This window comes from Staurois parvus, unplaced genomic scaffold (genome assembly GCF_062004578.1).
Source record: "Staurois parvus isolate SC_StPar_1 unplaced genomic scaffold, SC_StPar_1.0 ptg000418l, whole genome shotgun sequence".
NCBI classification, from domain to species: domain Eukaryota; kingdom Metazoa; phylum Chordata; class Amphibia; order Anura; family Ranidae; genus Staurois; species Staurois parvus.
The window spans coordinates 1,194,232-1,482,589 of NW_028318214.1; the positions used below are offsets into that span (position 1 = coordinate 1,194,232).

At 44.4% G+C, this 288,358-nt stretch overlaps 2 protein-coding genes and 1 long non-coding RNA gene across 6 annotated transcripts; 2 read left to right on the forward strand and 1 right to left on the reverse strand.

Annotated features, from left to right (window-relative positions):
- Positions 1 to 7,318: 7,318 nt before the first annotated feature.
- On the forward strand, positions 7,319 to 28,115 carry LOC149454741 (uncharacterized). The gene is made up of 2 exons (XR_016314171.1): positions 7,319 to 7,796; positions 27,487 to 28,115. It is a non-coding gene; the product is annotated as an uncharacterized LOC149454741 (long non-coding RNA).
- A 21,907-nt stretch (positions 28,116 to 50,022) lies between these two features.
- Positions 50,023 to 124,670, forward strand: CASD1 (CAS1 domain sialic acid O acetyltransferase 1). Its single transcript, XM_089687135.1, has 18 exons — positions 50,023 to 50,734; positions 65,493 to 65,589; positions 67,390 to 67,510; positions 70,709 to 70,753; positions 77,494 to 77,556; positions 79,904 to 79,945; positions 85,630 to 85,753; positions 88,540 to 88,754; positions 92,346 to 92,771; positions 97,858 to 97,947; positions 100,218 to 100,337; positions 101,925 to 102,081; positions 103,592 to 103,671; positions 105,286 to 105,387; positions 111,689 to 111,829; positions 114,568 to 114,645; positions 117,855 to 117,947; positions 119,155 to 124,670. The coding sequence occupies exons 1-18, from the start codon at positions 50,329 to 50,331 to the stop codon at positions 119,407 to 119,409; spliced, it is 2,655 nt and encodes an 884-aa protein (XP_089543261.1). The 5' UTR covers positions 50,023 to 50,328; the 3' UTR covers positions 119,410 to 124,670.
- A 7,677-nt stretch (positions 124,671 to 132,347) lies between these two features.
- SGCE (sarcoglycan epsilon) lies at positions 132,348 to 242,576 on the reverse strand. Of its 4 annotated transcripts, XM_089687136.1 has the most exons (13): positions 242,375 to 242,576; positions 222,803 to 222,910; positions 212,199 to 212,321; positions 210,128 to 210,285; positions 181,308 to 181,380; positions 176,774 to 176,972; positions 168,432 to 168,594; positions 164,291 to 164,502; positions 147,102 to 147,128; positions 143,609 to 143,797; positions 140,597 to 140,640; positions 138,275 to 138,309; positions 132,348 to 132,877 (listed from the first exon to the last, which is right to left on the reverse strand). In XM_089687136.1, the coding sequence occupies exons 1-13, from the start codon at positions 242,436 to 242,438 to the stop codon at positions 132,827 to 132,829; spliced, it is 1,446 nt and encodes a 481-aa protein (XP_089543262.1). In that variant the 5' UTR covers positions 242,439 to 242,576; the 3' UTR covers positions 132,348 to 132,826. The 4 variants fall into 4 exon arrangements, with proteins under 4 accessions (XP_089543262.1, XP_089543265.1, XP_089543264.1 ...); XM_089687139.1 differs by lacking the exon at positions 222,803 to 222,910; XM_089687138.1 differs by lacking the exon at positions 138,275 to 138,309 and having other exon boundaries at positions 242,375 to 242,574.
- Positions 242,577 to 288,358: the final 45,782 nt, after the last annotated feature.

A 288,358-nucleotide genomic window follows, 5' to 3' on the forward strand; every position in this document is an offset into this window, starting at 1 on the left:
GGAGTAAAATTCGATGGGTATCCCATCAATACCAGGGGCCTTCCCAGATTGCATACAGCTCAACGCCACCTGTACCTCTTCAAGGGAAATATAACAGTCCAGTCTGTCCCTCAACTCTGGAAGAATAGAGCAGGCTATAATATTGTAATAGTCTAGCATTTATACAGTCAAGGGTTGTCAATAAATCTCCATTCAGTCCTCTAATCCTACCAATATGTATAGCAGCAAACTGTTCCCTAGCCATCCAAGCCAAAAGTCTACCATTCTTGTCCCCGTATTCGAACATCCTCTGCGCTGTGGAAAGTAGAGACTTTTTAGTCAGGTCCACTCTAATTTATATCTCCCTAAGGGCTTGTTGCCAAGCTACATAGTGGTCAGGATGAGCAATATAGTCTGACTCTCTTTGCTGTGTCTCGACTTCCAGCTGCTCCAGAAACTGCACAGAAGACTTCCTCACAATAGCTATGCGAGAAGTATACTACCCCCAAGCCAGGTCTTAAATGTGCCCCATACTATCAGAGGACTAGCATAGTCCTCATTATGCAACCACAAATCACAAAGGGCTTAAGGGATAGATTCTTGAACAGATGGGTCCATAAGCCAGAATCTAGACAGCCTCCATAGGCCCTGGCCTCCGGCCGCCCTCAGTCGCAGGGATATCATGACCGGGTCATGGTCAGAAATGCCCCTTGCCAAGATCTCAGCCAAGATCACACGCCGCAGTGCAGAAGAGGAGGCAAACACCAGGTCTATACGAGACAAAGATCGATGAGTGGCAGAATGACACGTATGTTTGTGATCAGAAGGATGAAAATTCCGCCACACATCAATCAATGCAAAAGAGGAGGCCCATTGGGAAAGGCCCTGGGTCCAGGTAGCGAAGGCCGTGAGCCTATCAAGATCCCAGGAGGGCACCAAGTTAAAGTCCCCAGCAAAAAACACATTAACTTCACCATATTGAGCCACCAATTGCATAAGTGTATACAAAAGAGTCACATCAGCAGGTGGAGGCAAGTAGAGACCCACTATCACAAAAGCAACATCCATTACTAGAGCACATATCTGCCCTTCGGATCTATCTTAATCTCCAAGAGCTGAAACGGTAATGATCTATGTACCAAGATACTAACTCCCCTTGCATAGTTGGAATATGTGGCTTGGTAATGGGCACCCACCCAAGCCTTTTTTAAACTCAATATTTGGGAACCCATAAGATGAGTCTCCTGAAGAAGACAGATATGAGGGTGGAGTCTGCAAAGATAGGAAAATACCAGAGATCTCTTCACAGCTGAATTAAGGCCACGGACATTCCATGATATAAAAGGGAGCTTAGCCATATTGTGACAGAGGTAGATAGCTAATCATTAAGGCAGAGAGGGCTCTGGCACCAGAAAGTAAAGGGCCGCAGTTTGGAGACCATTGACTTATTGGATTGTAGGCAGAGGCTGCACAGCAACATTAAAAAAAAAAAAGGGTAACACTGCCAAGGTGTATGAACCAAGTTTGGAGATGACAGATACTGCCTGTAGATCATTGTTACATAGTTATCTAGTTGGTGAGATTGAATGAAGACACCAGTCCATCCAGTTCAGCCTGTGTGGGTGCGTTCAACTAGATGCCGCCATTATTAGGCCAAAGAAAAATTTGGGTGACTTCCTCAAACTCAATCAATCCAAAACCAAGCTCCTAATATTTCCTCCCCCATGTGCCTAGGGGTGGACTAACAACTCATGGGGCCCCCCGGGCTATAGGGGATCATGGGGCCCCTGTGTCTTTGCCCAAACTCCAAAAAACCTATGAAAAAGGTACCAGGGGAATCTCATGGGGCCCCCTACTTACCCCGGGGCCCTCGGGCAGTGCCCTAGTTTCCAAATGCATGTACCCCTTCCCCCAACTTCTCTGTCAAGATCAATGGGACAACTATCAACTGGTCCCCGCATGCTAGGGTGCTAGGTGTAATCCTGGGCTCTGAACTCTCCTTTTGGCCCCACATCCAATCACTGTCCAAAGCTTGCCGACTCAACCTCAACATCTCCAAAATATGCCCCTTCCTAACCAATGACACCACAAAGCTTCTAATTCACTTCCAGGACATTTCTCGCCACGACTACTGCAACTCCCCCTTCTCATTGGATTACCTCTACATAGGCTATCCCCCCTCCGGTCCATCATGAATGCTGCTGCCAGGCTCATCTACCTTACCAACCATTGTCTGCCGTACCTCTCTGGTAACCCCTCCATTGGCTGCCGCTCATCCAACGAATTAAATTCAAAATACTAACAACAACTTATAAAACCATCCACAACTCAGCCCTCAACTACATCACCAACCTGGTCTCAAAATATCAACCAAATCACTCTTTGTTCCTCCCAAGACCTTCTGCTCTCTATTTCTCTTGTCACCTCCTTTCATGTTTGCCTGCAGGACTTCTCCCGAGCTTCTCCCATCCTATGGAACTCCCTACTCCAATCTGCCCAACTATCTCCTACTCTGTCCACTTTTAGGCGATCCCTGAAAACTTTTCATTTCAGAGAAGCCTATCCTGCCTCCACCTAAAAACTGTACATGTATTTTCTCCATCGGCTCAATTATTACTTCTTGTATCACTTGACCCTCCCCTTTTAGATTGTAAGCTCTAATGAGCAGGGACCTCTGATTCCTCCTGTATTCAATTGTATTGTAACTGTACTGTGTGCGCTCACATTGCAAAGCACATGCTCAAACTGTTGGTGCTATATAAATCCTGTATACCAATAATAATAATAATAATAAACTAACATGCACCACCAGAGTATTCTGCACTGTAATACTTATTTTCACCAGAAGATGGCACTGCAGTTCAGCCTAAAAAAAATTACAGCATCAAGTACAGAAAAACCCTCCGCTGTATGAACTAACTTTGTTTATTATATTGCAACTTGCCAGTTCTTAGATGTAATGTCTGCATTAGTTTTCTTTTTAGGCTTTCTTTTATTTTCAGGTAGTGATCCTGCCAGTATGTCTGTTGTTCTTTTAACAGAATAAGCTTTCCTGCAGACGTGGCAATTGAGACAAACCATTTACCACTGATAGGGGTTCTTACAGTATTGAGCTTTGATTTATGTATGTATGTAAAACCTTTATCCCAAAAGGAACAAAACTGTTACTGTAACTGTCATAACTGGAGTTTAGCCTCAATGTATTAGTGGAACACTACCCTCTTTACTGCTGTTCAAAGGTTTCTCTTTTGCTCCTTCATGGGGGCACTCTAGTACAGGAGGAGTGTTACTGGCCAGATCAACAGGTGAAAGCAGAGAGGAAAAAAAGCCTAAAAAAAATAAAACTAATGCGGCCACCACATATAATGACTGGTAAGCTGTAATATGTTACATTTTAGGTTTTGAGTGGGACAAACCCTTAAAAGCGGACCTTCACTCACCTGAAATCAAACTTTGTGCCATTCTAATCCTTCCCCCTTTCAACAAAAGCTAAGCACCCTATTATGACTTGTCATGCAATTTGGAACTGTCCTGTCACATGACAAGTCACACCGGTGTGAACCAGGGCTTCATCTAAAAAGCCGGAAGCAGATCTCATGTATGTGCAGACAGAGATCTGGTGCCGCGTCGATTTACATACTGTTTAAATAATGGAGGAAAAGCAATGACTCCTGGGATATAGGACATTGGTCTCCCAGGAAGCCTTACTACCCTCCTTCATAGAACAATACAGGCGTTCCTCGGTTTATGAATTTAATACATTCTGCGGGACTTATCGTATTGCAAAAAATTTGTAAATCGAAACACAGTTTCCCATAGGAATGCACTGAAAACCAATTAATCCGTTACAGAGGTCAGAAAAAAGTAAAAAAAAGTCTTTTATCTGTTCAAAACTCTTTATAAAGTGCACTTTAAAGGCATAAATACTGTACAGGGACATGATTAAAAATGAATTTGTAAATGCATTGAAAATCAATTCATCCGTTACGGAGGTCAGAAAAAAGTAAAAAAAAAGTCTTATCTGTTCAAAGCTCTTTATAAAGTGCACTTTAAAGGCATAAATACTGTACAGAGACATGATTAAAACAAATTTGTAAATGCAATGAAAACCAAATTCATCCATTCGTATACTGAAAAAAAATTAATAAATCGAGACATTATTTTCAATGGATTTTCATTCGTAAACTGAAAACTACGTTAACCAAGGCGTTCGTCAACCGAGGTACACCTGTATATAGACAGAGACAGCGTCCAATCTTTTTCTGAAGATGCACAAGATCTGGTGCTGCGTCATTGTGGGGGTCAGCTGAAGAAGCAGGAAGGGACAGCAAGCTCCACATAATGTAAAAAAAAAAAAGATGGTGGCACAGGATGGGAACCTGTGTGAGGACATTGGAGAGAGAGAGGAGGACAGCGCTGGATCCATTGGGCTTGTATCTGATGATAGAAGAAAATGAGCACTGGGGGGGGGGGGGGGATAATTTGGGAGGGTGAAGGTCATCATGAGATTAGATTTAAAACCAGGAACAAAACTGTAATATACATTATATTGCCAAAAGTATTGGACCAGCCCTCCAAATCATTGGATTCAGGTTTTCCAATCACCTCTATGGCAAACCGATGGACGTGTCTGGGTTTGGTAGTTGCCAGGAGAACAGTACTTGCATGACTGCATTGTGCCAAGTGTAAAGTTTGGTGGAGGGGGGATTATGGTGTGGGGTTGTTTCTCAGGGGGTGGGCTTGGCCCCTTAGTTCCAGTGAAGGGAACTCTTATGGCGTCAGCATACCATGACATTTTGGACAACTTAATGCTCCGAACTTTGTGGGAAGAGTTTCCTGTTCCAACATGACTGCGCACCAATGCACAAAGCAAGGTCCATAAACACATGGAGGAGCCAGTTTGGGGTGGAGGAGCTTGACTGGCCTGTCCTGACCTCAACCCCTTAGAACACCTTTGGGATGAATTAGAGTGGAGACTGTGAGCCAGGCCTTCTTGTCTGATATCAATGCCTGACTTCACAAATGCACTTCTGGAAGAATGGTCCAACCTTCCCATAGACACCCTCCTAAACCTTGTGGACCGCCTTCCCAGAAGAGTTGAAGCTGTTATAGCTGCAAAGGGCGGGGCCAACTCAATATTGAACCCTACGGACTAAGACTGGGATGCCAGTAATGTTCATGTGCGTAGAAAGGCAGGCCTACCAATACTTTTGGCAATATAATGTATTTCTGCTCACCAGGTCTTAGATGTGGTGGCTGCATTAGTTTTCTTTGTTTTCTGACTTTTTTTCCCCATCTATTTTCACCTGTTGTTCTAGGGTGACAAGAACAAAATACGCTTCAGATATTTTATTTAAACCATATTCAAAGTGTATCTAAACCCAAGAACAAAATATATAATGCATTACAGCTTATCAGGTTTTAAATGTGGAGGCTGCATTTGTTTCCTCTTTTTTCGTTCAGGCTTCTCTTTCCTTTATTTTCACCTGGTGATCCTGCCACTAATACACCTTCTGTCCTATGGTGACAACACTAGCTCATCCTCCTGTATGGGGGGAGCAGCATTGGCACCCTAGCATGGGAAGCTTGTTAGGAATACAGATCACCTCCCCTCTCATCATCTCTTTAACATGGGAGGGAGGGGTGTTCTATAGTCCTAACCAGGGGTGGACTGACCATTTGGAAACTCGGGCACTGCCCGAGGGCCCAGGGTCAGTAGGGGGCCCCATGAGATGCCCCTGATACCTTTTTCATAGGCTTTTTTGAGTTTGGGCAAGGACACAGGGGCCCCATGATCCCCTATTGCCCGGGGGCCCCATGAGTTGTCAGTCCGCCCCTGGTCCTAACACCATTCTTGATAACTTTTAGAACAACACAGCAGTACAGGACACAGGGCAGCACTAGATGTCTGGCAGTATTCACAGTATAATATGTAACAAAATGCTTTCGGTGGTATATCTCAGGCTCAGCTCACACTTTTCCTGAACATTCGCAAAATCATTCGCTTTCCTGACGCAAACAAAAACACGCTGCCCTTTAGCAGACATGCAGCAGTGCCAATGATTGTTAAATGGCACTCCCATGCAACTGTAAATGCACACTTTCATACGTGCCAAACCGCATGGTGTCGCTGTGTTTTTTAAAAGAGTCTGATATTTCTTTTCCGTGTTTCTCATTTGCATAAGGCAGCCTATTAACCACTTGAGCTCCAGAGGATTTACCCCCCTTAATGACCAGGCCTCTTTTTGCTACTCGGCGCTGCACTAATTCAACTGATAATTGCGCGGTCATGCAATGCTGCACCCAAACGAAATTTACGTCCTTTTTTCACACAAATAGAGCTTTCTTTCGGTGTAATTTGATCACCTGTGCGCTTTTTATTTTTCACGCTATAAACAAAAAAAGGACAAAAATTTTGAAGAAAAACAATATTTTTTATTTTCAGCTATAAAAAATATATAGTAATCTCAAAGTTGGTTATAAATTTAGGCCAAAATGTATTTTGCTACATGTTTTTGGTAAAAAAAATCCCAATAAGTGTATATTGATTGCTTTGTGTGGAAGTTATAGTGTCTACAAACTATGGTATAAATACTGCAATTTACGCCATTTTTCTGCTATACAGCGCTGTGCTAGTTTAATGGACAATTACGCGGTCATGCAATACGGTACATAAATTAAATTTACATCCTTTTTTTCCCCACAAATTGAGCTTTCTTTTGGTGGTATTTGATCGCCTGTGCGGTTTTTATTTTTTGCGCTATAAAAAAAAAAGGCTGACAATTTTGAGGAAAAAAAACTAATATTTTGGACTTTTTGCTATAAAACATGTCCAGTAAAAAAAAAAAAATGCAAAAATCTAATTTAGTCATAAATTTCTGCCAAAATGCATTCTGCGACATGTCTTTGCTAAAAAAAAACCCAATATGTGTAAATTAATTGGTTAACGTGAAAGTTATAGCGTTTGCAAATGGCGGGAAAGATACTGGGATTTTTAGGGTTTTGTTTATACTAATAATGGCGGCGATCAGCGAATTATGGCGGCGCTCAGGGACTTATGGCAGCGAACAGCGACTTATGGCGGGACTGCGACGGACATTCTGACATTGGGGGGTACTGACTTGGGGTCACAGACATCCCCAAAAACACTAATACAGTGATCAGTGAAAAAAAAAAAAACTGACACTGTACTAATGGCAATGGGGAGGAAGGGGTTAACTTTATTTTGCAGGGAAGGGTTATAGGAGTGAGGGGAGTGTTTTACTAGGGGGCGGGGGTGTGTGCTGGATGGGACAAGGCTGAACGAGAGAGAGAAACTCTTCTTTCTTGATCAGCTCATCCTCGAGCTGACAGGGAAGTGACAGACAGCACAGCTACTGCAGCTGTGCTCTCTGTCACTGTTTGACGCCACTGGCCACTTTATTAGGTACACCTTGCTAGTACCGGGTTGGACCCCATTTTGCCTTCAGAACTGCCTTCATTCTTCATGGCATAGATTCAACAAGGTGCTGGAAACATTCCTCAGAGATTTTGGTCCATATTGAAATGATAGCATCACGCAGTTGCTGCAGATTTGTCGGCTGCACATCCATGATGCGAATCTCCCGTTCCACCACATCCCAAAGGTGCTCTATTGGATTGAGATCTGATGACTGTGGAGACCATTGGAGTGCAGTGAACTCATTGTCATCTTCAAGAAACCAGTTTGGGATGATCTGATCTTTGTGACATGGTGCATTATCCTGCTGGAAGGAGCCATCAGAGGATGGGAATACTGGAGTCATAAAGGGATGGACATGGTCAGCAACAATACTCAGGTAGGCTGTGGTGTTTAAATGATGCTCAGTTGGTACTAAGGGGCCCAAAGTGTGCCAAGAAAATATGCCCCACACCATTATACTACCGCCCCCAGCCTAAACCGTTGATACAAAGCAGGATGGATCCATGCTTTCATGTTGTTTATGCCAAATTCTTACCCCACCATCTGAATGCCGTAGCTGAAATCGAGACTCATCAGACCAGGCAGCATTTTTCCAATCTTCTATTGTCCAATTTTCGGTGAGCCTGTGCCAATTGTAGACACTGTTTCCTGGTCTTAGCTGACAGGAGTGGCACCTGGTGTGGTCTTCTGCTGCTGTAGCCCATCTGCTTCAAGGTTCGACGTGTTGTGCATTCAGAGATGGTATTCTGCATACTTTGGCTGTAACGAGTGGTTATTTGAGCTACTGTTGCCTTTCTATTATCTCAGACCAGTCTGCCCATTCTCCTCTGACCTCTGACATCAACAAGGCATTTCTGTCCACACAACGGCTGCTCACTGGATACTTTCTCTTTTTCGGACCATTCTCTGTAAACCCTAGAGATGGTTGTGTGTGAAAATCCCAGTTTTTTTGAAAATCAGCAGTTTTTGAAATACTCAGACCGTCTGGCACCAACAACCATACTATTTTTAATGTCACTTAAATTCCCTTTTTTCCCCATTCTGATGTTCGGTTTGAACTTCAGCAAGTTGTCTTCACCATGTCTAGATTCCTAAATGCATTGAGTTGCTGCCATGTGATTGGCTGATTAGCAATTTGTGTTACCACGCAATTGAACAGGTGCACCTAATAAAGAGGTTGGTGAGTGTATTTCATACTGTAATTGTCAGATACAATAGCATTATGAAAAGAAAAAAATTAAAAACAGAATTTTTTCACTTTGCTAGCCCGTTATTTTTATGTTTTTGATTATGTAGTATACCAAATAAAACCCTCTCAGCATGCAGCAGAGAGATGACAGCCTGTTTCATCCTCTCAGAGGCTATTATAAACAGGACATGTTCACCTTTAGTGGAAACCCCCATCCTTGGAACACTAACCTATCGTAAACTTAAATCCAGCCCTGTGCCTAGGTGCTCATTTACCTTTTCCAATGGCAGGTACTCCTATGTTGGTTACATCCCAGCCTGTGCATTAACCTCCCATAGCCTTGTTTGAGAAGTACCCATATGGAGAAAAATCCAATCAAAGTGTATGGGGCATTAATAGGTAGATTTTGCCAGCCAGGGTGTAAATATTGCAGGAGGCCATTGCCTCTGGAGGAGGTAAGCAATGGGTGTGGGGAAGGGTCAGTTTAGGACAGTTTAGGGGCATAGGGAGGGGTCTGCGGTGCAGGGGCGGACTGAAAACTCATGGGGCCCCCGGGCAATAGGGGATCATGGGCCCCTGTGTCCTCGCCCACACTCAAAAAAGCCTATGAAAAAGGTACCAGGGGCATCTCATGGGGCCCCCTACTGACCCCGGGCCCCTCGGGCAGTGCCAGAGTTTCCAAATGGTCAGTCTGCCCCTGCTGCGGTGTTTACTTGAAGTTGAACTTGTCCTTTAACTGCTTTGAGAAAGCTGCTCAAAGCTTGCTAAAAGCTCAGTAAAGGCTTGCTGTACACAGGGCCGTGGATAAGGGGGTACCACCAGTCCTTCTGTATGGGGCCCAGGCCAGCAGGGGGGCCCAGGCAACTGGGTGAATCAGATGTGGGCAGGGAGGGTGATCAGCATGGTGGGGGGGGGGGCAATTATTGGAATCGATCCCCTGTATGGCTCTCTCTGCAGCACCTGAAAGCTGGATTCTTCTCCTCTCCCTCCCGCTGGTTTTCAGATGCTGCAGAGAGAGCCATACAGAGGATCAGTTCCAGTATATGCCGCCCCACCCAGTGGTGTATTTAGGTTTTGTGCTTCCCTAGGCAACATAAAAGTCCACGCCCCCCATCCCCACTCGAGAAAGCCTTCCACCACTGCCCCCCATACACCAGCCACCATCACCCATGGCGAGAAAGAGAAAGACACTCACCCTCACAGTTCCGGACATCCCTGGGAACGAGAGTCGGGCTGTGCATACACGGTCATGAAACCTGCAGCCTCTCTCGGAACCCACCAGGTCCCCATGCCGCGTGTGTCCCTTCTTCTGTCCCTTCTTCCGTACTGCCCCCCTGAAAGATGCCGCCTTAGGCAAATGCCTTGTTTGCCTTGTGGTAAATACACCTGTGGCCCCACCCCTCACCCAGTCACCATTCCAATCACCCTCCCTGTGCACATTTGATTCACCCAGCTGCCTGGGCCTCCACAGTGCCAGCTTCCCTCCTCTCCTTCCAGCTGCAAACACACAATAAGATCCTTCAGGATGGAGAGTGGGGGAACGGTGCGATAAATATGTCACATTAACCAGTCCCTTCCTTTCCTGAATGAACACAATGAGTGTTCAGTATTGATCACTCACTGTGTTCATTCATAATGGAAGCATAGTAACCTGTGCTTTTTTTTTTTGAAGGGGGCCCTGTCAGGTTGGCTGTATGGGCCCCTGTGGTTTCTAACAGCCGCCCTGGTTGTACGCATTAGTCTTCAGATTCACATTTAGTTAATAAAGTCTATATGCAGATGGTCTTAGTTCCCATTTGCTTTTGCCATTTTGCTGTTTTGTGTGTTAAAGGATATGTAAACCAAACATTTCCTATTCCTGATATATGCCTGCTGTACCATGTACTTGTATGAAAAAGTACACTGTCTTCCTTGTGTTCCTGCCAGTCCCTCTGCTTTCCTATTACAAAACTGACCACAATAGGTATGTGATCACAGTGTGGTCAGTTCTCTAGCTGTGCTGGGAACTCAGCCTGCTCTCCTCCAATGATCAGACTTGTACTGACAGGCCTTTCCCCCCTGCACAGCCATTCACTGGGAAGATCAGTGTGATACTGTTTCTCCTCCCCCAGCTCCCTAAGATCCTTATGCAGCTGAGAACAGAGGGAATGTGATCACTTTAAAAAAAGGAGGGGGTATTTGTAATGTTTTTTTTTATATTTATACACATATGTTTTGCCTTTCATTTCTATTTTTACAAGGTACGGCTTCACATTTACTTTAAATTCCACATACATAAAGGACTTACAAAGACTATCCAGGGACTCATGCATCACAGTGACTGCAGACTACCCACGCACCCTGCACCACCATCAAGCTAGTAGCTGGTAGAACAACAACAAAAGCAGACTGACCTGTTCTGCTTACTATTCCTGACACATTCTTAGCACAGAGGAGTAGAGTGTATTATCTTTTGTCCTGCCCTTGGGTTTGGTAGGAAAATGTCACATTTTTTGAGGTAAGTAGATTTATCAGAGAGTTATTGTCAAGTAAACCAATGCATGCTGTTGCTGCCAGGGGCGGACTGACAACTCATGGGGCCCCCAGGCAATAGGGGATCATGGGGCCCCTGTGTCCTTGCCCACACTCAAAAAAGCCTATGAAAAAGGTACCAGGGGCATCTCATGGGGCCCCCTACTGACCTCGGGCAGTGCCCGAGTTTACAAATGGTCAGTCCGCCCCTGGTGCTGCTAACTCTGGTCTTGGCATCAATACATCGAAATGGTGAGAGACGGCAACTCCAAAGTCCATGTGAAGATTTTTATTAATCATACAGGAGTGACATAAAAAGTAACTGACGCATTTCGGCTAACAGCCTCGTTCACAGCATAAATGCTGCATTAGGCTGAAACGCGTCAGTTTGCTTTTTATGTCACTTCTGCATGATTAATAAAAATCTTCACATGGACTTCGGAGTTGCCGGCTCTCTCTATTTCAATGTATCGCATCCAGTGGTTGGAGGACACTATAGAGCCTAAGCACCCGTGTTTGGATTCCTCCACTTAATTGAAGGTGTGTTTGCCTGTGAGTACTGCTTTGGTTTTTTTTCATCTTGGCATGAATGGTCTCTGGTCAAGAAAATGCAGACAGAGTCAAGGGCGGACTGACAACTTATGGGGCCCCCGGGCAATAGGGGATCATGGGGTCCCTGTGTCCTTGCCCAAACTCAAAAAAAAGTCTATGAAAAAAGGTACCAGGGGCATCTCATGGGGCCCCCTACTGACCTTGGGCCCTCGGGCAGTGCCCGAGTTTCCAAATGGTCAGTCCGCCCCTGGACAGAGTATGCATCCCTACCTACTCTTAGATTGTAAGCTCTAATGGGCAGGGCCCTCCAAATCCTCCTGTATTAATATGTATTGTACCTGTGCTGTCTGCCCTTATGTTGTAAAGTGCATGTAAACTGTTGGCACTATATAAATCCTGTATAATAATAATAATAATTAATAATAATAAAAAATACTTTAATAATATCAATTACACAATAAATCACAGACAGGATCATATGAAGAAACAACAATGAAATTTAGGCACCTTTACATGGCTACATTCAGCTGCATTCGCTGTTCATTTGCAGCATTGGTACTCAAGATGTACAGTCAAAATCATTAGGAAAAAAATCCTCATTTGGCAAATCGCCCACTAGGTGATCTGGACCACGCCAAGCACGCTTGACCACTAAAGTCCAGTTTGTTGGAGTAGTATGATTGCTCTGTACCATGCTCTGCCACAATTCAGCATACTGTGCCCCTCTTGAAGGGGTGAGCACCACCACAGTTCAGCATACCGTGCCCCTCTTGAAGGGGTGGGCTCTGCCACAGTTCAGCATACCATGCCCCTCTTGAAGGGGTGAGCTTCGCCACAGTTCAGCATACCATGCCCCTCTTGAAGGGGTGAGCTTCGCCACAGTTCAGCATACCATGCCCCTCTTGAAGGGGTGAGCTCCACCACAGCTCAGCATACCGTGCCCCTCTTGAAGGGGTGAGCTCCTCCACAGATAGCATACTGTGCCCCTCTTGAAGGGGTGAGTTCGGGCACAGTTCAGCATACAGTGCCCCTCTTGAAGGTTGAGCTCCGCCACAGTTCAGCATACTGTGCCCCTCTTGAAGGGGTGAGCTCGGGCACAGTTCAGCATACACTGCCCCTCTTGAAGGGGTGAGCTCCGCCACAGTTCAGCATACCATGCCCCTCTTGAAGGGGTGAGCTCCGCCACAGTTCAGCATACCATGCCCCTCTTGAAGGGCTGATCTCAGGCACAGTTCAGCTTACTGTGCCCCTCTTGAAGGTTGAGCTCGGGAACAGTTCAGCATACCATGCCCCTCTTGAAGGGGTGAGCTCGGGCACGGAACCGATAACTGGCAATCCTGACAGGACACATTTATACTGATAATAAGGGCACTGATCATCAGTGCCCTGATTATTGGTGCAGCCACATCAGTGCCAATCAATGCCCATTGGTGCAGCATATTAATGCTCTTCAATGCTGCCTTTCAGTGCCCATCAGTGCAGCATATCAATGCCCATCAGTGCAGCATATCAATGCCCCTCTGTGCCACCTATCAGTTAAATTACTTATTTGCAACATTTTATAACAGGAACTAAGAAAAACTTATTTTTTTCAAAATGTAAATTTTTCTCATTTGTTTAGCAAATAATAAAAAAACCAAGTGGTGATTGCCACCAAACTATCTGTCTCAAAAAATAATAAACATTTCATATGAGTACAGGGTTGCAATTGTCATTCAAAGTGCAACAGCGCTGAAAGCTCAACATTGGCCTGGGCAGGAAGGCGGTGAAAGTGCCCTGTATTGAAGTTCAGCTAATGGTTGTTATTTCTGGAAAAATACCACTTCATGGCCACTAGATAGAGCTGGCGATCATAGAAAATCAATGCAAAAACAACACACAACAAATACAAAGCAAAATCATCAACATATGAGCAGAATTTGTGAAAGATGAAAACTTCTAGCATTTGACCGGCTAATTTTTCAAGCATAGACCCCTAAGTTTTCTTTGTTCTTTGTTTTCTGAAATGTTCTGCACTTCTTCCCAGTGCAGGTTTGCACACAGACACTCTCTGTATTCAGTAAGAACATGAGTAAATATTAGCAGTCATTATCATCACATTTACAAATTGCTCATGATATAAATAAATATACAATATCCTCAGGTCAGACAATGTGCTAGTATTTGTCAGGCAGAGTCAGTGGTTAACCGATACAAGAAGTAGGTAAATTATTATTATATTATACAGGATTTCTATAGCGCCAACAGTTTGTTCAGCGCTTTACAATATAAAGGAAGACAATACAGCAACAATACAGTTCAATACAAGAGGGTTAGGAGGGCCCTGATCCTGGGAGCTTACAATCTAAGCCCAACTGAACCCTTCAAGCTATATTAACCTCCCTGGCGGTATGATTCTTTCCGATTTTTTGTGCTGAAAGCGGTACCATTATTTTGCATGGAAATATGTAGTTTTTTATTGTAGGCTGTAATTTTTAGGAATAACTCACTGAAATCTGTCCGAACAAGAGTCTAGTAAACATCCCGGATATGATAAAACTTGAAACACGAAATCATAAATTATAATTTAATAAATAATCATAAAAAATAATATAATAATAAATTTAATTCAATAATATAATCAAACCAAAAACACTGAAATTTGAAATACAAAGGCAAATTCGCACATCGCTGAGCAAAGTCGCAAAATCGTTTTCAGTGTCTGATGCCGAATTTCCCCCACGAATCATTATCACTCAATTCTGCAAGTGGTTCTGATTTACTATCGCTGTTCTCTAGCCGGTCTAAAACCGATTTTGACCTAAAGGGACGCTTTTTGGACGCCATGGACGTTTCTCAGTTTCCAGGCAGAAAGAATAATCAAAATGCAGGCAGAGCGCAGGACAAAGCAGTAGGGACAAAATGTATGTGAAATGGTTTGATACAGGAATGTTTTACTATGTAATAATCATTTTTTTAAAAATTACATTTTTTTTTTAAATTTCAAATTTGCCGCCAGTTCCGGCGCCCGTACGTCCCGACATCACAGGGACTGGAACACGGAAGCCGGATGCCGGCATCGGCCGTAGGAGATGGCCGGGGACGCTGCAGGGGACACATCGTGGGAACGAAGGACAAGGTAAGCTCTGCAGGGACTCCCTGAGCAATGCCGCATGGTAAGCCCGAGTGTAGCTCGGGGTTACCACTTTTGGTACTGAAACTTTACCCCGAGCTACACTCGGGAATACCGCTAAGGAGGTTAAACCCAAAAGCAAATATTTATTATATTGCAGCTTACCAATTCTTACATGTGGTGGCTGCATTCATTTTCTATTTTATGCTTTCTTCTATTTTATTTATGGTGATCCAACTAGTAAGTCTGTTTTATTTTAAAAGAACAAGCTCTCTTCCAGATGTATCAGTTGACAAGGATGCGACATACCATTTACCACCGACATGAGTGCTTACAATGATTAGCTTTGATTTATTTATGTAAAACCTTTATCCCAAAAAAAAAAAAAAAAAAAAACAGTTTGTAACTGATTATAAATTGTTAGCTGGTGTTTGGCTTTACTTTGTTACTGTATCTAAATCTGCTAGTACATCTATCACTTGACTCCTCCAATATTGACAATGCTGCTGTCCAGAGGTGCCCCCTGTGCTCCTTCATCCAGAATGGGGGTGCTGCAATACAATGTTATGTTACTGGCCAGATCACCAGGTGAAAACAGAAGGGGAAAAAAGACCTAAAAAAGAAAACTAATGCAGCCACCACATCTAATGACTGGTAAGCTGTGATATAATACATTTTTGATTTTGGGTTTAATACTGCTTTAAGTTTCATGACTGTAATGTGTAACAGAGCTTTCTTTCGGTGGCATTTGATCACCTGTGTTTTTTTAATTTTTTTGCTCTATAAACAAAAAAAGGTTGACACTTTTGAAAAAAAAAAAAAAAAACTATATTTTTGACTTTTTTCTATTAAACATGTCCAGTAAAAAAATTTTAAAACTCATAAATTGAGGCCAAAATGTATTCTGCTCCATGTCTTTGCTAAAACAAATCCCAGTACATGTTGTAGTGTTTCCAAATGGCGCTATATATGCTGGAAGTTTTCTTACTAGTAATTGCGGCGATCAGCGACTTATAGTGGGACTACGGTGGGCATTCAGACACTGGGGGGAAATGACTGTCACTGACATCCCTAGTGACACTAAAACAGTGCTAATAAAAACTACTAACACTGTACTAATAACTCTGGGCAGGAAGGGGTTAACATTTGGGCCAATCAAAGGGTTAACTGTGTGCTGTGTGTGTTTTACTGTGTGCTGTGCTTTACACTGTAAGCATGCTGCTTTGTATGGCTCTGCTATGCAATGCCATACAAATCAGTGTGCAGGAGCTGACAGGGGAGAGATCTGTATTGTTTATATACAGGTCTTTCCCCTGTCAGCGATACTTGGTGATCGCCGGGGGCTGGCGGGTAATCACTGGCCGAGCCCAGTGATCGACAGCCGAGGCAGCGAATGGCAGTCGATCACATGCCAAATCATATACATATATATATACACACACACACACACACACGCAGGGATGGACTGACAACTCATGGGGCAATAGGGGATCATGGGGCCCCTGTGTCCTCGCCCACACTCAAGCACACCCAAAAAAGCCTATAAAAAAAAAAAAAAAAAAAAAAAAAAAAAAAAAAAAAAAAAAAAAAAAAAAAAAAAAAAAAAAAAAAGGTACCAGGGACATCTCATGGGGCCCCCTACTGACCCCGGGCCCTCGGGCAGTGCCCTAGTTCCCCAATGGTCAGTCGCCCTTGTATATACGTGATTTTGCACAGTTGTGCTGCCCTGTAGCAGTATTTCTGCTATAGGGTGGCGTGGAAGAGGTTAATTGTTACACGCTGGGGAATAGGGATGTCAGAACGAAAGCAGGAGAGCCGGATCTCTGCTTGATGTTAAAGAGCAGCTGTCTGACTGTCTAGAGCGGTGCTGATAGGAGCTGTACACATGCCATGGCCATGATCAGGGGCGGACTGACAACTCATGGGGCCCCCAGGCAATAGGGGATCATGGGGCCCCTGTGTCCTTGCCCAAACTCAAAAAATCCTATGAAAAAGATACCAGGGGCATCTCATGGGGCCCCCTACTGACCCCGGACCCCAAGTTTCCAAATAGTCAGTCCGCCCCTGGCCATGATAAGCAAAATATGATACCCATCTAAGTGAATGGGGCCACACTGGAACTGCCCTGCATGGTACAGCACAGTGGTTACAGTAAGTAGGTAGCACTCATGCCTATCAGCACTAGAGCTTTCGGTTTGAATCCCAACCATGTCACCACCTGCCTGGATTTTGCATGTTCTCCCTGTGTCTGTGTGGGTTTCCTCTGGGTACTCCGGTTTCCTTCCACACTCATGCTGGTAAGTTGATTGGCTCCTGTCTAAATTGTCCCTAGTATGTGTATGTATGAATGTGAGTTAGGGACCTCAGATTGTATGCACCTTAAGGGACAGGGACTGATGTGAATATACAATATATATTGTGGGACCTCGCTTCAAGTGGTAGAGCTTCTTCAAAGCACACAGCAACTCGCTTATTTTTTAAGGGCCCGTTTGCCCACTTTTATTTAAGAAAGTTCAAACAACCAAAATTCTTCCCACGCAGGGGTATCCACCATCACACGAATTAAAATAATCAGTATTCAGCCTCCTGGCTTGTACGCAGTTTTAAGTCTGCCTCCTGCAGACTCTTCCCCAAAGTATGGCACTAGCACACAGCTAGTCTGGCTTCCACCTCTCCTAGGTGTAGCCCACCTGACTCCGTTTGCCGGGGTGGAGCTCAGACTCATGGCCTGGCCTCCACAAAAAGGCCTGCACACACCTGTGCAATCAGCACACTGGCTGCTCCCAAAATATGGGCCCAGGATTGGAGATTTCATCCCTCCCAAATCTTAGAAATCTCCAGGCAACAGGTCCCAAAACAGGCTTTACAAACCAAAGAGGAAACTTATAAACCCGTTTCCTCTGCATTATGAGAACTGCCTGGAGCCCCTCAACCTGCATGGTTGAGAATCCTGGGTCTCCATCATGATTTCCACCGTGGCAGGATACCGCACTGCCACATATCCCCCCCCCCTTTGTTTTGATCCCGTAGGGGGCAGAACACACAACTTATACCTTCTGGCACCTCTGTGCCAGCTCTCACTTACAGGGGTCCAATCTAGTCTAACCATACCTTTCCTAAAGGGGAACTCTACCCAATGACTCCTTTGGTGTCTCTCCCCAAGCCCCATTGTCACTCTGCTATGGGCTCTACTCAGACCTTCCCTATTCTTTTTCCGGGTGCATTTCCATAACCACTTTCTCTCCTGAGATCTTAACGGGGTCCCCCTGGCCTTTCTACCAACCTTTCTGCCCCTTTGCTTCAGGTGCTCAGGTTTCCTAATACCTCTCTCAGTATTCCTGTCCCAAGGCTGTAGGGGAACTATTTCTACTGTATTTGTACCGGGACCACCCCCCTGATTTCTTGTACTTTTAGCTATCAAACCTGCATGACTCATCACCACAGCATTCAGTTTACCATGAACAGTTATATTCCAGTCAGTCAATATTACACCTTTCAATATCTTTTCCAGCATTTGTTAGGACAGTGTCTGCAGAGGGCACACCATAGGGCAGCCATCACCCACGTGAACCTCACAAAATGCCACTTCACCTGGTGTCATGTACTCTGCAGGCGGCTGTCTCACCATTTTAACTTTTGCTACACCACTTGGATCTGTATCCAAACCCTGTACAGATGAGCTCTCTTCTGATCCATTTTGCCAGTTTTCACATACCATTTGTCCCTGTATTTCAGGTGTCTTATCAGAACTGCTACATAAACCTCTTTTTGGCCCAATGACCCCGATTTCTTTATGCATATCCGTTTGAGCCCTGGTCAGGATCTCTGCTGTTCTCTGGTCCATGCTCGGCCCTTCCATCTCATGTGGTATGTCCACTGGTGCAGTCAACACGCCCTTCACCGACAACTGACCAGCACCATCCTGGACCATAGCAGCAGAAATGCTTCCCACCTGGCTGTTAGGAGGTGAAACCTTTTTTGACTCATTTTCCAATACTCCAAGACATTTCTCATATATCACATTTACAGGTAGTCCAGCAGCATACCCTGATACAACTTTTAACACCATCAACAAATTCCGAAACAAACAACTTTGTTTCGCTTTGATCTGTACAGCCAGCCATTTGGTGCTCCACCTAGTGGTACTCCGCAGTACCAGACCATCTGACTGTGGAGGAGACACCCCAGTATACATTGGTTGTACATTCCAAAGTTCAAGCATCTCCTTTAATACTTTGGATACAACCCAACCACTTGACTCTAAACCTAAGACCTTCCTGACCATATTTAGGGCACTGGGAACGCTGAGAGACTCACCTGCTGAGACTTGAGAAGTTGAAATTTTTAAAGGGACCTTCTCCAAGCTGGAGACAACCACAGCCTGGTGCTCCACCAGAGCGCTGCCATGTGCTGGGCTCACTCTCAACATCTCAGACTCAGTATCCACAAGCTGCCCCTGATCATTCCCAGTGACAACATCATTTTGACACTCCATGCCAACATCACTTTTGTGGGTCACAGACAAATTCTCTGCTGTATACACGCCCTTATCTATAGGCCGTTCTATAGATCTTCCTGCTGGCACAGCAGAAACAGTGTCCACCTTATTTTTTTGCATAAAAGCCTCATCTAACAACGAGATTAGCCGTTTACCCCAACTATCCCAGTCCATTGTATATGTGCTCAATTCACCAGTGCTCCTCAGCACCGATCCATCCGCCCAAGGAGACACACAAGAATAGACGGGCTTAGTTGCAGATCCATTGCACAAATCACTCTGGATCACGTCTGACTTGGGTAACACCTGTTTTCCCACTGCAGGTTGCAATACCTCACATCCACCACTTTGCTCTGGTGATACTTCCTGAATTACATACACACTTGCATTTTTCCCAGGCTGCATTAACCCGCTGTTCACCTGAACACTTTCAGTATTGTTAGACTGCACCAACACACTCCTATTACAAGGTGCAGTTCCACTCTGCTCCAGAGTGACATCGCAGTTGTCCAGGGCAACCTCCGGCTCCAATACACGGAGACCCCTGGAGATGTCTAAGGACACCTGTGCTGTCTTACCACCAGTTGCTATGGGAAACGACCCATCTTTAACTATAGCTTTTGCACTGCAAGAGCTCAGGGTTTTCCCAACAGCAGAACATTTCACATCAACATCAGCATTTTTAGCTCTTGTGGGCTGTTCTATCCCACTACCAACCTGTGACTGGCACACATTCGTGACATCACTTGCATTTTGAGAACCATGCACAGGTTTAACTTTAACCCCTAACTCCCCACTGTACAAGGCACTGCACAGGGAAAAGTCACTCTCAAAAGCACATTCAGTGGCCCAACTAACTGGGGTCACTCCTACATCAGAATGGACAGTCTCATAACCAGTCCTTCTCAACATGACAGTCCCAGCCATGGTTTTATCACACACAGTCTTACCCACCACAGTAGTAGGTGTCACCATCTTCATTTGAGTGCGTTGTCTCATAAACGCATCCTCAACTGCACTTTCCTTGGCAACCTTTTCCTTGCCCCAAGGTGAAGTAACAGACGCCATCATAGGCTCCATGGACTCTCTGGCACCCCCTGCAGGTAACACAAGATCCCTGTTGCCAGAGGTGGTTGCTGACATTTTAAAATAAGAATCTGGACTTGCAGTTGTAGATATTTGCCCAGTATCAGCAGTATTCCAGAGTCTAGGACAGGAAAAGATCCCATGCCCCCACTGACCACATTCCAGGCATGGTACATTTCCACTCTTATCTTTGTTGGGACACTGAGCCACATCTTCAATGCAGCTCCTCCTTCCAGGCACTACTTTTTCTCCGGTCACCATGGGAGATTGCACTCTCCAAGCAGAACTTTGCTGGCTCTTTCCAACACGCTGTATTGGCTCCTCTTGATGCCACTTGCCATGATCCTTATATGACATAGCCCCCCGTACACAGACAGCCCGACTGGCCTCCTCTGTGTTGCTATGGGCCTTCACTCTTGGTCCTGGCCTCTGGTCAGCTCCTCTCCTTGCACATAGCATAGGCTTCTCTCTGCTGGACCAACTCTCAAGCCATGACACATTCACATTTTTCACAACAGCTACTGGTTTAACTGCAGCAGTGTTGCCATGGGTGACAACACCCCTCTCCCAGGTATGGACATCCTGCAGCTCTCTCCTTGCACTGAAGGTTGGCTTGCTTTCCTCTTTAGGTTGGTTCAATGCTGCCAGGTGCCGCTTGCACCAGTCCACAGCAGACTCACCCACATCTAAGTTTCCCGGCTTGGCTGGGGCATGCGATATATAACCCCCTAGCCACAGGGCTCTCTCTCTCATTTCAGCAAACATTGCCTCCTTTTTCTGTTTTGACCGCCCCATCTTTGCAGTCATGCACACAGCAGTGTGTTTCACGGTTCAGCAACACCATGGAACACTGTCTCTTTAAGGCAAAGTCCTTTCCTCTAGCAGGTTCTCCTCACCTGCACACACAGATAGTGCAGACTTGTGCAGACTTATGCACCAAACAGTTCATATAACTGATGAACTTACTTCAATCGCTGGGATCGCCAATTCTGCCCACGGCATCCTCCACCATATGTGGGACCTCGCTTCAAGTGGTAGAGCTTCTTCAAAGCACACAGCAACTCGCTTATTTTTTAAGGGCCTGTTTGCCCACTTTTATTTAAGAAAGTTCAAACAACCAAAATTCTTCCCACGCAGGGGTATCCACCATCACACGAATGCAAATAAACAGTATTCAGCCTCCTGGCTTGTACGCAGTTTTAAGTCTGCCTCCTGCAGACTCTTCCCCAAAGTATGGCACTAGCACACAGCTAGTCTGGCTTCCACCTCTCCTAGGTGTAGCCCACCTGACTCCGTTTGCCGGGGTGGAGCTCAGACTCATGGCCTGGCCTCCACAAAAAGGCCTGCACACACCTGTGCAATCAGCACACTGGCTGCTCCCAAAATATGGGCCCAGGATTGGAGATTTCATCCCTCCCAAATCTCTTAGAAATCTCCAGGCAACAGGTCCCAAAACAGGCTTTACAAACCAAAGAGGAAACTTATAAACCCGTTTCCTCTGCATTATGAGAACTGCCTGGAGCCCCTCAACCTGCATGGTTGAGAATCCTGGGTCTCCATCATGATTTCCACCGTGGCAGGATACCGCACTGCCACAATATGTAAAGTGCTGCGTAAATTGATGACGCTATATAAGTACCTGTAAAGATTAAATAAATAAAACAGAGATGGGTTACTTTTCAGAGGGTGATTCCCATTCACATTGCACAAACGTGCTTTTTTGGGGGGTGGTTTTATTGCATTACAGCATAGTGCAGCCCACTTATTTGAATGGGATGCCCCATGTGTGACAAATGTGCCATAGAAGCTACTGCACCTTTTTTTGGATGCAGAGTTTGGCGCATGTTTAACCGCACATTATATTGCCATGCACAAAAACATGAATTTACCGGCTGCCTTTGAGTTCAGAACGTAGATATGAATGCAGCCTAAAAGAGGGTCCTGGCTGCAATAGGATGATGTCCTGGCAGGACAGGATGATGCCATCTCTGGGAGTGTTTCAGTCAGGCTTCAGGAGGTACATAAATGACCTACAACCAGGGGCGTCCCTAGGCAGATGCAGGGGGTGCGCGCCACAACGGGTGACACCTTTTGCACGGGGTGACACCGGACCCGCTCCACGAAAAGGTAAGTTTTAATGCAAGCCGACGATCCCCGCAGGATAGATCAGGGGTGGAATGACAACTCAAGGGGCCCCCGGGAAACAAGGGATCATGGGGCCCCTGTGCCCTCGCCCACAAACAAACCACACCCAAAAAAGCCTATGAAAAGGTACCAGGGGCATCTCATGGGGCCCCCTACTGACCCCGGGGCCTCGGGCAGTGCCCGAGTTCGCAAATGATCAGTCCGCCCCTGGGATTGAGCATTATGGATCAGAATCCGATCCATTATCCTCCCCAATCCACAGATACGATCCATCCTGCGGGATCATCGGCTTGCAACCTATACGGGGTTATCTGATCTCTCCATGACAGCGGTTCTCAACCTGGGGGTCGCGACCCCTTTGGGGGTCGAACGACCATTTCCCAGGGGTCGCCTAAGACCATCGGAAAACACATATTTCCGATGGTCTTAGGAACCGAGACACCGCTGCAGTCTCCGGCGATGTGTGGGCGGGATGATACGCTGCTGTCACCTGGCCACACCTCCGGGATCGCTCAGCAGCTCCGCCTCCTCGCCGCTGATTGGCCACCGGAACTGTAGCTCAGGAGAGGCACACAGGCGGCCAATCACCGGCGAGGAGGTGGAGCTTGGAGAGGAGGAGCCGAGCGGCAGCGCGCGTACATCAAAGAAGATCGAGGGAGCTGCCGGAGCGAGTGAAGAGGAGAGCGGCCAGAGAAGGAAGACAGCTGACAGGTAAGTGAGAGAGCGAGCCCAGGCTGTCACTAATACCAACGATGGGGCACTATTCCTCCCCCCACTGACACCAACGATGGGGCACTATTCCTCCCCCCACTGACACCAACGATGGGGCACTATTCCTCCCCCCACTGACACCAACGATGGGGCACTATTCCTCCCCCCACTGACACCAACGATGGGGCACTATTCCTCCCCCCACTGACACCAACGATGGGGCACTATTCCTCCCCCCACTGACACCAACGATGTGGCACTATTCCTCCCCCCACTGACACCAACGATGTGGCACTATTCCTCCCCCCACTGACACCAACGATGGGGCACTATTCCTCCCCCCACTGACACCAACGATGGGGCACTATTCCTCCCCCCACTGACACCAACGATGGGGCACTATTCCTCCCCCCACTGACACCAACGATGGGGCACTATTTCCCCCCCCCTGACCCCAACGATGGGGCACTATTCTCCCCTCCACCACACTGACATCAATGATGGGGCAATATTCCTCCCACTGACACCAATGATGGGGCACTATTCCTCCCACTGACACCAATGATGTGGCACTATTCCTCCCACTGACACCAATGATGGGGCACTACTCCCCCCACTGACACCAATGATGGGGCACTACTCCCCCCACTGACACCAATGATGGGGCACTACTCCCCCCACTGACACCAATGATGGGGCACTATTCCTCCCACTGACACCAATGATGTGGCACTATTCCTCCCACTGACACCAGTGATGGGGCACTACTCCCCCCACTGACACCAGTGATGGGGCACTACTCCCCCCACTGACACCAGTGATGGAGCACTACTCCCCCCACTGACACCAATGATGGGGCACTACTCCCCCCACTGACACCAATGATGGGGCACTACTCCCCCCACTGACACCAATGATGGGGCACTACTCCCCCCACTGACACCAATGATGGGGCACTACTCCCCCCACTGACACCAATGATGGGGCACTACTCCCCCCACTGACACCAATGATGGGGCACTACTCCCCCCACTGACACCAATGATGGGGCACTACTCCTCCCACTGACACCAATGATGGGGCACTATTCCTCCCACTGACACAAATGATGTGGCACTATTCCTCCCACTGACACCAGTGATGGAGCACTACTCCTCCCACTGACACCAGTGATGGGGCACTACTCCCCCCACTGACACCAGTGATGGAGCACTACTCCCCCCACTGACACCAGTGATGGGGCACTACTCCCCCCACTGACACCAATGATGGGGCACTACTCCTCCCACTGACACCAACGATGGGGCACTATTCCTCCCACTGACTCCAACGATGGGGCACTATTCCTCCCACTGACACCAACGATGGGGCACTATTCCTCCCACTGACACCAACGATGGGGCACTATTCCTCCCACTGACACCAACGATGGGGCACTATTCCTCCCACTGACACCAACGATGGGGCACTATTCCTCCCACTGACACCAACGATGGGGCACTATTCCTCCCACTGACACCAACGATGGGGCACTATTCCTCCCACTGACACCAACGATGGGGCACTATTCCTCCCACTGACACCAACGATGGGGCACTATTCCTCCCACTGATACCAACGATGGGGCACTATGCATCCCACTGACATCAGTGATGGGGCACTATTCCTCCCACTGACACCAGTGATGGGGCACTATTCCTCCCACTGATACCAACGATGGGGCACTATTCCTCCCACTGATACCAATGATGGGGCACTATTCCTCCCACTGATACCAACAATGGGGCACTACTCCTCCCACTGACACCAATGACATGGCACTACTCCTCCCACTGCAAAATTACAGTTATGAAGTAGCAATGAAAATAATTTTATGGTTGGGGGTCACCACAACATGAGGAACTGTATTAAGGGGTCGCGGCATTAGAAAGGTTGAGAACCACTGCTCCATGAGCTCCACAAAAAGGTAAGTTTTAAAGCACACCGACGATCCCCGCAGGATGGATCGGATCTGCGGATTGAGCATAATGGATCAGAGTCCGATCTATTATCCTCCCCAATCCGCAGATCCGATACATCCTGTGGGGATCGTCGGCTTGCAACCTATATGGGGTTAACTGATCTCTGCACAAGATCGGCGTACTTTAAAACTTACCTTTTCGTGGACAGATCAGTTAACCCGGTATAGGTTGCAAGCTGACGATCCCCACAGGATGGATCGGATCTGCGGATTGGGGAGAATAATGGATCAGACTCTGATCCATTATGCTCGATCTGCAGATCCGATCCATCCTGCGGGGATCGTCGGTGTGCTTTAAAACTTACCTTTTCGTGGAGCTCGTGGAGAGATCAGTTAACCCCGTATAGGTTGAAAGCCGATGATCCCCGCAGGATGAATGGGATCTGCAGATTGGAGCATATAATGGATCGGACTCTGATCCATTATGCTCAATCTGCAGATCCGATCCATCCTGCGGGGATCATCGGAGGGGGTGTCACCAAGTGTTCCGGCAGAGGGTGTCACCAACCCTAGGGTCGCCCCTGCCTGCACCTATAGCAAGGACATTATTCAGCTTTAGTCAAAGCTGCACAGGTTGTTTTTATGTACAGGCGCCTTTTAACCACTTGACTTCCGGAAGATTTTACCCCCTTCCTGACCAGACCATTTCTTTGCTATACAGCACTGCGATACTTTAACTGACAATTGAGCGGTCATGCAACGCTGTACATAAATTATGTTTATGTCCTTTGTTCCCACAAACAGAGCTTTCTTTTAGTGGTATTTGATCGCTACTGGGTTTTTAATTTTTTTGCACTATAAACAAAAAAGATCAATAGTTTTGAAAAAAAGTAAAAATTTTTTTTTACTTACTCCTATAAAACATATTCAATAAAAAATAAATAAATAAATAAAATCCCTTCATAAATGTAGGTCACAATGTATTCTGATGCATATTTTTTTTGGTAAAAGAAATTCCAATAATTGTATATTGATTGGTCTGCGCAAGAGTTATAGTGTCTACAAACTATGGATATATACTGGGAGCTTTATTTAATCATTTGTTTTATACTAGTAATGGCAGTGATCAGTGACCGATAGTGGGACTGAGACAATTTGACACTAACTTTGTGGGAACCAGTGACACTAATACAGTGATCAGAAAAAAGAAAAGAAAACATCTCTAACAATACACACCAAACTGAGCATGTGCAGAGTGACTCCACATGATATGTCTTATCAGGAAATAAGAAGGGGACACTGGAAGAAGGGGAGGATCAGAGAAGACAGGATCAAACAGCCTTTTGACACAATACAGAGGCTTAACCCCTTAGGTTCCACAGTGAGTATAACAAGCATGCTTCACTGCATATACAGACTGATTGTACTGTTGTGGGTTTAGTAACACTTACATTTTATGACTAAAGTTCCACTTTAAAGTGGTTGTAAATCCTTACATATACTCAGTGCAGTGACTATCCTCGGGTAATACCCAGAGATGAACTACATCCTCTTGTATACATTGTACCTGGTTATATGCAGCCGTCTCGTTTCTACAGCCACTCAAAGTGCAGAATTTATACAGCTTGTCTGAGCTTTCAGGAAGCAAGGGGCAGGGAGCTGCAGTTACACTCTGCAGAGCTCAGTGAGAGCTGATTGGAGGGAAGGTACATCCCCCCCCCCCCTTTACACAGCACACAGAAGCTGAGGCTGTCAATCACACGCTGTGTGCAGGAGCTCCCTCCCCTGTCACTTTATCATCTCTTGGTGTCAGGAAAACCTGTCAGAAGTGACTCACACTAATAGCAGAGGAACCAGACAACAGACAGAAATGACACTCAGTACTCTGGATTGAGACAAGTACACACTACAGAGGAGTTTGCTTTGTTCCTATTTCCATGTCTGATGTTTAACACCATTTTGTTATACTTCAAGTATCATTTCTTGTAGGGTGTAACATTCGACACTTAACAATCCATTCAACCTTTACTTTGGTGTCATCACAATCCCGGATATAAAAGGTCTGACAAATATTTGCTTTAGCTACGATGAAAGATTTATTGTCTCGTGTAAATCCATCATTACACACAGTAATCTCCGAGTGATGAAGGAACTGATTAAGTTGTGCTAACTATATAGGGGAAAAAAAGTTATAATTTTACAGTTTTGGGTATGGTTTACTGCGGGGGTTTTTTTAATCATAAATAAAGTTTTCTTTTATTAATAATAATAAAAAAAATAATAAATGCTAATTTTTTTGCAGGTCTCTAACATCCACCAGCTCCGTGATGTGGTCATGGAGGAGGGGAAGAGGACTCCAGTGGCAACCTGTAAAGCTCTGGTGAACTCCATGCCCAAGAGGGTTAAGGCAGTGCTGGAAAATAATGGGAGCCACACAAAATATTGACACTTTGGGCCCAATTTGGACCTTGTCACTTAGGGGTGTACTCACTTTTGTTGCCAGCGGTTTAGACATTAATGGCTGTGTGTTGAGTTATTCAGCAAATTTACATGTTATACAAGCTGTACACTGACTACGTCACATTGTAGCAAAGTGTCATTTCTTGTCACATGAAAAGATAGAATCAAAAATTTACAAAAATGTGAGGGGTGTACTCACTTATGGGAGATACTGTATATAGACCAGGGCACCATTTTATTGTGGACAATCAAGGAGGAGGAGCCAAAGACACCGTGATGTCACACTGCCGGTTCCACGTGGAGGCCCGCCAGCCATCTTAATTACTGGATGGTCAGTCCATTACATTTACTCTGCTGCTCACTCTGCTGTATTTGGAGCATTTTCTCTGCTGCTCACTCTGCTGTATTTGGAGCTTTGGAATTGCTAAAATCATGTTTTTAATCTAATAAATTAAATATTCATACCTACTACACTATGGGCATTTTCTATGGTGATTTATTTCTAGAGGCTTCCATGATCCAGCCAACACAGTATCCAGAGAAGGGAGTTCCTTAAAGTAGGCTTCTACATGTTGGTTATGTGTTAGAGAAGACACTAGTATCTTGTGATGAGGCAGAACATGGTTTTACTTGTGTGGCTTAAGTTGCAAACATACAGAACACATTTCAGCAGACATCTTGGTTTTTTTTTGAAGAGAGGAAGAGAGGAATAGGAAGACAGAACCAACAAGTTTTACACATATGCACAACTAGTAACCTTAGTGTACAGTGCCATCTACTGGTCAAGTGATATTAACACACAATACTATATAGTACATGCTGTTGTATTCCCAACACTACACCCGTCCATCCCTTAAAGGTATCTTTGGCCAGCTAGACCTTATTCCTACACAGCTAACACAGTATCCAGAGAAGGGAGTTCCTTAAAGTAGGCTTCTACATGTTGGTTATGTGTTGGAGAAGACACTGGTAGCTTGTGATGAGGCAGAACATGGTTTTACTTGTGTGGCTTAAGTTGCAAACATACGGAACACATTTCAGCAGACATCTTGGTTTTTTTTTGAAGAGAGGAATAGAAAGAGAGAACCAACAAGTTTTACACATATGCACAACTAGTAACCTTAGTGTACAGTGCCATCTACTGGTCAACTGATATTAACACACAATACTATATAGTACATGCTGTTGTATTCCCAGCACTACACCCGTCCATCCCTTAAAGGTATCTTTGGCCAGCTGGACCTTATTCCTATCCGTGAGCTCCTGACAGGCACAACCATACCCAGAAGGAGGATTGGCCAGGACTAGGACCCTACCCAACTCCTAGGGGAGATCCCTGCAGTGATACTTAATGCGTATTTACTTTACGCATCTGGTGAGTGCGTACTTTTACCACATGTTTTGGAGCACTAATTGCGCAATCCACAGCTTATTTGCACCTAGATCTAAACTGACTATCACTTTATTGGCATACTCATGAACAATATTATTTGTTATATTTGTAGCGCTGCACCTAATATATTTATTTTATGCTCCATTATTGGTGTCAGTGGGAGGAATAGCACCCCATCATTAGTGTCAGTGGGAGGAATAGTGCCCCATCATTGGTATCAGTGGGAGGAATAGTGCCCCATCATTGGTGTCAGTGGGAGGAATAGTGCCACATCATTGGTATCAATGGGAGGAATAGTGCCCCATCATTGGTATCAATGGGAGGAATAGTGCCCCATCATTGGTGTCAGTGGGAGGAATAGTGCCCCATCATTGGTGTCAGTGGAAGGAATAGTGCCCCATCATTGGTGTCAGTGGGAGGAATAGTGCCCCATCATTGGTGTCAGTGGGAGGAATAGTGCCCCATCATTGGTGTCAGTGGGAGGAATAGTGCCACATCATTGGTATAGGTGGGAGGAATAGTGCCCCATCATTGGTGTCAGTGGGAGGAATAGTGCCACATCATTGGTATCAGTTGGAGGAATAGTGCCCCATCATTGGTGTCAGTGGGAGGAATAGTGCCACATCATTGGTGTCAGTGGGAGGTATAGTGCCCCTCATTGGTGTCAGTGGGAGGAATAGTCCCCATTATTAGCATCAGTGGCAGGAATTATGTTCCATTATTGGTGTCAATTGGTGGAATAGCGCCCCAAGGGCCGAATAAAGGCAAGCAAAAGGGCTCATCTGGCCCCTGGGCCGCAATATGGAAACCACTGCTCTAAAAGCTGGAAATCAGCAGGTGGCCCAAAAGTTAGTATTTATTATTATTATTATTATTATTATTATTATACAGGATTTATATAACACCAACAGTTTGCGCAGCACTTTACAAAATGAAGGTAGACATTACAGTTACAGTACAATTTGGTAGAAGAGGAAACAGAGGGCCCGGCTCGTCAGAGCTTACAATCTAGGAGGAAGGGTTGAGTGATACAAAAGGTAATAGTTGTGATCAGGGGCAGACTGACAACTCATGGGGCCCCCGGGCAATAGGGGATCATGGGGCCCCTGTGTCCTTGCCCAAACTCAAAAAAGCCTATGAAAAAGCTACCAGGGGCATCTCATGGGGCCCCCTACTGCCCCCGGGCCCTCGGGCAGTGCCCGAGTTTCCAAATGGTCAGTTCGCCCCTGGCTGTGGGGGGATTGAGCTGTTGGAGGAAATAAAAGGCAGTTTACTAGTTAGATGCAGGATAGGCTTCTTTAAAAAGAAAGGTTTTCATGGATCGTCTAAAGGTGGATAGAGTAGGAGATAGCCGGACAGATTGGGGTAGGAAGTTCCATAGGATGGGGGAAGCTCGGAAGAAGTCCTGCAGGCGAGCATGGGAGGAGGTAATATGGGAACTAGAAAGCAGAAGGTCTTGGGAGGATCAAAGAGAGCGGTTTGGTTGATATTTTGAGACCAGGTTTAGTGATGTAGCTGGGGGCAGAGATGTGGATGGCTTTGTAAGTTGTTGTTAGTATTTTGAATTTTATTTGTTTTGTGAGCAGGAGCCAGTGGAGAGATTGGCAGAGAGGGGTAGCAAACACTGAACGGTTGGTAAGGTGGATGAGCCTGGCAGCAGAATTGATGATGGACTGGAGGGGGGATAGCCTATGTAAAGGTCATCCAATGAGGAGGGAGTTGCAGTAGTCAAGGCGAGAGACTATGAGGAAGTGAATTAGGAGCTTTGTGGTATCATTGGTTAAAAAGGGGCGTATTCTGGAGATATGGCGGAGGTTGAGGCGGCATGATTTGGACAGGGATTAGATGCAGACCTGAAAGTATAGTTCAGAATCCAGGATTACCCCCAGCACCCTGGCATGTGGGGATGGGTTGATAGTAGTGCTATTGATCCTGACCGAGAAATCAGGGAAAGAGGTACGTGGGGAGAGCAGGGGCGGACTGACCATTTGGAAACTCGGGCACTGCCCGAGGGCCGGGGTCAGTAGGGGGCCCCATGAGATGCCCCGGTACCTTTTTTGAGTTTGAGCAAGGACACAGGGGCCTCATGATCCCCTATTGCCCGGGGGCCCCATGAGTTGTCAGTCCGCCCCTGGTTGTAAGTGACACTGAAGGTGCGGTGAGATAGGTAAGATTCGAACCAAGGAAGAGTGCAGTCACGATGGCCAAGTAAATAGAGTTTTTTGAGGAGGAGGGGGTGGTGAACTGTGTCAAAGGCAGCAGAGAGGTCCAAGTGTAAGAGTACGGAATAGTGTTTGTGAGTGTTAGGAGAGTAGTTTCTGTGGAATGTTGTGAATGAAATCCAGACTGAAGGGGATGGAGAAGGTTATTTTCAATAAGGTGGCAGCTCAGCCGGTTGTAGACTAAACGTTCAAGGAGTTTGGAGGCAAAAGGGAGTAAGGAGATGAGTCTTAGGTTGCTAAGATTGGTGGGGTCCAGTGAGGCCTTTTTACGTATGGGGGTGACTAGTGCATGTTTTTAGAGAGTTGAGGAAGATGCCAATAGAAAGGGAGAGATTGAAGATATGAGTTAAAGAGTGAAGGAGAGAGCCAGAGGATGACTGTAGTATTTGTGAGGGAACAGGGTCCAGGGGGCAGGTGGTTAGGTGGGCTTTAGAAAACAGTCTACCAACCTCCTCTATAGTAGCTGGGTTACACAAGGGAAGTATAGATTGTGCAGTGGACAAGGAGTGTAGGGTGAGGGATATCTGTACAGTGGAGATCTCCTCCAAACCTGTTTCCACTGCTGCACACTGTGGCTCCTCCGTGCAGGTCATATGCCCTGTGGTGATGTATGTGAGGGCAGGAGAAGCAAGTTTTTCTCAAAAAGATTACAAACCTGCCAAACCATAGCAGACCCAACCCCCACCCCCCATTTTCCAATCATTCTGTACTCTGTGTGCTCCACCCTGCTCACTATACTATTCTGGTGTGTGCAATATACCGCTCCATCCTGTACACTATACTACTCCACTGTGTACAATATACTGCTCCATCCTGTACACTATACTACTCCACTGTGTGCAATATACTGCTCCATCCTGTACACTATAATACTCCACTGTGTGCAATATACTGCTCCATCCTGTACACTATACTGTTCCATTGTGTGCAATATACTACTCCACTGTGTGCAATATACTGCTCCATCCTGTACACTATACTACTCCACTGTGTGCAATATACTGCTCCATCCTGTACACTATACTACTCCACTGTGTGCAATATACTGTTCTATCCTGTACACTATACTACTCCACTGTGTGCAATATACTGTTCTATCCTGTACACTATACTACTCCACTGTGTGCAATATACTGCTCCATCCTGTACACTATACTACTCCACTGTGTGCAATATACTGCTCCATCCTGTACACTATACTGTTCCACTGTGTGCAATATACTGCTCCATCCTGTACACTATAATACTCCACTGTGTGCAATATACTGCTCCATCCTGTACACTATAATACTCCACTGTGTGCAATATACTGCTCCATCCTGTACACTATACTACTCCACTGTGTGCAATATACTGCTCCATCCTGTACACTATAATACTCCACTGTGTGCAATATACCGCTCCATCCTGTACACTATAATACTCCACTGTGTGCAATATACCGCTCCATCCTGTACACTATACTGTTCCACTGTGTGCAATATACCGCTCTATCCTGTACACTATACTGTTCCACTGTGTGCAATATACCGCTCTATCCTGTACACTATACTGTTCCACTGTGTGCAATATACCGCTCCATCCTGTACACTATACTGTTCCACTGTGTGCAATATACCGCTCCATCCTGTACACTATACTGTTCCACTGTGTGCAATATACCGCTCCATCCTGTACACTATACTACTCTACTGTGTGCAATATACCGCTCCATCCTGTACACTATACTACTCCACTGTGTGCAATATACCGCTCCATCCTGTACACTATACTACTCCACTGTGTGCAATATACCGCTCCATCCTGTACACTATACTATTCCACTGTGTGCAATATACCGCTCCATCCTGTACACTATACTGTTCCACTATGTGCAATATACTGCTCCATCCTGTACACTATACTGTTCCACTGTGTGCAATATACTGCTCCATCCTGTACACTATACTACTCCACTGTGTGCAATATACTGCTCCATCCTGTACACTATACTGTTCCACTGTGTGCAATATACTGCTCCATCCTGTACACTATACTGTTCCACTGTGTGCAATATACTGCTCCATCCTGTACACTATACTGTTCCACTGTGTGCAATATACTGCTCCATCCTGTACACTATACTACTCCAGTGTGTGCAATATACTGTTCTATCCTGTACACTATACTGTTCCACTGTGTGCAATATACTGCTCCATCCTGTACACTATACTACTCCACTGTGTACAATATACTGCTCCATCCTGTACACTATACTACTCCACTGTGTACAATATACTGCTCCATACTGTACACTATACTACTCCAGTGTGTGCAATATACTGTTCTATCCTGTACACCAGGGGTGGGCAAACTTTTTGACTTGAGGGCCGCAATGGGTTCATATATTGGACCCGGGGGCCGGACCAAGAGTAGATGAATGATGTGTATGTGTCATCCATAGTAAGTATAGTAATATTCCCCCATAGTAAGCATAGTAATTAATCCCCCATATAGTAATTCATCCCCCATATAGTAATTCATCCCCCATATAGTAATTCATCCCCCATAGTAATTCATCCCTCATATAGTATTTCATCCCCCATAGTACTATTCCCCCCCAAGTAGTAAGCCAAGTCCCCCCTGTGTCAATTTACTTACCTTTGCTCCGCGCGTTCCTCTCGCCGTGTTCCCGCGCCGTTCCGGTCTTCAGGGCGGACTGTGAGAGGAGCCTAGCTCCTCTCACGTTCGTCACGCTGCCCCGCCTACACACATCCTGACAGCCAATGTATCACGCTTCGCGGGCCGGATTAAAAGGTCCGCCGGGCCGTAGTTTGCCCATTGCTGCTGTACACTATACTGCTCCACTCCACTGATATACTAGCCTCTGTACTATAATACCCTTCTCTGTACTGTACTGCTCTTCCTTGCAATGTACTGTACTGCCCTTCTCTGTACTGTACAGGGGTTGACTGACAACTCATGGGGCCCCCGGGCAATAGGGGATCATGGGGCCCCTATGTCCTCTCCCACACCCAAAGAAACCTATGAAAAAGCCAATGAAAGGTACCAGGGGCATCTCATGGGGCCCCATACTGACCCCGGGCCCTCAGGCAGTACCCCAGTGCTCGAATGGTCAATCCGCCCCTGGTACTGTACTACCCTTCTCTGTACACTGTACTGCACTCCATTCTAAAATCCTGAAGCAAGTTAAAAATGACTCCATTGCGGCAGTAAATCTCCCCAGCTATTTGCACTGCCATAAAATATTATGCAAACCATAAAAGCCGAGACTATGAACCTTTCTATATGTAACATCTAGGAAAGCCCCCGGTAAATGATTAGATGACCTAGAAACTGCCACTGTTTATGAGACGTGCTGAAGTGGTGAGCGAAAACCATGTTGTGTCCACATAGAATCTAACTTTGTTTTAAAGTTAGGTAAAGCTGGTTCAGTCAGCGTCCTCAGATTGTACTTTGTACCTTCCCATTTGTCTTGGCATTGTTGGAGCTGTCAGGGCTCCCAGGTATGACCAGAGGTGTGTGACTGATGCAGGGAAACGCAGACTTCAGATATGTGATAAACAATACAATTTATTAACACTAACCATACAAACATAAACGCAGTGCAATACTAAACATAATACAGTGCAAACAAACCAAACCAACCACCCACAGATAACAGTACATACAAGCAAGCGTCGTCAGGCAGGCCGGGTCAATATCATTTGGGCAGGTAGGTACGGGGGGAGCAAGCAGAGAATGGTCGGGGTCACAGGCCAGGTTCAGCAGGTAGCAAGCAGCGTAGTACAGAGGGTCAGGCAGAGGGATGGTCAGGGTCACAAGCCAGAGATCAAAACAGGTAACAAGCAGCGTAGTACAGAGGGTCAGGCAGAGGGACAGAAACAGGATGCAGGACAGATACAGGGCCCAGGACAAACACAACACCAAGGCAGAGTCTGTGGGTCTGGCCATCCCTTAAATACCCCAGCATCATCAGTTCCAGGTGTTAGCTGGCTGAAAGGTTGAGTCTCTGATTGCTGGGAGCACCCGCTGGCCAGCCCTGGTACTGCAGATCAAAAGGCAGGTGAGTCCCACCATTGCTGGCCAGTCCATTCCTAACAGTACCCCCCCCCCCCAAGGAGCGGCCTCAGGACGCTCCAAACAGTCCTAGCCGGGCAAAATGTTCCACCGCCCGGGTCTGGTAACTGGCGGGATATCAAAGACTGGCACACCGGGCAGGACTCCGGGCAGCGGCACACCGGGCTGGACTCCGGGCAGCGGCACATCGGGCTGGACTCCGGGCAGCGGCACACCGGGCTGGACTCCGGGCAGCGGCACATCGGGCAGAGGCACACCGGGCAGGACTCCGGGCAGAGGCACATCGGGCAGGACTCCGGGCAGAGGCACATCGGGCAGGACTCCGGGCAGAGGCACATCGGGCAGGACTCCGGGCAGAGGCACATCGGATTACCGGGCGGAGCAGCAGGCAGCGGGCCACCGGGCGGAGCAGCAGGCACCGGGCCCCCGGGCGGAGCAGCAGGCACCGGGCCCCCGGGCGGAGCAGCAGGCACCGGGCCCCCGGGCGGAGCAGCAGGCACCGGGCCCCCGGGCGGGGCGACCGGGCCCCCGGGCGGAGCAGCAGGCACCGGGCCCCCGGGCGGAGCAGCAGGCACCGGGCCCCCGGGCGGAGCAGCAGGCGTCGGGCCCCCGGGCGGGGCGACCGGCGTCCGGCCCCCAGGCAGGGCGGCGGGCCCCCAGGAGGGGCGACAGGCATCGGGCCCCCAGGAGGGGCGACAGGCATCGGGCCCCCAGGAGGGGCGACAGGCATCGGGCCCCCAGGAGGGGCGACAGGCATCGGGCCCCCAGGAGGGGCGACAGGCATCGGGCCCCCAGGCGGGGCGACAGGCATCGGGCCCCCAGGCGGGGCGGCGGGCGCCGGACCCCCAGGCGGAGCGACAGGTCTCGGGCCCTCAGGCGGAGCGGCGGGCGCCGGACCCCCAGGCGGAGCGACAGGTCTCGGGCCCTCAGGCGGAGCGGCGGGCGCCGGACCCCCAGATGGAGTGACAGGTCTCGGGCCCTCAGGCTAAGCGGCGGGCGCCGGACCCCCAGGCGGAGCGACAGGTCTCGGGCCCTCAGGCGGAGCGGCGGGCGCCGGACCCCCAGGCGGAGCGACAGGTCTCGGGCCCTCAGGCGGAGCGGCGGGCGCCGGACCCCCAGATGGAGCGACAGGTCTCGGGCCCTCAGGCGGAGCGGCGGGCGCCGGACCCCCAGGCGGAGCGACAGGTCTCGGGCCCTCAGGCGGAGCGGCGGGCGCCGGACCCCCAGGCGGAGCGACAGGTCTCGGGCCCTCAGGCGGAGTGGCGGGCGCCGGACCCCCAGGTGGAGCGACAGGTCTCGGGCCCTCAGGCGGAGCGGCGGGCGCCGGACCCCCAGACGGAGCGACAGGTCTCGGGCCCTCAGGCGGAGCGGCGGGTGCCGGACCCCCAGGAGGAGCGACAGGTCTCGGGCCCTCAAGCGGAGCGGCGGGCGCCGGACCCCCAGGCGGAACGACAGGTCTCGGACCCTCAAGCGGAGCGGCGGGCGCCGGACCCCCAGGCGGAACGACAGGTCTCGGACCCTCAGGCGGAGTGGCGGGCGCCGGACCCCCAGGCGGAACGACAGGTCTCAGGCCCCCAGGCGGGGCGGCGGGCACCGAGTCACCAGGCACAACCGTGGGCTCCGAGTCAACTGGGATGACCGCTGGCACTGGGTCAGACATTGGATCGTCTGGCTGGACAGCGGGCACTGGGTCACCAGGCATCAGGTCATTTGGCTCGACAGCGGGCACCGCGTCATCTGGCAAGGCAGTGGGCTCCGAGTCAACAGGCACGACAGTGAGCACCGGGTCATCAGGTACCGGATTGTCTGGCTCGACAGCGGGCATCGGGTCACCAGGTATGACAGCGGCCACTGGGTCACCAGGCATCAGGTCATTTGGCTCGACAGCGGGCACCGGATCAGGTACCGGATCATCTGGATCAACAGCGGGCATCGAGTCAACTGGCCTAATAGGATCGTCAGGCTGGATCAGTTCATCATGCTGGGTAGAGGCATCAGACTGAATGCCGGCGTCCGGCCGAGTAGAGGCTTCAGGCCGAGTAGAGGCTTCAGGCCGAGTAGAGGCTTCAGGCTGCATACAGGCATCAGGCTGAAGAGAGGCATCAGGCTGAAGAGAGGCATCAGGCCGAGTAGAGGCTTCAGGCCGAGTAGAGGCTTCAGGCCGAGTAGAGGCTTCAGGCCGAGTAGAGGCTTCAGGCCGCGTAGAGGCATCAGGCCGCGTAGAGGCATCAGGCCGCGTAGAGGCATCAGGCTGAAGAGAGGCATCAGGCTGAAGAGAGGCATCAGGCTGCATACCGGCTTCAGGCCGAGTAGAGGCTTCAGGCTGCGTACCGGCTTCAGGCCGAGTAGAGGCATCAGGCCGAGTAGAGGCATCAGGCCGAGTAGAGGCATCAGGCCGAGTAGAGGCTTCAGGCCGCGTAGAGGCTTCAGGCCGAAGGGAGGCATCAGGCCGAAGGGAGGCATCAGGCCGAAGGGAGGCATCAGGCCGAAGGGAGGCATCAGGCCGAAGGGAGGCATCAGGCCGAAGGGAGGCATCAGGCCGAGTAGAGGCATCAGGCCGAGTAGAGGCTTCAGGCTGAGTAGAGGCTTCAGTCTGAACCACGGAAGGCAGGCTCACCGGTTTGGATACTGGCAGGATGGTATTGGTTGGAAAGAATTTTCGCTTTTTTCTGGTTTTAACTACTGGAGCACTGCAAGTAAACGCAGGTCTGCAAACGAATGGAGCAGCTGGAGACAGAGAAGAACTGGAGGATGGAACAGGAGAGGGAGCAGTTGCTACAGAGGGCTTTTTTACAGGGTTAAAGGCAGGATAGGTGCAGCGAGTGGGAACAGGGTACTGACATGCGGTAGATAGCAGGGCAGGAGGAGCTGTTGGGAATGCAGGAATAGAGTTTTGAGGAAATAGATTAGAAGCAGGACTGGGTCTTTGTAAGCTGACTGAGGCTGGGTGCAACAAATCTGTCCATGTCTGCAGTATGGGTTGAACAAAGCTGAGCTTACACAAAGCCTGTCTGACCAAAGACTGCACTGCGTTTATACAATCTCTTAGTGTCTGTGGTGAACATGTGGAATAACGCTCCAGAAAGTAACCCACATCATCCTCTAATAACCACACCAGGGACTCTACCTGGTCTGCACTAAATGGTGGCAAAAATTCATCCCTGCATTCGGGGGAACCAGATGAAACCAACTCAGCACAAACCTCAATCAAAGGCTGCACCTCAGAGAACTCTGTGCCCTGATCTACTAGAACATGAGCGAGCCGTATACATTCTAGCAGTTCATCCCGGGTATACTCCTTCAGAGTTTGATAAGCATACTCCCTGTCATCAAACACTAACAGATATAAATATTCAACCTCATCAAGATCCATCCTTCCCATCAACAAGCCAAGATGGCTTCCCTGTGCAGCCACTTCTGGTCAGGATTGGCCTTGGTGTAATGTCAGGGCTCCCAGGTATGACCAGAGGTGTGTGACTGATGCAGGGAAACGCAGACTTCAGATATGTGATAAACAATACAATTTATTAACACTAACCATACAAACATAAACGCAGTGCAATACTAAACATAATACAGTGCAAACAAACCAAACCAACCACCCACAGATAACAGTACATACAAGCAAGCGTCGTCAGGCAGGCCGGGTCAATATCAATTGGGCAGGTAGGTACAGGGGGAGCAAGCAGAGAATGGTCGGGGTCACAGGCCAGGTTCAGCAGGTAGCAAGCAGCGTAGTACAGAGGATCAGGCAGAGGGATGGTCAGGGTCACAAGCCAGAGATCAAAACAGGTAACAAGCAGCATAGTACAGAGGGTCAGGCAGAGGGACAGAAACAGGATGCAGGACAGATACAGGGCCCAGGACAAACACAACACCAAGGCAGAGTCTGTGGGTCTGGCCATCCCTTAAATACCCCAGCATCATCAGTTCCAGGTGTTAGCTGGCTGAAAGGTTGAGTCTCTGATTGCTGGGAGCACCCGCTGGCCAGCCCTGGTACTGCAGATCACAAGGCAGCTGATTCCCACCATTATTGGTGAATTCATTCCTGAGAGAGGGTGTGTTGCACTTGTCTGCTGAGCTCCAGAAAGGCCCGAGAAGCCTGGGGCTAAAGTGCCCTGCCCAGCCCAGGCAGGATGGCGGATTCTGGGCCTGGGTCCAGCGGGGAGAAGGCCCTGGAGGGGCCTAGTACCGGCCTCTCTTTTCCACCAGTAGAGGACCTGGGAATGGCCCCTAGGAAGGGGGAAGTTTATTCTGCCTACCGGGACCGTGTGGCCGCTCGGGCCAGGTTAATAGAGAAGGAGGAAGCCAAGCTCCAGAAGCTGACTCTGGAGCTAAAGAAGCTCCGGTCATCCTACGACCGTGTATAGTCTACTAAGCGGCAGGCCATGAAACCGGACCTGGAGGCGCTGGAACTTCGTGTGTCACAGCAGGGGAGGTATGTGGCGGCGCTGCAGCGCCAGAGCGGCGTCCTAAGCGAGAAGTATCTGAATGAAGCGAGATTCAAGGCTGCAAGAAGCCGCAGTGTTGCGGCGATGCGGGGTCCGGTGGAGGAGGCCTCTTCGGTGGAGGAATTGTCGGGGGAGTTGCTGGTGGAAGGCGAGCAGGGGCAGGTTGAGCCCACAGCACCCTCAGAGGAAATGGCGTCTATCATGGAAGACAGCGTGGTGGCAGGATCATCAGAGTCCCTCCCCCCTGGGCAGCTGCCTGTGGATTGGGGGACCCAGGTGGAGGAGGAGGAGATAGTGGGCGGATTGCAGTTCCTGGCAGAGGCGGTTGCAGAGCTGCGTGGAGCCGACTTCAGGTTTACGTCCGAGGACTCAGAGGAAGAAGCTGAAAGTGATGTCATCCCCCGCAAGCCGGCTAAGCCGGTGGTGAAAGAGCATGCTGCCTTTGTCATGCTGCAACGCATCCCCAAGGACGTGTTGGCAAAGGCAGGGGAGCCACTGGAAGGGGAGAAGGACTCTGCTGATTGTGTTGGTGAGATGGTTCTGGACACTGGGGTAGCGGGTATAATGCCTGCAAAATTGTCTGAGCTGCAGGTTAGCCCTACAGTCCTGGCTAAGGGTGTTTCCCCTCCGGTGGTGGTCCCACTGGGCCCCGCCCCTTTGGGGGGCATGGTGGCCTCTGGTGTGCAACCAGCAGGTCCCCCGGTTTCTCCTCAGGGGGCTCCAAGTTCTCAGGTCCAGGCTCCTGCGGGTCCGGCTCAGGTGGGTTCTCCTGCTGGTATGGGTGGTCCCCAGCCCCGGGCTCCCCCAGGTCATGGCTCATCAGCATCTGCCCCTTCAGTTGCTGCTGCTGGTGTGGCGGCTTCCCCTGGTCATGCCCCCTTGATGTTGAGTGCCCCTGGGGCTGGATCGGGGCTCAGTTACTCTGCTGCAGTTAGGGGAGGTCAGGGGTCAGTGGGATCGGCCCGGGCAAGGGCAGGTAACCTACCCACTTCCGCCGCAAGGCGAAATGTTGTTCAGTTGAAATGGTCAGGGGAGGGCCCCCCCCTTAGCAGGAGAGAGGTCATAGACCGCATATTAGAAATGGGCTTCCATGCCGCAGATATTTTTGCGTTTATTGCTCCAGTTGGTACTGGAGAATATGACGTGTCCTTCATGCGGCCAGAATTGTTGGACCTCTTTTGGCAGAGGTATGAGGCCACCTTTGTCACCAGCCCTAGGTGGGTGGGCCTAACCCCGAGGCTCGTCTCTCGCCAGTCCCTGATTAAAAAAATAACGGTGCTGGTGAGAAATGAATCCATCCCTGCATCAGATATTGTGGTCTGGCTAAGCAGATATGGGGATGTGATGGGGCCCCTTGGGAAGATCAAGGATGAGAGGGGAATATGGACAGGTGGGTGGACGACCACCGTCCGCTTAAAGGTGGTTGGAAATGTGCTCCAGCACATTCCCTCTTCCGCTTTTCTAGGGAAGGACCGCCTGATAATTTTTTATGCGGGTCAGCCGAGGGTCTGCCACCGGTGTGGGGGCAAGGGGCATTTTGCGGCCACCTGCCCCGTCATTAGATGTTCCCTGTGTCAGGAAATAGGACACCTGGCCAGGGACTGCAATGTTGTCCGATGCAATCTCTGCGGGGAGCTTGGGCATTCATACAACCAGTGCCCGGAGGCCCTCCACAACCTTCCGGTGGGGGAGCTTGAAGCAGAGTTGGATCGGGTAGATGCTGAAGAGGCGGAGGCGGCATTGGAGAGAGCGGCTTCGGTTGCTGTGGCGGCCCTTGTGAGGGAAGGGGAGGTTTCTGTGGCCCCTCCTGTCTCTGTCCCCCCTGTTTCGTCTACCCCTTTGGAGTCCCCTGTTGTTCCCCCTTGTGTGCCGGTTCCTCCTCCCAGGACTAAGAAACAGCTGAGGGAGGCTGCTAAAGGGGCCGGGATGGTTGAGGCTAGGTCTAGTCCCTCAGTGTCTGCTCCCCCCTTGCTCTTGCCGCTGCGGCGGAGTAGGAGGCCCGGTAGGGAGTCCCGTGAGTCCCAAGGTTCTGCTCCGGTAGGGGCTCGGGTGGAGGAGGGGTGGTCCCTGGTGGGTAGGCGGAGTAAGCCAGTTTTGTCCTCAGCAGGGTCGGTGTCCTCTTTAGAGGCGGGGGAGGTGGCCCTGGGGAATAGGTTTGGGGCTTTGTCGGGGGAGGAGGAGGGGTCAAGTGATCCCGCTTCCCCGATGGAGGACGAGGATGCTGGGGGGTCTCTTAAGAGAGTGAGGGACCCTGCCAAGAAAGTCAAGAGGAGGATTAAGAAACGTCCCTCTCAATTATCTTAATGGCAGTTCCCGCTCCGATAAAGGTGGCAACCATTAATGTTGCCAGCATAAAGTCTGTAAGTGCTAGAGAAACAGCCTTATTTTTGATCAGTGGGATGGAAGCTGATATTTTCTTTTTGCAGGAGACCAGGTTGCCCACCTTGGCTGATGTCCATCTGGCCAAGCGTGAGTGGAGGCGTGGGCCCTCCTACTGGTCTCTTGCGGCTGAGCTTTACAGCGGAGTTGCGGTGCTTTTTACCGGCATGGTAACGTGTCGGCGGATAATTGAGGTAGAGATCGGAAGATGTCTGATTCTGGATGTTCTCGTAAGGGGGCATGAGCTCCGTCTCATTAATATCTATGGCCCACAGTCCAAGTGGGACAGGAAGAACCTCTTTGCGAGGATTAAACCTTACCTCTTTACATCCCGGCTGGTAGTCTTTGGAGGTGATTTTAACACCATTACTAGGCCCAAGGACAGGAGAGGCTTCACTGACGGGCTGGGATATGATAGCAATTTTCTAAATGCTATAGTCAGGGAGGCAGGTCTGGTTGACGCTTGGATTCAAAGTGTCCCAGACGGCACGGGTTTCACCTTTAGGAGAGGTAATAGCCAGAGTAGGATAGACAGGTTTTTTTTGAAGGAGAACTCTGCCTTCTCGGCACCTGAGTGTCAGGCGGTGGAGTTTTCCGATCACCTTATGCTATCTGTCACCTTGAATATTTCAGACACGCCGCTGAGAGGAAAGGGCATCTGGAGGATGAATTCGTCTCTGCTGGAGGACGAGGAGGTGAGACGATCTTTCGAGGAGTTCTTTCAGGCGCAGGAGACAGTGCTGGATTTCTGCGGCAGTAAGTCTGAGTGGTGGGAGCTCACCAAAGTGCGGATCAGCAGGTTTTTCAAGGCTATTGGTAAGAGACGGCAGTTTAAACAGTATAACGCCTACCAGCGGTTGCGGAGGAAGCTCGACCGCCTTGTTTCTAGCGGTGGAGATTCGGGGGCAATCTCGGAGGTGAAGCTTCTCCTTAGGGAACTCCAGTATGATCGGCGTGCCTCTTTGGTTCTGGAGAGGGATTATGGGAAATACCACTCGCCTGACCCTTTCCAGAATTGCAAACAGAGTGCAGCAGTTAAGACGATCTCTGCTCTGAGGGATAGTACAGGGTCCCTGGCTAAATCCAGGTCAGGGATTCTGGAGGTCTCCAGGTCCTTTTATGCGGATTTACTGAGTGAGAAACACCTTGACCGGACAGGGATGTCGAGCTTTTTGGAATCCACGCCTGGTCTGGACAGTGATGTCCCTCTGGCGAGTTTGACTGGGGAGATTACTGCAGAAGAGGTGTCCAGAGCGATTGATAGTCTGGCCATTAAAAAGACTCCTGGGCCAGACGGTCTGACTGCCGAATTTTTTAAGGCTTTTAAATCCCGCCTGGCACCTCGTCTCGTGGAAGTGTATAACAGCTGTCTGGATGAGGGATCTCTCCCTCCTTCCATGAGACAGTCTGCAGTTATTCTCCTGTCAAAGGGTAAAGATCCTTCGGCTATTGAGAACTGGCGCCCCATCAGCCTCCTCAATGTCGATAGAAAGGTTCTGGCGAAGATCTTGTTCTGGCGCTTGTCGTCAGTGGCAGACAGTTTGCTTTCTCGTCAGCAGCATTGCTCGGTCCGGGGCAGGAGTACCTTCACAGCGGTGTTAGCTGTCCGGGAGGCTCTGGAGCGATGTAAGGCTGAAGGATGGGGAAAGTACTTGCTGGCGGTGGATCAGGCAAAGGCCTTTGATCGAGTTGATCACAAGTACCTCTGGCATCTCCTGGACCGGTATGGTTTGGAGGGGAGGTTCATCGGCTGGTTGAAGACATTGTACCAAGGGGCGGAGAGCTTCATGTTGGTGAATGGTTGGGTTGGGCAGCCCTTTGAGGTTGGATCTGGGGTGCGCCAGGGGTGCCCGCTGAGTCCCTTGCTCTATGCCTTTGCCATTGACCCCTTCGTCAGGAGGCTAGATGGCGGGGCGGTGAGTGGGGTGCTGGTGGGTGCCATTGGAGATCCGCCTTTGAGAGTTGTGGCTTATGCTGATGACGTTTCTGTTTTCATTTCTGGACCGGAGGAGGCGCAGGAGGTGGTTTCAGTAATGGATCAGTATGCCGAGGCATCAGGTTCCAAGGTCAATCAGGACAAATGTGAAGTTCTCTGGATGGGTAGGGAGGGTGAGAGCTTCTCACTCCCGGACGCCTTCCCGGTGCCTCAGCCGAACATCAAAGTGTTGGGCATCAATTTTGGCTCTGCTGATTACAGCAAGCAAAATTGGGAATCCAAGCTGTCGGATGCCGAGGTCAAAGTGAGATGTTGGAAGGGGTGGCGGCTCTCCTTGAGGGAAAGGGTTGATTTGATCAAGACTTTCCTGCTCCCAGTCTTTTTGTACGTCAGCTTCGTTTGCCTCTTGCCAGAATCGCTCTATACGAGGATCTATAGCTGTTTCTTCCAGATGTTATGGGGGAATCGGCTGAACCTCGTCAAGAGGGACGTGACTTACTCATCCAGGCAGGAGGGTGGCCTAGGTATGGTCAACCCGGTGGTCTTTTTCTCTCTGATGTTCTTGAAACATAACTTTGGTAATATGCTGGCAGAGAGACCGCCTGCATGGGTAGGACTGTTCCGGATCTGGTTTGGACCCTTTCTGCACAGTTGGGAGAGTGGCGGGCCAGTGAGAAGCCTGCGGGTCAAGCATGGTAAGCTCCCGGCTTATGTGGCCCTGTGCCTGAAGTTACTCCGGCGGTGGCATGTGACTGCGGAGGAGGTCCGGTCCCTCCCCAGGAGGCTCCTGGGTGAGAGGATTGTGGCATCTGCTTTCCATGCGCCGCTGGCCTTGAGAGATTGCCCGGGCCATGTTATGAGGGAGGGTTTGCGGTTGATAAATCTGGAGCGGATCCCCCTGAAGTTGCGGGACCAGGCCTGGCTCGCCTTCCATGGCAGGCTCTACGTGAGGGGTAACCTGAAGTACCGTCCTGCGGATGACCGTGGTTGTCCGAGGTCGGAGTGTGGGGGTGAAGTGGAGACTATGGACCACTTCTTGCTTCAGTGCCCCTTTAACGTAGAGGTGTATAAACAGGTGGGAGGGGCTCTGGGTGTTCCTTTCCTCCATCGCATGTCGTATGCGGAGTGGGTGTACGGAGCATTCGAGAGTCGCATGGGTTTTAATTTGGACACCCTGTTTTTAGTCAGCTTAGTTGTCCGTTATTACACTTGGATGGCACGGTGTCAGGTCTCCATTCGGCAGAAGGTCCTCCCTGTTCAGGTGGTGGCGAGTGACATCCTTGGTGAGGTGGGGAAAATTCGGGGTCTTGAGAAAGACAGGCTGCGACGCAGAGCTTGGATGGAGGCGTGGAGGAACATCAAGCCTGTTGCTGCGGTCTGTTGATCTCGGGTGGTGGGATCTGTCCCTAGTTTCTGCCTTCAGCACTCCCTAGATTTTTGCGTTCGGATCTTTTTGGTAGCCTTTTGCATGGTAGGTTGTAGGGGTCAGACGTGGAAGATTTGCGGGTTCCTTAGCCCTCCCCTGTGGTGTATATAATAGTATGGTTAGGTCCTTTGTATATAGTTTAGGCCATATAGGCCATAAGCAGCAGGTTTGAATATGGAAATTGCATATGGTTTATGTTTTTGTCTGAGCCATAAAGGCTCTTAGTCATGTGGTCTCCGCCATAAAGGCCTTGTACTGTAAATATTGTATATAGTTTCCGTTTTTTTTTCCTTTCAGGTTATGGACTTTTATTTATGAGCCGTTCAGGCTATGTTTGAGTTTTTTTTTTTGTTTTGTTTTTTGTTTTTTTTCCCCAGGGACTGTTGGGACAATTTAGTTTCCTTTCTGTTGAGTTTTGTATTTATTTATTTATTTATTTATATTTATACTTTTATGCATAAGTCTGATGGATATGTATGACATCAATACATAATAAAAAATCTCCATTCCTAACAGGAGCTCTGTCCAAACTGTCTCGTTTCCCGCTCCCGCTCCCCGCTCGGGTTTGGAAATTGGCCTTCGTTACTCCTGCCATTGACCTTTGACCATACTTTCTACTAAGCCTCAGCTTCACTCTTTGGCAACATCTACTGTATGTCCAGTTGGATTTGTCCCATGTTCATGTTCATTTGTCCCATGTTCATTTACCGGCTATTCCCTGACTGTACTCTGGTTCAGTGCCATTTACCTGTCCAGTCTCTGGATTGCTGGACTAACAGCTTGCCCATTTGGGTTCTTGGTAGCCCCATCCAGGCTCTACAATCCACCACATCCCAACCTTTCCTGTGAAAGTTTGTAACTAAAAATCAAGGTCATTGCAACAGTGGTTATGGGACCTGAGATCCTGAGTTCCTGTACCTTACTGCTGTACTATAGATCTGAAGGAAACCAATTTGTGTTTTTTCTTTCATATATTTTTTAGGGTAACCAGTTTATATTTATCTCATCTGTATACCATATGAATCCGTCTGGCTGCAGCTGCCTTTAAAAAATATATGTATATTGTATTTTTCGGTCCATAAGACACACTTTTTTCTCTCCCAAAAATGGGGGAAAATGTCTGTGCATCTTATGGAGCAGTTGGCCCGCCGCCGACGCCGTGTTGGAATACCAGGCCAGCCGCTCGGCTCTACTGTGCATAAGAACCCGCTCCTCGGTCCTACCTGTTCTTCGGTCCAGTGGTGTCCTCACCGTCTTCTCTCTCTCTGAAGAATATATTTAAAAAATATATATTTTAAAAAATATTCTTCATATTTTTTTGTAACATATAAACAAGTCATTTTAACATATATTTTTCCATATATTTGTAAATGCATTCCAAAAATGTAGATTTGTATTTTTAAAGGCATACAGTATATTTGAAATGTATTATTAAAAATATTTTTCATATATTTTGTAATAAAAATGCATTTCAACATTTTATATATATATATATATATATATATATATATATATATATATATATATATATATATATATATATATATATATAAATATATATATATATATATAAATAAATAAATTTAAAATATATATATATATATATATATATATTTTTTTTTTTTTTAATTGAAATATATTTTGAAATTCTGAATATGGCCAAAATTGCAGTATTTCAAATATATATTTTCAGAATATATTTCAAATATATTTTTCTTCCATGTGGGATGTGCTGCCAACTTTATCATCAGACCCACTTTTCCACTTAGTGAAGGTTCTCTTATTTACCTACAGGTTTAGCACAGTATCCTGTTTGGGGAGGGACATTTCTCATAACCCCCCCCCCCCCCAAAAAAAAGAGGGCTACACTTGCATAGGCACACACAAACATAATCCACTCGCACCTACATACAGTACATGCATATAACCTTAAAAAAATGCAGATTTACTGTAACTGGCTGATCCAGATGCCTTCTCTGCTTGGCTGATTTTCACTTTTAAGTGTACATTTGGCACCTGCATTGCCAGGTGAAATGTTTATTTTTGTACACAGTACTGCATGGTAGAAGGAGACAGGGCAGGTCAAGACTCAGGAAAAGCCTCCCCCCATCAACAACTTTGCACATTACTGTTTCCCTGAACGAGCCCCCACTCTGCTGACTTACATTTAGGTGCTTCTCTGCCTGCACTTTCTAACCCAGCCTGTCTCAACCAGGATTCTACGGCACCCCTGACAAACATGGACGGTACCCTGGTTAGAGAAAAACTCATATAGAAGAATCAGGACATCCCTCCTCCTGCTGGTGACCCCTCTAGTGGTATAAAGATCTATACAGAGGAATCAGGACCTCCTTCCTCCTGCTGGTGACCCCTCTAGTGATATAAAGATCTATACAGAGGAATCAGGACCTCCTTCCTCCTGCTGGTGACCCCTCTAGTGATATAAAGATCTATACAGAGGAATCAGGACCTTCTTCCTCCTGCTGGTGACATAAAGATCTATATAGAGGATCAGGACCTCCTTCCTCCTGATGGTGACCCCTCTAGTGCTTTAAAGATCTATATAGAGGAATCAGGACCTCCTTCCTCCTGATGGTGACCCCTCTAGTGATATAAAGATCTATATAGAGGAATCGGGACCTCCTTCCTCCTGCTGGTGACATAAAGATCTATATAGAGGAATCAGGACCTCCTTCCTCCTGATGGTGACCCCTCTAGTGCTTTAAAGATCTATATAGAGGAATCAGGACCTTCTTCCTCCTGCTGGTGACATAAAGATCTATATAGAGGGATCAGGACCTCCTTCTTCCTGCTGGTGACCCCTCTGGTGATATAAAGATCTATATAGAGGAATCGGGATCTCCTTCCTCCTGCTGGTGACCCCTCTAGTGATATAAAGATCTATATAGAGGGATCAGGACCTCCTTCCTCCTGCTGGAAATGTTTAGATACTCTGTATCAGTTGTTGGCCCTCCGCCCATTCACAGTGGAGTTTGGAGTCTCTGATAACTGTAGAACAACAGATAAGAGTCTCCTCCCCGCACTGCTCCATGTAAACCAGGAAACGTCTGTAATATAATGAATGCTCACAAACGCCCGGGGTCACCTGGAGATAGACGGGTGCATTGTGCGGTGACAACAATTCAGTAACTGGAATTACTGGACTGAGCTCACCCAGCCACTTGTGTCTCCGCCCTTTCTGGTCACTAAAAATATAAAGTAGTCTGATCGGAGCGCAGAAGGAAGCCAGGATTGTCTCACTTCCTTCGCTGCGCTCATTATTCACAGGACGGAAACTTCTTCAATTAACGATTTGAAATCTGGACGGAGGTGAAATATTCCAGACGTGGGTGGAGGTGGCAGGTCCCCCATCCCCTGTGATTGGCACCGTGGGGTCACTGTATACCTTCCCAGGAGATCTGGTTGCACGGCTCTGATTGGATGCTGGCGTTCTCATTCCTTCCATGTGGAACTTTGTGCAGTGACAGGTCCTCTCTGACCACCGACATCATAAGCAGCTACCAGGCACCCAGGTGGAGCGCGGATACACACCAATTCTGGGTGGAGCGGTGGAAAAGTGACTAAGGCCTGTTGTCTGAGTGCCGGATTGTAGGATTCTGTTTTGGGGTGAATTCGTTTCCAGCGTTGCGAGTGGAGTAGCATGACACTGCAGAGTTACATTTCATGGTGGAGCCGGCGGACCCCAGCGTGCATCATTTTTATTGAGTAGTGTGCCACTGCGAAGTCAGTTGTTTCCCTTTTTGGGTGGAGCAGAGTGAAGTCTCAGTGTCACGGCCGGTGTGGGTGTAATAGGGGTGCAGGGGCACAGATTGACAGTATCACTTGCTGCAAAGACAGCAGCACCACAGAATTTTCTATTTTAAGTGGAGCAGTGGCGCAGGGCTGTCTGTTCTAGGTGGAGCGGGGGCACAGTGCTTTTTATTTTTAGCTGGATCAGGTCTCACAGTACTATTTATTCTGGGTGGAGTAGCTACTTTATTTTAAAATCGTCAGGGTTCAGAGTGGTCTCAGTTCTGGGTGGATAGGGGTTACATCCCATAATTTTGGGGGAAGAAGCAACACCAAGTGTTATCTGAAGGATCCCAGGGATATCAATTCTGGGTGGAGCAGGGTTAGTTTCTATTTTCGGTAGAGCAGTGCTAGAGCTGTATTCTATGTAAAGGGTGTCCTGCTGTTATTGTTATTGGGTGGAGCAGAGTCACATGGCTATTCTAGGTTGAGCAGAGGCAGTTATGTATTACAAGTGGAGCAGGCTCACTGGTTGGCAGTGCCCATTGTTGCAAATAGAGCCATAGCGATTTTTGTTTTAGGTAGAGCAGAGGCAGGGCACTGTTTATTATAGGTGGAGCAGAGGCAGGGCACTGTTCATTATAGGTGGAGCAGAGGCAGGGCACTGTTCATTATAGGTGGAGCAGAGGCAGGGCACTGTTCATTATAGGTGGAGCAGGGGGCAGGGCACTGTTCATTAAAGCAGGAGCAGAGACACAGTGTTGTTCTTTATAGGTGGAGCAGAGGCAGGGCACTGTTTATTATAGGTGGAGCAGAAGCAGGACACTGTTTATTATAGGTGGAGCAGAGGCAGGGTGCTGTTTATTATAGGTGGAGCAGAGGCAGGGCGCTGTTTATTATAGGTGGAGCAGAGGCAGGGCGCTGTTTATTATAGGTGGAGCAGAGGCAGGTTGCAGTTCCTTTAGCAGTCAGTAGGGGGGGTCAGAGTCCAGTGTTCGCTGCTCCCGGAGAGTTGTAGGCGGAGCCCAGGTCCCGCACTGAGCGGACATGGAGTCTAGCAGGGGGCGAGACAACGGCATGAAGAAACGCCAGGGGGCGGAGCTACAACCTCTATTACCTGGGGAGCAGGACACCTCCTCAGCCCCGCCTTCTCCCTCTGCTGCTGTTCCTCCGACCACCGCCTCTCCGGCCATCACTCCGCCCCCTTCTCCATCCTCCAAGAACGCCCCGCCCTCCAGCCCCGCCTCCACCCCTCTGCAGTGCTGCCCCCCCGCGCCCGACCGTCTCATCGCACGCTGCTGTCATGGAGGAGCCAAGATGGCGGCCCTGGCCTACAACCTGGGCAAACGGGAGATCAACCAGCACTTCAGTGTGAGGAACGCCAAGCTATTGGCCCTGGGCGCCGCCCTCCTCCTCTCCGCCTGCCACGCTGCGTCCCGGGCCTACAGCCGAGGTGAGTGAGACCTCCCCACCCCCTCCGTGTGATCGGAGAGTGAGCGCGACAGGTCCGCTTCATCCCCTCCGTGTTCTGTGTGAGATCATCGCCATCCTCCTCCCAAGTCATCGCCGTCCTCTGTGTGATATCAGTGTGTGACAGAGCATCCTCATCCCGCATCATGTGACATCCCCATCCCGGGTCATCTCCATGGTGATCAGTGAGAGACAGGTCCTCTTCATCCCGTGTAACAATGACAGGTCCTCTTCATCCCGTGTAACAATGACAGGTCCTCTTCATCTCCTGTAACAATGACAGGTCCTCTTCATCTCCTGTAACAATGACAGGTCCTCTTCATCCCGTGTAACAGTGACAGGTCCTCTTCATCCCCTGTAACAGTGACCGGTCCTCTTCATCCCCTGTAACAGTGACCGGTCCTCTTCATCCCCTGTAACAGTGACCGGTCCTCTTCATCCCCTGTAACAATGACCGGTCCTCTTCATCCCCTGTAACAATGACCGGTCCTCTTCATCCCCTGTAACAATGACCGGTCCTCTTCATCCCTTGTAACAATGGCAGGTCCTCATCATCCCCTGTAACAATGGCAGGTCCTCTTCATCCCGTGTAACGAGGGCAGGCCGTCCTCTTCGTCCCGTGTAACGAGGGCAGGCCGTCCTCTTCGTCCCGGGTAACGAGGGCAGGCCGCCCTCTTCGTCCCGGGTAACGAGGGTAGGCCGCCCTCTTCGTCCCGGGTAACGAGGGCAGGCCGCCCTCGTCGTCCCGGGTAACGAGGGCAGGCCGCCCTCGTCGTCCCGGGTAACGAGGGCAGGCCGCCCTCTTCGTCCCGGGTAACGAGGGCAGGCCGCCCTCTTCGTCCCGGGTAACGAGGGCAGGCCGCCCTCTTCGTCCCGGGTAACGAGGGCAGGCCGCCCTCGTCGTCCCGGGTAACGAGGGCAGGCCGCCCTCTTCGTCCCGGGTAACGAGGGCAGGCCGTCCTCGTCGTCCCGGGTAACAAGGGCAGGCCGTCCTCGTCGTCCCGGGTAACGAGGGCAGGCCGTCCTCATCCTGTATACAATGTAAACATGAATGGTCCTCTTCATGCTATGTGATCTCCATGGTAACAATTGTATAACAGGTCCACTTTGTGTTCTTGGTGCCCAACATGGTGAATTTCTCTGCCAGTGACCCCCTATGTGGGGAAAAGGAGGGGCGGGTAGGTTACTGGCACCAATAAGCCTCTGTTCACACTACAGCTCACATGTGAATCACACACAAACTGCACCACATTCCCGTGTAATTCACATACGATTCAGTGTGCTGCCATCTGAACCCATTTATCTTAACTGGGCTCAAACTGCAGCGCATAGCACCAAAAACTTGCAGGAACCTTTTTTTTTTTTTTTAGCCACACTGCAACCAGATTGCATGATTGTTTTGTACCATGCAATCCGGTGCAGTCAAACGCACTGCGTTCGCAACCTGCGTCTGGGGTGTCATTAACTTTCTATTGACACCTGCAGCAGATCGCAAAACAGAGTGCAGTTGCAATACGGTGCAGGAAACGCGCGGGGTTCACATCTCCTATGTATGAACCTACAGTAACAGTGTTTGAGGCTATGGTCACACTAGCTGATGCCAGAGTTGGGGATTATTATTGCATCCACTGACACCAATGGTGGGTTATTGTACTACAACCTCTCCAGTGTGCATTTGCGGCACGGCGCAAAAAAATGTTATAGCCCATTCACATTTATATTACAGATTTGCTTTTCTTTTGTGTTCTTTGTATTATCTATGTGACAGATCATTCCCATCCTCTGTGTGACAGATCCGTTTTATCCTTTGCATGGTCAGTGATAATAATGACAGGTCCTCTTCATCATGTTTATCGTATATGAAAGTAGTGTGGTAGGTCCTCTTTATTCTTTGTGATCTGTTTGATAATTACGATTGATCTGGTTATTTCTTTATAATGACAGGGCCTCTTCATTCTGTATACAATATAGTAATGACAGGGCCTCTTCATTCTGTATACAATATAGTAATGACAGGGCCTCTTCATTCTGTATACAATATAGTAATGACAGGGCCTCTTCATTCTGTATACAATATAGTAATGACTGGGCCTCTTCATTCTGTATACAATATAGTAATGACAGGGCCTCTTCATTCTGTAGACAATATAGTAATGACAGGGCCTCTTCATTCTGTATACAATATAGTAATGACTGGGCCTCTTCATTCTGTATACAATATAGTAATGACTGGGCCTCTTCATTCTGTATACAATATAGTAATGACTGGGCCTCTTCATTCTGTATACAATATAGTAATGACTGGGCCTCTTCATTCTGTATACAATATAGTAATGACAGGGCCTCTTCATTCTGTATACAATATAGTAATGACAGGGCCTCTTCATTCTGTATACAATATAGTAATGACAGGGCCTCTTCATTCTGTATACAGTATAGTAATGACAGGGCCTCTTCATTCTGTATACAGTATAGTAATGACAGGGCCTCTTCATTCTGTATACAGTATAGTAATGACAGGGCCTCTTCATTCTGTATACAATATAGTAATGACAGGGCCTCTTCATTCTGTATACAATATAGTAATGACAGGGCCTCTTCATTCTGGTACTTACCTATCACAGGCGCCAAAGCAGGGGTGGAGGCATTATATTTCATTGCCAGTGACCATTAATGTAGGTAGGTGGAAGAAGCGGGGATGTGGGGGTTAATTGGTACTTGCCACAATGCTGGGGGCTATTATTGTTGTCAGTGACACCAATGCTGAGGTTTATTATTGCAGTCAGCGACGCCGATGCTGGGGGTTATTATTGCAGTCAGCGACGCCGATGCTGGGGGTTATTATTGCAGTCAGCGACGCCGATGCTGGGGGTTATTATTGCAGTCAGCGACGCCGATGCTGGGGGTTATTATTGCAGTCAGCGACGCCGATGCTGGGGGTTATTATTGCAGTCAGCGACGCCGATGCTGGGGGTTATTATTGCAGTCAGCGACGCCGATGCTGGGGGTTATTATTGCAGTCAGCGCCGCCGATGCTGGGGGTTATTATTGCAGTCAGCGACGCCAGTGCTGGGGGTTATTATTGCAGTCAGCGACACCAATGCTGGAGGTTATTATTGCAGTCAGCGACGCCGATGCTGGGGGTTTTTGCATTTACTGACCCCAGTTATTGCAGTCAGTGACACTAATGCTGTATACAGTGTAGTAATGACAGGTCCTCTCTGTGGTCTGTATTCTGTATAGTAATATATTGAGATTAGTGGTACTGTTGGAGCCGGATGTCCCAGGCACATCCTGCTCATATCTACATCTCTGGCACGTGACTACATCCCGGTGTATGTTGGCACTGTAGAATCTTATAGCCATGAAGTTCTGTGTGTTATCAGTGTAGGTCTCCTCCACTCACGGATAATGCAGCTCACTCCCCCTCTCCCTGTCTTCCTGCTGGATTTTGTGCCATCGCTCTGGTCGTGACTACAGGTGGAAAGGGCACACTTGGCACCTCCTGACAGTCAGACACCAAGCTCCGATTGTCAGGATACCGTGAGAGCAAGTATGCACCTCCAGAACCGTGCTGACAGCAAGGAGAGGTTTTGGTTCAGGAATCGCATGCGGCCCAACAGGAGGGAGATTGGGAACCGCTAATCTAGAGGAGATTGGAGTAAGGCGAAAAACAGTAATACCTCAGTTTACAAATGCCTCGGTTAACGTAATTTTCGGTTTACGAATGATAATCCATTGAAAACAATGCCTCGGTTTATACATTTTTTTCTTAATACGAAGTGTATGTCGGCTTTTTTTTCTTCCTATAACTCACAGAATTAGCTGTTACTTTCCCAGTTAACGGAAACTTTGTTTCTTTTAACTTGGGGAAATAAACTAAAAGAAAAACTTTCTTTCAGCTGGGGGGAAAGTGACAGCTGAATTTCTGAGCTATAGTGATGAAAAAAAAAAAAAGCGGTAATTACATTTGAAAACCGGCACCACAATAAATAAAAAAAACAGCGTGGGGTCCCCCCTCCCATCCACACCAAGCCCTTCGGGTCTGGTGTGGATTTGGAGGGGGACTCCCACGCCAAACTTTTAAAAAAAAAAGTGTCATGGGGTCCCCCCCAAAATCCATACCAGACCCTTATCCGAGCATGCAGCCTGGCAGGTCACAAAAGGGGGGTGGGAGAACAAGCGAGCGTACATGGTACCCCTACTCATTCACAAAAAAACAAAAAGTGTATTGTGAAGAAGACGGGACGCAGTCTTTTACAAGTCGCTGCTGCCGCCGCCTACCCTAGAAAAGAATAAAAGAAAAAAAAAGGCTCCACTCCCGACAAAGGCTTCCAGCAGTCTGCCTGCTTCGGTGGTTTGACAGTCCTTAAATATGTAAAGGGCGGGGCCACCTGGAGACATCACGCATGTGACCCCACTCCATGTGACATCAATGATGTCACTTGAGGCGGGGTCACTCGGGTGATGTCCCTGGGTGGGCCCCGCCCCTTACATATTTAAAGCGGAAGTGGGTACCCGAATTTGACAGGTACCCGCTCCCATTTCCGTAGGCGATCGGAAACGGAAGTTGTCCTCCCTCCCCTCCCTGTAGTCTTTTTGGACACGTGACGGGTCCCAGAAGACTACAGGACCATTCATGAAGCGCAGCGCTACTCGCACATGCGCAGCGGGTACCTGGCTGTGAAGCCGCAAGCTATCACAGCCGGGTGCCCACACTGAAGATACTGGAATACAGGACGGCCGGTGAAGCGAGCTGAAGGGGACACACCGAGGGACAGGTAAGTGGCTGTTTTTTTATAAGCCAGCAGTTACAGTTTTTGTAGCTGCTGTCTTTTATTTTGTGACAGGTGAGTGGAACCTCCTTTCTTTTTTTTTTTTTTTTGGCTCTGCAGCGGCGGTGACAGCGGGCATCGTGATTGACGTGATTGATCTACTGCTGGGGACATTCTTTTAGTTTTTTTTCTTTTAATCAAGGACTTGTCAAAGACTGTGTCCTGTCTTTTTTTTCACTATACACTTTTTGTTTTTTGTGAATGAGTAGGGGTGCCATGTACCCTATACTCATTCACATAGGAGGGGGCCAGGATCTTGGAGCCCCCTTGTTAAAGGGAGCTTCTAGATTCCAATAAGCCCCCTGCCCGCAGACCCCCACAACCACCGTCCAGGGTTGTGGGGAAGAGGCCCTTGTCCCCATCAACATGGGGGGATAAGGTGCTTTGGATGGGGGGGGATGCCTCCTGCCCCAAAGCACCCCCCCGATGTTGAGGGCATGTGGCCTGTTATAGTTTAGAAGGGGGGCTTTCGCTTGTACCCCCCCTTTCCTGACCTGTCGGGCTGCATGCTCGGATAAGGGTCTGGTATGGATTTTGAGGGCACCCCCACAACTTTTTTTTTTATTAAATTTTGGCGTGGGAGTTGCCCTCAAAATCCATACCAGACCCGAAGGGCTTGGTATAGATGGGAGGGGGGACCCCACGCCATTTTTTAAATTTTTTTTTTTTTAATTGCTGGCAATTCTTTTACATTCAGCTGTCAGTGGGGAACCCCGCTGACAGCTGAAATATTAACACATGGCTGACAGCTGAAACATTAACACATGGTTGCCACTACTAAAATACCGTATGACTTGATAAAATAAATCGTGCAGTATTTTATTAGCGTTTATTTTTTTCTGACCTTCGGAACGGATTAATTGCTTTTCAATGTATTCCTATGAGAAACTGAGTTTTGGTTTACGATTTTTTCACTATACGAAAAGTCCTGCAGAAGGAATTAAATTCGTAAACCGAGGTATTACTGCATCTTACTGCAGCAGGTTTCTCCCTCTGTCCTGCAGCCGTTCCTCCCACTGCCTGATCAGACACAGCTCTCAGCCATCATCAAATACAATGCAGGACTGGTGGAAAAGATGACATCCCTCACCCAACAGAGACTGATATATGAAAACTGCTTAGAGACCAAAAACCTTTCATACATCAGCCTCGTTTCCACACTGCTTTCAAGCAGATGTTCCAGATCTTTATACCCCAGAGGAACCCTTGAAATAATTTTCATGTCTCAGATTTCCCTGGATAATGATATCGGCGTGATCAGTAGATATAATAATAATAATAATAATAGCAACATATATGAATGTTACATACAGTTGATGTCCAAAATTTAAACAAATAATAACAAGCAGAAAATTAATATTTCCCCCCTTACATTAGTGATCTTATATTAAGGGCCACCTTAAATTGGTTGACAGTGAAGAATGGCCACAGTACAATGGTGGTCAGTGATGGTGAGCCACCTCTCGTTGGTGGTCAGTGAAGAAGGATCCTCTTACACTGGTGATATATCGACCGCGTGCCCTCCTTTCATTGGCAGTCAGTGACGAAGGGCCACCCCCTGTTGGTGGTCAGCGACTAAGGGCCGCCCTCAGTTGGCGGTCTGTGAAGATCGAATCACTCTACATTGGTGGTCAGAGAAGAAGGGTCACCCTACGTTGGTCATCGGTGAAGAAGGGCCACACTGCGTTTGGGGGTTGGTGAGGAGGGGTCACCCTTTAAAGGTGAGAGTAAAAAGGGTGCAAGACCCTTTCAAAAGGCAGTAAACAAGTCATATATGTGGTGTGGTGTGTCAGGCTCTTCTCAATATATTGGCAAGCCATTCACAATAGATGTCACCGCAGTGGACCTCACATAGATCAGATGCATTGTCAAGAGCTGTGGTATTGTGCATTTCAGCAAGCCTTTCTGCAGCACACAAGTGTGAATGGGCCCTTCAAGTCACATGACCTACTCTCTGTGCTTCATTGCTCTATCTGTAGGGCATCCCCGGCTACACATCGTGGCCCTTTTATTAAAAAAAAATAAATAAATGAGGTGGACCACTGTGTGCTTTGGGCGTTGGTGCATAAAGGAGAACAGATGGCGATGTCAATGAGCCCTTATATGTACTGACTGGAAGTGGCAGGCTACATTCACATGGATAGTTTGGTCCATCAGCATTACTTCCTAGCGTTTTAGAAAAGTTGGGATTTGATGCTGGCTGGCCAAACCACCTGTGTGCATGAGACCTTAAGGCAGAAGTATATTTTAATTGTTGGGGGACACCTCTCGTCCTATGGTGCAAATATACCTAGCAGATTATGGCGCACACTTATCTCCTTCTCTGCTGACCTCCAACCATGACGGCTCCAGGCTCTTGTCACCACTTCATCCACCACCAACTTTGCCACCCTTTCTTACGGGTCCTATGATGATCTGGAAAACCATTGTAAGCTAGCCCCCAGCTCTGTTCTGGACACGACGTCATGTGCAGTCTTCGCAGAAAGCAAAAAGTCCCAGAGTCGGGAGAATGTCTTTTATGCCAAATAAGACTTTCTATGTTTCTTCTGATGAAAACTTGTGAAGATTGTTGTTCCATACTATATCCTTGTGAGCGCCGCTCCACCCGAATGTGATGCATCATGAAAGTATTAGATGTGACCTAATTACCGTGATGGTGTTCTATTACTCAGGAGGTGACACCATGCGGAGTGAGAGGAGGGGAGGCACATTGCCGTTATTGGTTGAAGGGATCATTCTACAATTTTCTCCAAGCTGGATCACTGCTGGTGCACTGTTCCATATTCTATCCTTGTGAGCACCACTCCACCCGATTGTGATGCATCGTGAAAGTATTAGATGTGACCTAATTACCGTGATGGTGTTCTATAACTCAGGATGTGACCCCATGTAGAGTGAGAAGAGGGGGACATTATTGGTAGAAGGGATCATTTTGGTGGGTTCTTTTCCAGCCAGATCAAGTTGCTCTCTTGGTCTCATTTCAGTTTTGGCCAGTTCACATGTAAACGTTTGTGCCAACCTGTACATGGATTGCGCCAGTGCATCAGTAGCCAGCAGCGGTGGCACATTCAAAAATGTCCTCAGCCTTCTGTCATTGGGAATGACTGACTGTACCCAGTATACATCTTCACTCATGCCGACATAAGCGAGTTGAGGTGCACCATGGACCCCTTTTCACAATTTGTGTGCCTAGAGATAGCCCATGACGGAGATCTTCCTTCACTTGCTACATTCTTGTTGCAGATCATGGACGCAGAAGGCACTTGGAGACACTGTCATCTTGCCCTTTAAGGGTGTAGTGTAGAGGGGGCCCCTGAACCCATTGATACTCACCTTGACAGCTGGTATCAATACCCAGTAGTTCCAGGTAATGGGGGAGCATGTGACTTTGTCGCATTCACACTTTAGCATTTTGTGAGCGCACATAAAAACACGCAATTTGGCATTCACAAACCATGTGAAAAACGCCTGTGGTGCTTGTTTGAAATTCATTGTTAATGGCATCCCAAACATGGCAAAACAGACGCACATTTTGGCATGCAAAAAAACTCACATCAGATGTGGCAAAACTCATGGTTAAAAAACGTACAACTCTCGGCGCTCATGAGCTACTTTGCAGTGTCTGTCAAGTGTAGGGCAGCCCTTCAAAATCAAGAGGCTACCCTATGCATGTGGCATACAAAGGAGCAGAAACGCAGTGTAAGAACGCAAATGTGAATGCAGCCTAATTGCTTGGGTCTAACAGCCAATCGCTAGGCTTGAGTGCTGTCACATGACAGAGGGAAGGGCATTAGTGCCCCCTAGTGTTTAACACTTGCCAGTACTAGGGAGTTTTGTGCTAGCAGCAGTGGGGGAAGGGGCAGCAGGGGTGACTATCAAAAAGTTGTAGGGCAAATGGGGGGGGAGATCCAGCCAATCGGCATCTCCTTATGAGCATAGCTGCTGCCTATTGGGGGAGAGCTGATGTCATGCCTCATTTGCTGTTTTCCGATGTCAGGATCTGAATGGCTCTTAGACATGTCTACACCTCCGCAAGCCAAGGATCAAACTGAGCTAACATGCACCAATTAGCTGTCGTGTATTTGTGAAGTAAGATCCCTAGGACATTTCTGACATTCCTCTCATACATGCACAAATCATTATTTTGTTTTCCTAGAAAATTATTTAGAACCCCCAAACATTATATTTCTTTAAGCAGAGGCCCTAGAGCAGGGGTGGGCAAACTTTTTGACTTGAGGGCCGCAATGGGTTCATATATTGGACCCGGGGGCCGGACCAAGAGTAGATGAATGATGTGTATGTGTCATCCATAGTAATATAGTAATATTCCCCCCTAGTAAGCATAGTAATTCATCCCCCATATAGTAATTCATCCCCCATATAGTAATTCATCCCCCCTATAGTAATTCATCCCCCCTATAGTAATTCATCCCCCCTATAGTAATTCATCCCCCCTATAGTAATTCATCCCCCATATAGTAATTCATCCCCCATATTAATTCATCCCTCATATAGTATTTCATCCCCCATAGTACTATTCCCCCCCCAAGCAGTAAGCCAAGTCCCCCCTGTGTCAATTCACTTACCTTTGCTCCGCGCGTTCCTCTCGCCGTGTTCCCGCGCCGTTCCGGTCTTCAGGGCGGACTGTGAGAGGAGCCTAGCTCCCCTCACATTCGTCACGCTGCCCCGCCTACACACATCCTGACAGCCATCCTGACAGTATCACGCTCTACGGGCCGGATTAAAAGGTCTGCCGGGCCGTAGTTTGCCCATTGCTGCCATAGAGAATAAAATGGTGGTGGTTTCCATATTTTTATGTTCTTTGATATTTGTGCAGCAGTTTGTCAAACGCAATTTTTTTGGGGGAGAAAAAAACACTTTAATCCATTTTAACAAACACAATAGAATACCCATTTTTATAAAAGAGGATGTTACACCGAGTAAATAGACACCAAACTAGTCACTTTTTAAATTTGCACAGGCCTGTGGAATGGCAACAAACTACGGTACATTCAATTTTCCACAAGAAACAGGTCACCAGTTTAGCGGTAAACAAGCAGTCTGCTACTAGAATTATTGCTCTTGCTCTATATATATATATATATAATGTGATGCACACATTGACAGCGTTGTAGAAGTACCTGTAATAATACTTTTTTATCAGATTTAATTTTTTTTTTTTGGGGGGGGGGGTTAATTTAAATTTTTTTTACACTGTACCTTTTTTTTTTTTTTTTTTTTTTTTTTTTTTTTTTTTTTTTTGGGTGACCAACTATTGATATCACAAGGGATGAACAGCATCCCTTCTGATAGTATTGCCTGTGACAGGCCCTTTTTTATGGAGAGATATGGAGTCTATAAGTCCTCATGCACAGTGGATGTTTTTACAGCGGCTGTTTTTGGCTTTTGACATTTTTTTTTCTACAGCCAGTAAACCCCCCAGCATGTTATCCTATGTGTCTGTGCACACATAGACTGTAATCAACGTTTTTTTTAGCTGGAAAAAAGCCCAGGACTAGTGGGTCTCTAGAGGAGTTTTTTTAGCTGTAAAAACGTTCTAACACTGGAAAAATGCAGTAAATTGCGGCAAACCGGTGTTTTTGGACTTTTTTTTAGCAAAAAAAAGCTGCTAAACGCTAATTAAAAAACGCTGAAAAACTCATGTTTTAACGTGACTTTACATGGCTAACGTTATTGAAACGCCCCGTATGCATGGAGCCTGAGTTTTTTTGAGCCTGAAGTTTTTGTAGGAGTATAACTTTTGTTAAAAAACACAAACTGTGAAAAACACTAAAAAAAAAAGCTGAAAAAATCTATTGCAAAAAAACGCAAACAAACTCCCGTTTTTATTGCAGCATTCTACCACTCATGCTACTGGCATTTGCATTAGAGTGCTAAAGAATGCGCAGTGAATGCTGATTATTGTTTGGGTGGATCTTTGTAGTGATTATCATTGTTGGGTATCTGTATACTGTGGATTGTGCGTTGTGTTTTACAAGCATTCCTGGTTATTATGTGTACTCGGCTGGGATATCTGACAGCTGCAGAGCCTGAGATGAAAGGAGTCGGTGTTCTGTTAACGTATCACCAACCACACCAAGGCAGGATAATAGTTTTGCTTGCAGGTGGCCTTAAGGCCCCATGTACACGGGACACTTCTAAATGATGGAAACTAACTGCTGGAAAACAAAGGTTAAAAAATGTTTGTTTAGCCGCATTTGCATAACGTGTTTATGAGCGTTTTGCATTTAGAAGCATTTTTTAAAGATAAGCACAGGAGAGCCTCCCAAATGCCCAGAATGCACTGAAAAGTGGAAAATTATTAACTATTTCAGACTGTTTCAGAGAAATACAGAGAGTAGAAGTAGAGACAGCAGTATGTGTTGAGATAATTAGGTGTGAGTTGCTCATTGACATTTCTTTTGTTTCCAAGGGTGGGAAAGGTGTCTGGTGGAGTGAATCATTAAGGTCACCTGGCAGGGGGTCTTCATGAGGAACTTGAGCTGTGAATGGATATTTAAAATATCTTTTGTTTCCAAGGGTGGGAGAGGTCTGAGGTGAGAATTGGTCATTCACATATCTTTTGTTTCCAAGGGTGGGAGAGGTCTGAGGTGTGAATTGGTCATTAACATATCTTTTGTTTCCAAGGGTGGGAGAGGTCTGAGGTGTGAATTGTTCATTAACATATCTTTTGTTTCCAAGGGGAGGAGAGGTCTAAGGTGTGAATTAGTCGTTAACATATCTTTTGTTTCCAAGGGTGGGAGAGGTCTGAGGTGTGAATTGGTCATTAACATATCTTTTGTTTCCAAGGGGAGGAGAGGCCTGAAATGTGAATTGGTCATTAACATATCTTTTGTTTCCAAGGGTGGGAGAGGTCTAAGGTGTGAATTGGTCATTAACATATCTTTTGTTTCCAAGGGTGGGAGAGGTCTAAGGTATGAATTGGTCATTAACATATCTCTTGTTTCCAAGGGTGGGAGAGGTCTGAGGTGTGAATTGGTCATTAACATATCTTTTGTTTCCAAGGGTGGGAGAGGTCTGAGGTGTGAATTGGTCATTAACATATCTTTTGTTTCCAAGGGTGGGAGAGGCCTGAAGTGTGAATTGGTCATTAACATATCTTTTGTTTCCAAGGGTGGGAGAGGTCTGAGGTGTGAATTGTTCATTCACATATCTTTTGTTTCCAAGGGTGGGAGAGGTCTAAGGTGTGAATTGGTCATTACAATGTGTGACAAGCTTGGTAGGAACATCCTGTGTTCAGTGTTTTGTCCATTTGAGTACCTTGAAAGCGCTTTGCATGCATTTTCATGAAAAAAAATTTTTCAAACTCAATGCTTATAAACGCAATTTGCGGCGTTTACAGGCGTTTTGCATTTGAAATACTGATAAAATCGACTGCTAAACGCAAATTATCTGCGGTCAAAAAAACTACTGTTAACTCAAATGCCTGTAAACGACTGTAAACGAAGATGTGTACATGGATACATAGGAAAACATTAGGGTGAGTTCCGGGGCTGCTGAAAAAAACGCTGAACAGCTCCTAAATGTGTTTATCAGCTGCAGTGTACATGAGCCCTTAAACTTTATCTGAAACCAAGAAAAAAATGTCATGTTACAGTTTATCACTCCTTAATCTCATAGATTGTAAGCTCCCAGGACCAGGGCCCTCCTAACCCTTTTGTATTGAACTGTATTGTTGCTGTATGGTCTCCCATTATATTGTAAAGCGCTGAGCAAACTGTTGGCGCAATATAAATCCTGTATAATAATAATAATGACGCACACGGGACGTTTTGATAACGCTGGTAGCGTTAGCTGTGTAAAGTCACAATTAAAACCTTGAGTTTTTCAGCTTTTTTATTTTTTCTAGTTTTTTTTTGCATTAGCGTTTAGTGGCATTTTGCCATGATTAGTTGCATTTTCCCGCGTTTACGGGTTTTTTTTTGCGTTTTTAGTGTTTTTTTTGTTCTAAAAAAAAAAACTGTCCCAAAACGCTGGTTTATGGTGTTTTACTGTGTTTTTTTACAGCTAAAAAACTCATAGAAACCAACTAGTTTTGTGGGGGGGGTTTTTTCCTGCCAAAAAAACGGCCCAGACAAAAAACGCTTATTATGCAGGCCATACATGGGCCGAATTCCGAACGATTTTTCGTCCGAAAATCGAAAACATCATTAGATCAGTAATCCGATGGTGCCATCAATGATTTCAAAAATCGTCCGACCAAGTCAAAAACTTCACCCCATATAACAGGCAAAACTTCTGTTCCTTCCGGGTCATGGCTCATGTGCATATTCTTTTTGGAAAAACGATCGTATGATTTGACCATCATTGTGTCAAAAATCGGTAGTTTCTCACAAATTTTCCAACATGCCGATCACCAAAAAGGGGAACAACTACGAAAATCGGCCGGTGCCATTGACCCACTAACAGAGTGAAAATCGGCTGATTATTCTTGGGTCCGATTTTTGGACAAAAAAAAATCGGTCGAATTTCGACCCATGTATGGCTAGCATTACAGTCTATGTGTGTATGGACGCATAGGATAACATGCTGGGGGATTTACTGGCTGTAGAGAAAAACGTCAAATGCCAAAAACAGCCGCTGTAAAAACATCCCGTGTGCATGAGGACTTAGACGTGGTGGCTGCATTATTTTCTTATTTTATTTTTTTTTTTCTCCTAATCTGCCAGTAAAACACTTTCTAACGCTCACTCACTGTACCGTATCTATGGAGTAACAGCATTGTTACCTAGGTCAGGAATACAGAACACCTCCCCCTCTCCTCACCTCTATTGCATAAGGCGGCACGTCCTGAAGTCCACAGCGGCGGCACGTCCTGAAGTCCACAGCGGCGGCACGTCCTGAAGTCCACAGCGGCGGCACGTCCTGAAGTCCACAGCGGCGGCACGTCCTGAAGTCCACAGCGGCGGCACGTCCTGAAGTCCACAGCGGCGGCACGTCCTGTAGTACACAGCGTGGGCAGGTCCTGTAGTCCACAGCGTGAAGTCCACAGCGTGGGCAGGTCCTGTAGTACACAGCGTGGGCAGGTCCTGTAGTCCACAGCGTGAAGTCCACAGCGTGGGCAGGTCCTGTAGTACACAGCGTGGGCAGGTCCTGTAGTCCACAGCGTGAAGTCCACAGCGGCGGCACGTCCTGTAGTCCACAGCGGCGGCACGTCCTGTAGTCCACAGCGGCGGCACGTCCTGTAGTCCACAGCGGCGGCACGTCCTGTAGTCCACAGCGGCGGCACGTCCTGTAGTCCACAGCGGCGGCACGTCCTGTAGTCCACAGCGGCGGCACGTCCTGTAGTCCACAGCGGCGGCACGTCCTGTAGTCCACAGCGGCGGCACGTCCTGTAGTCCACAGCGGCGGCACGTCCTGTAGTCCACAGCGGCGGCAGGTCCTGTAGTCCACAGCGTGGGCAGGTCCTGTAGTCCACAGCGTGGGCAGGTCCTGTAGTCCACAGCGTGTAGTCCACAGCGTGGGCAGGTCCTGTAGTCCACAGCGTGGGCAGGTCCTGTAGTCCACAGCGGCGGCACGTCCTGTAGTCCACAGCAAGAACACGTGGTTGAGCCGCGTTTTATTGACATTTCTTCAGTTATTTCTGGTTTCTGGCCTAGGCCAAATGGCGTCCTACATCCCAGGATGTAGAAGTAGTAGATGGGGGTGTTCACATATCTTGGTCACCATGCTTAGCTTTGTCCCCGCAGGAAAAACCATCACTCCTGTTGTATTGTGGACATTGGAAAGTCCTGTGTAGGCTGATGCAATGTACATGGTGTGTCATGACTGAGCATTTGTAAAAAGCTAACCTTTTGTTGTGTCTTTTATTATTTTTAATATTTCTTTGATGGAGAAATTGACATTGCTAATAGCAGATTGTGTATTGCCTTCTTCCTTCTGCAGGAGATGATATGTGCGGGTACCTTATATCCAGCGGCCGCTTCCTCGGGGAAAACGTATGGCAGCCATACAGCTGTATGATGCACAAGTACAAGTCCAGGTATGACCAACCACAGCACACCGCATGTTAAGAGGAGGAATGGGAGGATACGCTTAGCTGAGGTCGGTGTTCTTGGGCATCAGTTGCGGCATTGTGTGGAGATGACCCACAATATGGTTCCTCCATGGAATTCGCACACAGTGGGATCAGCTTAAAGAGGAAATTCACTCTTTCAATCAACATTGACAATTTTTTTTTCCTTTTTTTTTTCGGTTACTTCCTGCTTTCTGGCCCAGGCAAATATCATACATCCCAGGAGTCCTTGAGAGGGGAGGAGGGGTTTTCTCCGTAAAGCACACCCTCCTTGATGCATGCCTGAGCTAAGGGCAGCTGGATTCAAGGAAATAAATGCTACATGAATCATCTGGCTTTACTCAAGTTGGCCGCAGCTAGAAACGACAGGGGGGTGTTTTTAAAAGGGATTTCTCAGCAAAATAAAGCATGGAGACCTGGATAGATGGGGGAGTTTTGTTTGAATATTAAAAATGAATTAAATGGTGTTTATGGTTTTGTGGTGCTCAGATACAATTTGGTTCTGCTTTAACCACTTCCCGTCTGGCCCATGTATATAAATGGCTGGATGGGAGCAGTGCAGGAGCAGGTTGTCGTTCATAAACTGCGCCCGCCATTTTAGCCTGTGTGCGCTCCCTGGGATCACGCGGCACCGCATTCCAGTGCCCGCTGTGCCCTCCGGACACAGCAGAACACCGATCGCTGTACGGGACTTCTGTGTGAGATCCCGATCATGTGATCACTGATTGGTCAATCAGTGATCACATGAATAGTAATAAGCAAGATGTCACTTCTGACATCATTGCTTGCTACTAGTGAAATATGTGAATGATCACAGAGATCCCATGGTACAAGACTATTCACAACAGTTTTGTACCATGTGACTAGCTGTGACCAATCACAGCTCACACAGTATTTCTCAATGGTTGCAAGAATGCAGCCAGAGAAGGAGAAATAATTACTTTTACAGCCTTTATGGGTGTAAAAGCAATCAGTGTAAAAAAAAAAAAAAAAAATCTTCATCACCCATCACTAGTACAGTGTCACTATGGTAAATTCCAATATATATACCATAGTTTGTGGACGCTATAACGTTCACCCAAGCCAATTAATATACACTTATTACATTTTGGCCTAAGTTTATTAAGAATTTTTTTTATTTATTATTTTTTTTTTAATTGGATATGTATATTTTTTTTTTTCTTCAAAATTTTCAGTCTTTTTTCGATTATGTAATAGTAAAAATAGTAAAAAACTCAGTGGTGATCAAATACCACAAAATTAAATTTGTGTGAAAAAAAAAATATAAATTTAATTTGGGTATATGGTAGCATGACCGAGCCTGTAAAGTAATTCAGTGCTGAATAGCAAATAATGACCTGGTCATGTGGGGGGGGGGGGTTAAAAACTTCGAGAGGGCAAGTGGTTAAGTATTCTGTTTATACCTCTTTGATAAATTGAAAAAAAAAAACAAAAACCTGTTGATCTTGTCAGAAATTCAGAGGTGTCCCCTGTTCACTTCCAGAGTTCTCTCAAAGAGCCCTATGTAGTTTTTATCTTGGACTATGGAATAATGAGCCTTCATATTGTAGACATCAGAGAGTAGTTTAGTGAAGTAGTAGCTTATGGTTGGGTAGTTTAATAAAACCACTGGGCAGGGCTGGCACTACAAAGCTGCTTTGTGTTGTTGGCTCACAGCAGGAATGAGGAGTTGGTTTCTGGCAGATACGGGTATTTTATTTTGGCTTGACATACAATTTGAAATAAATACTTTGCTGTTTTTCATAGTGAAGGCAAAAGCTGCTTGGCTGATCGACATGTAGCATTCATAGGAGATTCCAGGATACGTCAGCTCTTCTATGCTTTTGTCAAGATTCTCGATCCACGCATAAAAGAAGAAGGGATCAAGGTATGTCGTGGTACCAACAACATTTATTGTGCAACCTCTCACCTCACCATGCAGCAGCCGCTCTGGGTGTGATAATGTCAGAAGGGCCCCCCGGGAGCAGTGCGGGTAGAGAAATAGACAGGGCCTCTTTGTGGTTAAGCTAGGGTCATCCAGTAATGTACTAATAAATAATGAGTAAGTTTGGGTGGAGTTCTCTTGCCTGTCTTTGACTTGTTGACATGCGTACCTTCACTAAAGTTAAATGGAAAACTCCTCTTTGAGTTAGACCAGTACAAATTGTAGCGGGAGGAACCTTTTGATTCCTGCTGTGGCTGTGAGTGGCTAAATGCACTATAATGAGATTTTGCCAAAGGCCGCAGCTATTTGCAGCTCTCTGCATAGCCAACGATTACCTGCTGTGATTGCTGCTGGACGCACACAAAGTATATCCAGTAGCAATCGCCGCAGGTAATTTCTGGCTGTGCAGACAGCTGCGAATAGTTGTGGCTGCCAGAAACGCATCATGATAGTTTATGGGGCTGGCAGCTGCATCTGGCGAATTACAGCCGCAGCAGGAATCGATCATGCGATTGCTTCACAGCCATCACAAGGTACAGAGCCACTCTGTACCTCGTGACTATTATCTGAGCTGACCAATGACTGCTCAGATCACAGCCATGTAAAGGATAAGTTCAGTTTTGAGCAAAAATAATAAATGCACATTATTTTTGGTTGCATGAGCCTGTAAAGCATTGCACTAGCGATCAGCAGATCGCCGGTGCCGTGCAGGTTTCCTGCAGACCTGTCAGTATATCTACTTGCACGTACGGGATGTACGGGCAAGCAGATGTGTAACCGGAAGAACCAATGAACTGCCACGGTGCTCCATATTGCCGTGGTAGTTCATTGAAAACTACAAGCTGACAGCCGCAAAGGCTGTTGAGACTTGTAGTTCATTCACTCACAGAACTCTGTGAATGAATGAATGACCTGGCCATGTGGGCGGAGCGCTGCATTGCTGCGCTCTTTTTAAAAAGTGACAGCTAGTATGGGGAACTTCTCCCAGTACTGCTGTCACAAGGAAGGGGGGAAGGAGAGCGGGCATCGGCTGCAGCATTGAGAACATGTTACATGTTCCACCCTAAAAACAGGTGGAACATGTAACATTTTCCCAAATGGTGAACTTATCCTTTAAAGTGTTTCCAAAGCCTCAAGGTTTTTTACCTTTTATGCATTCTATACATGAAGGTGAAAAACCTGTGTGCAGCATCATCCCCAGCCACCCCCAATACTCGATCCAGCAATGAGCACTGGAGTCTCGGCTATTCTGGGACTCCCATTTCTCATTGGCTGATACAGAAGTGGGAGCTATTGGCTCCCACTGTTGTCAATTACAGCCAGTGAGCCAGTGAGAACAGAGAGGGTGCAGGGCCGAACCACAGCTCCGCGTGTGAATGGACACACTGAGCAGCGGGTGCCCCCATAGCAAGCTACTTGCTGTGGGGGGCACCCTACAGGAGGGAGGGGCCAGGAGAGCCTGTGGGGGACCTGACAAAAATACGCATTTCTGCCACCCATCTCCCTTAAGCTGCATTAGGCAGCTGACTGGAGTGTGTATATGCTGTGGCCTTGAAGCTTCGTGCCTGCGTCAAGGTTTGCTGACATGTAGGGATTGGCGTGTGTCAAGCCCACTAAATGCTACACAGTCTAATGAATGGGGAAGTGCCGCAAACATCCCATAACTGCCTGCAATGCACTTGGTTGTGGTGCGATTACTGGCAAATATGGGGTTAAAACAGGCGGTGAGAAGGTGTTACATCGCCTGTTAGCCTCCGGAGCGAGATCCGAACATGAATCGGGCTTCAGAGACCAGGAGGATTTAGATGCATGTCTAAATATTCATGGATACTGCATAAATGACTATTAAAATGAATTCAGCTGCACATCATTTAAGAGGTTTACACTGAAAACGAATATTGTTGTCTATTCTTGTCACTGTAAATTACCATGAACATCATAAAACGTCAACTTTATAGTTGAGGCCTCTTGGCTTTTAGCAGCCAACCAAGTTCCCCCTTTCCTGTTTGAGGACAGTATAGGACAGGGGTATTGAATTCAAACTCACCAAGGTCCGGGCGGTAACATTTTCATCCATTAAAGGTACAATTCTCATATAGTCCCCTGTGGTGCATTTTCGTGTGCACCAAACTGCGTGTTGCTGCAGTGCGATTTTGAAAAAAGGGTTGGGGACTTCTTCGTGTTTCTCGCGGGTAGTGCAGCCCATTAAAATGAATGGGCTGACCTACCCACGACATGTGCACCAGATGAGTGTCCTCCGCTCCCCCTTTACATCCCCCCCCACCCCCTTTCACAGTTGTGTTCTCACACGTCCTTGAGATCAACCTCCTCCCCCCCCAAAAGTACTGTCTTCTACCCCCTTCACTGCAGATTACTCCACCCCTTTTTACATCACCCAAGTTACTTTCCTCAGTCCACCCACCCCCACTTGAATGTCCTCAGCTGCCCCTGCACTACTGCCCTCAGCCACCCCATATTACTGTCTTCAGTTCTTAGCCCCCCCCCCCCAGTTTAATGTCCTCAGCCCCCACACACCGCAGTGCTTAGCCCCCCACATTACTGACCTCCCCCCCCACACACACACACACACATACTTTAATGCTCTCAGCCCCCCCCCATTTCAATTCTCAGCTCCTCCACTTTAATTTTAATGTCCCCCACCCATCCTTCCCACACTACTGTCCTCGTCCCCCCAATATTACTGTTCTAAGCCCTCCCCACATTCAGTCCTCAGTCCCCCATATTCAGTCCTCGCCTCCTTTTCGCATCAGCCCCCTTCACTCTAATATCCTTAGCCCCTTTAACTTTACAACCCATCCGCCCCCCCCCCCCCTCAGGCAGCTCCTGCCCTCAATCCAGGACTGTCCTGCCTCCTGCTGTCAGCTCTGTGAAGATGACCGCGAGATGGCTGGGGGAAAAAAAGGCTCCTAAATGGCGGTACTGCATGGGCCAGATGGGATAGTGACTCAGTCCACCATTTATTGATGCCTGGTATAGGAGACAAGGTAGAATCTTATTGTTTGCTGCAAACAACAGAAACTCTTATTGCTCTTACGTGTTTATGTGTACAGCCTGTTATTTGATGTGCGCACAAAAGTAGATGTTAATCTATTCTTCTTCTTCTTCTTTTTTTTTTGGCAGCATGAGAACATTCCTTTCAGAGATAAGAGCAATAACATACAAGTGGTGAGTTGTGCTGTTCTGTTTTGTAGATTTAAAAGGATCTCTCTTCCTTTCTTTGCCTCTCTCTCTCTTCTCTGTTTTTCAACCCCCCTTCACTCGATCACTCACCCCCTTCTATCAAACACTTCCCCCTTCTCTCTCGCTTTTTCTTTTTTCTCTGTGCTCCCCCCCTCCCCCCACATCACTTGGTCACCTCCCCCTTTCTCTCAATCACTCCCCCCCCCTTTCTCTCGATCACTCCCCCCCCCCCCCCTTTTCTCTCGATCGATAGTTTTCCCCCCTTCCCCTCCCTATCTTCTCTCTCTCACTCTCCCTCCTGTTTCTGACACTCTCACTTTTCACAGCTCTGTACCATATTTCTTTATTTTGGAGCGCTTTTATATTAGGGTGGAGCACTTTACACCTTGATTGTGTCTTCTACATTTTCTAACATGTTTGCAGCTACAACTATTTATAAACAGCATCTCCAATCAAAATTGAAAACTAATCCTTATAGTGAATGCAGGGTCCTGGGTTTAGTAACACTATCTGGTCTCCCCGGACCCTGCATTCACTATATCTGGTCTCCCCGGACCCTGCATTCACTATATCTGGTCTCCCCGGACCCTGCATTCACTATATCTGGTCTCCCCGGACCCTGCATTCACTATATCTGGTCTCCCCGGACCCTGCATTCACTATATCCGGTCTCCCCGGACCCTGCATTCACTATATCCGGTCTCCCCGGACCCTGCATTCACTATATCCGGTCTCCCCGGACCCTGCATTCACTATATCTGGTCTCCCCGGACCCTGCATTCACTATATCTTTTCTCCCCGGACCCTGCATTCACTATATCTTTTCTCCCCGGACCCTGCATTCACTATATCTTTTCTCCCCGGACCCTGCATTCACTATATCTTTTCTCCCCGGACCCTGCATTCACTATATCTTTTCTCCCCGGACCCTGCATTCACTATATCTGGTCTCCCCGGACCCTGCATTCACTATATCTGGTCTCCCAGGACTCTGCATTCACTATATCTGGTCTCCCCGGACCCTGCATTCACTATATCTGGTCTCCCCGGACCCTGCATTCACTGTATCTGGTCTCCCCGGGCCCTGCATTCACTGTATCTGGTCTCCCCGGACCCTGCATTCACTGTATCTGGTCTCCCCGGGCCCTGCATTCACTGTATCTGGTCTCCCCGGACCCCGCATTCACTGTATCCGGTCTCCCCGGACCCCGCATTCACTGTATCCGGTCTCCCCGGACCCCGCATTCACTGTATCCGGTCTCCCCGGACCCCGCATTCACTGTATCCGGTCTCCCCGGACCCCGCATTCACTGTATCCGGTCTCCCCGGACCCCGCATTCACTGTATCCGGTCTCCCCGGACCCCGCATTCACTGTATCCGGTCTCCCCGGACCCCGCATTCACTGTATCCGGTCTCCCCGGACCCCGCATTCACTGTATCCGGTCTCCCCGGACCCCGCATTCACTGTATCCGGTCTCCCCGGACCCCGCATTCACTGTATCCGGTCTCCCCGGACCCCGCATTCACTGTATCCGGTCTCCCCGGACCCCGCATTCACTGTATCCGGTCTCCCCGGACCCCGCATTCACTGTATCCGGTCTCCCCGGACCCCGCATTCACTGTATCCGGTCTCCCCGGACCCCGCATTCACTGTATCCGGTCTCCCCGGACCCCGCATTCACTGTATCCGGTCTCCCCGGACCCCGCATTCACTGTATCCGGTCTCCCCGGACCCCGCATTCACTGTATCCGGTCTCCCCGGACCCCGCATTCACTGTATCCGGTCTCCCCGGACCCCGCATTCACTGTATCCGGTCTCCCCGGACCCCGCATTCACTGTATCCGGTCTCCCCGGACCCCGCATTCACTGTATCCGGTCTCCCCGGACCCCGCATTCACTGTATCCGGTCTCCCCGGACCCCGCATTCACTGTATCCGGTCTCCCCGGACCCCGCATTCACTATATTTGGTTTCCCCGGACCCTGTGTTCACTCTGTCTGCTCTCCCACAGTACAAACAACATGGAAATGCATTTATTTTAGTAAATATAAACTGCTAAATACCTTTTCTCATCAGCAGTTAGATCAGTCTTGTGACTATCAGTGTCCAGCCGAGCACTGGTTAAAGCTTGTAGTAGGAGTTTTCATTCTGCTCTAGGAGGATGCAGAACCCTTGGCCTCTGGACAGTGCTGATTGGCCCTATGCTGATCACATGCACTCTCACAAGGAAAAAAAAAAACTCTCTAGCAATACACACCAAGCTGAGCATGTGCAGAGTGACTCCACACAATATTTCTTAGCAGGAGGTAAGGGGGGGGGGCACTGGAAGAAGGGGAGGATCAGAAAAGTCAGGATCAAACTGTGTTTTTACACAATGCAGAGGATTAACCCTTTAGGTTCCACAGTGAGTATAACAAGCATGCTTTACTGCATACAGTCAGGTCCATAAATATTGGGACATCGACACAATTCTAACATTTTTGGCTCTATACACCACCACAATGGATTTGAAATGAAACGAACAAGATGTGCTTTAACTGCAGACTGTCAGCTTTAATTTTGAGGGTACTTACATCCAAATCAGGTGAACGGTGTAGGAATTATAACAGTTTGCATATGTGCCTCCCACTTGTTAAGGGACCAAAAGTAATGGGACAGAATAATAATCATAAATCAAACTTTCACTTTTTAATACTTGGTTGCAAATCCTTTGCAGTCAATAACAGCCTGAAGTCTGGAACGCATAGACATCACCAGACGCTGGGTTTCATCCCTGGTGATGCTCTGCCAGGCCTCTACTGCAACTGTCTTCAGTTCCTGCTTGTTCTTGGGGCATTTTCCCTTCAGTTTTGTCTTCAGCAAGTGAAATGCATGCTCAATCGGATTCCGGTCAGGTGATTGACTTGGCCATTGCATAACATTCCACTTCTTTCCCTTAAACTCTTTGGTTGCTTTTGCAGTATGCTTTGGGTCATTGTCCATCTGCACTGTGAAGCGTCCAATGAGTTCTGAAGCATTTGGCTGAATATGAGCAGATAATATTGCCTGAAACACTTCAGAATTCATCCTGCTGCTTTTGTCAGCAATCACATCATCAATAAATACAAGAGAAGCAGTTCCATTGGCAGCCATACATGCCCACGCCATGACACTACCACCACCATGCTTCACTGATGAGGTGGTATGCTTAGGATCATGAGCAGTTCCTTTCCTTCTCCATACTCTTCTCTTCCCATCACTCTGGTACAAGTTGATCTTGGTCTCATCTGTCCATAGGATGTTGTTCCAGAACTGTGAAGGCTTTTTTAGATGTCGTTTGGCAAACTCTAATCTGGCCTTCCTGTTTTTGAGGCTCACCAATGGTTTACATCTTGTGGTGAACCCTCTGTATTCACTCTGGTGAAGTCTTCTCTTGATTGGTGACTTTGACACACATACACCTACCTCCTGGAGAGTGTTCTTGATCTGGCCAACTGTTGTGAAGGGTGTTTTCTTCACCAGGGAAAGAATTCTTCGGTCATCCACCACAGTTGTTTTCCGTGGTCTTCCGGGTCTTTTGGTGTTGCTGAGCTCACCGGTGCGTTCCTTCTTTTTAAGAATGTTCCAAACAGTTGTTTTTGCCAAACCTAATGTTTTTGCTATCTCTCTGATGGGTTTGTTTTGTTTTTTCAGCCTAATGATGGCTTGCTTCACTGATAGTGACAGCTCTTTGGATCTCATGTGGAGAGTTGACAGCAACAGATTCCAAATGCAAATAGCACACTTGAAATGAACTCTGGACCTTTTATCTGCTCATTGTAATTGGGATAATGAGGGAATAACACACACCTGGCCATGGAACAGCTGAGAAGCCAATTGTCCATTACTTTTGGTCCCTTAACAAGTGGGAGGCACATATGCAAACTGTTGTAATTCCTACACCGTTCACCTGATTTGGATGTAAATACCCTCAAATTAAAGCAGACAGTCTGCAGTTAAAGCACATCTTGTTCGTTTCATTTCAAATCCATTGTGGTGGTCTATAGAGCCAAAAATGTTAGAATTGTGTCAATGTCCCAATATTTATGGACCTGACTGTATACAGACTGATTTTACTGCTGTGGGTTTAATAACACTTTAAGATGCAGACAGGAAGCAGAGCCAGCTATTGCTGTAGTGACCCAGCTACCCAGGTTCCTGCTGGTAGTCTGGTGATCAAGGATGAGCTCAGGCATGTTTGGATCCTAGACTGAACCCACCTGAGCTATCCCACCTAAAATATGTCACTGTACACAGGCAATCATAGGCAGCTGAGGCATTCCCCACCCTCAGGTGCTTATTATTTATTATTATTATTATACAGTATTTATAAAGCACCAATAGTTCACTCAGCGCTGTACATTACAATGGGAGACAGAACATGCGACAGTACAATAACAATACAATGTGATACACGAGGGGTTCGAGGGCCCTGCTCCTTGGCGCTTACAATCTAGGAGATGTATGATTGGCATTGTGCAATGACCGCTTCTAGGTGGGGGTCGCTTGGGTGGGTTCGGACTAGGATCCAAATACGCCTCCATTCTTCCCTACTGATGAGAGAACACCTGGTTGTGATGCAGGGTAGATATTCCCAAACACACCCATTACAGGCTTCTTGAGGTCTCTTACATACAGAAAACCTGACACTGTGAAATAAAACTGGGAACCGGTCAAAATGAATTAACTGTACCAGCCATCTGATGGGTGACTGTAGGGAAAAAGATCTTCTAATTTTCATCTTCCCACCTCCAGCTTGCTGATTAGACAGTAAAGGAGTTGCTGTACACTCATGGGGTCATCCTTGTGCCCTCACCTCCTAAAAGCAAGCTTCCATTGTTGGATTGACAGCTCTGCAATGCTTTGTCTTGGCTCACATTACTTACCCTCCCTCTTCTATTCTGATTATTAGGTCACATTTCAGGTACTTGTGCTAGCAATATTTAAATTCATGGAATTATTTGTGTCATTTATATAATTCATGTATAGCTGGATTAAAGGGTGTTTTTCATTTAATTGCCTGGAATTCCTTTCTAAGTGTGATAAATGGATCTAAAAAAAGACTCTGTAATTGTGAGCTCATGTCATGCAGACTACTAAATATACTAAAAATATGTATTTTTGCCCATCCAGTTCTGAGACTTTCACAGTTCCGCCACACAGCACAACCATGTCTGGCAGGAGATCTGATTTTTTTTTTTTTTTGTCTGCTGCAGTGTAAGCCCTCATGTACACTTGACATTTTGATAACGCTGGTTATGTTAGCTGTGTAAAGTCACATTAAAAACGTGTTTTTCATTTTGTTTTTTTTGTTTTTTAAGAGGCATTTTGCCGCAGTTAGCAGTGTTTTTCCGGTTTTTAACGGGTTTTTATTTTTAACCAAAAAAAGTCCAAAAACGCTGTTTTGCAGCGTTTTGCCGCGTTTTTCATTGTTTTTACAGCTAAAAAAACTCTCCTAGAAACCCACTAGTTCAGTGTTTTTTCTTCAGCCAAAAAACATCCCTGCGAAAAAACGTTGATTAGTCTATGTGTGTACGGACACACAGGATAACATGCTGGGGGGGTTTACTGGCTGTAGAAAAAAAAAGTCAAAAACCAAAAACAGCCGCTGTAAAAACTTCCCGTGTGCATGAGGGCTTGCACTTACAGGTCTTGTCTCTCCCCCAGCCTGTGATGGGACAGTGAACAGAGAAGCAACAAATTGATGAGCGCATCTCTTTAGTTACTCTGCTTAGCACATGAGCACTGCAGCGCAGCTGACTGGCTTCTTGTTTCTTTTTGGCCCAGTCTGCACAGGGACTGATGTCAAGTCAAAATACATTTAGCGATGCATTAAAGGAGAAGTACGGCCAAAGTTCTTTTGGCTGTACTAATGCGGATCACAGGAGTGCAGTTTGTTCTGTACTCCTGTGAGCTGTTTTCAGCTAACGTCACTCAGCTAGTCCAGGCTGGGGAAAGATCCCAACTTTAAAGTCGGGTTCCACCCCAGAGTCCGGAGCAGCACCTGGCTCAGCCCCTCAGTGAGCTGGCCGCTCCCTCCCCCTACACAGCCATGTGTTCTAGTGAGCACCGGGGGTGCAGAGCAGAGAGCCACGACTGACAGTCACCGCTCTCTGCTCACAGCGGAGGTGTGAACTCTGTGATCAGTGGTCATGTGATCGCTGAGTTCTCACACTTGGGGCCAGCGGGGGACAGATGCAGCATCCACCTAGGTAAGTATAAATTTGGGGGGGGGGAAACTATTTTAATCCTTACTGAGCTACATTAATGTGTGACTTTTAAACCTGCCTTCGTTTACATTTTTAGTCCTGACTGACTGATTACTTTGACATGTAGCAGGCAGTGCTTCCCTGCCATGTGCCCTGGGCTCACCTACCCCTCAGCTAAATGCCCAGTGCCCATGAGGCCTTAAGCTTTTCCAGATTCAGAGCTGTCAAACCTTGCCTGCTTATCAGCTGTTACATTCAAGACATGTTGTGAATGACTGTCACAGTTGCTTGTGCTCTCAGCTGAACTGTAAAGCCATCAAATGGCTGGTGTCATAACTGATCACATGTGCAGCACCATGAAAAATGCAAATCAAATAGAAGCTAAGATGGCAGCTTCTTGACTGTAAATGATTTGTCTTTTTTGGTTTAAGAACGTTCACTCCTAGAAGGCTGTTATAAAGATTATTATAACTTTTTTTTAATTTTTTTTTTTTCAGGATTTCCTGTGGTATCCAGAGGTGAATGCGTCAATGAAGCAGTATTTCCTGTCTCTGAGCGAGGTGTGTATGTAGTCATTCCAGAAAGCCTGTTGCTAAAAATAAGGCTCTCAATAAGGTGTATCAAGACACAAAGAAAATGTAATATTGTTCCGCTTAGAAGTCCTTAGAGAGAAAAAAGAAAAGTAATGCAGCCACCACGTTTGTTCGCCTGGTGATCCTGCCAGTAACACACCTCCTATTCTAGGGTGACAACATTCACTCATCATACTGTATCAAGATAACCAAATAGGACTACAGGGACCCACCCCTCTGCTCTTCTTCACATAGAGGAGGGTGGTTCTGTAGTCCTCAGGGATAGCTGAGAACAGTGTAACTGATAAGTCGGCACAGGCAGAGAGTAAAGGAAGTTATCTCACACACATTATTTTTTAAATAATGTTTTTAATGAGATATATAGGCAAATATTGTCTAAATCCTATTCATCGTGTGTAGTCTTCCTTGAATCATTGTATTTCTTCCAGATCTGTCCAGTAATCTAGTATGAGACTTTAGAGCTCCCTGTAATACCCATCACTGCTGCTCTCTCTTGTGCAAGTGGCTGGTCAGGTCCCCGCCCCTCCTGTAGTTTTCTGCAGGCAGCCTGTAGTGGGTGGAGCCTGATGGGCCCCTCCTACAACTCTGCTGTGTACAGCACAGTAATATCACTACTACTTTTGCAAAGTAATACCTGGGTTTGTAAAGACATTTAGTGCACAAAAGTAGATTATATCCTTTGTGGCAATTGAAGAGTATATTTAAATAAGAGTTCAGCTTTAGCAGACCAAAAGGGTAAAAATAGGCATTCAGGAGTTCATTGTTTGGGGGGAATTGTTTTTTTTAACTCTTTCATGACCAGAAGTCATTGATGCCTAGATACCCCCCAGACCAAATTTAGCACTGTCGGTATGTGTCAGTTAACTTGGCTCCAGCTCTGACTAATTTGCATACAGTGCTTCAATATTTAATTATTCAATAAAGATACAAAATTATGTCTTTCCTGCAGAGAAGATCCGGCCCACTCTCTCCTCCCGCTGCTCATGCTGCTGTTGGCTTTCTTTTTTTCGTGCTGTCTGTGCCCTGTTAGGGAGATTCTGAGACTGGGTACATGCTTCAAGAGATAGTCATAGACTGGAGACCTATTGCTAGAAATCACTGTATAACAGGGCAATAGTGAAACACAGATAAGTGTCTGCAGGGACTCCAGGAGCCGGACAGAAAGTGCAAAAGGGCCACATGCGACCCCCGGATCCGCAGGTTGGGTGCCACAGTCTTAGGCAGTTGTTACTGGAACAGGTGTCTCCATCGGAAGTTTTCCCCTCTCTTCCTTTTCTAGTGATTGTGGTAAAATGTTTGAGTTTCCAATGACAGTGGCCACCAGGACAGAGAGGATGAATGTTCCCAGTGGGAAAGCAGATAGCGATAAAATCCCGGTGAGGGTTCTAACCTTCCATACTGTATCCAAAACTAGAAAACGGTTTGGCTTGTTCATGTGGGCATACTACAGCATACACCCATGTGACGTGCCGTGTTTGCCTGCACAAGATGCACAGGTCTTCCATACATCCAAATACAGTCAGTCCTATTCATGTCAATTAGGATGCAGCAGCTGTACTGACACAGATGCTGCAACCAATTTGACATCCGTGTAGGTGCGGGTTTGTGTCCCCAAACTCACACGGTCTGCATTCAGGAACATGCACCCACAGATGTCAATTTGGGAGCAGCGGCTGTGAGTGGGACTGCCAGCACATGGATGCATGGAACACCTAGGTGTCCTGTGCAAGTAAACATGGCCCTTTGCATGGTTGTACATTTTAGCTGCAATCAAAATCTCCTGTAGACCTCAAAAGAGACCCATTTTGGCCTTCACATAACTAGTTCAGTAATTTTCCTCGGCTTCCTGTGTCATGAATGCGGATGCTAAAGTCTTGAAAAGATGGGAGCACCACACCAGCGTCCTTTAAAATATTTTCAGTTTGCACCAGCCAGCACGTTTCGGGAGCTCAGCACTACCCCTTCATCTGTGCTAAAAAATAGATAGCAGACCTATATAATAACTAACAATGGCCCTTTTTAGCCCTGATGAAGGGGGAATGCTGAGCCCCCGAAACATGTTGGCTGTTGCAAAGTGACTTTATAAGCTGGTGTGGTGCTCCCATCCCCCATCCCATCAAAGCTTTAATCATCTCCTCTGGGGATCCAGCAGGACCCCACAGTTGCTGGTGAGCATCCTCTAGGACTGCAAACCAGTCATTGAGTTATGAGCCATCTCCATAAGGTTCAGTGCTCCTCAATCACAAAGAATGATTGCCTGTGCTGGGAGAGTTTGGTGGTTCGGCAGTTTATTGTTTTCTGTCTTTACTTGCAGAGTACATCAAAGCCGGATGTGATCATAGCAGGAGCTGCCACGGTAAGCCATCTTTAATATCTCAGTTATCCAGATTGCTGAAGCAAAACCATAAAAAGTCCGCCCTTTCATTAAAGGAAATCCAGGTTTATCATAAATAGATGTGATGAGTCTGGCTTTCATCTCTGTAATCCTGTGCAGTGGTATTCACATCCAGTCATCAAAGTCCATTGAAGCGGAGATTGTAATTGATTGTTGGCAATAGATTTAACCCTTTGTCATTAACGGCCTAAACTTAACTCTTCCATTGAAGCCAGGATGCCCCAGTCCAGGTTTTGTAGTGTCAATAAGTATCAACTTGACAATAACCCTGAGGGGTATGTTTATAAACAAAGAGCTATTTGCCCTGTGAAACTGCATGTACATTCCTTCTGTGCGAATGGGGGCAAAATCAGAGAGGGAATCCCCTAATCATCCAGGGAGCAGCACCCACTTAACCGACTAGGGGAGCTCAGGTTGTGTTGGATCACCACTAACACCCCAGGATCCTTTGATGACCACCTACCCTTTAGAGGGAAGTCCCCCCCCATTACCTGGCTGTTCCTAAGATCATCTGGAATTACACTTTTATATGCGCATTTAAATTGTACGTCCGATGAGTGCACAATTCTTCTATAATCACTGCACAGACATCGGCTTACCAGGACATCAAGCACTTTAAGAGCACTATAGTCACCTTTGGACTGTTTATCATAATTTATGAACTTTTATTTATATCCTTTTTATGAGATATTTTATGATCATACTTATTTTAAGCTCTGCACTTTAATTATATTGTTTTTATTGAGGTTTTTCTTGGTTACCTTTGTGCTTAGCTGCTTTTACATTTTAGTGCGCTCACATACTCCTATTTTATATATCTTGGCAAAATCAAATGTTGGTAGGCTATTTTCTCTCCAGATCGAATGTTATTCATTCATACAGAATAGCGGGAACCTGGAAAATACTGCATTATGGCCACTAGGTGAAGCTGATGATCATCAGAAATAAATACTTATTTACTATGATTGTCAGCTCCTTCTTCTAGTGGCTGTAGTCTAGTATATACAGGTGTACCTCGGTTTACGAATCTAATGCGTTCTCCGGGACATTTCGTATTGTGAAAAATTCGTAAACGAAATACGGATTCCCATAGGAATGCATTGAAAACCAATTAATCCGTTCCGGAGGTCAGAATAAGAGTTTTAAAATAAAAGTTGCTGTCACTATAGGTCAGTGCCGGTTTTTAACCATTTGCCGCCCACCCTATGGCCGAATGGCGGGCGGCAAATGTCATCAGCGTTCCGGGTGGACGCCATATGGCGTCCTCCCCCACATGCGCAGATTGCACTCCTGCTGAGCGGCACAGCGGCACGATCTGTCACCGGCCGTGTACCTCGGACACGGCCGGTGACCGATCTGAGTATCGGCCCTGTTGCCGGTACCATGTGACCTGCTGTGACCAATCATAGCAGGTCACATGACAGTTGTATACAATGGATGGCTTCATTAATGCCATCCATTGTATACTAGTGTCTAGCTGTGAATGGTCACAGCAGGTCACATGCACATGTCATGTGATTAGCTGTGGCGAAATCACAGCTAAGCACAAAAAAAAAAAAAACCCTGAATGAATCGATGTCATTCAGGTAAATGCTTGCTTATAGCAAAGTAATTCTTTGCTATAAGCAAATTGTGTAAAAAATAAAAAAAATACTGATCACTTCCCCAAAGTAGTACAATGTTACTATGGTAACATTGTACTACTTTGGTCATAGTGAAATATGAAAAAAAATCTTAAAAAAAAAGAAAAAAATGTAATAAAAAATAATAAAAAAAAAATATTTTTTTTTTTTCACACTGTCACCAGTCAGTGTCCCTGTTCACCGCCATGCCAGTTATATGATGACACTGTACTGCACTGGTGACAATATGTAAAAAAAAAATAGTGAAACTAATTTTTTTAATTTTTTCATTTTCCGAAAAATTCTGACAAAAAAAAATACAACTTAAAAAAACTCGCCATGTCTCTTATGAAGTACGTCGGACTGTCTACTCTGCAAAAAGGGGTCATTTGGGGGATATCTACTATTCTAACATTCCTGGACCTCAAGATATTAGATTGGCTGTCAGTACTTCAGGATTGATCAATATTCAGATCTATACCATAGTTTGTGAACTCTATAACTTTCCTACAAACTAAAATACATCCTAATTTGGGTTATTTTCACCAAAGACATGTAGCAGAATACATCTCGGCCTAAATTTATGAAGAACAATTATTTACTTGTAAACTTTTATAACAAACAAAGAAAACTTTTTTTTTTTTTTTTCAAACTTTTTGGTCTTTTTTTGTTAATTTAGCAAAAAATAAAAACCCCAGCGGTGATTAAATAGCACCAAAAGAAAGCTCTAGTTGTGTGAAGAAAATGATAAAATTTTAGTTTGGGTACAATGTTGTATGACCGCGCAATTGTCATTCAAAGTGTGAGAGCGCTGAAACCTGAAAACTGGCCTGGGCAGGAAGGTGTAAAATTGCCCGGTATTGAAATGGTTAAATGTAATTACCGGCTTTTTTTTTTTTTCTTTTTCTTCACTATAGCTCAGAGAATCAGCTGTCACTTCCCCCCCCAAAAGAAAGAATGTTTCCTTTTAGTTTCTTAAACAAAGTTTCCTTTAGGGGTGGAGGGGAAGGGGGTAGTGACAGCTAATTCTGTGAGCTATAATGAAGAAAAAAAAAAAAAGCCGGCAATTGCATTTAAAAATCGGTACTGACATACACTTCGTATTGCGAAAAAAATTTGTAAACCGAGGCATTATTTTCAATGGAATTTCATTCGTAACCAAAAATTGCGTTAAACAAGGCGCTCGTAAACCGAGGTACACCCGTAGTGCAGTATTTTCCAGAACAACTCTGTTTTATAAATGAATAGCATTCAACCTGTTGAGGAAATAGGAGAACATTCAATTTTGCCCCCATTTGAACAGAACAGAAGTACATTCAGTTTTGCAGGTGAATAGCTCAGTTTTTTGTTTGTTTTCTTGTTTTTTTTTTTTTTGTTTTTTTTTTTGTTACATGCACCCCTAAGAGTACATTGCACATGTTGTGGTTTGTGGCAATACACATGTTTTTTGCAGCTGTGGGTTTTTAAAGGCCAACTGAACTTTCAGTTTAAATCCACTAAACACATTCTAAGTGCATCAAAATAAAAGATGGGAAAAGTCTTAGGCCTTGTTCACACCATGCGTACAGAAAAACTGAGCGAAACAGACATGCAGATTTCACTTGCAGAGACATCCGTTTTCATGCGCACTCCAATGAGTTTTATACACGTTGCAGATTCCTGCACAGAACAATTCTGCACATGATACCAGTGTTGTGGTGGGAACTGTACACATGGAGAACAGTTGATTTAGTTGTGCCCTTGCAGAATACATCCAGAAAAACTGACGTCTCTGCACTGTGGTGTGAACAAGGCCTTACAGTTTGGAAAAGCAGCCAAAGCCTGTCCCCTGCCAGCATGCAGGGAAGGACCATTGCTCTCTGTGTGTAGAAGCAGTGGTCTCTCTGTAGAGATCCAACATGCCCTCTACTGAATCAATCGGCAAAGCTAGTGCCCTCTATTGATTCTAGACCTCAGGCTCAGAAGGGGTTATCTTGGGCCTCTGCAGAGAGACCGTTGCTTCCACACAGAGAGCAAGAATCTGGCTGTGCATGCTGGCAGGGGCAGGCTTTTCTACTCTTGGTGTAACTGCTTTTTAAAAAAAAATAGAACTCTAAGACTTTGAATACACCTTGCTTTGATGCTCCTGGAATGTATTGACAGCTCAGATCAGACACAATGTACAAGTCCATCCAAATGGCTCTGTGTCTTGTGACCATTCACAACGAACACAAGTGTAAACCCTCTAGTGTTTACATCTAAAAGCCCTGCCCTTTGTCTTACAATGGAGGAAGGCGAGGAAATGGTTTTTATTAGACCCCTATGATTGAACATCAGCATTTCTGAACCTAATTTCATATAGTTTTTTTTTTTGTTTTGTTTTTTTTTTTTTATGGGTATGCGAACTCACACATACAATACATTCCTATGCAAAATCCATTCATTTTATTGCTCATGACCAGGAACACAGATTTTTCTTTCTTTTTTTTTTTTACTCAAGAATGCCCAGCTCTTCTTTATGCACCTGTGTGTACAAGCACATTGTAAACAATGGGTTGCACTTTGCGTCCACTTTTTCAAGCTGCTTTTCATGTGCAAGAGGCCTTTATAAAGGTTTATGAATGAAGGAATCAGTGGCAGAATTTCACCCCCTCCTTTCCTGTACATCTCACCTCCATCTGGTCTCTCTGTGACCTCTATATTAACTCCTTCACCTCCCTTATTTCTTCCATCCTCCAACTGTATATGAGCTGCATATTAACCCCTTCTCCTCCTCCTCCTCCTCCTCCTCCTCCTCCTCCTCCTCCCTTTATGTATTCTTATTATACAGTATTTATATAGCGGCAAAGGGTATGCTCAGCGCTGTACAGTAGCAAGGGGGACAGAACATGAGACAATACAGTAACAAAACAGTACACGAGGGGTTCAAGAGCCCTGCTCTTTCGAGCTTACAATCTAGGAGGGAGGGGCCTGCATGACCTGTACATTTAGGCCCCATTCACATATTCCATAGCAGGAATGAGCGTTCCAGCTCGCAGTTTATATTTCTCAATTTTCATGCGATTTTGCATGTTGTGCATAGGCCATTCACTTCAATCAGCTGTCCTATGCACGTTTGTCATCCAAATGAAGCTCCTGCTCCATTTTTTGGCTACAAGCTTAGTTAATTTTTTGTGTAAACTCGGGTTTTCCTGTGATTGCCACATAACTATCGTGGCAAAAGCTCACCAAGTTTCGTGTGCTATTAAAAAAAAAAAAAAAAAGGAATGGCACCCAAATCCACGTTGCGTGTTCTGCCTCAATGTGGAATTACGCCAGTCCTGCCTGCGATGTCAAATCGCGGATATGAATGGGCCCTTAATGTATCTAGTGCACCATTATCAAGCTCCATGTTTTAACCCCCTCATTACTAGAAGGTTTCTTAATTTCCAAAAAAGTGCCAAAAAATTACATCACATTGGGGTTTCTACTTTTCAAAAAGGGGTCATTTGTGGGTTTTTGTTTTTGTTTTTTTTTTGTACTTCGCTGGTCATTTTATTTGGTATGTTTTGTAAGGGAAAGTTTTTTTTTGGGGGGGTTGGGTTTTTTTTTTTCTATTTTATTCAAAATGGTGATATTTCCTTTTAATATAGTCTACAATTTTTTAAAAACCCAGTGCTTATTAAAGTGGTATTAAACTCAGATCTAAAAAAAAAAGGCTGACAGGTGGGGTATTATGACAGAAAAGACCCTAGTGGGCTCCACGGTCATAATTGCTTCCCTCTACTTGTCAGATGTCATGTACACTGAACTGCGCATATGCGACTCAGAGTGCATTTATGGCAGCCGCTCTGTGCGATGATGATGTGACTCCTGTGCGCATGCGTGGGGGTGACCTCATCGTGGCCCAGCCATTCAAGTGGTTGAACAGACGTAACACAGAAGGATCAGAGTGGATCTGTTAATCAGAGTAGACATTCTTACAGTCTGGAGATCACACTAATTGATATCAGTACTGACTGTACATCTGCCGAGTCCTAACATGTTTGTGTTTTTATATTTCAGTGGTCCATAAAAATCAACAACGGCAGTGCAGAGTCTCTTGCGCAGTACAAGGTGAACCTGACGGATATAGAACCCGTCCTAGGAAAGCTGTCCGACAGTAGTGATGTTTATTGGGTCTTACAAGGTATGGTAATGCATGTGTCATTTCAATACATTAAATATTGGATTGTGTTGTCTGTGATCTTTGGAAGAGACTCTGCCGCCAGAATATTCATTTCACCTACAACCTTTCTTTCTTGGATGTGATGTCAGCAGACTCTTGAAGCTGTCACTCGAATGAGTCTAGGGCAGGGATGGGCAACTGTGGCCCTCCAGCTGTTGGTGAACTACAATTCCCATCATACCTCTGCCTTTGGGAACCATGCTTGTAACTGTCAGTTTGCAATGCCTCATGGGACTTGTAGTTCTATAACAGCTGGAGGGCCACAGTTGCCCACCCATGGTCTAGGGTGTTCCCTTTCACTTATTTCTGGTCTGTGGCCCATTCACATGGCTGGGAGGCAGTAAAACAAGGTGGTTGAGCCACGGTTTTATGCCCCCACCCACCACACCCGGATTGCTTTTCAGAGGTTTTTGATAGGCCAGCAAACTCGCTTGACCTGAACCCCATAGAGGATCTATGGGGCATTGCCAAGAGAAAGATGAGAGACATGAGACCAAACAATGAAGCATCCTGGTCTTCCATAACAACTCAGCAGTGCCACAGGCTGATAGCTTCCATGCTACGCCGTATTGAGGCAGTAATTGCTGCAAAAGGGGCCCAAATCAAGTACTGAGTACATATGAATGCTTCTACTTTTCAGAGGTCCGATATTGTTCTATGTACAATCCTTGTGGAAGGAAAAACACTGCAAGTAAATGTTTAGAATACTTGATTTCACTGTGCTTTTATCTGCATTTTTTCCAGTTGGTGACAGGGTCTCATTAACCCCTTCAAGCTGGTTCCCGGCAGCCCGATAAATAGACTTTAGCGCAAGGGACTGGAGTGGCTTCCCAAACACATGAGCACTGCGATTGGCTCTCAGTGTTCACATGGTTGGTAGCTTATCCCGCTGGCTCCTGATTTGAAGCCATTAGCTCAGTCTGTGTACTGGGAGCACGCAGTGAGTGCATTGTCAGCACACATCCTCAGACCACTGTTGGCGCATACGAGAGACAAATGGCCGCTAGGACCCACTTTCCCTGCCTCTGCACACTCTGTATGTGTTACATGAGCAGGAAGAGAATAAAGCTCATCTCTATCTTGTGTCAAGATACTCCCTTCATAGTGCTACAGTTCTCTTAGGCTAGGTTCACACTTCTGCGTGTCGGGAACGCTCACAAAATTGCACACTTTCCCGACACACAAAGAAATGTGTTCTGATTTAGCACACATGCAAGGCTGCCATTAATTGTTAAATGGCACCCCACACACCTTGCAAATGCGCCATGTTTCTAAAAGCACCAAATCACGTCGGTGCACTTTTTTTGGAAATGGGTCTGGGTCTTTTTTTGTGTTTTTTGCATGCCGGGCAGGTCGTTGAAATGAATGGGCTGCCCTACATGTGACATGCCGGAACGCCATGAAAGTGCGGAAATGCACCCGCATTTGATCACACCTGTGAGGGTGAACGCCCCTTGTAATTGATCCTTGAGTTCGAAGAAGCCGATTGGAATCGTCATGTAAATGGAGCTCTGGCTAATCACACTGGCAGTGCCGTCTGGATACCAATATTATTTTATTATTATACAGTATTTATAAAGCGCCAATAGTTCGCTCAGCGCTGTACATTACAAAGGGGGACAGAACATGTGACAGAACAATACCAATACAATGCAAAACATGAGGGGATCGAGGGCCCTGCTCTTTCCAGCTTACAATCAGGACATTGCATGCTGGGTATCAGAGCAGCGCTGCACGTACAAACCCGTGCAGACACATAACCGCTGTCTTTGCTCCCTCCATACTAACATCGGCACTGGAGAGGGAGAGGTTGCTGCCACCATGTGTCTATGTAAAATGAAATCTTTAAGAATCTTTCAACAATATAAAGTAGCAGAAATGTCTGAGGGTAGGGTCGTGGAAATGGTCTGTTTCTTCATTTACAATTCTGGAGTTGGGCTTTAACTGTTGTGTGCTCTAACACTAACTTTAGTGTTTTTTTCCTTTACTACAATTTTGTGTTTCCTAGACCTTTGCGCTTATATTGTGTAAAATAAAAAATTTAAATCACCAATATTTTATTCTCCAGGTGTCTTCTTATAATGTTTGGAGGTTTAATGTAATCTTCCGGCCTAAAATAATTTTTTAAATCTGCAAAAAAAACACAACCGTCTGTTTCTTCCTTTATAATTCTGGAGTTTGGCTTTAACCGTTTTACTGCCAGAGCTGTTTTTGTGGGGTTTTTTTTTTTTTTTGCATGTTTAAAAAATGATTTTAGGCTTGCAGATTACATTAAACCCCCAAACATAAGACACCTGGAGAATAAAATATTGGTGATTTAAATTTTATATGTTACACAATATAAGCGCAAAGGTCTAGGAAACACAAAATTTCAGTAAAAAAACCCATTAAAGTTAGTGTTAGAGCACACAACACTAAATTACCCACTTTTTTGTAATCTGAGACCTGAGTGGCGAGAATGGACACCCCCCCTCTACAGAGTCTCATAGGGAAACCTGTACAGCTGAGGCTGTCCATCACAGGCTGTGTGCTGGAGCCCGTAACTCCCATCCCTTGGTGTTACCTGTCAGAAGTGACTCATTCAGACTTGGTAAAGGAAGAAGAGAGCGTTAAGAAATCACACTTGGTGCTTTGGATTGAGGCTTTGCTCATTTTTCATTTCATAGGTTTACAACCACTTTAAATATTGCTGACATCCTTTTGTCACTCCATGCTATAACATGGTTTTATTTTCTTCTTTTTTCCAGATCCAGTTAATGAACAGTTACTAAGTGAAAGTCGTAAAATCATTACCAATACGAGAATCGATGCGTATAATGAAGCTGCAGCAGCAATATTAAATGGTACCAATAGGAGATCAAGATCAAAAATCAAAATCTTCAGTGTCTCCCGACTGATCTCAGAGGAGACTACAGAGCAATCGATCGATGGATTGCATATCCCAGAGACCAGCAGAAATATAGTGAGTACCTGTCTGTACACAGCAGAAGGACCGCAGACTATCATCTATGTACAGCAAAGTTATAAAGAGTACCTGTCTGTACGTAACAGAAGGAAGGCATGCAATCACCTTTGTACAGCAGAGTTATAGTGAGTACCTGTCTGTACACAGCAGAAGGATCGCAGACCATCTATGTACAGCAAAATTATAACAAGAGCTGGGCTTTGTTCAGTAGGATTTGTCAATGTGAAGTGCAGATATAGTGAGAACCTTCTTATGTTCAGTAGGAAGATAGTGAGGACCTGTCTACATAAAGCAAAGATTTAGTAAGAAGGCTGCTCTTGTCAACAGTAGAATAGTTAGGCCTGTCTATGTACGTTAGAGCTGTAGTAAATCACTGTCTGAGATTAGCAAAAAGATTTTGAGAACCTGTCTTTGTATAGAAGAGTTCCAGCAAAAGAGTTCTAGAAAAATCTGGGGTATGGTCAGTAGAGAGTACTAGTGAGTTCCTGCCTAAAGAAGGCTAATGATGACTTGTCTACATACAACACATTTATATTAAGAGATCAGCAGTGTTCAGAAGAAGGATAGTGAGGACCTGTCTACCCATAATGGAAAGTGAATCCATGTCTGCGTTCAGTAGAGGAATGGTGAGGACCTGTCTCTGTACAATAGAGTTCTAATGAGTCCCTACCTGTGAGGACCTGTCTCTGTACAGTAGTTATAGTGAGTCCCTGCCTGTGTTCTGTAGAAGGATGGTGAGGACCTGTGTATGTACAGTAAATTATAGTGCATCTCTACCTGTGTTTAGTAGAAGGATGGTGAGGACCTGTCTCTGAACAGTAGAGTTATAGTGAGTTCCTGCTTGTGTTATGTAGAAGGATGTTGAGGACATGGCTATTTACAGTAGATTTATATTGAGTCCCTACCTGTATTCAGTAGAAGGATAGTAAGGACATATCTCTGTACAGTAGTGATTCCCTACCTGTGTTCAGTTGAAGGATAGTAAGGACATATCTCTGTACAGTAGTGATTCCCTACCTGTGTTCAGTAGAAGGATAGCAAGGACCTGTCTCTGTACTGTAGAGTTGGTGAGTCCCTACCTGTGTTCTGTAGAAGGGTGGTGAGGACCTGTCTATGTACAAAATGTTATAGTGCATCTCTACCTTTGTTTAGTAGAGGGTTGGTGAGGACCTGTCTCTGTACAGTAGTTAATGAGTCCCTGTGTTCTGTAGAAGGATGTTGAGGACGTGTCTGTACAGTAGTTATAGTAGTCCCTGTCTTTGTTCAGTAGAAGGATGGTGAGGACCTGTCTCTGTACAATAGAGTTTCTGTCTCTGTACAGTAGGTTTATAGTCCCCATCTGTGTTTAGTAAGATGGTGGGAGCCTTTGGCTAATCAGCTGATCCATGGCTCTGCACGCACACACCTGCCACCACCATTAAATAGTCTGCCATACCTTATAGATGAGAAAAGCTTTTGAAAGGTAAGTATCACAGCTGTGTTTCTGTTTGTTCATATAAGTTAGTGGCAAAAAGGGAGAAATGGGTTAAATTTAATTAGAGCAGTTATTAACCACTTGCCCTCCTGAGGATTTCCCCCCAATCCCCCCCCCCCCCCCCTCCCCTCTTCCTGACCAGGCCATTTTTTGCGATACGGCGCTGTGTCACTTTAATTGACAGTTGCGCGGTCATGTAACGCTGCACCCGAAAGAAATTTACGTCTTTTTCTTTCCCCACGAATTGAGCTTTCTTTTGGTGGTTTTTAATCACCTGTGCGTTTGTTGTTTTTTTTTTTTGTTTTTTTTTTGCGCAAAAACAAAAAAAAGTGACAATTTCGAGGAAAAAAAACATATTTTGGACGTTTTGCTATTAACCGCCTCCCACACGCCATATAAGGTATGACTATTACTATGATAACATTGTACTACTTTGGTCAAAGTGAAATATGAAAATCTTAAGAAAAAAAAAGAAAAAAAATGTAGTAAAAAATTTAAAAAGAATAAGAAAAATAAAAAAAAAAAATATTTTTTTTTTTTTATACGGTCACCAGTCAGTGTCCCTGATCACCGCCATGCCAGTTATATGATGACGCTGTAATGCACTGGTGACAGTGTGTAAAAAAAAAAAAAAAATTGTGAAAATAATTTTTTTTAATTGTCCAAAAAATTATGACAAAAAAAAATACAACTTCAAAAAACTCTCCATGCCTCTTATGAAGTACGTCAGACTGTCTACTTTGCAAAAAGGGGTAATTTGGGGGATATCTGTACTATTCTAACATTCCTGGACCTCAAGAAATTAGATTGGCTGTCAGTACTTCAGGATTGATCAATATTCAGATCTATACCATAGTTTGTGAACTCTATAACTTTCCTACAAACTAAATAATACATCCTAATTTGGGTTATTTTCACCAAAGACATGTAGCAGAATACATCTCGGCCTAAATTTATGAAGAACAATTATTTATTTGCAAACTTTTATAACAGAAACAAAGAAAAACGTGTTTTTTTTACATTTTCGGTCTTTTTTTGTTAATTTAGCAAAAAATAAAAACCCCAGCGGTGATTAAATACCACCAAAAGAAAGCTCTAGTTGTGTGAAGAAAATGCTAAAATTTTAGTTTGGGTACAGTGTTGTATGACCGCGCAATTGTCATTCAAAGTGTGAGAGCGCTGAAAACTGGCCTGGGCAGGAAAGGGTAAAAGTGCCCGGTATGGAAATGGTTAATAGTATCTGATATTTTAACATTTGTTGCAATATTTTATTTTCATACACAGATACCTGAAGGAGCATATTTATAAAAGCTTGAAATATATATTTCACCTTTTTATGTCGTATAAGTATATGATTTTTTTTTTTAAATATTCGTAATTGAAACCTGCCATTAACCATTATTAGGCAGCAAATGGTGCTAAATTCTGCAATTAAAACAAGTACAATATAATCTAGCTGTCAGGGATGCGGGTGTGACCAGAAGTGTGTGGACTGACACAGGGAAACGTAGGCTTCAGATATAGACTAACAATACAAACATAAACGCAGTGCACCAAACCCCAAGCTAACACAAATACATACAACAAGGTGAAACAAACCCAAACCTAAACTGATATAGATACACAGGTACATACACATATAGAGCACAACGTAGTCAGGCAGGCCGGGTCGATAACTATCGGGCAGGTAGGTACAGGAGGAGCAGGCGGAGAGAATGGTCAGGGTCACAAGCCAGGGATCAAACAGGAGAAGTCAGCAGAGGTCAGGATCAGGCAGGTCGGCAACAAGTCAGGCAGAAACAGGAACGCAGGTTACAAGATACAGGGGCCCATGGAAAAACACACACCAAGGCCCTGACTGTGAGTCTGGCCATTCCTTAAATACAACCCCTGCAATCAGCTTCAGGTGTTTTGGCTGACTGCAGGGGTGAGTCTCTGATTGCTGAGAGCACCCGCTGGCCAGCCCTGGTACTGCAGCCCACAAGGCAGGTGAGTCCCACCGTTATTGGCAAGTCCATTCCTGACACTAGCTTTCTATGGAGACCACAAGGACTGTGACACGTGCTTTACCAAAGACTTCGAATAGATAATTATACAATGATTCTTTGTTCCAGAATGCCATGATCCTGATGAATGCCTACTGCAACAGGATAAAAAAGCCCGTCGATGGCTCCTGCTGCCAGCCCACTCCCCCCCTCACCATCATACAGAAGTTGGCGGCTTGTTTCTTCACGCTGTCTATTGCGGCCTATGTGGCGATCACTGTCATCCAGCGGAGCAAGCATCGGAGAAGCAAGATGTGTACAGACATAGAGAGCGGGGAGGAGAAGAAGCCAGCTACAGCCACCCCTGCGGCCTCAACCCTAGAAGTCGCTCTGTTCTCCTTCTGCAAACTCGGCCTGATCATGGCTTACTTCTACTTCTGTGACCGAGCAAACCTGTACATGAAGGAGAACAAGTTTTATACCCACTCTTCCTTTTTCATCCCCATCATCTATATCCTCGTGCTGGGAGTTTTCTACAACGAAAGTACAAAAGAGGTATCACATGTGTGCTAGTGTTGTCAGGACATGGGTTGATGGGAGTCTGTGACTGCAAATTGAAGCCTCTGCTATGTAATAACTGGTATATCTGACGTAAGAAGTAAACCCAACTCAACGTCTAGTTTACACCAATTAAACACATTCCAGGTACATGAAAACAAAAGATGTCCAAAATCTCGTCATTTTATTTAAAGCAGCTGCAGCCAAGTAGGAAAAACTTGTCCACTGCCTGTATGCTGCAGAGTGGGACCCTTGCTCTCCGTGTAGAAGAGGTGGTCTTTACGCAGAGGTCTGGCACGCCCCCTGCTGGAAGTAGAGCTCTCCACTCGGGAGAGAGTATGAGCTTTGCTGATTGCAGATCTATAGGTATGATTCAGCAGGGTGTGTATTAGACCAGAAGGGTGCAAATAACAGTTCAGTGTTAGTTTACATACACTTTAACCGCTTAGCGACCACCTCACGTACATTTTACTATGGCATGTGATCACGCCCGGGTAGGGCGTGCGCATGCCACCTCAGCTGTGCTGTGATTTGTTACAGCACAAGGCGATCAGCGGGTCCCGGCCAATGAATGGCCGCCAGGACCCACTGATCAGCTCTGTGATTCATGGAAGAGAGCTCTGTGTTGGTAAACAACTCAGAGCTCCGTACATTGACAGGCTATCTTTCTGTTTTTGCATTCCCTGCAAAGCAGGGAAATAAACAAAATCTGTTCGTAACAGCAGCACATATTACACATTGTTGGGCTCACCGGTAACCCCCTGATCGCCCCTAGATGTTAACCCCTTCCCAGCCAGTGTCATTAGTACAGTGACCGTGTGTAGCATTAGCACTGATCACTATATTAGTGTCACTATGAGTCATTTAGTGTACCCCCCTCCTGCTAGTGTCAGTGTCAGATTGCCCGCCACGTTATCACAGTCCCACTATAAGTCGCTGATTACTGCTATTACTAGTATTAAAAAAAAATAAAATTTAAATTCCATTGTATATACCATGGTTTTTAGAGGCTATAACTTTCATGCAAACCAAATAATTTATACTTATTAAGGCTTCATGCACAGAGGACGTTAAAGAAACTCTCCTGACAGCAGCGTTTGTGCAGAAAAAAACGCCTGGAACTTGTAAAAGTATCGAATGCTTCTACAAGCGTTTAGGTGTGTGTACAAGCACTTGGGAAAAACTTCATTTCATTGGCCAGAATGATCATTTATTCTGGCAATTGAAATTAATTAATGCTCAAGCGCTAAACGTGCTTAGCGTATAGATCGATTAAGGCGCGTTTAGGCACGCCAAGTGTTTTTTCTGCCAAAACGCTACTGCTCCTGGATGCACTGGCACTGGGTTTTTTTTTTTCCTGGCTGGTAAACGTTACTGCTACTAAAAGCTACTAAAAGTCTGTGTGCATGGACACATAGGATATATATTTTCTTGAATTCCTGAAGAAATTAGATTTTTTTTTTTTCCTTTAACATTTTATTGGATATGGTTTGTAGCATTGTTAAAGTAAAAAAAATAACAATTATTTTTTCATTTAAAATGTTTTCTTTTTTTGTTTATATAATAAGAAATAAAAAAACAGTGGTGATCAAATACACCAAAAGAAAGCTCTATTTGTGTGGAAGAAATGATATAAACTTAATTTGCACACGCTGTTGCATGACCGTACAATTGTTAGAATTGTCAGTTAAAGCAGGGCAGTGCTGAATAGCAAAAAATTACCTGGTTATGAAGGGGGTAAAACCTCCTGGAGGGCAAGTGGTAGAGTCACACCAGGTGCGGTAGAACTGTTGGGTGGCTATTCTAGCACAGTCCTTTTGCTTGACCAGGCAAAATGCTTTAAAGCGGAGTTCCACTCACGCTGTCAAAAAATAAGTCAGCAGCTACCAAAACTGTAGCTGCTGATTTTTAAAAGACAGCCACTTACCTGTCCCGTGGTGTGTCCCCCGCAGCCCGTTTCACCGGCCGTCCTGTATTCCAGGAGGCCGGCATCTTCAGTGTGGGCACCCAGCTGTGATAGCTTGCGGCTTCACAGCCGGGTACCCACTGCGCATGTGCGAGTAGTGCTGTGCTTCATGAATGGTCCTGTAGTCTTCTGGGACCTGTCACGTGTCCCAAAAGACTACAGGGAGGAAGGACACCTTCCGGTCGCCTAGGCGATTGGACCGGAAGTGGGAGCAGGTACCTGTCAAATTTGAGTACCCGCTCCCCCTCGCCCCCAAAGGTGCCAATGCTTAATGGGGAACGGGGGAGCAGTCCATAAAGTGGAACTTCCCCTTTTGGGTGGAGCTCTGCTTTAACTTCAGCTTGGCTGGTTCACGCCACCGCCTTGTGGACCTTCAGCTACAGAGCTGGAGGAGTTATCAGTGGGCTACAAGTGTGTTGATGTCCTAGCTCTACAGTCCCTCTGCTGCAGTGACAGATGGGACTTGTAGTTTTTTCATTCACAGACCTCCTTTGTGAATGAATGACGAGGCCGTGTTGGACATGGTCAGAAAGGTGGAAGTAGCTTTTAAAGTTGTGCAGGGAAAGCGTCATGTTTGTCCCAGAACAGAATAGTATGATTTAGTTGTTAGTTGTCGTTACACTTTAACAGACGGTTAGTGATCTCACACTGATTGATGGTCACTGGTGAGGACTGACGTCGGCGGTTAAACCGTCTCCTTTATTGAAGACATACAAGGTTCAAGAAGCAGACAACGCCCGCCACCGCACCACTCCTCCGGGGTCATTGTTCTGTTTTTATGCTCTAACTGCAAGCCGAGTTCTTAGATTTCAAGTACTCTTGTAGGTACTTTAGCAGATAATTTACTTTTATAACTTATTTAGTAAATGTAAACACTAAGTAAATACAATTTAGCGTGCTAAAGCACTGTGTATCAAGATAAATTGCCATTATTCAGCAGCACCAAGATGCAGTAATGCACCACAACAGTGGAACATGCCTGCACAATGTGTGTGGTGATTGGCTTTACATGTATGACCATACCTTAAAGTGGAACTATGTGAAAAATAAAAAAAATTGCGTATATGATGCTTTCGTTCACTAGCAGTAACATGTTGGAGCTCCAGATAGCAGTAATACCCGGCAGAGGATCTAACCCTTTCCAACTCTTATCCAAAATATATAAAAAAAAACAAAAACAACAATTTGGCTGTAGGAACACTTTATTCCTAATGACCCCCTCCCCATGCTAACTCATCTCTTAGATCAGTGATTGATGGGGTCCAGGGTCTTGCATCATGCCAGGAAAAACCTCCCTGCAGGCTTTACAGTAGACAGCTTTTACATTAGGCCTATGGAGAACTGTGGCACTCTGCACCCTGACATTGCATTTTTCTGCTATCCAGCACCCCTGACACTGCACCTTTTCTGCCCCCCAGTACTCACACACTGCAACCCTGACACTGCACTTCGACAATCCAGATTCTGCACCTTTTCTGCCGCCACAGCACTACTAACATGGCACCCCGACTGCAAACCTCCCTGCTTCCTAGCAACACTGCATCTTTTCTGCCCCCCAGTACTCACATACTGCACCTCTGACTGTGAACCTCCCTGCTTCCTAGCAACCCTGACACTGCACTTTGACAATTCAGATTCTGCACCTTTCTACCCCCACAGCACTACTAACATGGCACCCCAACTGTGAACCTCCCTGCTTCCTAGCAACCCTGACACTGCACTTCAACAATCCAGATTCTGCACCTTTCTTCCCCCACAGCACTACTGACATGCCACCCCAACTTTGATTCTCCCTGCTTCCTAGCAACCCTGACACAGCACCTCGACAATCCAGATTCGACAATCAGATTCTGCACCTTTCTGCTCCCACACCACTACTAACATGGCACCCCAACTGTGAACCTCCCTGCTTCCTAGCAACCCTGACACTGCACCTCCGACAATCCAGATTCAACAATCAGATTCTGCACCTTTCTGCCGCCACAGCACTACTAACACAGAACCCCAACTGTGAATCTTCCTACTTTCTAGCAACCCTGACACAGCACCCCCGACTGTGAACCTCCCTGCTTCCTAGCTCCCCAAAACCCCAGACACATCACCTTTTTGCCCCCCAGTACTAACTGCACCCCTGACTGTGAACCTCCCTGCTTCCTAGCACCCCAAAACTCCAGACACATCCACCTTTTTTCCTGCCTCCTAGAAACCCTGACACTGCACCCCAACAATCCAGAATCTGCATCTTCGTGCCCCCCATCATCACTAACCTCCATGCTTTCTAGCAACCCTTACTGCACTGCAATTATCCAGATTTTGCACCTTTCTTCCCCCTAACACTACCAACTCTGCACCCTCCAGCACCTCTGACATAGTACCCTGACTGTGAGCCTTCCTGCTTCCTAGCAACCCTGACTCTGCACCCCGACAAACCTTTCTGCCAGCCAGCATCACTAACACTGTTCCCCCACAGCACCCCTGACATGGCACCCCCGACTGTGAACCTCCCTATTTCCTAGCACCCCAAAACCCCAGACACAACACCTTTCCCCCCCCCCCAGTACTCCTAACTGTACCCTTGACTATGAACCTCCCTGCTTTCTAGCACCCCAAAACCCCCAGACACATCACCTTTTTTCCCCCCAATACTCCTAACACTGCACCTCTGACTGTGAACTGCTTTCTAGCAACCCTTACACTGCACCCCAACCATCCAGCATTTGCACCTTTCTGCCCTCTAGCACTACTAACACTGAAACCCCCAGCACCTCTGACATGGTACCCTGACTGTGAGCCTTCCTACTTCCCTACCCCAGCAATCCTGATTCTGCACCTTTCTGCCCCCCCAGCACCATTATCAGTGCACCCGGCAGTCCAGATACTGCACCTTTCTACCACCCAGTACTCTGCACCTCGAACTATGAACCTCCCTGACACTGCACCTGACAATCCAGATACTGCACCTTTCTACCACCCAAAACCATTAAAACTGAGCCCCAACATGGCAAAGAACTTAACCAAGGTCTACTGCATTCAGAATTAAAGCCGGAGTTCTACTTTAATCTCAATGTGTATTGTGAGCTGTTCCTATCACTAACAATGACGGTTGTGTCGTTGCAGACGAAGCTACTGAACAGAGAACAGACCGATGAGTGGAAGGGTTGGATGCAGCTTGTGATCCTCATCTACCATATCTCCGGAGCCAGCTCTGTAAGTATGATCAGCTGTGACGTCATTAGGCGCACTAGTGGCCACCACCAATACCTTAATGCAGAACTCCTGGGGAAAAAAAATGTTTTTCCCCATGCAGTGGGCTGTTCCTGCACTGCATGGGTTAACTGCTTGTTTAGTCTAGGGGTGCCCACAGAGCCTATACTCACCTGATGCTTCCGAAAACCGCACACCCCCACGTCCAGTGGTGTTCCTGCCGCCCTTACGTCCAGAGCCAGTCTATGGGCATCATGACGTCAGGAACATTCCATCGCACAAGACTGCTAGAGTGCGCAGGAGCGGTAGGAACTGATTTTGCACTGGAAGGATCGGAGGATTAGGTGAGTATATCACGGCTCTCTTCTCCCCTAGACAAGAACGAGCAGTTAACTCTTGCAGTGTGGACACAGCCCCACTGCATAGGGGGGAAAATATTCCCGGAGTTCTGCTTTAAGGCAGTATTATAATCAAAACCAAAAATATGTTGCAGCTTACCAATCATTAGATGTGGTGGCTGCATTAGTTGTTTTTTTTTTTTTTTTTTTAGCCTTTCACTTGTTGATCTGGCCAGTAACACACCTCCTTTATTAGAGTGCCCTCACTCTGGATGAAGGAGCACAAGAGGCACAGCAGCATTGCCAGCCTAGGGGGAGGAGAGAGATGTAATAGCAGATTTAAATACACTAACAAATTGAAGCCAAACGCCAGCTCACATTTTATAATCAGTTTTTTTTGGGGATAAAGGTTTTACATAAATAAAAGCTGATTACTGTAAGCACCCCTGCCAGTGGTAAATGGCTGGTCTCATCCATGTAACTACAAGAGAACTTGTTCTTTTGGAAAACAGACCTGCTGGCCAGATGACCAGATGAAAATAGAAGAAAGAAAGCCTAAAAAAGAAAACTAATGCAGCCATCACATCTATGAATCGGTAATCTGCAATATACTAAATGTTTGCTTTTGGGGTTATTACCACTTTAAAGAGGGGCCGTCACCAAACTAAAAAAAATGTAACCTAACATTGAGATGTAGTTGTTAAAATGTAACCTCCAGCCTTCCCTTCAGTCTTGCACAGTACAGCCTCCTCTCCTGGACTGAAATGGCTTACTCTGATTTCACTGCACACTGTGAGCTTCTCACCATGTGCATTAGAGGCAAGTCAGATAAAGCCCACCTTGATGTCCAGCATCATCTACCACTTTCCTCCCCATCCTGACCCTGGCTCTTTCAATTCATTGGACTTCAGTTCTTTCAATCATGGAGGCTCACCATCACATGTGGGTGTTACTAAGGATGGTCTGCATGCAAATACAGCCTGCCTAAGAACGCCCACTCCTCCAGACTGACAGCCATCCATCAAGATCAGGGGCGGGCTGACCATTTGGAAACTCGGGCACTGCCCGAGGGCCCGGGGTCAGTAGGGGGCCCCATGAGATGCCCCTGGTACCTTTTTCATAGGCTTTTTTGAGTTTGGGCAAGGACACAGGGGCCCCATAATCCCCTATTGCCCGGGGGCCCCATGAGTTGTCAGTCCGCCCCTGATCAAGATGTTTTGATATTTTCATAACTTCCCCCAAAAGCCTTCCCACAACTTACATCAAGGCTGAGGCCTCTGCAGAGGAGTACTGAGGCAGGGTGCTGGGATGTTTTTAGGAAGCTGTGTACAGCACTTTGCTGGCCCCTTCCACCAGCCATGATCTACCTGCATCACATTTTATTTTATTTATTTATTTCAGGTACTTCTATAGAGCCATCAATTTACACAGCGCTTTACATATATATTGTACATTCACATCAGTCCCTAACCCTCAAGGGGCATACAATCTAAGGTCCCTAACTCACATTCATACATACACATACTAGGGACAATTTAGACAGGAGCCAATTAACCTACCAGCATGTCTTTGGAGTGTGGGAGGAAACCAGAGTATCTGGAGGAATCCCACGCAGGCACAGGGAGAACATGCAAACTCCAGGCTGGTGGTGCCGTGGTTGGGATTCGAACCAACGACCATAGTACTGCCAGGCGGAAGTGCTAACCATTTAGCCACTGAGCTGTTCATAGAGAAGCACAGAGACGCAGAGATAATTTCACTGGATCTGAAAAAAATTTGTGTAATAAAAATGGAAAGGTTGTAGTTTAAAAAATAAAGGAGTATTTAGTAGCAGAAGCAGTAGAACTTTAGCTTTAAGCCTGATAAAGGATGTTCTGATTCTGTCATTATTTGTCCTCTACATTTAGATATTCTGTCCCTTTATCTTCCCTCCAGTTTTTACCAGTGTACATGCATGTCCGGGTCCTGGTCGCTGCTTATTTGTTTCAGACGGGCTATGGGCACTTCTCCTACTTCTGGCTAAAGGGGGACTTTGGACTCTACCGTGTTGCTCAGGTATGTGCCGAGCCTAAAGAGGAACTCTAAAATAAAGGGCAACAGAATTCTGTGTGCCTCAGGTACTCAGGTCTTTTAAAGTGATATTTTTTTTTTTATTGGTTTAAAAATAAACATGTCACACTTACCTACTCTGTGTAATGGTTTTGCATAGAGCAGCCCCGATCCTCCTGTTCTCAGGTCCCTCGCTGGCGCCTCTGACCCCTCCTTCTGTCTATTGCCCCCATAGCAAGCAGATTGCTATGGGGGCACCCGAGCAGACTCGCTCCTGAGCCACTGCTCTGTGTATCCATTCACACATGGAGCACAGCACAGTACCACCCCTTTCTCTCCTCAATGGCCCACTGGCTGTGATTAACAGTAGTGGGAGACAATGGCTACTGCTGTCTCAGCCAATGAGGAAGAGACTCGGGAGAGCCGCTGTTTGGGATCAGGCTCAGGTAAGTTTTAGGGAGGGCTGCTGCACACAGAATGTTTGTTTTTGTTTTTTACATTCATGCATAAAGGTAAAAAGCGTTGAACCTTTAAAACCACTTTAACCACTTGCTGTCATGATCTGACTCTTCTGGGTAGGGGGTGTGCGCCCAGTGCCCCGGCTGTGTTGTGATTGGTCACAGCACAAGTCAATCAGCGGGTCCCGGCCAGTGATTGCAAGCCGAGACCCGCTGATCAGTGAAGAGGAAGACAGGACAGAGCTTTGTGAATGTAAACAACACAGAGCTCTGTCCTGTCAGCGGAGATGTGCTGGTTTTTGTTTACCTGCAAAGCCAGGAGTCAAAACCGGCACATCTCTGAGCAAAAACAGTGAATGCACCAAGCACTGTTAGATACACACATTAACCCTTTGATTGCCCCAGATGTTAACCGCTTCCCAGCCAGTTTTATTAGTACAGCATCGGTGTATATCATTAGCACTAATCCCTGAATTAGTGTTACTGGAAATGTCAGTGCCAGTTAGTTCCCAAAAAGTGTCAGTGTCAGTTTGCCCGCCGTGCTGTCACAGTCCCACTATACGTCGCTGATCACTGCCATTACTAGTATGAAAGTAAATAAAAAATTCAGTTTCTATACCACAGTTTGTAGACGCCATGATTGTCACGCAAACCGACTAATATACACTTTATTAGGATTTTTTTTTTTTACCAAAAATATGTAGCAGAATACATTTTGGTCTAAATTTATGAAAAAATTAGATTTTGTTTTTTTATTCTTTTTATTGGATGTGTTCTATAGCAGAAATTAGGGGGGGAAAAGTGTGTGTAAAAATGTATTTATTTTTTAATTTGTGTTAAAATTGATTGTAAATTTCATCTGTGTACAGTGTTGCAATTGTTAAAATAACGCAGTGCCAAATGGCAAAAAAATTCGCCTGGTCATGAAGGGGGTTAAATCTTCCAGAGGGCAAGTGGTTCAACTCTGCTGCATGCAAAGAATATTTTCATCCAATATTTTGTATAAAATAAGTGTTTTGTATAAATCTTGCCGGGCACAGAAGGTTCAGGATGATGGGTTTGTTACCACCTCAGATTCCAGTGCATGCAGTGATGGTTGTGCAGTCCTTTCACATTCCAATATGTCTCCATACAGGTCCTGTTCCGCCTCAACTTCCTGGTGGTGGTCCTCTGTATAGTGATGGACCGGCCATACCAGTTCTACTATTTTGTTCCTCTCGTCACCTTCTGGTTCATGGTGATTTACGCGTCAATGGCACTGTGGCCACAGATCACCCAAAAGAAGGCAAACGGTAATATTTAAATCTGATCATCATTATAAACTTACTTCTACATCATGTAAATTAGAGTCTAGTTACTGCATGTAGGGGCCTGGGCTGAGATGCTGAGTCACTGCTGGGAGGGGTGAGCTGAGCTGCTGAGTCACTGCTTGGAGGGGCTGAGCTGCTGAGTAACACATTGAGGTTGGGAGGGGGGAACTGGACTGCAAAGTCACTGCTTGGAGAAGGTAGGGAGCTTAGCTGCTGAGTCACTGCTGGGAGAGAAGAGCTGAGCTGCTGAGTCACTGCTGGGAGAGAAGAGCTGAGCTGCTGAGTCACTGCTGGGAGAGAAGAGCTGAGCTGCTGAGTCACTGCTGGGAGAGGGGAGCTGAGCTGCTGAGTCACTGCTGGGAGAGGGGAGCTGGGCTGCTGAGTCACTGCTGGGAGGGGGGGAGCTGGGCTGCTGAGTCACTGCCGGGAGGGGGGGAGCTGGGCTACTGAGTCACTGCCGGGAGGGGGGGAGCTGAGCTGCTGAGTCACTGCCGGGAGGGGGGGAGCTGAGCTGCTGAGTCACTGCCGGGAGGGGGGGAGCTGAGCTGCTGAGTCACTGCTGGGAGGGGCTGAGCTGCTGAGTAACACATTGAGGTTGGGAGGGGGGAACTGGACTGCAAAGTCACTGCTTGGAGAAGGTAGGGAGCTTAGCTGCTGAGTCACTGCTGGGAGAGAAGAGCTGAGCTGCTGAGTCACTGCTGGGAGAGGGGAGCTGAGCTGCTGAGTCACTGCTGGGAGAGGGGAGCTGAGCTGCTGAGTCACTGGTGGGAGAGGGGAGCTGGGCTGCCGAGTCACTAGTGGGAGAGGGGAGCTGGGCTGCTGAGTCACTGCTGGGAGAGAAGAGCTGAGCTGCTGAGTCACTGCTGGGAGAGAAGAGCTGAGCTGCTGAGTCACTGCTGGGAGAGGGGAGCTGAGCTGCTGAGTCACTGCTGGGAGAGAAGAGCTGACCTGCTGAGTCACTGGTGGGAGAGGGGAGCTGGGCTGCTGAGTCACTGCCGGGAGGGGGGGGAGCTGAGCTGCTGAGTCACTGCTGGGAGAGAAGAGCTGACCTGCTGAGTCACTGGTGGGAGAGGGGAGCTGGGCTGCTGAGTCACTGCCGGGAGGGGGGGGAGCTGGGCTGCTGAGTCACTGCTGGGAGGGGGGGGAGCTGAGCTGCTGAGTCACTGCCGGGAGGGGGGGAGCTGAGCTGCTAAGTCACTGCCGGGAGGGGGGGAGCTGAGCTGCTGAGTCACTGCCGGGAGGGGGGAGCTGAGCCGCTGAGTCACTGCTTGGAGGGGCTGAGCTACTGAGTAACACGTTGAGGTTGGGAGGGGGGAACTGGACTGCAAAGTCACTGCTTGGAGAAGGTAGGAAATCTAAGAAGACATAGGCTGATGTATGTTCTTCCTATTACAAAAATATCAATTTTGGGTTAATTAATGTTTATATTTTATGAAGCTAGGAAATGTTCATGCCTATGATTAAATATTGTTTTGTTTTTTTTTCTTTGCAGCAAACTACCTGTGGCATGTTGGCCTCATGTTAAAGCTTGGTTTCCTGCTGCTATGTATATATTTTCTGTCATGCTCTCAGGTATGGAGACCTGCTGACATCTAATTAAAGAGGACCTGACCCCTTACAATTTATCACTTCATCCCTCCCCCCTCCATCACTTGTAAAGTAACTTGTAATGTTTAACATGGTGCAAGGTGTGTGTGTGTATATATATATATATATATATATATATATATATATATATATATAAATAAAAGCAAATTTGATTGAATTTCTTAATTTTCCCAAAAAAATCACAATTTCAAAAAACTCGCAATGCGTCTTACTAAATACCTTTTGACTGTCTACTTTGGGGGTTATTTACTGTCCTGGCGGTTTAGGGCCTTAAAGTGCTTCTAAAGGCTCAAGGTTTTTTACTTTCTTGCATTCTTAGCATAAAGGTAAAAAACCATCTGTGTGCAACAATCACAGCCAGTCAGCCAATAGGGGGCAAGGCCAAGCCACGGTTCCGTTTGTGAATAGACACACGGAGCAGCGGATACCCCCATAGCAAGCTGCTTGCTGTGCAGGCACCCGACAGGAGGGAGGGGCCAGGGGACCCGAGAAGAGGAGGATCCAGGCTGCTCTGTGCAAAAAAAAAAAAGCGATCACTGCAATTGTGAAAACTTAAAGTCCATCTGCTTCAGTGGCAGATGAGACTGGTAGTTCAATTATTCACAGATGTCTGTGAATGAATGATGCAGCAGTGCAAACGGAGCCCCACACAGTCATGCAAATTTCAAAAGTGACAGCGGCTGTGGGGAGAACAACACCCACATAATGTCTTAAATATGGGTGTAACATAGTGCAAAAGGTGGAGTTGGTCTTTAATGAGTACCTGTGATCAGCACTGTGCTCAGGTGGGAGATAGGAGAGCCTTGCAGCCTGACACATCCGTTGTAACCGGGAGATACTACAGATTAATAAAATCCCAGTAATCTCTAAGAGGTAAGGCTGCACTAATATTTATAGACTGGAGATTGAGATTATTATAGGTGGCCTTGGTGACTAGTTCACCTTAAAGGCCTGCTCGTGCAGGTAAGGGGTGTAAGTAGATGAAAACAAACTGTGTAGCTTTGAATAAAGCTGAATAATTCTCTTGCTTTTAGGTCTAGACCATTTACATGCTTCCTGAAATATTGGAATACTCCCAGGGCGTTGCTATGATGTTGCTAAGTGGGGCCTAGTCATTGCTGCCTCCTCCATCACAGAACAGAGCTCTTTCTCTGATTCCAACCCCCTCACCTGCTCATTCTTTCCACTAATGCAGTAGCTCTGAGCTCAGCATTTGAGAGCTTACTCCTGTGATGGTGGAGGGGAACAAGAACGACCAGGCCTCACTTGGCAACATCCTAGCAGCGTCCTGTGAGGTTTTCTGTCAGGCTTCATGAGATACGTAAATTGCCTACACCTATATCAAGGGCTTTAGTCAGAGCTGCACAGTTTGTTTTTATTATGTATATATTTTGTATATTATGTTTATAATAATGGATCTGTTGAAGGTTGACTGCATTTGAAAAGCATTGTGACATCCAAAATCTATTTAGAGCCATGTAAAAAAAATCAATAACTAGAGATGAATAATGTTCTCAGAGTTTCTCCTCAGAAATCATAAAGTCATTTATTATATTAGTGTGTTTTTGTGCTTTTCAGGGTTCTTTTGAGAATATATTCTCCCTCTGGCCAATTTCTAAACTGTTTGATCTGAACGGCAACGTCTACGAATGGTGGTTTAGATGGTCATTAGATCGATATGTAAGTCTTTCCTCATTATCTTACCTTTTTTTGTTAATGTTTCTTTCGTCTTTTAAAGCCAAATACCAGAAATTCAGCAGCTTTGCAAAGAAATGTAGGCACACTGTGAGCTGAGTCCAATGAGGTGCATGTCACTTTCTGGAGTTATCTCTATTAGTTATATGTGACAGGTTTATTACACTCCATAGGGATACACATACCAGGCTGTGAGAGAGGAAAGAAGCACACACAGCAGCTATGCCCATCCCTCCCCTCTGCTGCCCATTCACAAAAGCCTTTGTTTTTTGTGAATGAATTCACATAATACAAAGGCTTCTGTCAATGGGCAGAAGGCGGGGAGGGACAGGCATGGCAGTTCCCACAACTCTGCTCTTGAACGATCTGAGACCCGCAGTGCTGGAGCTCAGGAAGTTATCTTCCTGGGGAACACCACGCCAGTCATATGTGAATATTAGAGATGTCTATAGGTGGCAGACACCTCATTAGACTTAATGAGTGGTATGCATGCAGTTTTTACTGGAATTCGGCTTTAATAAATTTCTGCAGTTTATAGTCTGACGGTTTAGATTCAGTTATAGCCTGCCCACGCACTGTGTGTAGAAAAAAATGGCTTTTGGGAAATGTAATTCAGGGGGATTGCCTACATCTATAGGAAATAGCCTTTCAGCTGCCCCTCCCAATCTCGTAATGCATTTACAGGTCTGGTAATGTCAGAGGGTAAAAAGAAAATGGTGTGACATGATCTAGAGCAGCTTTTCTCAACCAGGGTTCCTCCAGAGGTTTCTAGAGGTTCTGAGCAACAAGCAACTTCTACCTCTGAGATGCGCAACCACTGACACCATTGATCCTTTTAGTGATCTGTAAGGGGGAGGATTCTTCCCAGTGACCACAAGTGTACGGAACATTCTTCCCAGTGACCACAAGTGTACGGAACATTCTTCCCAGTGGCCGCAAGTGTACGGAACATTCTTCCCAGTGGCCGCAAGTGTACGGAACATTCTTCCCAGTGGCCGCAAGTGTACGGAACATTCTTCCCAGTGGCCACAAGTGTACGGAACATTCTTCCCAGTGGCCACAAGTGTACGGAGCATTCTTCCCAGTGACCACAAGTGTACGGAGCATTCTTCCCAGTGACCACAAGTGTACGGAGCATTCTTCCCAGTGACCACAAGTGTACGGAGCATTCTTCCCAGTGGCCTCAAGTGTACGGAGCATTCTTCCCAGTGACCACAAGTGTACGGAGCATTCTTCCCAGTGGCCACAAGTGTCTTCCCAGTGGCCACAAGTGTATGGAACATTCTTCCCAGTGGCCACAAGTGTATGGAACATTCTTCCCAGTGGCCACAAGTTTATGGAACATTCTTCCCAGTGGCCACAAGTTTATGGAACATTCTTCCCAGTGGCCACAAGTGTACGGAACATTCTTCCCAGTGGCCACAAGTGTACGGAACATTCTTCCCAGTGGCCACAAGTGTACGGAACATTCTTCCCAGTGGCCACAAGTGTACGGAACATTCTTCCCAGTGGCCACAAGTATACGGGACATTCTTCCCAGTGGCCACAAGTGTACGGAACATTCTTCCCAGTGGCCACAAGTGTACGGGACATTCTTCCCAGTGGCCTCAAGTGTACGGAACATTCTTCCCAGTGACCACAAGTGTACGGAACATTCTTCCCAGTGACCACAAGTGTACGGAACATTCTTCCCAGTGACCACAAGTGTACGGAGCATTCTTCCCAGTGACCACAAGTGTACGGAGCATTCTTCCCAGTGACCACAAGTGTACGGAGCATTCTTCCCAGTGACCACAAGTGTACGGAGCATTCTTCCCAGTGACCACAAGTGTACGGAGCATTCTTCCCAGTGACCACAAGTGTACGGAGCATTCTTCCCAGTGACCACAAGTGTACGGAGCATTCTTCCCAGTGACCACAAGTGTACGGAGCATTCTTCCCAGTGACCACAAGTGTACGGAGCATTCTTCCCAGTGACCACAAGTGTACGGAGCATTCTTCCCAGTGACCACAAGTGTACGGAGCATTCTTCCCAGTGACCACAAGTGTACGGAGCATTCTTCCCAGTGACCACAAGTGTACGGAGCATTCTTCCCAGTGGCCACAAGTGTCTTCCCAGTGGCCACAAGTGTACGGGACATTCTTCCCAGTGGCCTCAAGTGTACGGAACATTCTTCCCAGTGGCCACAAGTGTACGGAACATTCTTCCCAGTGGCCACAAGTGTATGGAACATTCTTCCCAGTGGCCACAAGTGTATGGAACATTCTTCCCAGTGGCCACAAGTGTATGGAACATTCTTCCCAGTGGCTACAAGTGTACGGAGCATTCTTCCCAGTGGCCACAAGTGTACGGGACATTCTTCCCAGTGACCACAAGTGTACGGGACATTCTTCCCAGTGACCACAAGTGTAGGGAACATTCTTCCCAGTGGCCACAAGTGTATGGAACATTCTTCCCAGTGGCTACAAGTGTACGGAGCATTCTTCCCAGTGGCCACAAGTGTACGGGACATTCTTCCCAGTGGCCACAAGTGTACGGGACATTCTTCCCAGTGACCACAAGTGTACGGGACATTCTTCCCAGTGGCCACAAGTGTATGGAACATTCTTCCCAGTGGCCACAAGTGTATGGAACATTCTTCCCAGTGGCTACAAGTGTACGGAGCATTCTTCCCAGTGGCCACAAGTGTACGGGACATTCTTCCCAGTGACCACAAGTGTACGGGACATTCTTCCCAGTGACCACAAGTGTAGGGAACATTCTTCCCAGTGACCACAAGTGTACGGAACATTCTTCCCAGTGACCACAAGTGTACGAAACATCCTTCCCAGTGGCCATCCCACTAATGTACAATGAATTGTAGATATAATAAGGATTAGCAAGGGTTCCCAGATCCTGGAACGCTGTTTCAAGGCTTCCTCCATGTAAAAATAGTTGAAAAAGGCTGATCTAGAGCAGCTTTTCTCAACCAGGGTGCCTTGAGGTTTCTTCAGGGGTGCCTTGGCAAAATGTCCAAACATTGCTCAAAACTTGTATATAAGTCAGCGGGTGTAACAAGCCTGCCATTTAGTTACACAAAGCCAGAGGTTTGCACCATTACGACCTTCTAGCCGCAGGCGTCCTGACAGCCTATGACCTCATCAATTGATAAGGAGGTTTTCAGCCGCCTGCACAGCATCCTAGTTTGACCCTCCCCCGCTCCTCGCCATCAGTGCTGGGGTCACATTAGCTCAGTGATGGAGAAAAACTGAGGAAGGGAAACATGGGAATACTAGTCAGTACCAGTGTGCAGAAGTGTATTTGCTTTTGGAAGAATAAATCACCTCTTGTGTTGGGTGTCCTACATGTGTGGATGTTGCTGCGTTTATATAAAACTATTAGAATCGTTTTTCACATTTTAGAACTGGGCGCCTCGGGACTGTACATAATGTTAAAGGGTGCCTTGACTGAAAAAAGGTTGAGAAACACTGGTCTAGAGGAAGGGAAGGAGGAGTGGGGTTACATTTGGATAATGCCAGAACACACACTATTAAAGACATCAAACCATGTCCTCCTGGAGCTGGCTTTGTATACAGGGGTACAGTCATGCTGGAACGGAAGAGTCTTCAAACCATTACCACAAGGCTGAAAGAATGTTCTATTGTCCAATATGTCCTTTATGTGTTGTGGCATTAACAGTGCCCTTCACTCATTCATTTGGAGGGATGCCCACACCTTTTTGCCCATAAAGTAGTTATAATGGTCAGGGGAACCATACATTGATCATACAGTATAGTTCAGTGGTGGGCAACCTTTTTTTTCAACTGAGCCAAATCTCGCCAAAACCACGATTGAAATTTATTTTGAGAGCCACATTTTTAAAACTGAAAATACATAGGATGGTACACTGTTTTTAGTTTCAATAAGTTTGTATAGTAATTCATCCCCCATATAGTAATTCATCCCCCATATAGTAATTCATCCCCCATAGTAATTCACCCCCCATATAGTAATTCACCCCCCATATAGTAATTCACCCCCCATATAGTAATTCACCCCCCCTATAGTAATTCATCCCCCCTATAGTAATTCATCCCCCCTATAGTAATTCACCCCCCATATAGTAATTCACCCCCCATATAGTAATTCATCCCCCATAGTAATTCATCCCCCCTATAGTAATTCATCCCCCCTATAGTAATTCATCCCCCATAGTAATTCATCCCCCATATAGTAATTCATCCCCCCTATAGTAATTCATCCCCCCTATAGTAATTCATCCCCCATATTACTTAAAACATATAAATAAGCGAGCGCTTTCCAAAACAACAGCAGCTGTACACCAAAGGCACCATATAAGACCTCCCAACAGACAGTATATAAAAAAGGTGCAGCGCTAATATACAAGTAGATGAAAATACGTATTACATATGCAAACTCATATAAAAGTTCAAAGTGACATAGTGCATACAGGTATAAGCCACTACGTTGTGTCTGGTAGAACGTGAGGAAAGGATTATTAAATCCAAGAGAAAGTTCAATGTGAGGATGTGAATAAATTCTCAAACACTCTGATGCTTTCCAGGCAACACCGACTGTGTGCACGGTGAAAAAATGGGGGTACAAATTGCGCACTCACCAAATGCGCAACCTTTATGCGCTTTTCTCTAACATATAAGATCTCCAATCCCTCATCCAGGGTCTAGTCAGATCTGGTCAGGTCCCCTTCTTTGTCCAACACCTTGCAATCAGCCTTCTCCTTTAATGATCACCACTCTCCAAGACACCTTCTTGTCATATTTTCCCTTGCGCAGTCGTGGTCCTGAGTCACGCCATTTATCCTCATCAATCTTTTGTTATTCTGAAGAAAGAGCAGTTTGTTTCTGTGTCCATGTGGAAAGTGGATCTAATGGGAGTGGTTTCATAATTATTATTATTATTATTATTATTATACAGTATTTATAAAGCGCCAATAGTTCGCTCAGCGCTGTACATTACAGAGGGGGACAGAACATGTGACAGAACAATACCAATACAATGCAAAACATGAGGGGATTGAGGGCCCTGCTCTTTCAAGCTTACAATCTAGGAGATTATAAAATTAATAATAATAATTAATAATTATGAAACCACTCCCATTAGATCCACTTTCCACATGGACACAGAAACAAACTGCTCTTTCTTCAGAATAACAAAAGATTGATGAGGATAAATGGCGTGACTCAGGACCACGACTGCGCAAGGGAAAATATGACAAGAAGGTGTCTTGGAGAGTGGTGATCATTAAAGGAGAAGGCTGATTGCAAGGTGTTGGACAAAGAAGGGGACCTGACCAGATCTGACCAGACCCTGGATGAGGGATTGGAGATCTTATATGTTAGAGAAAAGCGCATAAAGGTTGCGCATTTGGTGAGTGCGCAATTTGTACCCCCATTTTTTCACCGTGCACACAGTCGGTGTTGCCTGGAAAGCATCAGAGTGTTTGAGAATTTATTCACATCCTCACATTGAACTTTCTCTTGGATTTAATAATCCTTTCCTCACGTTCTACCAGACACAACGTAGTGGCTTATACCTGTATGCACTATGTCACTTTGAACTTTTATGAGTTTGCATATGTAATACGTATTTTCATCTACTTGTATATTAGCGCTGCACCTTTTTTATATACCATCCCCCATATTAATTCATCCCTCATATAGTAGTAGTAAGTAAGTGGCAAGTAGTAAGCCAAGTCCCCCCTGTGTCAATTCACTTACCTTTGCTCCGCGCGTTCTTCCCGCCGTGTTCCCGCGTCTTTCCGGTCTTCAGGGCGGACTGTGAGAGGAGCCTAGCTCCTCTCACGTTCGTCACGCTGCCCCGCCTACACACATCCTGACAGCCAATCACTGGCTATCAGGATGTGAGTGGCAGCGAGACTGGCCAATCATTGCATTTGAGCGCGCTGCCCTGGCTGGGTTTTTTTTTTTGGATCACGCTCTGCGGGCCGGATTAAAAGGTCCGCCGGGGCATAGTTTGCCCATTGCTGGGCTAGCTGCAGAGTCCTGACTTTTGGGGCGGCCGCCCAAGAGGAGGGAGGGGAGCGAGCGCCCGGCACACAGAAGAGCCGCATTAAAGTGTGTAAAGAGCCGCATGTGGCTCGCGAGCCGTGGCTTGCCGACCACTGGTATAGTGTATGTGTTGGGTAGCAGTACCATGACAGTTGTCACAAATTATTGATGATCTCATAGTAATCTCCATGTATGTCTGAATTCCCATTCGTATAAGTGGTGACATTGCATATATATCACTCATTTTCCTTCTCAGGCTGTGTTTTATGGCATGCTGTTCGCCTTCGCCTACCTGGCTTTACAGAAGCAGCAGGTCCTCCATGAAGGAAAGGGGGAGCCTCTCTTCTCCACCAGAGTGTCCAACGTCTTACTCTTTGTGTCTGTGGTCTCCTTTCTGGTAAGTGTTAATAAGCCATGTAGTGCCTATTAAGCCGGTGATAGATGGACTGAACCTCAGCCAGTTCAGCAGCGAGCAGCTGAGATTCGATTCATTTTTAGGCAGGCTGGTTGTACCAAGTCAACCCATCGATTGACATCAATACAACCAGCCTGTCAGATTTTTTTTACATGCAATCAGTGCTGGCGGTTGCGGCCATAGCCACTAGTCATGAGTCATTGTGTTCTGCCAGCCAAGAGGGCTCCCCACCGGCAGAACACAATGGAGGTGCAGGAGGGATTCCCCCATCAACACAGTCAGTGTTGATGGATGAAACGACCAATTTTCTTTCCTTCCATCCGTGGTGAAAGGAAAGAAAATGGCATAATATATGGGCTAAAGAAAAGATGAGGTGCAACGCTACAATTATCCACTAAATCACATAAACACGTTATGTTAGAACATTTCCATATCAAATGTAATGTAATCATATAAAATCTTAACAAAGTGCAAGATAAAAATGTCACTGACAGGTGACTGGTAGGTGTTGGCATTAACAACCAGATACAGTCCAAAGTGTGAGTGCGATTTAGATCCCAGATGATCCAGTGACTGGATCCGTGAGTGAGGTGATAATATGTGTAAAGATTGCGCACTCACCAGATACGCAATCACAATGCGCATTTAGAGTTGTAAACCTCAGGACATCAGAGGATCCTTAGGTAGGTCTGGTCTTATACCCCTCACCGCTTGGTAGTACTGCCACACTTAGAGATAGCCACTCAGAAATTCTGACCGAAACACACCGGTCAATATAGGCAACTCAAATGGGAGATGAAAATGTAGATCATGGAACCAGCAATCTTCATCCAGGTGGATATCAATCTTCCCCTTTAAAGATTTGAAATCAGTCCTAAAAGAAGACTCCCATCCAGCATTTGAATCAAGTTGCCAACCAGGAAAATGGCCACCGTCCCTCCAAAAAACATGATGACGTCACACGCCGAAGCTCCACCCAACACGTTTCGTCATCCAATTGACGTCATCAGGAGTATGGCTAAAGACACTCAAGCCCGTGTTTTAGGCGAGGGAAGAATCTTCAAACGAAGCGACACTCAACATAACATGGCGGGGCCATGTTATGTTGAAACCCGCAGGTTAGCTCCACTTTGCCCAAAGCACGGCAGGGACTGCACAAAGGCAGTGTGAAGCCGTCTTTTAGCAAACGTCGCATTTTAATTGTAAATCGGTGTTAGATATCAGTGTTCAATCAGCCAGTCTTTTTTTAAAGGGTAACTTCACTTTCTTTGGGATACAAAATGGCAAATAAAAAAAGAAAATATAGCATGTACAATTGTGACACAAGTCATATAAGTGAATGGAGGTGTTCTGTATACAGTGTACAGGACAACACCCCCCCCCCCCCCCAGAAATGTGATTTCCTGCTAGTGCAATTGGCTCACTGATTTTCCCAGAAGTCTGCACTAAGATGCAAGTCAGATTTTTGGCATCTCTTGTAACATAAATGTCATTTTTGGTGAGAAACACGCAAAGGGAAATCGCATCTAAAGGGATGCAGACCCTGCCACTTTCCTCATTGGAACACTGCAAATGCCAGCAGCTGATTGGTAATTATAAAGTCACTCCCATTCTTATTCACTCTGCACATGGACACAAACAAACAAACGGCTATTTCTTCAGAATAACAAAAGGTAGGAAAGTTTGTTAAAACTGCAATGTACCCAGAGGGTTTTTACTCAACAAAATTGTTACTCTTTAACAATATTGTGTTTTTGTTATTACTATCTCATTTAGTAAAGCCTGCTCCTACTGTAAAGAAGCCCTTCCTAAACAAATGAAAATCTTCGTATATATCAGTTGTCCCCTTATTTGTTTTACAGTTGTCTGTATAAAAATTAAGTTTTCCAAGGATTTGGGGTGGTTTGGGTTGGTTTATCTCACTTTTATTTTTTTTTGCTTTAGAGTAGGATAGGGTTACAATGTCTGATTTTGTTCTGTTTGTGTCTAGTTAGGGAGATATTACTTCACTTCCTGTCTCAGAGACACAGCAGGAAGTCAGAGGAAAGTGCAACTTCCCCATCCATCCATGTCTCCATGCTTTATTTTGTTGAGAAATCACTTTGAAAAACTCCTCCTAGCATTGCTGGCTGTGGCCATCTTGAGTAAGGGTAGATGATTCATGTAGCATTTACTTCCAGAAATCTATCTGCCCTTAGCTTAGGCATGTAGGTAGGAGGGTGTGCTTAGCTGAGAAAACCCCTCCTCCCCTCCTAAAGACTCCTGGGTTGTATGACATCATTTGCCTAGGCAAGAAACCAGGAAGTAACTGAAGAATTAAAAAAATAACCAAGTGTAAAACAAGCGAATATATACTTTCCTATCTATTTACAAATGCTAGCAGCATGAGGATTTAAAATAATCTGTTTTAAAATGGAACTTCACTCTTTCAAAGTCTTTATATTCTATTGAACCAATTCTTCCTAGAGCTAGCTTCAGATTTACCATTGTGGTTTTCTGAGCACTTCTCCCATCTAGTGGTGAGATGGGGTATTGCATCTACGTGTGTGTGTGTGACCCAGAGTTACAAATCAAAGCTGCATTTCAGTTTGGAGTACAAAGTATCCCAATGCACTGTATGTAACTTGGTTCATGTGACTTATTTTAGTAGTTTGGTATTGTGATTAGAAATTGCCTGTATTTTTCTCATAATCTGATCTGGGTGTTCTCTGTTCCTTTAGACATACTCAATCTGGGCCAGCAGTTGCAAAAACAAGTCAGATTGTAATGCGATGCACCCCTCCGTCTCTGTTGTACAGGTACTACTTCATTATGTGATGTATTAAAAAATTGCTTTAAACGATCCCAAGCAGTTCCAATCCCAGGGAAAGAAGAGGACAGGGAAAGCATTAGGGAAAAACCTTTAGCCCTTAGAACCACTTTAAGTTGCCAAACAACAACCAAAGCAACAAATTTTCAGTATATATTGAAAAATATCTGCACCACCATGTAATCTAAAAATGTAAAAAAGTCTAAACACTTGCGCACATGTCCCTTAATGCAAACAGTCTGTGCAAGTCCCGGTGTATACTCACCAACGGCCACTGATTTTTATGGCCAGCTGTACACAGCACCTATGGCTTCCTGGGTGGGGATACCCACATGGAAGAAAACTATATTTGAAATATATTTTAAAAATATTCTTCCCAAATATATTGACCTATATTTGAAATGCTACAATTTTGGCCGTATTCAATATATTTCAAAATGTATTTAAAAAATATATATATAATATATAATACTGTATATTGAAATGCATTTTTATTACAAAATATTTTTTAAAATACATTTCAAATATACTGTATGTCTTTAAAATACAAATCTACATTTTTGGAATGCATTTACAAATATATGTTAAAATAAATTTTTTATATGTTTAAAAAAAATATGAAGAATATATTTAAAAAAAATATATGTTGAAAAATATTTTCACACATTTTTTTATATCTAAAAAGTGTGTGTGTGTGTGTGTGTAAATGGTTGGCACTTTCACCTGGCAGTACTAGGGTCGTTGGTTCGAATACCAGGCACGGCACCACCTACCTGGAGTTTGCATGTTCTCCCTGTGCCTGCGTGGGTTTCCTCCAGGTACTCCGGTTTCCTCCCACACTCCAAAGACATGCTGGTAGCCTCACTTGGACCTCCACATCTGCAACCCAAGGAGTAAAGTAACCTAATATGAAAATCACAACAGACTTTCAACACGTACCTCTATGGTCCCTGAAAATTTCACCTCCTAGATGTTTTTTTTTTTTTTTTTTTTTTTTTTTTTTTAGAATTTCCATACAGCCAATTACAGTAAAAACAGTGAAGGAAGAATATTCCTTGCACCGGCTTCTGGGTGGATGGTTTTGTTTATTTCTTCATTTCATACTGCCTTTTTTTTTTTTCTTTTGTCCACCTCTACCAATCTGATCTTTTTATAAAGAAAACTAAGAGAAATATCAAATGTGGCCCAAGTTATTTTTAAGGGTACTACAGTGAGCACAAATGTGGAAACATTGCTTTGTTAAAAGGACTGTAAGAGCAGCGATCTCTAGCAGTCCCCATTGATGGGCAGCACAGTGGCTAAATGGTTAGCACTTTTGTCTGGCAGTACTAGGGTTGTTGGTTCAAATCCCAGCCACGGCACCACCTGCCTGGAGTTTGCATGTTCTCCCTGTGCCTGCATGGGTTTCCTCTGGGTACTCTGGTTTCCTCCCACACTACAAAGACATGCTGGTAGGTTTGTGGATCCTCTCTAAATTGGCTCTAGTATGTGTATGTATGAATGTGAGTTAGGGACCTTAGATTGTACGCCCCTTGAGGGTTAGGGACTGATGTGAATGTACAATATATATGTAAAGCACTACCTAAATTGATGGCGCTATATAAGTACCTGAAAGAAAGAGAAACAGAAAAAAAATATAAATAAATAAATATATATATATATTGACTATGGCCAAAATTGTAGTCAAAATTGTGTATACTCCTTATGGGTATACACCAACGTTTTCCGATGTACGCAGCCACCTATGATCAGGATGCCTAACAGTTGCTTTAGAATGACATATTTCAGCCAGATACACTGCCAGCATGAAGCAAGGATATGATCTTGTTAGACTGCCTCCATCTCTCAGGGAGGATATCCTCCCAGAACAAATATCCTGAGCAGTGTCAGGACAAGGCCATCTAGCGCAAAGGTCAAAGATGCCAAACTGCACCCCCCCCAAAGATGTATGCGGCATCATATGTCAGCAAAAATCTTGTCTTGCAGTTTCTTCAATATCGTATACAGGCCAGAAGGTGGATCAAGCCTGCCTTTTAGTTACACAAAGCCATAGGTATTCATTGTGCGCCATTACAGCCTTCTAGCTGCCAGCCTCCTAACAACCAATGATGCCATCAGTTGATGTTGGATGTTGGTCGCATGCACAGCATCCTTTTTTGACACTTCCCTCCCCCCCCCCCCCCCCCCCGTCAGTAATGGTGTCAGATTAGTTGAGTGATAGAAAAACACAGACAGCAGAGAAGCATTGGAATACTATTCAGTACCAGTGTGCAAAGATGGATTTGCATTAGAATAATAAACCCCCTCTAACGTTGGGGGTCCTACATGTGTGGGTGTTGCTGCGTTAGGTAAAGCTATTAGAATAGTTTTTTACATTTTAGAATGGGGCGCCTCCAGATTGCTCATAACTTTAAAGGGTGCCTTGATTGAAAAAAAGGTTGAGAAACACTGCCCTAGACATAAATCCTCTTTGCAAACCAAAATTCCCCCCTCTGCCACTACAAATCACCCCCCCTCTAAGTTCAAATCCTCTCTCTCCCTAAATCTCTCCTACTAGCACATATTAACCCCCCCGGAAAAAGCACCTAGCATACATCCTCACCCCTCAAATCCACCCCCCCCCCCCCCAATGTCCCTTTCTAACACAAATACTCCCCCCAGTTATCTCTACTAGCACAAATTATCCCCCTTCCAAATTTCCCCTCCTAGAACACATACCTCCCAATCATCCCTATTAGCACAATCCCCCCACCCCAAATCTCCCCCTTTAACAATTCCAAAATTCTCCTGCTAGCACAAATCCCCCCTTCTGGCACAACCCCTTCAAATCCCCCTTCCTTGTACAAACCATCTTCCTTCCATCCCCTAGCACACCCCCCACCATCAAATCACCCCTTCTAGGACAAAGTGTACACCCCCCAATCCCCTTCTTCTAGTGATGCCACTGTCACTGCTCATGTCAGCTAGTAATGGCAGAAATTCTCTGGACTGTGCCTCTCCCACCTCACATACTACAGGCACTTGGGGCAGCCGCCCCTCCTGCCCCCCCCCCCCCCTTGTCCCAGGCCCTGATCCTGAGCCCTGCACTGAGATCAAGGCCCACCAGTGCCACATGCCCTAAACTATGAGGAACCTAAGATTTGCTTTACAATGTGCTAGATAACAAGTAAATATTTCTGTCTTGTATTTTTCCTGCAGATTTTAGCCTTTGTCCTGATTAGGAACATTCCTGGATATGCTCGCTCTGTGTACAGCTCCTTCTTTGCCTGGTTTGGTAAAATTTCTTTAGAGGTAAGTACTGGTTTGGGCCCGGTAAAGGCACTGGCAGACATCACACAATGGTCTTTTCTGATCATATTGCTGAACACAACACCTCATGTTTTTTTTTTTTTTTTTTTTTTAACTTATGATTTTGTTACTATCCACATAGGGGACCAATAATCCACTGTGATAGCATGAGTGACAGGTCCTGTTTGTAGGGGGGGAGGGGGTGGGGAGAGGAGCAGTGAAGGCTCCCTCACTGGCTGTCACTATATGTCGGTACCGATTTTTAAATGCAATTGCCAGCTTTTTTTTTTTTTCTTTTCTTCACTATAGCTCACCGAATTAGCTGTCACTTTCCCTGTGCTAAAGAAAACTTTGTTTCTTTTAACTCGGGGAAATAAACTAAAAGGAAACTTATTTTATTTCTTTTATCTCAGGAAAAAAACTAAAAGGTAACTTTGTTTCTTTTAGCTTGGGGGAAAGTGACAGCTGATTCTGTGAGCTATGGTGAAGAAAAAAAAAAAGATGGTAATTACATTTAAAGACCGGCACTGATGTATAGTGACAGCCAGTCACAGTATACACTTCTCCTCTCCTGCCTTTCTCAGCCCCCCCCTCCCACAGTCCCCTGTATCGGCACTTGTATCGACTACATTTTTCCCATCAGCATAATGCCGATAGGGCTATTTTCGGCTGATATGTTTCGGTGGCCAAAATCTCGGTGCATCCCTATCTTCCAGGTTTTGTTGTCAAAGCTTAATTGAACAAGCTGAAGTTAGAAGCTGAATGGCTCCCATGCACAGCTACAGATTCTGAGTGTTCCAGTTTTACCCTAGGTTCACACCTAAGCATTTTCCGCAGCATTTTACAGAAACGCAGTACAGTCCATTTAACATGATTTCCTATGGGACACGTTCACATTTCCGTGTTTTCAACCGGTGCATTTTTTGGTAGGGTCAGGGACTTTTTTTAACGCACAAAGTTGTATTTTTGGTTCTATAGACTTCAATGGAAATGCTGCACAAAAGTATGTAGTGTGTTTTTGCATTTTAAATCTGCCTAGCAACAAGAAAAAAAAAAAAAAACCCCCTTCCCCATAGATAACAGTTGTTTTTTATCTGCCCTGTTCACACTATACAGGTGTGTGGCATAAAAACCTTCTCCAGACTAACGCAAAGTTTATTTTCCACATTGCTGAAAGACCGATCATTTAGCAAAGTGTTCTTCCTTGCAGCTCTTCATCTGTCAATACCACATTTGGCTGGCAGCGGACACCAAGGGCATACTGGTCCTCATCCCAGGGAACCCGGTGCTCAACATCATCATCAGCACGTTCATCTTCGTGTGCGCTGCCCACGAGATCTCTCACATAACCAACGACCTGGCCCAGATCTGCGTACCGAAGGACAGCTCGGCCCTATTCAAGAGGTTACTGTGCATCTCTGCCTTCTTTTTCATACTCCTGTTTTTATCATCAGTACAACATTAACAAGACTTCACAGACCGTCTCCCCGCATCCCCGGAGCCGGCGGGCCCAGCAGGCACTTTTTACGGCTTGTTTTGTAAATAAAGTATTGGAAGCGGTCCAAACCGAGGCAGAATCTGCCCCAGCCGCATCCATGAACAGCACTGTACAGGACAATCGTTCCTTTTTCTAAACACAACTTCCGTTCACACGTCTAAGTAAAGCCGCACATGGAGGTCCTGGGGGAGGAAAGAAAAATAAAAAGATACCGCCGTCTTTTTTGTCACGTTAAGCAGAGGTCGATCTTGCAAAGCTCCACTGACCACTCAAGCTGTGAACAGTTGATCGTTATGTGAGATCGTTGAACTGGTACAAGTACACCAATGTGTTAACGAAGAAAAAAAAAACAAATAGGAGAGAAAGGACCTTTAAGGAAGTATGTGGTGTGCATTAAGTGCAATCCTTTGTGGGAAGAAGGTTTTTAATATGTGTAATGAAAAATAATTGAAGTTTATAATTTATTTCAAAGAAATGTCCATAGTCGTATTTATTGTTTTGTTATGATGCCCTGTCCGTTTAAAGGAGAGCTCCACTAGGCATGGATTGGTGAGGCGGGGGATGGGGGGCAGGAGATTTTACTTCTCAGAACTGTGCACTCCTATGGCCTGCACTGTGTGTATTCCAATCTCCTCCACTATAATTACAATTACAGGACTAAAATGGTCCCCAAGACCTTGAAATATGTTACTTAAAGTGGAAAGCCCAAGTCAAACTCTTCTTAGAATTGAACTCTCCCCCCCCCTCCTACCTATCCCACCTAACCTGTATTAAATGAAAAATAAAAAAGATAAGTATACTTACCGATTAATCTGCTGGATCACGTTGGTTCAGTCACATGATCCTGCAGCTGCGGGTTAGGGAGTGCTCAAGTCATGTGATCCTGCAGCTCCAGCTTAGAGAGTGCTCGAGTCATGTGCTCTTGCAGCTCTGACTAAGGGAGTGTTCAAGTCACGTGATCTTGCAGCTCCGGCTTAAGGAGCGCTCGAGTCACGTGATCCTGCAGCTCCGGCTCAGGGAGTGCTCAAGTCACGTGATCCTGCAGCTCCAGCTTAGAGAGCGCTCGAGTCATGGGATCCTGCAGCTTTGGCTTAGGGAGCACTCGAGTCACATGATCCTGCAGCTCCAGCTTAGGGAGCGCTGCAGTCACGTGATCCTGCAGCACCTGCTTAGGGAGTGCTGCAGTCACGTGATCCTGCAGTACCGGCTTAGGGAGCGCTGCAGTCACGTGATCCTGCAGCACCGGCTTAGGGAGCGCTGCCGTCACGTGATCCTGCAGCACCGGCTTAGGGAGCGCTGCCGTCACGTGATCCTGCAGCACCGGCTTAGGGAGCGCTGCCGTCACGTGATCCTGCAGCACCGGCTTAGGGAGCGCTGCAGTCACGTGATCCTGCAGCACCGGTTTAGAGAGCGCTGCAATCACGTGATCCTGCAGCACCAGTTTAGAGAGTGCTGCAATCACGTGATCATGCAGCTGTGGCTTAGGGAGTGCTTAACGGCTGGGAATTCTGGGAGCTGTGATGTTACCAATAGGCTCCCATGGCTCAGCTGTTTTTGAAGCTGCAAGATCACATGACCAGATCAGATTAAAAATGGGTAAGTACATGTATCTTTTTTTTTTTTCATACAGGTTAGGTAGATTGTATATGTGTACAAAATGTACACAATCTGGCTTCCAATATGCAGCTCAGCCCAGTTTGATTTTTATTTGAGTGTTTCCACAGTCTACAACCCCAGTGAGGAGATCTCTTACCATGCCCGCAACAGGGCAGGGGTCTTCTAAATTTCTTCATATATACATAGACTGTCCACTAGGGGGCCTGTCACACCAGCATAATGGGCTGTTACTAGGATTCAGTTTTAAAGAGCCAGTAGTCTAATTGGGAAAGAAATCAATAGGTTACATTTACAGATATACCGTATGTGACCAGAATTGCTGATGTAAAGAAATTAATCTGTGAATGTGTGTGAGACTTTTTTACATACCGCTAATTCCTGTCCTGCATCTCTTGGAACGACAATGTGGACACCCTGGTGAGCCGCCTTTTACAAATTTGTTAAAGCAATGCCAAATATTTCTTGTTTTTGTACAGCTGAACCTTTTACTGATGTATTTGTGAATGGGATTAGAGATCTTTGACATTTGTGTAAATTGTGTTTTTAGGGTCACTGGACCTTTTAAAGGATACGTTCACCTTTTTGTAAAAAAATTAATAAATGCACGTGCATCTGTAGAAAAAATATGTGCTTTTTTATCTTTTTAAACTGCAGGCTGTAAAGCAATTGCATCAATGATCAGTGGTTCGTGGGTGCAATGTCATGCTCCTGCAGACACTCAGTATAGCTGTCTAGTATAGCCAAAGGTCAGACAGTTACTGAATGGCAGGAAGAATCAATGAACTACGAGAGTGCTCGGCACCGCCCTCCCTGTTCATTGAGCTACAAGACCTCTCCCATGGTGGCAGACAGGTCTGTGAATGAATGAACCACAAGTACTATGTAAATGATTGATGCAGCTGTGTGAGCGGAGCCCTGCACAACTGCGCTGTTTGTAAAATCGTGACAGCGGGGGAAGGGGGGGGGGATCCCTCAGCTGCTTTTACAACGGGGTTCGGGTACTGGAGCACAATAACATGTTACATCCTATATACAGTGTAACGAAAGGTGAACCTATCCTTTAAAGTGAACCCATGCTTTACGCATGCAGGGAAAAGTAACAGGTTCTCTTAAAGTGTATGTCAGGGGAAAAAAAAGCATTCAGTGAATCTCTGCATTACATGCACATTCCACCACGATTCGTCTCTCTACAAAGTACAGAAAAATGATCTGCCAGAAATCCAGTGAGCTCCCAACTTCCTGTATTGAGCTGACAACGTTGCCTCCACCGAATTAAAACTCCCAGCAATGTTGTCAGCTCTGTCTGAGTTTTCCTGTGCTGGACTACAGAGCATCCCCCCCCCCCCTTTTCCCTATCTTCATAAAATGAGGTGCTCTGTAGTCCTATAGGGAACACAGGCAAGCTTGACAATACTGCTTGGAGTTTTAGTCCAGCAGAGGCAGTGTTGTCAGCTTACCACAGGATGTCAGGAACTCACTAGGTTCCTGGGGAAATGTGCATATATTGCAGGGATGTACTGGAAATGTTTTTTGTTTTTGCCCAGGCGTACACTTTTAACTGCCAACCCGACCAGCTGCACATAACTCGCCTTCCGTTCCCTAACCCTGATGCTCCCTTCTGCCACCAGATAACTTGAACCCGGTACTTCTGGGTATAGGGAAGCTTGTGACTTACCCCCCTTGATAGCACTGGTACTTGGCGATTGGCCCAGTGCTGTCGTATGGGAGTTGGGGTAAGGCTCTTTGCTCTCACGTGGGGATCAGGTGAGTCTTCAAACCTGGTGATTTATCCAATGCTGTCATGTGGATGGGGATAGCATTTTCATCCCTTGTGATTGGGCCAGTTCTTTCATACGGGAATTAGGAGAGAGTCCTCTGCCTCTCAGGATTGACCCAGCTGCCATATGTAGGTTGGGGAAGAGTCTTCAGGCTTCATGAGTGGCCCAGTGTAGTCTTGTGGGGATTGAGCCAGAGTCTTCCACCCTCCTGATTGGCCCAGGTGAGATAGTCTTCAGTCCTCTGGATTGGCCCAGTGCTGCCATGTGAGGGTTGGTGGAGTTTCTTCAGGCTTCATGATTGGCCTTTGGTGTCATATGTAGCTTGAGAAAGGGTCTTCAGCCTCCTGATTGTCCAGTGCTGTCAAATAGGGGTTGGGGAAGAGAGCTTTAAGCCCTCATAATTGACCCAGTACAGTCATATCAGGGCTGGTAGAGAGTTTTCAGCCTTTGTGATTGTCTAAGTGCTGTCATATGGGGGTTTTGAGAGTCTTCAGCCTTCGTCATTGACCCAGTGATGCCATATTGAGGTTGGCGGAAGACTTCAGTTCTCATAATTGGCTGTCATACGGGGGGCTGGGAGAGAGTCGTCAGCCTTTGTGATAGTCCCAGTGCTGTCATATGGGGGTTGGGAGAGAGTCTACAGCCTTCTGAATGGCCCATTGCTCTCATATGGGGGTTAGGAGAGAATCTTCAGCCCTTGTAATTGACCCATTGCTGTAATTTTGAAACTGGTAGAGAGTCTTCAGCCTTTGTGATTGGCCCAGTGCTGCCATATGGTGATTGGGGGGAAATCTTCACACCTTATAATTGGCCCAGTGCTGCCATATGGTGGTTGGGGGAAGTCTTCACACCTTCTAATTGGCCCAGTGCTGCCATATGGTGGTTGAGGGAAGTCTTCACACCTTATAATTGGCCCAGTGCTGCCATATGGTGGTTGGGGGAAGTCTTCACACCTTATAATTGGCCCAGTGCTGCCATATGGTGATTGGGGGAAAGTCTTCAGCCTTTGAAATTGGCCCAGTGGTCATATGGGGGCTAGAAGAGTCTTTGGCCTTCATAATTTCCACAGTGCTGTCTTATGAGGTTTCAGAGACAGTCTATAACCTACGTGATTAGCCCGGTCTTGTCATATGGGGATCTGGAGAGTCTTTAGCTCTGTGTAAGTCACAACCTAGAGCTCACCGGGGACTTTATCTCTTCTCTCCCACTGGGAGAAGGAAGTTAAGTTCTCCGGGTAAGGGGGGCAGCTGAAAGAACCTGTTGCTTTATCTTTCATTGTCAAAGGACAGGTCCACTTTACAGTGAACCTAAAAGGAAAGAAATATAAACACTTCCATTGTTGATTTGTTTGTAAAAGTGCATGTTCCAGAGACATCAATCCTTTTCCTGCGTACTACCTAGTGAGTGACTGACCTGGAACAAACTCACAAACTGGAGTTCAAATTGTCACTTGCAGTGTCATGAAGCCAGGGTGATGGCAGCCCTGGAACTAGAACTTTCAAAAACAAGTCTGCTCCCAACTTTATCTCCTGTAATTTGGGCAGTTTATGAAAGCTGGTGAAGCTGTCCATCCTGTGATTTATATTCAGAGACCCATTCTGGTTTTTGGCCCGGTTTTTGGATGATATTTTTTCTGTGTGTTCAGATGTATGGCTACGTGTGTGTGCGTGTGTGTGTGCGTGTGTGTGTGCGTGTGCGTGTGCGTGTGCGTTTCTACATTTCTCAGTCTTTGTATAGCCTGAAAGTGATATATGAAAAATGTTGGAAATGTAAATAGGTTTTAAGTTTTTTTGTTTTTTTTTATTTATAAAATCTGATTTATTTTGCTTCCTTTTTTTCATGGAGTCTGTTCATCTCCAGTCTTGTGGTAATGGGCGATAAGTCTGGCCATACATGTTACAATCCATTTGTACAAGATCTATAAACTGTAAAGGCTTACCTATATAATCCATTCTATTTGTATCCAGTCTTGGAGGCCCTTGCACTGCTTAGCTGTTGGTAGATCTAAAGGAGATTGTACAGTCAGATTGTAACATATATAGCCAGCATTAAAAAACAACAAATTAACTTGTGAGCCACTGAGGTATATTTAAAAATGTGAGTATTAGATCGCTGGTAAAAAATGCCCACTCTCATATGATGTGCGTTTATCAACAAAATATTTAAATTACCGCGCTCCAATACCCTCAAGGAATTCAAACTAAAAGTGCACAGTGCTTATAATTAAAATAATAAATGTATATAAAGTTGATAGAAAATAAATAAATAAAAAAATGTATAAAAAAAAATATTAAATTTAACATCCTATCAAATCATTAATTGTGAAATCTCCATATAAATGTGCCAATATGTCATTTATGAATCACCAGAAAAATAAAAATAAAAAATGTAATGAGAAATACAAAAGGTTTACTTTAAAAAATAAAAAATGTAATGAGAAATACAAAAGGTTTACTTTTAAAGTAAACCTTTTGTATTTCTCATTACATTTTTTATTTTTTAAAGTAAACCTTTTGTATTTCTCATTACATTTTTTATTTTTATTTTTCTGGTGATTCATAAATGACATATTGGCACATTTTATATGGAGATTTCACAATTAATGATTTGATAGGATGTTAAATTTGATATATATATTTTTATATATATATATATATATATATATATATATATATAGCAAGCATTAATGGGTTCTGGAAATACGAGAATTGATTTCTGGGTAAATGCCATTTGTGGCTGTTCAGGTCAAACTATCTTTTGTATCCAAAAATTGTTCCACAATGCATGGGGGGAAAAAACCCACATAATATATAAAATACACCAGAAGCCAGGTGACACCGAGATGTGTTCATGCTGCTGCTAACTTTCTCGAGTGCTAAAGCCAAGGCATTAGGTCATGTGATCTCTGTTAGCTGCTGAGCCTGGAACTTTAATCCTTCTTCTAAGTCAGTGATTCTCAACCTGTGGGTCGTGACCCCTTTGGGGGTCGAACGACCCTTTCACAGGGGTCGCCTAAGACCATCGGAAAACACATATTTCCGATGTGTAAAGAGCAGCTGCTGTGTAGAAAGCAGCTACTGTGTAGAAAGCAGCTACTCTGGTGAAAGCAGCTACTGTGTTGAAAGCAGCAGTATTGGAGGTAAAACGACACTCATGAATTATAATTACTGGGTAAATAATTTTATAGTTGGGGGGTCACCACAACATGAGGAACTGTATTAAAGGGTCGCGACATTAGGAAGGTTGAGAACCACTGTTCTAAGTGATCAGAGCAGCTGTGGATCAACCAGCAGGGGGCACTGACTGCAAAAAAAGCTGCCTGAAGTTCACTCAGGAGGGTGACTACACTCTTGCAGCATTTGGGGGCTGGTGGTCCCCTTATTCAAAAAGGCCTCAAAGAGAGCAGAGCCTGGCAGGATCATCAGTTGTTTATAATATTGATATACTGAGTAAACATTTAATAATCTATAAATTCATGGCTCATTCTAGTCTTCATCTGACCACATGCCTAGGCGTTTGGCTCTGTGAGAGAAAAAAATGAAAGTAGCATTTTCTCCGGGACATGTAAATGGTTTAGTAATTGCTTTTCTTCCCAGCAAGGTTGTCAACATAGGAGCATTTTAACCTCTTGAGACTGTAATGCATATGTTTGGAGTTAAGAAGAGTGGTTTTAGCCCTGGTTTACACTGCTGTCTCATGCGATTTTCTGCGACATGTGACACAGAAAGTTACATGACCAGTCAAAACACATTAATTTCAATGGGTTCCACCTTAATTGCTGTGATTCAAGTCGCAGCAATAAAAAATATTTCCTGCACTACTTTTATGCATCTTCCTTGCGACATGAGTGCCATAGACTGCAGTGTTAAAATCACAAAAGTCGCAAGGAAGTCATTTCTTTATCTTTTTTGCAACTTTGGCTGTGACTTCAGAAGGTTCAATAATATGTCACACTCTGTATTGTTATGATTGACCAAAATCGCATCAAGTCGCACTGGAAGTCGGGGTCGCAGCAGTGTGAACCGAGCCTAAAATGCCCAGCCGCTGCACATGTGTCTATGATGACCTGAGGTTGTGTGCTGAGCGCATGCTTCCAGCACGCAGACTGAGGTCTCACCAACAGCTTTCGGTCATTGCTCCTGATTGGGAGACAGGGGCATGGGCTCCTGATCATGTAACAATCACAGCAGTCACATGACTGAGAAGCCATGCCAATGTAAAGTGGTTAAGTAATTATCACATGCCATTTGCCAGTTTGGACCACCTACCCATGTACAGCTTTGGGTTAAAAACCCGGTTGGTGGAATATCACTCAACTAACATCACCTAAATATGGCATTTACCCAGAAATCCTCCTTTTTTTGAGAGTTGTTGCCAATTGATTTCCAAGGAGGACGACTAGATGTCCACCTTCCTTCTACTTAATACTCCAGACATGTGGGATGTGAATTCTAGACATTATTTGGATTTCTTGGCTGTGTTGTGCTACTGATTCCTTTGGACCCACAACAGTGGCTGCCATTTTTGTAGTCTGGTGGACTATTGGAGTTATCAATTCACCAGCAACTAGTGATGTCACTTGTTGATGGACTGCATCTTCTGAAACATGGGTCTGGTGAACAAGATGACAACCTATCTGCTTTCTAAATGATATACAGGGCTGTCCTAATTCATCTGATGTATGTCAGGGAGATGTAGATCTAATTAAAAGATCACAGCAAACGTTGGTGAGGAGCTCCGGTGGAATATGCAGATTTTGTGGAGGAAAAATATCAAATTTGGGCATGGCTCTGACCTATCTGTGTTGTGGATTGTAGGCCATGAAACCAGAAGTCTATATCAAGTGCATTCCACAAAATTCCAACACCCATTTTAAAAGGGCAGATTCCTGCACCCCAAATCAGTGTTTCCTCATTTTATTTGCATCTTTGACCTTGTCCTCATGAAGCTACCTACAAATTTCTGCTGTCATCTTTTTTTTTTTTTTTTATTTCATTATTGACATCTCCCTGAGTCTAGCTGTAGACATGAGATGGTGAGAGGAAGATCTGTTATCTAGAATAAGCATGTTTATGTATAAAGGCAACTTGTCATGAGAGAAATTTCGAAGCTGCCATTGGAGACCATCCTAGTTGCAGACCCATGATAAGCATGCACATATGGACTTCTGACTTTTCTCCAGTCTTAAGTTGACCAAGTACTGGTACCTAATCAACTTCAGATTGGTGGAGAAAAGTTAGAAGTCCATACCTACATGTTTGATCTGGGTCGGCAAACCACCCAGGCAGATAGCATTTTAAGACAGAGGTCAGTAATGACAGCTCCTGTATTTGTCAGATGACCGGTATACTTTAATTGCAGAGAAGGCTCTCCTGATGTTGGCCTTTAGGTCAGGGGTTTCTCAACCAGGGTTCCTCCAGAGGTTGCTAGGGGTTCCTTGAGCCATGAGCAATGTCTGTCTCTCAGGTGCCTACTGAAACCATTGATCTTTTTAGCAAGGGGGAGTTCTTCCCAATGACCACAAGTGTAAGGAGCATTCTTCCCACTGACCATCACACTAATCTATCATGAGTTGTAGATATAGTAATATATAGCAGGGGTTCCCCAACACCAGAAAGTTATTCCAAGGCTTCCTCTGTTGAAAAGGTTGAGAGACTGCCTTAGGAAATCCACATAAAACATCTGTGAATATCCCTACTGGACAATCTCTTACCTTGAGTTGTCTGCAGAGGACAAATACTCTCTTCATAAGTATCTTCCAGTCTGACCATGACCACCAGGATCAGATAGCAATTGTCTCATGTCTGCGGCTAGTTGTACTGGATCAGTTATGACCTCCCTGTCCTTTATCTGCCATGCTTGTCTGAATTTATGAAATGATCTGATTCAAGGTGTAAGGTGTGTTTTTTATTTTCCATGATTAAGATTTGGGTTTGGAAAGGACTTTTGTGTGAAGTTTTATCTGTTGTATATTCTGTTCTTTTATGTTATTTATATACACGTGTTTGTGGTTACCTCCTGATCAAAGTCTTTTCATGAGCTTTATTTAATTTATGTTAGGATGTGCATATGGAATATCTGAGTAAAGGACAAGTAAGAAAATCCTTTGTTTCCATGTGTTTTATTATTCTTGTTATATACAGTCACATTTCATTAAAATAAAATTAGGCTTTTTAAAGGATCCATCCATCTTCTACTATACAGTTGACAGCCCCTCGCAATCTTTCGGGAAGTCAATCAGAGGGATGTCCCTGCCAGTGATCCCAGATCTTCCTTTTGTAGGACTGCAACTCTATGCTAACATCCCTTGCAGCTCACTGCACTTATCATATGGAATGCCACAATGACATTCCTCACCTACTTGTGAAACTTTTTTTTGCTAGAAAACTACTCCCCAAACATTATATTTTTTTTTTTTCGAAACAGAGGCCCTGGAGAATAAAATGGTGGGTGTTGCATATTTTAAAATCACGCAGCAGTTTTTCACACACTTTTTTTTTTTTTTTATTAATATGCACTTTAATGAACTTTAATGCACAAAAATACAATATAGTACCCAATTTTTGGTAACACATAAAATATGATGCTACACTAAGTAAAAAGATACCAAACATGTCATCCCTTGTGATAGCATGGGCTGTGACAGGTCCTCTCTGGCGAGATCTGGGGTCCCCAGATCTCCCTTCTGGCCTTCAAAGCAGCAGATCAAACTAAGATGAGTCCCCAATCAGCGGTGAGTAAATATTCCAAATTACACCCTCTGGGCTGATCCCTAGTTAATAGGAGTTTTGGGGAATGAAAGGGAAGATTGAGAGAGAAAAGGGGGGGGACTTCATCTTGATCCTGATCATCAGCTTCATCTTAAACATCACCATCTTGAGTACATCTAAAGAACTCTCATGTGATCCACACTCCCAAGAGCTTTGATCACTCTTGTAAACATCAGCCCCCCTCATCGCCTCTTCAGGTCATAGATGAACCAATTTCCCTGGGTGTGGCTCCAAACCCAGATTAGATCACGTGACTGGTAAAGTAGAATTCCATAGGCTTGTACCTTCAGGTGATTACACACTGTCCAGCTTCAAAAACAGCTGGATTCTGAACTGTCCTTTCAGGCCCACATCCAATCCCTGTCCACATCACGCCTCCTCAACCCCCGCAACGTCTCCAGGATACTCCCCTTTTTAACCAATGACACCGCAAAGTTTCTAATTCACTCCCTGGTTATCTCTCACCTTGACTGGTGCAAACTCTCTCCTCATTGGATTTCCTTTACATAGGCTATCCCCCCTTCATTCCGTCATGAATGCTGCCAGACTCATCCACCTTACCAACCATTCAGTGTCTGTGACGCCTCTCTGCCAATGCCTCCACGGTCTTCCACTCACCCATCAAATAAAATTCAAGCAGCAGTATATTACACAGCATGTTACAATCCACTCTGATCCCAGTGGCATGCGTGCGTGATGACGTCACTCAATCAGGCTTCATCTGACGTGTTTCCCCGGAGGGCTTTCTCAAAGGAGGCTGTAGGTCTCACTTAAGTACTGAAGCACTTTAATCTGGCAATTGCATTTGGCACCGTGAACACCCTTCGAACACTGGATTGGATCTGTTGTAATTGGGACCTTTTTTTTTTTTTTTTGTTGGACTTGGGCACTTGATTTCACTTAATGTATCCATTTTTCTTCTCTTATTGATGTGATGTTTACACATACAGTTGTGTTCAAAATAATAGCAGTCAGACATCACTAACCTGACCAATCACTGTTTTTGGTGGAAATGATATTTCTACATGGCAAATAATTTACTAGCAGGTGTAGTAGAGTAATAGAAATCCAACAGACCCAACAGTCATGACATGCATGCTGCTGATTCTGTGTCATTGAATCACTCATTGAAAGGGGCATGTTCAAAATAATAGCAGTGTGGAGTTCTATTAGTGAGGTCATTCATTCTTTGAAAAACAGGTGGCAATTATTGCCCTTATTTAAGGAAGGAAGGCAGCAAATGTTGTACATGCTGGTTACAGTGCATTTCTCTCTGCAATTCTGAGGAAAATTGGTCGTTCCAGACATTGTTCAGAAGAACAGCGTACCTTGATTAAAACGTTGATTGGAGAGGGGAAAACATACAGTCAGGTCCATAAATATTGGGACATCGACACAATTCTAACATTTTTGGCTCTGCACACCACCACAATGGATTTGAAATGAAACGAACAAGATGTGCTTTAACTGCAGACTGTCAGCTTTAATTTGAGGGTATTTACATCCAAATCAGGTGAACGGTGTAGGAATTACAACAGTTTGCATATGTGCCTCCCACTTGTTAAGGGACCAAAAGTAATGGGACAGAATAATAATCATAAATCAAACTTTCAATTTTTAATACTTGGTTGCAAATCCTTTTACAGCCTGAAGTCTGGAACGCATAGACATCACCAGACAAATTAAATTTTAATTACATTTAAATTTGTAAATTAAATTTTATTTGAAGTAACATACAAATATTGGACAGAAAATAAAATTATATATATATATTCTATATTCTAAAATAAAAAAACTTAAATAGAGGTATTTTTTCATTGACGTCAATAGAGGGCATTGTTCCAGTGGAGTCAATAGGGGGCTTTTTCCATTGGAGTCAATGGGACGTGATTTGGCAGTGGAGTAAATAGGACACAATTTTGGATTGGCGTCAATAAGAGGGTGATTTTGCAGTGGAGTCAATAGGACACAATTTTGGATTGGCGTCAATAAGGGGGTGATTTTGCAGTGGAGTCAATAGGACAGGATTTTGGATTAGAGTCAATAAGGGGGTGATTTTGCATTGGAGTCAATATGATGTGAATTTGCATTGGAGTCACTAAGACAGGATTTTGGATTAGAGTCAATAGGACGTGATTTGGCATTGAAGTCAATAGGGGGCGATTTTGGATTGCAGTCAATAAGGGGGAGATTTTCCATTGGAGTCAATAGGATGCGATTTTGCATTGGAGTCAATAGGATGCAATTTTGAATTAGAGTCAATAAGGGGGTGATTTTGCATTGGAGTCAATAAGATTGGATTTTGTATTGAAGTCCATAGGAAGTGATTTTGGATTGGAGTCAATAGGGGGCAATTTTGCATTGAAGTCAATAGGGGGCACTTTTACATTGAAGTCAATAGGGGGCAATTTTGCACTGAAGTTAACAGGATACAATTATGCATTTAAGTCAATAGGGGGTGATTTTGCATTGGAGTCAATAGGATTCGATTTTGCATTGGAAAGCAATTTTGCATTGAAGTCAGTAGGTGGCTATTTTGCATTGGAGTCAATAGGACATGATTTTGCATTGGAGACAATAAGATGCAATTTTGCATTAAAGTCAATTGGCACCTTTTTTTTCTATCAGCAAAACGTTGCTGATATATCGGTGCATCACTAGTAAGTAACTGTATTTGGTGACCCATTGTTATCCCTGTTGTGATTTACCTAAAAGGTGCAAAAACACTCCAGAATGATAGTTCTTTTATAAAAGTTATACTTTTTATTGCAGATAAACACATAAATGTTTACAGTGCAGAATGGGATGACAATACCAGATCTGGTGAGTTCTCGCTCCTATGTACAAAATGTTGATCCTTGGGAATGAATTGCAGTAAATGCTGGAATGAAGTAAACGTTCCCATATCTCACAGTTGGCTCATTTAGGCAGGGAGCGATGACGGATTGTACTACCGCACGCTGCAACAGGCCAGCCACCATCTTTCAATCCTCTTTCTAATAATCGGTGACATTTGATTGGCTGATTGCCCATCACCATTGCTGCTTGTACTGCCATCCTGTGTTCAGTGACTGTTCTTTGTTGTCATTTTAATAAAGTTCATTAAAAAAAAAAAGTGATACAATTTATAAAAAAAAAAAAAATGGATGAAACTGTCCCATGAGCCATGCAGGTGAGTCATTGTTTAGGTTAGAAAAGTTTTTTTTCTTCATTTATTTGTTATAAATTCATGGCTTCTGTCAGTTTCCTCTCTTCAGGTATACCATTGACCTGCAATAATAAGGTAGACTCCAGTCAAAACCGAAAATCAAACATTGAGAGGCCTGCTTCCATCTTTTCTATAATGTATCAGTCCTCTATCTCCCTTTATAAGTATTCTGGAGATCTGAGAACCCCTTCCTGTAACACCTGAGCGATGTTCCCAAACAAACCCGCTGCAATCATTGTACTAAAAAGTTTCTCACAGCCATAGTCAGATTCATAGGTTCTCCATGGAAGAACTTTCGATTTGCTGTCGCTCCTGATTTTTGTTATCATTTATATAAATGCCTAATACTAAAGTGTTTACAACAGCCAGCTGGATTCCAGATGGCATTTCCCAAGGAAAAGTTACAAAATGATAAGCGTTTTCTGATTGGTCACACGTAGACTTTTCTGCATTTCTTGACAACTATCCAAAGTGTGGTATATGGTCAACTAACATGCTTCCTTCTGAACTACCATGTTATCACTAGGGATGAGAGTATTAGAATCTGGTTTTCAGGAGGTTCGGTGAATTAAATTGTTACTAAACCCAGGACCCTGCATTTACTATGAACAAACGAAACCAGCGCTCAAATCTTCATGCAGACTAGGATGGCTGAAACTGCCATTTGTAGAGGAAGATTGGGAAATCTTGATATTGGTGAGCAAAAGCAAAACAGGGCGCACTGTCTTCGTGCATTAACATTGTAAACCAAGAATTTATTATGAAGCATAAAAATGTAAACTCACAAACCAAAGGGGGATAAAACCAGACAAGAAGAGCTCTGATGAAGGGAGTTCATCTCCCGAAACGCGTTAGTTTACCTCACTAAGGGTCTGTTGTTACTTTGGACTGTCATTATGGACTCTTCGGGGTTTATTTACTAAAGCTGTAGAGTCCAAAATCAGACTCCCTTCTCCATAGAAACTAATCGGCTTCCAGGTTTCATTGCCAAAGCTTCATTGAACAAGCTGAGGTTAGAAGCTGATTGGTTTCTATGCAGAAGGGAGTCTGATTTTGGACTCTCCAGCTTTAGTAAATAAACCCCTTCTTGTCTGTTTTTGTATAGAATTTGTTAATGATAACAAATAGATCCCGTGCAGCAACAATAGACTCCTCCTTCAGCAGTGGATTCCACCCAGAAACAATTGAGCCCCCAGAAAAATAAGACCCCCAGCAACAATAGACACCCCTGCAAAAATAGATCCCTTCCACTAACCATAGATTCCCCTAAAGCCAGCATCAATAGACCCTCCAGCCCACCTTGCCATAACATAGAGTCAGTGCTGGAGGTGCCAGAACTGCATTCCCCCGAGTTCCCGCTGAAACAAATCCCTGGGTATTGGTAGCTGGGGGGATATGTATCAATTAAAAAAAATTCTTAAAAATACAGCGGAAACAGGATCTTTTAATGCAGTTAAAAGGGCAATATTAAAAATGATCAAATGCTTTTAATCACTTTAGTGAAAACATAAAAAGGAGGGCAGTGCAAAAGAAAAGAAATGGGCAGCTTGCAATATGTAAATATACAGTGCATCCAGAAAGTATTCCCAGCGCTTCACTTTTGCCACATTTTGTTATGTTACAGCCAGGGGCGGACTGACAACTCATGGGGCCCCCGGGCAATAGGGGATCATGGGGCCCCTGTGTCCTTGCCCAAACTCAAAAAAGCCTATGAAAAAGGTACCAGGGGCATCTCATGGGGCCCCCTACTGACCCTGGACCCTCGGGCAGTGCCTGAGTTTCCAAATGGTCAGTCCGCCCCTGGCTACCATCACTCCATACCCTTGGTCGTCGTGCACTTTTCCAACATTACAATGATCCAAAACACACATCTAAGGTTTCCAAATGGTCGGTCCGCCTCTGGTTCTATCCTTTACTGACAAAGCAGAATTGGTTTTGGAATACATCTTTTGACTAAGCAGTTTATATAAAACAACTGATTTACATCACTTTTAAGCAAAAATGAGCTGCATGGTCGAGTTGCCAGAAAGAGGCCTTTACTGAGCCAATGCCACAAAAATGCCTGGTTACAATATGCTTGACAACGCCTTGACACGCCTCACTGGGCTTTTTGTGGCATATATTTTCCATATAAATGCCACAATTTCATGATTTCTTCCAAGCTATGCAAACTTTTGAGCACAACTGTATATATTTTCTCTTTCAGTTGATGAAAATCTAAGTTCTATCCAGGGGCGGACTGACAACTCATGGGGCCCTGGGCAATAGGGGATCATGGGGCCCCTGTGTCCTTGCCCAAACTCAAAAAAGCCTATGAAAAAGGTACCAGGGGCATCTCATGGGGCCCCCTACTGACCCCGGGCCCTCAGGCAGAGCCCGAGTTTCCAAATGGTCAGTCCGCCCCTGGTTACAGCCTTATTCCCAAATGGATTAAATTTATTTTTTCCCTCAACATTCTACAAACAATACCCCATAATGACAACACGAAAGAAGTTTGTTTTGCGTAGTGCGTTTTTGTTGCATTTTGTGTTTTTATTCTGCCCAGCAACAAAAACATTTCTCCTTTAGCAAAGCACAGTACAAAAAATGCAACAAAAACACGTGTGCAAAAAACACAATACGAAATGCAAAAAGCATGGCAAAAACGGATGAAAAGCAAACACTGGTGTGAAATAGATTGGTAATATTCTATATTTGGAGATGCTGCATTATTTTCTTGGTTACTTTTAATAACTTGCCATAAAACTGCACATTAGATTAGAAAAGCAGTTCAATGTACTTCTTTAAGCCCTGGTTCACACTGGTGTGACTTGTCATGCAATTTGACGGATTTAAATCGCACGACAAGCAATGGAACCATTCAAAGTGGTGCGACTCTGACTTTGCGGTGCTGCGACAGTTTGAAAAAAGGTTCCTGCACTATATTTTTGTGATTTCACGAGTGACTTGCATAGACATCTATGCATGAAGTCGCACAGATGTCATCCAAGTTGCACTTGAAATCGCACTGAAAATTGAAGTTGCACAATTTTTAAATTTGGATCCAGCGTGAACCAGGGCTTAAAGTGACATGTCTGATTTACAAACAGCAGCTGGGGATCTGTCATTTAGTGGTGTTAGCACTGACAGACAGATCCTCAGCCAGCTCCTATTTGTGAACAAACCGGTGGTGACCTCACTAACGATATTTGGTCAATGACATCACCCAAAATCCCCGGAGGGCTTGTTGACATACAGCAGCTGGCCAGGGATCTGATATTTGCAATGGGTGTAGCGACCGAGCAGCATCGTTGGGAGGTGTGAGCGATTAAACGCTTAGTAATTGGATGACATTAGTTTTACATTGGGATTGTTATTTTTTTAATGTATTTATTCTATTAAAAATAAAAGACTTTTTCCCAGTGTAAGTGTTACTTTTTACAGTGTATTTCTGGGAATCAGCAACAAAAGAGACTATATACCCTGTACTCCTTCCCCTAAGGCACAGGTGTCAAACACAAGGCCGAGGGCCAAATCCGGCCCTCCAGGCCATTTCATGTGGCCCTCAGAACTCTCCAGCAGCTGTGGCACTTCCTTGTTTCTACCCTGTCTCAGCAGTCAACAGTAGAGAGGAGGACAGGTCTCCGCCAGATCCTGATCTTCTCCATGCAGCCACAGAGAGGTTCATTTCTGCAACCCCCCCCCCACCCTTGGTCTCAGCAATTGGCAGCAGAAAAGAGGACAGAACTCCTACAGATCCTGCACGTCTCTGTGCAACCGCAGCACCCCCTTGTCTCCAACTCCCCTGCAGACTTCAGTAGCTGTCTCCAGTCCTCCTTTGGTCCTCCTTCAGACACTGCACTTACTGATTCCCAGCTCCACCTCCAGCTTCTTCCTGACAGCAGCACAAGGTAAGGGGGGGGGGGGATGCACTGTGATATAGGGAAGGATGGGGTGCTCTGGACATTTAGTCTTAAAGATACAACTGGCCCTTTGAGGGCAACCATAATGCTGATGCGGCCCGCCATGAAATTGAGTTTGACACACCTGCCCTAAGGGGTGGGGGGCAGATATCCAGGGACATTCTTACTCTAAAGTAGGTTTACTGTCCTACTTTTCCTTGCTCTACGCTTAGATAAAAGTCTAGTTGAATTTTAGGGGGAACCCCCCCCCCCCCCCTTACTGTTTTTTTTTTTTTGCTAAGGGACAGTTTAAAAAATAAGTCTGAAAAATGGAATGGGATCCTCCTAAAGTTTCATAAAGAGTCTGAAAAATAGCATGGAGTCCTCCTAAGGTTTCATATAGAGTCTGAAAAATAGCATGGAGTCCTCCTAAAGTTTCATAAAGAGTCTGAAAAATAGCATGGAGTCCTCCTAAAGTTTCATAAAGAGTCTGAAAAATAGCATGGAGTCCTCCTAAAGTTTCATAAAGAGTCTGAAAAATAGCATGGAGTCTTCCTAAAGTTTCATAAAGAGTCTGAAAAATAGCATGGAGCCTTCCTAAAGTTTCATAAAGAGTCTGAAAAATAGCATGGAGTCCTCCTAAAGTTTCATAAAGAGTCTGAAAAATAGCATGGAGTCCTCCTAAAGTTTCATAAAGAGTCTGAAAAATAGCATGGAGTCCTCCTAAAATTTCATAAAGAGTCTGAAAAATAGCATGGAGTCCTCCTAAAATTTCATAAAGAGTCTGAAAAATAGCATGGAGTCCTAAAATTTCATAGAGAATCTGAAAAATAGCATGGAGTCCTCCTAAAGTTTCATAAAGACTCTTATCCAAGCTTGCAGCCTGGGTGTCCAGGATAGGGCGGGGGCAGGGAGTGTGCAGGGCACCTTGCTGGGAAAAGACTCATACCAACAACCTGTCTCTCAAAAGGGATCTAGTGGTTTGTGAGATATACTGGAATCTGGAAACCCCTGTTAAAATAATGGGGCCCCAAGACATCCACCTCATACTAGATGAATGCGTACAGGGTACATACTGTAACAGTGCGTAAAAAATGTAAGTAAATAAAAACACCCACAATGTGAAAAAAATGATGTCCCTCGTAAATGTAGTGTCAACAACAACGTATAATGATGACCTGCCACCTGTCTATGTTGACCTGTCATGCTACTGCTGCAAAATGGCAGACCCCTGGCTGGCTTCCATATGTAAACACACAGGGCTGGATCGGTCTACACCCATAAAATGACAGACTTCCAGCTGATGATTTAAAAACATCATCCTGGAGTTCAGGTGGGTGATCTAGCTAAATATGACCCCTTGTAGTCTCCATCAGAGGCCCATGGCAGAGGGTGTCAACACATTTTAGTGATTGAAATACATCTTCACATAAAGCTCTAATGTCATTGATAAACCCAAGTAATTGTATGGCGGTGGATCAATAAGAGTACCAATAGACCTGAAAGTTTGGGTATTCCATGTGAAACATCATAGAAGGATTAAATAAAAAGAAACAGTTGACTGTTGGTTATACTTACTTCAAACCTCTGAAATGTTGCCATGCGAAATTCTCCTTTGGATTCGGAAAGCAGTAATGAAGAGGAAGAACAATATGAAATTCCCCGTTCTGCTTCCATAGGTAATTTTTACACATATTTGTTTTTTGTCAAACAGGATAAAGATGTAAAAGTAATTCATAGGTCAGCCTACTTCTTAGACGTAGGAGAGTCAAACCTTCTGACCTTGTCTTCTATTTCTTGAGGATTCTATTGGCGAGATCTCTGCACTGAGTTCCCAGGTCTGCTGTTCCCATTATGAGGAGTTCCCGCTATCCACACTAAAGGGTTTATTCATTTTATAATATGGAGAACGTAACCGGAGGAGCTGGGATGCACAAAGGTGGATGGGAACACCCAAAACTCCAATGAGCAGAGGGACAGAACCAGGCATTATATCAGGGGGATCTCACTGTTGGGAGGATCCAAGATGTTCACTCACCGGCCACTTTATTAGGTACACCTTGCCAGTGCCAAGAAAATATCCCCCACACCATGACACCACCAGCCTGAACCACTGATACGAGGCAGGATGGATCCATGCTTTCATGTTGTTTACGCCAAATTCTGACCCTACCATCTGAATGTCACAGCAACCAGTCTGCCCATTCTCCTCTGACATCAACAAGGCATTTTCATCTACACAACTGCCACTCACTGGATATTTTCTCCTTTTCGGACCATTCTCTGTAAACCTTAGAGATTGTTATGTGTGAACATCCCAGTAGATCAGCAGTTTTTGAAATACTCAGAACAGCCCATCTGGAACCAACAACCATGCCACGGTCAAAGTCACTTAAATCCCCTTTCTTCCCCATTCTGATTCTCGGTTTAAACTTCAGCAAGTTGTCTTCACCACGTCTACGTGCCTAAATGTATTGAGTTGCTGCCATGTGATTGGCTGATCATAAATTTGTGTTAACAAGCAATTAAACAGGTGTACCTAATAAAGTGGCCAGGAAGTGTATAAGAAGCCAGGACTGACTCAAACTGACACTTTTGGGAAGACTGACCCTTTTAGGGACAGGTAACTGATGTTCAGTAAAACATGTGCTACAAGGAAATGTAACAGTTCTTTGAAGTTGTACTAATAGAGGACTTTAAATATGAATGTGGTTACTGAAGTACAGTGACCACTTCATAAATTTTTGATCTTCCTCTAGTCATTCTACGTAGGGACCACATAATGTGTATAAAGGACACATTTAGAAGTGGGGTGCAGGAAATCAGTGGGTCCTTCACATGCTAGAATTGTATGTCCAGGCATCTAGAGCCTCACTTGGACCTCCACATCTGCAACCCAAGGAATAACGTAACCTAATATGAAAATCACAACAAACTTTCAACACGTACCTCTATGGTCCCTGAAAATTTCACCTCCCAGGTTTTTTTTTTTTTTTTTTGTAGAATTTCCATACAGCCAATTACACTAAAAACAGTGAAGGAAGAATATTCCTTGCACCGGCTTCTGGGTGGATGGTTTTGTTTATTTATTCATTTCATACTGCCTTTTTTTTTCTTTTGTCCACCTCTACCAATCTGATCTTTTATAAAGAAAACTAAGAGAATATCAAATGTGGCCCAAGTTATTTTTAAGGGTACTACAGTGAGCACAAATGTGGAAACATTGCTTTGTTAAAAGGACTGTAAGAGCAGCGATCTCTAGCAGTCCCCATTGATGGGCAGCACAGTGGCTAAATGGTTAGCACTTCCGCCTGGCAGTACCAGGGTTGTTGGTTCAAATCCCAACCACAGCACCACCTGCCTGGAGTTTGCATGTTCTCCCTGTTCCTGCATGGGTTTCCTCTGGGTACTCTGGTTTCCTCCCACACTACAAAGACATGCTGGTAGGTTAATTGGATCATGTCTAAATTGGCCCTAGTATGTGTATGTATGGATGTGAGTTAGGGACCTTAGATTGTACACCCCTTGAGGGTTAGAGACTGATGTGAATGTACAATATATATGTAAAGCGCTGTGTAAATTGATGGCGCTATATAAGTACCTGAAATAAATAAAGTGTCTCCAATCTATCACTGTCTCATAAAGCATGTTCCCAGTCTCTATATGTTGTTGCATGTCTGCAGTCTGTTCCAGCTTCCTGTAGCTTTACAGTCCCTGAATAGTATGTGTTGCCCTTTGGTGATGTCAGGGACTACACTTGAGGACAGCTATTTTAAATAAATTGACTACCACTGGTGTACAGGATGGACAATTCTTATGAGCTTTGGAACATCTATCTACATCACACCAAAACCTGTCACTATAATAAACCATATACCCACAATGCTTTGCTCCACTGACCTGGATTGTGTTGCTGAGGTATTGCTGTCTGATGTGGTATTGTCCTAGGAAACACAATGAAACATTTGTCAGTTCATGGTGGAACCTTCTGAAGGTCAATGTTTTTTATCTGATACACATTACACAATAATTAAAGGCCAACTTCAACTCTTAACAGAGGTATAAGTGCAAATCACGGGACAATGACAAAGATTTGTTGTGACTGAAGTGAGACGTCTGATATTATACATATGCTATGGGCCTGTCCACAACTACAGCATTATTGGGACAATGTGGTCCATTTTATTACCAGACTCACTGCTATTCCTATTCCTTTGCAATTCAGAGTGTGCTTACTGGGTCTTGTAGAACCCTAAACTAATGCAGAACCCTATTCCGCCTTCTTTTGTTTTATGCTAGAAAGGCAATCATTCTTAAATGGAAAGGGCCAATGGAGACCCTTAGTTAACGTGGTGATCCCAATGTATAAAGCAAGATATGTATCTTGAAATTCAATAAGGTGTGGGACCTCTGGGTCCACTCAACTGACACTATTGATTCATATATTGGAACGTAACATTTTTCCATATTTATATATTATGCCTTCTGTCATCTCATTGTTATCATATCTGCTTGGATGTGCGTAGCACATCTTTCTGATTGAGTAAAGGTGTAAGTGTATTAAGGGTCCCATTGCCCTGCAGGGCGTTTTTATATTTTATCCCCCCTGGTGTACTTCCCCTATGTCATGACTATTATTTGTCGCTGTTTTTGTTGTTTGCAGTTTTTTTAGCATTAGTTGGATCTTACACTGTAATGCTTTTGTTACTATATACCTTTTTAAGCCTTTAAAAAAAAAAAGTTTTGTTGGGGCTACCCTGGAGGCTTCCTTTATCCACTGACATCTCTGTGGCAGCTGGCATTTGTACCCCAAATAAGAACATCAATTGATGGTCAGTTGAAAAGTGATGCCTTACATTGACAGTCATTGTTGCCCTATAAATTGTTGATCAGTGGGAAAAGGTCTCCCTAACTTTGGTGACCAGTGAATAAGGCCTCTTTTAGATGTGTGAGTAGTAGAGAAGCACCCCCTTACATAGGTGGTGAGTGGATAAGGCACTCATACACTGCTGGTTGTTGGGGAAGGGCCCCTTTACATAGGGGGTCAGTAAATAGGGCCCGCCTTACATTAATGGTTAGAGAGTGGTCAACTTGCATTGGTAGTGAGTGGAGGAGGTGGTCGGTGAGGTAGGGTCCTCTTAAATTGGTTTTCAGTGCAGAAAAGCCCCCTTACATTGGTGGTAATGGGAGAAGGGCAGTAATCTGCTCCAACACTGAAATAATTATTGGTTTTAGTTGACCATTACCTCTAGAGATAGCCAGATTAGCCTGGCACACAGATGGAGAGAAGCTGAGATGCCTCTACCAATATTCGGGCTCCACTTAGTATCTTCAGACATATACTGGCTTGGGAAGCTCAATCACTCAAGTAATCCAATTTAAAAAGTAATCCAATTTTTTTGAATAAATCAGGGGTCTAGGCAGGCTGCATTTTGTTCCATGGGAAAAGGCTGGGCAGGTGAAAATAGCTGGCTACGCCCTTCCCCAAAAACTCCCCATTGCCGATTTACAGTACATAGAAGTCACATGGACTGCTATAGTGGCAGTTGTGCCCTAGTCGTTTAATCAGCCAGGGATACCAAACAATTGTGCAAATATGTGCTGTGAGATCTTCCATCACGGGCCCAAACCATCAGAGTGCTGTTTATCTTTAACTTTCAGGTCTTAGGGAACATTTTTAGAAACCAATTCATCAGGGTCAATGGGAAAATGACCCTAAAATTGGTGGTCAATTGGAAGTTGGCTTTGCCAAGTGGCATTGGACCCATAACTATGTAGGCACCATCAAATGAGTGATCAATCAGCCACAGCTCAAGCAAATTCCTAGCAGCTTCTTGAGGAACCCTAGCGTCCCAGGGAACCCAGGTTGAGAAAGGCTGATATAGAAAGACACACGTGTACAGACCAGAACTGAGAACAACATGGAAGGCTGCAGGGATCTAAACTTGCACTTCACTTGACACAGTTGACTGGCTGAATTTATATGGAACAGAACATAAGCATTTAGCTAAAATATGTAAAAGTCCAGAATATTGCTGCACTCCTCAAACCAGGAGGTATGAGGTATGAGTAAGCTCTGTATTTAGTGTGAAACACATTAGCCTTTTGTGTTCCTGCTGCAGATGTGATGTAATTTTAATATTTCAATAAAGATATTAAAGAATGCAGCTATATTCTGGACTTTTACATGTTCATTAGGTCTCACAGGCGAGCTGTGCAGCACCCTGGTTTCATGCTCACAAGGATGAGTCAATTATTCACCTGGAATGGCATTACCTTGGTTAGCAAAAATAATGTAGAAGCCACCTTCATCTAACAATCTGATCTGTTTCTCCATTGATTATATTTGCAGTACATTACAGAAATGATCATTTATGGTTCCTTGTTGTGCCATCACAATAATCTAGAGCAGGGGTTCTCAACTAGGATTTCATGGAAGCCTAGGATTCCTCCAGATAGTTGATAGGGTTCCTTGAGCAATGAACAAGTTCTACCTCCCAGATAAATTCCCACTGACACCATTGATCATTTTAGCTATCTGTAAGGGAGTCATATTTCCCAATGACCACAAGTGTAAGAAGCATTCTTCCCAGTATCACATCATTGTAAAATGAGTTGTAAATATAGTGATTGTTAGCAGGGGTTCCAGGAGAACGCAAAGTTATTTCAAGGGTTCCTCTGTGTTGAAAAGGATGAGAAAGGCTGATCTAGAGCATAAAACCTCTATGTTTCCAGTCCTGGTGTCCACGTTTCTAGATGGTCTCTGAGATGACAGCTCTCAGAACAATAAAAAGTACGTTTTTTATGTGAAGGACAAGGGTAGAGCAGGCAAAGAGGTTTTTTTTTGTTTTGTTTTGTTTTTTTTTACTTTACCTGTCCTTTACAGTTCCCAAACCAAAAATTAATACTCACTGCTGTGTTTGCATTAGTGGCATGTTGGTGTTATCGTAGGTATCTGTGTGAAGCGGCGGCACCATTTCGCCAGTCACAGGATGGAAAACTGGAAGCGTGGACAAAGGCCAGGCAATCTCCCTGTTTTTCGACATGTCACGAAGTTCTTTGGATGATTTCTGGATGGCGCCGTGGTGAACAAGCTGAATGCTGGAGTAAAACAGAAAGTTTAAATATTACATTTTGTTCATTTTACTCATATCATGCCTGGGAGACTTTCCTGCACAGTTGTAAAACAGAAAGATATTAGAAGATTTCATCACATCAATGCACCATAAGCAAAGTTGTTAGCAAAAACCATTTATGAAAGAATTGGAGAAAAGTACGTTGTGGTTGCACTGTGGAAAACAGAGAAGGTACAGTTCTTTTTCAGAATTTTGATAGATAAGGAAGAAAGATATCGGCCAACATTATCCAATTTGTTAATTCAGTTTTACATGGTTACTGAAAGTTTTTAGTTGTCTTTGGCACACCCCTGGCAAGATTTCCCCAGAATTCTCTGCTAGCTCGTTACAGCCCTTAAAAGCCTATTGACAGTATCAAACTCCCAGATGAATGTTCCCTAATGTAGAATACATATATGAGGACTCCAGCCATGGGTGAGATAAAGCTTTGTAGACTCGGTTAAATATGCAAGGTAGAAATGCTTGTCTTTATCAATTTGCCGAAGGTTCACCAACCCTCAACTCAGAGGCAAATCCCATTAAAGTCTATTGATTATGGGGGGGGAAGGGTCTTGTTAAATTCCATCCATTTTTAGGGCTATTAGGCATATTTCTTTTACTTTTGAGGGGGTTATAGGCAAAAGCTATGAGAAGCTGGGTACTACCATGGGAGACATGCATCAATGCAAACAAAAAAATTAAAAATTCCATACAGTGGGGAGAAGGTTTTTTCATGCAGCTTTAAGGGCAATATTATAAATACATAAATCCTTTAAATAATACGCTTGTGGGATGCCTTAAAGCTGTATTTAGTGTTAGATAACAGTATGATTCTCACAGATAGCAAATATTTGATGGTGGACCCCAATCTGATTCATTGCAATTTGAAAAAAGCCTATTTTTAGGTAGTTTTAACAGTGATACATGCTTTTTGATAAAGTGGTAATAGGACCCCTTTGACCAGTAGTCTGCTGTGACTGTCCCTTTTCTGTCTGTTTCAAAGCTGTCAAGCCCCTGGTCCATATCTATCATGCTCTCATTAAGAATCACAAGACCACAGAGGATAAAGCAGTGTAAAACTGACTAGCAGCAGGACAGTTTTAATCAGGGATAAAAGGCCTAACAGGGGTATGCCTAACTTTTATTTATGAGGATGGCAGTGCATTGACTGTGAGTTATATATTGTGAGGTGGTTTAGGTGCACTTAGTGTTTTTCTTCTTTCATGTGATGGATTGACATGCTGCAAAAAAAAGGCAGCTCCCAGGACAGATGGTGAGTAACAAGTGAAGCTGTTTGAGCACCCTAAAACTTAAACAATGGTCTTATGAACATAAAAGTTAAATACAAACCCATAAAAGAAAACCCCAAAGGACCACCCTGAAAAAAAACAAAAAAGGGAAGCCTTACAGCAAAAAAAAAGATAGAAAAATACACCCCGAAAAAAAACACCCCCTCCCCTAAATACCATGATCTGAAAAGCCTTGCTGCAAAAAATAAAATATCATACGGACAGGACAGCAAATAAAAGTGACCATTGACCTTGAATCAACCAAAAAATAAAATGAATAACAAAAAAGCCCCAATACTAAGGACAAAAAGGCAGCAAATTGGTTATTTGCCCAAATAACTAGCAATTAGAATTAATGTTTTATAACTGATCCTAATTTCTGCTAATTCTAACCTACAGTATGAAATGTATATTCTCCTATCCTTTTCCTATAGCAGCTTCCACCAAACTGACGCTACAGCTCCTCTGTGCCCCACTTTTATAGTGAAGCGCTCTGGCTTATACAAAAGCCTGCTTTCTAAGTTTGCTAGCCATATATTTAAGGCCATGCAGTGCATTACGGTCTCAAAAAATTCTCAGGGTGAATCCACACATAAATTCACCAGGATCATGAAACCTGAACTCTGCAGGATTTGCATCATCCCATGATAACGCAAACTCAAAACTTATCCCAACTTGATTAAGCTTTAGAGAGTTAGAGGACCCCAAAAATTCAATCACAGGTTGTCTTTTCAAAAACTTCAAAATATTACCATTGGGCAGGGTTGACCTTGAAGTCCTGGTAATGTCAAATAAGAACTACAACTGGCAACCAAAGAAATGTCATCTGTCTAAAAGACTAAAATGTTCACAATTTATATCCATGGAAGTGTTCATTATCTGCAGTCATTGGCTCATTTATCTTTGGGAAAGGTTGGGGCTACAGGATGTCCTGAACTGACTCTCTCACCAGCTGATCTGAGAATGAACTGATTACTACAGAGGATCTCTATACTGTAGATAACCCATATAACTTATAGGAAATCCGTGACATAAGAACTTTAACAGCAGCTACAGTGACTGATAGCAAAGACAGGCCAAGACCCAACATAGCCCTCAGTTGCAAGTTCATGAGCTTATGATCTAAAGCAAATTAAACAAAATATACTCCCGCCACTATAGTGGAATGCTTATTGACTGTATTTTTCAGCTGGAACATCCTTCAAATACATCCAGGAGACAATGTTCACTAAAAACATATTTCAGGTTTGTTTAATTGTGGTGGGTTGAGTCATCCAAGGTTTCCTATATTGCATCACTTAGGTTGGTGGATAAACCAACAATCAGAGAAGGCCATTAATCCATGCTGGAAATTCTACTCCAAGATTCTCATTCTCAGTCCAGCTTTTCCCCAACCCTCACCTGCACAAGCCCTGATGGAGGGGGATCGATAACCTCTTTGAAACCATACGTCTGCCTGTCTCTTCATTCCACAAAAGTTACATAAATCTCTTGGGGACACTGGCAATGTTATCTGTTTGTAATGATCATGCCAGATAGATCTGGGAACCCAAGGACAGAGATCTAACAACTATAGAGCCCAGATATATAAAAAGATAATAGCTTATACAAATCAACAGCATCTACCTAAAACCTCCAGAAAATGAACACGTACACACACACACACACAATCCCTGGATAGTCGTTTTGTTTAGAGGTTTTCCAGAGTTTATTGCAGATATTTTTGCAGGCCCTAACACCAGCTGTTCTGCCTCAGAAGACCTAGACATAACCTCATATAAACAGCTTCTCTGGTACACCGCATACATTGATACAAATATCACAGTCTGTGCACCAACACACCTAGTAAACCTAAAAAAACTATAAGCAGCGTTCACCAAAAATAATCCATGAGTGAATTCCAAGGTGGAGCATGAAACACATGGGTGAGGCATGGCAAGCTACAGTGAGGTGGGTGGTGAAGATTAGGTGACAACAAGGTAACATAGAGAAGACACTTACTCTGGTGTTTGCATGTTTCTCTTTTCCCTAGAAACGAAACAAAATGTATGAATTAAATAATAGCATTGATATTTGGAGCACTTCTTAAGCAACAGATGAGTGATGAGTTCTAGATGAGCCATAAATGCTAATGTAGGTACTGAAGAGAACAGTTACTTACATCAGTATTTATTAAGATGGTGGAGAAGATGCTTAGATGTTCTACATGTGATCAAGAGCGTCCTACAAGTGAAATACTTCAAATAGCCATGTGGTTCTTCACTAACGGGACCCTCTCTGGTTGAACATAAACTTTTCTAACAGAAATTATGTAGGCTTGAGGTAAACCAAATGGCATCTTTGAATATCCAAACCATTGAATTATGGTCATGAGGAACAATGAAGACACTGGGCCTCATATATCAAAGTGATCAAATGAATTTAAGACATCTTGACCAAAGTTCAATCAGTTGTGTCTCAGCCAAACTTGTTAAAAAATTGAAAACCTCCAAAATTCAGATTTCCAAACTAGAAGTCCCACTAAAATTGATGGTATCCAAACCAAGCTCTGCTTGTCAAGACAATGGGGCCAAAGAACAGCCTGAGCCATTTCCTTTAAAATTTCTACCAGAATACAATGGTGTCACTGGAGGTCAATCTAGCAGAAGCAGACATAAGGCAGTAACAGACAATTTTTGGTTCCTTTCTCCCAGATGACTTTTGGAAATTGTAACCACCAAAAAATAACAGTAAAATCTGGATTTGGCAATCTGAATTCCCAAAATTTTAAATTTGGGATAAACTCTAATTGCAGCTGTCATTTTGTTTGTGGGGATTAGACAATATTGGAAAATATCTAATTAGTTTGCCTTTTTTGGACTTTTTGGACTGTTTCTTAAAAATATAATGCATGCAGGCAATGAAGCTTCAATTAAACAGGGTAGACAGCCAAACTATAATGAAATCCTTTCGGAAGACACAGAGGAAACCTCTACATTTGGTTTGACAGAGGCTAGTTTTGACTAGTTACCAGATGTCTAGAAGGCCATACTTATATTCCCTAAACCAAACTGAACTGGATGCCCTAGACAAAGATCATTGAAGGGAACCATTTTTTAAAGGAAACTTCAACAGTTATGTTTAACTTATTTTGATTAGAGCAGAGATCTCTAAACTGCGGTCATTTGCTTGTTTTTATCTGGCCCTTGGGGCTCTGTTCCTCCCACTGATATCAATGATGGGGCACTATTCCACCCACTAATACCAATGATGGGGCACTATTCCTATCACTGATACCAGAGATGGGGCACTATTCCTCCCACTGATACCAATGATGGGGCACTATTCCACCCACTAATACCAATGATGGGGCACTATTCCTCCCACTGATACCAATGATGGGGCTCTATTCCTCCCACTGATACCAATGATGGGGCACTATTCCTCCCACTGATACCAGAGATGGGGCACTATTCCTCCCACTGATACCAGAGATGGGGCACTATTCCTCACACTGATACCAATGATGGGGCACTATTCCTCCCACTGATACCAATGATGGGGCACTATTCCTCCCACTAATACCAATGATGGGGCACTATTCCTCCCACTGATACCAATGATGGGGCACTATTCCACCCACTAATACCAATGATGGGGCACTATTCCTTCCACTGATACCAATGATGGGGCACTATTCCCCCCTCTGATACCAATGATGGAGCTCTATTCCTCCCACTGATACTAATGATGGGGCACTATTCCACCCACTAATACCAATGATGGGGCACTTTTCCTCCCACTGATACCATTGTTTGGTCACTATTTCTCCTCCGGCTGACCCCAGGCACCATGTAATTTTCTTACTGCCACTAACCACTCAGTGTGAAGCATTGTTTAATTCCACTGCTGCTGGGACATTTTCTACTCCCATTGGCCATACTCCAGCCTCTCTAAAATCTGAAGGACAGTAATCTGGCCATTTGTTAAAAAAAGTTTGGAGAACCCTGGTTTAGGGTTTACACTAGAGCTTCCTAGCTCCTCATTTAGCTACCTCCAAAACAAGTCATGCTTTCAGTAGTTGTTGCAAAAGCTAAGATGCCATGCAAAATAATGTCTGGATTTTACCAAGATTCTTGCAAATATTGGCAGAGATATAACTTACTTGACTTTAGAATGTAACCCACAAAACTGAGAAAATACAAAAGGATCAGTCCACCCAAAAAATGACAGTTCATAGTAGAAGGGAAGCTTTATATACAGCTTTCTATACCTCTCAGGGACACCATGGGTGAGTCCTCTTTTGTTTCCCAGTTCCCTCCACTAACAATGGTAACTGAACAGGGACTTTTTCACCCCGTGATGGTGGAGTAAAGCTGGGAATTGTGTTTGGTGGATCTCAGGTCTGGAGTCACTCTGAGATATAAGAAGCTACAAGCTGAGTCATTCCACTGGACATTCTCCATAACTGAAATGTCAATTTTGGGTGAACTGTTCCTTTAAGAATACATTCTTAGCATGGACATCAGCTCTGGATCACCATAGAGCAAATGATAATGAGTCACAATGCAGATTTCTAGGAATGACTGAAAAATGGAGATGCTAAGACAGTACACATGTCAAGAACAAACACATACATGGAGATTAATGTCTGGCTGAAATAAACTTCATGAAAGAATGGAATCCAGAATGCGCAAATGGCTTTTGTTATGTTACTTGCTGCTTTTTTTCCCTATTTCATCTACATAAAAAGTTCTAATTACATTTTTTTTTCCTTCTGAAAGGACTGATTAAAAAATATACATAATAAATGTAAATATTTATAGTGCTTCAAATCAGAAAGGTGAGAACGTGTTGTAATTTGGCATAAAAAATTAGATATTTGCATTATACCATATATTTGATCTCTGAAACCATAACAGTACAGAACTGTCTATAAAAGAAATAGAAAATCTCCTGTTTTTGTTCTGATAAAACTGTGCAAAATAAAGTTTTGAGTAGTCTTAGACAGGAAATGACAGTTCCTGATCCAGTCATTGCAGGGTGATGATCTCGTTCCTATAGGGCCTCCTGACTTTCTTAGCAACCACTGCTGGGGAAACCAGCAATAAGCTAGGAGGAAAAAACTGGGTCCGTTGAAAAGCCCACATTGGTCTCCTGCTTCCAGCTCTGCCCTGCAATACTTTCCATTATCCTACATTATATCGTGGATGTCTGATAACCATGAACATGAATTTGTTGGAAATCCCGTTTCAAATCCATTGACATTAATACGGAGTGGATCCCTATTTAAGGTTATAACAATCTTCACTCTTTTGGGAAAGTTTTCCACAAGAGTGTGTCTGTGGGAATTTGTGTCTGCTCAGCCACAGGATCATTTAGTAAGGTTGAGCACTGATGTTGGAGAAGACCTGGTTTGCAGTCAGTGCTCCAGTTCATCCCAAAAGTGTCCAATGGAACTGAGGCCAGGGCTCTGTGTAAGCTGTAAGTTTCTCCCCACCAAAATCATCAAACTATGCCCTTATGGAGCTGGATCTGTGACCCTGCATGCAATAATTTGGCAGGTCGTCAAGATACGTTCGACCATATAGTGTATATCAGCCTTTCTCAACCAGGGTTCCATGCAACCATAGGGTTCCTCCAGAGTTTGCTAGGGGTTCCTTGAGCAATGAGCAACCTCTGCCTCAGATGAGTAACCATTGACACTAATGATCTTTTTAGCTATATGTAAGGGGGTAATTCTTCCCAATGACTACAAATATAAGGAGCATTCTTCCCACCGACCTTCACACTAATGTACTGTAGATATAGATTTATTAGCAGGGGTTCCCTGAGCCCTTAAAGTGATTTCAAGGGTTCTTCTGCGTTACAAAGGTTGAGAAAGGCTGGTGTATATGAAAACAAATGGTTTTTGTGCAAGCAAAGCTTGGAGCCATCCCTTCCGCATGCCAAGGATTCCTACTGGGCAGTGAGGGCCTATAAAGGACCAATAGCAAGACCTGGGTAAGTTTCAAGTTCAAATAAATAAATAAAGAGCAGCGCTTAAGATAAATATGAATAATAAAATATTCTCCAAGAAATATATGAATGAAATAAATAGTTCATAAAATATAATTATGATGATCCACTTCTATAGCAGATTTCCAGGACAGGTATTATAGTGGGAACCAATAATAGAATTGCGCACTCACCGGACGCGCATGGATAATGCGCATATAATCAATATCCACCAGGATCTCTTAGGTAGGCAGAGTGGGTGAGCTTCCATCTATGGATTGGTCATCCTGCCTTGGAAGGTATATGGTAAAGCTGCTAGGTCCAGAGGTCCCCTTAAGGTTGGATGGGTGCTCAGCCTGGATACAGGGCTCCCTCCCTCTGGTGGTTGTGGATCACATTAAGGGTATCCTGCGAGTTAATTAGCTCCAATAGGAGCCAAAAAACAGGTGCCCATAGTGTAGTATAGTTACATTTTATTGAGTCAAAAATAGTAGTAACAACAGGGTAGTAAACAAAGCTTCAGTTTCTGTTATACAATGCAGAGTGTACAGCAGTGATACTGACCCTTAGTTAAAATGGCCGCCGGGCTTCCTCGTGGCTCCAGGCGGATGTGACGTCATGCTCTGTTGGTTCCTCCTAAGGCCTTTCGTGCCAAAAGCACATCATCAGAGGGGAGACCAACAGAGCTGTGTGCAATTCTATTATTGGTTCCCTCTATAATACCTGTCCTGGAAATCTGCTATAGAAGTGGATCATCATAATTACATTTATGAACTATTTATCCTCTTACTTTTATTCATATATTTCTTGGAGAATATTTTATTATTTATATTTATCTTAAGCGCTGCACTTTATTTATTTATTTGGTCACTTTATAAGGCTTGCTGTGATTATCTTTAGTGCTTTAGCTGCTGACATAGGAGCGCTCACTTTTTATATATTATATTGTAAAGTTTCAAGTTCAGCTTTTAAAGGAAAAGTTGAGATATGCATATCATTTCAGGCTCTCAAGTATCAAGATCAGTCTGAATGCTCGAGGATTGTGAAAGGTTCACTGAAAGTCTGGCCATATGCTGAATGACTCTTAGGAGACTTGATATACACCTACTGGCCACTTCATTAGGTACACCTGCTCAATTGCTTGGTAACACAAATCGCATGGCAGAAACTCAATGCATTTAGGTATCTAGATGTGGTGAAGAAGTTCAAACTGAGAATCAGAATGGGGAAGAAAAGGGTATTTAAATGACTTTGAACATGACATGGTTGTTGGTGCCATACGGGCTGGTCTGAGTATTTCAAAAACTGCTCATCTACTGGGATTTTCATGCACAACCATCTCTAGGGTTTACAGAGAATGGTCCAAAAAAGAGAAAATATCCAGTGAGTGGCAGTTGTGTGGAGGAAAATGCCTTTTTGATGTCAGAGGTCAGAGGAGAATGGGCAGACTGGTTTAAGATCATAGAAAGGCATGCTATCATGTCGATATGGACCAAAATCACTGAGGAATGTTTCCAGCACCTTGTTGAATCTATGCCACAAAGAATTAACCACTTCCCGACCGACCGTTGCATATAAACGGCCGGACGGTGGCACTGCAGGGTTGGGTGGCCATTTATAAACGGTCTCCCCGCACCCTGCTTGTGCGCGCTCCCTGGGAGCGCACAGCACAGCAATCCGGTGCCCTCCGGACACAGTGAAGCACCGATCGTCGGGCGGGACCTCTGTACGAGATCCCAATCATGTGGTCACTGATTGGCCAATCAGTGATCACATGCAGAGTAGTAAGCAAGATGTCACTTGTGACATCATTGCTTACTACGTGTGAAATCTGTGAATGATCACAGAGGTCACATGGTACTATTCACAACAGCCTTGTACCATGTGACAAGCTGTGACCAATCACAGCTCACTCAGTACTTCTCAATGAGTGCAAGAATGCAGACAGAGAGAAAGAGAAATTATTGCTTTTACATCCTATATGGGTGTAAAAGCAATCAGTGTAAAAAAAAAAAAAATCTTCATCACCCCCCACAAGTAGTACAATGTCACCATGGTGACACTGTACTGCTAGGGTGACAGTATGTAAAAAAAAATAAAATAAAAATGTAAAAAAAAATGTTTAAAAATTATAATTTTTGGTATAAACTAATTTGGATTTTTTTTTTACTAAAAAGATAACGGAATAAATTTTGGCCAAGATTTATGATGAAATATTATTTATTTGCAAAATTTTATAAAAAAAACACTTTTTTCACAATTTTTGGACTTTTTCATTTACATAGCAAAAAAAGTAAAAATCCCAGCGGTGAATGAATACCACCAAAATAAAGCTTTATCTGTCTCAAAAAAATGGTAAGAAATTCATTTGGGTACAGTGTTGCATGACCGCACAATTGTCATTCAAATTGTGATAGCGCTGAAAGCTGAAAATTGGCCTGGACAGGAAGGGGGTAAAAGTGTCCGGACTGGAAGTGGTTAAGGGGGTTCTAAAGGCAAAAGGGGGTCAACCCGGTACTAGCAAGGTGTACCTAATAAAGTGGCCAGTGAGTGTAGTTCAGTCACAAGTGAACATACAATATCATCTTAGATTCTACAAATATTTTTTTTGCAACTTTTATGGTCATTGTTCCTGATTGTACATTAAACAAAATGCCAAGGTAAATCATTTAACACAGAAATGTTATACAATACAGTTGTAATAATTGCTGTCCCCACGCAACCTCCCTCCTATATAACAAAAGAGAGCCAGCTAGCACAGTGATCTGTTTCACCCACATACAATAAAAATAAAAACACAAATGCACAAGTGCAGCGCTCATTAGTTAGTATCACATTTGGATCGTTGGACACTTTTTGGATGTGGACTGAGTCTGATTCTGATCATTTATTGTGTCATCATTCAGTTTTTGTGTCTTTATTAGTGCACGGTATTCATTATTTCTATATTGTAATATATTTGTTATATTGCTTTTAGATTTTGGTCACCACTATAGATGAGCGTTGCACATTTTTTGTTTTTAATACAACACAGTTATTTACAATGAAAACCTTTGCCTAGTGAAGGGCAAGTTTGCTTGGGTTCGATTTGCGCACTGTTCAATGTACTCATTGTAAAATCTACAAATCACAAATTACAATGTGATCCTCACTGAAGTCAATGGGAGGTGAATCTTGGAAATCACTTCTGGACATTTTCAAGGCTAATAGGCACGGATTGTCAAACAAAGGGAATGGGGAGCTGGCATGGCAAAGGGATATGTATCAATGCAAAAAAAAATAAAAATACAGTTCAGTGGGGAGCAGTTTTTTTTTTTTTTTTTAAATAATGCTTAAGTGAAACATTAAAAATACACAATTCTTTTCAAATAACATGCCTGGAGGATACTATAGGCCCCTTTCACACGGACGTTCCAATTGAGTCCACCTGCCCGTTTTTTAGGCGGACCCAATTGGAACCTCTATTCTCATATATGGATCGGCGGGTGTAAATGGACATGTATCCGTTTACACCTGCCAGCATCCAATTCGATCTGGATCACATGGTAGTCGGATGGAAACAGACTGGCAGTTTGTTTCCATTCGACCGCCCATAGAGGTCAACAGGCTTAGTGCGTAAGTAGAGCAGACACGGACCTGCCATACAGTTGCTTAGCGGGGATCAGCAGACAGATCCACCACTGAAAAAAAATATATATAAACTATTATTCCTGCGCCAACAGATTCCCACAGGTTCTATACTGCTGCTGTGCACTGTGCAAAAAACACAAACCACAATAATGAATAAACCAGCGCAAACATAGACCTCTACACACCATCAATACAAAAAGTGCATCATAATAAAATTAATAAAATGAATAATATTAATAAAAATCAATAAAAATTAATAGTGAAAGTCCACAGAAAACACCAAAAAGATTTTTTTGTCCGTGAAATATATATATATATATATCAAGTGAAAAAATATTAATCAAAAGACTTTCTTCTTTCCCAAAGACTCTTCAAATACACCAAAAGAACTTCCACCTTCCACTCGTGAAACCAACATCAAATACACTCACCAGATTTAGGTGAATGAGACGCTTTTTAGGAATTTAAGGGATCCTAAGCCCTCTTTGCTGTTCACTCTAAAGGGATCTTCAACGATACAAATAGGCTCCACCGTTCAACCAGGAAGAAAAAAACTTACATAGTGTGATATTGCCACTTAAAATCATTATTCAAACTAAAGATTATTACCGCTTACATTTTTTTCTCTTTCAAAAGGCATGTTTATTTAAAACCAGCATCTTTCAGACCAGTAATGAAAACTGTTTTTGCCTCCTCAGAACTCTCACATCACAGCCCAGGATACAGCAGCAGCTATACAGAGAAAGATATTCCACAGATCCCAGAAAATGGCCGCTGGAACGCACCGCTCGGCGTGCGTTCCACTCACCGGACGTGACGTCAGACGTACGGGGTATAGACCGGAAATGCGTCAACATTTATCATGGCAATATCACAATTTCCCTCCTCTATTTATTTGTATCGTGGCAATATCACACTATGTAAGTTTTTTTCTCCCTGGTTGAACGGTGGAGCCTATTTGTATCGTTGAAGATCCCTTTAGAGTGAACAGCAAAGAGGGCTTAGGATCCCTTAAATTCCTAAAAAGTGTCTCATTCACCTAAATCTGGTGAGTCTATTTGATGTTGGTTTCACGGGTGGAAGGTGGAAGTTCTTTTGGTGTATTTGAAGAGTCTTTGGGAAAGAAGAAAGTCACTTGATTAATATTTTTTCACTTGATATATATATATATATATATATTTCACGGACAAAAAAATCTTTTTGGTGTTTTCTGTGGACTTTCACTATTAATTTTTATTGATTTATATTAATATTATTAATTTTATTAAGATCCACCACTGAGCAAGTGGATCCACTGACGGGTCCGCCCCGTGTGAAAGGGGCCTTTAACCTCTTGGTTAAGTGGCACACCAGTAGGAGGTACTACAGCAAAAATGACTTTTTGAAAAAAAAAAATACCATTTGCAGCTAAATCACATTTCAGACCCATTTCAGAAGTGGTTGGGAGATCCCTGGTGACTTGATTGACCACATAAAATTTAAACAATCTTGGGTCTGATCTTGGGTTTGGAATGGATTTTTAGAGGGAACACCATGCCCTTTTATTTTGCTGGCTGACATTATTGATCATGTATAGTTATGACCATATGTGGTCAGTGAGGTCACCTGGGATCCCCCAGCCACTTTGTTTTCCAGACCTTTATCCAAGCTTGCAGCCAGGAAAAGAGGGGCAGTGAAGCATGTGGCCATCCATCCAGAACCATACGAGGCCATGTCATCCCCCTGGCAAGGCACCATGCCCCTATGTAAATAAGAAAAAGGGCCTCTTCCTCACAACCCTTACCCTGTGGTTGTGAGGGTTTGTGGAGGGGGAAGGATTATCGGAATCTAGATGCCCTCTTTGAAGAGCCCCCATCCTTGAATGGGTAATGGTACATAGCCCCCTTTTTACTCACAAAAAATTGAAATATACAGTAAATGAACACACAAAGTTTTATAAAGTCCTTTATTAACAAAAAAAATGTCCCGTGCTGTAAAATCTGTTGTCAATGATGTCGTCCAGCGATGTAGATCTACATCAATCCCAATAAATGATGATCTTGCATGGAAATCCTCTCCCAACAGACTCTCACTGCAAATCTGGCCATTTCAATCACTAGGGCTGAACCCTGCGTTGCCCCAAACTCATCCCTGTATGTACCCTAATACACACTGACAGGACCTTCAGGAAAAGCTTAAAGTGGAACGTCACTCTCAATCAACATGGACTATTTTTAATCCCTATACTGCTAGCATAGTAAATAGATAGGAAAGTGTATCATATTTACCCGTTTTAACTGTTTTTTAAATAGTTTCAGTTACTTCCTGGTTCCCATGCCTAGGCAAATGATGTCATACATCCCAAGAGTCTTCAGGAGGGGAGGAGGGGTTTGTCTCAGCTAAGCACACTCTCCTGCCTGCTTGCCTGTGCTAAGGGCAGATGGATTCCAGGAAGTAAATGCTACACAAATCATCTGCCCTTACTCAACATGGCCGTGGCCAGAAATGCCAGGAGGGTGCTTGTCAAAGTGATTTCTCAGCAAAATAAAGCGTGGAGACACGAATGGATATATGTGTTTGCTTCGAATGTTAAAAATAAATTAAATAGCATATTTGGTGAGTGGTGCTCAGGTGTAGTGTAGTTCTGCTTTAAAGTGGACCTAGACTGAAAAAGTGAAGATTTGCTATGTTATAGGGGAACATTTACAAATGTTAATTGTGCCTAAGCAGTTCCCTGAAAATCTATGTCCCCTCTGGGCCCTCTGCATTGGCCCCTCCTATGCCCTGTGGATTGGTGGAACCACGTCGACATTAATGCCTGGCAGTACTAGAGTCGTTGGTTCAAATCCCAACCACGGCACCACCTGCCTGGAGTTTGCATGTTCTCCCTGTGCCTGCGTGGGTTTCCTCCGGGTACTCCGGTTTCCTCCCACACTACAAAGACATGCTGGTAGGTTTATTGGCTCCTATCTAAATTGTCCCTAGTATGTGTATATATGAATGTTAGTTAGGGACCTTAGATTGTACGCCCCTTGAGGGTTAGGGACTGATGTGAATGTACAATATATATGTAAAGCGCTGCGTAAATTGATGGCGCTATATAAGTACCTGAAATAAATAAATGACTTGATTCATGTCAGCGGCTATATACATTTTTATCATGCACAAGAAGGTCAGTAATGATGCGGATACAAATATGGTGTATATTTCTGATTATACATTGATGTCAATGCCATGCATAGTTTGTAAATGATAATACAATCTGAATGCATAGAAAGCACCCCGAGGAAGAAGGAGACTTTGAAACGTGTCAGTTGCTGTACCTCTGGACTATCTATGCAGTTTGAATATCTTCTATTCTGCTCTGTAGTAATGCCTATGTATAAATATTGTTTGTAGCCGCATTTTTTCCTCTCCATGGTTCTTTAAACCACCATTTTTTTAAATCTTTTATAATAATAAAAATCTTGGAATTGTTATATTTATATATATAAAAAAATATTGTTTGCTCTTTATGCAGCCTTAAAAATTCCACTCAGTAAAAGGTATTCCCGATTGTCTGAAAATCTGTCTTTTGTCTTGAATTCCTGAAAATGGTCAGTTCAATTCCTGTTATATGAGTGTGCCTAGGCACCCCTGTACCTTCAGCCTCATAACTATATATCTGCAGTGTGAGATCTAAGGCACTGCTGCCTCTGACTGCTAGATGTGGAGTGAGAATTGGTGATGTCACTACTGTGATGTTCACTGTTCTCCTTGCTGGAGGTTCTGACATGAGGAAGCAAAGCCCTGCCACTACCAAGATGGCCGCCTCCATACAGATACCCAGTGCAATAGTAAGTCAATGGAGAACGATCAGCTGCAGAGGGACCACAGGCAATACTGGTGACTAGTTCTTATATTTACAATGTTATAGATTATTTGGGCTCTCGGTTTGGGCGTGGAACCCCAATAATCTCCCACTGACAACTGCTCCCCTCAACTATTGTCCTGCTGTCACAGAAAGCGAGGGGCAATGTCCTCATTGAGGTCCACAGACCACGGTAACATGGAGATAACAGAAACATTTATTGTTACTACCATCTAAAAGTAATAAGCATTTGCTGGCGTTGGGATTTACACCAATTCTGAAGGCAGAAGCAGCACAAGAAGCCAGTGCTGTGCACTAATAGAATTTCATTTCTAATTTTTAGTTTTAAAGAGTACTTTTGTTGAGAAAAAAATATTGCCCTTTGGGTGATCTATATACATTGCAGGGATTTTACCAAACTTTGTGGCAGATTCCTACTTTTTGTTATTCTGAAGAAATAATCTGTTTGTTTGTCTGTGTCCATGTGCACAGTGAATATGTATGGGAGTGATTTTCTGAATATCAATCAACTGCTGCACCTGCAGGGCTCTAATGAGGAAAGTGGCAGTGTCTGCATCCCTTTAAACCTGACTTCCCTTTGGGAGTATCTCACCAAAAATGACATTTTTGTTGCAGGGGATGCCCAAACTCTGACTTGTATCTTCGTGTAGACTTTTGGAAAAATCAGTGAGCCAATCACACAAGCAGGAAATTACATTTCTGGAGGCGTTGTGTACATCATCTGTATACAGAACACCTCCAGGTCGCCATGTTGCATTTTACAGAGAATTACAGAACTACAGATTGAAAAGGAAAGGTCATTATTAAGAACATTCAATTACAATATGACTTGAATAACAATTGAATATGCTACTTTTTTTTCTTGCTCATTTTTTTCCCCACAAAACTGGAGTTACCCTTCAAGAAATGAAAAAAAATGCGGTGTGCTATCTCATCATAAATAGAACCATAAGCTTTAGAAACACAAAGTGACAGTCCAAGGACATTTATTTCCAATATTAAACTTAAATTAAAAAAAAAAAATTATTGGACTGTCACTTTGTGATTCTAAGTCCTCATGCACACTGGACCTTTTTACAGCGGCTGTTTTTGGCTTTTGACATTTTTTTCTACAGCCAGTAACCCCCCAGCATGTTATCCTATGTGTCCATACACACATAGACTGGAATCAATGTTTTTTGGCTGGAAAAAAACCCAGGACTAGTGCGTCTCTAGGGGAGATTTTTAGCTGTAAAAAATCTCTAACGCTGAAAAAACACAGCAAACCGCGGTAAAACGCAGCAAACCGGTGTTTTTGGCCATTTTTTTACCAAAAAAACGCTAAAAACACAAATGTGGAAAAACGCTGCTAAACGCTAATAAAAATTATATTATATATTATACTTACCTTGATGGAGTCTAAATGGATCAACCATCTGATGAATGAATATTATCTGGATTGATCGGTTTGCTGATGAATCTTCCACATCTACTGATGTTTGATTGATATGCTGATTAACCCCTTCCCGCCGGCGCCTCCTGGCCCTTTAAGAGTTTCTGAAGCCGGGAGGCGGGACGGACAGGGCGGGGTGGGGTTTAGGGATCATGTGGCCGCCGTGGCGCATCATCACGGCGGTCACATGATCGGGAAAGGTCCTGATCGAAAGAGCAGACTGGGACCTTTCCGTGAGTACCGGACATGTGTGCTGGGAGCGCGCAGGGTGCGCGCTCTCACCACATATGTTTTTTGTTAATTGCACGCAAATGTGCGGCCGCTCGGCATCTAGGTTCAGACGCCGGGAGGCCGCACATTTGTGTGTGGCCGGTGTGAAGAGGTTAAACACCAGCATCTGGTGAGTTAGCACTTTGATTTGGTGTTGAGCACAAAGGAATTCACGGTTGTAGCGAATATATTTTTTGAAGAAAATCATATATGGACTACACTTTATTATGGACTTATTTTTGATGTCTCACATTTTTTGCACATATAACTTTTTTTTGGTGGCAGTTTTTTATTTATTTATATATCGATTTATTTATTTTGTTTATATTTATATATTATTTAAGGGCATATATAGTTTTGAGAGCGCTGCTTATGGTATTTCCATTTATTTATATACTTTTTTATTTGTCTAAAACAGCACCTCTAATCACATATTTGATGAACAGGAATTTGATTCTTAGTGTATCATGTCAGTTTGGCACGGTGATATGTGCTATTAATTGATTGATCTAACAATTTGTCAATTTATTTAATATATTGATATCTATTTTATTCTAGCCTATATACATAGTTCAAAAACGCTAAAAAAACTCCTGCTTTTAACATGACTTTACATAGCTATCGTTACCAGCATTATCAAAACGCCCTGTGCAGGGGTGGACTGACCATTGGAAAACTTGTGCACTGCCCGAGGGCCCGGGGTCAGTAGGGGCCCCATGACATGCTCCTGGTACCTTTCTCATAGGCTTTTTTGAGTTTGGGCAAGGACACAGGGGCCCCATGATCCCCTATTCCCCGGGGGCCCCATGAGTTGTCAGTCTACCCCTGGCCCCGTGTGCATGAGGGCAAAAGCTTCTGGTTCTATTTATGATGAGATGGAGCACCACATTTTTTTCATTTATTTAATTTTGAGTACACCAGAGTAGTGAGTGCAGCAATCTTCTTCCCTGATGTTATCACTGTAGTTGGAACATAGCAGCGCATAAGTGTTTACCGTTTGCATTACCCTTCAAGAACATTCGTTCACTTTTCTAATGGTTGGAGGTGTCAAATCGATGTTTGTTTTTACTTCAGTGATGAGAAAAATGTCAAGAAGCAGGATGAAATTTTTTTTTTCTCTCAAATTTCTAGCAGTGTATGGGGCTTTCATTGGGGAAAATCCATTCACTCCAAAATCAAATGTTAAAAGAAAGCTAAATTTTGCAATACTTTCAAACAACATTTGTCAAGTTATCGAATGTGCTGAGAATTTTGATACAAAAGTTTGTTGGAAGTTCTGCCAGTGTATGGCCGGCATACAAGTGCCGTTATGACCATACAACTGATCAGGGGCGGACTGACCATTTGGAAACTCGGGCACTGCCCGAGGGCCCGGGGTCAATAAAGGGCCCCATAAGATGCCCCTGGTATCTTTTTCATAGGCTTTTTTGAGTTTGGGCAAGGACACAGGGGCCCCATGATCCCCTATTGCCCGGGGGCCCCATGAGTTGTCAGTCCGCTCCTGCAACTGATCAATCCTTGCATCTACAATGATTACATGCAATAAAATTGAAAATCACAGATCTTCCATTTGTTTGATTTAGTGAGCTCTGGATGAATTCAGACTCTGCGAAGACGATCATATATATTTATAATGACTAAAATATTAAGTAGATTGAAAAGTGCAGAACAAATACCCAGGGGGTCTATTTATAAAAAAAATGTTTTAAAATCTGCTTTACGAATGTTCAAGCATTCGCACAGCCAGCATGAATATTCACCATATTGTGTGCAATACATTTATTTCCTATGATCTACAGCCAGTGGCGTCCCTAGGTGGGTGCGGGGGGTGTGCGCCGGGTGACACCTAACGCACGGGGTGACACCAAAATTAAAAAACAGCAGAAATTATATTTGTGTCGGTTGGCTGGACCCTCTCCACAAGCTTTTGCAAGGCAGTGGCACCAAATTCTGGATTGATCATTCATTCCACATTAATAATAAGTGCTGGGATTAAGGAACAGGAAGGAACTGGCAGTTGCGAACTGCGCATGTGATCGAATCTAACATCGTCGGAGGCTCAGAGTCAGAGCCAATCAGCTTCACTGAAGTTTGCAGCTTTGAAGACCAGAAAGAGAAAGTTTTAAAGCAAACCGACGATCCCCGCAAGATGGATCGGATCTGCGGATTGGAGGGCATAATGGATCGTAGACCAATCCATTATGCTCCCCAATCTGCAGATCTCATCCATCTTGCGGGGATCGCCAGCTTGCAACCTATACTACAGGACCAGTCAGTTAACCCCAACTGATCTTGCAACACCGGTCTGGGGGTGCGATGGGGACACAGGGAGGGGAACATCCAGCCAGGCTGTGTGTGCACGACAGGGACCGCCCACCTCTGGAGAGGTGACACCAAGTGTTACCGCACCGGGTGACACCAATCCTAGGGACGCCCCTGTCTGCAGCTTCATCTAGTGGCCCTAAAGTGGAATTTTCTAATTAGTGCATTCCAGGAAAATACTGCATTATGACCCCCTTGTTTACATTTATTAGTTAATTTCCTGTAGCATTCCCTGGAAGTTACATTGTATCTCTTGTTACAACTTATGTATTTCCTATGCTGTACAGCGCCATGCACTGATCATAATGTGGTATCTTCCTATTTGAGGTATTTCAATTTCAGGAAACTACTGCATTATGGTCACCATTAGTTACATTTATTTGCTAATTTCCTGTAGCATTCTCTGAAAATGTTACACTGGGGAAGATTTACTAAAATGAGTGCACACAGAATCTGGTCTGGCTCTGCATAGTAACCAATCAGCTTCTAAGTTTTATTGTCAATGCTTAAAGTGGAGCTCCACCCAAAAGGGGAAGTTCCGCTTTAAGGACTGCTCTCCTGCTCCCCATTAAGGATTGGCACCTTTGGGGAGCGGATACCCGAATTTGATAGGTACCCACTCCCACTTCCGGTCTGATCGCAATTGGAAACATAAGGTGTCCTCCCTCCCTCCCTCCCTGTAGTCTTTTGGGACACTTGACAGGTCCCAGAAGACTACAGTGCCATTGAGGAAGCGCAGCACTTCTGGCGCATGCACAGTGGATACCCGGCTGTGAAGCCGCAAGCTGTCACAGCCGGGTGCCCACACTGAAGATGGCGGCACCAGGGAGAGAAGACAGCCAGTGAAACCAGCCGTGGTGAGGACACTGCCGGACCGAGGGACAGGTAAGTGGCTGTATTTTAAATGTCAGCAGAAACAGTTTTTGTAGCTGCTGACTTTAATTATTTGACAGCGTGAGTGTTACTAAACCAGCGTGAGTGTTACTAAACCTGCAACAGTGAAATCAGTCTGTATATGCAGGAAAAAACTGCATTATGGCCACCAGTGGTGGCCATAATGCAGTATTTTCCTGAAATGCCTCAATTATAAAAACACTACATTATGGTCACTTGATGGCGCTGTGGAGCCTAGGAAATACATACGTTTTTTGTAACAAGAGATACAGTGAGGGGGATGTACTAAAAATGGAGCACACAGAACAAGGTGATGCTGTGCATAGTAATCAACCAGCCAATACATACATTTTTGTAACAAGAGATACACTGTATTTCCTATGCTCCCCTGCCCCATCTAGTGGCCATACTGAGGTATTTTACTACTGCATGATGATAAAATAACATTCAGTCAGAAGGGAAAATGGCTGACAGAACATTCGTTTTTTTCCTAATTCGGACAGAATGAATGTAGAAGTAGATTCCCTGGATGAATGTCTATGCAGATTATTTATAAATAGGCCCCTTGTTCTAAATGGCTGGTATATAGAACAGAAGGCACAGGAAACAATGACAAATGGAAACGCTATTTGCAATCAGAAGTCTTGGCGCAACCCATGTCTGGTAAAACATTTTCAGTTTTGGGGGCCAGAAGTAGAAATAAAACCCAGTTTTGCATCAGGTCTCACCAGGTTTCTGCTCACAGCTATAAAACATCTGCAGCTTAAATAAAGTTGTGTGACTTTGAATAGTCGAATAAAAACGGAGGCGACTCACATTCCTTCTCTCCGGCAGCACATGATGTAGCCGAGGATGGCAAACAGCACCAGAGCCACGGCAGAAGGCACAGCCAGGGTGATGAGGAAGTCTACATAGTAATCCCGGGCCTTCAGGGACTCTGATGGCGGCTTATACTCCCCAACGTCCGGCAAGATCCCTTCTCCGCGCACCACTTCCTGCGTGATCACCACTTGTTTTGTTCTGTCCACCTGGAACGCACAAACATTAATTCATGTGCATTTCCCACAGTAGAAATACAGAATTCTATAGACTGAGGGCCAGTTCACACTACATGCGTTTCACCGCTTTATGGTCACTTGATGGCGCTGCGGAGCCTAGGAAATATATATGTTTTTGTAACAAGAGATACAGTGGGGAACATGTACTAAACTTGGAGCACACAGAATCTGGTGCGGCTGTGTATGGTAATCAGTCACTTCTAACTTCAGCTTGTTCAATTAAACTTTGACAATAATGCAGGCCATAGATGGGGAGAAAACCGGCTGATTTTTCGTTAAAAAACGAAAAATCGGTTGTTCAAGCGGCCGACGTTACCAGGAATGGTAAAAAAAAAAATCGGCCGATTTTCATCCCGTCTACAGCCGGCAAAAAGTGTCCCTGCAGAGAGCTCCGCTATTTCTTTGACATTTATAGCGGCTGCAACAATGTATCTATTTGTATCCATTTCGGATACAGATGTTTTTATTCGGAAACAAATTTCGGATACATTGTTGCAACTGCTATAAATGTCAAAGAACTGTCAAAGAAATAGCAGAGCTCTCTGCAGGGACACTTTTTGCCGGGCCGGAATTCTTCTTCATCCTCTTCTTCCTCTTCTTCTTCATCTTCTTCATCCTCTTCTTCTTCATCTTCTTCATCCTCTTCTTCTTCATCCTCTTCATCCTCTTCTTCTTCATCCTCTTCATCCTCTTCTTCTTCATCCTCTTCATCCTCTTCCTCTTCATCCTCTTCCTCTTCATCCTCTTCATCCTCTTCCTCTTCATCCTCTTCCTCTTCATCCTCTTCCTCTTCATCCTCTTCCTCTTCATCCTCTTCCTCTTCATCCTCTTCCTCTTCATCCTCTTCTTCTTCATCCTCTTCTTCTTCTTCCTCTTCTTCTTCTTCTTCTTCATCCTCTTCTTCTTCTTCATCCTCTTCTTCTTCTTCCTCTTCTTCTTCTTCTTCTTCATCCTCTTCTTCTTCTTCATCCTCTTCTTCTTCTTCATCCTCTTCTTCTTCATCCTCTTCTTCTTCATCCTCTTCTTCTTCATCCTCTTCTTCTTCATCCTCTTCTTCTTCATCATCCTCTTCTTCTTCATCATCCTCTTCTTCTTCATCATCCTCTTCTTCTTCATCATCCTCTTCTTCTTCTTCATCCTCTTCTTCTTCATCATCCTCTTCTTCTTCATCATCCTCTTCTTCTTCTTCTTCTTCATCCTCTTCTTCTTCTTTTTCTTCTTCTTTTTGTCTTCCTCTTGCAGGTCACAGCTCATGCGCAGATTTTTAATCAGTAAAAAGATCGGCTGATTTGCCCATAATTGCCACGAAAATCGGCTGATCGGCAAAATCGGCCGATCTTTTACCAACTTTACCGATAAAAAAAATCTGCCAAAATACCGAAAAACATCCGAACAATTAACCCACTAATGATCCGAAATCGGTCGATTATATTTTCGGCCGAAAAATCGGCTGATTTTCGACCCATCTATGGCCTGCATAAGGCTACGTTCACACTAGCATTGTCAGCAGGCGGCAGACAGGCGTTTGGGAAGCGTTTTTACCACTTTCCAAACGCCTCTGAAAATTCTGCACATTGCAGCACACAGTGCTGTTCACACGGAAGCATTAGCGTCGTGTCGCGGCAAAACGGACGCCTCTGGTCGAGTCAGGAGGAGTTGAAGCCTCCCATTCAAGTCTATGGTGCGGTGCGACGCGGTTGTGAGGCGTTTGCGGAGTGTTAACACCATTTAAACTTCATTATAGGTGTTTGTGGGGCACTTATAATGCTTGGCAAACGCCTACCAACCACCGCAAAACCGCGCATATGGCGTTTTTGGAGCATTTGCGGAGCGTTAAAAATGCTTCACAAACGCCGGTCTAACGCTTGTCAAACGCTATAGGGGTGTTTGGCAAGAGTTAGAAAAAAAGTCAAGTGTGAACGCGCCCTAAAGGCCAGTTCAGACTACATGCGTTTCAGTTGCTTTTTTTCTGCATGCAAAACGCACAGAGAGTAGGTTACATGGTTGTCAGTGTCATAGTTCACATCAGTGCTTGCAGTTCCACTGTGTTCTGGTTACAGAAAAAAAAGTAAAACAGGCTTCCATTTTTTTTGCACAGAACTGTACTGAAATGCGGTAAAACGCATACAAAATGCACCAAAAACACACTGGAACGCACATGTCCCTATTTGAATTGAATAAAAAGAGGGGAAAATTAAATGGAATGCAAAAAAAATGCACTGTAACGCATCACAAATGTCCATGTGGAAACACATTTAGAACGCATCCGGACTGCGTTTCTATAGTGTGAACCAGCCCTAAGGTCAGTTCACATCTATGCAGGCTGCATTTGAGCCGTTTCTGTATTGCGTTTTGTGTTTTTGCGCTTTGGTTTTTTTTTTTTTTTTTTTTCTTGTTGCTAGGCAGATTTGCAGATGTGTTCAAAAAAGTCCCTGACCCTTTCCAAAAAACGCACCGGTTGAAAACGCACAGGTGTGAACATGTCCCATAGGAAATCATGTTAAATGGACTGTAGTGCGTCTCTGCAAAATGGTGTGAACCTAGGGGAAAAAGGAAAGGTATAATTGTTTTAAAAAGAAAAGTTTTAAATCTGTTTTTGTTTTTGTTTTTTTACTATAAATATACAAATTTATTTACAAATAAAACTGTAATCCATAGCACAGGATTCACAGAGCACTATGAGTTTTCTAAAGTAAGAGCCCTGCAGGAGCTGCACAACACAAAAGAACAGAGAAGGCGCACCAGCTGAGCGCACGACCCCAGCGGGACCTTTACTTAGTATAAAAAACAGATGTACTGTATACTCACAAGTGACATAAAATGAATGGCACATAAATCGACCAGAAAGAAAGGATGGTCTGGTCCCCTAGACTGGTCCCTTTGAGAGAAAGATAATACCAAGGCTGACACGTTTCCAGAGGCGATCCCCAGATGTGGCTCTAAGGAAGAGGGGATCGCCTCTCGAAATACATCTGGGAAGACCATTCAAACTTATGGTACAGAGGAGGGCTGTAGTGGCATATCACCTCCCACGTCATCTCAAATTCCCTCTGAAAAGCGATCTACCAGAGGGAGGGGGAAGGCTGCCACAAGTGTGAATGAGCTCTAAATGTACTGTGTTTTTTAAATACAAACAGTGTAAGTACCTAAATGTGACCTGGTATCAGAATCTTTCAGTCCATGTACAGCAGGGCTGGAGTGTGAGAGGGAGAAGCAGCGCAAGGAGCTAGGCAGTCCATGTGCTGACAAGAAGCATGCTGGTAGAAGGAGAGAGCAGAATGACAGAGAGATGAGCTTATCGCTGTGTTGTTTTTCCGGTCACAGGTCTAAGATGACCTGGGCTCAGAGGAAGGGGGTTGAATGATGCTGGCCATCAGATTGAGGACATCTAATGAAAAGTACTACAGAACTGAAGGTGAATATTACAAAAAGAGCTGGTTTTCTTCTTTTATCTTTGAATGGGCTATTCATTTTTAAACTTTTATTTCTGGAGTTCTGCTTTAAGATTTAAGAAAAAAAAAAAAAAAAAAAAATATATATACAGTATATGTGTGTGTATATATATATGTATATGTGTGTGTGTATATATATATATATATATATATGTGTGTGTGTGTGTGTGTGTGTGTGTGTGTGTGTGTGTGTGTGTGTGTGTATATATATATATGTGTGTGTGTGTGTGTGTGTGTGTGTGTGTGTGTGTGTGTGTGTATATATATATATATATATATATATGTGTGTGTGTGTGTATATATATATATATATATATATGTATATATATATATATTTTTTTTTTTTAAAAGCTGAGTTTATGCGATTCTCTATAACGGAAAATATCGGCACTGGGTATCAGATGGTATTTCGAATGGCAGAAGGACATTACAGAAATGTGGACCCACCAGTGATATCTTGCACCAGTCTATGTGGAACTGAGCTCGGAACTTTTTATCACAGCTGATGACTGGCTCCATCTCTTGGCTGCACCTCAGCTGGTTCTGAGGGTTCTCCACCTCCCGAAGACACGAAGAGAACGGGACATCTGCTCCAACCATGACGTAGACCCTAGAGAAACAGGAAATTGTTTCAAACTTTCACTAATGGGGGACATCACCTTCACAGTACAGCCTTTAAAGGAAAAGTAAAGGGCTGATGGGACTTCCTCAGGACTTCCTCAGACCTTGTTCACACTTAACCCTGTCACCAACTTAAAGATATTAAAGGTAATAGCACAGAAAAATCAAGTATTTAAATTCTTACCTGCAGGGTTTCTCTATTCCATAAACAATTTTTATAAATTAAATAAAATATAAATAAATAAATAAAATATAAATAAAAAATTAAGTCGCACATTGATTTCACATTGAGTGAGGCACCTAAAATGGATCATTCATTGTGTCCGAGCGCAGGTACATAAAAATCATAATAAAGATTTCAAACCTCCTATGGATAAGGTGAGATAAAAAAATCACATTTTCTAAATGTATATAGAAAATTCTATTTATTATGAAAAATGAAATTCTGCCTGAAAAGGTGAATTTATCCTTTAAGCCATAAAGAACCGAAATGTAAAATAAATTTCAACATGGATAGTTTCAATATAACACGATCAAATGAATTACATTGGGGATCTGTTCACACCATAGAAATGTAGTCCAGAAGCGTTCTGCAAATGCGTTTCTGTGTGCGCATTTTTTATGTGTTTTTGAAGCGTTCTGGTGCATTTTTCACCCTCTTCTTAAATAAGGACATGTGCATTTTGGTGCATTCTGGTTTTACTGTGTTCCAGTACAGTTGAGTGCAGAAAAAAATGCAGCACGTTCTACTTTTTTTCTGGAACTGGAATGCACTGGTGTGAACTATGCCCTTGGAAACCATGTAACTTATTATCAATGTGTTTTTGATGCAGAAAAAAAAAACACACTGGACTGCATGTGGTGTGAACTGGCCCTTTAAGTATCAAGTCCTAAGTCACTGCAAACAACATTTAGAGATGCTTTAAAAGAAAAAATATAAAGGTCTGGGTACTTTTTTAGTTTATGGGACAGTTCATACCACATGGAGTCCAGTCCAATGCATCAAAAATGCACCAAAAATGCACTGGAACACATCTAAACACATCAAAAACGCATCGGAGCACATCAAAGACATGCACACAGAAATGAATACGGAACATATCCAGACTGCATTTCTATGGTGTGATTTTTGTATGGTTGTATCCAGGGGCCGGACTGACAACTTATGGGGCCCCCGGGCAATAGGGGATCATGGGGCCCCTGTGTCCTTGCCCAAACTCAAAAAAGCCTATGAAAAAGGTACCAGAGGCATCTCATGGGGCCCCCTACTGACCCCGGACCCTCGGGCAGTGCCCGAGTTTCCAAATGGTCAGTCCGCCCCTGGTTGTATCGCCTCCTCATCACCTGCTTTAACCCCTTGATCACTGCACTAGCGTATAGTAACCATGTGCACTGCATGCACCTGCGGGGCGTTTGCAGAGCAGCCCCATTCAATTCAATGGGTCGCATTCGCCGCCTGCTGTAAGCAACTGGGTTATATTTCCTATCACAAAGCAAAGCATCACTGCCATAGCCAGGGGTGGACTGACAACTGGGGCCCCCGGGCAATAGGGGATCATGGGGCCCCTGTGTCCTTGCCCAAGCTCAAAAAAGCCTATGAAAAAGGTACCAGGGGCATGTCATGGGGCCCCCTACTGATCCCGGGCCCTCGGGCAGTGCCCAAGTTTCCAAATGGTCAGTCCGCCCCTGGCCACATCATACAGTTTGTAACCCCCCCTCCCCGGGCCGCTGTTTCTGCAGCTAAAGGGAGTAGCAGTTGGGGGCATCACCCCTATAGCACCCTCAGGCTGCTGGTCCTTGGATTGTTGTTGAAGATTGTTGCATAATACCTCGCAATCTGGCAGATTTGACACCCCCCTCCACCCACTATACACATTTATTTCCATTCCCTATGCCATCTGTTTGACAATATTATTAGCAGCCCTCCTAGGGGCCACGCCTGGCCATCGAAATGGTCCCTGTTGCCTTTCATTCAATTCAAAATATTAGTTTTCCAATTTTCCTTGGATTCCAAAAATTGGGGTTAGAGCACATTTTGGCAGATCGGCTCATCTCTCACCATAATAAAGAGAAGAAAATGAAAAAAATTAGATTTATTCCCTAAAAACAAAAAAGAAAAAAAAAAGAGAACAGCATGTTGTTGATCTCCAGCAAGCAGCCAGAGCTGTCAAGAAGTCGTGCCATTTGCCTTCCCCCTAATAACAGCATCTCAGGCTTCTGTGCAATTATTTAGGCGTTATTGATGCATGACTGCCGCCATTACAAGTTGGAAGAAAAAAATGGAGTCATCCCTTCTTTTTATAGCCTGTAGAGGCGAGGGGGGGGGGGCACAGGAAAGTGGGGAGCAAGAAAATATACAGAAAATATACACGAGTCTGCCCTTGTGCTGAGAAAAACAATGTCACGTTTTGTTTGTAGGAAGAGAGCAGAAATGGTCGCCGAAATATTCTGACGATATTAGGCTCAGTTCACACTGTGGGTTCTGGCTGCGGGTGCCGGAATCGCATTGGACTGCTCTTTGGAGACGCAGGGTTGACCTTTATTTGGAATGGTGCCCCCGTGCATCTCAGTCTGTAGTGCGATTGTGGGTGCAGGAACCGCAGAGAAAAAGAATGCGCAAAAAGACCATGTGGTTTCCCTGCAGCCAGATTTTCAAAAAGGCACATGCACCTTTTTTTGTGCGGAAACACAGGCACGGCAGCTTTTTCAAATGAACGGGCTGCTGTTGGAGGGTTTTTTTTTTTTTTTTTTTCAAATGAATGGGCTGCTGTTGTAGGGTTTTATATGAATGGGCTGCTGTTGTAGGGTTTTATATGAATGGGCTGCTGCTGTAGGGTTTTATATGAATGGGCTGCTGTTGTAGGGTTTTTTAAATGAATGGGCTGCTGTTGGAGGGTTTTTTAAATGAATGGGCTGCTCCTGTAGGGCTTTTTAAATGAATGTGCTGCTGTTGGAGGGTTTTCAAATGAATGGGCTGCTGTTGCAGGGCTTTTTAAATGAATGGGCTGCTGTTGCAGGGCTTTTTAAATGAATGGGCTGCTGATGGAGGGTTTTTCAAATGAATGGGCTGCTGATGGAGGGTTTTTCAAATGCATGGACTGCTGTTGGAGGGTTTTTCAAATGAATGGGCTGCTGCTGTAGGGCTTTTCAAATGAATGGGCTGCTGTTGTAGGGTTTTTATATGAATGGGCTGCTGTTGTAGGGCTTTTCAAATGAATGAGCTGCTGCTGTAGGGCTTTTTAAATGAATGGGCTGCTGTTGTGGGTTTTTTTTTTCATGAATGGGCTGCTGCTGTAGGGTTTTTTAAATGAATGGGCTGCTGCTGTAGGGTGTTTTTTAATGAATGGGTTGCTGCTGTAGGGTTTTTTTAAATGAATGGGCTGCTGTTGTAGGGTTTTTTTAAATGAATGGGCTGCTGTTGTAGGGTTTTTTTTAAATGAATGGGCTGCTGTTGTAGCGTTTTTTTAATGAATGGGCTGCTGTTGTAGGGTTTTTTAAATTAATGGGCTGCTGCTGTTGGGTTTTTCAAATGAATGGGATGCTTGTTGTAGAGTTTTTCAAATAAATGAGCTTCTGTTGTTGGGTTTTTTAAATGAATGGGCTGCTGCTGTAGGGTGTTTTTTAATGAATGGGCTGCTGCTGTAGGGTTTTTAAATGAATGGGCTGCTGTTGTAGGGTTTTTTAAATTAATGGGCTGCTTCTGTAGGGTTTTTTTAAATGAATGGGCTGCTGTTGTAGGGTTTTTTTTTAAATGAATGGCTGCTGTTGGAGGTTTTTTTTTAAATGAATGGGCTGCTGTTGTAGGGTTTTTCAAATGAATGGGCTGCTGCTGTAGGGTTTTTAAATGAATGGGCTGCTGCTGTAGGGTTTTTTAAATGAATGGGCTGCTTCTGTAGGGTTTTTTAAATGAATGGCTGCTGTTGGAGGTTTTTTTTTAAATGAATGGGCTGCTGTTGTAGGGTTTTTCAAATGAATGGCTGCTGCTGTAGGGTTTTTTAAATGAATGGGCTGCTTCTGTAGGGTTTTTTAAATGAATGGCTGCTGTTGGAGGTTTTTTTTTAAATGAATGGGCTGCTGTTGTAGGGTTTTTCAAATGAATGGGCTGCTGCTGTAGGGTTTTTAAATGAATGGGCTGCTGCTGTAGGGTTTTTTAAATGAATGGGCTGCTTCTGTAGGGTTTTTTAAATGAATGGCTGCTGTTGGAGGTTTTTTTTCAAATGAATGGCTGCTGTTGTAGGGTTTTTCAAATGAATGGGCTGCCGTTGGAGGGTTTTTCAAATGAATGGGCTGCTGTTGGAGGGTTTTTCAAATGCATGGGCTGCTGTTGGAGGGTTTTTCAAATGCATGGGCTGCTGTACACAAGCAAACGTGGACCGCACAATCTGCAACACAGTGAACCAGGTCTCAGTGCTTGAGGCTCCCTGCACAGAGGCTTAAAAAAACGCTGCTCTTAGAGGAATTTAGCGTTTTGCCTGTAGAAGCAACCAATGTTATCCTATGTGTCCATGCACATTAGATGATCTATTCTGGAGGCAGTTTTCAAACTCAGCATTTAGAGATAGAGAAAAAAAACCCTTCTGTTTTGTGTTTTTGAGAGCGTTTTTCTGGCAGAAAAAACACTAAACACTCCCAAATGCTCACAAGTGCTAGTACAAAAAAAACACTAAACACTCCCAAATGCAGTACAAAATAAACGCTCAAAATTAGCTTTTTTTTCTGCCAAGGGCACTGGTGTTTTTTAAGCCAGAAAGCATGGAACCTTAAAGAGTTCAAAAAAAAAAAATCCTCTCTAGGTGATCTTTGCCCACCACCCCATAGCAGATGTACTGCTACAGTGCAGCTGCGCTGTACAAAATCACGTAAACATATGTGATTTCGCATTTCCGGGTAGGGGGTACGCCGCCCTATCCGCACTGCTATTGGCTCCTGAGGATGTCAATCACCGAGTCCCAGCTGGCGATTCCCATCTGGGACTCGGTGATTGTTGGCGAAGCTGAGAGGGGAGAGATTTGTGTGTAAACAGCACAGATGTCTCCTGTCAGCATGGACATGCCGCTTTGTATCTCTGCACAGCAGACGGACAGAAAGCAGAAGGTCTGCTTAGTAAAACAGCACACAATAAAGTCACTGCCTAGCACGCATTTAACCCTTTGATCGCCCAGATGTTAACCCCTTCCTGCCCAGTGCCATTAGTATAGTGTCAGTGCTGTTGCTGATCGCAACCAATACTAGCATAAAAAAAAATATATATAAAAATTCCAGTATGTATACCGCCATTTGTAAACGCTATAACTTTCACGTAAACCAATTAATTTACACGTATTGGGATTTTTTGTTAGCAAAGACATGGAGCAGAATACATTTTGGCCTAAATTTATGACTATTTGTTTTTTCATTGGGTATGTTTTATAGCAAAAAGTAAAAAAAATTGCTTTTTTTTTTTCTCAAAATTGTGCACCCATCAACAGACCCGGGATCAGCATGGCAGGTGCTGCTGGGTGGAGGGAAGGGAGATCAGTGAATGTCTGTTCACTGATCTCCCTTACCTGTTACTGACCCGATATTAATGTGTAAAATGTCACCCCTGGGTCCTGGTGTGGCCGGGGAAGAAACCAATGGAATGTGGTGTGCATCCAATTTGCTTCATTGAAGGACAGGTGAAACATCAGGGGACTGGTCAGGGGGCTTGTCAGGGGGCTAGTTAGGGGGCTAGTCAGAAGGTTAGTCAGGGGGCTAGTCAGGGGGCTAGTCAGGGGGCTAGTCAGAAGGTTAGTCAGGGGGCTAGTTAGGGGGCTAGTCAGAAGGTTAGTCAGGGGGCTAGTCAGGGGGAAAGTCACGGAGATATTCGGGGGGATAGTCAGAGGGTTAGTTAGGGGGATAGTCCAAGGGTTAGTTAAGGGGCTACTCAGGGGCTAGTCGGGGGACAGTCAGGGGGACAGTCAGGGGGACAGTCAGGGGGACAGTCAGAGGACTAGTCAGGGGGACAGTCAGAGGACTAGTCAGGGGGTTAGTCAAGGGGCTAGTCATGGGGAGAGTCAATGGGCTACTCTGGGGGCTAGTCAGAGAGCTAGTCATGGGGATAGTCAGGGGACTACTCAAGGGGCTACTCATGGGGCTAGTTCCCTGGCTGTCATAATGATGCTTTCTGACTCTCTGGCCTGGGAAACAGTACAGAGAACCCCAGTCTGACCTAAAAGACAAAACTGCATGCACCTGTGCATTCATAGATATCTCATTAAATATAATTTTAGTGCAGGTAGTGTAATTTCATGAATCACACTTGATATCAGCATCTTTTAATACATTATGTACAGCAGGGCTCAGAGAAAGGGGAGGGAAAAGCAACATAAGCAGCCAATCATGTGTGCTGAAGTGCAAGGAGCATGCTGATGGGTGGAAAGAGCAGAGTGAGCAGTGTGCTCCTTCTCTTTTCACTGACTTGCAAGTAAAACTGCAGCAGAAGGAAAAAAATCAGGTCTCCTCTCCTGACAGACAGGATTTTTGCTGAGTGGCAGAGCTGTGTAAATCTCCAGACTAAATGGACAAAAATACAGATCCTTTGGCTGGTAAAACAGCCCCCATATCTATATTTTATATATGTATTTGGCTGCTTAGCTTTAATAATTTTTGTCTGACGCTCACTTACAGCATGCTTGTTCTGGCGATGTGACTTAAAACCTATAAAAACTTCATTTTGAATTGGCTACTGATAGACCACAATGGAATAAAACTATCTGTATCATTTTTGTAGATGACTGCATACTTTAACCTCCCTGGCGATCTGATTATTTCAGATTTTTTGTGCTGAAAGCGGTACCATTTTTTTGCAAGGAAATATGTAGTTTTTTATTGTAGGCTGTAATTTTTAGGAATAACTCACTGAAATCTGTCCAAACAAGAGTCTAGTAAACATCCCGGGTAGGATAAAATTTGAAACACGAAATCATAAATTATAATTTAATAAATAATCATAAAAAATAATAATATAATAATAATAAATTTAATTCAATAATATAATCAAACCAAAAACACTGAAATTTGAAATAGAGCGCCAAGTTCGCACATCGCTGAGCAAAGTCGCAGAATCGTTTTCAGTGTCTGATGATGAATTTCCCCCACGAATCATTATCACTCAATTCTGCAAGTGGTTCTGATTTACTATCGCTGTTCTCTAGCCGGTCTAAAACCGCTTTTGACCTAAAGGGACGCTTTTTGGACACCATGGACGTTTCTCAGTTTCCAGGCAGAAAGAATAGTAAAAATGCAGGCTGGGCGCCGGACAAAGCACTCGGGACAAAATGTATGTGAAATGGTTTGAAACAGCAATGTTTTACTATGTAAAATTAATTTAGAAAAAAATGACATTTTTTAAAATTTTCAAATTTCCCGCCGGAGGAGATGGCCGGGGACGCTGCAGGGGACACATTGCAGGAGCGAAGGACAAGGTAAGTGCTGCAGGGACTCCCTGAGCAACGCCTCATGCTAAGCCCGAGTGTAGCTCGGGGTTACCGCTTTTGGTACTGAAATTTTACCCCGAGCTACACTCGGGAATACCGCCAGGGAGGTTAAGTAGCATCACACCTAGCATCAGATATATTTTCTCTAAGTCCATGCATGTTAAGTGATGTGTAAGTGTAACTCTTCCAGCTATTTTTTAACTCTCACAGAGATCACAGTACTCCCCCTGCTTTTCTCCCCAGAAGAACAGAGCCATCTTTCTTCAGGCATCATCCAGGGTCACCATCTATTTCTTGGACTAAGATTTTCAGTTTAGAAATGATACAGTCATATAAATTCCAGTGCCTGTGCAGTTCTTGGCTGTGTTCACAAATCCCTGACACAGATCAGCCCCTGCAGCAGCCTTTTAATACAAAGTTACAATGTTGCAGTCTGATTACTGATTGAGAGGAGACTAAGGAAATGTTTCTTCCTGCCTGCAGCAGACTGATGGCATCATCTTAGCCTGGCAAAGTCTCTGCATTGAAGCTCAAGGACAGCTTTTTTTTTTTTTAGAAATGGTGGAGCGTTTTAGAATAGTGACACGGATTATTGTAACATAAGGACTTTTATCACTTGTAAAGTTAGCGACAGGTCCACTTTATGTTTACAGCAGCTTTAGGGACATACTGAGTATCAGAATGTAAGAAGTTCAGTAAAAATCAGCTTACCCCTCCTTCATGTCATTGATGGGTAGAGGCACTCGGCCCCCCCTGTCCAGCGCAGAGGTGATGTTTATTGCGTTCAGGCGGTCGGGCTGCCAAACATTTTTCACCGCTCCGAGGAAATCCCCCAGAACCTCGCTGGCCAGCATCTCCTCCACATTCATGTTTTTAATAAAGAATTCCGCTTGGTATGGGAGAGGAAAATCTGTTATAAGACATACAGAGAAGACTGTGAGAAGAATATACAGTATAATGTATATAGGAATATATATCACAATAATAGGGCAGCACAGTGGCTACATGGTTAGCACTTCCACCTGGCAGTAATTGGGTCGTTGGTTCGAATCCCAACCACGGCACCACCTGCCTGGAGTTTTCATGTTCTCCCTGTGCCTGCGTGGGTTTCCTCCGGGTACTCCGGTTTCCTCCCACTCTCCAAAGACATGCTGGTAGGTGAAGTGGCTCCTGTCTAAATTGTCCCTAGTATGTGTATGTATGAATGTGAGTTAGGGCGCTTAGATTGTACACCCTTTGAGGGTTAGGGACTGATAGGAATGTACAATATATATGTAAAGTGCTGCGTAAATTGACGGCGCTATATAAGTACCTGAAATAAATAATGAATCTATCTATATATACTATCTATTATATACTGTGTATCATATATACAGTGCTCAGCATAAATGAGTACACCCCTCTTGAAAAGAAACATTTTAATCAATATCACAATGAACACAGGAACAATTTCCAAAATTATGACAAAACTGAGTTTTATAGAACATTTGTTTAGCTCATTACATGAAAGTAAGGTAATAATATAATTTAGATTACAAAATATTCAGTTTTACCAAAATTAGTTGATGCAAAAATGAATACACTCCACAACAAAAACTACCCCATCTAGTATTTAGTATGACCTCCATGATTTGTAAGGACATCACCAAGTCTTCTAGGCATGGAATGGACAAGTTGGTGACGTATTGCAACATCGATCTTTTACCATTCTTCAAGAATGACCTCTTTTAGAGCCTGGATGCTGGATGGAGATCGATGCTCAACTTGTCTCTTCAGAATTCCCCATAGTTGTTCGATTGGGTTCAGATCTGGAGACATACTTGGCCTCTGAATCACTATCACCCTTTTCTTCTTCAGAAATGCAACAGTGGCCTTAGATGTGTGTTTTGGAACATTGTAATGTTGGAAAAGTGCACGACGACCAAGGGTACAGAGTGATGATAGCCAGGGGCGGACTGCCCATTTGGAAACTCGGCACTGCCCGAGGGCCCAGGGTCAGTAGGGGGCCCCATGAGATGCCCCTGGTACCTTTTTCATAGGCTTTTTTGAGTTTGGGCAAGGACACAGGGGCCCCATGATCCCCTATTGCACGGGGGCCCCATGAGTTGTCAGTCCGCCCCTGATGGTAGCATCTTCTCTTTCAATATAGAGCAGTACATCTGTGAATTCATGATACAATGGTGATTTTCTTCAACCCTTCTCATCAGAAGACGCTCCTGTTGTGGTGTTGACTTCCGTGGATGGCCTGGGTGCCTCTGTGAGATGGTTGCAGTTCCATCTTTGTTAAATTTTTGTATAACTTTTGCTACAATATTGATAAGTAAAGCTTTGCTAATCTTCTTGTAGCCTTCACCTTTCTTGTGTAAAGAAATGATTTTCTTTCTCAGGCCTTGTGACATTTCTCTTCCATGTGGTGCCATTGGTGACAGCATGAAATGGGAAGGGGTTTTCTTAGTTGAGTAACACCCTTTTATAATCAACTGTCTGCTGGACACCTGTTTAATGAATAATTAAACTTACCTGTAGTTGAATTCTTGTTAATTAGGATTTTGTTGTGTAAAATTTAGCTTTGCTCCTAAGACTTTCATTGGGGTGTGTTAATTTTTGCAACATGGTCTTGAATGCATTTGTTAGGAAAAATACTTTTTGGTGTGTGCAAATTAACAAATCGTGCTTGCAATCAATGGCCCACATTTGTGGGAGTATTTTGTAGTATAGTGTCCCATAGAAAATGTTGAGTCTAAAAGGAAAGTAAAGGATTTCTAACAAATCTGTTGGGGTGTACTCATTTATGCTGAGCACTGTGTATATGTATATATATATATATATTCTATTATCTACTGTATATCTTTCTCTGTATATATACAGCTTATTTTCTCAGAGAATAGGTGCAGGTACTCCCCCCTTCTGAGTCACCCTTGTCTCCGCCTCCTTTAGTTCCACCCCCGTGTTTTGCCACTTTTTTCAGTGTTAGAGCGTTTTTACAGAACAAAAACACCAAAAGCCAAAGACAGCCGCTGTAAAAATGTCCAGTGTGCATAGACAAAAGTCTTCCAGTTCTTTGAGATTTCTGGGCTGTCTGTCACGCACTGCTCTTTTAAGGTCTATCCATAGATTTTCAATTATGTTGAGGTCAGGAGATTGTGAAGGGCATGGCAAAACCTTCAGTTTACGCCTCTTGATGTAATCCCTTGTGGATTTCGAGGTGTGTTTATGATCATTATCCATTTGTAGAAGCCATCCTCTCTTTAACTTCAGCTTTTTCACAGATGGCATCAAGTTACCATCCAAAATTTGCTGAAATTTTATTGAATCCATTTTTCCTTCTACTCGTGAGATGTTCCCTGTGCCACTGGCTGCAACACAACCCCAAAGCATGATTGATCCAACCCCATGCTTAACAGTTGGACAGAGGTTCTTTTCATTAAATTCTGTGCCCCTTCTTCTCCAAACGTACCTTTGCTCATTCCGGCCAAAAAGTTCAATTTTAACCTTATCGGTCCACAGAACTTGTTTCCAAAATGCATCAGGCTTGTCTATATGTTCATTTGCAAAGTTCAAACGATGATTTTTATGGTGAGGACGTAGAAGAGGTTTTCTTCTGATGACTCTTCCATGAAGACCATATTTGTACAAGTATCTCTTTATAGTGGAATAGTGTACCACAACTCCAGTGTCTGCCAGATCTTTCTGGAGGGATCGTGCAGTCAAACGTGGGTTTTGAATTGTTTTTCTCACAATCCTGCGAGCTGTTCTGTCTGATATTTTTCTTGGTCTTCCAGATCTTGCTTTAACTTCCACTGTTCCTGATGACTGCCATTTCTTAATTACATTCCGAACAGAGGATATTGACATCTGAAAACGCTTTGCTATCTTCTTATAGCCTTCTCCAGCTTTGTGAGCGTCAACTATTTTCAGTTTCAGTTTTCTAGACAACTGCTTAGAAGAACCCATGGTGCTGATTGTTGGGGCAAGGTCAGATGAGTCTGGGCATTTAAAACCTTTGAGATTGACATCACCTGGTCTTCCCAGACGATGATTGAGAACAATCCATGACACTGGCAGGTCTCAGCTTTGCAAAGGGGGCAGTGCATGCTATAAATTCTGCAGGGTGCCCAAACTTTTGCAGACGCCATTTTTTTGTTTTCTGTTATTTTGAAAGTGTAAATGATGGAAATAAAATCTAACTTTTGTTGACATATTATAAGAATGTCTAATCTGTAATTTGATGCCTGTTGGAGATTTTTTCATCTTTCCTTGGCTTCTTTATGCACATTAATACACATTTTTAGCTGGGGTGCCCAAACTTTCGATCCCCACTGTATCTATTTGTATCCGAATAAAAACATCTGTATTCAAAATGGATACAAATAGATACAATGTTGCAACCGCAATACTTTTTCATGTCAAATATAATAGCGGAGCTCTCTGCAGGGACAAAAGTAATTAAATGCCAGCCGTACATGGGACGAAAATCGGCCAATTTTTTTTACCGTTGGTGGTAACGTCGGCCTATTGAACGACCGATTTTTCTTTTTTTTTAAAAAAAAACGGCCACTTTTCGACCCGTCTATGGCCTGCATTAGAGCGCCCCCGTTCTGGATGAAGGAGTAACAAAGACAACTTTGGACAGCAGCATTGTCAGTCTGGTGGGAGGGGATGCACTAGCAGATTTAGATACAGTAACAAATTGAAGCCAAACTCCTAATACTCCTAATACAGCTAATACTATATAAGCAGTTACAGCAACCAGTTTTTTTTCCATTTTGGATAAAGGATTTGTATACTGTAAATAAATACATTTTTAGCACTCCTGCCAGTGTTAAATGGTTGTCTCATCCTTCTAACTGTCACATCTGCAGGAGAGCTCTTGTTCTTTTGAAAACAACACACTTGCTGGCCAGATCGCCAGGTAAAGGTAAAAATAAAGGAAAAAAAACCTTAAAAAAGAAAACAAATGCAGCCACCACACCTAAGAATTGGTAGGCTGCAATAAAATAAATGTTTGCCTTTGGGTTTAATACCATTTTAAGCAGAAGAAAGTTTGTATCTTTGCATGGGCAAATCAGAATCCTGACCTCAATCCCATCGAAATGCTGTGGCATGTTCTGACGGGAGCTGAGACATGCCAAAAATTCAGAACCAAAGCATTTTTTAACGTGACATTGCTGTGTGATTGTCAGATATCAAAAGAGTTTGATTGAGCCTAATGGCAGCAATGGAGTTCCATCAAATACCAACTCACCCTCTGCGGACATGATATTGATGACCAAATTATGTCTGGCAGTCTCAAATGTCCTCCTGTTATATGCAGTTATCTATAAAAAAAAATAAAAAATATGATCAGAATAATAATTACATCCTATTATACTCTTCATAACAGATAATGAATGAACATTAACTTCCCTAGCGGTCTGATTATGTCAGTATTTCTGTGCTCAAAGCGGTACATTTTTTTTGCATGGAAATATGCATTTTTTTTATTGTAGGCCTGTAATTTTTAGGAATAACTCAGTGAAATCTGTCCGAACAAGAGTCTAGTAAACATCCCGGGTATGTTAAAATTTGAAACACGAAATCATAAATTATAATTTAATAAATAATCATAAAAAATAATAATATAATAATAATAAATTTAATTCAAAAATATAATCAAACCAAAAACACTGAAATTTGAAATAGAGCGCCAAGTTCGCACATCACTGAGCAAAGTCACAAAATCGTTTTCAGTGTCTGATGAGGAATTTCCCCACGAATCATTATCACTCAATTCTGCAAGTGGTTCTGATTTACTATCGCTGTTCTCTAGCCGGTCTAAAACCGCTTTTGACCTAAAGGGACGCTTTTTGGATGCCATGGACGTTTCTCAGTTTCCAGGCAGAAAGAACAGTGAAAATGCAGGCAGGGCGCCGGACAAAGCACTCGGGACAAAATGTATGTGAAATGGTTTGATACAGGAATGTTATACTATGTGATTTTAGTGTATTTAGTGAATGTCACTTTTTGTCATTTTCAAATTTCCCGCCGTTCTGTCCCCGTACGTCCCGACGTCGCAGGGGACGAACCCAGATTACAGATGTCGGCATCTGCTGGAGGACATTGCCGGGGACACTGCAGGGCGGACATCGCGGGAGCGCAGGACAAGGTAAGAGAAGAACAGATCCCGGAGCAACACTGCAGAGTATTCCTGAGTGTAGTTCGGGGTTACCACTTGTGGTACTGAAACTTTACCCTGAGCTACACTCGGGAATACCGCCAGGGAGGTTACAAAAATATATATAATATGGGGGAGATTTACTAAAACTGGAGCACTCAGAATCTGGTGCAGCTGTGCATGGGAGTTTTGCATTTTTGGGGGCTTTTTTGCCAATAGGAAAGTACTAAGTTTGTTGCGACTTTCGTTGGGTGAGATTTAGATGTGACTTTGATGCTATTTGAGTGCCAGAGAGTGTAAAGTCACATCAAAGTCACACTACATGAACAGAACTGTCCTACTTTTTTATTAGCAAAAAAAAAGCTGCATCAAAGTCCCACCCATCCAAAGCTGCATGAAAGTCCCACCCATACAAAGCTGCATCAAAGTCCCACCCATCCAAAGTTGCATCAAAGTCCCACCCATACAAAGCTGCATCAAAGTCCCACCCATACAAAGTTGATCAAAGTCCCACCCATCCAAAGCTGCATCAAAGTCCCACCCATCCGAAGTTGCATCAAAGTCCCACCCATCCAAAGCTGCATCAAAGTCCCACCCATCCAAAGTTGCATCAAAGTCCCACCCATCCAAAGTTGCATCAAAGTCCCACCCATCCAAAGTTGCATCAAAGTCCCACCCATCCAAAGTAGCATCAAAGTCCCACCCATCCAAAGTTGCATCAAAGTCCCACCCATCCAAAGTTTCATCAAAGTCCCACCCATCCAAAGTTGCATCAAAGTCCCACCCATCCAAAGCTGCATCAAAGTCCCACCCATCCAAAGTTGCATCAAAGTCCCACCCATCCAAAGTTATATTAAAGTCCCACCCATCCAAAGTTGCATCAACGTCCCACCCATCCAAAGTTGCATCAACGTCCCACCCATCCAAAGTTGCATCAATGTGGCATCACAGTTGCATTAAAGGCAATACTTTCCTATTGGCAAAAAGGAAACCAAAAACACAAAATGCATCAAAAATGTATCAAAAATGCATCAAAAACGCAGTTCCATTTAAGTCTATTGCACAAAAAATGCAATTTATTGTGGGAAAAAAGTCCATGACCCTTTGAAAAAAACACACAGATGTGAACTAGATCCATAGGAAATCATGGTAAATGGACTGTAGTGCGTTTCTGCAAACTGGAAAACGCACTGAAATCCACATCACAAGTGTGAACCTAGGGTTAGTAAATAACCCCCAATATATATTTCCTTCAGGAAAATGTACTTTCTCTAAACCCCGCATTCATAAGTGCTGAACCGGAAGGTCAGTCGTTTTTTGTGTTCAGGATACTGACTGTAGGAAGGGGTTGGCTATGCGATTTTCATTCCGAATCCCAAATGCACCATCATTCCCAAACAGAAAGCTTAAAGCCCAACTCCGACCTCCACCCATCAATCACACTCCATGACCCCCAAAAGGATCCCTCCAGCAGTAATATGTACTTTATTTTAATACTTATCTTTTCTAGATGTCTTCAGGCCGGTCATGTGACGTGCCCCCCTGACCTCACATTATGTCCTCAGTCTTTTGGGTTGACTGAAGACATCTTGTGGCAAAAGAGGATTACTACAGGGGACAGCTTTGGAGAGGAGCTGAGTATTACAGCCCAAGCTGTCAGTTTTTATAACCTCTTGGGGGACCTTTATAAAAAAAAAAAAGAGGATGGTAGGAGTGACAGACCCAACCAGGACAGGGGCTTTTGGAGGGATTACAGCTTCCTTTCTGGAGTGGTTGGAAAGGTGAAATATTAATCTTATAAAGGTTAATGGACAGAGGAAACATGGGGCCCTCCTGCAGACTGGGTGGGAGGAGCTCCTCAACTTGGGACATAAATCTTTGTCCACAATTTCCCTCAAGAAATCTATGAAGGTACATTAATTCCACTTTCTTGAACTGTTGAGGTATTATATGAGTTTTGTCTTATGATGGACAGATTATAGCAAACACCTGAAAGACAGTATGTGTAATGGACTTGGTGTATTCAGGGTTGGAGGTGCCGGGCTGCCTGGGGTGGGTTCCCTGGCTTGTCTGGGGTGGGCTCCCTGGCGTGTCTGGGTGCCTGGCTATTGATAAGATTACTGTTAGCTGTTGGCTGTGCTGTTTACCATTTGCATGGTTTAGGACGGGTGTCGGCAACCCGCGGCTCCAGAGCCGCATGCGGCTCTTTTTCACCTTTGCTGCGGCTCCGGAGCACACTGCCCACCAGGTGACAGGCAATAGGGTTGCCGTAGCTCAGTGGTCGGCAAGCCGTGGCTCTTTACACATTTTAATGCGGCTCTTCTGTGTGCCGGGCGCCCGCTCCCCTCCCTCCTCTCGGGCGGCCGCCCCAAAAGTCAGGACTCTGCAGCTAGCCCAGCAATAGGCAAACTACGGCCCGGCGGACCTTTTAATCCGGCCCGCGGAGCGTGGCAAACATTGGCTGTCAGGATGTAGGCGGGGCAGCTTGACGAACTCCTCTCCTCTCACAGTCCGCCCTGAAGACCGGAACGGCGCGGGAACACGGCGAGAGGAACGCGCGGAGCAAAGGTAAGTGAATTGCTCCAAACCTGGGATCGGTTTACACATAAGGGCCTTTTCCATGAATTACTATGGGGGATGAATTACTATGGGGGATGAATTACTATGGGGGATGAATTACTATGGGGGATGAATTACTATATGGGGGATGAATTACTATGGGGGATGAATTACTATGGGGGATGAATTACTATGGGGGATGAATTACTATATGGGGGATGAATTACTATGGGGGATGAATTACTATGGGGGATGAATTACTATAGGGGGGATGAATTACTATATGGGGGATGAATTACTATATGGGGGATGAATTACTATATGGGGGATGAATTACTATATGGGGGATGAATTACTATGGGGGATGAATTACTATAGGGGGGATGTATTTTCAGTTTTAAAAATGTGGCTCTCAAAATAAATTTCAATCGTGGTTTTGGCGAGATTTGGCTCAGTTGAAAAAAAAGGTTGCCCACCACTGACCTAAGGCTATGATTGTGATTATGACGATACACTGTGACCCTGATTAACCCTTTGCTTACTGGGCCCTTAAACCCCCTTCATGACCAGAGCGCTTTTTGCAATATATGCAGTGTCGGATTTGTTTTAAATGTTGCAATGGTTTTGCGGCTCCCAGTCTTTTTTTCCCTCTCGGAAACGGGTCCAAGTGGCTCTTTATGTCTTAAAGGTTGCAGACCCCTGGTTTAGGATAATGTGATCAATCTCTTATCTAATCAGCGTGGGATGTTTATCCCAATGTGTAATATTTGTTTTTATTATTCATATGGGGACTGCCCCTATTTCTGAGTGTATAAAATCCTGTATTTCTGTTCAATAAACTAGTTCCAGTTGCACCTAAGCTAGTGTCGTCTAGTCTTGGGTGTGATGCCCATCTATAATACCTTGGTCCTGTGTCCCAGCGGCAAGGAAGCAGTTCTCTAAAGGAATCACCCAATCACAGTCACCCAAATGACAGGCGGTCCATCACAGTGGGCTTTAAGGCTAACCAGCAGTTGTTACAAATCATTCCTGATATCAGTTTAATATATTTAATTCTATGGACCAGCTTCCTGGGCACCCTGTCTGATACACATAAGGGCCTTTTCCATGGAATATTCTCAGCACGTTTTAAACAAGGTTGTCATGTCTTTCCTTAGTCAGCCCCATATGCACATGCTTTGGACTGGCATGCAGAATCCATAACCATTTTGTACACATATGTAGCCCCCTCTGATATGCTACTAGGTTAATGTAGGAAAATAATTGTGTATGACTCATGGTACCTGTGTGAGTCTGTAATTAGGTTGGTTTACGTAACAGGTTGGGACTCCGTCGCCTCCACTTGGTTCTGGAGGACCATGGAAGCTTCCAGAAGCCAGTGGGTGGAAGGAGTGGAGACCTAAATCTGCATGTTTATGGGAGTGTAACCGATCCCAGGTTTGGAGGCCCTGATAGAGTGGTGAGGCCATCCCATAAATATGGGAGAGTCAGGCTAGCAGGGGAAGATGGAGTGCTGACGAGGCTGTCAGTAGCCTGGGAGGGGTCCCCAAGGTCTAATGGGGGCTGGCCTCCAGGCTGGGCTCGGGCTGGCTCTGGAGGATCCATTTAGTATTACGGTATGAACAGGATCAAGGCCTGGGAGCAGTGGGAGCAAGGAGGACAGGGTGAGTACATCAGCACACCTAGCAGATACTGCCACGTGTAGCAAGCTTTCAATGGACAGCGTAGTGCTTAACCCTTTATCCTTGTCCAGGGAAATCTTCAGAGCAGCCAGGCATTAGACAGGCATTTGGGGAGCAATTTTTAACGTTCCTCAAACACTCCCCAAACGCCCTATGCACGCTTTTGAAGCGTTTGATAGGAGTTTGCCAAACGTTAAAACCTCACCACAAATGCCTATAATGAAGTTTAATGGTATTAATGCCCCGAAAACGCCTTGCAAACGCCTGCCAGGCGTTTGAGGAGCTTCACCATAGACTTGAATAGAAGGCTTCAACTCCTCCTGTCTCGACATAAGGCATCAATTTTGCCACAAAGCAACGCTAACACTTCAGTGTGAACAGCACTGTGTGCTGCAATGTGTAGAACTTTCTTAGGGGTTTGAGGAGCGTTAAAAATGCTTCCCAAACACCTGTCTAATGCCTGCTAACAAAGCCAGTGTGAACTTAGCCTTACTGAGAGAAGCTGATGGATGTCCTCCTTTGGCGTTTTTATGGTGTTATAACTACTGTGTTTTTTGACTGTTCCCTGTCTGGGTGGCCAAAATACAGGGCAAGAGGCAGTGTGACTGGTTTGGAGGTAGAGGGTTTTCTTCCTTTGTGTGGCCTATCCTTCTGAGCACCATCAACCACAACCTCTGCAATGGACCATCAGCACATTTTCAGCTCATTCACTCAGTTTTTGGACTGCTATATGCACTATGTGTGAATTCATTTTATATATTGATCGTTTACACTAGATAGCGCAGCACTGTCCTTTATACTTCTGATAGAAAGGTATCAGAACACCTTGTTGTGTATGAGGCTGCGTAGCGGCAGATTGGTCAGAGTGCCCCAGCTGACCCGTGTCCACAGACTAAAGTGCCTACAATGGACACGTGAGCATCAGAACTGGACCACGGAGTAATGGAAGAAGGTGGCCTGGTCTGATGAATTCAAGTATAGTTGAAGAAACAACAATGAATTTGAGGTGTTGACTTGGCCTCCAAATTCTCAGATCTCAATGCAATTAAACAAGCCCGATCCACAGAGGCCTTACCTCACAGCTTACAGGAATGAAAGGATCTGCTGCTGACGGCTTGGTGTCAGTATACATTCCCCTTGCATATGGGCAGCTATGATTGGCTGTTGGCTTTGATAGGTTCCTGGCGGGATAATTTAGGTGGGTTCAGACTCATATCCAAACACACCTGAGCTCATTTCTAAATGGAAAGAAATGGAAGCGCACACTGGAAATTTGCCCAGTTCACAGAGTATCTATGAATAGGCCCACTAGCGGGTGAAACGCGTCAGTAGGTGTGGCTTGGGAGGAGTCAGAGGTGAGGCCTTTCTCATACTCAGTGAAGTAGGTGGCTTTCCAGTGTGTGATTCCATTGCTCTTCTATTTGAGTCTGCAATCAGGCAGGATAGGACCCTCGGTACTCTAGCACCCAGTAGGGTTAGAATCTCTGGATGACTTGGATGGAGTTTTGAGCCGCACTTTAGGTTCTGGGCTCGTCCCTCTTAATCAGTCTCCACTCCCCCAGTGATCAGACTTGTGTCATCTCTGAGCCAACATCTCAGATCCAGAAAGCAGATGGTAACTCTGGATCAGGGGCAAACTGACCAATTGGAAACTCGGGCATTGCCCGAGGGCCCGGGGTCAGTAGGGGGCCCCATGAGATGCCCCTGGTACCTGTTTCATAGGCTTTTTTGAGTTTGGGCAAGGACACAGGGGCCCCATGATCCCCTATTGCCCCGGGGCCCCATGAGTTGTCAGTCCGCCCCTGCTCTGGATGATGCCTGAACAAGGATGGTTCTTCTGGAGAAAAAAACAGATGAAGGCATATTCAGCAGGACTGTGAGCTCTGTAAGGAAGTGTAGGGAGGGTGTCCCCAAAAAAAGGTATCCCCCCCATAAAAAAAAATTCTAAGAATATCCAAATCTTTGGGGACAGGAGAAGATTGATATAAAGTTGATGGGGAGGGTAAATGTATTCCTTAACATACCTCATAGATATGTGCAGAATGAAAAAAATGTGTTTTGTTTTGCTTCATTATTCAAATCATTTCATTTAGTTAGATTTGTTAAATGCATTTAATTTGTTTTTGGAAATTGTTTTGTTTATTCATCTTCGAATTCTATTCAAATTTTTCAAAATCGGTCAAATTGAATACAATTCGACTGAATCGAATAGCTTTGCATCGATATTCAAATCTATTCTATTCGAAATTCGACTTTCAGAAGACAGTTACACTCTTTCTAATTTATTCTATTCTACTGTTTTTCTATTCTTTTATTTTCTATTCTATTCTATCATATTCTGTTCTTTTCTATTCTAATTTATTTTTTTTAATTTATTCTATTTGAAATTTGAATTACTTAAGGTGATTATATTCTTTTTATTTTATTCTATTCCATTGTTTTTTTTCTATTCTAGTCTGTTCTTTTCTACTCTGTTCTTTTCTATTCTATTTGTTTTTATGCTATTCGAAATTCGAATTTCAGAAGATGGCTATATTATTTCTATTTTATTCTATTCTTTTTTTATTCTATTCTATTATTTTATTTTATATTCTATTCTTTTCCCTTATTTTCTATTCTATTTTATTTTATATTCTATTCTGTCCTGTTTTATTTTATTCTTTTCTGTTCTATTCTATTATTTTATTTTCTGTTCTATTATTTTCTATTCTATTCCTTTATTTTCTATTCTATTCTGTTCTTTTTTACTCTATTATTTTCTATTCTATTTGTTTCTATTCTATTCCATTATTTTCTATTCTATTTTATGCTATTCTCGTTTTGAAATTCGATTTCGTTTTCAAATTTGATTTGATTAGAATTTTTGTGTCATTTTTTCAGATTCGTTATTATTGTAATTCGGAAATTCCTAATAATGAAAAATTAATCCGAATTTCTATTCAGGACAAACTGAACCGCACATGTCTAATACCTCATGCTAAGTCCACTTTAATATATTTTTTTAAAATCAACTTTCTCAAAGATTATTATTATTATTATTATTATTATTATTAATCATTTAAAAATGATTTTCACCATTACACATGCCCCAAGCACAGCCAAAAAAAACAAGAATTCAAATTTCCATCCAGTCCAATCACTTTTTTTTCCTTTGACTTTATTTAAGCAAAATTGGTGACAAGCAAGTGAAAAATTTCATCCTGCATAGACACAGTCTCATTATAGAAGTTGGAATATCCCGTCATCGGACTAAGATCTATATGGGCTCCTTCGGGGGTTAATGTGCATCTGTTGCTGCTTCCCTTTTTTAAGGTGTTTAGCTGTTTTGCTTAAAAGCAAAGTATATAAATATCCCAATTAAAAATAAGTCCCAATTATAAATTTAAAAAATGGAAAAGGTTATCCAGGCCTATTTTGAGTGTGTGTGAATCTCTGCCAATAAGCGGGATGAAGGTAAAAAGCATTAGTAATTATAATCCACAGCAATACGCCAGACATCTAAAAAAGGCTGAGCGGGATAATGAACATCATTGATAACCAAACTAGGTCAGGATTTTAATTAGCAAATTTCTCTTCCATGTAAAAATACATACATATGGCACAAGGTAAAAATAGCCATAACCATGAACAAATAGGAACTATTTATAACTGGAATCAGCAAACTCCGACATGGGTGGCCATGGGGTGCTGTTTGTGCTGGAACCCGCTGCCTTTGGAACCCGCTGCCGTTGGAACCCGCTGCCTTTGGAACCCGCTGCCTTTAGATGTAATTGACAGCTCGCTAAGCTGTCAGTTACAAAGTCTGGCCCACTCACCTACCTGACGTCATTCAAACCTCATCGGTGGCTATGTGAACAAGCCCACCTGCACACTTACTGCAGTTGTAAAGGTCTTAAGTTTATGCAGTGGGGTCTAACTGGGGTCTGGAGGTGCATGCATTGGGGTCAGAACTGAGGTCTGGAAGGTCATGCATTGGGGTCAGAACTGAGGTCTGGAAGGTCATGCATTGGGGTCAGAACTGAGGTCTGGAAGGTCATGCATTGGGGTCAGAACTGAGGTCTGGAAGGTCATGCATTGGGGTCAGAACTGAGGTCTGGAAGGTCATGCATTTAGGGCTGATCTCAGGTCTGAAGTGCATGCATTGGGGGCTGATCTGAAGTCTGAAGGTGCATGCTTTGGTGGCTAATCAAAGGTGCATGCATTGGGGGCTGATCTGAGGTCTGGAGGTGCATGCATTCTTTTGGGCTGATATGAGGTTTGGAGGTGCATGCATTGGGGGCTGATCTGAGGTCTGGAGGTGCATGCATTGGGGGCTGATCTGAGGTCTGGAGGTGCATGCATTGGGGGCTGATCTGAGGTTTGGAGATGCATTCATTGGGTCAGATCTGAGGTCTACAGTGCAAGCCTTGGGGCTGATCTGTGGTCTGGAGGGTCATGCATTCAGGACTGATCTGAGATCTGAAGAGCATGCATTGGAGCTGATCTGAGGTTCAAAGCATATGCATTGGGGCTGATCTGTGGTCTGAAGGTACTTTCATTGGGGGCTGATCTGAGGTTCTAAGTGCATGCATTGGGGGCTAATCTGTGGTCTGAAGGTTCATAAATTGGGGACTGGTCTGAAGGTGCATGCATTGGGGGCTGATCTGATGATCAAAGTGCATGCATTGGGGGCTGATCTGAGACCTGAAGGTGCATGCATTGGGGTCAGATCTGAGGTCTGGAGGTGCATGCATTGGGTCAGATCTGAGGTCTGGAGGTGCATGCATTGGGTCAGATCTGAGGTCTACAGTGCATGCATTGGGGGCTGATCTGGGGTCTGGAGGGTCATGCATTCAGGACTGATCCAAGATCTGAAGTGCATGCATTGGTGCTGATCTGAGTTTCAAAGCACATGCACTGGGGGCTTATCTGTGTTCTGAAGGCACATGTATTGGGGGCTGATCCAAGGTTCTAAGTGCATTCATCAGGGACTTATCTGAGGTCTGGAGGTGCATGCACTGGGGTCAGATCTGAGGTCTGGAGGTGCATGCATAGGGTCCGATCTGAGGTCTACAGTGCATGCATTGAGGGCTGATCTGAGGTCTGGAGGGTCATGCATTTAGGACTGATATGAGATCTGAAGTGCATGCATTGGTGCTGATCTGAGTTTCAAAGCACATGCATTGGGGGCTGATCTGTGGTCTGCAGGTACATTCATTGGGGGCTAATCCGAGGTTCTAAGTGCATGTATTGGGGGCTGATCTGTGGTCTGAATGCACATGCATTGGGGGCTGATCCAATGTTCAAAGTGCATTCATCGGGGACTGATCTGAGACCTGAAGGTGCATGCATTGGGGTCAGATCTGAGGTCTAAAGTGCATTCACTCAGGTTGATCTGAAGGTACAAAGTGCATGCATTGGAGGCTGATCTGAGGTCTGACATGTATGCCTTAGGGCCTATTTCTGGTTAGTGTGCGCCCCAGTCAATCAGTTTTTCCACTTGTAGTTGTGCTGATCATCACACATTAGACTCATTTTACAAGTTCGTCAGTCTACAAATCAGGAGGGGAAAGACATTTTCTAAGAGGAAAACCTGTTCCGATGACAGCTGTGTAGGGGCGATTTCCCTTTAGAGGAATATCCTCTTCCTGTTTTGACTCCAGGAAAGGAAGTGAAGATAAATCTCCCCAATGGAACACACAGCAAAAAAACTTGACAGGTGTTTTAAAGCAGAACTCCACATATACTGTATATAAAGTCACAAATGATTGCAGTTTAGTCAACATTAGTACATTCCTAACAGCCAGGCCAGGAAATATACTGCTCCACCTCCCACCTAGGCCCACACTTCACCCTTGTAGTGCATGGTGCAAATCACTCTCCTTGGGACCGCAGTAATCAAGTTGAAGCAGATACCGGCGTACAGTGTCACCTCCAATAATACTTTATTGTTGGCACATCTTGCTTAAGTAACAACTCTAACGTGTTTCGGCCTTTCTCATAGCAATGATTAAGGCTAAGTAGGCTAAAACCTGTTAAAGGTTCTTACTCTATATTAATAATAAAGTACTTACCAGGGGAGATGCCATGTGCCAGGATCTGCTTCAGCTTGACAGCGGAGATTAAATGGGGAAAGGGAGAAGCTTCACAAGGAGCCAATAAGTTGTAATGCAGCACAAGGAGCATAATGATCAGGGCCGTGGCGTCACTAGGGTTGGTGTCACCCAGTGCAGTAAAACTATGGTGTCACCCCTCCAGAATTCTCCATGGACCTCCTCCGAATCCTCCTCAGAGTCTACCAGACCATACAGAATTGCTTATAAGCCTTTTTTAGTAAAAACTCTTCGCTTATATCCTACAAATTTCAATTCTGATCACGCACTTGTTCGGGGTCGAAGTTCTTCACTGAAGCTGATTGGCTCCGATGACATAATCATATGACTTGGGCATTTAAGTTCTTTGCGATTTGTTGTCCGGACGTTAGATTCGATCACATGCGCAGTTCCTTTCTGTTCCTTAATCCCGCTTATTATTCGTTTAGTCTAATCAATCCAGAATATGGAGCCACTGCCTTGCAAAGAGTGTGGAGAGGGTCCAACCGAAATCTAATTTCTGCTCTGTCGAAATTACATTTTTACATTTTGGTGTCACCCCCCTATGATGGTGCGATAGTTGTCACCAGGTGCAGCCCCCACCTCTCCAGGGACACCACTGGATCAGGACCGTGGATTAGGCGGTACCACTAGTCCTCCTGTATGGGGCCCCGGCCAGCAGGGGAGCCCAAGCAGCTGGGTGAATCAGGTGTGGGCAGGGAGGGTAATCAGAACAAGGGGGGGGGCATTTACTGGAACCTATCCCCTGTACGGCTCTCTCTGCAGCAGCTGAAAGTTGGCTTCTTCTCCTCTCTATCCCACTGGCTTTCAGCTGCTGCACAGAGAGCCATACAGGAGATCGGTTCCAGTAATTGCCCCCCGCAACACCCTCCCTGTGCACCATACATTTCCCCCTGCTGTGCAGCACCCTCTGTGTGCCCCCACCCCTGCCGTGCTGTTGGCTTCCCTCCTCTCCTTCCCACCGACAGCTGCAGGCACACAATAGGATGGAGAGTGGCGGAAGGGTCTGGTAAATATGTCATATTTACCAGCCCTTTCTTTTCTGAATGAACACAGTGAGTGATCAGCGCTGATCAATCACTGTGTGCATTCATAATTTGAAGCATAGTAAACTACGGGGGGTTTTTGGGTGGGGGGGCTGTCAGGTTGGCTGTATGGGGCCCTGTGGTTTCTAACAGCAGCCCTGATGCTGATATAAAGAGAGAGCAGAATGACAGAGAGATGCACTCATTAGTCTGCTGCTTACCCAGTCACAAGTTATGGGGAGAAAACCTGTAAGAAAAAGTGAAACTGCAGCAGAGGGCAATCAGGTTTCCTCCCTGCCAGGCAGAACTGAGCTGTTTTGCAGAGCTGTGTAAATTTAAGGACTGAGTGGACATATCTACAAATCCTTAAATACAGCATGTATTTTAGCTGTACATTTAGCTGTTTGCGCAGAGTTCAGCTGTCGCCCCCCTCCCTATGCTATGTAAAGTTGTGTAGCTATACGCTCGAGCTGTACCCTGTTTCTCATTAATTCCATATTGTCGGAGAGTTTAACATCTGTCGCTCACCACATGTGCATTTCTAGCAGTCATTCTTAGAGGCAGCGGGAGGTCCTTGACCACGCCTGCCCACCGCACATTTATACATGAAGAGTATACATTCCGACAAGGCCAAAAATATATTTGCGGTGGCAGCGAAAACAGTAATGACATGATGTTGTAGGACATAATGCATAGCTGGGCCTGGCTGTTTCATCCATTACATCATGTTTAACAACTCATTGCAGAAACAACAATTCTGCAAAAAAAAAAAAGTTAACAAAAATCTAGGACAACGCAGGCTACAGGCAGCACAGGAGTAACAGGCTGCCTCTCTGCGGCCACCAATCAGGTTTTGTCTTTTATTCAGAACCCCAAACTTGTAAAATAAAACAAGAGATTTGCTTAGCTGCGATGGGTGACAGCTGAATATTTCTTCCATGGAGTCCCACGTCTGTCAGTGTTGGAGCTTACACAGGGCTAACCCCTTCTTCTCTTCCTTCTATGACAAAGGTCCGAGCTCTGCATCCTGAAAGGAAGGGGAGAGAGACACTTGCAGTGAAGGAAATAAGTATTTGATCCCCTGCTGATTTTGAATGTTTGCCCACTCACAAAGAAATGATCAGTGTAAACATTTGAATAGTAACACTGAGAGACAGAATAGCAACAAAAAATTCAAAAGAAATGCATGTCTAACAAATGATGACTGATTTGCATGTTCATGAGGGAAATAAGTATTTGATCCCCTTCACAAAACATGACTTAGTACTTGCACACATCTCAGGAGGGGTTTTGGCCCACTCCTCTTGGCAGATCCTCTTCAATCATTAAGGTTTGGTGGCTGATGTTTGGCAACTGGAACTTTCAGCTCCCTCCACAGATTTTCAATCGGATTAAGTTCTGGAGACTGGCTAGGCCACTCCAGGACCTTAATGTGCTTCTTTTTGAGCCACTCCTTTGTTGTCTTAGCTGGGTGTTTTGGGTCATTGTCATGCTGGAACACCCATCCAGGACCCATTTTCAATGCCCTGGCTGAGGGAAGAAGGTACTCACCCAAGATTTGACAGTACATTGCCCCGTCCTTCGTCCTTTTGATACAGTGCAGTTGTCCTGTCCCCTTATCAGAAAACACCCCCAAAGCAGAATTTTTCCACCACCATGTTTGTTGGGATGGTGTTCTTTGGGTCGTAGGCAGCATTCCTCCTCCTCCAAACACGGCGAGTTGAGTTGATGCCAAAAAGCTCGATTTTGGTCTCATCTGACCACAACAATTTCAACCAGTCCTCCTCTGCATCATTCAGATGTTCAGTGGCAAACTTCAGATGGGCCTGGCCATGTACTTTCTTGAGCAGAGGATCCTTGTCGGCGTAGTGTGTTACCAATTGTTTTCTTGGTGACTGTGGTCCCAGCTGCCTGGAGATCATTGACAAGATCCTCACGTGTAGGTCTGGGATGATTCCTCAGTGTTCTCATGATCATTGACACTCCACGAGGTGAGATCTTGCACGGTGCACAAGACCTATGGAGACTGACAGTTGTTTTGTGTTTCTTCCATTTGCAAATGATTACATCAACTGTTGTCACCTTCTCACCAAGCTGCTTGGCGATAGTTTGGTAGCCCAGTCCAGCCTTGTGTAGGTCTACAATCTTGTCCCTGACATCCTTGGACAGCTCTTTGGTCTTTGCCATGGTGGAGAGTTTGGAATCTGATTGTTTGATTGCTCCTGTGGACAGGTGTCTTTTATACAGCACTCCCTTTAAGAGACTGCTTCTAATCTCAGATTGTTAACTGTATGAAAGACACCTGGTAGCCAGAATTCCTGCTGAATGATAGGGGACCAAATACTTATTTCCCTCATGAACATGTAAATCAGTGCATCATTTGTTAGACATGTATTTCTTTTGAATTTTTTGTTGCTATTCTGTCTCTCAGTGTTACAATACACCTACCATTCGATTTTTAGACTGATCATTTCTTTGCAAGTGGGCAAACATTCAAAATCAGCAGGGGATCAATGACTTATTTCCTTCACTGTACCTCCCCACACTGAAATACATACTTGTCCTATGTTGTGGATCCGTCAGGACAGTACTGGATTTTTGGAGTGTCCACGTCCCGCAGGACTCAGGGCATTTGGCACTGCAGTTGTTATTGATCTCCTACCCGACACTGATAGTATAGTCCCACCATTGGTATAAGCCAGGGGTCTGCAACCTTTAAGACATAAAGAGCCACTTGGACCCGTTTCCGAGAGGGAAAAAAAGACTGGGAGCCGCAAAACCATTGCAACATTTAAAACAAATCCGACACTGCATATATTGCAAAAAGCGCTCTGGTCATGAAGGGGGTTTAAGGGCCCAGTAAGCAAAGGGTTAATCAGGGCCACAGTGTATCGTCATAATCACAATCATAGCCTTAGGTCAGTGGTGGGCAACCTTTTTTTTCAACTGAGCCAAATCTCGCCAAAACCACGATTGAAATTTATTTTGAGAGCCACATTTTTAAAACTGAAAATACATCCCCCATATAGTAATTCATCCCCCATAGTAATTCATCCCCCATATAGTAATTCATCCCCCATATAGTAATTCATCCCCCATATAGTAATTCATCCCCCATAGTAATTCATCCCCCATATAGTAATTCATCCCCCATAGTAATTCATCCCCCATATAGTAATTCATCCCCCATATAGTAATTCATCCCCCATAGTAATTCATCCCCCCTATAGTAATTCATCCCCCCTATAGTAATTCATCCCCCCTATAGTAATTCATCCCCCATAGTAATTCATCCCCCATATAGTAATTCATCCCCCATATAGTAATTCATCCCCCATATAGTAATTCATCCCCCCTATAGTAATTCATCCCCCATAGTAATTCATCCCCCATATAGTAATTCATCCCCCATAGTAATTCATCCCCCATATAGTAATTCATCCCCCATAGTAATTCATCCCCCCTATAGTAATTCATCCCCCATAGTAATTCATCCCCCATAGTAATTCATCCCCCATATAGTAATTCATCCCCCATAGTAATTCATCCCCCATATAGTAATTCATCCCCCATATAGTAATTCATCCCCCATATAGTAATTCATCCCCCCTATAGTAATTCATCCCCCCTATAGTAATTCATTCCCCATATTGTGTCAATTCACTTACCTTTGCTCCGCGCGTTCCTCTCGCCGTGTTCCCGCGCCGTTCCGGTCTTCAGGGCGGACTGTGAGAGGAGAGGAGTTCGTCAAGCTGCCCCGCCTACATCCTGACAGCCAATGTTTGCCACGCTCCACGGGCCGGATTAAAAGGTCCGCCGGGCCGTAGTTTGCCTATTGCTGGGCTAGCTGCAGAGTCCTGACTTTTGGGGCGGCCGCCCGGGAGGAGGGAGGGGAGCGGGCGCCCGGCACACAGAAGAGCCGCATTAAAATGTGTAAAGAGCCACGGCTTGCCGACCACTGAGCTACGGCAACCCTATTGCCTGTCACCTGGTGGGCAGTGTGCTCCGGAGCCGCAGCAAAGGTGAAAAAGAGCCGCATGCGGCTCTGGAGCCGCGGGTTGCCGACACCCGGTATAAGCAGAGCGCTGGCGCCACAGTGCATTTTCAAGTATGTAACCAGTTAACACCAATACTTATTTTTGCTCCCACTGACACCAACAATTTCAGGGTAGTTTTGGTCTTACTGACACCAACAATTTGCAGGTTAATTTTACTTCCACTGACACCAACCATGGGAATTATTTTATCTCACAGGCAATTATTTTATCTCACAGGCACCAACAATGGGGTTTATTTTATCCCACTGAAACTAATGACTTGGAACATATTTTATGTGAAGTCTATTTTATTCTACTGACACCAACAATGGTGTTTGTTTTACTCCCACTGACACCAATCGTGTTTTTTTATTCCATTTTACTGGCATCAGTCGTGGGGCCTTTTTTTTATTCTACTGGCACCAATCATGGGGTTTCTTTTATTTAATTGGCACCAATCAAGGGGTTTTATTTTATTGGCACCAATCATGGGGTTTTTTTTATTTCATTGGCACCAATCATGGGGTTTCTTTTATTTCATTGGCACCAATCATGGGATTTTATTTTATTGGCATTGATCATGGGGTTTCTTTTATTTTGCTGGCACCAATCATGGGGTTTCTTTTATTTCATTGGCACCAATTAAGGGGTTTTATTTTATTTTATTGGCACCAATCATGGGGTTTATTTTATTTTGCTGGCACCAATCATGGGGTTTCTTTTATTTTATTGGCACCAATCAAGGGGTTTTATTTTATTTTATTGGCACCAATCAAGGGGTTTCTTTTATTTTGCTGGCACCAATCATGGGGTTTCTTTTATTTTGCTGGCACCAATCATGGGGTTTCTTTTATTTTGCTGGCACCAATCATGGGGTTTATTTTATTTTATTGGCACCAATCATGGGGTTTATTTTATTTTATTGGCACCAATCATGGGGTTTCTTTTATTTTTCTGGCACCAATCATGGGGTTTATTTTATTTTATTGGCACCAATCAAGGGGTTTCTTTTATTTTGCTGGCACCAATCATGGGGTTTCTTTTATTTTTCTGGCACCAATCATGGGGTTTCTTTTATTTTTCTGGCACCAATCATGGGGTTTCTTTTATTTTGCTGGCACCAATCATGGGGTTTTCTTTTATTTCATTGGCCCCAATCATGGGGTTTCTTTTATTTTATTGGTCCCAATCATGGGGTTTCTTTTATTTTATTGGTCCCAATCATGGGGTTTCTTTTATTTTATTGGCCCCAATCATGGGGTTTCTTTTATTTTATTGGCACCAATCATGGGGTTTCTTTTATGTTATTGTCACCAATCACGGGGTTTCTTTTTTGATTTATTGGCACCAATCATGGGGTTTCTTTTGTTTTACTGGCACCAGTCATGGGGTTTCTTTTATTCCACTGGCACCAACCGTGGTGGGTTTTTTTACTCCCACTGGCAACAATGGTGGAGTTTATTTTTTATTATACTGGCACCACTCATGGGGTTTATTTTATCCCAATGGCACCAATCTTGGTGTCATTTTATTCTACTGGCACCAATCATGGGGGTTATTTAGCCCTTTGGCGCCACTGATTTTTTTTTTATTTTCCACTGATACAAACAATGTTTTTTTGTTTCACTGATACCAATGATGGGGTTTATTTTTTCTTGCCGGTACCAATGATGTTTTTTTTTATAGTCCGCTGACATCAATGATGGTTTTTTTTTAGCTCACTGGCAGCAATGATGTAGTTTATTTTATCCCACTGATACCAACGATGGGGTTTTTATCCCACCAGCATCAATGATGGAGTTTATTTTATCCAACCGGCACATACAATGTGGAGTTTATTTTATGATACTGAAACCAATGGCTGAGTTTATTTTATTCCCAATGACACACTTAATAGGACTTTATCCCACTGACACCAAAGATGGGGCTTTATTTTATCTATCTATAGGGCTTATTTTACAGACATTGACATCAACATTTGGATTTATTATAATCCCACTTTCTATTTAGTAAAATCCAAAGCCATATTTTGTCTAACACAGTGGTAGGCAACCTTAAAGAGGTGGAGATCTACCTGAACAACATGGGAAAATTCAAAGATCACAGGGTGCATTGTTGCCTCCTCACACCTGATTTAAACCTCTAATTGCTGTACTACCGCGTCACAATCGTGTGCATTGCGCGGCAATTAAATCAAACACACTCAAATCGCTTTTCAGAGGAGCAGCAGTGCCTCCTGCACTTGTCAATGAGCCCTTGGTTGCATTCGGGAGTGGCACTCTTAGGACTTGTTCATAAATAAAGTTGGGGGGGGTCCCAGCTGTTGAGTTGAGGTTTGATCACCCGCAATCCCTACCCCCTTTAGCTGCTACCAAAAAAATGTGTATGTGTGCTGCAGCAGGAATTAAGCCCCCTGTTGCATTCGTTGGGTGCTACTGCCTGCCAATTGTGGCCCATTCAAAGCGCCCCACAACTGAATGCTTCTGCAGGGTTCAAGGGGCTAAAGCAGGTGGTGAGAAAGCAACCCAATGCTGCTTGCTTTAACCCTTGTTTGCTGTACTGCATAAGGTTGCAGAGCACTTGCAGATCGACTTCATTCACTGAATGGGTCATACCTGGCAGGTGCTAATGACAGGGCAGAAACCTCCTGCTGTGGCTGCTGCAACATGTGTACACCCCTGGCCACTGCAACTAAAAGGGTTGTGGTTGGGGCAGGGGTGGTAAAAACACATCTTAACTATGGGGTTTATCACCCCCAAAACTGCAAATGAGCCCTTACATTCTGAGCCCCCTATAAAGCTGTTTTCACACCGATGTGCTGTAGTTTACCCACACCATGGGTGCAACGCACTGCATTTGTGACTTTCCTGGGTTAGCTGCACTTTGCCATAGACTTCTATTATATCCTGCATGTGTGGCACGCTTTCATAAAGTGCACCAAACCCGCAGAATATGATAGAAGTCTATGGCTAAGTGAAGGAAAGCTGCAGGCACCCTGCACTGCACCCTTGGTGTGGGTAAACCGCAGCAGATCAATGTGAAAGCAGCCCTGTACTATTATGCCCGGTGTATTGCTTCACATTGACCTGAAGATCTCTTCTTTCCTGCTGCTGGCACCACTCTGGACACTGCTAGCCGGGATAAGAGGTGGGGTGCATTTGGTGTCACTCTGCATGGGACAGGAGCAGGCATTACAGAGGAGGCATCGGCTTATGCAGCTCTTGCTCCATACTACAGCTCCAACTTTACAAGTAGTCCCTCTGCATTTCACTCTCATAGTTACCAACATTCCCAAAACATTTTTAGGGACATCTTTTTTGCCGTGTGTCCAGCAAGACATTGCAGGCAGAGTATGTACTTTAATTAACCTCCCTGGCGGTTTTCCCGAGTGTAGCTCGGGGTAAAATTTCTATACCAAAAGCGGTAACCCCGAGCTACACTCGGGCTTACCTTGCGGCGCTGCATAGGGGGTCCCTGCAGCACTTACCTTGTCCTTCGTTCCCACAATGTGTCCCCTGCAGCGTCCCCGGCCATCTCCTCCGGCCGATGCCGGCATCCGGCTTCTCTGTTCCGGTCCCCGTGATGTCGGGACGTACGGGCACCGCCGGCGGCGGGAAATTTAAAAAATTTAAAAAATTTCATTTTTTTTTTTTCAATTTTAAATAGTAAAACATTGCTGTTTCATACCATTTCACATACATTTTGTCCTGAGTGCTTTGTCCGGCGCCCTGCCTGCATTTTGTCTGTTCTTTCTGCCTGGAAACTTAGAAAAGTCCATGGCGTCCAAAAAGCGTCCCTTTACGTCAAAAGCGGTTTTAGACCGGCTAGAGAACAGCGATAGTAAATCAGAACCACTTGCAGAATTGAGTGATAATGATTTGTGGGGAAATTTTCCTAAAAATTACAGCCTAGAATAAAAAAACTATTTCCATGCGAAAAAATGGTACCGCTTTCAGCACAAAAAATCGGAAGGAATCATACTGCTAGGGAGGTTAAGGGTGGAGCATTCATTTAAAATGTGCGTGGTTCTACAAGAAGCATATCAATAACATTTGAATTTATTTGTTGCAGGCAGATGTAGTACCTTCTACCCTTAGGAGGCTCAAAGACTTGATACTTCTGAGAAATTTGGGGAATGTCCCAGCATTGCCATTTATTACCTTTGACAGACAATGTTGGGAGTTGGTGTACTTTTGTTAGTAGTGTGTTGGTAATACGGGAGAACTACAAATCCCAGGGTGGTGAGATAAACTAAACGCTGACACTTCCTGAAACATTGCAGACCTGGGACAATTTTGTCTTGTAGAGTAACTACAAGACCCAGCATGCCCACGCTTCTTACACTTCTGGTACATTTATGCCATCTTGGGCTTCAGCACATTCCAGAAACACAAAGTCCCTCAACATGTTCTGGGCATGCTGAAACGTTGTGGTCAGGGGCGGACTGACCATTTGGAAACTCAGGCACTGCCCGAGGGCCCGGGGTCAGTAGGGGGCCCCATGAGATGCCCCTGGTACCTTTTCTATAGGCTTTTTTGAGCTTTGGCAAGGACACAGGGGCCCCATGATCCCCTATTGCCGGGGGGCCCTATGAGTTGTCAGTCCATCCCTGGTTGTGGTCATGCTGCAACCTGTAGTTCCTTAGCAGCTGCTTCTTCTCCCTGGTCCTCCTGCTCACATCCTCGTGGTTTTTATCTTAGGAGCAAATTATATGTAAAAAAGTTTCAGCTTTGCTGAAGGAAAGAAAAGTCAGATAACATGCACAGGGTGTCATGGGAGGAGGATGCAACTCTGCTGGGGCCTCAGCAAACCTAGAGCAATTAAAAAAATGAAAAAAACTCTCCTGGTCCCATTTGTTTACCTGCAGGGGTGCTGTGGCAGAAAGGGGACTATTTTTCTATTTTTGGGTGCGGTGGAGTGATCTGCATGCAGCGGCACCCAATAGATAAATGAAAGTCTCGGTGTATTGATATTAACCACTTGCCCTCCTGAAGATTCCACCCCCCCCCCCCCCCCTTCCTGACCAGGCCATTTTTTGCATCACGATGCTGCATTACTTTAACTGACAATTGCGCGGTCATGCAACGCTGCACCTAAATGAAATTAAGTCCTTTTTTTCCCACAAATAGAGTTTTCTTTCAGTGGTATTTGATCACCTCTGACTTTTTGCTATTAAACATGTCCAGTAAAAATGTTTTAATAAATCAAATTTCATCATAAATTTAGGCCAAAATGTATTCTGCTCCATGTCTTTGCTAAAAAAAATCCCAATACAGGTAAATTAATTGGTTTACGTAAAATGTTATAGCATCTACAAATAGTGGTATATATACTGGGATCAGCAACTTATAGCGGGACTGCGGAGGGCATTCTGACACTGGGGGGGAACTGACTTGGTGTCACTGACATCCCCGGTGACACCAATACAGTGGTCAGTGCTAATACAAAGCACTGACACTGTACTAATGGCACTGGGAAGGAAGGGGTTAACATGTGAGGTGATCAAAGGGTTAACTGTGTGCTGTGTGTATTTCACTGGAAGCACACTGCTTTGTATGGCTCTGCTATGCACACTGCTTTGTATGGCTCTGCTATGCACACTGCTTTGTATGGCTCTGCAGGAGCTGACAGGGGAGAGATCTGTATTGTTTACATACAGGTCTCTCCCCCTGTCAGAATCCTCACAGATCTCTGGGTATTAGCGGGGAATCACGGGCCGGGACCCGGTGATTGACAGCCAAGGCCACGAATGGCAGCTCAGGTAGGGCGCACACATGCCCCCTACCTGGAACTGCGAAATATCATGTATATATACGTGATTTTGCATACCTGTGTAGCCCTGTAGCAGTATATAGGGCGGCGTAGAAGCAGTTAAAGAGGCCGGGACTTTAGTTTAATAATATGTTATAGCGGCACTGTAGATTACTCCACCACACCCAAAAATGAAAAAATAACCCCCATTCTGTTGTGGCCCCCCTGCAGGTAAACAAATAGGTCCAGGGAAAGTTTTTTTACAGTTTTTTTTTTAATTGCTCTAGGTTTGCTGAGAAGTGGGGAGTCCTGTTTACTGCCCGTAAAAGCACAACAAAATCAAGTATTTGAAATGCTTACTTGCAACATTTTTTTCTATAAATTATTATTTTTTATTCACTTGCAACGTGCCTTTGAATATGCTAGCAAATATGGCTTTTTTTGGGAAGAATTTGCCCCTTAGCACAGCCCTCTCCTTTCTTTGCACATCACAGAGACAGCTCTGAGTCTGCCTGGGCTGCTTATATCACATTCAAGATAGAGAGGATGAATCCTGCCAGCGGATTAATGTAGACTGCAATAAAAACCTGGGAAGGGTCTAACCCAGGGGTGGGCAAACTTTTTGACTTGAGGGCCGCAATGGGTTCATATATTGGACCCGGGGGCCGGACCAAGAGTAGATGAATGATGTGTATGTGTGAATATAAATTAAATTAAAATTTGTAACATTTCATCCTCCATAGTACTATTCCCCCCCAAGTAGTAAGCCAAGTCCCCCCTGTGTCAATTTACTTATCTTTGCTCCGTGCGTTCCTCTCGCCGTGTTCCCGCGCCGTTCCGGTCTTCAGGGCGGACTGTGAGAGGAGCCTAGCTCCCCTCACGTTCGTCACGCTGCCCCGCCTACACACACCCTGACAGCCAATCACTGGCTATCAGGATGTGAGTGGCAGCGAGACTGGCCAATCATTGCATTTGAGCGCGCTGAATGATGCAAATGTTTGCCTGCCCTGGCTGTTTTTTTTTGTATCACGCTCCGCAGGCCGGATTAAAAGGTCCGCCGGGCCGTATACGGCCCGCGGGCCGTAGTTTGCCCATTGCTGGTCTAACCCCTCACTTCTCTATCCAAAAATTAAAAGAAACATTTAGATTTAGCTGAAAAGATAAGTGCTGCAGTATGTGCCAATCCCAAATTCCATCCTCTGCAACCCTCTGCCACAAATAAAATGTTTTCCCATGCAGTGGGACTGTGCCCAAGGGTTAATACGACAATACTTGAAAAAAAATGGTTGAGTTGCCAAAAAGAAGCCTTTACACCTTGATATACCTCATATAGTTACATAGTTAGTCTGTCTGAAAAAAAGACTAAAGCCCATCCAGTTCAACCATAAAAAAAAAAAAAAAAAAAAGGTTGTACTCCTATACCCACAATTGATCCACAGGAAGGCAAAAAGCCCAGCAAAACATGATCCAATTTGCTCCTGCAGGGGAAAAAATTAATTCCTCATGCCTCGAGAGGCAATCGGATATTCCCTGGATAAACTTCACCTATAAATGTTAGTATGCAGTTATATTCTGTGTATCTAAGAAAGAATCCAGGACTTTTTTAAAGAATTCCACTGAGCTGGCCAGAACCAACTCTTGAGGGAGTCTATTCCACATTTTTACAGCTCTTACTTTGAAGAAATCTTTCCGTGTTTGGAGATGAAATCTCTTTTCCTCCAGACGTAAAGAGTGCCCCCTTGTCCTCTGTGATGACCTCAGGGTGAATAACTCTACACCGAGTTCACTATATGAACCACTGATGTAATTATACATGGAGATCATATCCCCCCTTATGTATTATACATGGAGATCATATCCCCCTTACGTAGTATACATGGAGATCATATCCCCCCTTATGTATTATACATGGAGATCATATCCCCCCTTATGTATTATACATGGTGATCATATCCCCCTTACGTAGTATACATGGAGATCATATCCCCCTTACGTAGTATACATGGAGATCATATCCCCCCTTATGTATTATACATGGTGATCATATCCCCCCTTATGTATTATACATGGTGATCATATCCCCCCTTATGTATTATACATGGTGATCATATCCCCCCTTATGTATTATACATGGAGATCATATCCCCCCTTATGTATTATACATGGTGATCATATCCCTCTTATGTATTATACATGGAGATCATATCCCCCTTATGTATTATACATGGAGATCATATCCCCCCTTATGTATTATACATGGTGATCATATCCCCCCTTATGTATTATACATGGAGATCATATCCCCCCTTATGTATTATACATGGAGATCATATCCCCCCTTATGTATTATACATGGAGATCATATCCCCCTTATGTATTATACATGGAGATCATATACCCCCTTATGTATTATACATGAAGACCATATCCCCCCCTTATGTATTATACATGGTGATCATATCCCCCCTTATGTATTATACATGGTGATCATATCCCCCCTTATGTATTATACATGGTGATCATATCCCCCTTATGTATTATACATGGAGATCATATCCCCCTTATGTATTATACATGAAGATCATATCCCCCCTTATGTATTATACATGAAGATCATATCCCCCTTATGTATTATACATGGTGATCATATCCCCCTTATGTATTATACATGGAGTTCATATCCCCCTTATGTATTATACATGGAGATCATATCCCCCCTTGTGTATTATACATGGTGATCATATCCCCCCTTGTGTATTATACATGGTGATCATATCCCCCCTTGTGTATTATACATGGTGATCATATCCCCCCTTGTGTATTATACATGGTGATCATATCCCCCCTTGTGTATTATACATGGAGATCATATCCCCCCTTATGTATTATACATGGTGATCATATCCCCCCTTGTGTATTATACATGGTGATCATATCCCCCCTTGTGTATTATACATGGTGATCATATCCCCCCTTGTGTATTATACATGGAGATCATATCCCCCCTTGTGTATTATACATGGAGATCATATCCCCCCTTATGTATTATACATGGTGATCATATCCCCCCTTATGTATTATACATGGAGATCATATCCCCCTTTATGTATTATACATGGTGATCATATCCCTCTTATGTATTATACATGGAGATCATATCCCCCTTATGTATTATACATGGAGATCATATCCCCCCTTATGTATTATACATGGAGATCATATCCCCCCTTATGTATTATACATGGAGATCATATCCCCCCTTATGTATTATACATGGTGATCATATCCCTCCTTATGTATTATACATGGTGATCATATCCCTCTTATGTATTATACATGGAGATCATATCCCCCCCTTATGTATTATACATGGAGATCATATCCCCCCTTATGTATTATACATGGTGATCATATCCCCCCTTATGTATTATATATGGAGATCATATCCCCCCTCATGTATTATACATGGAGATCATATCCCCCTTATGTATTATACATGGAGATCATATCCCCCCTTATGTATTATACATGGTGATCATATCCCCCCTTATGTATTATACATGGTGATCATATCCCCCCTTTATGTATTATACATGGAGATCATATCCCCCTTATGTATTATACATGGAGATCATATCCCCCCCTTATGTATTATACATGGTGATCATATCCCCCCTTATGTATTATACATGGAGATCATATCCCCCTTATGTATTATACATGGAGATCATATCCCCCCTTATGTATTATACATGGTGATCATATCCCCCTTATGTATTATACATGGAGATCATATTCCCCCTTATGTATTATACATGGAGATCATATCCCCCCTTATGTATTATACATGGAGATCATATCCCCCCTTATGTATTATACATGGAGATCATATCCCCCCTCATGTATTATACATGGTGATCATATCCCCCCTCATGTATTATACATGGAGATCATATCCCCCCTTAATTTCCTCTTCTCAAGAGAGAATAAATTCAGTTCCTCTAATCTTTCCTCATACCTTCTGGCACACTGTAATCTGGAGTGACAAGACCAAAATAGAGCTTTATGGTCACAACCATAAGCGATATGTTTAGAGAGAGGTAAACAAGGCCTATAGCTACAAGAATACCATCCCCACTGTGAAGCACAGTGGTGGCTCAGTGATGTTTTGTGGTGTGTGAGCTCCAAAGGCACAGGGAATCTTGTGAAAATTGATGGCAAGATGAATGCAGCATGTTATCAGAAAATACCAGCAGACAATTTGCATTGTTCTGCATGAAAGCTGTAAAGCACAAGACCAAGTTGACCCTCCAGTACTTACAGCAGAGAAGGTGAAGTTTCTGGAGTGGCCATCACAGTGTCCTGGCCCTAATATCATTCAGCCACTCTGGGGAGATCTCAAACGTTCGGTTCATGCAAGACAACCAAAGACTTTACATGACCTGGAGCCATTTTGCTAAGACAAATGGGCAGCTATACCACCTGCAAGAATTCAGAGCCTCATAGACAACTAATACAAGAGACTGCATGCTATCATTGATACTAAAGGGGGCAATACACAGAATTAAGGGGGATGCAGACTTTTGAACAGGGGGCATTTTATTTGTTTACTTGTTGTCATGTTTTGTTTTATGATTGGTCCATTCTGTTATGACCTCCAGTTACAGAATATGAATCCCATAAGAAACAAAAATGGTACATAATGTATATTATCAATTCTCCAAGGGGATGCAAACTTTTGAGCACAACTTTACATATATTTATACTCCTATTACTCTCTCTTCCTGAACACCTTGGCAGCAAGCGTACGCAACTATGTGACCCCACTGGACCGGGCTTTTTTCCGTGGGGCTGCATCTTTGTGCTGAGGGCGCGCCACAGCACAGAGACCAGGGTCTCACTGAAAGCTGGACCCGGAACTACCAATTCCGGGTCACCTGATCGCTGTGATAGCCTCTGATTGGCTCAGTCGCTGTGACAGCCACCCCCCTGTTTTCTCTCCCTGAAAGGAGGAGAGAGATACATTGTATCCTTGCAGAGAGAAAAAAAAGACAACTGTGTACAAAAAAATAAAATAAATAATATTAATAATAATAAAAAAAAAATAAAACCTACATCGAGGTTTGATCTAGGTCAGTGCTAGGGATAGTGTTAGGGTCAAAGATCAGGGTCTGTATTTTTTTGGGGGGCAGGGTTTAATTTTTTGTTTGTTTATTAGTATCAGTTAGTGTCAGTGTGTTTTAGGTAGGATAAAAAATAAAAATGTGCACTATTGTTTCTGGGCTGTACTATGGGTACAAAGAACAACTAACATACACATATGTGGTTTCACTATGAGCGTCAGGAGCAGGAGAATTTTCGGTGGGTTGTTCTTTGGTGGTAGGTTATGGTAGTAGCAACAAATATAGAACTCATTTAAAAAAAATATATATATTTTTTTTACTATTTTGGGCCAGTTTTCCTTTGATAATAAAAAATAATCCAGAGATACCCATTACTAGTTTCCACCAAATTAACCACCTGCCCTCCTGAGGATTTACTCCCCTTCCTGACCAGACCATTTTTTGCGTTATGGCGCTGCGTTACTTTAACTGACAATTGAGCGGTCATGCAACACTGCACCCAAATGAAATGTATGTCCTTTTTTCCCACGAATTGAGCTTTCTTTCGGTGGTATTTGATTGCCTGTGCGTTTTTTATTTTTTGTGCTATAAAAAAAAGACCGACAATTTTGAGGAAAAAAACTATATTTTGGACTTTTTGCTATTAAACAAGTTCAGTAAAAAAATGTAAAAAAAATCTAATTTTGTCATAAATTTAGGCCAAAATGTATACTGCTACATGTCTTTGCTAAAAAAAATTCCAATGCGTGTAAATGAATTGATTTACATAAAATTTATAGCGCTTACAAATGGTGGTATAGATACTGGGATTTTTTTTTCCACTAGTAATGGCGGTGATCGGCGACTTTTAGTGGGACTGCAAGGGGCATTCTGACACTGGGGGGGGGGGAACTGACATCCCCAGTGACACCAATACAGTGATCAGTGCTAAAAAAAAAAGCAAAAAAAAAAAGCACTGACACTGTACTAATGGCACTGGGCAGGAAAGGGAGTGTTTTACTAGGGGGCGGTGTCTGTGTGCTTCACTGTAAGCACACTGATCGGGATCAGTCATCCCGAGCAGTGTGCCTGAGCTGACAGGGAAAAAGACTGTTTGTAAACAAAGCAGTCTTCCTCCCCGTCGGAGATGCTCGGTAATCACTGGGCGCCGGCGGGGAATTACTGTCCGGGGCCTGGTAATTGACAGCTGCGGCCGTGATTGATCGCGAGTGGCTTGTGCGCGCCCCTGCCTGGAAATGCAAAATCATGTAAATATACGTGAGTTTGCGCACTGTGCCACCCTGTAGCAGTATTTCTGCTATAGGGAGGTCGGGAAGCGGTTAAAGCCCAATTTGTCATGAAAAAAACAAGGTATAATTCACCTGGATGCACAAAGTAGTTGTGATGATATGTGCGGTTTTACTAACACATGTCAATGTTGCAAAATTGTACTTAGATATTAACATTTGTTTTACCCTTAGAAGTGAAGGGGTTAAGCCTCAGCTGAAAAATGTTTACTTTTGTTATTTAAAATGTATTTCATTCATATAAAACATCATATGTATCTAATACAATTCCAAAAGTAATGCATATCTTAAAGACACAAAAAAAAACCCATCAAAAATATTATATATATTATATTTTATAAAAAAAAAAAAGATACCTCAATAATGGTTGGTTTTCCCACATTCTCAAAGGTTGGAGATCCATACAGTACGCCATCACTGTACGGGGTCCGCTGAATGTAGCGCAGCCAACCCGGTCGGTCAGGATAGCCCATTAAATTTGTGTTAAAGGTGATTGGATCATTGCTGAGCTCCCCTATACATGAAAAAAGACATTAGTTCAGTTGGAAGCTGAAGATAAAAATAAGAATAATTCTATATACTGTAGACTTTTGACATATATTTTTACTGCTGATAAATACTGCTGAGATACAAGTCCCTATACATACAGTACGTAGTCTTATCAAAGAAACTATAACTGGAATTCCCTTTCGGTTTCCATGTTCCTTTGCTAGTGAGCATACATATCTACACCATGTTCCAAATTATTATGCAAATTATATTTTTCTCATTTACCTAAATAATTGATGTAAATAAAAGTCAGCATAATTCTCATGTTATCAACTATTAAGAGTACAATTCACATTTTATTGAACAAACCTCCTAATGATAACAGGATTTTTGTTAAACATAAAACACTTCCAATGCACTGTTCCAAATTATTCCGCACAGAAAGTTTCAAAATACTTTATAGGTTGTAAAGAACTGAATATTGTCATTTGTTGTGTTTGCAGCATATTTACTGAAATCAAAAGCTATTTCAATCAAACTTTTAACAACATTTTAAATTTTTAAACATTTTAACAGGTCACGTTACATTGTAACATAGGACCCCTTGTTTGATAGCAGCTTCACAAGTCTTGCATCCATTGAACTTGTGAGTTTTTGGACAGTTTCTGCTTGAATTTGTTTGCAAGAAATCAGAATAGCCTCCCAGAGCTGCTGTTTGGATGTAAACTGCCTCCCACCCTCATAGATCTTTTGCTTGAGGATGCTCCAAAGGTTCTCAATAGGATTGAGGTCAGGGGAGGATGGAGGCCACACCATGACTTTCTCTCCTTTTATCCCCAGAGCAGCCGTTGATGCAGAGGAATTCTTTGCAGCATGAGATGGTGCATTGTCATGCATGAAGATGATTTTATTACAGAAAGCATAGTTCTTCCTTCTGTACCAGGGAAGAAAGTGGTCAGTCATAAACTCCACATACTTTGCAGAGGTCATCTTTACACCTTCGGGGATCCTAAAGGGGCCAACCAGCTCTGTTCCCATAATTCCGGCCCAAAACATGACTCCACCACCGCCTTGCTGACGTCGCAGCTTTGTTGAAACAGGGTGGCCATCCACAAACCATCCACTACTCCATCCATCTGGACCATCCAGGGTTGCACGGCACTCATCAGTGAACAGGACTGTTTGAAAATTAGTCTTCATGTATTTTTCTGCCCAATGCAGCCATTTCTGCTTGTGAGCATTGATTAGTGGTGGCCGAATAGAAGGTTTATGCACAGTTGCAAGACTCTGGAGGACTCTACACCTTGATGTCCGTGGGACTCCAGAGACACAAGCAGCTTCAAATATCTGTTTGCTGCTATGTAATGGTATTTTAGCAGCTGCTCTCTTGATCCGATGCATGGATCTGGCAGAAATCTTCCTCAATGTGCCTTTATCTGCACCAACCCGTCTGTGCTCTGAATCAGCTACAAATCTCTTAATAGTGCGATGATCACGCTTAAGTTTTCCTGAAATATCTAATGTTTTCATACCTCATCCAAGGCTTTGAACTATTTCACTCTTTTTGGCAGCAGAGAGATCCTTTTTCTTTCCCATATTGCTTGAAAATGGTGCTCTGCTTAATAATGTGGAACACCCTCCTTTAGTAGTTTTTCCTTAAATTGGGCTCACCGGCCAATCTAATTATCACAGGTGTCCGAGATTGTTTTCAGTGATCAAAAGAGCCCTGACACACAATGCCATCCATGAGTTAACCTGAAAACCAAATATTTAATCTATGTGACACTTAAATAGAATTTGCATAATAATTTGGAACAGGGTGTAAAGGGACACAACCAACAAACGTTTCATGCTTGTCTGTACTCTCCTTGGCACATTTACTTTGCGCTCTATTTCTATACTCAGCCACTAATAGGGAAAACTGTCGATTTTTCATACCTGGTTTTGGGTAGGGCGGGAATTCCCCTTTGTAGTATTCTCTCTCCAGAACGTGGACAAACAGAACCCCGGAGGAGGGATAGACGTTGCGGTCGGAGTGCACCTTGGACAGGATGGTATAGACTGCAAAGTGGAGAATAGAGAATAAACATGAAGACAATTTCTATATGTGATACTAGGAGGAGAACGGTACAAATCTCTGCGGGGAAGGGAAGGAACACTTTATTAATGTGTTAGCACAGTATCAGGTTATTATACACGGTGTGAACTACTGACACCAGATCCCAGGAGGACATCACAGCTTTGGTAATGAAGACATCTGAAGCTCATTAAAGCTTTATAACATATATAGACCTCATTGTGTTACGTTGCCCCTCACACAGCCAATGTGTGCTGAATCTAATGCGTATAAAGTGTAAAAAAAACAGTTATGGGCTTAATATGTTGGGCATCTATTTAGTCGGCACAACCTCATCTTTTATATTTTATCAAAAATATGGGTAATATCTTGCATTTGTGCGCCCTGCAATCATTTTTAGGGCTCATTTACACTGGCTTCAACTTTACCACTGTTAAATCTAAATTATGATTCGGCATTTATATTGATGGCAAGCTTGCAAAATATTTGGTTTTTATGATTAGTCATAATTAATATTAATATATGTAAGTGGTCTGTGACAAATGGTAGTATTTACTATTCTTCAATTATAGCTGAGACCAAAAGATATACAAGTTAAGCTGAAATAGTATATATCAGTTGAAAGTTGAGTAGACTATATTTAGAGATAGTTGGTTAAAAGTATTTGGTAGTTATGTCAAGGTTATTAGAAGTGATTTACTATTACAGTACGTATTTTAATAATAATCTGTGTGTATTTAGTATACGTTTCTAACATTGATACATATATAGTTTAGTGATTATACATTGATATGTTCTTAAGCTATAATTATTCTTTATATATAGCTGAGGGTTACATCATTGGTACATCAGCATACATATGTTCCTGTCCATCAAACATCATATGTATAGCATCTTTCCCTTTTATGAATTGGCTTTGCTAAGCAGTAATACTTTCCATAGAAGGTATTAAGATCACGAAGTATGACGTACATTTGCCTCTTAAAAGTGCATGAGACACAGAGACAGGGGAACACACACTCACTCACACACTAACATGACACTCTAGCATACACACGTCTGAGATGCTGGAACAGGTGCTGCAAGACCAGATCATCATCTCCATCTACTTCCGGCTTCTTTACAAAGTCTAGAAGGACAGCATTAAGGACAAGGACATGGAGCATCGCACATGGCCAGGACAGCCATGACAGATAATGGTGACTTTGTTTTAAACCTAGTAGTTGTCATTTTTACAATAGTTTTATCTACATGGAACTGTTCATAATACGCTTTACATTGTTATTTGACACCATTGTGTGATAAAATAAAATCACACTTCATTTTTTATTTCAATGGCTCTTTCATTCATAATCGCCTCAAGACACTAGAAGAAGTATTATATGTGTCTAAAAATCCAACAACCACACATTAAAGTGCCTACTGCTTGAAAATGCTTTTTGGACGTGTTTTTGATGCTTTGGTGATGCTTTTTTGAAACTTTAATGAAGCTTGGCAAATGCTCTGTGTGTTGATTTTCTATTTGTTTTAAAGAGCCCAGTAGAACCGTGGCTCAGCTGTACCGCCGCTCAGAAGATCCCTAACTCATTAGTACCCTTGTTTAGCAGATCCCCAACTCATTGGTATCCTCATTCAGCAGATTTCCAGCTTATTTCCAGCTTATTAGTAGCTCCTTTCAGCAGATCCCTCTCAGTAGTTACCCCCAGCTCTGCTGACCCCCCACTCAGTAGTAACCCCCAGCGCTACTGATTCCCTCTTCAATCGTAACCCCCAGCTCTGCTGATCCCCTCCTCAGTAGAAACCCCCAGCTCTGATGATCCCCTCCTCAGTAGTAACCTCACACTCTGCTGATCTCCCACTCAGTAGTAACCCCTAGCTCTGCTGATCCCCTCCTCAGTAGTAACCCCCAGCTCTGCTGATCCCTCACTCATTATAACCCCCAGCTCTGCTGATCCCTCACTCAGTAGTAACCCCCAACTCTGCTGATCCCTTCCTCAGTACTAATCCCCAGCTCTGCTGATCTCCCACTCAGCAGTAACCCCCAGCTCTGCTGATCTCCCACTCAATAGTAATCCCCAGCTCTGCTGATCCCCTCCTCAGGTGTAACCCCCAGATATGCTGATCTCCCACTCAGTAGTAACCCCCAGCTCTGCTGATCTCTTACTCCATAGTAACCCCCAGCTCTGCTGATCTCCCACTCAGTAGTAACCCCCAGCTCTGCTGATCCCCTCCTCAGTAGTAACCCCCAGATATGCTGATCTCCCACTCAGTAGTAACCCACAGCTCTGCTGATCCCCTCCTCAGTAGTAACCCCCAGCTCTGCTTTTCTCCTACTCAGTAGTACATCACAGCAGGGCTGTGGATAAGGGGGTGTAAGGAAATATGTCTTATTAACTGGCATCCATTTTGTATAATGCCTCCATTTCTAGATGTGTGAGCAGTTAGTTTCGATTTTGTAACTCCTCTCTCGTTTCCTTGGTCTAGTTTCATTTCTGTAAACTGAAACTACCTTATATGGTATCCCTCAGCTATTTGCAGTTTCTGTTCTTCACGTAACTATATTGATAAGAATGGAATGTTTCATTGGTCATCCTGAGATTAGGCAACGCCTACTGAGTTCTGTGTAACCGTTCTTGTCATGCATTAAATTTTCAGAGATTTAGCTTGCACACTTAGGTGTCAGAGCTTTATTTCTCCCAGGCCTGAGGGTGAAAATAACGAGGACAAGGGGGATACAGACATAGGTTGAATCCTTGCAGGGGGTACCACCAGTCCTCCTATATGGGGGCCAGTCCAGCAGCAGGGCCCAGGCAGCCGGGTGAATCGGATGTGGGCGGAGGGGTGGTTGGCATGGCCGGGGGGAGAGCAATTACTGAAGCTAATCCCCTGTATGGCTCCCTCTGCAGCAGCTGAAAGTTGGCTTCTTCTCCTCTCCCTCCCTCTGGCTTTAAGCTGCTGCAGAGAGAACCATACAGGGCATCGGTTCCGGTAATTGCCCCCGCCCCACACTGCACCCATCACCCTCCCTGTGCGTTTAAAAACGCATTTAAATGCATGTGCCTCCATTGTGAGGACTCTCAAGATTTATAGAGTTAGGACCACAGATACTCAGGGTGCCGTGATGTGGCTCTGTGGCTTACATATGTATTTGCAAATGTGTGCTAACTAAACCCCTGTTTTTAAACGCATGTTCTTAGAGAGGTTAATTTGGTTTTTGATAGTTGGCTAACTGGCTTTCTTATCCCCCTCTTTTGATGTTATACTTATCCATGTTCCTTGCCAACAATAGCCATTATTAGACGGGGGTAGGCTGGCAAGTTGAACTGGATAGTCCTATTTTTTACTTTGTGACGGTTTCCATGTTCACTGTTTAAAAAGCCAGTTATAGACCCGGGTAGGTGACCAGTTTTTTCTGTTTTTTCTTTGTACACTAATAGAAGTCACAAGACTGCTATACACTGCTGATGAGAAAAGGTATTTACCTGTTTATATTTACTAAAATAATTGCATTTCCATGTTGTGTGTACTGTGGGAGACCAGATATAGTGAATGCAGGATCCAGGGAGACAAGATATAGTGAATGCAGGGTCCGGGGAGACCAGATATAGTGAATGCAGGGTCCTGGGAGACCGGATATAGTGAATGCAGGATCCGGGGAGACCAGAAATAGTGAATGCAGGGTCCGAGGAGACCAGATATAGTGAATGCAGGGTCCGTGGAGACCAGATATAGTGAATGCAGGGTCCGGGGAGACCAGATATAGTGAATGCAGGATCCGGAGAGACCAGATATAGTGAATGCAGGATCCGGAGAGACCAGATATAGTGAATGCAGGGTCCATGGATTAAATTCATTTTTTTCCTCAACATTCTACAAACAATACCCAATAATGACAATGTGAAAGAAGTTCATTTTGAAATATTGGCAATTAATTCAAAATAAAAAATGAAAAAAAACTACATGTATTCACAGCCTTTGCTCAATACTTTGTTGAAGCCCCTTTAGCACCAATTATAGCCTCAAGTCGTTTTGAGTATGATGCTACAAGCTTGGTACACCTATTTTTGGGCAATTTCTTCCATTGTTCTTTGCAGTACCTCTCAAGCTCCATCAGGTTAGATGGAAAGCGGCAGTGCACAGCCATTTTCAGATCTCTCCAGAGGTGTTCAATCAGGTTCAAGTCTGGGCTCTGGCTGGGCCACTCCAGGACATTCACAGAGTTGGTCCGTAGCCACTCCTTGTTATGTGGGCTGTGTGCTTAGGGTTGTTGTCCTGTTGAAAGATGAACCGTTGCCTCAGTTTAAGGTCCAGAGTGCTCTGGAACAGGTTTTCATCAAGGATGTCTCTGTACATTGCTGCATTCATCTTTCCTTCGATCCTGACTAGTCTCCCAGTTCCTGCTGTTGAAAAACATCCCCACAACATGATGCTGCCACCACCATGCTTCACTGTAAGGATGGTATTGGCCAGGTGGTGAGTGTTGCCTGGTTTCCTCCAGACATGACGCTTGGCATTCAGGCCAAAGAGTTCAATCTTTGTTTCATACAGACCAGAGAGTTTTGTTCCTCATGGTCTGAGAGTCCCTCAGATGCCTTTTGGCAAACTCCAGGCGGGCTGCCATTTGCCTTTTACTAAGGCCTGATTGGTAGAGTGCTGCAGAGATGGTTGTTCTTCTGGAAGGTTCTCCTCTCTCCATAGAGAAATGCTGGAGCTCTTTCAGAGTGACCATTGGGTGCTTGGTTACCTCCCTGGCTAAGACCCCTCTCCCTCGATCACTCATTTTGGCCCGGCAGCACGCTCTAGGAAGATTCCTGGTGGTTTCAAACTTCTTCCATTTACGGATGATGGAGGCCACTGTGCTCATTGGGACCTTCAATGCTGCAGAAATTTGTCTGTACCCTTCCCCAGATCTGTGCCTTGATACAATCCTGGTTTGGCAGTCTACGGACAATTCCTTGGACTTCATGGCTTGGTTTGCGCTCTGACATGCACTGGTAACTGTGGGACCTTATATAGACAGGTTTATGCCTTTCCTAATCATGTCCAATCAACTGAATTTCCCACAGGTGGACTCCAATAATATTGTGGAAACATCTCAAGGATGATCCGTGGGAACAGGATGCACCAGAGCTCAAATTTGAGTGTCACGGCAAAGGCTGGGAATACTTATGTACATGTGGGGTTTTTTAGTTTTTTATTTTTGATAAATTGCAAACATTTCAAAACAAACTTCTTTCATGTTGTCATTATGGGGTATTGTTTGTAGAATGTTGAGGAAAAAAATGAATGTAATCCATTTTGGAATAAGACTGTAACATAACAAAATGTGGCAAACGTTAAGCGCTGGGAATACTTTCTGGATGCACTGTACATGTATATGTGTGCAAATTATCAGTATCTCTTTTATTTCAAGAATTTCTATCTAAACAAAAACTGTATTATAGTTCCATTTGCTGAGCTATTTACATCTCTAAATGGAACTTGTTCTAATTTTATCTCTATGTGGTCAATTTAAATGCAGAGTGTCTTGCTGAGTGTTTCGGGTTATAATATGAATTTACATGAAAAATGCATTTCAGAAGAAAATGTTCTGTGCATATAATGAAAGGGCTCACATGTACAGCTATGAAGACATGGAATCCAATGTAAAATAGGACATCTCCAGTAACATCATGAATACAAAACCTCCATTGTGTCCAGCCATTACTACGGGGCCATCTGACTTGTTACAGCAGCCCACTCCTCTCCAGCTTGTGTCCAAGTTTCCGAGGTCTCATCTGTTATGATGGCACAGGCAGAAAAACATTTCTAACAAGACAAGAGGGAGCTGGGCGAGGACGAATTATTGTAATTCTATAATGTACATGGAGCAAGATTGGAAACATGCCGGGTGGTACTGCTGCACTCAAACAGGAGCTAATATACCATTAAAAAAGTGAAAATAGAGCAACCGGATAGTGCAGAATATCATTTTATTTAGAAAAAAAGTGGAAAAATAAACAGAAAAAATAAAAAAGTAAAGTATTTATTAAACTAAAAAATTATTTTAAAAAAGTATCTATTAAATTACTAATTAAAAAAAGAAAGGAAAAATAATAAAACAAAAAAGTTAAGAAAACTCAAAGATAAACTAGGAAATAAAAAGGGATATAGGAAATGGAATGAATAGTAAAAAAAAGAGGAAGCAAACATATCTATTAGATTGTCAGCTCTCATGAACAGAGCCTTAAGTCGAACTGATGTGGCTAATGCTTATACCCCATACACACAATAAGAAAATCATCCAAAAAATTTTGCGGAACCACTGATCGAACGATTTTCTCTTCGTTGATGAGCAGGATGTTTTAACCGATAACGATATTGTGAATGGAAAAAATCCGGTTGAACAACAGTGAAAAATTTTTCATTTCGCATATGAATGACCGATTTTCTATGCGGTGGTATGACGGTCGTACGAAAAAAAATCTATCAAGCGCTATCACGCATGAGCGGAAACAGAAGATGACCCGGATGCTTATGTCCAAGGAATCTTCGTAAACACGAACGAAAAATCCAAATGTTAAAAGTAGATTGGCCTAAAGAGATAATGAAACCAGAATTCTGCAGATTATATTTTATGTATCACTATTTATGTACAGTTGTGTTCAAAATAATAGCAGTGTGTTGAAAAAAATGAATAAAGCTCAAAATCCTTCTAATAGCTTTTATTTCCATCCACACAAATGCATTGGGAACACGACACATTCTATTCCAAATCAAAACATGAAGAAAAAGAGATCAAATTTGTGTTGTTCCTCTAAAAAAATTGAAGAAAAGTGAATATTAGACGGTTCAAAAAAATAGCAGTGTTTGTATTCTTCTTTACAAACTCAAACATTCACTATATAAACTGAAAAATGTTTGAAGATTTTGCTTTCCTTTGAATCACTTAATGAATATTTGGTTGTAGTCGCACTGTTTCTGAGAACTGCTGTACATCTGTGTTGCATGGAGTCACCCAACTTCTGGCCCCTGTGATCAGGTATTCCAGCCCAGGATGATTGGACTACATTCCACAGTTCTTCTCTATTTCTTGGTTTTGCCTCAGAAACTGCATTTTTGATGTCACCCCACAAGTTTTCTAATGGATTAAGATCCGGGGATTGGGCTGGCCACTCCATAACGTCAATGTTGTTGGTCTGGAACCAAGATGTTGCACATTTACTGGTGTGTTTGGGGTTGTTGTCTTGTTGGAACACCCATTTCAAGGGCATTTCCTCTTCATAAGGCAGCCATGACCTTTTCAAGTATTCTGATGTATTCAAACTGATCCATGATCCCTGGTATGCGATAAATAGGCCCAACACTGTAGTATGATAAACATCCCCATATCATGATGCTTGCACCACCATGCTTCACTGTCTTCACAGTGTACTGTGGCTTGAATTCAGTGTTTGGGGGTCGTCTGACAAACTGTCTCCGGCCACTAGACCCAAAAAGAACAATCTTACTTTCATCAGTCCACAAAATGTTGCGCCATTTCTCTTTAGGCCAATGTGCTCTTTGGCAAATTGTAACCTCTTCAGCACGTCTTTTTTCCAACAGTGGGACTTTGCGGGGGCTTCTTGCAGATAGCTTGGCTTCACATAGGCGTCTTCTAATTGTAACAGTCCTCACAGGGAACGTCACACCTTCTTTCATCTTCCTGGAGCTGATTGTTGGCTGAGTCCTTGCCATTTTGGCTATTCTATCCATTCGAATGGTAGTTTTTCGCTTTCTTCCACGTCTTTCAGGTTTTGGTTGCCATTTTAAAGCATTTGTGATCATTTTAACTGAGCAGCCTATCATTTTCTGCACTTCTTTAAGTTTTCCCCTCTCCAATCAACGTTTTAATCAAGGTACGCGGTTCTTCTGAACAATGTCTGGAATGACCCATTTTCCTCAGAATTTCAGAGAGAAATGCACTGTAACCAGCATGTACAACATTTGCTGCCTTCCTTCCTTAAATAAGGGCAATAATTGCCACCTATTTTTCAAAGAATGAATGACCTCACTAATAGAACTCCACACTGCTATTATTTTGAACATGCCCCTTTCAATTAGTGATTCAATGACACAGAATCAGCAGCATGCATGTCATGACTGTTGGGTCTGTTGGATTTCTATTACTCTACTACACCTGCTAGTAAATTATTTGCCATGTAGAAATATCATTTCTACCAAAAACAGTGATTGATCCAGTTAGTGATGTCTGACTGCTATTATTTTGAACACAACTGTATATAGGTCATGTAATAAATGATATTATACTCATTGCTGGTCATTGTTATGTATATCACTCGTTCTGGCCGGAAGGGCGTGGCTACGAGGTCACATGCACACCACCTCACTTCCACTTGTACGCAAGACGTCAACACTATGTATTGCCCGACGAACAATTTTTTTAGATTGGTTAATGTGGGACATGATTTCGACTAACGAACAAATGCCTCTCGGTCGTCGGATGACCGATCTGTCGATTTTCTAATCGTGTATTCCCGCCTTTATTTGAAATGATGCCTTTTGTCCACACCACTAGGGCAGCCCATTGATTTAAAGTGATACTAAGCCCTGGTTCACATCGGATCCAACTATGAAATCGTGTGACTTCACTTGGAGTTGCACAATTTCAAAGTCGCATGTCGCATGTCAAGCCATTCAGGGATCTTGTGTGATGTCATTGACCAAATATGGCAAGTGAAGTCAGTTTGTTTTCAAATAGAAGCTGGCCGAGGATCTGAAATTTTATGTAAGTGCTATCACCGCTAAATGACAGACCTGACTTTGAAATTGCACAACTACACAAGTCGCACAATTTCAAAGCCGCATGTCAGAGAGGTTTCAGGTGCGACTTGGAAGACATCTCTGCCACTTCATTCACAGATGTCTATGCAATTCGTACCTGAAAATGCAATAAGTAGTACAGGAACTACTTTCACAATTGGTGCGATTTTGAACAGTTCTGTTGCCAACAATAGGGTGCAACTTGTTTGAAACTGTCAAATCGTGTGACAAGTCACGCCGGTGTGAACCAGGGCTAAATGTACCATTTTTTAAAAAAATAGCAAACATGTTATACTTACCTGGTCTGTATAATGGTTTTGCACAGAGCAGCACTGATTCTCCTCTTCTTGGGTCCCCTGCTGGTGTTTTTGGTTCCCCCCCCCTGCTGAGTGCCTCCATAGCAAGACACTTACTATGGGGGCACTTGTACATGCTCACTCCCTAGCCCCGCTGGACACACCCCTTGCTTCCTCCCAGTGATGTATTTAGGTTTTTTGCTGCCCTAGGCAACACAAAAATTGTCTGCCCCCACAGACACCGACCAACACCACCCCCTCCTTCCCCCTCCCATGAAGAGAGCCTGACATTGACCAACAACACCCCTGCCCCCCACCCGGGAGAGCCTTTGACTCCCCCCGCCAACCCACTCAACTTCACAACTCCAGCCATCCCCGGGAACAAGAGTCAGGCTCTCAATAAACCATCAAGCAGCCCACAGCTTCTCTCAGATCCCACCCGGTTCCCTTGGCGCACGTGTCCCTTCTTTCATTCCTTCTTCTGGGCGAAGGTGCTGCTCCCCTGAAAAATGCCACCCTAGGCAAGTGCCTTGTTTACCTTGTGGTATATACACCCCTGCTTCCTCTTCAGTGACTGTGATTGACAGCAGCGGGAGCCAGTGGCTCCGTGTTCTGCTGTTTCTCCTCCCCCCAGCTCTTATACAGCTGAGGACAGAGGGCATGTTATCATTTATAAAAAAAATAGAGAAAAAAGGTATTTATAATGTGTTCTTTAACTATACACAAATGTTTTACATTTCATTTCTATTTTAAACTGAATGGGTTGTTTTACAAGCTGAGGGTTCACATATACTAGAGCCCTCCGAGAGTTCTCAGCTCACTGGATTTCTGGCAGTTTAGTTTACGACACTCTAGTCTTGTGTCATGTGAGGCACACTTAGGGACACGCTTGTTATCACAGTAGAGGTAGGTAGACACCAAGGGTAAGATGTTTTATACACACAGTTTAGGCTGTGACTTACACATAAGGGCTCATGCATACGGGTGGAATAAAATACTGATATCTACGCAGGATCTCGCTGGCAAAACGCATCATTGTCCGCATTGTGCGCACATTTACACACCTTTAGATGCAAAGACATCCGTAAAAGGTTGACATCTATGAAATTGTTCTTCCAATCCTCTAGCTTGGTTTTCTATTCCAGCATGTACATGGGTTCACCTGTTTCCATGCGTGGGTTATCAGATCCATATAAAGCTATACGTTGTCTGGATCTGATGGCAGCACATTTTCACGCCCGTGTGCATGAGCCCTCATAACTCACCTCTTAGTATGAAGTCTCCATTGACACAGAACAGATGTAAGTGGGCTTTATTATAGACAGCATGGGGGAGGGGCGGGATTATTGATTCCAACCTAAACTCACCAGAACTCTTCTCAGCAGGATTTAGTCTGCTGAGTAGACGAAGACTCGGCCGTTTGGCCATCCAGTAAGTGGACTCGTTTTTGTCATCGGCCCAGCTTAGCAAAATCACTTTGCAGAACAAAAGAGAACAATGTCGGATTAATACAGAGACTGCAGATCTGATACAGACGAGGAGACAGATGGATTGCAGGAGGGGACTTCAGTTCTATAGTCATCACATTGCTGAGATCTCCAGGTCGGGAGGACGCTATTGCTGAGCATCTGTAGAGTGTTAGCGGCTCGTGTAAATGGTTGTTTAAGAGATCATGTGATCCTCGCCTAACCCCACATCACCCAGTCTGTGCACACGTGTTCTTGGCTGTACAGTACAATACTCTGAAGGGGACACCTGATGTAAGGGGGACTCTGATGAGGTCATCTGATGGAAGGGGAACTCTGATGAGGACACCTGATATAAGGGGGCACTCTGATTGGGACACCCAATGTTAGGGAGGACTCTGAAGGGGACTCCCAATGTAAGGGGGCACTGATGAGGACACCTGATTGAAGGAGACACTCTGATGAGGACACCTGATGGAAGGAGACACTCTGATGAGGACACCTGAAGGAAGGAGACACTCTGATGAGGACACCTAATGGAAGGAGGCACTCTGATGAGGACACCTGAAGGAAGGAGACACTCTGATGAGGACACCTGATGGAAGGAGACACTCTGATGAGGACACCGGATGGAAGGAGGCACTCTGATGGGGACATCTAATGTAAGGGGGCACTCTGATGGGGACATCAAATGTAAGGGGGCATTCTGATGGGGACATCTAATGTAAGGGGGCACTCTGATGGGGACATCTAATGTAAGGGGGCACTCTGATGGGGACATCTAATGTAAGGGGGCACTCTGATGGGGACATCTAATGTAAGGGGGCACTCTGATGGGGACATCTAATGTAAGGGGGTATACTGATGAGGACACCTGATAGAAGGGGGAACTCTGAAGGGAAAACCTAATGTAAGGGAGTTCGGTTTGGTGACACCTGATGTAAGGGGGTACTCTGATGGGACACATGATGTAATGAGGCACTGTGATGGGGACACTTGGTGGAAGGGTTTATTAATAGTGTTGGGTGCTGCAGTGACCACGGGCTGTTAACTACAGACAATCCAAGAGGAAGAATGTCACCAGCACACCAAGGAATCCTCAGAAGCTTTATTTAGTGGTCACATAATATAAACAGCAGCAACGTTTCGGAGCCACGCAGGGCACCTTTGTCCCTTCTGAGGATTCCTTGGTGTGCTGGTGACATTCTTCCACCTGGTGAAAGGGGGAACTCTAAAGGAGACATCTTATGTTAGGGGGCACTGTGATGAGGACACCTGATGTAAGTTGGAACTTTGATCGGGACACCTGATGTAAGGGGGCACTTTGATGGGGACACCTGATGTAAGGGGGAACTCTGATGGGGACACCTGATGTAAGAGGGAACTCTGATGGGGACACCTGATGTAAAAGGAACTCTGATGGGGACACCTGGTGTAAGGGGAAACTCTGATGGGGACACCTGATGTAAGGGGGAACTCTGACAGGGACACCTGATGTTAGGGGGAACTCTGACAGGGATACCTGATGTAAGGGGGAACTCTGACCGGGACACCTGATGGAAGGGGGCACTCTGATGGGGACACCTGATGTAAAAGGGCACTGTGATCGGGACACCTGATGTAAGGGGGCACTGTGATCGGGACACCTGATGTAAGGGGGCACTCTGATGGGGACACTTGATGTAAGGGGGAACTCTGATGGGGACACCCAATGTAAGGGGGAACTCTGATGGGGACACCCAATGTAAGGGGGAACTCTGATGGGGACACCTGATGTAATGGGGAACTCTGATGGGGACACCTGATGTAAGGGGGAACTCTGATGGGGACATCTGATGTAAGGGGAAACTCTGATAGGGACACCTGGTAAAAGGGGGCACTGTGATCAGGACACCTGGTGGAAGGGGGCACTCTGATGATGACACCTGATGTAAGGGGGCACTCTGATGGGGACACCTGATGGAAGGGGGCACTGTGATCTGGACACCTGATGGAAGGGGGAACTCTGATGACGACACCTGATGTAAGGGGGTGCTCTTATGGGGACATCTGATGTAAGGAGGCATGAGATTCATACCTCTTCTAGAAGAAATTTGTACTGGCCAGACTTTTTTTAATTCAATACCCCTGACATACTTCTTGTTCTATCAAGGGGATGCGTTAGCACAAGTAAGAACTTGCTTACTACAACCTAAATAACCTTCTTTTGTTACTCATATTCAGTCCTTATTTCATTCCTAAATTCCTTTTTCATCCCAAAAGAAGTGGGACCCTTGCAACTCCTCAGCACATGTTGGCTTTTCCTGGTGAATTGAAATACAATCTTATTCTGGATTCTTTAAGTGGAAAGCTGCTTTTATTCTTTAGCTTGTCTTATTTTAAGGGTAACTCCACTTTCATGGGAAAAAAATATTGTGAATAAAACACACACACACACATATATATATATATATATATATATAATATATCCAATTGCAACACAAACCATATTGTATTATATGATCAATAAAAATTATCTTTCATTTTCAATCTGCAGCGCTGTAATTTTCTGTAAAATGCAATATGGAAACCTGGAGGTGATTTGTATACAGGTGGTGTACAGAACATCCCCCAGCAATGTCATTTCCTGCTTGCTTGCGGTTGCAACAATGTATCCTTTTGTATCCGAATAAAAACATCTGTATCCGAAATGGATACAAATGGATACATTGTTGCAACCACAAGACTTCATATAAAATATAATAGCTGACTAGAATTCTTCTTCTATTTTCTTCTTCTTCTTCTTTTATTCTTATTATTCGTATGTATTGGTCCCCTGTGTGCTCTCCTGTCTCCTGTCTCTGCAGGGGACAGAAGTAATTATGGGGTAAAATGCCAGCAATAGACAGGTCGATTTTTTTTACCGTTGGTGGTAACGTCAGTCAATCGAGCGACCGATTTTTCGTTTTTTTTTTTAAACGGCCGGTTTTCGACCCGTCTATGGCCTGATTAAGACTTTCAAGTGTTACTTTTATTTTATTTAAAGTTTCTGTTCTTCCTGCTCTGTTTGTACCAATTATTTTGCACATTCTTTATCCATAATGCGTGATTACAGTTTGTATTTGCAAAAGTCCACATCCTATTATAATCCATGCAAAAGGATGTCCAAACCCAGGAACAAAACCTTATATCTGACCTCCAGCCTTTCCTTCAGTCTGGCACGGTTGTCCCGGCTCCTCTCCTGGACTGAGATGACTTCCTCTGATTTCACTGCATACTGTGAGCTTCCCACAATGTGCATTAGAAGCTGCAGCAAATCAGATACTACCTGGCTGGAGGACTCCTCAGCATCATTTATCACAGCTTGACTATGCCTGGTCCACCCCTTTCATTCACTGGATTTCAGATCCTTCAATCATGGGGGCTCAGCATCAAATGTGGGCATTACCGGGAAGGGAGGGGGGGTCTGCATGCAAATACAGTCTTCCTCCTCCAGACTGACACCCACCTATCAAGGCATTTTAATATTTGTATAACTCCTCCCAAAATCCAGCTCACTGCTTGCTTCAGAGCTGAGGGCCCTTGACAGGAGTACTGAGGCAGGGTGCTGTGATGTTTTCAGGAAGCTATGTACATCCCCCCTTTTTGCCAGCCACTTCCACCAGCCATGATCCGCTTACATTACATAGAGAAGCACAGAGACCCAGTGCTGAGATCACTGGATCCAAAATAAGGTCTGTATTATTATTTATTACAGGTACTTATACAACACCATCACATCACATTATACATTCACATCAGTACCTAACCCTCAAGGGGCGTACAATCTAAGGTCCCTAACTCACATTCATACATACACATACTAGGGACAATTTAGACAGGAGCCAATTAACCTACCAGCATGTCTTTGGAGTGTGGGAGGAATCCCCTCTAGGAACAGGGAGAACATGAAAACTCCAGGCAGGTGGTGCCATGGTTGGGATTCAAACCAACGACCCTAGTACTGCCAGGCGGAAGTGCTAACCATTTAGCCACTGTGCTGCCCAATAAAGCTGCTAGAACGGCCCAGCCAATCACCAGACTTGAATCCAATAGAACATCTATGGAAAGAACTAAAGATCGGAGTTCATAGAAGAGGCCCACAGAACCTCCAAGATTTGAAGACTGTTTCTGGGGAACAATGGGCCAAAATCACACCTGAGCAATGCCACTAGTTTCTCCATACAGGAGAAATCTTGAAGCTGTCATTACCAACAAAGGATTTTGTACAAAGTATTAAAAAAAATTTGCGTTAGCGTGTTCAATACTTTTTCCCTGTTTCATTCCAATTATTAAACAGAAATAAATTTCTGAACTTATTTGTTTTGGTTTCTTAGTATGTATGGATTGCATGGGTTGTTACCGATATGTGGTGAAAATTTCATGTCAATAGCATCTTTATAAATGTATTTACTAAGAAAAATGGTGATGTGTTCAATACTTATTTTACTCGCTGTGTACACGTATATATATATATTGTTTATATTGATTATAAACAATCATTTAATTTGCACAGTTATATGTGATCTACAAATCCAATTTATATGCGAGAAATAAAATATATATATATAAGACGTGTGTAATTGTTAACGTACATAAAAAATGTGCAAATGTACCCATCACAAGTGGATGACATACGTGATTGTCAACAACATATATAGATAGCGATCAAAATCTTAAAGTTTTACTAAACCCCGAACCTTGCATTCACTATATCTGGTCTCCCCGGACCCTGCATTCACTATATCTGGTCTCCCCGGACCCTGCATTCACTATATCTGGTCACCCCGGACCCTGCATTCACTATATCTGGTTTCCCCGGACCCTGCATTCACTATATCTGGTCTCCCCGGACCCTGCATTCACTATATCCGGTCTCCCCGGACCCTGCATTCAATATATCCGGTCTCCCCAGACTCTGCATTCACTATATCTGCTCTCCCCGGACCCTGCATTCACTATATCTGGTCTCCCCGGACCCTGCATTCACTATATCTGGTCTCCCCGGACCCTGCATTCACTATATCTGGTCTCCCCGGATTCTGCATTCACTATATCTGGTCTCCCAGGACCCTGCATTCACTATATCTGATCTCCCAGGACCCTGCATTCACTATATCTGGTCACCCCGGACCCTGCATTCACTATATCCGGTCTCCCCGGACCCTGCATTCACTATATTCGCTCTCCAGGACCCTGCATTCACTATATCCGCTCTCCCCGGACCCTGCATTCACTATATCCGCTCTCCCCGGACCCTGCATTCACTATATCCGGTCTCTCAGGACCCTGCATTCACTATATCTGGTCTCTCAGGACCCTGCATTCACTATATCTGGTCTCCCTGAAACCTGCATTCACTATATCTGGTCTCCCCAGACCCTGCATTCACTATATCTGGTCTCCCCGGACCCTGCATTCACTATATCTGGTCTCCCAGGACCCTGCATTCACTATTATCTGGTCTTCCCGGACCCCGCATTTACTATAACTGCTCTCCCAGGACCCTGCATTCACTATATCCGCTCTCCCCGGACCCTGCATTCACTATATCCGGTCTCGCCGGACCCTGCATTCACTATATCCGGTCTCCCCGGACCCTGCATTCACTATATCCGGTCTCCCCGGACCCTGCATTCACTATATCCGGTCTCGCCGGACCCTGCATTCACTATATCCGGTCTCCCCATACCCTGCATTCACTATATCTGGTCTCCCTGGACCCTGCATTCACTATATCCGGTCTCCCCGGACCCTGCATTCAATATATCCGGTCTCCCCAGACTCTGCATTCACTATATCTGCTCTCCCCGGACCCTGCATTCACTATATCTGGTCTCCCCGGACCCTGCATTCACTATATCTGGTCTCCCCGGACCCTGCATTCACTATATCTGGTCTCCCCGGATTCTGCATTCACTATATCTGGTCTCCCAGGACCCTGCATTCACTATATCTGATCTCCCAGGACCCTGCATTCACTATATCTGGTCACCCCGGACCCTGCATTCACTATATCCGGTCTCCCCGGACCCTGCATTCACTATATTCGCTCTCCAGGACCCTGCATTCACTATATCCGCTCTCCCCGGACCCTGCATTCACTATATCCGCTCTCCCCGGACCCTGCATTCACTATATCCGGTCTCTCAGGACCCTGCATTCACTATATCTGGTCTCTCAGGACCCTGCATTCACTATATCTGGTCTCCCTGAAACCTGCATTCACTATATCTGGTCTCCCCAGACCCTGCATTCACTATATCTGGTCTCCCCGGACCCTGCATTCACTATATCTGGTCTCCCAGGACCCTGCATTCACTATTATCTGGTCTTCCCGGACCCCGCATTTACTATAACTGCTCTCCCAGGACCCTGCATTCACTATATCCGCTCTCCCCGGACCCTGCATTCACTATATCCGGTCTCGCCGGACCCTGCATTCACTATATCCGGTCTCCCCGGACCCTGCATTCACTATATCCGGTCTCCCCGGACCCTGCATTCACTATATCCGGTCTCGCCGGACCCTGCATTCACTATATCCGGTCTCCCCATACCCTGCATTCACTATATCTGGTCTCCCTGGACCCTGCATTCACTATATCTGGTCTCCCCGGACCCTGCATTCACTATATCCGGTCTCCCCGGACCCTGCATTCACTATATCTGGTCTCCCCGGACCCTGCATTCACTATATCCGGTCTCCCCGGACCCTGCATTCACTATATCTGGTCTCCCCGGACCCTGAATTCACTATATTTGGTCCCCCAGACCCGGCATTCACTATATCTGCTCTCCCTGGACCCTGCATTTACTCAGTACATGGAAATGCAATTATTTTAGTAAATATAAATCGATAAATATCTTTTCTCATCAGCAGTATAGAGCAGTCTTGTGACTTCTATCAGTGTCCAGCAGAGCTATAAGCCTGTATGACCCCTGACCCTCTTTCTGGACAGTGCTGATTGGCCCTGTGCTGATCACATGCACTCTCCCAAATAAAAAAACTCTCTAGCAATACACACTAAACTGAGCAGTTGCAGCTTGCCCCTAAGGCTCTCTTCTATCAGAAAATGGATTGGGGGCACTGGAAGAAGGGGAAAATCAGTGAAGTCAGGATCAATCAGCCTTTTTACACAATGCAGAGGATTAACCCCTTAGGTTCCACAGTGAGTATAACAAGCATGCTTTCCTGCATATACAGACTGATTGTACTGTTGTGGGTTTAGTAACACTGTAATGTATATCTATACGTGATCTTTTTGACATGCGTGTATTTTTGTTTTGCAGATAAAGATCACATAAAGATATACATTTAGGTTTTGATCGCTGTCCATATATGTTGCCAACAATCACGCATGTCATCCTCTTTTGATGGGCGCATTTGCCTGTTTATGATACACATTTACAATTACATGTCTTATATATTTATGTTTGTTTTGTACGTTTTGTCTAATATGAGTATTTTCTATGATTGTAAGCACCATCTAGTGGCCATAATGCAGTATTTTACCAGAAACAGCTTAATCAGGAAAATACCACATTATGGCCACTAGATGGCACCAACGACACACTAAATTTATTTTATAATGAGACCCCCCCCCCCCCCATAGTTTCATCCAATTAGGGTTTAGATCTACTGTAACATAACGAAATGTGGAAGAGCAAGCAAATGTAAAAACTTTGGATTGAAATGTTTGCTCACAGTGACCACACAGGAAGTAAGACGTATTCACCAACATGGAGACACCGTAGCAAACAGTGATCTACGGCAACGTTATGTCGTCTGTTTTTGTTCTTTTATTTGGATCTAAAAATGGTAACAATATCTGTCAGCTCTAATAGGAAATAGACGGCGCTGCCAACATTCCTACCGTGGGTGCAGTCAGTAAGAATTTATTTTCCTTTTATTTCGCCATGTCAGCCGATTTTGTGTTTGAAAGGGAAAGCGGAATCGTCCTGTAAAGTTTATGTAATGAGATCATTGATGGACGGTATAAACGTGTGCAGCCTGTGATATGTGCGAGGGCGGAATGTGTGCGACGTGTCATTTTACACGCAGCTGGATACTAGTCTATGGGGCCCATCTACACAGCTGGATACTAGTCTATGGGGACCATTCACACAGCTGTATACTAGTCTATGGGGCCCATCCACACAGCTGTATACTAGTCTCTGGGGCCCATCCACACAGCTGTATACTAGTCTATGGGGCCCATCCACACAGCTGTATACTAGTCTCTGGGGCCCATCCACACAGCTGTATACTAGTCTATGGGGCCTATCCACACTGCTGTATACTAGTCTATGGGGCCCATCCACACAGCTGTATGCTAGTCTATGGGGCCCATCCACACAGCTGTATACTAGTCTAGGGGCCCATCCACACAGCTGTATACTAGTCTATGGGGCCCATCCACACAGCTGTATACTAGTCTATGGGGCCCATCCACACAGCTGTATACTAGCCTATGGGGCCCATCCACACAGCTGTATATTAGTCTAGTTGCCCATCCACACAGCTGTATGCTAGTCTATGGGGACCATCCACACAGCTGTATACAGGTCTAGGGGCCCATCCACACAGCTGTATACTAGCCTATGGGGCCCATCCACACAGCTGTATATTAGTCTAGGGGCCCATCCACACAGCTGTATACAGGTCTAGGGGACCATCCACACAGCTGTATACAGGTCTAGGGGCCCATCCACACAGCTATGTGTAGCAGCATAAAAACAGATTTATCCTTTAGCCTTTTCTTCTACTTTAATGCATGCAGTGTAGGTACCTGAACTTGACCTTTTGCCATCTTTGTACAGCAGAGCTCAGACTGGTAGAACGAGAAGCAGCACAAGGTGCCAGAAGTGCTAAGAAGGAACAGGCTGACAGGTGGAGAGAGCAAAGTGACAGAGAGATGAGCTTGTCAGTACACTGCTTGTCTTTTCACTGTCCAATCGCAGACTGGGGGAGGGACAAGACCTGTAAATGTTACTTTGCTGCAACATAGAAATATCCATTCACCTGCTCGACAGGGCTGTCTTGTGTAGCAGAGCCATGTAAATTTCAAGACTGGATGGACAGAAATACAACCCCTGCAGCAGCATAAGTACCTGAACTTGAGCTTTTGCCATCCCGGTACAGCACAGCTCAGACTGGTAGAAGGAGAAGCAGCACAAGGAGCAGGCTGTTAGGAGGAGAGAGCAGAGTGAGCTTTTTATTCCGCTGCTTGCCCTTTCACTGTCCAGTCACAGGCTTGATGAAGGACGGGACCACTTATAAAGATCTGTTCTTCTGCCCTGCCAGACAGGGCTGTACTGCGTGGCAGAGCTGTGTAAATCTAATGACTGGATTAGGGGCGGACTGACAACTCATGGGGCCCCTGGGCAACAGGGGATCATGGGGCCCCTGTGTCCTTGCCCAAACTCAAAAAAGCCTATGAGAAAGGTACCGGGGCATCTCATGGGGCCCCCTACTGACCCCGGGCCCTCGGGCGGTGCCCGAGTTTCCAAATGGTCAGTCCGCCCCTGGCCTGGATGGACAGAAATACAGATCCTTTGGGAAGGTACAACATCCCCGTGTATGTGTGTCCCCTGTGTAGCCGTTTGCTGGAGTTCAGCTTTAGATATAAAAGTGTATTCCTGCCACCTGCACACACGCATTGTAGAATGACTTCAGGAAGAGTCTCCCTGAGTTCCGTGTATCCAGACAACACGCCGACTGCGCAATCTGGCTCGGCTTTCCCTTATTTGGCCAAATATTAGTTGCATCTGTGTTGTGCCAATGCCACTAAACACAGAGGGGAGGGGGAGGGGCGGATCCCTCCAACGGATATCAAGACCCATAGAAAACCGGCCAACGCTGCCAGCCTTAAAGTGACATTACACCATGGATTATAGAAAATGATTCCGGTATGAATTCTTCATTTACAAAAGCCCCTTCGATTTGGCTCGGTTCACACCTGTACAGTTTGCATTTCATCCATTCCTGCAGTGTGTTTTGCGATGCGTTTTTTTCACGTGTTTTTTGATGCGTTTTGCTTTTTTTATGGGTTTTTTTGGCCAACTTGTTGCTGGGCAGATTAATATGTGAAACGCATCAAAAACGCATAAAAAAAATCACTCTGTGCAGCGTCTCCATTGAAGTCTATTGAACCAAAATGCAACATTTTTTGCGTTTAAAAAAGTCCATGACCCTTTTTAAAAAATCGCACCGGGTGAACGTGTCCCATAGGAAATTATGATAAATGGACTGTAGTGTGCAGGGGCGGACTGACAACTCATGGGGCCCCCGGGCAATAGGGGATCATGGGGCCCCTGTGTCCTCGCCCAAACTCAAAAAAGTCTATGAAAAAGGTACCAGGAGCATCTCATGGGGCCCCCTACTGACCCCGGGCCCTCGGCAGTGCCCGAGTTTCCAAATGGTCAGTCCGCCCCTGGTAGTGCGTTTCTGCAAAATGCTTAGGTGTGAACCAGGCCTTACCCCCCCCCCCCCCCCTTAAATCTACAATTTCATTTTTTGCTGATGTGACCTGAATTCCTGTTGGAGGGTGACTACGTTCATTCTCCATGGTTCCCCTGTATGTAGGAATGTAGCCACCCTCTCTTGCTCACCCCAGAGACGAACTAAACACTATGGGATGCGCAGTGTGCAGAGAGCCGTGTACATGACTACAACTAAGGTGCACTGCTTGTTCCAAACAAGCAGAAGTGAGGGGGAAAAGGAGAGGGTCAGGAGTTCAAATGTTACAAAGAGGCAGAAAAACACAGAAATGATTTCAAGGAATATAGATTACAAGGCCATTAAGTCTTGGTTGTGTATGGATTATTGTAGGAGAATAAAGATGTTTAGTGTCACTTTATCCCAGCTCCATCTACCTGCTCTGGTCTATGGCTGCGTTCACACCTGTGCGTAAATGTGTGCAAACGTGAGCCTTTCTGCATGAACCATTCAAACAATGCATGTCGTCCTCGTGGTGTCATTCATTGATGTCACCCAGTGAATCCCTGTTCTCTAATAGAGAATTTCCCATCACATCGATCCCCGAGACAAGAAGCTGATGTTTCCCATGGGGATGCAGACAATTACAGATACTGGACTGATGATCTAACCCTCCCCAAAACTAACCAACAACAACCAAAAAAGTTCTGGCTGGAGTCCCCCTTTAAGGGCCAGTTCACACCATAGATATGCAGTCCGGATGCGTTCTGGATCTGTTTCTGAATGCACGTTTGTGTTTTTGATGAATTCTAGTGCATATTTTCCCCTATGGTTTTGCCTTTTAGTGATGTGCAGGGGAGGACTGACAACTCATGGGGCCCCCCGGGCAATAGGGGATCATGGGGCCCCTGTGTCCTTGCCCAAACTCAAAAAAACCTATGAAAAAGGTACCAGGGGCATCTCATGGGGCCCCCTACTGACCCCGGGCCCTCGGGCAGTGCCCGAGTTTCCAAGTTTCCACCCCTGGTGACGTGTGTTCATGTGCATTTTTTATGTGTTTAGGTGCATCCTGGTGCTTTCAGGTGCGTTGTTCATGCGTTTTGCTGCGTTCCAGTACAATCCAGTAATTTTTTTTTTCTCTGCACTGGAACTGACTACACTGGTGTGAACTGTGCCTTTTGAAACCATATAACCTACTATCCATGCATTTTTGATGCAGAAAAAAATGCACCGGACTGCATGTGGTGTGAACTCCAGGCACAAAACCTATGTGTTTTCCGCTGCATTTTGCAGAAATACACAACAGTCCATTTAACATGATTTCCTATGGGACAGGTTCACATCTCTCTTTTGGAAAGGGTCAGGGACTTTTTTTAAGAGCAAATCTTTGCGTTTTTGGTTCAATAGACTTCAATGGAGATGCTGCAGAAAAGCATGTAGCGCATTTTTTATGCGTTTTGCATTTTATCGTGCCCAGCAACAAGTTAGTAAAAAAAATCAAAACGTAGCAAAAATGTGTCAAAAATGCATGTGCAATAACTTAAAATGCAAACACAAAAAGCATTGTAGAAACACATCAAACGCAAACTGCATAGGTGCGAACCTAGCCTTAAAGTGTTACTAAACCCCGGACCCTGCAGTCACTATATCTGTTCTCCCAGGACCCTGCAGTCACTATATCTGGTCTCCCCGGACCCTGCAGTCACTATATCTGGTCTCCCCGGACCCTGTATTCACTATATCTGGTCTCCCCGGACCCTGCAGTCACTATATCTGGTTTCCCCGGACCCTGCATTCACTATATCTGGTCTCCCCGGACCCTGCAGTCACTATATCTGGTCTCCCCGGACCCTGCATTCACTATATCTGGTCTCCTTGGACTCTGCATTCACTATATCTGGTCTCCCCGGACCCTGCATTCACTATATCTGGTCTCCCCGGACCCTGCATTCACTATATCTGGTTTCCCCGGACCCTGCATTCACTATATCTGGATTCCCCGGACCCTGCATTCACTATATCTGGATTCCCCGGACCCTGCATTCACTATATCTGGTCTCCCCGGACCCTGCATTCACTATATCTGGCCTCCCCGGACCCTGCATTCACTATATATGGTCTCCCACAGTACACAGAACATGGAAATGCAATTATTTTAGTAAATATAAACTGCTAAATACCTTTTCTCAACAGCAGTATATAGCAGTTTTGTGACTTCTATCAGTGTCCAGCAGAGCACTGGTTAAAGTTTGTAGGAGGAGTTTTCATTCTGCTCTAGGAGGATGCAGAACCCTTGACCTCTGCCTGTACAGTGCTGATTGGCCCTGTGCTGATCACATGCACTCTCCCAGGAAAAAAAAAACTCTCTAACAATACACACCAAACTGAGCATGTGCAGAAGGGCTATGGGTTCATTAGCTTGGGCATTTGAACAAGAGAATGGGAAGAGAAGACAGGATCAAACAGCCTTTTTACACAATGCAGAGGGTTAACCCCTTAGGTCCCACAGTGAGTATAACAAGCATGCTTTACTGTATATACAGACTGATTGTACTGTTGTGGGTTTAGTAACACTTTAAATATATTCCTTATTAGCTACAAAGGACACAAATCCACTTCATGTGCACAACCCAGATATTGCCTTGTTAAGTAGTGGTGACGTCACTGTGCTGCACATATCCTATGCAGAGTGCAGAGCTATGGGAGGGGCCTATTAGGCTCCACCTGCTATAAACTGTCTGCAGAAAACTACAGGTGGAGGCGGAGACGAGACCAGTCCCCCTGCACACGGAGAGAGAGCAGCAGTGAGCGGTCTTTATTACAGGAAGCTCTGCACAGAGGGAAAGTCTCAGACTGGATTACTGCACAGATCTGGAGGGAATCCACAAAGCTCACCAGGGTTCAAGGAAGAATACACACGATGAATGGATTTAGACAATATTTGCTTCTCCTGGACTTCAGCTTTAATGCTCAACTCTGTTCTGTCAGTGATAAAACATGTCAGTGGGAAGTTGTATTGTATAGACAGATTTGAAGCAACTCTTTGTGTCATGTTGAATGACTGCTGAAATAAAGTCACATACAGGATAAGCCACCAAGAGCATGGAGTGTGTTTAGTGAATTCTTATGGTTCAGAGATGACCAACAGACTGCAGTCAGAACAGTGGCCCTGTAATGCACAATCCCTGTGTGGCTGATTAGGTGTGACATGTGGTTCAGGTGTATGTGTAGCAAATGACGACATTGGTGCCCATGATACTCATGGTTGTAGGATAGAACTGTTCAGCCTTTCATGTGACAGCACTGACATTAAAGTGTTACTGAACCCACAACAGTACAATCAGTCTGTATATGCAGTACAGCATGCTTGTTATACTCACTGTGGAACCTAAGGGGTTAATCATCTGCATTGTGTAAAAAGGCTGTTTGGTCCTGTTTTCTCTGCTCATCACCTTCTTCTACTGTCCCCAATCCATTTGCTGATAGTACAGAGCTCTGGGAGGTACTCTGTACATGCTCAGTTTAGTGTGTATGGCTAGAGAGTTTTTCTTTTTCTTTGGAAGGGTGCATGTGATTAGTACAGGGCTTATCAGCATTGTCCAGACAGAGGGCCAGGGGATATGCAGCCTCATAGGACAATCGGAGCAGAATGGAAACTCCTCCTACAAGCTTTAACATGTGCTCAGCTGGACACTGATAGAAGTCACAAGACTGCTTTAACTGTTGAAGAGAAAAGGTATTTAGCAGTTTATATTTACTAAAATAATTGCATTTCCATGTTCTGTGTACTGTGGGAGACCAGATATAGTGAATGCAGGGTCCTGGGAGACCAGATATAGTGAATGCAGGGTCCGGGGAGACCAGATATAGTGAATGCAGGGTCCAGGGAGACCGGATATAGTGAATGCAGAATCTGAGGAGACCGGATATAGTGAATGAAGGGTCTTAGGAGACCGGATATAGTGAATGAAGGGTCTTAGGAGACCGGATATAGTGAATGCAGGGTCCGGGGAGACCGGATATAGTGAATGCAGGGTCCGGGGAGACCGGATATAGTGAATGCAGGGTCCGGGGAGACCGGATATAGTGTATGCAGGGTCCAGGGAGACCGGATATAGAGAATGCGGGGTCCGGGGAGACCGGATATAGTGAATGCGGGGTCCGGGGAGACCGGATATAGTGAATGCGGGGTCCGGGGAGACCGGATATAGTGAATGCGGGGTCCGGGGAGACCAGATATAGTGAATGCGAGGTCCGGGGAGACCGGATATAGTATAGAGCAGTGGGGGGAGTGAAGAAAAAACAGGAGTAGAAGGGCTTTCAGTTGAACATGGTGCTTTATCCCGTATGGGCAAATGTAGGTTACTTTAAAGCTGAAGTTTAATCCACTTATAATTTGCCTTCCCTGGTTCCCCATCCCCCCCTCATCAACATGATAATGACATCTGTAAATGAAATCTTTCCAATTTCATTACATACATTTTAGACCAATTGATGTCATCACTGGGTGTCTGTGCTTCTCTATGCGATGCAGGTAGATCATGGCTGGTGGGAGGGGACAACAGTGTGCTGTACATATCTTCCTGGAAACATCACAACTCCCTGCCTCAGTACTCCTCTGAAGAGCCCCCAGCCCTGATATAAGCAGTGGGCTGGCTCTTGGAAGGAATTATGCAAACATCAAAATGCTGGAAGCAGGGGTGGACTGATAACTCATGGGGGCCCCTGGGCAAAAGGGGATCATGGGGCCCCTGTGTCCTTGCCCAAACTCAAAAAAGCCTATGAAAAAGGTACCAGGGGCATCTCATGGGGCCCCCTACTGACCCCGGGCCCTCGGGCAGTGCCCTAGTTTCCAAATGGTCAGTCCGCCCCTGGCTGGATGTCAGTCTGGAGGAATGGGAATTCCTAGGCAAGCTGTATAAAGCATGCCGTAGGTAACACCCACATGTGATGCCGAGCCCCTGAGATTGAAAGATCTGAAATCCAATGAATGAAAGGGGCAGGCCAGGTACAGTCAGGCTGGGGAGGAAAGTGCTAGATGATGCTGGATGTCCTCCAGCCAGGAAATGAGACGGGTTCTATCTGACTTGCTCAGCTTCTAGTGCACATTATGAGAAGCTCACAGTGTGCAGTGAAATCAGAGGAAGTAATTTCAGTCCAGGAGAGGAGACCATACAACTGTGCCAGACTGATGGGAAGGCTGGAGGTCAACTTACTGGACAAAGTACATATTCAGTTTAATGGGGAGACATAGCAGAGAACACAGACAAAACGTTTCTTGAATATTGGATGGAGTGTGGAGCAAACTTCACTTGCTTTGGCCTGTTATGGAGATTTTCATCACTTCCTGTTCTGGAGATACAGCAGGAAGTGACATGAAATTTCTCCAAAACAAAAGAAATCTCTCGGACAGTTGTCACTGGAATATGTGTCCCCAATCGAAGATTTCCCTTTATTCCTGTTCTGGTGACAACTCCAAATTTCCGTTTTTTAATCACCAACAGCAATATAAACCCGAAAAAGACCACTTTAACACAAGGTCACATGACTTCCAGATACCCTTCAAGAGACCAGACCATTCATTTCAACAGCAATCTCCCCAAAAGATGAACTGATCATTTCACATATTGTATGGACAGGGGCGGACTGACAACTCATGGGGCCCCCGGGCAATAGGGGATCATGGGGCCCCTGTGTCCTCACCCACACTCAAACTACACCTAAAAAAGCCTATGAAAGGTATCAGGGGCATCTCATGGGGCCCCCTACTGACCCAGGGCCCTCGGACAGTGTCCGAATGGTCAGTCCACCCCTGTGTATGGATGGTATTTACCTGTGAAATCCTCCAGGGTGAAGACATCCAAAAATCCTGAGACTGGTGGCTTCCAGATGCCACCATCTTGGATGTGATGTCAGCAGCCCCAGTGGACTCAGAGCTGTCAGTCAAGTGACCCTCTATAGCACGGGTGTCAAACTCGTGGCTCTCCAGCTGTTGCCAAACTACAAGTCCCATGAGGCATTGCAAGATTGACAGTTACAAGCATGACTCCCAAAGACAGAGGCATGATGGGACTTGTGGTTTGGCAACAGCTGGAGGGCCGCCAGTTTGACATCCCTGCTCTATAGCAGGCATAGACAACCTCGGCACTCCTGCTGTGATCTCACTACAAATCCCATCATGCCTCTGCCTCTTGGAGTCATGCCTGTGACTGTCTGAGTCTTGCAATGTCTTATGGGATTTGTAGTTCCACCTCAGCTGGCATGCTGACTTTGCCTACCACTGCAATATTGTAGTCTTGTTTACCAGGTTATGTAGTGAGGGGCAGAGCAGCTGGGCCAGCACAGAGAGTAATTAGCCACTCCCAGAGAAGGAGAGGGCATGACATAGGAAGCTGCAGAGGGCTGTACTTGGGAAATTACTCTTCCTGCAGTGGTCACATTTGTAGCAAGTTCAGAGGCACGTTATAAATCAATAAAAAGCAAAGGAAAGCACTGCAAGGAAGCATTTCAGATACTTGATTCTTCTGGGCTTTAGGTAGGGATGAGCTTGGCTTTGGCTGCAGATTTGGCCCAAACCCATGTTGGGCTGCAACCGGAAGGCAACAGTGAGTGCCAGGCCAACCAACTGCTGGGTGAAGGATTCCCTACCCAATGGCTACACATATACAAAGTGGCGGGATGTACATGATATCATTAGCCTTATATATCCGGAAGCTGATTGGCCGGACATTGGGTTGGGTTTAGATCCAGATTCAGAGTGAACCAATGTTGTACCCAGAGAAGGCATCTGTCAGTGCTGGGCCAATCAGTTGCGGGATGATACATTCCCTTCCCAATGGCTACACATACATAAAGTGTCCGGATGTACATGACATCATTAACCTAATATAGCCGGCAGCTGATTGGCCGGACATTGGGTTGGGTTTTGCTTCAGATTCAGGTTGAACCAATGTTGAACCTGGAGATGTCATGAGCATCCCTACCACTTTGTGTACATGCATCTGATTGGCCCAACACTGACAGCTGTCTTTCAGATTCGGCCCAACATGGGACCAGACCAAATTTGGAACCACATCCAAGCTCAATGCCTGGCCAATCAGCTGCTGGCTATAATAGATCAATGATGTCATGAGCATCTCACAACATTTTGTGTACATACAACTTATTGGCCAGGCACTGAGCTTGGGTTTGGTTCCAGATTTGGTCTGACCCCATGTTAGGCTGAACTTGAAAGGCAGCTGTCAGTGGCGGGCCAATCAGCTGCATGTACATAAAGTAGTAGGGATGCTCATGACATCATTGACCTAATATAGTCAGTAGCTGATTGGACAGGCAATGACAGCTTACTTCCAGGTTTAGACCAAACTGATGATCACCACTAGTGACAGGGTCTCTTCAAAGGTCCTCCAACCCAAAGGTTCTCCAAAGGTCAATGATGTCAGGAGCATCCTCCACACTCTGCTCATGTGCAACCATTGGGTAGGGAATCCCTTGCCCACAGCTGATTGGCCCAACATTGACATCTGCTTTCCAGGTTCAGTTCAACATGGGTTTGGTTTCAGATTTGGTCTGACCCCATGTTCGGCTGAACTTGAACGACAACTGTCAGTGGTGGGCCAATCAGCTGCATGTACACAAAGTGGTAGGGATGCACATGACATCATTGACCTAATATAGTCGACAGCTGATTGGACAGGCAGTGACAGCTTACTTCCAGGTTCAGACCAAACCCAAGATCACTACTAGTGACAGGGTCTCTTCAAAGGTCCTCCAACCCAAAGGTTCTCCAAAGGTCAATGATGTCAGGAGCATCCTCCATACTCTGCTTATATCCAACCATTGGGTAGGGAATCCCTTGCCCACAACTGATTGGCCCAATATTGACATCTGCTTTCCAGGTTCAGTTCAACATGGGTTTGGTTCTAGATTTGGTCTGACCCCATGTTGGGCTGATCCCGAAAGGCAGCTGTCAGTGCCGGGCCGATCAGCTGAATATACACAGAGGGGTGAGGATGCTCATGACATCACTGAACTAATATAGCTGACAACTGATTGGCCTGGCACTGACAGCTTACTTCTGGGTTTGGCCCAAACCCAAGCTCATCACTAATGACAGGGTCTCTTCAAAGGTCCTCCAACCCAAAGGTTCTCCAAAGGTTAATGATGTCAGGAGCATCCCCAACACTCTGCTTATATGCAACCATTGGGTAGGGAATCCCTTTCCCACAGCTGATTGGCCCAACATTGACAGCTGCTTTCCAGGTTCAGTTCAACATGGGTTTGGTTCCAGATTTGGTCTGACCCCATGTTGGGCTGATCCCGAAAGGCAGCTGTCAGTGCTGGGCCAATCAGCTGCATGTACACAGAGGGGTGAGGATGCTTTTTACATCACTGAACTAATATAGCCGACAACCAGGGGCGGACTGAAAACTCATGGGGCCCCCGGGCAATAGGGGATCATGGGGCCCCTGTGTCTTTGCCCACACTCAAAGCACACCCAAAAAAGCCTATAAAAAGGTAACAGGGGCATTTCATGGGCTCGAATGGTCAGTCCGCCCCTGCCGACAACTGATTGGCCTGGCACTGACAGCTTATGTCTGGGCTCGGACCAAACCCAAGCTCATCGCTAATGACAGGGTCTCTTCAAGGGCTCTCCAATACACCAACCCTATTATACCAGACATGTCATATCAACCAATATCAAAGAAAGTAGAATATTGGTTCATAGACGCCTGCGCTGAAATACGATCGGGGTATCCGGGGGCACACCGATGTTATCACCAATGACATTTCTTTCTAGATGTTCCTCATGCAAGCAGCAGCAGAGGTGGCCATCAACATCATGCATATCCATGGGCAGCCACCAGACATCTATGCGTTACACCGGAGTCATGAAGCCAGCAGCCGCCTCTCGCTGCCCCTGCTACGGAGCAGTCATGTTTTCCATGCAGGCATGATGGGGGCAGTGAGAGGAAGAGCCTGGCTGTGTAGGGAGGAGAGGGATGCACACAGACCTGACAGTAGGAGCAGGGTACCACTCGTCATAGACGCAGGCTTCATGGCCAGCACAGGGTCCATCGATGCCCCCAGCAATCTCTTCTTCCTTCTCCCTGGTTCAGCAATAGACAGGAGCCCAGCAGTAGTAGCAGCAGCAGCAGCAGCATCCCCTCCTCTTCCTCTCCCCTCCTTCCATGTCTCCCTCCTCCCTCCACCTTCTATGGAAAGTGGGACAAGGAGCATCTCTTTCCCAGATTCCCCGTCATGCTGGGGGAGGACTAGGGCCGGGTGCTAACAGAGGCTTCACTGTCTGGGATCCGATGTTTGGGTGTGATTGGCTACATTGTATTGTATTCCCTTCATTCACGTCTCTACTGATTTGGGGGTTTGGCGATCGTTTACGCCTAAAATTAACCGGCGGCTTTCAAATGAACCTCCACAGCTGCCCATACTTCAGTCTCTGTTGCTGGGAGAAAAGAGCATCGGTGTAAAGGTGGCCATACACATCGATCTCTTCCAATCCATCTAAAGTTGACAACCCATTCAGTCAATAGGCCACACACAGGGAATCGGGTTTCAGTCGATCGTTTAGATAGGATTGTCACTTAAGCTGGTAAATGATCAATCACATACCTTCTTCCACTATATCATCTCATAATCTGATCGAAAAAACGATCGAAGTCATGAATCTGCTCTCAGCACCTTTCCTATATCTCGTGTTTCACTCTTTAGTCCCATTCACACCTGCACAACGCATTTATGCGCTTTTTTTTTTCACGCATTTCTCACACAACAGGATAGGACAGCCCAATAAACCTGAATGGACTGCCCTACGCACGACAAAAGAAGCTCCTGCACCATTTTTGGGCAGCGCCGTGGGGTTTTTTCGTACTGCGCATTTTCGTGTTTTGACGTGCGATAACGACATAGTGGCACTGCAGGTGTGATGCGCTTTTTGGTGCTTTTTTGTGCATGTGTGGGAACACATGTTTTGTCGCATGATAACATGCATGTTAAGACATGTTTAATAACAAAAAGTCAAAAATGTTGTTTTTTTTCTCAAAATTGTCTTTTTTTTTAAAGTGCAAAAAATAAAAACGCAGAGGCAATGAAATACCACCGAAAGAAAGTTCTATTTGTGGGGAAAAAAGGGCGTAAATTTCATTTGGTTGCAGCGTTGCATGACCACGCAATTATCAGTTGAAGTGACTCAGCGCTGTAATGCAAAAAATGGCCTGGTCAGGAAGGGGGGTAAATTCTTAGGAGGGCAAGTGGTTAACTGCATGTCTTGGACTCCCTTGCCCAGGGATGCCCTCAGGACAGCCAGGTGAAGGAGGAAGGATTCATCTGGGGTTTGAGACGTTACACCAAGGGGACTTCAGTGCTCCTTAATGCCGGCTGTTTAAAAAAAAAAAATCGGTTGTTCAGTAGGCCGATGTTACCTCCAACGGTAAAAAAAAAAAGGGCCGGCATTTAATTACTTCGGTCCCTGCCAGGGGTGGACTGAAAACTCATGGGGCCCCCAGACAATAGGGGATCATGGGGCCCCTGTGTCCTTGCCCAAACTCAAAAAAGCCTATGAAAAAGGTACCAGGGGCATCTCATGGGGACCCCTACTGGCCCTGGGCCCTCGGGCAGTGCCCGAGTTTCCAAATGGTCAATCCGCCCCTGGTCCCTGCAGAGAGCTCTGCTATTATATTATTATATTTGTATCCATTTCGGATACAGATGGTTTTATTCGGATACAAATAGATACATTGTTGCAACTGCAATACTTTTTCGTGTCAAATATAATAACGGACTGGAATTCTTCTTTTTCTTCTTCTTCTTCTTCTTTTTCTTCTTCTTTTTCTTTTTCTTGTAGGTCACGGCTCATTCGCAGATATTTTTATCTGTAAAAAGATCGGCCGATTTCCCCATCATTGCCACGAAAATCAGCCGATCGGCAAAATTGGACAATTTTTTTCCAACTTTACTGATAAAATCTGCCAAAATCCAGAAAAACGGCCGACCAATTAATCCATTAACGGTGAGAAAATCGGCCGATTTTTGACCCATTTTTGTAGTGTTTTGCTAAAAGTTGTCCTCAGGTTCTGCAGTTCCTTGGGCATCCCATATACCCCGTCACCCCACCCAAGTTGTTAAGCCTTAATAAAAACAACAAAAACAAACTCCACAACTGTTTTACTGACTCTGTGTGGAAAATGCATGTTGCCTGGCTGTGCAGAGCTTAGGGGGGACCCATCAAAAAATCCAGCAGCCCTCAAGGGAGTAGCACTACAATTCGTTTTTGGGCCAAATTCTTTGGCACAGCCCCACACTGCAAGCCTGTTTAGGTCTATGGGATGACAAAAAGCAGTTTTACTTACCCGATCCTCTGCTCCCGTAGGCTCTCTGCAGGCTGTGAGCAACCTCTTCTCCCCTACACTCTGGCAGTTGCAGGTCTTGTGACATCATCAAGTCCAATGCAAAGCCCATAGCTCTGCATTGGATAAATGTCCATTGTCGTGCCTAGGACAGTAGAGGAAAGCGCCGGCTGCCAGGGAAGCTGATGTTTGGGTAAGTAAAACTGCTTCTAGGGCCAGTTCACACTACATGCATTTCAGTTGCTTTTTATCTGCATTGAAAATGCACAGAGAGTGGGTTATATGGTTGTCAGTGTCATAGTTCACATCAGTGCTTGCAGTTCCAGTGCGTTCCAGTTGCAGGAAGAAAAAAAAGTAGAACACTGGAACGTGTTAAAGCGAATCAAAAATGCATCTTCTGTTTTAAACAGACACCAATCTGGATGAAGGAGCACAGAAACAGATTTGAACGACAGCATTATCAGTCTGGAGGGAGGGGAGTGTTAGATGGACTAGCAGATTTAAATACACTAACAAATTGAAGCCAAACTCCAGCTAACAATTCATAATCAGTTACAGCACACGGTTTCATTTGGGATAAATGTTTTACATAAATGAAATAAAAGCTGATCATTGTACGCACGGCTGCCAGTGGTAAAGGGTTTGTCTCATCCTTTTAACTACAAGAGAGCTTGTTCTGTTGAAAAACAACAGACTTACTGGCTGGATCAATAAATGAAAATAGAAGAAAGAAAGCCTAAAAGAAATTAAGCTAATGCAGCCGTCACATCTGCAAATTATTAAGCTGCAATATAAGAAATCCTTGCTTTTGGGTTTAGAGCTACTTTAGAGTGTTACTAACCCCAGGACCCTGCATTCACTATATCTGGTCTCCCCCGGACTCTGCATTCACTGTATCTGGTCTCCCTGGACCCTGCATTCACTATATCTGGTCTCCCCGGACCCTGCATTCACTATATCCGGTCTCCCCGGACCCTGCATTCACTATATCTGGTCTCCCCGGACCCTGCATTCACTATATCTGGTCTCCCCGGACCCTGCATTCACTGTATCTGGTCTCCCCGGACCCTGCATTCACTATATCTGGTCTCCCCGGACCCTGCATTCACTGTATCTGTTCTCCCTGGACCCCACATTCACTGTATCCGGTCTCCCCGGACCCCGCATTCACTGTAATCGGTCTCCCCGGACCCCGCATTCACTATATCCGGTCTCCCCGGACCCCGCATTCACTATATCCGGTCTCCCCGGACCCCGCATTCACTATATCTAGTCTCCCCGGACCCCACATTTACTATATCTGGTCTCCCCAGACCCCGCATTCACTATATCCGGTCTCCCCGGACCCCGCATTCACTATATCCGGTCTCCCCGGACCCCGCATTCACTATATCCGGTCTCCCCGGACCCTGCATTCACTATATCTAGTCTCCCCGGACCCTGCATTCACTATATCTAGTCTCCCCGGACCCCACATTTACTATATCTGGTCTCCCCGGACCCAGCATTCACTATATCTGGTCTCCCCGGGCCCTGCATTCGCTATATCTGCTCTCCCAGGACCCTGCATTCACTATATCTGGTCTCCCCGGACCCTGCATTCACTATATCTGGTCTCCCCGGACCCTGCATTCACTATATCCGGTCTCCCCGGACCCCGCATTCACTGTATCCGGTCTCCCCGGACCCCGCATTCACTATATCCGGTCTCCCCGGACCCCGCATTCACTATATTCGGTCTCCCCGGACCCCGCATTCACTATATCCAGTCTCCCCGGACCCGTTTACTATATCTGGTCTCCCCAGACCCCGCATTCACTATATCTGGTCTCCCCGGACCCAGCATTCACTATATCTGGTCTCCCCGGACCCTGCATTCGCTATATCTGCTCTCCCCGGACCCTGCATTCACTATATCTGGTCTCCCCGGACCCTGCATTCACTATATCTGGTTTCCCCGGACCCTGCATTCACTATATCTGGTCTCCCAGTCCCTGCATTCACTATGTCTGGTCTCCCAGGACCCTGCATTCACTATATCTGGTCTCCCAGGACCCTGCATTCACTATATCTGGTCTCCCCGGACCCTGCATTCACTATATCTGGTCTCCCTGGACCCTGCATTCACTATATCTGGTCTCCCTGGACCCTGCATTCACTATATCTGGTCTCCCAGGACCCTGCATTCACTATATCTGGTCTCCCACAGTACACAGAACATGGAAATGCAATTATTTTAGTAAAATAAAAAAGATAAATACCTTTTCTCATCAGCAGTATATAGCAGTCTTGTGACTTCTATCAGTGTCCAGCACAGCACAGGTTAAAGTTTGTAGGAAGAGCATGTGCAGAGTGACTCCACACAATATGTCTTATCAGGAGATAAGAGGGGGGGCACTGGAAGAAGGGGAGGATCAGAGAAGTCAGGATAAATCAGCCTTTTTACACAATGCAGAGGATTAACCCCTTAGGTCCCACAGTGAGTATAACAAGCATGCTTTCCTGCATATACAGACTGATTGTACTTTTGTGGGTTTAGGAACATTAAGAAAATGTAACAGATGGTTCTAAAAGCAACTACTTCATCCCTTCATCTACCTCAGTGTGCCATTCTTCTTCATCATCATAGGGCCTTTGGGGGTATTTTCGTCTCTCTAGGAGGTGAAGACTTTAGTTCATTCACCATTTATTGTGTTATTGTTATAAATAGCGCGGGGCCGCTGTAGCCTCCTCTGCCCCGAGGCCGCTGTCACTCCGCATAACTGTCTCCACTGGCATCTGTTGCTGCTGTTTTCTAGAAACATCCGTGATTGGCTACTGGATGCAGAACAGGCTTCGTTATATTACCAAAACCACTGAAGGGCTCATTCACACGGGCATGACATTACCGACTGTAAGTGCCTATGATGCATGTCATGAGTTTCATTCACACTTTGCATTTACTTGTATTACTTTTATAGAAAAAAAGTAGAAATCTGTGTGTTAAGGGGCAGATTGGATACTCCCAGCAAATCTAAATGTGTGTAAATGAGGTTCACATCTGTGCGGGTGGTACCACTGCGGTTCTGCACGAAAATCCGCACCACCCGCACAGAGAAATGCGGACCCGTGGGCGGGTGCCATTAGTTCTAATGGCACGCCGCCCGCAATGGAAAACGCAACCGTACTGGGAACAGAGATTTTCGTGCGGGCTGCGTTTTCAGAAGTGCAGGGACTCCTTTTCTGCATGCCACGGGCACGGAGTCCATTCAAATGAATGGGTTCTCGTGTCCACACAAAACGCAGCACGCACCTTCGCATATATGTGAATCGGGACTTACACCATAAGGACCGGGCAGCGTTACCCAACGCAGCCCTAATGCAACTTGCCTCATCTCCTAGTCGTTCAGTTCACATTCCTGTGCTGCGCAGGGCTTTCAATGAGCACTTATTAACACTGGACCAGGGGAAAACTGACCATTTGGAAACTCGGGCACTGCCCGAGGGCCCGGGGTCAGTAGGGGGCCCCATGAGATGCCGCTGGTACCTTTTTCATAGGCTTTTTTGAGTTTGGGCAAGGACACAGGGGCCCCATGATCCCCTATTGCTTGGGGGCCCCATGAGCTGTCAGTCCACCCCTGCACTGGACGTTCTAACAACGCCGGTAGAGTTCGCTGTAGAATGCAGCATTAAAACTTAAAGTTTTGTCGTGTTTTTTAGCGGTTTTGCATTGGCATTTTTCAGCATTTTTCAGCGTTTGTGTTTTTTAGCAAAGCTATACTCCATCAAGAGCTCAAGGCTCAAAAATGCTCATAAGCGCCCCTTATGCCGTGTTTTTTAGTGTTTTTCAACATTTTTCAGCATTGACTCGTTCACACTAGTGGATGGGGGGTGGTAAAACCCCAAGTTTGAACTGTGTTTTTTAGCAAAGCTATACTCCATCAAAAGCTTGTGGCTCAAAACAGCTCATAAATGCCAGATAGCCGTGTTTTTTCAGTGTTTTGCAGCATAAGACTCATTCACACTAGTGCAGGGGTGGGCAAACTATGGCTCTCCAGCTGTTGTGGAACTACATTTCCCATGAGGCATTGCAACATTACAAAACTGACAGTTACAGCTATGACTTGAAGAGGCATGATGGAACTTGTAGTCCTGCAACAACTGGAGAGCCGCAGTTTGCCCACCCCTGCACTAGTGGATGAGGTGTGGTAAAACCCCAAATTTGAGCTGTGTTTTTTGCTGAGCTATACTCCATCAGAAGCTTGTGGATCAAAAACACATAAATGCCAGATAGCTGTGTTTTTTAGTGTTTTGCACATTGACTCATTCACTCTAGTGGATGGGGGGTGGTAAAACCCCAAGTTTGAGCTGTATTTTTTATCAAAGCTATACTTCATCAAAAGCTGGTGGCTCAAAAGCACTTATAAATGCCAGATACCCGTGTTTTTTTGGCATTTGTCAGCATTTTGCAGTATTAGTCCTCATGCACACGGGACGTTTTTACAGCGGCTGTTTTTGGCTTTTGACATTTTTTTCTATAGCCAGTAAACCCCCCAGCATGTTATCCTATGTGTCCATACACACATAAACTGTAATCAGCATTTTTTGGCTGGAAAAAAAATCCAGAACTAGTGGGTTTCTAGAGGAGTTTTATAGCTGTAACAGCGCTCTAAGGCTCCATGCACACTGGACGTTTTAGTAATGCTGGTAGTGTTAGCTGTGTAAAGTCGCGTTAAAAACGCACGTTTTTCAGCGATGTTTAGCGCTTTTGTTCACACCCATGCGATCTGATTTTGCACATCGCACCGCATTTTGCGAACTGATTTCGGGGTGTCGTTATCTTAAAGTACACATCCACAGTGGTTCATATGAACAGGGTGCAATTATAATGCATTGAGGAAATTGCACAGATACCAGTGTGAATTACACACCGCATCAGTGTGAACTGTGAGCTGACCCTTTCCAAAAAACGCACGGGTGAAAATGCAGAGATGTGAACCTGTCCCATAGGAAATCATATTAAATGGACTGCTGTGCGTTTCTGCAAAATGCAATGGAAAAAACGCATTGGTATGTTCCTAGACTAAGTCAGCATGGAGGAGGTGTCAGACCACTGCAGAGAGACCACTGCTTCCCCATAGAGTGTAAGTCTACAGAATCCTCTACAGCAGCGGTTCTCAACCTGTGGGTCGCGACCCCTTGGTGTCACTAATACCAATGATGGGGCACTATTCCTCCCACTGACACCAATGATGGGGCACTATTTCCTCCCCCCCCCCACTGACACCAACGATGGGGAACTATTCCTCCCTCCACTGACACCAACGATGGGGAACTATTCCTCCCTCCACTGACACCAACGATGGGGCACTATTCCTCCCCCCACTGACACCAAAGGTGGGGCACTATTCCTCCCCCCACTGACACCAACGATGGGGCACTATCCCCCCCACTGACACCAATGATGGGGCACAATTCCCCCCTACACTAGTATCAATGATGGGGCACTATTCCCCCCCCCCCCCCACTGACACCAATGATGGGGCACTATTCCTCCCACACTGACACCAATGATGGGGCACTATTCCTCCCCCCCACTGACACCAATGATGGGGCGCTATTCCTCCCACTGATACCAACGATGGGACACTATTCCTCCCACTGACATCAGTGATGTGGCACTACTCTCACTGACACCAATGATGTGGCACTATTCCTCCCACTGACACCAATGATGGGGCACTATTCCTCCCACTGACACCAATGATGGGGCACTATTCCTCCCACTGATACCAATGATGGGGCACTATTCCTCCCACTGACATCAGTGATGGGGCACTACTCCTCTCACTGCAAAATTGCAGTTATGAAGTAGCACCGAAAATAATTTTATGGTTGGGGGTCACCACAACATGAGGAACTGTATTAAAGGGTCGCGGCATTAGGAAGGTTGAGAACCACTGCTCTACAGAATGCGGGCAGGGGGCAGGCTTTTCTACTGAGGTTATGACTGATTAAACAACAATAAATGAATAAATATCAGGATTTTGCAGGATATACATATTTAGCTGAATTGAAGACAAAGTTCAGTTTGGCTTTAAGACCTTGCATTTTCACTAAGTGGAAAAGTTTTGGTTATTAGGTATTGAAACCAAAAGCAAAAAACATTTTAGATATCAAAACATGGGTTTTAGATGAAATTGTAGGGAGTGGGAGCACCAGGGATCAGCACATGGGACACATCCAACTGTCTGCGAATTATGTCCCTTGTGCTGATTTTTCTGGTTTTACTATACTAAGGCCCCTTTCACACGGGAGTTCCATTTTTTTTAACAATTCAGTCACGTTTTTTCCAAGAAAAAATGGATCAGTTTACATCAGTTTTTCATCTGTTTTCATCCGGTTTTCATCCATTCTGTCATCTGTTTTCATACGCTTACATCCATTTATATCCATTTTTTCATCCGCTTACATCCATTTACATCCATTTTTTCATCCGCTTACATCCATTTACATCCATTTTTTCATCCGCTGACATCCATTTACATCCATTTTTTCTCCGTTTACATTAATCTTATCATTATACAGGATTTATATGGCGCCAACAGTTTGCGCAGCGCTTTATAAAATGAAGGTACACATTACAGTTACAATACAATTTGGTAGAAGAGGAAACAGAGGGCCCTGTTCGTTAGAGCTTACAATCTAGGAGGAAGGGTTGAGGGATACAAAAGGTAATAGCTGTGCGGGGATGAGCTGATGGAGGAAATAAATGGCGGTTTAATAGGTAGAAGCAGGATAGACTTCTTTAAAAAGAACTGTTTTCAGGGATTGTAAAAGAAGTTGCGAGCGCTATAAAACTAAAGCAGCCACAGCATCAAAAAGGATACCAATAAACCTTACAAAAGCATGTGATCTTTTTGATGATGTGCGGTTAGCACGAAACGCGTCAGGTGCGTTTCGTGCTAACCGCACATCATCAAAAAGGGAATAAGCTTCCTTATTCTAGCACCATGGAGGTCCCGGCGGCCATCTTTTAATCCACCTCATGGTCAGTGTTTGTTTTGTTCATTTATCCTCACCCATGTATACTGCTTAGAATAAAATCTTTTAAACGGTATTACGCTATTGGTCTCCTTTCTTTGTGGCCCTTGGTGAGTCACATATCACCTGTAGAGCCATCTTTGAGAGAGACTGTGGATTATCAGCAACATCCAGCGGGTGGAGGAATATCTGGTTTGACCTGACCTTAAAGAGCTACTAGTGGATCTTTCAGAGATAATTTATCTCTAAATGCGCAGTTACGCTGTGCATCTGGTGAGTGCACAGCCTTATCCTTTTCACGTTCACCGCATGGAATCAGCACTTTGAAGGAGAGAAATTACCACAAAGACTGTTTTTGCACTGCATGTTACTCTGCTTACTGTTCAGGATCACATTAGTCACCTATGATCACTATATTGACACCTTGGATAATTTTCATTACTTGTGTTATAGCGCCACATCTTTTATATTATATGTTTTCAGGGATTGTCTATAGGTGGATAGAGTAGGAGATGGTCGGACAGGTTGGGGTAGGGAGTTCCATAGGATAGGAGAAGCTCAGGAGAAGTCCCAGAGGTGAGCATGGGAGGAGGTGACATGGGAACTAGGAAGCAGAAGGTCTTGGAAGGATCGCAGAGAGCAGTTTGGTTGATATTTTGAGACCAGGTTGGTGATGTAGCTGGGGGCAGAGATGTGGATGGCTTTGTAAGCTGTTAGTTTTCTGAATTTTATTTGTTGGGCGAGTGGAAGCCAGTGGAGGGATTGGCAGAGAGGGGTAGCAGACACTGAACGGTTGGTAAGGTGGATGAGCCTGGCAGCAGAATTGATGATGGACTGGAGGGGGGATAGCCTATGTAAAGGTCATCCAATGAGGAGGGAGTTGCAGTAGTCGAGGTGAGAGATAACCAGGGAGTGAATTAGGATCTTTGTGATGTCATTGGTTAAAAAGGGGCGTATTCTGGAGATGTTGCGGAGGTTGAGGCGGCATGATTTGGACAAGGATTGGATGTGGGCCTGAAAGGATAGTTCAGAATCCAGGGTTACCCCCAGCACCCTGGCATGAAATCAGGGGAAGAGGCACGTGGAGGAGGAAATATTATTGGCTCAGTTTTGGATAGATTGAGTTTTAAGAAGTGGTGTGACATCCAGTCTGATATGTCTGATAGTAAATTGGTGAAACGCGAGGAAACTGATGGGGTGAGCCGAGGAGTAGACAGATAGATTTGTGTGTCATCAGCATAGAAATGGTATTGGAAACCATGGGAAGCTATCAGCTGACCCAAGGAAGAAGTGTAGATCGAGGATAGGAGAGGTCCAAGGACAGAACCTTGGGGGACCCCGACAGTAAGAGGAGTAGGAGAGGAAGTAGAGTTGTAAGTGACACTGAAGGTGCGGTGAGATAAGTAAGATTCAAACCAATGGAGAGTACAGTCACAATGGCTAAGTAAATAGAGTTTTTTATTGAGGAGGAGGAGGAGGTGGTGAACTGTATCAAAGGCAGTGGAGAGGTCCAAGAGTAAGAGTACGGAATAGTATGAATTTCTGTGCAATTTCAGCGCAGTTTCAGGTGAGATTTCTGAAGACTTTATTGCCACTTGTGAAGATTTTCAAGTGTTTCTTGCAATTTGCAGTGCAATTTCCATAAAATTTTATGTGAAATCGCAACAAAACTGCAGAAAAAGTTATGCAAGAACTACTTTATATCATCATTTCTATTCATTTAACCGCTTCCTGTCTGCCCTATAGCAGAAAAACTGCTACAGGGCGGCACGGGTGCGCAAAATCACGTATACGTGATTTTGCATTTCCGGGTAGGGGGCGTGCACTCCTTACCCGCGCCGCCATTCGTGGCTGCGGCTGTCAATCACTGGGTCTCAGGCGGTGAGTGCTCGCCGGCGCCGGGCGATTGCTAAGCATCTCCGACGGGGAGGAGAACTGTTTGTAAACAAAATAGTTCTCCTCCCTGTCAGCTCATGCACACTGCTTTGGTTGGCTGATGCACAGCACAACCATCCAAAGCAGTGTGCTTACAGTGAAGCACACAGATACAGCCCCCTAGTAAAACACTCCCAGCCAGGGGCAAACTGACAACTCATGGGGCCCCCGGGCAATAGGGGATCATGGGGCCCCTGTGTCCTTGCCCAAACTAAAAAAAAGCCTATGAAAAAGGTACCAGAGGCATCTCATGGCGCCCGCTATTGACCCCGAGCCCTCAGGCAGTGCCCGAGTTTCCAAATGGTCAGTCCGCCCCTGCTCCCAGCACACAGTTAACTCTTTGATTACCCTTCACGTTAACACCTTCCTGCCCAGTGCCATTAGTACAGTGTCAGTGCTTTTTTTTTTAGCACTGATCACTGTATTGGTGTCACTGGGGATGTCATTGACACCAAGTCAGTTCCCCCCAGTGTCAGAATGCCTGCCGCAGTCCCGCTATAAGTCGCTGGTTGCTGCCATTACTAATATAAATAAAATAAAAATCACAGTATATATATTGCCATTTGTAAACGCTATAACTTTCACGTAAACCAATTAATTTACACATAGACATGTAGCAGAATACATTTTGGCTTAAATTTATGATGCAATTTGATTTTTTTAAATGCCTTTCTGGACACGTTTAATAGCATAAAGTCAAAAATATTTTTTTTTTTTCAAAATTGTCGGCCTTTTTTTTTTATAGCGCAAAAAATTAAAAATGCACAGGCGATCAAATACCACTGAAAGAAAGCTCAATTCGTGGGAAAAAAAGGGACCTAAATTTCATTTGTGTGCAGCGTTGCCTGACCACGCAATTGTCCTGTTTACCATTATTATTGAAAGCGAGAGTCCTTTCACATGGGCGTTCCGTATGTCCGTTCTCCACCTGTCCATTTACAGATGAAAAACGGACACCCATGTATTTCTATGGACTAGTGGATGATCATCTATTTACATCGTCCGCATCCGCTAACATCTTTTTTTTTTTTTTTAACAGGAGAAAACCCTATTTTTCTTGAGTAAAAAAAAAAAAAAAATGAAACTTAACTGAACTATTTATTTATTTAATTTACATGTATAACACTGTCAATTTACGCAGCACTTTACATATATATTGTACATTCACATCAGTCCCTAACCCTCAAGGGGTGTACACAGGGGCGGAGTGACACCTCATGGGACCCCCGGGCAATAGGGGATCATGGGGCCCCTGTGTCCTTGCCCAAACTCAAAAAAGCCTATGAAAAAGGTACCAGGGGCATCTCATGAGGCCCCCTACTGACCTCGGGCCCTTGGGCAGTACCCAAGTTTTCAAATGGTCAGTCTGCCCCTGGGTGTACAATCTATGGTCCCTAACTCACATTCATACATACACACGCTAGGGCCAATTTAGACAGGATCCAATTAACCTACCAGCATGTCTTTGGAGTGTGGGAGGAAACCCACACAGGCACAGGGAGAACATGTAAATTCCAGGCAGGTGGTGTCATGGTTGGGATCTGAACCAACAACCCTAGTACTGCCAGGCAGAGCTGCTAACCATTTAGCCACTGTGATCCTCTTCTCTCCCTTCAGTTGCTGCAAGGGATCATTTCAGGGTGGCTATGTCATTTATCGGCTCCTTCCTTTTTCTGAATGAACATAGTGAGTAGTTGCTACCAATCACTCACTGTGTTCATTCAACTGAAGCATAATAAATGCTGTTTACTATGCTTCAGTTTGTGAATTAACAGGGAGACTATGCACAGCTCTTATTGTTTATTCACACTGTGCAGCTGAGAGCAGAAGTGCTAACCATTTAGCCACTGTGAACTGATGAAAAAAGGGAACACCCGTGTGAAAGGACCCTAAAAATAAAAGAAACCCCCAAATTTGAGGTTGTCCCCAGAAAAGTAATAGAGGGCAAATCTTCCAACAGGGACACTAGTCCTGATGATCTGGGGGGCCCCAAGTATTTCCCTTAAAGCGGTAGTAAAGTTACAAAGAAGAAAAAAGGGTCCCCTCTGCAGGTTTAGGCCATAATGTGCTAGTTTGCACTGCATACTAGTACTGTACATCCTGTCGAACTTACCTTTAGAACGGATCTCTCCAGCGGCACGTTGTCACCGCTGACAAGGATTCCATCTTCACCTGGTCTTCTGGGTTTGCAGGTCAGCCGTTTGATTGGCTAAGCCACAATGACGTCACTCCCGCGCATGTGCACCGGAGCCCCGGGCACAGCACAGAGCTCTGAAGGAATGGCATGGGTATGACGTTCCTTCAGAGCGCTTGCACCAGGGATGTCACCGGCTGCTCGCTGGAATATCTCCTAGAAGATATTAATATTGCCTTCAGGTAAGCTTTATTATAAGCTTACCTGTAGGTAAAAATAAAAGAAAAGAGTTTACTATTGCTATAGTTTTCAGGGATTTCCTCTCACTTCCTGTTTGGCTATAGGACAGGAAGTGAATGGAGATCTCCCCAATGGGACACAAATGGCAAAAAAATAGAAAATCTGATGGGGTAACCCTCCCTTAGGCTGGCCATACACTATACAATTTTCTTACACTTTTCTGTCCAATTTCCTTTAGGTTTACCATCAACTACATAGTGCAAGGACCTGCCTAATTGGATACAAATGAAAGTGTTGTTTAGGTTTGACCTCATATTATATGCTTTTTGGTCAATCTAAAGCAAAATTCTCAAGAAAATTGTATGATGTATGGCCAGCTTTACTCTATCCAAAATGGGGGAAAAAAAATCTTTGCCTATAGTTCTGCTTTAATACAATTTTTTTTTTCATTTGGATATTTTGTGGATAGGTTCCTCTCATTGAAGGGACACAAGAATTATTTGTTGTGATAAAGTACCTGCAAGTTCTACAGCTGCATTCATTTTAGTCATCATGCTTAAAGTGTTACTAAACCTACAACAGTACAATCAGTCTGTATATGCAGGAAAGCATGCTTGTTATACTCACTGTGGAACCTAAGGGGTTAATCCTCTGCATTTTGTAAAAAGGCTGTTTGATCCTGTCTTCTCTGTTCCTCCTGTTGTTCAAATATCTACATCTTATTTCCTGATAAGACAGACTGAACCGTAGTCATTCTGCACATGCTCAATTTAGTGTGTATTGCTAGAGAGGTTTTTGTTTTTTTCTTGGGAAAGTGCATGTGATTATTATTATTATACAGTATTTATATAGCGCCAACAGTTCGCTCAGCACTGTACATTACAATGGGGGACAATACATGAGACAGTACAATAACAATACAATGCGATACACGAGGGGTTTGAGTGCCCTGCTCCTTGGAGCTTACAATCTAGGAGGGAGGGGTGAATGCATGGTCTGGGGAGACCAGATATAGTGAATGCAGGGTCCATGTGATCAGCACAGGGCCAATCAGCACTTTCCAGACAGAGGTCAGAGGTCTCACATCCTCTTCGAGCAGAAAGAAAACTCCACCTACAAGCTTTAACCAGTGCTCTGCTGAAGTTACAAGACTGATCTAACTGCTGATGAGAAAAGGTATTTAGCAGTTTATATTTACTAAAATAATTGCATTTCCATGTTGTGTGTACTGTGGGAGACCAGATATAGTGAATGCAGGGTCATGGGAGACCAGATATAGTGAATGCAGGGTCATGGGAGACCAGATATAGTGAATGCAGGGTCCGGGGAGACCAGATATAGGGAATGCAGTATCCGGGGAGACCAGATATAGTGAATGCAGGGTCATGGGAGACCAGATATAGTGAATGCAGGCTCCGGGGAGACCAGATATAGTGAATGCAGAGTCCGGGGAGACCAGATATAGTGAATGTAGGGTCCGGGGAGACCCGATATAGTGAATGCAGGGTCTGGGGAGACCAGATATAGTGAATGCAGGGTCCGGGGAGACCAGATATAGTGAATGCAGGGTCCGGGGTTTAGTAACACTTTAACTGCACACAGAATTTGTTGATATATTCACTTGCATGGGGACACGTAGTCCTTTTTTGACTCACATCCTCATGCAATGACTGCACACTGTAAATACAATGCGTCTACCGGTATTTCAACCAAATAAATATACCTCTGAGATAAATTTAAATGTGTTTTTGGTTATCTTTTTTTTTTTTTGCATGGCAATAGTAATTATTCTAGTTAATTTGTAGTTTAGCTTTAGGAGGCATGGTGCTGCAAGTTATAAAACATCCACTAGGTGTCAGTACAGCTGTAGAAGAGGAGGTTGCTTGGGGATGTGAGACTGTCTGTGCAAAACTTGTACCCAATGTGATAGAGCAGAGCTATCGTCTATTACAGTGGTCTCCAAACTGCAGCCCATGGGCTGAATGTGGCCCTTTGCCTGCCTCTATCTGGCCCTCGGGGTACTATTACTCCCACTGACACCAACGAGGAGGCACCATTTCTTCCACTGGCACCCACTATGGGGCATTTGTACTTCCACTGACACCAATGATGGGGCACAATTCCTCCCACTGATATAAACAATTAGATACTATTCCTCCCACTGATACCAATGATTATTATTATTATTATACAGTATTTATAAAGCACCAATAGTTCGCTCAGCGCTGTACATTACAAAGGGGGACAGAACATGTGACAGAACAATACCAATACAATGCAAAACATGAGGGGATCGAGGGCCCTGCTCTTTCGAGCTTACAATCTAGGAGGGAGGGGATGGTGGCACAGGAGGAGATAGCTGTGGGGGACAGAGTGGTGGGAAGAGTGGAGGAGGTTGGCAAGTTAGCAGGGGGTGGGGTAGACTTCCCTGAAGAGATGGGTTTTCAGGGTGCGCCTAAAGGAGAGGAGAGTAGGTGATAATCTGATGGGTTGGGGCAGGGAGTTCCAGAGGATGGGTGACACCCTGGAGAAGTCCTGGAGGCGGGCATGGGAGGAGGAGACCAGGGAACTAGAGAGAAGGAGGTCTTGTGAGGAGCGGAGTGTGTGTGCTGGGAGGTACTTGGATATTAGGTCAGTGATGTAGTTCGGGGCAGTATGGTGGACGGCTTTGTACGTCAGTGTTAGGATTTTGAATTTGATCCGTTGCGCAATCGGAAGCCAGTGGAGGGATTGGCAGAGGGGGGTGGCGGAGACGGAGCGGTTGGAAAGGTGAATGAGTCTGGCAGCCGTATTCAGGATCGACTGAAGCAGGGATAGCCAGCGGCGAGGCAGGCCAGTGAGGAGGGAGTAGCAGTAGTCGAGTCGTGATATGATGAGGGAGTGGATGAGCTGATGGGGCACTATTCCTCCCACTGACACCAATGATTGGATGCTATTCCTCCTACTGACACCAATGATGGGGCACTATTCCTCCTACTGACACCAATGATGGGGCACTATTCCTCCCACTGATACCAATGATGGGGCAGTATTCCTGATACCAATTGGACCCCAAAGTCGCATGGCAAGTCGCACAAGTGTGAATGAACTCTTATAATAAGACTGTGATAGTGAGCAGGGGCGGACTGACCATTTGGAAACTTGGGCACTGCCCGAGGGCCCGGGGTCAGTAGGGGGGCCCATGAGATGCCCCTGGTACCTTTTTCATAGGCTTTTTTGAGTTTGGGCAAGGACGCAGGGGCCCCATGATCCCCTATTGCCCGGGGGTCCGATGAGTTGTCAGTCCGCCCCTGATAGTGAAGCAAGCAGTCTGACACTGGTTGGAAACTGACTGATACTGACATCACCGGTGACACTAATACAGTGATCAGTGCTGATACAATAAAATGTCACTGTACTGACACTGGCTGGGAAGAGGTTAACATCTAGGGGCAATCAAAGGGTTAACTGTGTGCCTAACAATGTGTAATGTGTAATGCTTTTACTACTAGATGCGTTTGATCTGCATTGCAGAGAGAAAAAACAGCCAGATTGCTGCTCCCATGTACAGTACAAAGCCCTGTAAACACATTCGCTAAGCCGATCAGCAGGTCCTGGCCATAAATCATTGGCTGGGACCTGCTGACCAACTTGTGCTCTAACGAATGACAGCACAGATGGGGTGACGGGCACCTGGATCAGGTACAGGCAGGTCACGGGATGGAATCATTGGCCGGGACTTGCTGACAGGCTCTCACTGTGTGCCATCACAGCGGGTGCCGGCAGATTGGGGGGGTGCATGGATCCGAAACCCTGAAGTAGGTAAGTGACGTACCCGTACATCGTTTTGCCTACAGCTGTCACCAGTCCACAGTATGATGCAGTTGCAAAGTGGTTAACCGGTTCCATGCCGCCTTATAGCAGAAATACTGCTACAGGGTGGAACGGGTGCGCAAAATCACATATATATGCGTGATTTTGCAGTTCCTAGTAGGGGGTACCCGTGCAGCCATTCGTGGCCTTGGCTGTCAATCACCATGTTCTGGCTGGTGATTCCCCGCTGGTACCCGGTGATCGCCGACTATAAACAACACAGATCTCTCCCCTGTCAGCTCCTGCATACTGCTTTGTATGGCTCTTCATAGCATAGCCATACAAAAAAAATACAAAATTCCAATATCTATATTGCCACTTGTAAACTCTATAACTTTCACGTAAACCAATTTATTTGCACGTATTGGTATTTTTTTTTAGCAAAGACATGTCGCAGAATGCATTTTGGAATAAACTTATAATGAAACTTGAGTTTTAACATTTTTTTACTGGACATGTTTAATAGCAAAAGGTCAAAAATATAGTTTTTTTTCCCAAAATTGTCATTCTTTTTTCGTTTATAACATAAAAAATAAAAAATGCACAGGCAATAAAATACCACCAAAAGAAAGTTCTATTTGCGGAGAAAAAAAAGGACTTAAACTCCATTTGGGTTCAGCGTTGCATGACCGTGCAATTGTCAGTTAAAGTAACGCAGCGCCGTATCGCAAAAAATGGCCTGGTCAGGAAGGGGGAAAATCCTCTGGAGGGCAAGGGGTTAAAGAAGGACTACAGTAAAGTGGTCAGGAACTATTCAGCAACCAGCAACTGTTAGGACAATGATCACTTTAGCCAGGAATATGTCATTAATGTTGGCATACAGAGTGCAGAGATCAGGAGTATAGAATTTACAGTATCCTTAAAGTGGTATTAAACCCAAAAGCAGAAATGTCTTGTATTGCAGATTACCAAATCTGTGCCGGAGACGAAAGGATTCATTTCCCACGGCTACGGGATGTTACTTTTACCCTACTTAGAGGGAGCTCCTAATTTTCCCCCCAGCCCGCGCCCCCCGCCCCATCCTCTCCATCATGACCAACAACGTCACCATCAGTCCCACCCTGCAAGTCAAAGTCCTAGGTGTCACTCTAGACTCAAACCTGTCCTTCCAACCCCATGCCCAATCGCTGGCAAACTCTTGCAGGCTCCACGTCCGCAACATCTCCAAAATACGTTCGTTCCCAGCCCCAGACACTACTAAACAACTCATTCACTCCCTTATTATCTCACAACTGGACTACTACAACTCCCTTCTCACCGGCCTACCTCATCACAGACTATCCCCGCTTCAGTCTATCCTGAACTCAGCGGCCAGACTCATCCACCTTACCAACCGCTCCTCTTCTGCCACCCCCCTCTGTCATTCCCTCCACTGGCTCCCGATTGCCCAACGCATTAAATTCAAACTACTAACACTGACATACAAAGCCATTCATAACGCTGCCCCAAACTACCTCACCAACCTGATACCCAAATACCACCCAACCCGTACGCTTCGCTCTTCACAAGACATCCTACTTTCTAGCTCCCTGGTCTCCTCCTCCCACGCCCGACTGCAGGACTTCTCCAGGACTTCCCCCATCCTCTGGAACTCACTACCCCAAGCCATCAGACTGTCACCTACCCTCCTCACCTTTTGGCGCACCCTGAAAACCCATCTCTTCAGAGAAGCCTACCCCACCCTCACCTAACAGCCGATCTCCTCCACTCCTCCTACCACTTCATCCCCCACAGCCACTTCATCCTGTACCACTAGCCCCTCCCTCCTAGATTGTAAGCTCAAAAAAGCAGGGCCCTCGAACCCCTCGTGTATTGTTCTGTTACTGTATTGTCTCATGTTCTGTCCCCCACTATAATGTACAGTGCTGAGCAAACCTTTTGGCGCTATATAAATACTGTATAATATAATAATAATAATACCCTTGTAGGGCCAAGAGTAAATGGGAGGCTGATGTTGGTAGTCTGGAGGAGGATCAGTGGAACAATGTCTTGGAAGCTATACCATCTTGCTCTCTAAACACAATCCAAAGACTTTCAATTATACATTGTGCTGTGGGCCCGTCATGCCCATCTTACCCCTCTTAAGCTCTGCCAGATTGGCGTTTTGCAGTCCCCTTTGTATGCTAAGTGTAGGGTGTCGCAGGGTGATCTCATGCACTTGATGTGGCGCCCAGGCTTCATCGGTTCTGGGAGGCAAAAGTAGACACGATTAATAGGGATTTTTAAACCCCGATTCCACTTGAACCCATCTACTGAGTACTGGGGATCTTGGACGAGCTTGCCCTGACTGACATGTAGATGGTGGCTATTTATAGAGCACTTTTTCAGGCTAGGGGACTTCTTCTAAAATATTGGAAGTCTGACCAAGCCCCAGCCCAAGGAGAATGGATCAATTTTATGGGGGACACCCTCAGGTTGGAAAAAGTTATATTTCAGCATAGAGGATGTCCAAGGAAGTTTGAGCTCCTGTGGGGGGAGACTGGTTAGCTGTTCCTGGACTTACCCCAACTGATCTTATTTTGGACAGGCTTTTACTGTAGAACTGACTGATGCTATTGGAGTGCTCGGCCCCTATGTAGAACTATATCAGGAGGGATTGCTGGGCCACCCTGTGCCGCCATGCTGTAATGATAATGGATACTTGGGGATGTGTACTATTTACCGTATTTTTCGCTCCATAAGACGCACCTGACCATAAGACGCACCTAGGTTTTAGAGGAGGAAAAAAATATTCTGAACCAATGGACTGCAGACATAGTACAGGAGATGACTAGAGACTGCAGATATAGTACAGGAGATGACAAGAGACTGCAGACATAGTACAGGAGATGACCAGAGACTGCGGACACAGTACAGGAGATGACCAAAGACTGCGGACATAGTACAGGAGATGACCAGAGACTGCAGATATAGTACAGGTAATGACCAGAGTCTGCAGACATAGTACAGGAGATGACAAGAGACTGCGGACACAGTACAGGAGATGACCAAAGACTGCAGATATAGTACAGGAAATGACCAGAGTCTGCAGACATAGTACAGGAGATGACAAGAGACTGCGGACATAGTACAGGAGATGACCAGAGCAGGGGCGGACTGACCATTTGGAAACTCGGGCACTGCCCGAGGGCCCAGGGTCAGTAGGGGGCCCCATGAGATGCCCCTGGTACCTTTTTCATAGGCTATTTTGAGTTTGGGCAAGGACACAGGGGCCCATGATCCCCTATTGCCCGGGGCCCCCATGAGTTGTCAGTCCGCCCCTGGACCAGAAACTGCGGACATAGTACAGGAGATGACCAGAGACTGTGGACATAGTACAGGAGATGACCAGAGACTGCGGACATAGTACAGCAGAGGACCAGAGACTGCTGACATACTACAGGAGAGGATCAGAGACTGCGGACATACTACAGGAGATGAGCAGAGACTGCGGACACAGTACAGGAGATCACCAGAGACTGCAGACCTTTGGGGAGCGGGGGGGGGGGGTGTAGAGTGGGTACCCGAATTTGACAGGTACCCGCTCCCACCGCTGAAATCGCCTCTCTCCCCGTCATCTTCTGGGACACGTGACAGGTCCCAGAAGACTATGGGGCCATTCACAAAGCACAACGCTTCCCTGCAGTGGGCACCTGGCTGTGAAGCCGCAAGCTGTCAAAGCCGGGTGCCGACACTAAAGACGATGAGGTGATGAGGACACAGCTGGATTGAGGAGCAGGTAGGACCGAGGAGCAGGTTCTGCTGCACAGAAGAGCCGAGTGGCAGGTCCGGTATTCTAACACGGCGGCTGCGACGGTGGGAATACCGGGCCGGCCGCTCCATATTTGCTCCATAAGACGCACAGATGTTTCTCCCCATTTTTTGGGGGGGAAAAGAGTGCGTCTTATGGAGTGAAAACTACGGTATATTTCTGCCACTCACTGGCTGAGGTTGTGGTGTCATGGTGTGTTTTCTATACCTAATGCCTTCTGACTTGTATACGTGTTAATGCTGGAGTAATAGTTTTGATTTGTAGTTTGAGATTTCTCTACTTTTTACTGTCATTGTTATTTCCTTTGATTTGTGTTCAATAAACTTGTTTCTGAGTAAAATAAAAAAAAAACTATGTACAAGTCCATAGACAAATAGTCTGTCCTTGAAGAGCTCTCCAGCCCTTCAGGTGTACCTCTTCAGACCCCAGATGAATCTTCCTCTTCACCCAGCTGTCTGAGGGAATTCCTGCGCAAGGGGACCCATAATCTGCCACTGTAGTACAGCACCCCCAGACGAGGAGCTAGTTGGGTTGGCCACCTGACTGCCGTCTCCCCTTATTCAGCCCACAGGGTGCAGGATTACTCACTCAGTCCTCTCTTGTAAACTTGTTGGATTGGCTTCAAGCCTTAACGTTGGGCTGGCTCCTTCCCTACTTCCCAGGCTGTCCTCTCTCAGGGGACGGTTGAGGCTGAGAGATCCTCCTTCTCAGATCCTGCCTGTAGGTAGGCCTCTCCATGGGCCCCCTCCTAGGCTCCAGACTCCAGCCTTCTCGCATCATCTTCCACCCAACACTGACCAACTCCTCCCAGGCTCTCCCATACTTAAAGTGTTACTAAACCCACAACAGTAAAATCAGTCTGTAAAGCATGCTTGTTATAGTCACTGTGGAACCTAAGAAGTGAATCCTCTGCATTGTGTAAAAATGTTGTTTGATCCCGTCTTCTCTGATTCTCTCCTTCTTCCAGTATCTCCCTCTTATCTCCTAATGAGACATATCATGTGGAGACACTCTGCACATGCTAAGTTTGGTGTGTATTGCTAGAGAGGTTTTTTTTTTTCTTGGGAGAGTGCATGTGAGCAGTACAGGGCCAATCAGCATCAGCACTGTCCAGACAGAGGTCAGGGGTTCTGCATCCTTCTAGAGCAGAATGAAAACTCCTCCTACAAGCTTTAACATGATACACTGATAGAAGTCACAAGACTGCTCTAAACGCTATAGTAAAGGTATTTAGCAGTTTATATTAACTAAAATAATTGCATTTCCATGTTCTGTGTACTGTGGGAGACCAGATATAGTGAATGCAGGATCCGGGGAGATCAGATATAGTGAATGCAGGGTCCGGGGAGACCAGATATAGTGAATGCAGGGTCCGGGGAGACCAGATATAGTGAATGCAGGGTCCTGGGAGACCAGATATAGTGAATGCAGGGTCCGGGGAGACCAGATATAGTGAATGCAGGGTCCTGGGAGACCAGATATAGTGAATGCACGGTCCGGGGAGACCAAATATAGTGAATGTAGGTCCGGGGAGACCAGATATAGTGAATGCAGGGTCCGGGGAGACCAAATATAGTGAATGCAGGGTCCTGGGTTTAATAACACTTTAACCTCCCTAGCGGTCTGATTATGTCCATTTTTCTGTGCTCAAAGCGGTAAATTTTTTTGCATGGAAATATGTAATTTTTTTATTGTAGGCCTGTAATTCTTAGGAATAACTCACTGAAATCTGTCCGAACAAGAGTCTAGTAAACATCCCGACCTATGATAAAATTTGAAACACAAAATCATAAATTATAATATAATAAGTAATCAATAAAAATAATAATATAATAATAATACATTTAATTCAATAATATAATCAAACCAAAAACACAGAAATTTTAAATATAGCGCCAAGTTCGCACATCGCTGAGCAAAGTCGCAAAATCGTTTTCAGTGTCTGATGATGAATTTCCCCCACGAATCATTATCACTCAATTCTGCAAGTGGTTCTAATTTACTATCGCTGTTCTCTAGCCGGTTTAAAACCGCTTTTGACCTAAAGGGACGCTTTTTGGACGCCATGGACGTTTCTCAGTTTCCAGGCAGAAAGAACAGTAAAAATGCAGGCAGAGCGCAGGACAAAGTACTCGGGACAAAATGTATGTGAAATGGTTTGATACAGTAATGTTTTACTATGTGATTTTAGTGTATTAGTGAATGTCACTTTTTAAAATTTTTAAATTTCCCTCCGGTTCTGGCCCCTGTACGTCCCGACGCTCGCAGGGACCGGAACCCAGAAGACGGATGCCAGCATCGGCCGGAGGAGATGGCCGGGGATGCTGCAGGGAATCTCAGAGCAACGCTGCAGGGTAATCCTGAGTGTAGCTCGGGTTTACCGGTTTTGGCACTGATAATTAACCCCGAGCTGCACTCGGGAATACCGCCAGGGAGGTTAAGGGCTGCCCTGACCCCATGCCAAGCTGCTTGGGGATTGGTCAGAGTCCCTTGAGTATGCAGAAATTAGCTCCTGCTCACTCCTACCTACTCCCTTCCAGAAACTTTTCAAGCTTTTAGAGCAGGGGGTCAGTATCAGGGAACTGATTTGCAGAGCCCTCTGCCCTGACCTAAGGTTACCCGACTGACTCATCCCAGGCTGCTATCCATTCTCTAACTAAAAACCTACCTATCTTCAGCTGGCTAACTAGAGGGGCGCTACATACCTGCTCTATTCTATCCAAAATGTCAATCAAATAGTGTTTGGGGTTCCACTTTAAGAAGGTACCATGATCTGCTATTGCATATACAATTACAATGCTTAAAGACAGATATTTGACCTAAATGTTGGCTTTCTCCAGCAGCAGCTGTCGGTGAAATCCGCACATAGCATTTAGATGAGTCACAATGTAATGAGAGTGGTACAGTAGATTCCTGGACACATTCAAATGATAAGGAGCCACTTGTACCATGAGATGAAAGCGCAGTGATTATGTAAGTACAGTGAGCAGATGACGCACAGCTATAGGGCGCTCACCAATGATTTACCTTCTAAGTATATGGATTATGTTATCATTGTGTGTCAGTACAAAAGTGTGAAATCCTGACATACACCAGTATATACAATACTCAAAAAAATGAAAGGAACACTTTGAAAACGCGGATCATGCTGGATCTCTATACTGATATGGACGGGGTAATGTGTTAGGAACATAAGGATGCCCCATCGTTTGATGGAAATGAAAATTATCAACCTACAGAGGACTGAATTCAAAGACACCCCAAAAATCAAAGTGAAAAAATGAAGCAGCAGGCGAGTCCATTTTGCTGAAATGTCATTGCAGCAACTCAGAATGGTCCTCAGTAGTTTGTATGGCCCCCATGTGCTTGTATGCATGCCTGACAACGTCGGGACATGCTCCTAATGAGACGGCGGATGGTGTCCTGGGGTATTTCCTCCCAGATCTGGACCAGGGCATCACTGAGCTCCTGGACAGTCTGAGGTACAACCTGGTGGTATCGGATGGACCGAAATGTGATATCCCAGAGGTGTTCTATTGGATTTAGGTATTGGTTCAATTCAATGAAAACTCCTCCTACAAGCTTTAACCAGTGCTCTACTGATGAGAAAAGGTATTTATCAGTTTATATTTACTGAAATAATTGCATTTCCATGGTCTGTGTACTGTGGGAGACCAGATATAGTGAATGCAGGGTCCGGGGAGACCAGATATAGTGAATGCAGGGTCCGAGGAGACCAGCTATAGTGAATGCAGGTCCGGGGAGACCAGATATAGGGAATGCAGGGTCCGGGGAGACCAGATATAGTGAATGCAGGGTCCGGGGAGACCAGATATAGGGAGTGCAGGGCCCGGGGGAGACCAGATATAGTGAATGCAGGGTCCGGGGAGACCAGATATAGGGAATGCAGGGTCCGGGGAGACCAGATATAGTGAATGCAGGGTCCGGGGAGACCAGATATAGGGAATGCAGGGCCCGGGGGAGACCAGATATAGTGAATGCAGGATCCAAGGAGACCAGATATAATGAATGCAGGATCCAGGGAGACCAGATATAGTGAATGCAGGGTCCGGGTTTTAGTAACACTTTAATAATTTTACTTCATCATATTTGTTATGAATATACTGTATCATAAACCAATGACCAATGGTATCAATTTCTTCATCCTCCAGGAACTGCCTGCATACTCTCCCCACATGAGGCCGGGCATTGTTGTGCAGCAGGAGGAACCCAGAACTCACTGCACCAGCGTAGGGTCTGACAATGGGTCCAAGGATTTCATCCTGATACCTAATGGCAGTCAGGGTGCCATTGTCTAGCCTGTAGAGGTCTGTTCGTCCCTCCATGGATATGCCTCCCCAGACCATCACTGACCCACCACCAAAACGGTCATGCTGAACAATGTTACAGGTAGCAGAAAATTCTCCATGGCTTCTCCAGACCCTTTCACGTCTGTCACATGTGCTCAGGGTGAACCTGCTCTCATCTGTGAAAAGCACAGGGTGCCAGTGGTGGATCTGCCAATTCTGGTGTTCCAGTCAAGCTCTATGGTGCCGGGCAGTGAGCACAGGGCCTACTAGAGGACATCGGGCCCTCATGCCATCCTCATGAAGTCTGTTTCTGATTGTTTGGTCAGAGACATTCACACCAGTGGCCTGCTGGAGGTCATTTTGTAGGGCTCTGGCAGAGCTCATCCTGTTCCTCCTTGCACAAAGGAGCAGCTCTCCTAGAGTAACTGCCTGTCTCCTGGAATCTCCTCCATGCTCTTGTGACTGTGCTGGGAGACACAGCAAACCTTCTGGCAATGGCATGTATTGATGTGCTATCCTGGAGGAGTTGGACTACCTGTGCAACCTCTGTAGAGTCCAGGTATCTCCTCATGCTACCAGTAGTGACACTGACCCTAGCCAAATGCAAAACTAGTGAAAAACAGTCAGAAAAGATGAGTAGAGAAAAAAATATCAGTGGCCTCCACCTGTAATAGCATTCCTGTTTTGGGGGTCGTCTCATTGTTGCCCATCTAGTGCACCTGTTGTTAATTTCATTAACACCAAAACAGCTGAAACTGATTAACAACCCCCTTTGCTACTTAACTGACCAGATCAATATTAATTGACTTAAAGCAGAGTTCCACCCAAAAGGGGAAGTTCCGCTTTAAAGATTGGTCCCCCGCTCCCCATAAACGATTGGCACCTTTGGGGAGCGGGGAGGGGGGGGGGGGGTAATGGGTACCCGAATTTGACAGGTACCTGCTCCCACTTCCGCTGCAATCACCTAGGCGATCGGAAACGGAAGTTGTCCTTCTACCCTCCCTCCCCGAAGTCTTGTGGGACACGTGACAGGTCCTAGAAGATGACGGGGCCATTCAGGAAGCGCAGTGGGCACCCAACTGTGAAGCTGTGTCAGCCGGGTGCTAACACTGAAGATGCTGGCGCCTGGAATACAGGACGGCCGGTGAAACAGGGGCAACGTGGGACCGAAGGACAGATAAGTGGCTGTTTTTTAAAAGTCAGCAGTTACAGTTTTTGTAGCTGCTGACTTTTATTTTTTTACAGAGTGACTGGAACTTCGCTTTAATGCTATACTCTGATTAAAAAGTGTGCCTTTAATTTTCTTGAGCAGTGTATCATATTCAAACACTAAAATTAAAGCATAGATCTAAAACCAAACATTTGTTTTAAAGTGGTGATATTAAACCCAAAAACAAACATTTCTTATATTGCAGCTTACCAATTCTTAGATGTAATGGCTGCATTCGTTTTGGTTTTTTAGGCATTTTAAATAATTTTTTACGTAGTGAAGTCTGTTATTTTTAAAACACAAGCTGTCCTGAAGATGTATCAGTTACAGAGGTGAGACAAACTATTTACCACTGACGGGGTGCATACAATGCTCAGCATTTATTTATTCATGTGTAGCAGATAGGTTGCTTGGAAAGCTAGGTAGAATTAGTTCTCTTTGGCTCCACTGTAATGGTTGATTAGCATAGAATAAAAGACAGTAGAAAGAAAATAGCCATCTTCTGAAATTTGAATTTTGAAAAGAATAGAATATAGTAAAATAGAATAGAACAGAAAGAATATAGCCGTCTTCCGAAATTTGAATTTTGAATATTGTTCACAATGAATTTGGAATGATTCAATTTTTTTGATTCGATTCAAATTCAATTTGGATACTTTGAATCCATTGGAAAAAAAATTGGAATCCAGTCAAAAACTAAACAGAACTAATTTAGTTACGAATGCAACAAAATGAAATGAGTAACTTAACAAATCAATCCGAAACAAAACACCTTTTTTCGTTTTGCGCATGTCTACATGTGACCACTCTGAAAGCCAAGAACTGTGATCACATGAACAGGAAGTCTGTTTTGTCTCGCATTAAGGCCCCATTCACACCCAGGGGCGGACTGACAACTCATGGGGCCCCCGGGCAATAGGGGATCATGGGGCCCCTGTGTCCTTGCCCAAACTCAAAAAAGCCTATGAAAAAGGTACCAGGGGCATCTCATGGGGCCCCCTACTGACCCCGGACCCTCGGGCAGTGCCCGAGTTTCCAAATGGTCAGTCCGCCCCTGTTCACACCTGAGCGTTTTGTAGTGCAAAGCTCCAAAACGCTCAGGAGGTAAAAATCAATATTTCTCTATGGAGATGGTTCACATCTCCACTCCAAGTCGCCTGAAGTAGAATGTCTGAAGTTTTGGAGCTACTTCTGTAGCTCAAATTGGGCAGATTTGCACGTTTTTGGCATGGTATTATTTCCATAGAAAATAATAGAAACACGATTGGTGAGTTTTTGTACACTTTTGCATGTTTTTACGCGTGTTTTGTGCGATTTTCTGCTCAAATGAAAAAATGTAAAAAAAATTTGTAATAATATATGAATAAATAAATGTAAAATAAACAAATAAATAAAGAAATCATGATAAATGATAAATAAATAACAATTAACCCCTAACCTTAAAAAATCTATGAAATAAAATAATAATAATAATAAACATACGAACAAAAAAATACATTATTATTATTATTTTTTTTTTATTTGTTTATTTCCGGTTCTTATATAGCGCCATCAATTTACGCAGCGCTGTACATATATATTGTATATATCACATTAGCCCCTAATAATATTATTATTATTATTATTATTATTATTAATAATAATAATAGTAAATTATTGTTTTTATTATTATATAACAAAAGGGGAAGTTCCGCTTTAAGCATTTGTCCCCCGCTCCCCATTAAGGATTGGCACCTTTGGGTAGCGGGGGGGGGGGGGCAAGGGGTACCCGAATTTGACAGGTACCCACTTCCGCTGCAATCGCCCAGGCAATCGGAAGCTGAAGTTGTCCTCCTACCCTCCCTCCCCGTAGTCTTCTGGGACACGTGACAGGTCCCAGAAGACTACAGGGCCATTCACAAAGTGCAGCGCTTCTTGTGCATGCGCGGTGGGCACCCGGCTGCGAAGCCGCAAGTTTTCATAGCCGGGTGCCCACACTGAAGATGCCGGCGCCAGGGAGAGAAGACGGTCGGTGAAACCAGCGGTAGTAAAGACAACGCCGGACCGAGGGACAGGTAAGTGGCTGTATTTTAAGAGTCAGCAGCTACAGTTTTTGTAGCTGCTGAATTTTTTTTTGGTCTTTTCAGGTGGAACTCCGCTTTAAGGTTATGGGTAAATTATTATTAATTTATTTTGAGTATTTATTTATGATTATTTTTATTTATTTGTGTATTTATTTTACATTTATTTATTCATTATTATTATTATTATTATTATCACCCTACCCTAACAAAAAATAAATAAATAATAAGAAAATAATAAATAAAATACTAACCCTAACCCGTTATCCTAACCCTAACCTAACCTTAACTCTAACCCCTTACCCTAATAAAAAACAAATAATAATAACTTATTATTATTAATAATAATAATAATTAATTATAAAATAAATAAAAGCTGATGGAAAAGCTGTAGCAGAAAAACCTAGCAACACATGATGTAACAGATGATATTTTTCTCTATTGGCTAATAAAAAAAAGTGTAAAACAATGTATGAAAACATGCAAGAATGCACAACAATCACGGTAAAATATGCACGAAATATCATACCAAAAACGCTGACAAACTCTACGCTCCGGTGACCCTTGTAAAGGACCACCGGCAGGGGAGGGAAGGCGTTAATACTTTTGAATCCTGCGATGCGTTTCTCAGGACAGTTATTTGTCTGAATCTATTATTTTGCAGCCATGACAAAATGGCGTCCACCCTGTGTTTATTACAACTGAGCAAACTTACCTCAGTGCCTTCGGAATGCCGTCCATTTACATTTGACCAGAGGCTGGCTTAAATATTTGCAGAACTCACACAAACATCGACCCAAACCGTCAAAACCTTTAGTGAGGTGCACCCTGTCCCTCTCCTCCATCAGACACAACAGGACGTGCTATGGCGGCCATGGTTGTCACGACAACCACTATTTGTGTGTTGACACAAGTCAAACGTGTGGAGAAGCAGAGCGGCGTTGCGATGGAGCGTAGGCTCGCAGATCTCCGAATATATAGAGGAGCTCTGTAGTTATTCTGAGTTCCTGTCAGGAGCTGGAAGGAGGCCAGGGCCAAATCATTGTTATTTACCTCAGGGTGTTTCTGAAGGAATTTTGGAGATATTTTCCAGCCTCCCTCAAGGTCGTTCCTCAGAAAATCACACTCTGGCACCACAACTCCCGCCAAATTATTTTTATTACATATCTGATCTTTTCCATACATATCCAGGTCCGAGTGGTTGATGAAAGGAAACTTTCAATATTTATTCAAATCTCCACCAGTTCTCAATTGTCTTCTAAAGCAGTCCATGGATGATGTGAAAACCGACCGAAAATTTTGAATTGTTAGTTTCTCGTATCATTAGTGTGCCGCCTGCGACAGGTGATCTTCGTGCCACAGTTGAAAGTGCCTGATCCAACATGCTGGGTTTTTGTTAGAAAAACGAAATAAATGTTGGACCATTTTATTTTTTCTATCAATGGAACGTTCGTTTTTTGCATCGTCTATGGCCTACTTTAATCTATGGGATAATGAGGCTTGGTATAGGTTATGTTCAACGGAACGTTCGGTTTTCACATCGTCTATGACCTGCTTTAATCCATGGGATAATGAGGATTGATATAGTTTATGCCTTTTGGCAATCAGCCTTAGTCATAGCCAATAGCTATAGCCATCATCTATGGCCTGCTTTAATCTATAGGATAATGAGGATTGGTATAGGTTATGTTCAATGGAACGTTCAGTTTTCATATCGTCTATGGCCTGCTTTAATCTATGGGATAGTGAGGATTGATATAGCTTACGTTCAACGGAACATTCAGTTTTCACATCATCTATGGTCTGCTTTAATCTATGGGATAATGAGGACTGATATAGTTTACGTGTTTTGGCAATCAGCCTAAGTCATAGCCAATGGCTATGGCCATCGTCTATGGGATAATGAGGATTGGTATAGCTTATGTTCAATGGAACGTTCGATTTTCACATCGTCTATGGCCTGCTTTAATCTATGGGATTATGAGGATTGGTATAGTTTACATCGAACGGAACGTTCGGTATTCACATCATCTATGGCCTGCTTTAATCTATGGAATAATGAGGATCGGTATGGCTATGACTAAGGCTTTTTGCTGAAACACGTAAGCCATTTCATATGCACATTTTACTCTTTCAACAAAGTTTACTATTCGGGAAGACGGATGCCGGCTATACCAATCCTCATTATTCAGTTGCATCTGTGCTGGGAAGACACACAAAGCCAGAACACCAACATTCCACCTCCGTGGGGATTTTCTCTGGGAGTAGCACCTACATGTTCAAATCTATGGGATAAGGTTAAACACTTGACCCCCAGGCCAATTCTTCTCACACGTGTAAAATTGCCCTTTTTGTTTGGGCTACAAAATTACTTAGAACCCCCAAACATTATATATTTTTTAAGTAGAGGCCCTAGAGAATAAAGTGGTGGGAGTTGCAATTTTTTATGTCACACTGTATTTACGCAAAAATACACTTTAATGAATTTTAATGCACAAAAACACAATATAATACCCAATTGTTTGGTAAATGATCAAAGATGATGTTACATCGAGTAAATAGATACCTAATATGTCACTCTTTAAAAATTGTGCATGCTCGTGGAATGGCGACAAACGACAGTATTCAAAAATCTCCATGGGCTACACTTTAAAAGCCTTTACAGGTTACCAATTTAGAGTTACACAGGAGGTCTAAAGCTAGAAATATTGTTCTCAATCTGATGTTTGCGGCAATACCTCACGTGTGTGGTGTGATTGCTGTGTATGCGTGTGGGACTGACATGTGCATTTGCCTTTGCGCATAAGCACGGTGGGACAGGAGGTTTAAAAAAAAGTTTTTATTTTATTGCTTATTTTACTTGAATGTTTTTTTTACACTGTAACTTTATTTATTGCTTTTTTTACTCACTCCTTTTGCTATCACGCCAAAGCATCTGATCAAACTAACATCGGTTTGATCTGATGCTTGTACATGCCGTTAATGGATTGTTGAGACCGAAACCGGGAGTGACGAAGTTTCTGACATCACACATTGAGATGAACAATATCCGTTCCTCTCACTGTGTCTCAGGAACAGGATGCCGGTAGTCGCATCCTTACCAGGCTTCCCAATCGCACAGGATAAGCCTTTAAAAGCGGCAGCGGGAGGAGGGCGCCCCCTTCCACCACCTGTAGAAGTAGTCTAGCAACTCTTTAGCCACTTTTACAAGATGAAGAATTGTCGGCTGCAGTAAAGACCAAGATATCACACTTCCCATTACATCACTGGTTGGCAAATGGTCAGTGTGTGTATGTATAGCCAAAACAATTTGGACGGAGTAGAGATGGATGCCGTGTCACTGATGGGGAGAGTCTCCATTTCTATTTGTCTAAGTCAACCTGAACCTCAAGTGGTCCTCAACCCTACTGAGACCATGGCCCGCTAAATTCTTCCAGAACCTTCCATACCCCAACAGTAAAAAAATTGTTAATGGGGGATGCACAGTGGCTAAATGGTTAGCACTTCCACTTGACAGTACTAGGGTTGTTGGTTCAAATACCAAGCACAACACCACCTGCCTGGAGTTTGCATGTCCTTCCTGTGGCTGTGTGGGCACAATCCAAAGACATGCTGGTAGGTTAATTGGTTCCTGTCTATATTGGGCCTAGTATGTGTATGTATGAATGTGCATTAGAGACATTAGATTGTATGCTCTTTGAGGGTTAGGGATTGATGTAAATGTACTATATATATATATATGTATACACACACATGTTAGGTGCTGTGTAAATTGACAGCACTATATAAGTACCTGTAGTAATAATAATAGTTTATACATACACAATACAAAATATGCCGAATAGTTACTCAAATTTGGGAAGGCTCTGGATGGGGCTGGGTGTCACTGTGAGGGGGTGAAGGTCATGGAAATGGTTAGGGGACTCTGCAACAGACTTTGTGGCCCTGTATGAGTGTCAAGCGGCTATCTGCAACAGAGGTGCACATGTGCCATTAATGCAGGTTGGAACTTCCGCCAGCGCCCTGCATGGCCATGCGCAGTTGTGTGGCAACATCCATAGACATGTATTGCTTACCACTGAGGAAGCCACTGTTATTTCATGTCCCCTGTTCCCATATTCTACAAGCAACAAACACTCCTCGAAGTACCTAGGCAGAAGAGGGATGGTTATTGTAACTACAGTATATATAACAACCAGAGAAATGGAAATGGCAACAACCCCTCATACAAATATATATATATATATATATATATATATATATACAGTATATATATATATATATATATATATATAAAACACTTGGAAGTAAGCCAATGGTCCAGAGAATGACCCCTATATTCTATACTGGGGATGGTCCTGCCTATAGGTCAATGTTACAATAATAGTCTGTCAGTCTTTTATTGCTGGCCAGCACACTGGGGCCCAGATCAAGTGTTGGACTGCTCAAGATAAGTTCCTCCTAACCTGGATATAAGTGCCTGCACTGTGTGCCAAGCAAACCATACTAATCCTCAATGGGGCGCAGTAGGGTTTGGCCAGCGGCCTCTCACCAACTCCAATGATGATAGCTGGTCTCCCTCTGTTCTTCTTTAGCAGCTCAGTGAAGTGCCAATGTTTTCCCCAATGATCAGGTAGCACTGTTCAGAGATATTGGCATTCTCCTCAACCATCATACAAAAGCACTGAACAGCGACAGAGGCATTCTCATGTACCAGAAGATGTCCGCTACTCCGCCTCTCTGTGTCCTTGATGCGATGGCAAAACGTGCTGCTAATAGCTTGCAGCACAGTCTATCTACCGCAATGTCCTCACCATATCTACCCCAAGCCTGGGAACAGACCTTCCTTTTCCACTCCATAGAGCCCCAGTTATGCAGGTATGTGTAGCTTCTTCACCAATCTGTAATACAGGCTCTGTCTTTCTGGGGACTACATCTCCCACAAGGTATAGTTGCTTCCAGTAGGTTCTGTCCTTTCCAGTCTGCAGCAGCTCAGTTTCCTCTTTCTCTCTGTGATCCTGGGTGGTGAGCGGAATCACACTGACTCTGCTGAGCTGCCAATAGAGAATAAAAGGAAGCAATTCGTCCCTCCAGGTGTTGGTGGGAGGACGCTGGCTAACCCCTACTGCATCCTATTAAACAGGAACAAAATTGTTTGCTTAGGAGTGCTGGCGTCTATTCCCAGACTTGGAGTGCTCCAACACTGATTTTGGGCCAGAAACATACTAGCCAGCAGTGAGACTGCCAAACTATCATCGTAGCATTGCCATTAGGTCACGATCTTCCTAAATATCGGGTTTAGGGATCATTCTCTTGTCCGTTCGTCTATTACAAATTGTATTAATTGTATAATTTTATATTTTTCTACTGTCCTACTTACTGTATTTGTTTGATGGGTTGTTGCCGTTTCTATTCCTTTGGATATTGTGGTATCATATACACTGCTCAAAAAAAATTAAAGGAACACTTTGAAAATACATCAGATTTCAATGGGATAAAATCTCCCCATTGGATGCCCCATCATTTGATGGAAATGAAAATTATCAACCTACAGAGGACTGAATTCAAAGACACCTCGAAAATCAAAGTGAAAAAATGATGCAGCAGGCGAGTCCATTTTGCTGAAATTTCATTGCAGCAACTCAAAATGGTCCTCAGTAGTTTGTATGGCCCCCACGTGCTTGTATGCATGACTGATAATGTTGGGGCATGCTCCTAATGAGACGCCCCCTTGTCCTCTGTGATTACCTCAGGGTGAATAGCTCTACACTGAGTTCACTATATGGACCACTGATGTATTTATACATGGAGATCATATCCCCCTTATGTATTATACATGGAGATCATATCCCCCCCCTTATGTATTATACATGTTGATCATACCCCCCCTTATGTATTATACATGGTGATCATATCCCCCTTATGTATTATACATGTTGATCATACCCCCCTTATGTATTATACATGGAGATCATATCCCCCCTTATGTATTATACATGGAGATCATAACCCCCTTATGTATTATACATGGAGATCATATCCCCCCTTATGTATTATACATGGTGATCATATCCCCCCCTTATGTATTATACATGGAGATCATATCCCCCCTTATGTATTATACATGGTGATCATATCCCCCCTTATGTTTTATATATGTTGATCATACCCTCCCCTTATGTATTATACATGGTGATCATATCCCCCCTTATGTATTATACATGGAGATCATACTCCTCCTTATGTATTATACATGGTAATCATATCCCCCCCTTATGTATTATACATGTTGATCATACCCCCCCTTATGTATTATACATGGTGATCATACCCCCCCCCCCCTTATGTATTATACATGGTGATCATACCCCCCCCCCTTATGTATTATACATGGAGATCATATCCCCCCTTATGTATTATACATGAAGATCATATCCCCCCTTATGTATTATACATGGTGATCATATCCCCCTTATGTATTATACATGGAGATCATATCCCCCTTATATATTATACATGGAGATCATATCCCCCCTTATGTATTATACATGGAGATCATATCCCCCCTTATGTATTATACATGGTGATCATATCCCACCCTTATGTATTATACATGGAGATCATATCCCCCCTTATGTATTATACATGGTGATCATATCCCCCTTATGTATTATACATGTTGATCATATCCCCCTTATGTAATATACATGGAGATCATATCCCCCCCTTCTGTATTATACATGGAGAACATATCCCCCTTATGTATTCTACATGGAGATCATATCCTCCATTATGTATTATACATGGAGATCATACCCCCCCTTATGTATTATACATGGTGATCATATCTCCTCTTATGTATTATACATGGTGATCATATCCCCCCTTATGTATTATACATGGTAATCATATCCCCCCCCCCCATGTATTATACATGTTGATCATAACCCCCCCTTATGTATTATACATGGTGATCATATCCCCCTTATTTTTTTACATGTTGATCATACCCCCCCCCCTTATGTATTATACATGGTGATCATATCCCCCCTTATTTATTATACATGGTGATCATATCCCCATTATGTATTATACATGGAGATCATATCCCCCTTATGTTTTATATATGTTGATCATACCCCCCCCTTATGTATTATACATGGTGATCATATCCCCCCTTATGTATGATACATGGTGATCATAACCCCCTTATTTATTATACATAGAGATTATATCCGCCCTTATGTATTATACATGGTGATCATATCCCCCCTTACGTATTATACATGGAGATCATATCCCCCCTTATATATTATACATGGTGATCATACCCCCCCTTATTTATTATACATGGAGATCATACTCCCCCTTATGTATTTTACATGGAGATCATATCCCCCCTTATGTATTATACATGGAGATCATATCCCCTCTTATGTATTATACATGTTGATCATATCCCCCTTATGTATTATACATGGAGATCATATCCCCCCTTATGTATTATACATGGAGATCATATCCCCCTTATGTATTATACATGTTGATCATATCCCCCTTATGTAATAAACATGGAGATCATATCCCCCCCTTCTGTATTATACATGGAGAACATATCCCCCTTATGTATTATACATGGAGATCATACCCCCCTTATGTATTATACATGGTGATCATATCTCCTCTTATGTATTATACATGGTGATCATATCCCCCCTTATGTATTATACATGGTAATCATATCCCCCCCCCATGTATTATACATGTTGATCATAACCCCCCCTTATGTATTATACATGGTGATCATATCCCCCCTTATGTATTATACATGGAGATCATATCCCCCCCTTATGTATTATACATAGTGATCATATCCCCCCCTTATGTATTATACATGGTAATCATATCCCCCCCTTATGTATTATACATGTTGATCATACCCCCCCTTATGTATTATACATGGAGATCATATCCCCCCTTATGTATTATACATGGAGATCATATCCCCCCCTTATGTTTTATATATGTTGATCATATCCCCCCCCCTTATGTATTATAAATGGTGATCATATCCCCCCTTATGTATTATACATGGTGATCATAACCCCCTTATTTATTATACATAGAGATTATATCCGTCCTTATGTATTATACATGGAGATCATATCCCCCCTTATATATTATACATGGTGATCATATCCCCCCTTATATATTATACATGGAGATCATATCCCCCCTTATATATTATACATGGTGATCATATCCCCCTTATGTATTATACATGGAGATCATATCCTCCCTTATGTATTTTACATGGAGATCATATCCCCCCTTATGTATTATACATGGAGATCATATCCCCTCTTATGTATTATACATGTTGCTCATATCCCCTCTTATGTATTATACATGGTGATCATATCCCCCCTTATGTATTATACATGGAGATCATATCCCCCCTTATGTATTATACATGGTGATCATATTCCCCCCTAATGTATTATACAAGGAGATGATATCCCCCCCTTATGTATTATACATGGAGATCATATCCCCCTTATGTATTCTACATGGAGATCATATCCTCCATTATGTATTCTACATGGTGATCATATCTCCCCTTATGTATTATACATGGAGATCATATCCCCCCTTATGTATTATACATGGAGATCATATCCCCCCTTATGTATTATACATGGTGATCATATCCCCCCTTATGTATTATACATGGTGATCATATCCCCCCTTATGTATTATACATGTTGATCATACCCCCCCCTTATGTATTATACATGGTGATCATATCTCCTCTTATGTATTATACATGGTGATCATATCCCCCCTTATGTATTATACATGGTAATCATATCCCCCCCCTTATGTATTATACATGTTGATCATACCCCCCCTTATGTATTATACATGGTGATCATATCCCCCCTTATGTATTTTACATGGAGATCATATCCCCCTTATGTATTATACATGGAGATCATATCCCCCCTTATGTATTATACATGTTGATCATACCCTCCCCTTATGTATTATACATGGTGATCATATCCCCCCCTTATGTATTATACATGGAGATCATATCCCCCCCTTATGTATTATACATGGAGATCATATCCCCCCTTATGTATTATACATGGAGATCATACTCCCCCTTATGTATTATACATGGAGATCATATCCTCCTTATGTATTTTACATGGAGATCATATCCCCCTTATGTATTATACATGGAGATCATATCCCCTCTTATGTATTATACATGTTGATCATGTCCCCTCTTATGTATTATACATGGTGATCATATCCCCCCTTATGTATTATACATGGTGATCATATTCCCCCTTATGTATTATACATAGTGATCATATCCCCCTTATGTATTATACATGGAGATCATATCCCCCCTAATGTATTATACAAGGAGATCATATCCCCCCTTATTTATTATACATGTTGATCATATCCCCCTTATGTAATATACATGGAGATCATATCCCCCCCCCCTTCTGTAATATACATGGAGATCATATCCCCCTTATGTATTCTACATGGAGATCATATCCTCCATTATGTATTCTACATGGTAGTCATATCCCCCCTTATGTATTATACATGGAGATCATATCCCCCCTTATGTATTATACATGGCGATCATATCCCCCCTTATGTATTACCCATGTTGATCATACCCCCCCTTATTTATTATACATGGAGATCATATCCCCCCTTATGTATTATACATGGCGATCATATCCCCCCTTATGTATTACCCATGTTGATCATACCCCCCCTTATGTATTATACATGGTGATCATATCTCCTCTTATGTATTATACATGGTGATCATATCCCCCCTTATGTATTATATATGGCAATCATATCCCCCCCCATGTATTATACATGTTGATCATACCCCCCCCCCCCTTATGTATTATACATGGTGATCATATCCCCCTTATGTATTATACATGTTGATCATACCCCCCCCCCTTTATGTATTATACATGGTGATCATATCCCCCCTTATGTATTATACATGGTGATCATATACCCCTTATTTATTATACATGGAGGTTATATCCGCCCTTATGTATTATACATGGTGATCATATACCCCTTATGTATTATACATGGAGATCATATCCCCCCTTTTGTATTATACATGGTGATCATATCCCCCCTTATGTATTATACATGGAGATCATATCCCCTCTTATGTATTATACATGTTGATCATATCCCCTCTTATGTATTATACATGGTGATCATATCCCCCTTATGTATTATACATGGAGATCATATCCCCCCTTATGTATTCTACATGGAGATCATATCCCCCCTTATGTATTATACATGGTGATCATATCCCCCTTATGTATTATACATGGAGATCATATCCCTCCATTATGTATTCTACATGGTGATCATATCCCCCTTATGTATTATACATGGAGTTCATATCCCCCTTATGTATTATACATGGAGATCATATCCCCCCTTATGTATTATACATGTTGATCATATCCCCCTTATGTAATATACATGGAGATCATACCCCCCCCCCCCCTTCTGTATTATACATGGAGATCATATCCTCCATTATGTATTCTACATGGTGATCATATCCCCCTTATGTATTATACATGGAGATCATATCCCCCCTTATGTATTATACATGGTGATCATATCTCCCCTTATGTATTATACATGGAGATCATACCCCCCTTCTGTATTATACATGGAGATCATATCCCCCCATTATGTATTATACATGATGATCATATCCCCCCTCATGTATTATACATGGAGATCATATCCCCCCTTATGTATTATACATGGAGATCATATCCCCCTTCTGTATTATATATGGAGATCATATCCCCCTTATGTACTATACATGGAGATCTTATCCCCCCTTATGTATTATATATGGTGATCATACCCCCCCTTATGTATTATACATGGAGATCATATCCCCCCTTATGTATTATACATGGAGATCATATCCTCCTTATGTATTTTACATGGAGATCATATCCCCCCTTATGTATTATACATGGAGATCATATCCCCTCTTATGTATTTTACATGTTGATCATATCCCCTCTTATGTATTCTACATGGAGATCATATCCTCCATTATGTATTCTACATGGTGATCATATCCCCCTTATGTATTATACATGGAGATCATATCCCCCCTTATGTAGTATACATGGAGATCATATCCCCCCTTATGTATTATACATGGAGATCATATCCCCCCTTATGTATTATACATGTTGATCATATCCCCCTTATGTAATATACATGGAGATCATATCCCCCCCCCCTTCTGTATTATACATGGAGATCATATCCCCCTTATGTATTATACATGGAGATCATATCCCCCCTTATGTATTATCCATGTTGATCATATCCCCTCTTATGTATTATACATGGTGATCATATCCCCCCTTATGTATTATACAGGGTGATCATATCCTCCCTTATGTATTATACATGTTGATTATATCCCCTCTTATGTATTATACATGGTGATCATATCCCCCTTATGTATTATACATGGTGATCATATCCCCCCTAATGTATTATACATAGAGATCATATCCTCCCTTATGTATTATACATGTTGATTATATCCCCTCTTATGTATTATACATGGAGATCATATCCCCCGTATGTATTATACATGGTGATCATATCCCCCCTTATGTATTATACATGGAGATCATATCCCCCTTCTGTATTATACATGGAGATCATATCTCCCCCTTATGTATTATACATGGAGATCATATCCCCCCTTATGTATTATACATGGTGATTATATCCCCCCTTATGTATTATACATGGAGATCATATCCCCCTTCTGTATTATACATGGAGATCATATCTCCCCCTTATGTATTATACATGGAGATCATATCTCCCTTATGTATTATATATGGTGATCATATCCCCCCTTATGTATTATACATGGTGATCATATCCCCCCTTATGTATTATACATGGAGATCATATCCCCCCTTATGTATTATACATGGAGATCATATCCCCCTTATGTATTATACATGGAGATCATATCCCTCCTTATGTATTATACATGGTGATCATATCCTCCCTTATGTATTATACATGGAGATCATATCCCCCCTTATGTATTATACATGGAGATCATATCCCCCTTATGTATTATACATGGTGATCATATCCCCCTTATGTATTATACATGGAGATCATATCCCCCTTATGTATTATACATGGTGATCATATCCCCCCTTATGTATTATACATGGAGATCATATCCCCCCTTATGTATTATATATGGTGATCATATTCCCCCTTATGTATTATACATGGTGATCATATCCCCCTTATGTATTATACATGGAGATCATATCCCCCTTATGTATTATACATGGAGATCATATCCCCCCTTATGTATTATACAAGGAGATCATATCCCCCTTAAGTATTATACATGGAGATCATATCCCCCTTATGTATTATACATGGAGATCATATCCCCCCTTATGTATTATACATGGAGATCATATCCCCCCTTAATCTCCTCTTCTCAAGAGAGAATAAATTCAGTTCCTCTAATCTTTCCTCATAGCTGATCTCCTCCATGCCTCTTATCAGTTTGGTTGCCCTTCTCTGTACTTTCTCCAGTTCCCCAATGTTTTTGTGAATTGCTGCCCAAAATTGAACTGCATATTCCAGATGAGGTCTTACTAATGATGTGTACCGGGGGGGAATGATATCTCTCTCTCTGGAGTCTATAACTCTTTTAATACAAGAGAGGATTTTGCTCACTTTAGAAGCCGCAGCTTGGCATTGCTGCCATTATTAAGTTTGTGATCTACCGATACTCCCAGATCCTTCTCCACCATTGATTCCCCCAGTTGTACCCCCCTAGTATGTATGATGCATGCATATTCTTAGCCCCCAAGTGCAGAACCTTACATTTATCAACATTACACCTCATTTGCCACATAGTTGCCCAATTAAACAATGCATTGAGGTCGGCTTGCAAGTTGGAGACATCCTGTAAAGACGTTATTCCACGGCACAGCTTGGTGTCATCTACAAAGACTGAAATGGGATTTATAATCCCAGACCCTATATTGTTTATAAATATATTAAAAAGTAAGGGTCCCAACACTGAACCTTGGGGTACTCCCAGGGGTGTACTGACTATTTGGAAACTCAGGCACTGCCCGAGGATCCGGGGTCAGTAGGGGGCCCCCGGAGATGCCCCTGGTACCTTTTTCATAGGCTTTTTTGAGTTTGGGCAAGGACACGGGCCCCATGATCCCCTATTGCCCAGGGGCCCCATGAGTTGTCAGTCCGCCCCTGGGTACTGACACCCCTAGACCATTCAGAGTATGAATCATTAACCACTAATCTCTGAATACCATCTTTTAGCCAGTTTTCTATCCATTTACATACAGATTTTTCCAAACCTGTAGACTTTACCTTACACATTAGCCGTGTGTGGAGAACTGTGTCAAACAGTTTGCAAAATCCAAGTATACCACGTCCACCGCCACCACTCTGTCCAAGTATACCACATCTACTGCCACCACTCTGTCCAAGTATACCACATCCACCGTCACCCCTCTGTCCAAGTATACTACGTCCACCACCACCCCTCTGTCCAATTATACCACGTCCACCGCCATCCCTCTGTCAAAGTATACCACCTCCACCTCCACCCCTCTGTCCAAGTATACCACGTCAACTGCCACCCCTCTGTCCAAGTATACCACATCCACCGACACCACTCTGTCCAAGTATACCACGTCCACCGCCACCCCTCTGTCCAAGGTTTTGCTCACCTCCTCATAAAAAGAAATCAGATTTGTTTGACAACTTCTGTCTTTCATGATTCCATGCTGTCTGTTGCTTAAAATATTTTTTTCCAGCAAGAACTCATCTTTGTGGTCTTTTATTAAACTCTCCAGTATCTTCCCAACTATAGAAGTTAAACTAACAGGTCTGTAATTACTTAGTAAAGATTTTGAGCCCTATTTAAATATTGGCACCACATTGGCCTTACACCAATCCAGTGGTTCTATGCCAGTCATTAAAGAGTCCCTAAAAATTAAAAACAATGTCTTTGAAATGACTGAGCTCAATTCTTTAGGGACCCGTGGGTGTATGCCATCCAGTCCAGGTGCTTTATTCTCTTTGTCCCCAGTCACCCACTCCAGATTATTTTGTAAAGGGCCTACATGCTCGGACCGGACCTTTTTACTATTAATATAGTTGAATAATTTTTGGGGGTTGGTCCTGTTATCTTTTCCAATCTGTCCTTCATTTTCAATTTTTGCGGTCTTATTTCTTTTTTGCATATTCTCCTATATTCTTTGTAATGTTTAAGTGATGAGAGTGTTCCTTCATTTTTATAGTTAATAAAATCTCTTTTCTTATTATCTATAGCTTTTTTAACTTTGGCCGTAAGCCACATAGGCTTGATTTTTAGCCTTTTAAACTTGTTGCCCATGGGAATATATTTTGCAGTGTGTTCACGTACAATCTTTTTGAAGAACTCCCATTTCTGTGTTGTGTTAATCAATGCCAATATTCCTTCCCAGTCTGTCTTGGAGAGCAGCTATCAGCCTTGGAAATTTAGCTCTCTTTATTTTTCCCGTATGTGCTCGCTGTTTACAGTTAACAATACAGTTGCAAGAAAAAGTATGTGAACCCCCTGGGATTACGTGGAGTTTTGCATGAATTGGGCATAAAATGTGCTCTGAACGTCATCTAAGTCACAACAATAGAAGAACACAGTCTGCTGAACATAATACTACACAAACATTAGATGTTGCCATGGTTTAATTGCACATAACATGTAAACATTCACAGTGCAGGGAGGAAAAAGTATGTGAGGCCCTAGCTTAATGACTTCTCCCAGAGCTAATTGGAGCCAGGAGTGAGCCAACCTTGACTCCAATCAGTGTGATGATATTGGATGTGTTGCTGTCCTGCCTTTAAAAACACACCTGTTTTGGGTTTACTGGTTTCAAGAAGCACTGTCTGATGTGAACCATGCCTCGCAGAAAAGAGCTCTCAGAAGACCTACGATCAAGAATTGTTGACTTGCTTGAAGCTGGAAAGGGTTACAAACGTATCTCCAAAAGCCTTGATGTTCATGTGTCCACGGTAAGACAGACTGTCTACAAATGGAGAAAGTTTAGCACTGTTGCTACTCTCCCTAGGCGTGGTCGTCCTGTAAAAATGACTGCAAGAGCACAGCGCAGAATGCTGCATGAGGTAAAGAAGAATCCCAGAGTGTCAGCTAAAGACCTACAGAAATCTCTGGCACATGCTAACATTTTTGTTGTCACATCTACAATAAGGAAAACATTAAACAAGAATGGAGTACATGGGAGGACACCACGGAGGAAGCCATTGCTGTCCAAAAAGAATATTGCAGCACGTTTGAAGTTTGCAAAAGAGCACCTGGATGTTCCACAGCACTACTGGCAAAATATACTGTGGACAGATGAAACCAAGATTGAGTTGTTTGGGAAGAACACACAACACTACGTGTGGAGAAAAAAAGGCACAGCACACCAACATCAAAACCTCATCCCCACTGTAAAACATGGCGGAGGGAGCATCATGGTTTGGGGCTGCTTTGCTGCCTCAGGGCCTGGACGGATTGTTGTCATTGATGGGAAAATGAATTCCAGAGTTTATCAAGACATTTTGCAGAAAAACGTACGACCATCTATCCGCCAACTGAAGCTCCGCAGAGGATGGGTGATGCAACAGGACAATGACCCAAAGCATACAAGTAATTCAACAAAACAATGGCTGCAACAGCACAGAGTCCTGACCTCAACCCGATTGAAATGCTGTGGCATGACCTTAAGAGAGCGATTCACACCAGACATCCCAAGAATATTGCTACACTGAAACAGTTTTGTGAAGAGGAGTGGTCCAAAATGACTCCAGATCGTTGTGCAGGTCTGATCTGCAACTACAGGAAACGTTTGGTTGAGGTTATTGCTGCCAAAGGAGGGTCAGCCAGTTATTAAGTCCACCAAAGGTTCACATACTTTTTCCTCCCTGCACTGTGAATGTTTACATGTTATGTGCAATTAAACCATGGCAACATCTAATGTTTGTGTAGTATTATGTTCAGCAGACTGTGTTCTTCTATTGTTGTGACTTAGATGACGTTCAGAGCACATTTTATGGCCAATTCATGCAAAACTCCACGTAATCCCAAGAGGTTCACATACTTTTTCTTGCAACTGTACATGAAATAATGTTATGATAAATTAACTCATGTTCTGCAGTAGCTCCAAAATTTACTATGGCTTCAGGCTAGGTTCACATTAATGCGTTGCAGTCAGGGGCGGACTGACAACTCATGGGGCCCTCGGCAATAGGGGATCATGGGGCCCCTGTGTCCTTGCCCAAACTCAAAAAAGCCTATGAAAAAGGTACCAGGGGCATCTCATGGGGCCTTCTACTGACCCCGGGCCCTCAATAGGGGATCATGGGGCCCCTGTGTCCTTGCCCAAACTCAAAAAAACCTATGAAAAAGGTACCAGGGGCATCTCATGGGGCCCCCTACTGACCCCGGGCCCTCGGGCAGTGCCCAAGTTTCCAAATGGTCAGTCCGCTCCTGGTTGCGGTACATCGTAAGTGATTCGTACAGGAAGTGCACCACATTCCTATACAAATCACATGTGATATGTGTGCGGTTCGATTGGAGCCATACATTTTGTATGGCTCAAATTGCACCACACCCACACCAAAAAGGTGCAGGACCCTTTTTTGGGTCTGCGCTAGAATCGGATCGCATGGGTATTTACACGTATGCGATCCAATTCTGCACATCACACCTCGTTTTGCGAACCGATTTCAGGGTGTTGTTAACTTAACATACACACCTGCAGCGGTTTGCATGAACGGGGTGCAATTCTGATGCGGTGCGGAACTCACAGAAAATGCTGCAAATTCCGCACCACATCAGTGTGAGCCCTGCCTCCACTTGGAGTGGAGATGTGAACCTCCACTATAGAGAATAATTGATCTTTTTGGAGCTTCTAACTAAAGAATGCTCAGGTGTG

Excerpts from the sequence above, each read along its gene's own strand:
- CASD1 (XM_089687135.1), top strand. The coding sequence starts at position 50,329 with ATGGAGTCTAGCAGGGGGCGAGACAACGGCATGAAGAAACGCCAGGGG. Across the intron at positions 70,754-77,493 it reads AGAGCAATAACATACAAGTG|GATTTCCTGTGGTATCCAGA; the intron begins GTGAGTTGTGCT and ends TTTTTTTTTCAG. Across the intron at positions 92,772-97,857 it reads ACAACGAAAGTACAAAAGAG|ACGAAGCTACTGAACAGAGA; the intron begins GTATCACATGTG and ends GTGTCGTTGCAG.
- SGCE (XM_089687136.1), bottom strand. The coding sequence starts at position 242,438 with ATGGACCCTGTGCTGGCCATGAAGCCTGCGTCTATGACGAGTGGTACC. Across the intron at positions 222,911-242,374 it reads TACCCTGCTCCTACTGTCAG|TGATTTTGCTAAGCTGGGCC; the intron begins GTCTGTGTGCAT and ends TGTTCTGCAAAG. Across the intron at positions 164,503-168,431 it reads ACTGGTGCAAGATATCACTG|GTGGACAGAACAAAACAAGT; the intron begins GTGGGTCCACAT and ends TGTGCGTTCCAG.